At 40.9% G+C, this 283,296-nt stretch overlaps 2 protein-coding genes and 1 pseudogene across 6 annotated transcripts in view; 2 read left to right on the top strand and 1 right to left on the bottom strand.

The window, feature by feature from the left end:
- LOC124721417 (RNA-binding protein Ro60-like) overlaps positions 1-115,243 on the top strand; it is a 121,789-nt gene extending 6,546 nt beyond the window's left edge. For all 3 annotated transcript variants that reach the window (XM_047246387.1, XM_047246385.1, XM_047246386.1), the window contains 10 exons: positions 14,333-14,521; positions 24,795-24,981; positions 35,173-35,325; positions 43,681-43,892; positions 49,325-49,530; positions 64,240-64,339; positions 81,653-81,892; positions 84,727-84,899; positions 105,557-105,793; positions 115,214-115,243. In XM_047246387.1, coding sequence (XP_047102343.1) covers positions 14,333-14,521; positions 24,795-24,981; positions 35,173-35,325; positions 43,681-43,892; positions 49,325-49,530; positions 64,240-64,339; positions 81,653-81,892; positions 84,727-84,899; positions 105,557-105,689 — 1,593 coding nt within the window. In that variant the 3' untranslated portion in view covers positions 105,690-105,793; positions 115,214-115,243. The remainder of the gene's footprint in view (positions 1-14,332; positions 14,522-24,794; positions 24,982-35,172; positions 35,326-43,680; positions 43,893-49,324; positions 49,531-64,239; positions 64,340-81,652; positions 81,893-84,726; positions 84,900-105,556; positions 105,794-115,213) is intronic.
- A 9,650-nt stretch (positions 115,244-124,893) lies between these two features.
- On the bottom strand, positions 124,894-281,037 carry LOC124722977 (high affinity copper uptake protein 1-like). 3 transcript variants are annotated; one of them, XM_047248145.1, is made up of 7 exons: positions 280,903-281,036; positions 239,694-239,739; positions 147,596-147,874; positions 136,239-136,375; positions 136,063-136,161; positions 133,875-133,904; positions 124,894-126,393 (listed from the first exon to the last, which is right to left on the bottom strand). In XM_047248145.1, exons 2-7 carry the CDS (start codon positions 239,706-239,708, stop codon positions 126,192-126,194), a joined length of 762 nt encoding a protein of 253 aa, XP_047104101.1. In that variant the 5' UTR covers positions 239,709-239,739; positions 280,903-281,036; the 3' UTR covers positions 124,894-126,191. The 3 variants fall into 3 exon arrangements, with proteins under 3 accessions (XP_047104101.1, XP_047104102.1, XP_047104103.1); XM_047248146.1 differs by lacking the exon at positions 239,694-239,739 and having other exon boundaries at positions 280,903-281,037; XM_047248147.1 differs by lacking the exons at positions 239,694-239,739; positions 280,903-281,036 and adding an exon at positions 179,496-179,626.
- LOC124723397 lies at positions 236,519-236,635 on the top strand (annotated as a pseudogene).
- Positions 281,038-283,296: the final 2,259 nt, after the last annotated feature.

Raw genomic sequence — 283,296 nt, 5'->3', positions numbered from 1 at the left:
TCGGTTGGTAGGACATGTTCTGAGGCATCAAGGGATCACTAATTTAGTATTGGAGGGCAGTGTGGAGGGTAAAAATAGTAGAGGGAGACCAAGAGATGAATACACTAAGCAGATTCAGAAGGATGTAGGCTGGAGTACGTATTGGGAGATGAAGCAGCTTGCACAGGATGGAGTATCAAGGAGAGCTGCATCAAACCAGTCTCAGGACTGAAGACCACAACAACAACAACAACAACAACAACATGATACTTATTGTAAACGAAAAATCCAGATGTAATGTTGTAGGGATATTTACATTGTTTTGTGTGTTATAAAAGCTATGTCTTGGTTTGTCTTGATCTTTGACATCACCACCATCTGCCACCAAGCTGATATAATACGCTCCTAGAGTCTGTTGTCTTCAGTCTGGCATTCAAAGTTTCCAAATAACATTTTTTGCAACTACACATAATGGCAGTTAAAGACGGAATTGTACATTTTTCTTTTATTGCTACTGGGAGCTCCAATGTTAGGCGGGTGATGGAGCCCCTTAGGGATATGGCAGCTAAGAACGGGAAGAAAGCCAATGTGCACTCCGTGTGCATACTGGGGAGAGTCATCCAAGATGTGGAAAGGGTCCTTCCGGATGCCATGAAGGGTACAGGATGCAGCTAACTGCAGGTGGTGGCTCATGTCGGCACTAATTATGTGTGTCGCTATGGATCGGAAGAGATTCTCTCTGGTTTCCGGCAGCTATCTGAATTGGTGAAGACTGCCAGTCTTGCTAGCAAGATAAAGGCAGAGCTCGCCATCTGCAGCATCGTCGACAGGACCGATTCTGGACCTTTGGTACAGAGCCGAGTGGAGGGTCTGAATCGGGGCTCAGACGGTTCTGCGACCGTGTAGGCTGCAGATTCCTTGACTTGCACCATAGGGTGGTGGTGTTTCGGGTTCTGCTAAATAGGTCAGGTGTCTACTACTCACAGTAGGTGGCTACCCAGGTAGCAGTGGCTGTGTGGCGTGGACTGGGTGATTTTTTTTTTTTTTTAGCTTAGACAGTCTCGGGAAAGATCAAAAAGGGCTCCAGTCTCAAAGGGTATAGGGCAAAGAAACGACGAGAATCGACCAAGCAGTAGTCGGTATTGTAGTTGTAAATTGTTGTAGCTGTGTTGGAAAAGTACCAGAGCTTCAAGCGCTTATAAAAATCACTGGCGCTGAAACCGTTATAGGAACAGAAAGCTGGCTAAAGCCAGAGATAAATTCTGCCGAAATTTTACAGAGGTGGAAACTGTGTTCCGAAAGGATAGATTAAATAAAGTAGGTGGTGGTGTGTTTGTGTCTATTGGTAGTAGTATATCTTGTAGTGAAGTTGAAATAGGTAGTTCCTGCGAATTACTATGGGTAGAGGTTATACTCAACAGCTGTAGCAAAATAATAATTGGCTCCTTCTACTGACCCCCTGACTCAGATGATATAATAGCTGAACGGTTCAAAGAAACCTTGAATCTCATTACAAATAAGTACCCCACTCATAGAGTTATAATTGGTGGAGACTTCAATCTATCCTCAATTTGTTAGCGAAAATACATGTTCAAAGCCGGTGGTAGACAGAAAACATCTTCCGAAATTGTACTAAATGATTTCTCTGAGAATTACTTTGAGCAGTTAGTTCTTGAGCCCACACAAATTGTAAATTGTTGCGAAAACGCACTTGACCTCTTAGCCACAAATAATCCTGATCTAATAGAGATTGTCATGATGGATACAGGGATTAGTGAACATAAGGTCATTGTAGTGAGGCTCTAAATCGTATCAACCAAAACCACTAAAAATAAATGCAGAATATATCTATTTAAAACAGCAGATAAAAATTTGCTTGATGCCTTCCTAAGAGAGTGTCTCCATTCCTTCCAAGCTAATTATGTAAGTGTAGACCAGATATGGCTCAAATTCAAAGATACAGTATCGACAGCAATAGATAGATTCATACCACATAAGTTAATGAGAGACGGGACTGGTCCACCACGGTACACAAAACACGTTGGAAGCAACGAAAAAAGCATGCCAAATTCAGAAGAATGCAAAATCCCCAAGACTGGCTATTTCACGGAAGCTCAAAATTTAGTGCGGACATCAATTCAAGATGCTTTTAAGTTTCCACAATGAAACATTGTCTCAGAATATGCTAGAAAACCCAAAGAAATTCTGGTTGTATGTAAAGTACACTAGTGGCAAAAAACAGTCAATACCATTATTGCGCAATAGCGATGGAAATATTACCGATGATGGTGCCACTAAAGTGGAGTTACTAAATACAGTTTTCCGCAATTCCTTCACGAAAGAAGACAAAGTAAATGTTCCAGAATTCAAAACCAGAACAGCTGTTAGCATGAGTGACATTACATCTTAGGTGTTGGGAAACAATTCAAATCACTTAATAAAGGCAAGTCTTCCGGTACAGATGGTGTACCAAACTGGTTCCGTTCAGAGTATTCAGACACAATAGCGCCTTTCATAGCAATCATATACAACCGCTCACTTGACGAAAGGTGTGTTCCTAAAGACTGGAAAGTAGCACAGGTCACATCAATATTCAAGAAAGGAAATAGGAGTAACCCATTGAATTACAGACCCATATCACTGACCTCAACTTGCAGTAGGATTTTGGAGCATATACTGTACTCCTTTTTCCCACGCGCCATTCGAGAGTGGGATGGCAGAGAAGTGGTATGAAAATGCTTCGATGACCCCTCTGCCAGGCACTTAAGTGTGAATTGCAGAGTAACTATGTAGATGTAGACTTGTATGAGCTTTCCTGAGTGTATTGTAAGTACTTGTACTTATTATGTACTTCCGTTCCTGATGTTACATTTGCCTTTTAATTATTATTTATTACCATTTCTAATTTGTGTTTTGTGTGAACTATGCCACAGTTGTCATCTGATGATGAGGATGATGATGATGATGGCTCAAAACAGATCACAAATAAAGTTCTTAGTGGTCAAGGATTTCCATGGAATTGCTACATGCCATTTAACATATTAACTCGTTGGTAAAATAATAGACGTTCGAGCTGTTGTATACATGGGAGTACAATTCTTTAAAGAAACAGGTTTTACTGATCATGATCTATTATTGAACCAGTCACATATGCATGAAGATCCTCTGTATGATTGTATTTCGGTTACTAGGCAAATGCCTTTCTGGAATCTAGGAAGACAGAATCTACCGTTTGCAATATATCGTGTATGGAAAAAGAAAGCATTGTTTCACACAATTTGTTTTTCTAGAAACTGCGTATTCTTTCAAAGATGCTTCTTTGATTGAGGGTTGTCATTATGTTAGAGATTTTATGCTGTGGGATTCTGCAATAGACAGATGATGATGATGATTTTGTTGTCTGTAATAGCACACTTCAACTCTTTGACACTTTGTCTACAGAAGGGAGCTTCTGCCTGTACACTAGTAAATTCATATGGTGACATGTACTATTAGGAGTTTATTGGATTATATCCACTAAAATGCTGTGTAGATGGCTATTTATAGCTGAAATCTGTATATGCAAGAAGAATAAAAGAACCAATGTGATTGCGACTGATTTCTGTATTCATATCCTTCGTTATTTATGGAGGGTGCTAATTCTGCAGCATAATCAAAAGAAATCTACAAGCCTTATTAGCTTTTTGTAGTCTGAATATTTTTTTAAGTACATGAATGCTTGTTTCTATATCTCTCATTTCTGAGTTTATGGTCCAGTAAAACACTGTTTTTGTAATAGTATCCTGTTGTGTGAATGAATTTTTAATGTAAAATTTAATATTTTACATTCAATTGTAGCCAGTGCAAAGATCAGAGAAATGCATGTGCTTACCTTTCTGACAATCTTTTTTCTAGAGTAGTCTTGTAATGTACCAGCCAATCATTGGTTTATTGACACGTTTTCTTCAGTGTGGTATTGGTTTGTTTTAAACAGTGTCAAGAGGCTAGTCAGTCATCTCCAGTATGAGCTTCATAATGATTTGCAAGCTGACATTTTTATCACAGTTAGATACGAAGTATAATATTGATTTTGGGGAAAATGCTACTAACATATTGTGCATTCTGGAGCTACAGGGGGGGGGGGGGGGAAGATTAGGGAGGTATATGATGCACAGTCAAAGGAACCACACTCCTAATTATTGAAAAACTTACAACTATTGACAGACCTCGCACCACCCCAGAATGTGGTGATGAAAAGCTGCAATAAATTAAAAGGCAAGAGAATTTTAAACATGAAACAAAGTTCATTGAAAATAAAACACTACACAACACCTTGCTTCATAGTTAGTTAGTTATTTGTATATTCCAGGGATCATAATTGCAACCCATTACTATGATATGGAAAGAGTTCATTTTACATATTCTCAGTGGTAAATATGACGAAATGCTGACAATTTGCACGATTTGTTAAGGTTTTCTAATTTTTTAATATTTTTTTACATGCATACAGTGCCGTATCTGTATTAAATGACCTTAAAAAGCATTTGCAGGCTCTCTCTCTCTCTCTCTCTCTCTCTCTCTCTCTCTCTCTCTCTCTCTCTCTAACACTGATGTTAAAGTACTGGTGCTTCTCTTTTGCTGGCTGTAGTTTTATGCCAAAGAAGCTCTAATCAAGCTCAGTAAAGATTGGCCTTGTACACCACAGAACTTTACTAGGCTCATTGTTATTGGATGTGGTATACTCTTACTTACTTCCAACTTTTGAACTGACCTACCCAACCAGTTATGTAGGGTCTCTGTCCTAAAAGTTGGTAGGTGCATTTCCTCTGGTGTTTCAGTAGGTATTTGTGATGTAATTTGTGCGATGTGTAGCTGGAGTCGGTCCAAACAAATACTGCTCATCACATTTTTCATGCAACGGAAAGCGTCGGTTCATTTACTGTTCCAAAGAAAATTATTTTCAAAGCAAAATTTTACACGCCTACTCAATAGGAAAGTCTCAAATTAGTCCAGTGCTATATTTGTGTTAGCGATGTGTATGAACAGCGACAGTAACCTTAAGTAAGAATAACCAGTTCTTCAGCAGTGCTGCTGCATGGTGAGAAGTCAGGGCAGTGCTGTTGCTGCTGGGGTGCTGATTATTCTGTGTTTTACTGTCACTGTACATACATATTGATAACATGAATATAACACTAGACTAATTTGAGGCTGCTCTGTTGAATAGGCACCTCAAATTCCACTTTAAAAATAGTTTTGTTCATAACTGGAAACAAATTGACACTGTTTCGACACTGCTCATCTCATGAGAGATGTGGTGAGCAATATTTGTTTTGGCTAACTCCAGCTACACGCTGCCAAAACACCAGAGAAAATGAGCCTGACAATTCTTGGTGGAGAGATCCTGTATACCTGGTCGAGATAATCACCTTCTTTCATATTCCATATCACAATATAAAGTATATCGTTCTCTTTTCTGGTGTTGCTCATGACTTGGTGCAAGCCTTTCAGGTGACACCACGCACTTATCTTGTCAGGTGTCTTAACTTTAACTGTACCCTGCATGTAATTTACGTAAGCTACAAAGATGAAGGCATTAAATTTTAGATGATATTACAAAGTTGGAACCAAATTTGAGTCCAAATCTGAAGGCAGGGTCACAGTGAAGTTCAACACTTAGAACCAAAAGTATGTATATTATTGACAAATATACAGCTGGAACAGAACTGATCTTGTATGCAAAGAATGCAGTTATTTATACAAGCACTAAATGGATGATAGTATTTATACAACCATCGAATATTGGTGATATACAAACATTACAAATGTTAGAGATTTCAAGAATCCTCCAGAAATAATAAATATGAAATAGTGACTAATTGCTGGTGATCAGGTTTGAACTGACATACAACACACCAGTCAACGATGCTAACCACTGCACCCCACTGCCTACACGAGAGCTCACTGCATTGCTCCCTCTACTGGAGAAACAGCGACCTGCTGTTTCAGAAGTTCTCTTTGGAGCCAACTACATCACCCTGAATTTAGATATTGTCAGTGGTCCTCTGTTTGGTAACACTGGTGGATCCCTGTATTCCGGTTTTGTGGTTATATCGTCTTAAATATGATGAGCGTCAAAAGTAGCCTCTCCTGGCAAAGCTTCACATCTGTCAAGTAGGTATTCAGTTTACTTGAACCTCCCATTGTTGATGTGTGCCTCTGGGCTGTAGCAGGGTCATGGACATTAGCTAGACCCAGGGTGCTCCACGCTGCCTTCTGTGACATCACTGGTGCCCGCTTCAATGGCATTTATGGTAATTCTTTTGTTGCACACCCACCATGCCTGCTTCAGCCTTCTGATGACCAGACCCCAAGCCGTGCTTAGCTGTTGGCCATCACCATTGTTGAGGGTGTTGTCACAAATTTTTATCTTGAGCATTTGTTTGAGCAGTGCCAGAAACTACTAGTCCGTGTGATAATTGATATCTCTTCAAATGCAATAAGATGCCTGATTTCTAGAGCATGGTCCGCTACCACTGATTTCTCAGGGTACTGAAGATGAAAGCTTCTCATGTTCTACACAGTGCTGTTCTATAATTTGCGCAGTCTGTCCAACATAAAACTGTTGGCACCCATACGGTATTTTTATACTCCTGACATTCTGAGGCCTACATTCTCTTTCACAGGCCTCATAAGTTGTTGAATTTTTGTTGTAGTCCTGAATACAGAATTGATTTTATGCATCTTTAAGAGCCGGCAAATCTTTCCTGTTACTGAGCCATAGAAAAGCAAAAACACAAGCGTCTGAGTCCTTCTTGGGGTCCTTCTGTTTCTGTGTTTTCAGAGAGATGGCTTATGAAACCTGGTGGTTACCATAGCCGTTTTCCTGGAATACTTTCCGTAAGTGGCTCAGTTCTGTCAGCAGGTTTTCAGCATCTGAGATGGGTTCTGCTTGATGTACTGTCCTTAGAACAGAAACTTTCCGCAACTGATGGTGATAGCTGTTAACGTGCAGATATCACTTTGTGTGGGTGGGTGTCTGGTGAACACTGTGACTGAGATGCCTATTTGCTTTACATCAGATGAGGTGGTCAAGGAAAGGAAAGGCGCCACCGGTCTCTACCTCCATCATAAACTTAATGTTGTTATGGATACTGTTGATGGCGTCCAAGAATTCTCCCCGTTTTTTCACATCCATGAGACCAGACGATGTGCATGTCATCGACATAACAATAAAAGTAGGCTTTGCAGGAGCCATGACCAGGGTGATATCCTCAAAGTGCTCCATAAACAGGTTGGCCATAACTGGAGCTATTGGGCTCCCAATTACGACACCATCTGTCTGATTCATCGTTCATTGTCTGGCATCATGGACACGAAAAACTGGGAGAATTCTTGGGTCACATCAACAATATCCATAACAACATTAAGTTCACCATGGAAGTAGAGACCGACGGTGCCTTGCTTTTCCTTAATGTCCTTATACGCCATAAAGCAAATGGGTTTCTGAGCCACAGTGTTAACCAGAAACCAGCTGCATAAACCAATATCTACATGCTAACAGCTATCACCATCCATCACAGAAAGGTTCTGTTCTGAGGACCTTGGTTCATTGAATAGAAGCCGTCTCAGATGCTGAAAACCTGTCAAAGGAATTGAGTCACTTAGGGAAAGTATTCAAGAAAAATGGCTACGACAACTGCCAGGTTTTGCAAGCCATCTTTCTGAAAGCACGGAAGCAGAAGGACATAGAGGAGGACTCAAATGAGCTTATGTTTTTGCCTTTCTATGGCTCGGTAACAAGAAAGATTAGTTAGCTCCTAAAGAGGAATAAAATCAATTCTGTCTTCAGGGCTCCAACAAAAATTCGACAACTCATGAGGCATGTGAAAACGATGCAGCCCTCAGAGTATGTATGAAATTCACATGGGTGTTGGCAGTTTTGTGTTGGACAGACCGTGCATATTATTAAACAGCACTGTGTAGAACACGAGATGCTTTCACCTTCAGCACCTTCAGTACCCTGAGAAATCAGCGGTAACGGAGCATGCTCTAGAAAACGGACATCTTGTTGTATTTGAAGAGATATCAGTTATTACATGGACTAGTTGTTTCTGGGACTGCGTAATTAAAGAAGTGCTTGACATAAAAATTTATGACAACACCCTCAATAATAACTATGGCCTACAGCTTAGTGCAGCTTGGGACCTGGCCATCGGAAAGTTGCAGCAGGTTTGGTGGGCGCGCAACAAAAACATTACCCTATATGGCATTGGAGCGGGCACCAGTGACATCATAGAAGGCAGTGTGGCTACATAAGGACAGTAGCAGCAACCAAAAAACAGTATCCACTTGACAATGGCTGAGGAGTACTCAACCAGAAACTCATGCATTTTAAACTCCTTCATGTGGCTGGAAGCTTGAGAGACTTTTATCAGCACATCTTCCGCAAAACTGTGCATTCAACAATTATTTTTTATTTCATATTTATCATTTCTGGAAGGTTCTTGAAATGTCTTACATTTGTATATCTGGAATATTCAGTGCTTGTATGAATACAAGCACTACATCATTCCTAAGGTCTGTATAGTCAGGAAACAGATGGATTCCAGAAGAGGAGTAAGTGAGCTGCATATCAGGCATCAAAGAGTATTTTCCAGGATCCAACAAAATGTCTGAAAGGATTCGACGCAGTTGCCAAGTACAGCAGTTGGGATGAGACAATGTGTTTGGCAGCACAGACCAGTAATGCTTAGAGAATAACAAAGAGCAGCTCAGGCAAATTCAAGGCCGAATTGGAGAAAACATTTACTGGCAATCAACAGCAAGTCCACTTAGCACAAGAGCAAGTGAAGAACACAGCCCAATGTCATGGTAAAATTTCATAGTTATACATACAGAATGTTTTGGCTCTTTACAACATTGTGAATCCGAATATTACAAAAGCTATCAGAACCTCACATTTAATTAAGAATTGTAGAAGACATGTAAAGGGTGTCATAACAACAGAAGAGTTCATTAAGTGGTGCGGACGCATTGAGAAAATGAACCAGAAATGAGTCAGATGAAGGAGTTATAATTGACTCCCAAAAGTGGTACCTACGGCAGTTGTGGAAGACCGCCATGGCCACACTTCTCTCATGCGCCATATAATAAGAGAAGAGATACAGCAGATATGGGAATGAGAATTGTTGGACCAAATACAGAAGAGACATCAACCATGAATGTCAGCAGGTAGTGCAGATTGTTGAAGAGAGGGTCTGTTGACCTTTGGTGCCAAACTCTACCACCAGTGGAATGCATAGTGAAGAATGTACAGTCAGTTCCACAAGAAGGTGTATGCCGTTACGTGTATGAAATAAAAAACCCTATTATAAATATATGTTTACATGAAGATATATGTTATTACTAATTACACAGTTACCTAATAGTTAATCCAGTTGCCATGAGTATCAATTATAACTTGACACTTTAGCCCTCTCTCCAGTAAATCATCCCTGTTTCGAACCTCTAAATATCGTTTGACCCACTTCGCAATGAATGTCTTTGAATTTCTAAGAACTTTAGCAGCAGCTCCATAAGAAAGCTTTGATCCCTTTGGATGATTTACAAGAAACACTGCCTCGTGATGCTTCAGATATTTTGCACTCATTTTAAACTGCAATCGACAAAACAAAACATTCAACTCTCACACTGTTTATCTATACACTGTGCAAAATCGCATTGATTACAGACCCGAGACCACTACCAGAGGTATCGCTGTGAATGTTACGTTTAAAATATGGTGTACACTTCCTTGTGGAACTGACTGTATGTGGCCAACACAGACTTACACCACTACTGTCAAACAACCACCCATCATCCAACCAATGTACGTACAAGGAGCTTTTCCATGGAGTAAAATCCCCTGCAGAAGAACAGACTTTGAAGTATAAAGTACAACAACATGCTAGTTTATCTTTACTGTGGATGCCTTGGACTCATTGTGTGCTGTTACAGTGAAAGATGGCTATTATGCTGCAATATGTCAACTATCACAATAGTCCTTTTCACTCCAGTGAACTGTAGATGATTATAGTAGACCTGTGGGATGGAGCTGATCGCAGTACCCTGGAGGAGGTCACTTCCAAAGACTGCTGTCATTCCCCGTCACCATGCAGAGGTACCAGCAGCATGTCTAGCCACCAAACTCAGTAAATCTGAGTGAAGCAACCAGCAATGGAGGTTAGGCCACCACAAATGAAAATCCTCCATAAACAACAGTTACCAAGGTGACAGGGAATCTCATCAATGGCCAACCACTCCTGGTGCTAATCGACCCACGGGCTTCATTTTGTGTAATATCAAATATTTATCATCACCAGCTAAAGAAGACTGTTTCGAAATACAAAAGCGATTATGTTGAAGGTAGCGAATGGCAAATACGTTCAGCCAACAGGAACATGTATTGCAAAAATAACTGTCAATGACGGAAGAAAGCCCTTCGGATTTGTCATTTTAACAGAATGTAGTCATGATATTATTATCTCATGCAACTTCTTGCAGGAATCTCAAGCAAGCATGGACTGTGGAAGATCAGAGTTCCAGATTTACAAAGCTATTCCAACAAACCAATGTAACAAAGTTTTTACTGGGTGATTGATTGCCGTTGAAGATGTTGTTATCCCACCGTCATTAACAAGACAAGTTTCAGTCATCAGTCATGATGCACAGTTAAACTGTGAAGCTTTCATTGATTTCAAAAAGCTACTCTGGCTCACAAAAGAAATCTATATTCCAGTAACAATTGTAGGCATTGTTGGTGGTTGGGTTTGAGCTGGCGACCTGCAGCACACCAGCCAGCGACACTAACCACTACACCACATTGTGTACACCAGAGCTCATGGCAATATAACATTTGGCTCCTTACAGTGAAATTAAGGCCACAGTGTCATAGACCCAATAATTCGCCCTTGCCTTAGATTCATGTGTTGTACTTGGATATTATAGCAGTTACTGTTTGTTCTATAGAACTAAACGGACTTGGCAAACATAATGAAAACGTAGTTTAGATTGTTCTCTTCTGAATACTGAAAGTCCATTTTGATTGTAATGAATGGAAGTACTTTTAAGTTTCCACCTTTTGTAATTACAATTACACTTAAAGCGAAAGTTGCTGAGCCAAACAATTTGGACAATTGAGTAATCTAAAAGCAGCTGCTGTAAAGAGCTTAGTGTTGGATCCCTGCAAAAGAATGTATTTTACATGTTGTTATGCCGAATTAAGGTGCTTTCATGATTTGAATGCAATACTCACATTCATAAAAGTATTTATAGATTTAATTTGTTACGGAGGTCTAAGTGTAGAGGGAAATATGGAGAACAGTACAGCAGAAAGGATTTGGAAGAAGCTGTATGAAGCGTGTTAAAGGATGGCTGGTCAGTTTACAGACCCAGTAAATATTTTGGCATACTTTACAACACCATCAAGGATAGACTAAGAGTTTGTGCTGATCCTGCAGACTGTGCTGTCTTGAAAAAGGGGCACTCCTTCTTTTTAACAAAGGAAGAGGAAACTATATTGGTGAAGAATGCAATTGAAATGCAAGAACTGGGCTTCGAATTGTCGGCAAGTGATATATGTTATTACACTCACAAATTAGCATCAAAGAGACCTCAAGGGAATCTATTTGGGGAAGAAAGACACAAGGCAGGATGGAATTGATGGAGTTCATTTGAGAAACTGTATGGCTTATGTTTACGTCAGCCAGAAAATCTATCATATCAGAGGGCCACAGCTTCGAATCGTTCTAATTTGAACAATTTTTATGATTTGCTAAGTTCTGTGTATGGGAAAACAGAGCTAGGGACGAAGCCAAAGCTAATTTGGAATCTAGATGAAATGGGATTCCAATGGTGAATAAGCTGAGCTAAACTGTTTCACCGAAAAGAGCAGAACATGCCCACCAGCAGAGAACTACTGAAAAGGGGGAGACCACAACAGTTGTGATTGCTGCCAATGCTATAGAACAAACAGTGCCGCTTATGTTTATTTCCAAGGGGATTTGTGTCACTTGGAGCTTGAAGGAAAATGCTTCTCCATTGAGCCAGGCAGCAGTGTCAAAAAAATGGCTGGATAAATTTGGAAATTTTCTTGGAGCTCTTGAAGCACTTCATTAACCACATTCCTCCCACTCATTTCTAGCCATGTCTCTCCAAAAGCTCTAAAATTCAGACAAGAAATTGGCATTATTTTTGTTACCTTTCCATCACATACCTCTCAGATTTTACAGCCATGTGATGTGCCCATGTTTGGTCCTCTAAAACTGGCTTGAAAAAGGAATGTGAGAGACTTTATGAAAACTTCTTGTTACAGGCCTACAAGGACAGACTTTTACCATCTGTTCAAGAAGTCCATGGACGAAACTATAGCTCCAGCCACCATCAAGAGTGATTTTCCCAAAACTGGAATTTTTCCCATGAATAGAGATGCCATTCCGGATGTTGCTTTGAAGGTTTCCAAAGTTCAGGAGACCATTAATGATGTGCAAGTAGAGCTACCTGAAAGAACAGTAGATGGATGCATATCAGCAGAGGAAGAAGGAGCTGTTGATAATGTGCCATGTGAGATAGATGCATCAACAGATCAAACTGAAAATATCCAGGAGGAAATTAACATGCCTCTTCCAAAATCCGTAAAATCATGGAAAAAGAGGAAACATGCAGCCGCTTCAACCAGAGTTATTGCTGATGAAGGCATGTTGGTTGCAACAGGCCTAAAGACTCCTGAAAAAAAGGGAAGCAGACAGAGAAAAGTCCAAATAAAAGGGGAATTTTTCAGCAGAGAAGCAACAAGGAAAAGTGAGCACCTCAAAAACTAGAATGGGACAACAGCAAGCATGTGCACAAGTAGTGTCTTGAACAAGACGATGTATGCCTGTACGGAGAAGATTAATAAGAAATGTAGGAAAGGATGGCGATATTTGTTCGTCATGTAGTGGAAATTACGAAGATGATGATGATGGCCAAGAGTGGGTTTGTTGTTGAAGTGCAAGTGCTGGTTTCATCAGTCTTACCAAAGACTGAAAGAGTACAGTTCACATGCCGTTCATGCACTGAGGCTGATTCTGATTAACTAGAATCACATTTCAGATTTTAAGAACTAACTTCAATTACATTTCCGATTTTAAGGTTTTGTATGGCTGCAGTAATTAATTTTGTTAATTTTATTATTCACTTTTATGTTAAAGTATGTAATTAATTAACCACATTACCTTTGATTACATCACTTATAATAATTTGGTGATAGTGAATACAGTACATGTGAAGTATATGAAGTTTTTGTTTGCATTAAATGATGTTCTAATGATACAAAAGTTTTTTTTTAGAATTATAACTGCTACTATGAAATTACTCAAGTGGTGTTGCAAAATCGCCTGAGTTCTTATTAATACAGTAAATTAGCACTATTTTCATAAAGCTTTTTTGTATCTGAAATTCAGCTTTCAATACTTAACATTTACACCAACGAATTATACTACTTTAACTTATCATTTGATACAAAAATTCCATTTTTAATATATTTCCTTTAAATACTAGAGACGAAAAACATTAATACTGTGAAATTAGCCGAGTTTGCCGTAATCTAAATATGGTATAGCTGAAAGTTAAGTGATACTACAATGGACACTGTAAAACAGTGCTACACAGATTGAACTGAAGGAGAAATCAACTCCGACAGAGCACAAATTGTGGAACAAGACATTCCTCTCTTTGCAAGGAATCTGTACTATTATGTGATGTTGAGCCATCATATGGTAAACATATAGAATGAAATTGGAATTGTAGCCAGTCACAGTTCAACCATTTCAACAAAGTTAGATCTGTTGCATGAATCCTGGCACAAGGTCAACAATAAGGCAAATGAAGAAGTTAAAACACAGTGCTATGCAGTAAACTACTTCATGTCATGTGGTATATCCATGTCTTGTGCCCAGAATCAATCTGCTTCATCTGGAGGAGGAGGAGAAGGAGGGGGGGGGGGGGGGTTGGATCGACTAAAAATCTGCAATGCATCATCAGTTAGATTTGTGCAGGATACAACTAATAGAGATCATGCTATCTTTTCATGCAAAAATTGTTTATCTATATCTTGCCAGGCAAATGCTGTGATGATTCATTCAACAAGGCTGTACTGATTTTTTTCCCCCATCCTTGTCTATCTCAGCAGTACAACCCATCTAATTACAGCACACAATTGAAGTATTATGTTCTACTTTCTTCTACCCACATGAAGAATTTTCTTTAACTTTCAAGTTCATCGATATTCAAGTTTTTTCCATAAATTTAAGTCCATTGTTTGGCTGTTTGACTAAAAAAAAAACTCTCTGTGTTCAAGGAAATGGCGGTATCAGCGGAAACACGACTGAAAAGGTTCTTACACTATGGATCTGAACTTCCATGTTATGAAGCTGGTGCATGGAAAATAAATATTGCCTCTCCAAACTATGAAGCAGTGGAACTGACATCAGTTGATTCTCTAATTTCTGAAGGGAAAGGAAGTGATGTAGTAAAACACATAATTGAGGTAAGAAGAATAATTTGTGGAAGTTGAAATTAATTTGTATTAATGTTTACATCATGTTAGTGATTCCTGTGCTAAAATATCTACTGAAATAAGGTGAAGGAATGAATATATAAGGAGGAATAATGAAGGATTAAGAAAAAATATTGATATTTTAGATGACTGATCAGAGCAGGGTATGTTGGTTAGCATGTTCTTAGCTGTTGTTTCATTCTGTTCTTTTTCAGTCTTGCCTTCATATCTCCTTCCTTTTTATCCAACTTTTTTCCAACTTGTTTCACATTTTATTCAGCATCATTATTGCATGGGCAGAAATAATTAAGTCTTGTAAACAATGCCAAAGACACAGATACACTTCACTCATCTTAGTAGAGATGGGACTATTCACGTGAGCTCGGTTTCACTTCTCCTAATTTGACTATCTAATTTTCAAGAATATGGAGGCAATTGTTAGTTGACTTCACTCACAGTCAACTCAGGTGCTAATATAAGATGTGTTAAGTCAGTTCCAGAGAGCTATGGAAGGAAATGAAACTTTCTGGTGGGTTAAAACTATGTGTCAGACGAAGACTCGAACTCAGGACCTTTGCCTTTCGCGGGCATTTGCTCTACCAATTGAGCTACCCAAGCATGGCTCGATTACCCATCCTCACAATATTACTTCCACCAGTGCTTGGGAGGATAGGGTGTGAGTTGTGCTTGGATAGCTCTGTTGGTAGAGCACTTGCCCATGAAAGGCAAAAGTTCTAAGTTCGTCTCAGTCCAGCACACAATTTTAATCTGCCAGGAAGTTTCATATCAGCACACACTCTGCTGCAGAGTGAAAATCTCTTTCTGGAACTATGGAAGGTTTTGTGACCTAAATAAAGCAGCAGCCAAGAGAAGCCTACCAGATAAGTCCAAAAAGATTATATGCCAGTATGGCATGAGGAGACAAGCAGACTTGCTGCTGAATTAGATTGAACAAACTCCTATGAAACAGTGCCAAAGCTTCAGAAATCACCGAATCATGCCAGGAAAGCTAAATAGGTGAAAACTGATGTGAGTATCAATTTCAGCCATTCCAGCATGACAACTGGGCTCCTGGTCCACACCACTGAGGAAGTGACCATTCAAATACTGTTGAGTTTCCAAAAAATCTGTCTTGCTTTCTTTTTCAACAGCATTATTGTAATCACATCAACTGTTGCAAGTCTAAAATTATTACATATCTGAAACAGCGGAAATACTCTGACCTTTCACAAGCTTTGAACTAATCATATTGCCCGTCCTCACCCACTCATGAAAGGTTGATTGTACACAGAATAATGGTTGAAATGTTAAACCCAGTAGATCAATCTGGATCACACCAGTGTTGTTGCTGCACTGATCAGGTTCACCCCTTGAACCAATTTTGAGGAAACTAGATTTGACAAGAAACAAACAGTCATGGGTTTTCTAGACTGGCTGCTGTGTGTGACAGTCTGGGGAAGAGTACTTTTAATGAAACAGTCCCATACACAAACTCATTCCCTTACTGGATAGTATGCTAAACGACAGCCTGTCAGAAACTTCCTGGCAGATTAAAACTGTGTGGCCGACTGAGACTCGAACTCGGGGACCTCTGCCTTTGCCGGGCAAGTGCTCTACCATCTGAGCTACCGAAGCACGGCTCACGCCTGGTCCTCACAGCTTTACTTCTGCCAGTATCTCGTCTCCTACCTTCCAAACTTTACAGAAGCTCTCCTGCGAACCTTGCAGAAGTAGCACTCCTGAAAGAAAGGATACTGTGGAGACATGGCTTAGCCACAGCCTGGGGGATGTTTCCAGAATGAGATTTTCACTCTGCAGCGGAGTGTGCGCTGATATGAAGCTTCCTGGCAGATTAAAACTGTGTGGCCGACCGAGACTCGAACTCAGGACCTTTGCCTTTTGCGGGCAAAGTAGGAGACGAGATACTGGCAGAAGTAAAGCTGTGAGGACCGGGCCTGAGTCGTGCTTCGGTAGCTCAGATGGTAGAACACTTGCCCGCGAAAGGCAAAGGTCCTGAGTTCGAGTCTCGGTCGGCCACACAGTTTTAATCTGCCAGGAAGTTTCATATCAGCGCACACTCCGTTGCAGAGTGAAAATATCATTCTGGAAGCCTGTCAGAAGTTCACTCCTACCACAGGCAGAGTACATTCCACAAATAGAACGACGGTCTGGCTTTGAGTTTAGCACTGTGCGCCCCCCCCCCCCCCCCCCCTCCCCAACCATCATCAGGGACTGAGCCGGAGAAGTGTAAGTCTTCTTTGGCTCCTCTCGCCAGGAAGGGATCCCTGGGGTCACTCCCTTCCCAGGTTTCTGCTAGTGGGAACGATAATGCCCGCCATTGGCTGAAGTGCCCAAAAGCTTCGTGATCCTCCTCAGTCCCAGAAACTGATTCAGTGAAGCCCTCCCAGCGAGAGAAATCCAAGGAGCAGAGAGTCAAGTCCAAAAAGAAGACCCCTAAGACCAAGGAAATTGCTGTGGCACCCATACCACCGCTACCTACAAGCTCTGCGTCTGGGGATGAGGTGGAGATTCTGGCGTCCGCTGATGACCTAGATCTTGCCGGACCCACAGACACAATGGATATAGAGTGCTCAGGCAATAAGACGGTGGCAGGAGGTGACCCTGAGGCGTGAACTGCCTCATTGAATGTTCCATGCCTTCCCAGTCTCACGATGTCATCCTCCAGTGGAATTGCGGTGGTTTTTTCCACCGCCTGTCTGAGCTATGCCAACTGTTAAGCTTTACACCTGCTTTCTGCATTGCCCTCCCCCCCCCCCCCCCCCCCCCCGCCCCGCCCTCTTGTTGACCCCTGTTCACTAGTCTGGGTATTTTGACTGTCGTTTCTTGTTAACAATATCAGTTTATTCTCAAGAAGGAGCAACTTTCACTCAGTTAATACTTGGCAGAAATCCAACCTGCATTTGGATCGGACTTCCTTAACTCTTGTGCAGAAAGGTGTGCAGTATACTGCTGCATCCATTTTCAATAAGCTACCGCCAGAATTAAAAAATGTCAGCAGTAATCCATGCGCTTTCAAATTGAGACTGAAGAGTCTCCTCACTTGTCACTGCTTCTATTCTGTTGAGGAGTTCCTTGAAAAATTAAGCTGATTCTTATGTTAGAATGTTGATTTCATTTACTTCATCTTATAGCTTAACTTTTTTGGGTTCATAAACATTTTATTTTTATTGGTTATTAGTTTTGTGTTGTAATTTCATGTACTGACACGTTCCATGACCTTGGTGATTTGCTCCTCATGTTGGTCCTATGGAACTTGACGTGTAAATAAATAAGAGGGCTGGAACTTCAATAGTGGCAACTATTTATTTACAGCTTGTACAAAATAGATACGTGTTTCAAAGTTTTACTGACCTTCAGAGTAGTTACCAGCATTGTGTATAACCCGTTGCCAGCGATGTGGAAGTCGTAGGATACTCTTAGCAGTGCCAGTTGTGTTGACAGTTCGAGCAGCACGGTCTATTGCCTGACAAATTTGTAGCAGTTCTGAAGCAAATGCCGTTAACTGTTTCCTTCAGTTTAGAAATACAGTTGAACTCACGAGGGCTTAATCCAGGGGAGTGCAGTAGGTGGTATAGCACTTAGTAGCCCCATCAAACAAACAAATCAGTAACAGCTTGCACTGTACGTGCTTGAGAATTGTTCTGCAAAATGATGATCATGTCCTGCAGAAAGTGTTTTCACTGCCGTCTCTAAGCTTGTTGTAGGTTGTGTTCCAAAAATGAGCAGCATAGAGACAGAAGTGCTGACACTTTCTGCAGTTGGGCAATAGACTGCGCCGCTCGAACTGTCAACACAACTGGCACTGCTAAGAGTATTCTACGACCTCCACATTGCTGGCAACGGATTATACACAATGCTGGTGACTACTTTGAAGGACAGTAAAACTTTGAAACACACATCTATTTTGTACGAACTGTAAATAAATAGTTGCCACTATTAAAGTTCCAACCCTCATAAATAAATAAATAAATAAATGGAAGCAAGGGTCTTGAGTGAGACTGTGTGAAAGTCTGAGAGGTTGCAGTATGAACATGGACCTGCTGGGAGCCATAGCTGGCAGTGGTTGTGGTCTTGGATGGATACTTGGATCCTGGAAAGATCATATTTGGAGTGTAATGTAATTTAGTTGTCACTGCTGTAGCTGTTTTTGATGTTGCATGAAGTGCCCTTGTCTGGCTGCTGCTTCAGATGACTGGCTACTCCCATGACAATTAACAACCCCTTGCGTCCACCCTGCTGTATCCTCGTCTACATACATAGTCTGCAGGCCACCATATTTTGCATGGCTGAGGGTACCATGAGAACACTCATAACAAGCAACCACATAGCCATCTCGAATGGGCCTGCATAGTCAATCTGCAGGCAGCCCTGTGGCTGATTGGTAGTGGGCTATGAAAACAAATGTCATGACAGATCCATCTGGTTTTATGTGCATGTCTGGTAGGTTTGCTGCTGTCCAGAAAGCAGAATTAGTGACATGTGGTCCAGGGCCAGATTGAGTTTTTTCTCCATATAATAGAATAATGATTATTTTGCTACAGTAAATAATAGCCAGTGCCTCATTTTGTGTTTAGCTGTAATGCCTCTGTGTCACTGTTACAATTTTTGATGTGTGTGCATTCGTTTGTTCTATTTATTTGGGGAAATTGTGATAAAACAGTGCTTCTTGTAAATTGTGAAGCATCTGTCAGCAGGAGTGAATATTTTCCTAGTGTAAATGTGGCCAGACAAGGAGTAGGCATTAAACACTTTCTCATTTTCAAGAAAGTCTGCCTGACATGTGATAAACCACTGAAATTTTACTCCGTATTTTGATGCTAATTGAGGGTGTTATAATATTTGTGTGGCTTTTGGTATAAAATTACCACAGTAATTGCCCAAGAACAACTGGAACTCCTTCAGACCTTTGGGATAGGGAGACTGACAGTTGTTAAGTATAAACTGAGATGAGCCTGAAACCATCTTTGCTGTCTTTGTAGCTAGATATTGCAAAGTTGATTGGAAAAAATACACTTACTTAATTTACATTTGAATCCACTAACTAAATAGCTCATTTAGTATTGCTGAGCTGTTGCTCTTGGGTAGATCAAGTACCTACTATGTCATTTACATATTTCACAGCTTGTGGTATCTCCTGTGTAGGCTGGTCTGCTGTGGGTGTACTTGCAACGCCAAAAGGTAATCATTTCCTCTGATGCACTGATTAAGGTAAAATGCTTTCATTCTACATCTGAGGGTAATTGCAGAGAAGTGTCAGCTAAAGTTATCTTAGACTAGAACCACTCCCCTGATAACTTAGCTAGTAGCTCTTCTGAATGCGAGATTGTATAAACATCTATATTAGAGTGAGCATTGATAGATGCTTCAAAATTGTCACAAATCTGAATTGTGCCATTTGGCTTTTTAATTACTACCATGGGCCTCTCCCATTGGTTAGGAGCAGTTATCATCACAACATCTGATGTCACTAAATGACTGAGTTCCATATTGACTATTTCCGTTGCAATAAAAGCCAGCATTATCTTAGACAGCAACACTCAATCACACAGAGTTCCAAGTCAGTCCAGGTCTGGAAAGCAAAATAACAATATACAGAGGCTTCAGTAACAAGATACGAAGTTCCAATCCACCTGCCAGGCTGGGTGTTCATTTACTGTGCGGGTCAATGGCCGTTCCCATGTGACATGTTTGCCACGACCCCTGAAGACACGGCAGTGGAGAGCAAAACTATGTCACACACATATAATGTTGCTGTTACTCTAAAAGTCTTTCTATATGTCTGGAGTACTGGGCTACTAGAGTTCCTTCCTTCTTCCAGTTTCAGCATTGCTAGATCTTCTGTTATTCAAATATTTTTTTATTTTATTCTTTGCTGAGATTTACTTCAGTAATAAGTGTCCCCGTAATTACAAGTCCAGTGTACATTTTGATGGTGGTGTGATTCGTGCTGACACAGAAGTAAGCTGTGCAAATCTTATTGGTAGAAACCTCCTACACACAGCTTGAAGAAAAGAAGTGATTTACATTTGCTGAATGCAAGTTTTGTAATTACAAGCTTAAAATTTGGGACCTATTCAATATTCCTCAGAGTTAGGTCATTCGACACTGTTAATTGTGATGAGGAATGTTAAGCTTCGAAGCCTCCTTACTGTTCTTAGAAAATTGCAGGTTGTAATTCAGCACATGGTTAATGTCCTTCCCTTTAGAAAGTTATTTGTGAGGAGAAGGAGGAGAAGAATTAGTAAAGTTTATTCATGTTTGGATCACTTTTACAATGATACTGGACATGTCATGGTGTTACAGTTTATGCACAAGGAAAAAATATGAATATATTCAAGCATTTACATACTTGCAGCTCTAGTCTCGCTGGGATGGGACAGGTAGTTAGCCGTCCACATTGTACAGTTATGTGACACATCAGATCAGATAAAGGCAGTAGCCAATCACCTCCATAATTAGTCCACTTTAAAAGTAGTGTTCGATCAACCTCAATCACTGCTTTCTTGGACTCAGCTTTATAACTTTCACATTAATTTTTGTTGCAGATCCTAAAACATTTAATTCTTGTGACTATATGACAGTATACCTTTATAGCCAGAGTGTTATTCAGTAAACTACTTCATCATGTATGAAATTTTCACTTTGCAGCAGATAGTGCACTGATATGAAACTTCGTGGCTGATTAAAATTGTGTACCAGACTGAGACTCAAACTCGGGACCTTTGCCTGTCAGGGGCAAGTGCTCTACCTGTCTGTGGCTAATTATGTCTCCACAGTATGCTTTCTTCCAAGAGTACTAGCCTTGCAAGTTCGCAGGAGAACTTATGTGAAGTTTGGATGAAAGGAAACGAGGTACTGGTGGAAGTAAAGCTGTGGGGATGGGTCGTGAGCCATGCTTGGGTAACGCAGTCAGTAGAGCACTTGCCTGTGAATGGCAAAGGTCCGGAGTTCGAGTCTTGGTCCAGCACAAAGTTTTAATCTACCAGGAAGTTTTACGTCGTCATGATACAATGTATAAAATGACTAGGACATGTCATTGCAGCTGCATCTGTGCTGTTAGATACTTGTCCCTCCACTAGTTGCATGATAGGGACTTCTTGACATTTCTTGTGTTGATTAAGTGATAGAATTAAACAGGCAGGAGATAAAGTACTTCATTGCTGGAAGTATTTGATTTTAATTTTATCTATGGTAGTCCCTTTTATATATTAGTCTACACTACTTGATGTTGTTATGTCAGGGATATTCTCAAGATATAGAAATTCACAGTTAATATTTTTGTCAAGCCAACATTTGGCTTGCATGAACTAAACTCGTGTGTCACATTTTTTAAACTCTCCCCCCCCCCCCCCCACCCGCCTCCCCCCACATAAATAATTAAAATTAAGAAATGCATCACATAGATGCAAAATGTAGATATTTTTATCTGATTGTGATTTGTGAGAATTTGTGCCAATTTACTGTAAATCTACTGAAGTCCCTTCATTGCTTCTTTTATGTGAGCTTGAAACTTGCAGCATTTCCATTGAATTTTAATTTTACACGAGTAAAGTTTTTTGTTTGCCAGCTTGTTCACATTTCTGTTTCAGCTGTTCTGCTTGCAACATTTTTCACTTAAAGCTGGTTTACTGGTTTATTTTACTGTTATTTTAAAGATTGCTTGACTATCTTTGCTGTTAGCAGTGTATTTGAGTCACTTACGCTATGTTTTTCTACTTCAGCTTTCCCCCCCATACTGATTATTCTTTGTGAAGAAATAATAAGCAGCCAATCAGTTTCAATACAGAGGTTTATTTAAACCCCTTGACCATGGTTTCAACGTTTATAGAAACATCTTCAGAAGGAAATTTGTGACAATCTAAGCGGGTTAAAAGTGAATACATGTTCAGCTGTATATCCACAGGAACAATAGTAACTCATTACGGATACAAGAATTATTTGTACTTACTGGGTGACATGTTGTAGCAGAGGTGCATAAAAAAATAGCCAAAAGGTGTCATTAAAATATAAAGTTTCACCTCTATAATATTAAAAACATGCTCAACGTGGTGGTTGTCTTTGAGTAGTACCTCACCAATGTACAACTTATGCACTAGCACTGCGTACATAACACTTGGGCTAAGGAAAGCTTCTGATGAGAGAAGGGCACTAGTAGTATGCACAAGGAGGGTTCTCATTAGTGAATGAACATTAATATGCTAAACTTGCTTAAAAAATTATGACGTTAAAAACTAGATCGTGTTTAGCTATGTACATATGGAAAATTAACAAAGTGGCAATAAATAATAAGTTACCATCAAGAAAAGGTTATTGTAGTAAATTAAATTGCATAAAACATGAGAGAATGTAAATAATATACAGTACAATTAGACCAGGGGGGAGGGGGAAGATAATGCAAACGTGTATAACTAAAAAATACAGCATATCTGAGAAATTGTGAGCATAAAAATCTCAAGAAATACATTAATGTCATAACAAAGAAGAAGCAGAGCATCACCACCATGAACAGATGAGAAAAATGAGATATCCAACAGTCATATGGAAGACTGGGTCACTTCTCTTTTACATTAACAAAAATGGGGGTCTGAAAATATCTAGAAAATTTCTTTTTTTGAGTTGCACCTGTTCATTTAAAATGGATCCATCTTTGTGAGCAAACTGTTTAAAAATTTCTAATACTTCTAAGATGTCAAATCTGTATCTTTACTTTCCCTATACAATGTATTTCTTGAGGTTTTGATGTTCACAATTTATCAGATATGCTGTATTTTTTAGTTGTACACATTTGTACCATCCCCCCCCCCCTCTAGCCCCCATTTTCTTCCCCTCCTCCCCTTTCCCCTCCCTCACTGGTCTTATTGTATTGGATATTATTTACATTATCTCACAGTTTCTGTAATTTGTTTGAACTACAGCAATCGTTTCTTGATGGTAGGTTATTATTTATTGGCATTTTGTTAATTTCACATACCTATACAGGGTGTTACAAAAAGGTACGGCCAAACTTTCAGGAAACATTCCTCACACACAAATAAAGAAAAGATGTTATGTGGACATGTGTCCGGAAACGCTTAATTTCCATGTTAGAGCTCATTTTAGTTTCGTCCACCTACGCTCAATGGAGCACGTTATCATGATTTCATACGGGATATTCTACCTGTGCTGCTAGAACATGTGCCTTTACAAGTACGACACAACATGTGGTTCATGCACGATGGAGCTCCTGCACATTTCAGTCGAAGTGTTCGTACGCTTCTCAACAACAGATTCGGTGACCGATGGATTGGTAGAGGCGGACCAGTTCCATGGCCTCCATGCTCTCCTGACCTCAACCCTCTTGACTCTCATTTATGGGGGCATTTGAAAGCTCTTGTCTACGGAACCCCGGTACCAAATGTAGAGACTCTTCGTGCTCGTATTGTGGACGGCTGTGATACAATACGCCACTCTACAGGGCTGCATCAGCGCATCAGGGATTCCATGCGACGGAGGGTGGATGCATGTATCCTTGCTAACGGAGGACATTTTGAACATTTCCTGTAACAAAGTGTTTGAAGTCACATTGGTACGTTCTGTTGCTGTGTGTTTCCATTCCATGATTAATGTGATTTGAAGAGAAGTAATAAAATGAGCTCTAACATGGAAAGTAAGCGTTTCCGGACACATGTCCACATAACATATTTTCTTTCTTTGTGTATGAGGAATGTTTCCTGAAAGTTTGGCCGTACCTTTTTGTAACACCCTGTATAACTAAGTATGATCTGATTTTAAATGTCATAATTTTAATTTTAACAATTTAAGCAAGTTTAGCATAGTAATGTTCATTTACTAATGTGCATTCTCCTGGTGGATATTACTAGTGCCCCTTCTTAAATAAGCTTTCCATTTTACAACTAATTTCCTGCTTATTATTTCTGCATGAAGATTTCACACTACAGTTGTCACTCCAGCTACGTACACAATTTTAAAATTTGTTATATAACTCTTTACTCTCTGTGAAATTTTCAGATTCGCGTAAGTTGTCTTTATTTCTAGTATATAGTTTTTTAATACTACATCCTTTTCATTAAATGCCTGATATATCAGTGTGTTGGTAGAATATGCTATTCTAACACATGTTATTAGTATCGCATATGAACTGTGAAAAAATGCCTAAGGTTTCCTGAAGTAACTGTGTGTGGTATGCAAGTGTTTTTGCCTCATACTTTTTCAACAAAAGGCTATTTGTCTTGTTATATTTCAGGCTTACAATGGTGGCTACTCCGCTGAACCAGAAGCCATCTTGTTTGCATTGGTGTTATGCATGAAGCAGAGTCAGTCATTAGAAGTCCGCCGAGCAGCCTATGCTGCTATTGAAACAGTGTATAAGACACCAAAGGCATTTTTTGCTTTTGTGAAGTACATAACTGATTTGTCGAAACCAACAACAGGTAAATACAACTATTGCCATCTATGAGTTGGGTATATTTTAAGAGTTGGCATCCCAGGAAAGAAAACTGAAGAATGAGAAAGAAGGCAATATTGAAATTTCATGAAAGATTATTTCTGTCTGCTGGACTGGGCTTGGTTTCAGATCCTTGTCTTTCACTGGAAATATTCATAATGCTTAAGGTATCCACTCACAACTCATGGCTTACCTTATCAGCTTCAGGTCTGCCTGTACTTGCACATACTTTCATAAGTTTTTAGAAGCTCTGCTGTGTACATAGCAGGGCTAGCAGAATTGAAACTGTGATGGCAGGTTGTATGTCATGCCTAAATAACTCGGACGGCAAGAGGGCATTCCTGGCCAACAGAAGTATCAAATATCAGCCTTAAACTGTGGAAGAAATTTCGGAGAATACACCTTTGGAGCAGAGCATTGTATAATCGTGAATAATGGACTGTGGGAAAAATGGAAAAGAAGAGCCTTGAGACTTGTTTGAGATGTGGTGCTATAGAAAGATGATTAAAAATTTGATGGACTAATAAGATAAGAAATGAGGCGGTTCTTCGCAGAATTGGTCGGGGGGGGGGGGGGGGGGGAGGACTTTGGCAAACGCTGACAGTAAGAAAAGAGAGAATGATAGGACATGGGTTAAGCCTTCAGGGAATAACTTCCATGATACCAGACAGAGCTTTAGAGAGTAAAAACTGTAGGGGAGGACGGAGATTGGAATACATCCAACAAATAATTGAGGATGTAGCATGCAAGTGCTACTTTACAATGAAGTGGCTGGCATGAGAGGAATTCATGGTGGGCCACATCGAACCAATCACAAGACTGACGACTCAAAAAGGAGCAGCAGCTCCCTCAGCTGCAGTGTGAAAGAATCATTTGAGAAGGCTGTATCATTTATTACCATCTGAATGTGCATAAAGGCATTATTTCTTCTCTTGTATGTTGTCATGGTCTCTGGATATGTTAGATGTTAATTTCTATTCAGCACAAGACAGTGTGGGAAGGAAAATACACTCTTAAGTCAAAAGAACAAGACACAAGCAAGGAATTATATGAATGGGACAGACCTCAGTAGATGTGATGTACCTGTACAGACAAACAAATGATTTCAGAAAAAATGGACGATTTATTCAAGAGAAAGAGTTTCACAAATCGAGCAAGTCAATAATGCATTGGTCCACCTCTGGCCATTATGCAAACAGTTATTCGGCTTGGCGTTGATTGATAGAGTTGTTGGATACCCTCCTGAGGGATATCGTACCAAATTCTGTCCAATTGGCACGTTATATCATCAAAATCCCGAGCTGGTTGGAGGACCCCGCTGATAATGTTCCAAATGTTGTCAGTGGTGGAGACATCTGGTGGACTTGCTGGTCAGTGTATGGTTTGGCAAGGATGAAAACAAGCACTAGAAACTCTCACCATGCGCAGGCAAGCTCTATTGTGCTTAACCCTTTCGCAAGTGCATTTTTTGTAGCAACTGAGCGAAGATAATTTTTTTGCTGTCCTGTTGGAATTTTGATCAGCTGACTATATTTATTTTTTGGTGGTACGCATATCACCACGGCACCTTTGTGAGGTATTAAAACTATGGTAGTAAATGGATTTACCCCTTCCCTATTGTGAGCTGCTGTGTGCAGCCATTACACGTTAAAAATTTACTTTATTTAAAAAAGTACTTGTTACTGATATTAAAGTTTACGTAGCACAGTCTGAAAACAATGCTTGAAATTTTATCATGCAATAAAGGTATGAGCTGACATATGTCACAGTATTGTATATTGCAAAAGGGAAGCAATGTGTTCTGACAACAGTAGTGATCCCATGATAAACAGAAACTGATTGTTGTAACAGCTTTCATACACCTGGTGCAGTGTACTACCACAAGATGTCAGGCATAGGCAGAGGTGGTAAGATGTATTCCCAAGAGCTTTGGGATACCCCTAAGTTGTATGCTTTGCAAGAATCACAAATGACACATTAATTTTGTGGTAAGTATACTTCCCAAGCCCCTTCCATAAACTACTTTGGTGGTAACCCTACTTCCCAGTAACCATTAAATCACCATCTGATGGGATATATACTTCGTACAGTCCTGAAGGCTATATTGCACAATAAACAGCACTACAGCTGGTGCAGCGGACTGCCACTAGATACCAGGAGCATACAGAAGTGGTAACACATATTCCCTTTAAATGCTATAAAGAAATACATTTAGTATATCCCCCACAGCCCACAAAAGGGTTAAATGTATGTCCAGTATGGCTAGCCATGAAGAGCTACAAAATGGGGCGTAGAATATCGTTGACAAACCATGATGCTGTAAGGATGCCAGAGGATGATAACCAAAGGGGTCCTGCTATGAAATGAAATGACACCTCAGACCATCACACCTGGTTGTCAGGCCATATGGAGGGCAACAGTCAAGATGATATCCCACTGCTGTCTGGGGCATCGCCAGACATGTCTTTAGCCTAGAATATCATTGACTGGAGCAGAATTGCCTTTAGTGATGATTCCCACTTCGAATTGGGCCCCCATGATCAGCAAAGATTCTATTGATCAGTGTCAAGCTGCATAACTGCTTGCATAAGGGGCAGAGATGGACCAACACATTATTGACTTGCCCAATTTGTGAAGCTCTTTCGCTTGAATAAATCATCCAATTTTTCTAAAATTGTAATCATTTGTTTGTCTGCACATATTCATCAACCCCCCATGTGGCTCGCCACTCTTTGGCAGGTTTGCTCTTGGCTACCATGGTGCATCCTTTGCAGCATCTTTTCCGTTCCATGCTGCAAGTGGATCCTCTTGCTATTCTTTTTCCCCTCCCTTGGGGAACATGTCTGGGATCTTATTGGGAATGTGTTGTGTATTTTTAGTTGCCAGTATCAGAACAGTTTCTTCAGTTTTTAGTTTCTTCGTTCCCCTTCTCCTATCCTTCCTCCACTTCAGTGTTGGAGTTCCTCTTTTTCTTCTTCCTCCCTCTGTGCTTCTGAAGGCTGGCCCACACGTCTGACACTTAATTGGTGACCCAGCCATGGGTTGACAGGTAGGGATTGCACGTACCCCCTGGTACAGGCCAGGCCCAGGGAGGGGTGATCGCATGAGCTGCTACTGTCCCAAATTGCCAGTTGGTCCCTCTGTCAGGTGTTCGTGAGGTGTGACCTGAGGTGTGAACAATTGCCCAAGGCAGGTGCACCCCCCTCTGAGGGTGGGCCCCCAGTTGGAAGGAGCGAGCCATCGGAGATGCTGGCAGTAATGGGCATTTTCTTGCAATGAGCCAATCATCATCTTCACAGTTAACATGTACTAAATGTAAATGCAGTCCTTTGCTACAATAAATCCATTTATTATTCAGAAAGGTGTTGATGCAGTTGCTGGCCCTGTGAAATCCTGCTCTCATTCATGCAATGGCACTCTGCTCTTGGAAACAACTTGTGATTCTCAAGCACAACAACTGCTTGCAGTTTCGCTCCTCCACAGCTATTCTGTTTGTGTCAAGTCCCATTGAACACTGAATTCTTCCCGTGATGTTATTTACACTAGGCTGCTCGATGATCTGACAGAGGTGGAAATCCAAATGTATCTCTCTGATCAGGGTGTCATTGCAGTCCATCAGGTGATGAAAAAGGTAGATGCATCCTTAGTGCCCACATTCACTCTTTTTCCGGCTTTAGATAGAGTCATACTTCTGTCAAAGATCAAATTAGGCTACGAAGTTATCACAGTCCAACTGTACATTGTGAACCCGATGCGCTACAGTGTCATTGTTACAACCACACTCGAATGTCCTGTCGACACCTGGCCAAATCTGTAACCTGTGGTAGGGATGCTCATGCGGGTGATATTCCAGCTCCTTCTCCTCACTGTACCAATTGCAATGGCGAACATGCTGCCTCCTCCTGAGATTGTCCCATATATCTCGATGAGTGGGCCATGCAGGAGATCTGGGTGAATCAAATAGTACTTTACCTGGTCGCTTACAAGTTGTTGGCTAGTCAGAAACCCTGCGTTCTACCATCCGGCACTTACAGTACTGTTCTTGCTACATCTTGCTCCATGAAGGACAAGGCCACACAGACATACTTCATCAAATTCAGCACCGTGGTTGTAAAATTCAGTGTCACAGTAGCATCCCCGTCTCCTCTTCCAGCTATGCAGCAAGCCACCAGACTTTCACATCACGGGCCGAAGTCACGTGCTTCACAACCGGCAGGCCAGAAAAAACAGAAGGAATACTCCCACGAAGACTTCTTATGTCCCTCCAGGCAACAAACATCTGAGTCTTCCTCTGCCAACCAGAGAGGCTCCACAAAATCGGACAAAGGCAAATGGTCTTCTGATTTGCCAACTTGGAGAGCCACTTCGATGGTGTCGCCATGTAATACCCTCGCCCAGCTGACCAGTGTGCCCCACTAATTGTTCTTCTGCCCTGGACTCCACACACTCACAGAAGGAGAATGCCAAAACCTCTGTAGATCTCATGGAGCAGGATCCTCCAGCCTCCGTGCCCTTTAGCGGTGAGTCTTTGAAGGGTGGCACTCAGCAGCTGCCAAGGTGATACCTCTTCATTTTTTCCCTCCTCACCTTTCCTCATCATGACTCTTCTCCAATGAAATGTTCATGGTCTTTGATCCCACAAAGAGGGCTTACGGCTGCTCCAGGAATCACAGCGTACACTTGTTCTCTGGCTCCAGGAAACAAAATTGCATCTTCACAACTGCCCTGAGCTCTCGCATTTCTTCCTGGTCCACCTTGATCTTCCCCTGAGGATGGCATTCCATCTCCTGCGGGAGTCATGCTGCTCATCTGGGACGACATTCATAGTCAAACCATCTCACTGAACACCTGGCTGCAAGCTGTCGCAGTCCACATTTTCCTACTTTACTTGACCTTTTCCTGTTGTACTATTTACATCCCTCCATGATTTGGTGTCGCCAGGGCAGACTTCATCAAGCTTACTGGGCATCTCCTTTGCCCCTTTCTGCTGCTTGGTGACTTTAATGCACACCATCCCCTTTGAGGATTTCCAAAAAAACTGTCTGAGAGGGACCCTCCTGGCTCACCTTCTCGATCAACTTAACCTCATCTGCCTTAACACGGGAGCACCCATATTCTTTTCAGAATACACACACACACACACACACACACACACACACACACACACACACACACACACACACACCTATTCCCATTAGGACCTCTCCTTCTGCACTGCCCAGCTTGCCCATTGTCTCAAGTGGCCCTTTCTCTCTGACACATACTCGAGCAACCATTTCCGTGTGCTATCAGTTTGCTGACTCCTACCCCATCTAAGTGCACACTGAAATGGCAGCTTTCTAAGGCTGACTAGAGGCTTTACTCCCCCCTGGTGACCTTCGATGAACAGTTGTGATGACCAGGTATAATATCTTATAAACATTATCATTACTGCTGCAGAACGTTCCACTCCTTGCACTTCCTCTTTACCACTCCATGTCCTGTTCCCTTGGTGGACTGAGGCGTGCCGCGATGCAATTTGCACAGACACACGCTCTCCGCATTTTTAACCATCATCCTGTGATGGCAAACTGTATTTATTATAAACAGTTACTTGCACAGTGCTGTTGCATTCTTTGTAATAGCAAAAAAGCTTGCTGGGTTTCCTTTGCTAGTTCTTTTAACAGTTCCGTTTCCACTTCCTCTTCCATCATGTGGGCCAACCTCCGATGGCTCTCTGGGACTAAGGTCCATTCCCCAATTTCTGGCCTGACCATAGTAGGTGATGTTATAGTTTACCCTATTGCTGGTTCCAACACCTTGGACTGCTTTATTGTGGAGATTTCGAGTTCCACCCACTATCACGCTGCCTCCCTCCATCGGAAACAAGTGGAGGCAGCTCGGACAATACCCTACTCTTCTCGGAATCATGAGGGCTACAATGCCGCCTTTATTATGAGGGAGCTGGATCGTGCTCTCACTTCATCCCAATCCTCGGCACCAGGGCCAGACGATGTTCACATTCAGATGTTGCAGAACCTTTCTCTTGTGGGCAAGCACTTTCTCCTCCATACGTACAATCACATCTGGGCAGAGGACACGCTTCCCAGACGCTGGCATGAAGCCCATGTCGTACCCATACCTAAGCCTGGTAAGGGCAAACACCTTCCTTCTAATTATTGCTCCATTTTGTCAACACTGTGTTTGCAAGGTGATGGAACATATGATTCATGCCTGGCTGGGTATGGTGGTTTGAGTCTCACAATTTGCTGACCACCGCACAGTGTGGACTTCAAGTGCACCATTCTGCAGTTGGCCATCTTGTAACTTTGTCAACCCATGTCATGAATGATTTTCTGTGGAAATACCAGACTGTGGCTGTGTTTTTCTACTAGGAGAAAGCCCAAGACACCTGCTGGAGGACTGGTATTCTCTGTACTCTCTACATGTGGGAGTTCTGTGGCCATATGCCCCATTTCCTTCAGGAATTTTTAAAAGACAGATTTTTCAAGGTAAATGTGTATTCTGCCTAGTCAAACACCTTTATCCAGGAAAATGGTGTCCCTCAGGATTCCGTCCTGAGTGTCATCCTCTTTGCTTTCGCCATTAACCTTATTACGGCCTGTTTCCTGCCTGGCATCTCTGGCTACCTTTTCATTGACAATTTTGCAATCTATTGCAGTTCTCCACAGACTTGTCTCCTTGAGCAGCATCTTCAGCAATGTCTCGAGCATCTTCACTCGTGGAGCATCAACAATGGCTTTTGCTTTACTGATGAGACCGTTTGTATGAATTTCTGGCAGCACAATTGGTTTCTTCCACTATCTTTACATCTAGGGCCTTTTGCTATTCTCTTTGTTGAAATTGTGAAATTCCTGGGGCTCATGCTCGATTGGTCCTCCCACATCCTACCTGGCCGCCTGCTGTACGCGGTACCTCAATGTCCTACGTGTCCTCATCGGTACTTCCTGGGGAGCGGATTGGACAACTGTCCTCTATTTTTACCAGTGTGTTACCTGTTGAAACTAGACTATGAGTGTTTGGTTTATGCATGTGCACGTCCATCCCTCTTACACTATCCACCATTGTGTCATCAGTTTGGCCACTGGCACCTTTTACACTAGCCTGGTTAAGAGTCTGTATGTAGAAGCTGCTGAACTGCCTCTGTCATACTGCCATGACTTTTTTTCTCAGCAGATATGTATGCTGTTTGTCTGCCATGCCTGGCCACCCATCCTATGCCTCCTCCTTCGATGACTCTTTTGATCAGCAGTATAGGGCGCGTCCCTCTTCTCTCTTACCTCCTGGAGTTCACTTTCAGTTCTTGCTCCATCAGCTTAACTTCATGCTACCTGCCGCTTTCCTGTTGGGTGTGAACCCTTCATCACCTTGGTTTCGTGCGGCGGCCTGTGTTCACCTTGGCCTTCATTTGCTTCCTAAGGACACTACTCCAGCCTCACTGTATCGCTCCAAGTTTCATGACCTTCACACGGAACTTCATGATAGTATCTTTGCATACACTGATGCTCTCGGACTGATCGTGGTGTCGGGTGTGCCATCGTTATTGGCACCGACGATTTTTGGTATTGACTTCCAGAACACTACTCAGTATTTACAGCAGATCTCTTTGTCCTGTATCAGACCACACAGTACATCCAGAGACACAAGCTTTTCAATTGCGTCATCTGCTCTGACTCTGTCTGTGCTCTTCAGAGCCTCTGTGTGCTGTACTCCATCCATCCCATAGTGCAACGCATCCAGGAAAGCTGTCACTTGCTCACTCTTGCTGGAGCCACTGTGAAGTTCATGTGGGTTCCCGGTCACATCAGTCTGATGGGAAGTGAGGCCGCTGATGTTGCTGCCGAGGCTGCAGTCCTCGTACCTCAGCCAGTTAGTTCTTCCATTCCCTCCGATGATCTCTGTGTTGCCATGTGTCGGCAAGTGGTGTCACTTTGCCATCACCACTGGTCCTTCCTTCATGGGAACAGGCTTCTGTGAATTAAGCTCTTCCCAGCAGCTTATACGACCTCATCTCGGCCATCATTTTAGCTAAGTTGCATATTGGGCACTGTCTTTTTTAAACATTGCCATTTGTTAGGTGGTGTTACCCTACCACTTTGTGCTCATTGTTCTGAAACTTTGATGGTCACCATTTCCTGCCAGAATGCCTTTTTTTTTTTTAACCACGTACATTCTCATTTATGTTTGCTGTCTGAGTTATCAGCTGTTTTAGTGAACGACAAATGGACTGTCGACCGCATTCTACTTTTTATCTGTCATAGCAATATGGTGAAGGACATTTAACCTTTAGTTCAGGAGCTCCCTTTGTCTATGGCATAGTTCATGGAGCTTTCTTCAAGTCCCTGTTTCTAGTTGTCTTTCCTTCTGTCGATTGGGCTTAAAGTGTAGTCACTTTTAACTCCTGTTTCTTTATGTTCTACTGTTCTAACATGGGTGCATATGACTGTAGTTGTTTTTGCATCCTAAAACAGACCGAAACAAAACATTTACATCACGTCAACACATTTCCATCCCATTTGTATAATTCCTTTGTGGTACCTTATATTTTTGTTTTGCAGTGTATTTATTCTACTTTTTGTTAAATGGCAATAGAAACTCCTGAATGGAATAATATGTAAAATAAAGGAAACACAACACTTACATTTAGCTGACTAATGTGTGTGGCATTGAAACAGTCAGCAAAAAGCTATTTATACTAGTTTTCGAGCTTTTGTTCTTTCTCTAGTGGAAGTAAACACACAATCACACAAATACACATGCCTGTGGCTACAGTGAGACTGACTTGAATATTAATAGAAGTTGCTTGGGCAGAGTGAGGTGGGGAGGGGCTAGAGGAGGACGCACAAAGCAACAAAGCAAGGAGGGGTAGCGGGGTAGAGTCAGGCAGGTCTTTACACACATGACTCAGCATCTGCATAAGAAGAAGAAGAAGAAGAAGAAGAAGAAGAAGAAGAAAGTAGTTCAAGGGGCAGAGCATATAAGAGGTTGGGAGGGGAAAGGGTGGGGAGGAAAGGATAGCAAGATGGTGACGAGGAGGGTGGGGATTGAGAGAGAGAGAGAGAGAGAGAGAGAGAGAGAGAGAGAGAGAGAATTTAGGAGGAGGAGAGTGTTTGGAGAAGTCAGTACACGATCTGGATCGGGAATGAGTGGTGTGAACAGAAGGGAAAAGGTAAGGTGTGGCAGAGGGAAACTGTCAACTGAGATTTGAGCCAATGGGGATTGCTTTTTGTTAATACAAGTAAATTATTTGGCATGGACTAAACTGAGAAAGTAATGTGTGTCTACGTATGCATAGCATGATTTAGGTTAGTAATCAATCAGCATTCCATGTAGACTGATAATTTCATAAGTTATGTGTCAATGACATTGGTTGTACTACTCAGCAAAAAGTGGTGGACAAGGACTGATGCACTGAGTGACTAACATCTCTTTTTGTTACTAGTTCTCTGTGGCAAAAACTATAGCCAATATACAGCTTTTGAGTGGTTTTTGGTAGTACTCAGCATCAGAATATATTTGACCCTTTGAAATGATGGAAGAAGTAAAGGTAATCACTCTCCCTCCCTCCCTCCCTCCCTCCCTCCCTCCCTCCCTTGAGGAATGTGGAGAAGCATAACTGTGAAAGTACCTGAGGTGTTCTTGTTAGTTTCTCTTCAGTACACTGTTATGAAAATGCAACTTTGGTTTCTGTTATTTCAGTTCTAATGTGGAAATTATTACCACTTTTATGGTTGTGCTATTATTGAAATTGTGGTATGGGAGTTTTATTGGCCAATTTGACCTAGCAAGAAGGATGCATGGCCTTTATGATATACATGATACTTCATAAAAATCCAGAGAAAATAGAAATGGAAACAGTTACAGTGAGAGAGACCTGTGAGTTATGTGTGGAGTCTAAGCGTGTTTTTACACAGTTCTGGGTTTGGCATTTAGAGTTATTCAGTATTATGCCACAGAACTTCCTATCTTCACTGACACAAGCAGTCATCTGTTTTTAACATGTTCCAAAGAAAGAATTTCTGTATTGTCCGTATAACTGTATGTTCTTAGTTGGTATAAATTGTTTATTATATTTAAAAATCTAGCACCTCGTATGTGCTTGTTGTCATACACAGATCTTTTTTTACTGTCTGAAAGGCGCTTGCGTTCTTAGGCTTATTTTCCACTTTCTTTTAAGGCTGGGGAAGAGGGCTACGCCGTGCAGTTAATAACTGGTATTTACATCAAGAACCACAGAAAATGGCTGAAAATGTTACTCGTTTTGTAGGAATGCATAGCTGGACACACAAGGATATTCTGAAATTGGCTCATACATGTTCTAAAAATCCAGGTAAGTTACACTTTCTGTGATGAGTGTAGATAGATAACTTTTTGAAACAATGCCTGTTTTGTAGACTCTACTGTTTTTTTACATATGAAAGTCACTTAAATTAAGGTAGATTCAAAGCACCTGATTTTGAGAACCAGCATGTTGCTATGTGGAAATGCTAATAAAGCCACACTGAAAAGTAAGATAGCTGAAGGTTGAAAAAGACTTGAACTAAGGTAACTTTTGCCATCATTGTCATCAGAGTACAGAGGACACTACAGAAGTGTTGCAGGACAGCCATATTTATTTTCCATCACATCATATCACATTTTGAAATTGCTCATCGTAATGTGTCTGCACAAGTGCCTCAGTAGAATAAAATGGCTATTCTTTTGTGAAGTTGTTGCAGGTAGAAACAAGTTAAATGGGACAAGATTAGCACTATAAGGAGAGTATTCCAGAAGCCTCTTATAACCAAATAGTCCAATGGAACATGTGGCCAATGTGCTAATATGAATCTTAGATTGAACTAGTTGATTTAGTGCTAAAGGATTTGGACACTCATTCAGTAGTATTTGCCACCATATGCTTGTGCAACCATCCTGATATAGGTTTGCTGTGGTTTCCCAAAATCGATTGAGATAAATGTCAGGACGATTCCTTTGAAGACACTCAGGTTATGTAAACATGTAGTAGGATAAGCTTCATCTGTCAATTGCCAATGAAGGGCATTAAACAAGAATAAGAAGCATCTGAATATGACATCCGGTTGTCAAATGTTGTATCAGATTCCTGAAGGACATTACATACACTGAAACAGGCCCAGCATGGTGTACACAGCACAGAGTCACACTTACAGCATGTGAATGTGGAGCAGAAAATGATCAGCTAAGCAGATCCACCCAGCACAAGAACAGAACTGACTCTAGTCAGAGCATAAAATGACTACATTTTAGAAATTTTCTTAGATCACTGTTAGCCGTTGAGAAAGAATCTGTACCAAAACTGCTTATCAGGTTTGTTCTTTTGCTAGATCTTTTGATGAATGAATGACTGTCAAAACTGGTAAAAGCAGCTCAATCTCTTGGCTGCAGTTTGTCTATGAACTCTAGTCAGAGCATAAAATGACTATAGTCAGTTCTGTTCCTGTGCTGGGCAGACCTGCTTAGCAGATCATTTACTGTTCTACATCCACATGTTGTACATGTGGCTCTGTGCTGTGTGCACTGTGCTGAGCCTGCTTTAGTGCTTGTAAGGTCCTTCATATATTTGATAAGATATTTGATGACCAGATAATATATCCAGACATACCTTATTCTTGTTTAATACTCTTCAGCAGCAGTTGGCAGATGAATCTTATCCTACTACATTTTTATATAATCTGATGATGCTTTGAGAGCAAAATGCATCATTGTTATTAATAAAAATAAATTTGCAACTGAGGCTGTTTTTATTGAAAAATATTCATAACTTTTTTGCTGCATCAGACAGCCAAAATGAAGTAGAACCAATATTAACATCGCCAAAGTCTCCCTTCCAGTGGGGAAAAAATTCACCATTTTCTGCCTGACACACTTGTAATTACTACCTGCGAGAGATGCCACCTGACGTTCAAACCATCACATTTTTGTTGCTGCTTGGTTAGAACGTTCCGTTAATGAATCCCGGTTTAACACGTATAACAGTGCCATTCTTCTTGAAATGTTCGATTTTAAAATCTTTTGAGTGTGCCTTTGCACCACAAGGAACATTACGCTGTTCATTCCTCAGTCAAGAAGGGTTATATTCTTAAGGGGGGGGGGGGGGGGAGGGAGGAAACAGTATTGTCTTGCAGAATGATGTGCAAATATACATAAGGACTACCTTATCTAATGAGAGGACATACACTGATCTTTCTCTTCAAATCCCCACAATCAGCAGCAGTACTCTGGTATGCTCAATGAAGGTTCACCTGAGTTGGGTGAGGCTAATGCTACCGCTCTGAATAGCTCATTTATAGTATAAAAATATGTACAATCTTCTCACAACACTATAGAAATTTTCTTAGATCACTGTTAGCTGTTGAGAAAGAATCTGTACCAAAACTGCTTATTGGGTTTGTTTTTTTGCTAGATCTTTTGATGCATGAATGACTGTCAAAAATGATAAGAGCAGCTCAATTTCTTGGCTGCAATTTGTCTATGAACAGCTCCAAGATACAGAGAAGGGAGAATTAAAATGTCTAACTGGAGCACTTTAGAAGACTTTCCTATTACCCCTGGTACAGTATGTTTGTTGTAAATATAACTGTCTTATTAGGAATACAACGGAGATTACTGAAGAGTTAATTTTAAATTAAATAAACATTAACAGTTACTGCATGTATAATAAACAGTGTGATTTGTTTGCACATATAGCTGCATTTCAAAAATTAGCATAAGCATTTTTCTTCAGTAACTGTGTAAGTAAGAAGTTAATATTAGGAAGACCTAGAGAATTGTGCCAAGAAGCCATACCTGATCTAAATTATCCTTAAATGTACTAACATAGTGTTCTATTTAAGGTGGAAAAATATTATGTTCAAGTCAGCAGCTTTTGATGTACAGGCAGTTAGAAAGTTATTTCCAGTTTTGTAAAATTTTAAATATTGTGTACTAGTTGCTGCAGAGCATATTTGAGAGCTTCATGCAGTTGGTAAAATGGAAATGCTGTGTGGCTCCCCATCAGGTAGATTGTTCGCCTGGTGCAAGTCTTTTGAGTTGACGCCACTTCGGTGACTTGCATGCCAATGGGGATGAAATGATAATGATAAGGACAACACAATACCCAGTCCCTGAATGGAGAAAATCTCCGACCCAGCCGGGAATCAAACCCAGGCCGTTATGTATGACATTCCATCGCACTGACCACTCAGCTACCAGCGGCAGACATGCAGTTGGTAATAGTATACTTTGAAAATTGTCACACTTAAGATTATTTTGTTTACTCTGTCAGAATGAATGACTTAAGTAGCTCACCTGTAATGCTAAATTGGTGAGAAATTGACTTCTCATTTCAACGCACTCTCTAGCCAACCATGCAGTTAAGTGTTACCTAACAAACAACATTATCATCTTCCTCACAGAGTAGGAATGAGGGAATGAGTTGTTAAGAAACCTAATAACACTGGGATGACAGTGAAGTAACCTGGTTGCTGCCTCAGCAGAGTTTCGAAAGTCAGGACTCTTTTTGGCCTCTTCTCAAACATTTTTTATCACTTTGATCCAGAAGACTTGCATAGTATTTTCTAGCTATTATTTTCACATCATAAAACTAACAATAAATTAGTATACAGAGTTGTTGAATTTTGTTTAAAACCATCCAAATGTCTTTCTCGAGGCCTTAGTCTCGCTTCAACGCGGGGTCGGCCATGTTACTATTGATTTGGCAGTGTTAGTTACAGAGGGTGGCCAGATACCCTTCCTGCCACCACCCCGAATGCCCCGGGACAGAATTAGTGAACCCCAACTGTCTGTGTATAGTGTAAGCCATGTAATAGTGCAAACATTTTCAAACGTCTGCGAACCATGTAACTGAGGCGGAACCTAGGGACCATCTCGGTATTCATCAAGCAGGATGTGGAAAACCGCCTAAAAACCACATCCAGGATGGCCAGCATACCAGCTATCGTCATTAATCCGCCAGGGGGATTCGATCCGGGGCCGGCGCGCCTACCTGAGTCCAGGAAGCAGCGCATTAGCGCTCTTGACTACCCTGGCGGGTTTTTAAACCACCAAAATATTGCCGAGAAACTTGTTTTCATATTGGTTTTTGTTAGAATTCAACAAATGTCTGTCCTGTAGCCATCTAAATTTGGTTTTGTTACCAGTTTGTTAAGCAAGCAACTCTCCTTAATCGTCAAAGAGCAGTAAAACTGTTGGAGATGTGAAAAAATAAAGCTTTTTGGCCAAGACGGGTCTCCCTTGACTTGGAGTACAGGGTGGCTTGTAGGAGAGGCGACGTTGCACAAACACTACCAATCTACATCTACATGATTACTCTGCAATTCACATTTAAGTGCTTGGCAGTAGAAATATTGATGAACTAAAACGCACATAAAAAACTCACCCGTAAATTCTACTGTGACATAAATATTAATTTTTTAATAGCCTACTCTCCAAAGAGAAACTGCTAAACATTTATTAAATACAGGATTGGGCATTGAGCATTTTGTCAGTGCTTTAACTTTAGATTTCCACAGAAAACTGTAAGTAGTAAAAGGACGGCTTGTTACACTAACTAGATCACAACAAGGATAAGTAGTTCCCATAAAGTATGTGATGTGCACAATATGTAAATAGACCATTACATCAAAAGAGCTACAGGTTTACCACAAAAACATACTATTGTATTAAATAATTTTGTCACGTTATAACAACATTCAAGTTCAAATCCAAAATCTAGGTTGTCAATGAATTACAACATTTAGCTCTGGAAAACATGTTTATTATGAACACCAATGCGAGAACCTGATCTCCTGGAATGAGAGTGTTGCTATTTATAGAAACATAAGACATTTCGAGAACCTTCCAGAAATGCAAAACAATAAATAAAAGAATAATTACTGGTGGTCGGATTTGAACTGGTGACCCAAAGCACACCAGCCAGCAATGCTAACCACTATGCCACACTGCATGCACCACAGCTCACAGCAATGCTTTTGCTCCTGGAGAAACAGTATTCCATTATTTCAGAAGTTCTCATTGGAGCTGATTACAGCACCCTGGATGTAAATCCTGTCAGTGTTCCTCTTTATGGCGACACTGACACAGCCTCATATTCTGGTTGTGTTGTCACATCCTCTTCACTATCATGAGCAATGGAGGTAACCTCTCCCATTAAAGCTTTACAGTTGTCAACTGAGTCTTCAGTTTCCTTGAATGAGAAGCCGCATCATTGATCTGCGCCTCAGGACTGTAGTAGGTCTTCATATGGAGGACACGGATAATGTCTCTGTGCTTTTGTCTTGAACGCAGTGTCATAATCCTTGACTTTGTATGTTGTATGTTACGTTTAACAAATGATGAAGGATATGATACAGCCCAAACTAATGCTTTAGTAACTGTTCTGATAGTCCCACTTTCCCCAAACTGTAAAAAATCCATACAAAGATCCTGGGCTGTATCTCACTGGCTGGTGCTTCGTGTTATACGAGGGCTATCCACAAAGTACATTAAGTTTTGGAATTAAAAATAAACAAAATATTGGAAATTTTTTTTATTATATACAGATGAAAGCCACACTTAAATACTACTTTTCTACATAGTTGCCATTTAAATTAAGGCACTTATCATAGCAATGGACGAGCTTGGAAATTCCTTCGTCGTAAAATTCGGCTGCCTGCGCCTTCAACAACGTGGTTACCTCTTCTTGGAGCTGTGCGTCGTCATCAAAACGCTGCATAGCTGACCACTTCTTCATTGCTGGGAATAAGTGGAAGTCGCTCGGTGCCAGGTCGGGACTGTACGGCGGATGAGGAAACAACTCCCACTTAAAAGATTCGAGAACCTCATGAGTGGCATTTGCCGTGTGGGCCCGGGCGTTGTCGTGAATCGGCAAGATCTTTGAGCCCAACTTTCCCCTGCACTTGTTTTGTATTGCTCTTCTGAGGTTGTGCAGAGTTTGGCAATACCTTTGAAAGTTTAGTGTAGTGCCTCTTTCCAGAAAATCCACAAAAATCACACCTTTTCTGTCCCAAAAGACAGTCGCCATCACCTTCCTTGCCGACATTGTCTGCATGCATTTCTTGGGTTTTTGGGGGGAATTTGTGTGCCCCCACTGCATTGACTGCAATTTTGTCTCGCAGTTCACATGCTTAACCCATGTTTCGTCACCAGTAATGATGCGATCGAGTAATGAGTCGCCATCTTTCTCATAAGCGTCCAGAATCATTATCGCTGCAGCCATTCACTGATTTTTGTGAATCTCTGTCAAGATTTTTGGTATCCATCTTGCACAAAACTTGTGGTAACCAAGCTCTTCGGTAATGATTTCGTGCAACAAACTTCGTGAAATTTGTGGAAAACTCATAGAGAGTTCTGTTATTGTGAAATTACGGTTTTCACGGACCGCGGCATCGACTTTTTCGACAAGTTTGGCAATCACTATGCTGGGTCTTCAACTTCGCTCTTCGTCGTGAACGTTAGTTCGGCCATTTTTAAATTTTATGACCCATTGACGCACTCCACCTTCAGTGATTATGTTGTCTCCATACACTTCACAAAGCTGCCAATAGATTTCTATCGGTGTACAGTTTTTTGCAGTCAGAAACCTTATTACAGCATGCACTTCACACTTCGCGACATTTTCAATTAACGCTGACATTTCAAACTGTCACAGTAACTCAACGGAGTACAGCATGAACCTCTCACTAGCACGGCAGGATGCCGACTGAGCGGTGGAATGCCATGACACCAAGATGGCCGCGCTAGCCCCGCCCCTAACAGACACAATCGAAAACGTAATGTACTTTGTGGATAGCCCTCGTAGCACTCTTGGTCTGACGGCCTGAAGCACGACAGCTAGCAACCCAAACTGCTTTGTCACATTGCATGCACCACAGCTCACAATCATATTATAAGACTTGATAAAAGAAAGCAAAACAGTGATTTCATACATCGTTTTTATTTTGTCAAATGAGCTATTTGTTAGCTTATAAAAAAGCAAAACTGTTGATATAACAAATATTTTATAATTACTTTTCTGCCATTGAGAAAACTACCTAAGAATATAAGTGAAACGTGTTCATAGGCAATACGGAACAAAATTGTGTCCCAGATCAATGTTTAAACTAACACTGCCACCAGAGGTGATCTTTCATGTACTATGTGAACTGAAAAACAATTCATTCATCATAGTTCGTTGATTAGTTTATTTGGGGGGAAGGAGACCAAACTGTGAGGTCATAGGTCTCATCAGATTAGGGAGGGATGGGGAAGGAAGTCTGCCATGCCCTTTCAAAGGAACCATCCTGGCATTTGCCTGAATCAGTTTAAGGAAATTACGGAAAACCTAAATCAGGATGGTCTGATGTGGGATTGAACCGTCATCCTCCCAAATGCGAGTCCAGTGTGCTAACCACTGCACCACTTCACTTGGTCATTCAGCATGTGTTGATGACATTGATGTGATAATTTTGAAGAATTGTGCTTAGAATAGAATGTAACAAAATATTACTGCAATTGTAAAACTCTTCACTACAAGCAGATCTTTTCTTGAGCCATTGAAAATGTCTAAAATCATTCATATTTACAGGAGGACACTGTTAATTGCTATCATCTATTTGGTATTGCAGTATTACGTTTAATGTTTTAGAGAATATTAAGTATCAAAACTGATTTCGTTTATGCATAAGAGTGATATACTATCTGGATCAGCATGTATTCAGAAGTGCAGGATCATGAGACAGTACCTACAAATGCCTCAACAGTACGTTAAATCGGACTGACAAAAATTAACAAAAGGAATTTTTTCCAAAAGGCTTTTTATGCGGTTTATTACAAAAGTTATGTCCCTAAAAGAGAACATAATTGTATGTAGAGCCTCACTAAAAGTGAATCAGTTTATTTCTTAGCAATAAAATACACTTGGCATCAGCTGTGTTCCTTTAAGTGTTTAGTTAGCCTTTTTTACCGTGACTGTTATTGATATTGAATGAAACAAATTTACTGTTACCAGTTTATTTATTTCTATGTGTGTTTCGGAGGCTAACTGATCAGATTGCAAAGCAGTAACTGAATTATTGTAAAGAGGAATATGCAGTCGAGTATGGGGTGCTCTGTAAATGCGAGTGTGAATGTGGATGCATGAAAGACTGTCTTCTTCATTGAGCATACAAAAGCTTTCGATAGTGGAGAGTTATAGCAATCTGTAAATTTTCACAAATCAACTAAATAGTTGGGCACACCATAATCTGCCAATTATAAATAACAGAAGTAATGTGAGTGTAAATTTTCATATGCATCAGAATAAAAATCCACATAAACCTGTTGTTTTAATGAATGATGTGCCAGTGTAAAGCAACTCGAAAATTTAATTCTTAGGTTTGTGGTTGCAACATGACCTGCAGTGGATTAAACTGGAAGAGTATATTAACTCTGAAGCCAGGTACCAGTGTGGAAGCAGTTACGTGTTTATATGCTAGCATTGAGCCCAAAACATCTTTTGCCTAGCTGTTCGTATTGGTATATTTTGCAAAAATGGAATAAATTTTGCAATCTTAAAATTATTTGTTCCAGATTGTGTTGTCTGTCATATGAAAGTATTTGTTTAAAAAAGTTAGTGACATTTATTTATACATTAGAATTAATTTTGGTTTGGTAACATATGTCATTTATGTCACCTTGTTTCTTTGTTTAGCCCAAAATGCTGTCATCAGTTATGTGATAAATGGTATTGAGACAGCTCAGAAATTATTTAATGATAAGCCGGAGGCACAAGCAATAATTGAGTACCTGAAAAATGTTGAGAATCTTAAACATAGCACAAATTCCACTACAGCGTCATTACTTATATCAGCACATTCATTTTCATTTGAGTGTGTGCCATCAGGCCTCTATAGATCGAAAGAAGTGAGTATTTGATGATACGTCAGTATGTTTAAATTAAATAATGAACAAGCAAGTTTAATTATGGGACTGAAGTTCTTTAACATGGCATCATATTTGTTAAGATTTGCATGATTTCATTATATGAAAGCAATTTTTCTGCTGGTAGCATTATCTTTTATTGAAACAAGTGAGGTTGATAACACTGTTCTTGCTTCATATGCTTGTAATTATAGTTGCTTTGGTGAAATTTTGGAACCAGGCCAGCATTTTTTGTGATAATTATGAGTAGTAGTAGTAGTAGTAGTAGCAGTAGCAGTGGCAGTAGCAGCCTGTTTGATGGAAAGTATTGCAGTCTGTAGCCAAAGACCTTTGTGATCCCATTCCTAAAGCTAAGGAAGACTTCTGTCTCTTAAAGTTCATTACTTTAATAAAATGCATGTGGAAGACTTGGAGATGGATGAACTCTTATCTAATATGGGTTCTGCAAACTAAAGGACTGATCATCTACTTCCACAGTGCAATCTGGAGTTAATGTTCAACACTTGATTACCCATCCCAGTAGTAGTTATAGCATAAATGTTTGCAGTTGCAGTAAATATCATGACAACAACAATAAAGTTTTGTTCCACGTATGGTGAACTGTGTGACTTTACTGTAATGTACACTGGCGAGATCTAAATGGAGGTCAGTGCTAGATGTTTAGTCATATTTTCTAGCCATAACTTTTGTATTTGCATTCCTTTCAAATGTACACTAAAATGCAGAAATTTATGCAATCTATACAAATTTTTACATTGAAGTGCAGAGGTTTGTGTGTTTTGGGACATTGGGGCAGATGAAGGTTCACCTAAATAATAAGTATCGCATCTGTTCTGATTTTTGAATTCCCTGCAGGGTGTCATACAAATATACCTGGCAGAGAAAGTTGTACTATACAGTTAGATCACTGTTACACATTCATAATGACTAAAAAACTAGTACTCACTCTGCTGGATACCAGGTATGTGGTGGTCAAAGGGAAGGATTTAGTTCACTCACTGGTCAAAGAGGCATATGAGTGAATTATTTTAGCAATATATACCATCCCGCTGAATCAATCTCCATGCTTTAGTGAGGGAGGTTCATTTTGTCAGTGGGAACTGGAGTGGCTGAATGTACACACAAAATTGTCATATGCCCAACTGTCGGGTTCTTCAGAACCTCCTACCAACCTCAGGTGGAAAGAAGCCACCGTAACAAGACTGAGAACAGGGCATTACCCACAAAAAATATCATTCCTGCATTCTACAACAAGACTGACTAGCTTGTGATGCTTGTAGTGCAGTAGTTTTTTATGCCATTTTTTAAGTAACTACAGTCTACATATTGGCAAGATGTTATTGTCTGTTTTAATACAGGATGTGCCCTCTATATGGGTGGAGAAGGGGTTGTGGTGCAGATTATAAGGTTCTGTGTAGCAACAGAAGGGTAGATTTTTTTATGTATTGCAGCATGGTTGCTGACTAGTCCATGCAACCAGTCACTTAGCCCCCCCCCCCCCCTTCTTTAAGCAGTTATATTTCATCCTCCTCCTCCTCCTCCTCAGGAATGAATTTGGATGTGGTGGTCTAGTTCCTTTTTCGTGCATGATGTGTGTTGTATTTCTTTTTTCATCCATGTTGTCTGTTTATATTTTAAATATCTTGTAGACTTGACCATTTTAGCAAGAACATTGATAAACTTTGATTTCGTCCATAATGGATACAAGGTCATAGCTGTTACAATCAATGTTAAAATGTCGGCAGTTGGTTGATCCAACATTGTAACATTGACACTGATAAAATTGTTGAGCATCCAGAAACAATAAGCCAACCAATGACACTTGAGCTGGCACAGATGTGTTTTGTTAATATAATCTAATTCAGTGTTGTTATTCTGGATTTTTATCTGGTTTACCTATCTTACCTAAGTTTTGTTGTGTCTTCTCACGCTACTTAACTCAATATGAGGATCACTTGTCAGTCACTGCACTTCCGTCAAAAATAGACGACTGGGTCACAGATAAGCAGTTTTGACAACAAAATTGTACAAAACAGAATTGTTATCTGTATCATAAAAATTTGATATTGTGTATAGTAGTAAAATATTAAAGAAACTTGACCAATTCTTGAGCAAGTGTATTGTTAGAACATAAATTTTGTTTATGTATAAAATAACTCTTATTTAAGTCAGAACTTATGCAATCCACATGCACAGTTCTGCTGATGACAATTATAAAATTGTTTGTAGCTTCAAACAGTTCTTTTTGCAAAGGTGAGTTTGTAAAAAAGGATGGTTACACTTTCTCACAGACATTGGGGCCATTAGAGACTGAACAAAAACATCACTTGAACAAGGAGGGAAAACCACTGACTAATGTCTTGTTTAAAGACTTGTCTTGGATTTAGGGAAACCACAGGAAACATAAACTCTTTTTCTCAACCTTATTTCAGAAACTTGTACATCTTTTAGGCAATTAATGACTGCGAGAATGTCACTCTTTTGTTGTTTGCCCCACAACTATGTTACTGAGCATTTTTAAGCTGCTTTCACACTTGCCGTTTAGTCACATAATTGATTTGCTGAAATGTGTGACTACCATGTGATTGGACTGCTAGGCATGCAATCAATCTGCATTACTGAATCTCTATGGCAAGAGCTATGTACTTGCACAAGACAGATGCAGAATGAATTCTGATGAGAAACTGTTGCTTTTTGCAGTTTTACTGAAAATAAAATAGAAAAACGTACAGTGCAATGAAATTATTGGAATCATTCATTCATAATAACCTGTTAAAAACATGGGAATACTTTTACTGACTGGTATCCAGGAGCGACTCAAGTCTCACCCTCGCAGCTTTACTTCGTCTGGTGCCTTTTTCATACTTTCTGAACTTTACAGAAGCCATTTGTCCACAATGTACTGTATTTACCTGATTGTAAGACAAAGTTTTTTCCCAAATTCATCACTCAAAAAATACAGGGTCACCTTATATTCGCAGATTAAATTATTGCTGCTGAGGTCAGCATTTGTGCAATTTAGTAGTGTGTAGAGGAGTATTCTTACATTTATAGTGGTCGTCATACATTTAGAGAAGCAGCTTTGACTATTGAGGTCATGTGCAGATTTATTTTGAAGATCTCTGAAGGACAGGGCTCAGCAAACGATACTCACGTTCCAATAGGCTCAATATTTCCCAGGACACTGAAGCATTTGATACAATATGGACATTACGCGACACTGACTTGCGCAGCATTAGTGCAAGAGATACACAAGAAAGTATGGACTTGCCACCACAACAGTCTATAGCTCTGTTTCAAATTTGGAATTTTTGTGAAACATAGGAGGAAATAGCATTAAATTCTACCATCTTACAAACTTTTGTTGTGTCTGAACAGATTTGCAGTAAACATCCTCATACATGTATGGATACTGTATACAAACAATAATGCCACTTTTTAAATAAAGGTAACATTCAAAAACAGAAATGTTGTACTTAAAAAAAGTGCTTCAGAACCCATACCAATATTTTATTTGGATATGAGCTTTAGAACATGATGGTGACATCCAATTGAAACAAGAAGGAAAATTAATCCAGACTGAAATGTCTAACAAAGGAAATAAATCATATTAACTGACTGTAATTGTTATTGGGAGAATAAATTACAGTAGCAAAACCTGTTGTGGAGATAGTACCAACAGACATCACTAAATCACTGGACGAGTAAAAGCTTGAGAACGGAACTGATTTGTAATTGTGATCTTTTATTTATGTGGTAGTTGGTATTGTTGCATATGACCTGCACATTAGAAGGTATTGCAGTCTGTTTTTCACAGTTGCTCAAGCTCAGTGCTATGAAAGGTTTGGATGGGGAACAGTGACAACAGCTCAGGTGAAAGCTGTGGTGATTGAGGTGAGGGGAGCACTGAGCAAACAGCAACTTTTGTCATGTTGCCAATCATAGGAATCTATACCACGTATTTTGGCTTCTTATTAACATCTGCCAGATTTAAACTGCAATTTGCCTGAATCCATTTGTTGTTAAAACTGAATTGACTTTGAAGTTGGGAAAATACTCAACAATAGTATTCTTTTCTGCAGGAGATGGTAAAAGTCTAAATACGGGCCAGTGGCATGCTTATGTGTTTCTTGCTGCAATGTTGTCAACACTGTGACAAATGTCAGAAATGAAAGGGAAGTGTGTCAGCTGGTTCTACGCAGCCAATGAGAGAGCAGCAGGCAGGTGATACGTTTGGAAGCAAGATACATTGAACCAGTCCCATGTCAATACAGAAGAGAAATCTGATATTTATTCTCAGGCCCCACCATAACGGCAGCCTCAGAAATAGCAATATTCAGAAGAAACACACAAATATTTGTGACAATGAAGGCATAAATTTCACAGCTGTGCTATTAGGATAATGATGATGACAACTAAAAATAGTGATACCATAAGCTACAGGGTTAATAAACAAAAAGGTAGGATAGGAAATGGTCTGAAAATTAATGTAAACCAACTTTTTTATTTATTTTATTTCTCCTAGTTTTATCAACATGTAGACAATAAATGACATAAGTTTAGAATAGGAATAATGTTGACTTTTTGTACTTTGTCAATAGAACTGTAATTTTGATTAGTCATAAAATGTTAAAAATAAATTTTTCTCAAGGAGCCTATTAAAAAGGGGGGGGGGGGGGCAGCCTTTTATATTCAGGTCATCTTATACTGAGGTTAATACAGTTTTTCCTTAAAGATTGCTAATCCAGCAAGGTATGTGGCAGAACTTCTGTGAAGTGGGGAAATTAGGAAAGAAGTACTGCCAGAAATAAACCAGTGAGAGTGATCATGAGTCATGCCCGGATAGCTCAGTTGACAGGAGCATTGTCCATGAAGGACAAGGTTCTGGGGTCAAGTCCCAGTCTGGTGCAAGTTTTAATCTGCTAGGAAATTTCATAACCAATCTGTTCTCAACCTGTTCATATCAGATGCTGAAATGTGGCTTTCTGATGACAGGTTATTCTTGTGGTAACCTTCACGAAGTCATCACCTATAGTCACCAAACAGACAAATTGTGTTGTTATAGCCAAGGAAAACAATGATGTTGCCTGCAAAGCAGTTATTGCACTATTAAAAGAGTAGCTAAAACAGAAGATGCTGACTACACGTCGGATTCTGAACAATTCCTTGAATGCAGTTCTAGTATGGTGTTTGAACATTTTAAAATTGTACATTGAGCATCTGAATTGACCTGTGATGGGTATATTATGAAGGCATGTCTGTGTTGTGTAAATTGATAAATTGACTTTGTTAACTTGTAAATTGATAAATTGACTTTGTTAACTAATGTGAGCATCATCAGTATTTTACAACTGAATTTGCCATTTAAACTTGATCACACAGTTTGATCTACAGGTCTTGTTGAACATTTACAGATTTGGCATGTGTTAATACCAAAGATGTCTGTGGTGACCATATTGAAGGTTCTGCGACGTTTGTCAAGATATCGGTTACTTCGACGAAAGTCAGTGATTGTTCCACTTATTGTGGATCGTTTAAAGGAGGAAGAGGCCATTATAGAGGAGAAAGTACAGCCTGCGGAAATCTTGCTCTACTTAAAAAAGTATGAGTCATCATCTAGGTAAGTCAGTAGTGTTAATTTTTTACCTATCATATATATTAATAAATTTAGAAGCAAAACTGAAAGCACCGAGAACATAGAGGGATCCATATTCTTAATCATCATATAATGGGTACCTAGCGTATAGTAACATAGATAATGAGAAATAAGGACTTAACTCTAACACAAAAATCACTTATGTGATAAATTGTTAATAACTGGAATGTTTCATGCATAATGTGATTGTTTCATGCTTCTGTTTATCCAAGTAACATTTAATAAAATGTGAAGATTTAAAACTGATGTCCATATAATAATCAGTTTGTTTCTTTCCATTTCAATGGAAATCAAAAGGGTATTATAAGAATGAGATTGAAAAAATCTCTAAGAAATAATGTTCTGGACAACCATGAACCATGACAGAGGCAATCTTTAATGAAGGACACCAAAAGTTGAGAGACTATCATTTATGAACTTTGTAGAGATAGTGGAGGTTCCTGGTCAAATACTTTATAACTTTGTGTCAAATGTTTCATTGGAAAATTTTAATTAAAAGTTGAACACACACTTGATATCACATTTGCTCCTATTAATTTTAAGAGTGACTTGAAAATTCAGTTGTTGTTTGAGCATCTTAAGTGAACTTAAAATGGTTTTGCTTGTTATTGTTGATGAGATATGGATAAATCAGAAAAGAAAACATTTTAGTGCTGTAGACTGGGAAGTGTGAACAAACATCGGCGAACATAAAAGCAGCAAAGTTGATGGCCCTTTATTGTTTAATTTCCATTTTATCAATATGAATTTCTTATATTGATTTTAAAACAGATGAGTGGTGTACCATATTTTCACAACATTTGTGGTTTTCTGTAAAATTCAGGTAAATTCACAGAAAATTAATGTTATAGTGTACTTGATTCCAGAATTGAAAAGAAAAAAAACTTCAAAAAATCTAGATGGTATTATAATTTTTGTAGACCATGAAGCAAATAAGTTGACAGCTAAACCTAGAATTGTGTGAGTATAGCTCACTAGTCACCACAACCAATAAAACATGTTTTTGTGTCGGTTTAAATTCATGTAAGGTGGAAGGATCTTCTGAAACTTATTATAGTAACACACACAACTGAGAAAGTAAGTAACATTAACAACACTTTAATGTAGAAACCAAAGAGATATTCTATACACCATCCTTGCACATTGCTAGGCCAGTACCAGATAGATAAACAGTGATCCACGAGTGGAGAGAAGCTAATGCATGGAACATTACAGAATGAGACAGAAGCCACTCCATTCCAGAGTTAAATACAAAAGCATTAGATGATGCCGTGTGGTGGCATTGGATGGCAGACACACTCACCACTCTTGATGCACACCTGCCAGTGCTGTCTAAAAGTGCCACCGCTTGGTGTCCAAGCTTTGCTGCCATGCGCCATTGCAGGCTGATTAAATAACATGTGACGGGCCGGCACCATGCGTCTTGATGAGCTTTGACAGAGGGTGAGGTGCCAGTATGATTCATGTGATAACCACGGGTTATGGCAGTCCTCGCCTGTTGTCAGGGCACGTGTGAGCCAGTACCATCCCAGCATCCCTTCCCTGTTGTGGGGGATGGTGCTCTGTGCTGGGAAGTGCTTCTGGAGTGCCACCGGAGGGTGCCGTCTGTGCCACAAAGAGCTCTCAGTCAGCTTCCACTGGAGAATAGATCCAGAAGTGACCCAGGCATGATGGCGTCACTGTGGGCAGATGCTCGTGGGAGATACGCCGGCTGCTGGGGTCACGGATGCTGGTACTGGAATATGTGGAGGTATGCTGGGATGGGGCGGGGGACGGCTCCTGATGAAGGGTCCATGTCTCCAGCGGCTGCTCTGTGCGCCCATCCGTGTCCTGATTCTAATGAGCTGGTGGAGGGTGAGTACTGCGTAGTAGTATACAGGAGCAAAAACAGTGGAAGGGGCACAGAAAGAAGGTGGAGGCAACGAAGGAGGTCCAGGTGCAGGAAGAGCAGATGTACTTGGAGGTGTGCATGGAGGCAGAGAAGGCAGGTTCCCCACTTGGTGACAGAGTTGATTGTGGTGTCATGTCACCAATCTGTCAGTCACCTGCAGCATAATGATATGCCAACGTCACTGGCTGCTGATGACTGCCGGGCCCAGCACTCCCGGCGACCAAACACACATCCCGGACCGGAGTCCCAGGCATGTAACATGCTGTCAGAGGCCCCTTGTGCTGCCTCAGAGTAGAGGACAGGAGATTCAGCACTGTACATAGCTGGCAGTCGTGTAGGAGCTCCTCCAGGCTCTTCTTGCTCATAAGCGTGGACCTGTAGGAACTCTGAAAAGCGTGTGAGGGCTTCATCCACAGAGGCATCATTACTTCTTCAGTTGCCTTTTAAAAGTGCAGATGAGGCATTCTGCCTCCATGTTCAATGTTGTATACTGTGGTAAGCACAAAAATTGTGAAAAGTCTGAGAGAGGAGTTGAGAACTGTTATCAGATACCAGGGTGTGGACCAGGTCTTCAGTGGAGGTCAGAGTAAAGTCCACACCATTGCATCCCCTGTAGTTGTGCAGCAGTTGACTATATAAGGGAAGCGGAAGTAGTCATTAATGGCGACCAATCAATAAGCATTTAAGAAGGACCTGGAGAATGGACACATTCCCACAGCTGTGGTGACTCAAGTCATGGCGAGTAACATTGACAGGTAGAGGCCTGATGGTCGGCATGTGTAGAGCAAGCAGTTATTAAATGTTCAATCTCATTATCATGTCCAGGCCAGTAGACATGGTGGTGAATCAGCATCTTCCTGCAGGAGATGCCCACGGATCATGATGCAGAAGGTGAAGAATGTCACAACTGAGAGCTGCCGGAATGAGGAACAGCATTTTTTTGTGAACAACAAAAGGACACTGTCGGAGAGCATTAGTCAGTGTTGTACCAAAAATTAATTGCAGACAAGATTGTATATACTGGGGGGATGGGGGTGGAGGGGGGGGGGGGGGAAGGTCACTTAGGCTACCGTTGCTGAACGTTTCGTCGCAATTGATGAGGAACAGGGTTAGAAGTGTCAGCATGAGCGATGCAAGAACTGGTAGCAGGGAATCCATCCACAGTACTGTCAGCTTTCTTGTTGAGGTAAAAACAAAGTACTCTCTCTTGATTAAAACCAGGGTCAGGTCCCACTGACAGACCCAGGAGAGCACCTGTGTTTTAATGCTGTGCCATGGAATGGAAATTAATCTTGTAATTTTAAAGGAGCAGGGCCCACTGTTGCTGTCTGTGAGCTACCTTATATGCCAGGTGTGGCACAGGACTAAAGCAGCCATGTGATCAGTCACCAAGTGATAACACCCTAGAGAAACACATGAAACTTCTTCATAGCAGAGATGATAGCAAGAGACTTCTCTTCTGTTTGAGAATAATTATTCTATGCATCATTAAGCATCTTCATCACTAAAGCAATAGGCCGTTCTTAAACATCAGTATGATATTGAGACAAAATGGCTCCCATGTCATACTACAGTGTGTCTGTTGCAACCAAAAGCTGGAGTCCCCTCTGATAGGTGGCCAAGCACAGGGCAAAATGGGAACCAGCAGGGGTCCACTCAAATGCTGCACCTTTCTTAAGCAGCTGATTTAGAGGCTAGGAAACTGAAGTTGCCGGCAGAAGGAACTTGTGGTAATAACATGACTTAGCCTAAGAATGCTTGAAGTTCTTCACATTCAAAGTGTGTGGAAAGGTCGCAGTAGCCATGATGTGACTGTCAGTCAGCTGAATCCCCTGATGAGAAATAATATGTGCCAACTATTCTATAGAGAATTGGAATAAATGTGATTTTCCAAATTGCACTTAAGACACATGTCACAAGATCTGAAACAAAAGGCAAAGGTTGCAAAAATGATCCTCGGTAGAGGAACCTGTAATACCTATGTCACTGAGATATCTGATACAACAAGGAATGTGTTGAGTAGGCAGTCCTAACAAGGGAACCTCCCCATCGCACCCCCCTCAGATTTAGTTATAAGTTGGCACAGTGGATAGGCCTTGAAAAACTGAACACAGATCAGTTGAGAAAACAGGAAGAAGTTGTGTGGAACTATGAAAAAAATAGGCAAAATATACAAACTGAGTAGTCCATGCGCAAGATAGGCAACATCAAGGAGAGTGTGAGCTCAGGAGTGCCGTGGTCCCGTGGTTAGCGTGAGCAGCTGCGGAACGAGAGGTCCTTGGTTCAAGTCTTCCCTCGAGTGAAAGTTTACTTTTTTTTTTTTCGCAGAGTTACGATCTGTTCGTTCGTTCATTGACGTCTCTGTTCACTGTAATAAGTTTAGTGTCTGTGTTTTGCGACCGCACCGCGAAACCGTGCGATTAGTAGACGAAAGGACGTGCCTCTCCAATGGGAGCCGAAAACATTTGATCACAAGGTCATAGGTCAACCGATTCCTCCACAGGAAAACACGTCTGATATATTCTATATGACACTGGTGACGACATGTGCATCACATGACAGGAATATGTTGTCGACCCACCTAACTTGTATGCTTGGCGAATGGGTAAAAATATTCTTCTACCTTGCCTGATTTAGGTTTTCTTGTGGATGTGATAATCACTCCCAAAAAGTGATGAAAACATAGGAGTTTGTCAGATAATGATTGTAATATCCACAACCAACAGCGGGAACGCCTTGGGCTGCGGATCGGAGCCGCCAGGCGGGGAAGCCGCCGGCGGTGGAGCACGAACCACCGGGTAAACACAGGACAAGTCGGACGACAGACCAACAACAACTGACAACAACCGACAATAACCAACTATGAGCGACACAACGAGGAAGAGATAAACAACGGAGGCTTGTGGAAACCACAACACCAAACACCAAACGTAAATACACTCGGAACCAGAGCCAGGCAAATGTCAACAACGAGCAACGACCAGAACGCAGTACCGCTGAGATAGAAACGAAATCCAGAGCGAGTACCAGACTGGCTGGACTAGGGCAGAGCGGGCCCCTATGTACGAAACCAGAGGTAGCGGCTATTGGCTGCTATATGCACGTGACTTAGCGGTGGTGCCCTCACTGCGTGAGAGCCGCTGCGCGGAATAGCCCCCGCGGAGGTGGAGCCCTCTCTTCCGCGGCGGAAGGTACTAGAATAATTGTCTGAAAATAAAAGATTAAACTTTTCACTCGAGGGAAGACTTGAACCAAGGACTTCTCGTTCCACAGCTGTTTACGCTGACCACGGCGCTCCTGAGCCCACACTATTCTTGATGTTGCCTATCTTGCCATGGACTACTCAGTTTGTATATTTTGCTTATTTTTTTCAGAGTTTCACACAACTTCTTCCTGTTTTCTCAATTGATCTGTGTTCAGTTTTTCAGGGCCTATCCACTGGGCCAACTTATAACTAAATCTGAGGGGGGTGCGATGGGGAGGTTCCCTTGTAAGTAACGTTGAAAAATGGCAGGTGCATTTTAAACACCAAAAACCAATCAGTTGTAACTGTAGATGGTGTACTGAGTATTTGTAACAAGGAGGTGACGTGTTTCCTCATCAAGTGGCATCAATAAATACGCTTCCAACAAATCTGGTTTGGAAAAATGTTGTCTACCCACAAGCTTCATCAGAAGTTCATCCGGGTGGAGGATGGAGTATGTATCAACTATGGACTGGAAGTTAAGTCACCATAAAGTCACCAGAAAGACGCAGTTAGTGCATCTGCTTCTTGATAATGAAATATGGTGTAGTCCACTGATTGGGCAAAACTGGTTCCATGACACCTTAAGCTGTCAATCCGTGTAATTCTTCCATCACTTGAGCATGAAGTGCAAGTGGTACGGGCCAGACACAGAAAAAATGGGGATGGGTCATAGATTTGAATGTAATGTGCTCTATGTAGTCAGAAGGTTACCAAGTCTGGGTGAAAAAAGGGCAGAATATTCTTTGCATAAATAATCCAACTCTTGATACGGTACAAGATGTGGCCCTAAATGAATGGAATCTGAGACCAAAAACCAAAATCCAGGGAAATTTCCAAACCGAACAAATTTTCTGTAAATGCTGTGTTCACTACCAGAAATGTTACTGGCTGAGCCACCACTTTGTATGTTGTTTCCACAGTAAACTGACCTAGAAGAAGAATCTGCTTTCTGTTGTACAGTTACAATAGACAGCATGAAGTAGCTGACTGTGGAGTTCCCTAAGGAGTAGATAAGTGGTAGAATTCAGGAGCGAGGCTGCTGTGCCAATATCCACCTGAAGACGTAAGTGTGTCTCATCGATATGTGCATCAGTGGACAGTTTGTTTGAAACAGTTGTAATATCTTCACACACATGACTAACAGTGTAGATATGCATAGGTTGAGATGTGTGAAGCATTGTGGAAGGAGACTGAGTATTGCACACAGTTGCAATGTAATCTTTCTTATAACATATATACAGCATGACATGCAACACTGTGGACAAGCTCACATTGAACAAAACAAGGAGGACAGGAGCTTGTGGAAAATTTTCCACCATGCTAGTGTTTGTGCAGAACATAGCAGCAAAGCATGCTGCACTGCCGCAACCACCTCTTCTGAGGGCATGCAAGAACATGTATGCCTGTTGCTGTTAGAGTTGACTGTGGCTGTGTCGGCCCAAGAATCTAATTGATGGCCAGTGGGATGAGAAACTCCAAGTGTTTGTGCTATCTTGAGTACTTCTTCTAAAGAGGGATCCTCAAATTGCAATGCCCTTTGTGGAACCTCTTTATCTGGGACTGCCCACATGACAGCACCTAAAGCCATACTATCTGTGTAAGATTCCTGAGATTTACCAGTAACAGACCTACACCTGTGCCTTAACCCCTGCAGTTGCACAGCCCAAATGTGATAGGATTGATGAGATTGCTTTGTGCACTGATAAAACTCCACTCTTACAGAAATAATGTGAGTATACTTGTGATTTAAGAATGCAGCAAACAACACATTTTGTCAGATGATAGAGATTCCAGATCCTGAAGGGGGCCTAACTTCCCTAACAAGTGATGCATGTGCAGGGAGAACCCAGACACAAAAAGAGCTTTAATGGAGTCGGTGTCATTACCTTGAGGGCCATGAAGGATTGCCATAGATGTTTTTCATGTGATTGCCAGTATTCGGCGATAGCAGAGTAGGCAGGGAACCGAGGTGGGTAGGCTGGTGAAGTCTGAGGTCTCGTTATCAGCCCCATCAAAACCCTGTCCAGCATGATCGTGTGTTCTTCTTGCTGCATTTGTATGTGACATTGATTTTTCATTTACTGTTGCTGTAACTTTTGTAGAATGACCTCCAAACATGCACATGCATACATTGCCATTATTTTGCACAAAACACATGAAAAATGAACCTAACTCATCACTATTTTTGTGCTAACACTTAAAGGGTAGGAACCACAACCATGCTCAATACATCATCCTGGTACATTGCCTGGTCAGTACCAGACGGACAAACAGTGATCCGTGAGCAGAGAGAGATAAGCTAGCTCACGAAACATTACAGAATGAGACATAAGCACTCCACTTTGCAGTTAAATAGAAAAGCATTAGATGTTTCTGCATGGTGGCGTAAGACAGTGGATGCGCACACTGCTCTTGATGCATGCATGTCAAATTGAACACTGGTATGCACATGCAGTCAGCTGGTAGGTGTGCGGCTACAACAGTCTCTTTGAAGTGTTTAAGGGGCAAATAGTATGTTTTGAGAAACTCTGATTTACACCAACATTAAGCTACTTCTGGAGCTTATCAGATTTGTCACCAGTTTCCCCAAGATAAAAATTAACTTCTGTTTGCAATGACCTGAGAAATTAAAGAATTATTTTATTATTTTGTTTATTTTAAAGTAACTTTAAGGATGAAGGCCACATGCTTCCAGTTGAGAAGTTAAGAGTTGTAGGATTTTTCTCCTCTGGTATTCTCTGATGTCATCATCAACCATCAAAAATAGAGTTCATAGAGTTACTTACTTGGCATGTGCTTCACTCTCTCACTTACTTGATTTTTTTCCTGAATGCTTATGCACTGGTTTCTGTATCTTCCACAAAATAATTTCTTCTTTCTTTAACTCTCTCCATCCATGACCATAAAGCCACAATTCTGAGCACTGAGTTGCTATCAAAACACCAGAAAAGGAAAACTCCTACCTGTTGGTACACCCAGAAATTCAGTTATTGTTGATGAAAATAAATGTTAGTGACTACTTGCTGATCCACTATGCACAGGAACATATCATTTTTGCATTTTTTCATGCAGGTACTACTCTGAAATGTGTAGTGGGCTGCCTGTGATGTTATAGTTAAAGAGCGTACAGTGCACTATCCAGTTCATTTATATGTATAACATTGACATACATATTAGTATGTGGCGCCTTTTTTGGCCTGATGACAGTGGCATTGCATCAGGTGATGGCTCCTAGAGGTACCTAAAGTGCGATGGAGCAGTCCTGATTCATGATCTCTAAGCTGCCACTTACAACTCCCAGAGAAGGTTGTATGTGGCTCCAACGTGTCCCAATGTGCCCAATAGGGCTTAGATCAAGTGACCTGAGGATGCCACTCAAGCCGTGTCATGTCTTTGAAGTGTATATAAAACTATTATGACAGAATTTCAGAGTGATAGAGTTGTAAATTATCTTGCAGAAGGTAAAATTCACGTTGGAATGCTGTATCAGAGAAATGGGCACACATTACTGGACAATATGTTCCTGTATCAATTGCTGGTGATAGACAATGTCAGTTGTGTCAAGGCCTCCCATTTCATTCCTTGTAAATGTCCATCACACAAGGGTACTGGCACTACGTCACCAGTGTTTGGCCATCAAGCCAAATAGAAAAAAATTTGCTCTGTTGTTCACAAGTGAATCATTGTGTTGTGTGGAATTTGGCGTACATGTACCTGTCACTGTCACGAACCTATACATACTGCAGCTCATCATACAGTTGACATTTTACATGGGTAAGAGTAAGTTTTGTACTCCATAGTGAAGAGGTGGTTCTGGATGGTATCACTATTCACTCTTTGTGTTGTTGCTATAGTTTAGCACTGAATAGGTGAACAATCTGCTGAACTCTGGGCTGGCAATCTGCTATAGCAGTCCACAATAACCAAAGGCAGCCTCTGTCATTAAAACATAATTGCTCATAGCAGTTGACTGGAAGTGGTGTTTTTCCCTGTACTGTTGTTGTTGTTGTTTGTTCTTGTGGTCTTCAGTCCTGAGACTGGTTTGATGCAGCTCTCCATGCTAATCTATCCTGTGCAAGCTCCTTCATCTCCCAGTACCTACTGCAACCTACAGCCTTCTGAATCTGCTTAGTGTATTCATCTCTTGGTATCCCTCTACGATTTTTACCTTCCACGCTGCCCTCCAATGCTAAATTTGTGATCCCTTGATGCCTCAGGACATGTCCTACCAACCGATCCCTTCTTCTAGTCAAGTTGTGCCACAAACTTCTCTTCTCCCCAATCCTATTCAATACCTCCTCATTAGTTACATGATCTACCCACCTAATCTTTAACATTCTTCTGTAGCACCACATTTTGAAAGCTTCTATTCTCTTCTTGTCTAAACTATTTATTGTCCATGTTTCACTTCCATACATGGCTACACTCCATACAAATACTTTAAGAAACGACTTCTTGACACTTAAATCTATACTCGATGTTAACAAATTTCTCTTCTTCAGAAACGCTTTCCTTCCCATTGGCAGTCTACATTTTATATCCTCTCTAGTTTGACCATCATCAGTTATTTTGCTCCCCAAATAGCAAAACTCCTTTACTACTTTGTCTCATTTCCTAATCTAATTCCCTCAGCATCACCCGACTTAATTCGACTACATTCCATTATCCTTGTTTCGCTTTTGTTGATGTTCATCTTATATCCTCCTCTCAAGACACTGTCCATTCCATTCAACTGCTCTTCCAAGTCCTTTGCTGTCTCTGACAGAATTACAATGTCATCGGCGAACCTCAAAGTTTTTATTTCTCCTCCATGGATTTTAATACCAACTCCAAATTTTTCTTTTGTTTCCTTTACTGCTTTCTCAATATACAGATTGAATAACATCGGGGAGAGGGTACAACCCTGTCTCACTCCATTCCCAACCACTGCTTCTCTTTCATGTCCCTCGACTCTTATAACTGCCATCTGGTTTCTGTACAAATTGTAAATAGCCTTTCGCTCCCTGTATTTTACCCCTGCCACCTTTAGAATTTGAAAGAGAGTATTCCAGTCAACATTGTCAAAAGCCTTCTTTAAGTCTACAAGTGCTAGAAATGTAGGTTTGCCTTTCCTTAATCTGTCTTCTAAGATAAGTCGTAAGGTCAGTATTGCCTCAAGTGTTCCAACATTTCTACAGAATCCAAACTGATCTTCCCCGAGGTCGGCTTCTACCAGTTTTTCCATTCGTCTGTAAATAATTCGTGTTAGTATTTTGCAGCTGTGACTTAGTAAACTGATAGTTCGGTGATTTTCACATCTGTCAACACCTGCTTTCTTTGGGATTGGAATTATTATATTCTTCTTGAAGTCTGAGGGTATTTCGCCTGTCTCGTACATCTTGCTCACCAGATGGTAGAGTTTTGTCAGGACTGGCTCTCCCAAGGCCGTCAGTAGTTCTAATGGAATGTTGTCTACTCCCGGGGCCTTGTTTCGACTCAGGTCTTTCAGTGCTCTGTCAAACTCTTCACGCAGTATCGTATCTCCCATTTCATCTTCATCTACATCCTCTTCTATTTCCAAAATATTGTCCTCAAGTACATTGCCCTTGTATAGACCCTCTATATACTCCTTCCACCTTTCTGCTTTCTCCTCTTTGCTTAGAACTGGGTTTCCATCTGAGCTCTTGATATACGTACAAGTGGCTCTCTTTTCTCCAAAGGTCTCTTTAATTTTCCTGTAGGCTGTATCTATCTTACCCCTAGTGAGATAAGCCTCCACGTCCTTACATTTGTCCTCTAGCCATGCCTGCTTAGCCATTTTGCACTTCCTGTCGATCTCATTTTTGAGACGTTTGTATTCCTTTTTGCCTGCTTCATTTACTGCATTTTTATATTTTCTCCTTTCATCAACTAAATTCAATATTTCTTCTGTTACCCAAGGATTTCTACTAGCCCTCGTCGTTTTACCTACTTGATCCTCTGCTGCCTTCACTACTTCATCCCTCAGAGCTACCCATTCATCTTCTACTGTATTTCTTTCCCCCATTCCTGTCAATTGTTCCCTTATGCTCTCCCTGAAACTCTGTACAACCTCTGGTGTAGTCAGTTTATCCAGGTCCCATCTCCTTAAATTCCCGCCTTTTTGCAGTTTCTTCAGTTTTAACCTATAGTTAATAACCAATATATTGTGGTCAGAATCCACATCTGCCCTTGGAAATGTCTTACAATTTAAAACCTGGTTCCTAAATCTCTTTCGTACCTTCATATAATCTATCTGAAACCTGCCAGTGTCACCAGGCCTCTTCCATGTGTACAACATTCTTTCATGATTCTTAAACCAAGTGTTAGCTATGATTAAATTGTGCTCTGTGCAAAATTCTACCAGGTGGCTTCCTCTTTCATTCCTTAACCCCATTCCATATTCACCTACTACTTTTCCTTCTCTTCGTTTTCGTACTACGGCCCCCCATGAATATTAAATTTTCGTCTCCTTTTACTATCTGAATGATTTCTTTTATCTCATTATACATTTCCTCAATCTCTTCATCATCTGCGGAGCTAGTTGGCACATAAACTTGTACTACTGTGGTAGGCATGGGCTTCATGTCGATCTTTTCTACAATAATGTGTTGACTATGGGACTATTTTACCTCTGGAATATTTTACCCAAGAGGAAATCATCATCGTATAACCGTATAGTAAAGCTGCATGCCCTAGGGAAAAATTATAGCTGTAGTTTCCCCATTCTTTCAGCCATTCGCAGTACCAGTACAGCAAGGCCATTTTGGTTAATGTTACAAGGCCAGATCAGTCAATCATCCAGACTGTTGCTCCTGCAACTACTGAAAAGGCTGCTGCCCCTCTTCAGTAACCACACGTTTGTCTGGCCACTCAACAGATACCCCTCCATTGTGGTTGCACCTATGGTACAGCTATCTGTATCGCTGAGGCACACAAGCCTCCCCACTAACGGCAAGGTCCATGGTTCATGGGGGATTGAAAGTGCAAAAATGTTTAACTACTTTTGCCAAGTAGTTTATGTGAAGATTACAATAATTTTTTCCTTAAATGTGTCCCCAGGAATTTGGTGGAATGTGCTTTCTTAAGTACTGATTTTTATGGGTAATTGGTGAGTTACTTTGACAGTTTGGTTTGAAATTACATTAGTTTGGTCTTCGACTTGTTTAACTTTAATCCATTTAGATCAAACCAATGTTTTAATCTGTTTAGGGTTTTTGTTCCATAGTTTCATTGTCAGTGAATACAGATGTACCATCAGCAAATAAAACTGAGTGTGAAGTTATATTTAAGGGCAGATCAACTATGTACATTAGAACAGGATTGTAACTGAAATGGAACTGCTTGTGAAATAACTTTCCAGTGTGAAATATAATTCCTTTGCATGGTGTGACAGCTGCCCTTTGCTTTGAGTGTGTTAAATATGATTTAAACCATTTCAAAGCACAGTCGTAGATGACAAATCTATGTAATTTATGGAGCTGTAGGCAGTGATTCACAGAGCCATATCCCTTTGTAAGGTCACAGAAACTTTCTGTGATCTTTTGAGACTTGTCCAAAGATAATCAGTATAATCACATTGTTTCTATAAATTTCTTGATGACACGCATTGTAGCCTTGCCTTTCTGTAAATCAAACTGATTTAGTGTGGTGATAAATTTTTGTATGAAATTTTGGATCTGGGTTGCAGCAGTGTTTTCAAACACTTTGTTCAAGTTATTTGTTTGATAATCATGGTTACTCTTTCTTTTGGTATAATTGGTTTATTATTTTTGCTGTTGCTGCAGGTAGATGTTTCTCTTGATTAATTTTTCCTGTTCCTCATATAATTGCTTTAACATACTGATTGAAAGAAGATTTACTGTTTGATAGTTTCCTACATCTCATTCTTAGCCTCTCTTGAAGAGCAGCTGTACTGCTGCATACTTTAGTGCATCTGATTCCTGATGATATACTAGAAACACCTTTAATTACTGTAGCAGGTATTTCATCACATACAGATGAATTTTAAACATCGTTTTTAGTTGCTGTCTATTTCATGATATAAACATATAAAATTTAAATTTTTTAAAATATACTTTTCTACTACTTTAGGTGTGATTATTTCAAATTTAGATAGTGCCCTACTGTTATCCTGATCTAAACCAAAGGGATGTGCATTGCCTAGGTACCAACTTACATCAGCATGTGATTTTTATTCATTTATTTTTTTTATAACATCATTGATATTCTTATATTTTTGGGGTATTTATAATGGTGGTGTTACCGAACTTAGTTTTGGAGATGTATGGATTCCCAACTATGATACTAAGTTCAAATTTTATAACTGACCATAATGCTTTTGATTTTTTGATGCGTGGTTCAGAATGAATCTTTTGTGTGTAATTTCTTTTGCCAACTTTACCATCCTTCTCAGTTTAACTTTATAGTTATATTTATAACTTTGTAGTTACAATTTATAAAGTTTGCATTTGTATTGCTTTTTGGTTCATTGTGTGATTGCCTTTTTCAAGAACTTGACACTTGTATGCCAGTGCCAGTTTGCTTGCCATTTTTATGGCAGATTAAAGGGAGAAATATTTTGCAGAAGTCTTTCAGGAAGTTCATATATTCTTTGTTGAAGTGTCATTTGATGCACATTTTCATAATGCCTCAACCACCACCCCCTAATACAATATTGTCAGAGATCCATAAATCAAAGCAGAACTTTCTTGTATAATCAAATGTATAATTTGTCAGAATATCTGTACAGGTTGCAGTTCACACTTTCTCTATTGTGAATTACGTGAAGTTTAACTTGAAATCGTATAATTGAATCATATCACTAAATTCTTTGTATTCGCTGAATGCATTTATTAAGTTTATGTTAAAACTGGCATCTATCATAATCCTTCTCTTTTATCTTTTGTGAGTTTACATAAGACACTCCTGGGTTTAAAAAGAGATAGCTTAGTTATTTCTTTGTCTGGGATTCTATGTATTGAAATTATTAGAATATTGTGACCAGCAAATTCTACACAGTAATTTTCAAATGTGCTTTCATCATTTAGAAAATTAAAATTCTCTGTTACTTTATTTATTAAAGAATGTTTATTGGGTATTCATGAGCTCTGGAGTGTTCTCTCAGCAAACTAGGAGCTACCTTTAACTCAACTGCTAAGTTGTGTTGTGCAGTGGCTAAGACACTGGACTTACATCGTAAAGGAGTGGCGTTCGAATTCGCATGCGACCGTATAAGTATAGGTTTATTGTGGCTCTGCAAAATCTGTTCAGGTGAGTGTTGGGATGGAATCTAGAAAAGGGACACAACCAATTTTCTTCCCTTGTCCTTGCCCTATCTGGTCTTGAGCAGATCTGTCTGACAGAATGTTCAAACCTAGTCTTCATTCCTTTTAATTCAGTTCCATTCTAAGTAATTAATGCTGTATGATCATAGTTGCTCTCTGTAAAAAGTCAATAATTGATAGTACTTTGCTGTGTTTATTCTTAATGAAGCATTGATTGTTCTGTCATGATGATGTACATTATTTTTCTTTAGGTTGAGATTTATTGACAGATCAAGACCAGTTAAGCCCCCACCACCAGTCAACCCTGCTGTCGTAGATGCGGCTAATGCACTTTTGAATACATCAGTCAGTGTGAGTAACCTGTGTAACTTTAAGAGATTCAAAACTAATTCAGAAATTAATATTCCTCCATTTATGGACATAATATGTTGAAGATAGATAAAATAACTCAACATGCCAGAGCAACATGTGGCTGTAAAGCACAGTTTACATTCACATGTTATTTTGGTTGAGACAGCAACTTTCTTTTTTGTCTATCATAGCTGCCTAATACAATACCAGCCATGTCATTTATTTTTAGTCTGTGGCAGAGTTGTCACTTGCAATTTCAGAAATCTAAAAACCAATTTTATTGTCCCGTGTTTGAACAGTTGTATTGGCAACTTTTCTTTATGACTTTACTGAGCAGTATAAAGCAAAAATTTAATATGCTTTACATTTTTATTTTAATTTATGTGTAAAACATATGTAAAACCTGTTGTGTGAATTGTACCTCATGTCAGAAATTATTGAATACATGATATTGCTTGGTTGTTGTATCACATGACAGAAAATCATGACATCTCTGTGATCATAATATTTCTAATTACTGTCTATAGAGCCCATTTTATGCTACAATAAGCTCATGGTGCACGACATCTTTTAAAGGTGAACAGAGGATAAATGTGCCCTCCCCACCACCATATACCAACCTGCTCAGTCTACTCCCCCACTGACTGCCAACATTCCAAATTCATTGCCAATGTGCATTAACGGCGGTACTAGCCTCAATGTGGGTTTGGTAGCTTCTCTTTTGTTATGATTCTAGAGGTATCCATGTCCTGCTAGCATTTGAGTAAATATTATTTTGTTTTCAAGAACAACCATAGGTTGTTATGAAGAAATGTATTGCTGTGAGGGCTATATTTATGCACAGGCTACCGAGGCTGCAGCGTAGGGGCTTACACCACAAGGAGACCTGCACTACAGAAATTTAAAATAAAAATTTTGTTTTAATACTGTAATGCAGACCCTCTTATAATTAAAAAAGACATAGACATAACTGTTTTGTATGGGCTTATTCAGCTAAATTACTCAGTGGACAGAGATATGAATTAAGTTAACATTCACTTATGACATCACATTTCCTCTCACCTAATTCCCACTGGTACACTGTCAAATGTGTGGCACTCCAATTTGAAAAGTCTCTAACACTTTGGAAAAAAAGTGGTTACCCAAATTTTGGCAGTTTTATGTGAGGTTGCTTCTGTAAAAAATCAATTTCTTCCGTACTGTTTTACATCCAAACATGGACTCCTTTTCTCTCAAAAAAAAAAAAAACCTTTAAGGTAAGTTCATTCATTAACAAGTTATCATTAGAAATGTAAAAGATACTTTAAAATTCATGGTATCTGACAGTAGATCGTGAACAATTCAAACCAAATGTGTTTTTAAAAAGAGTTATGACGGTATTTTTATAAGAAATATTTTTGTCATGATAATTCTATTACTACTAATTTACTCTAGTTAAAATATGTTACTTTAAAACTGTTACACTAATGTTTGCCAGGACATGAATCTCACTTCTTGTTTTCCTCTTAAAAAATATAGTTGTTCGCAACTATGTTAATAAATAGTGTTGAATACTATACTTACTTCAGTTCCTTTCATTTCTAATCTCAGAAATTAACTAAATTATACAATTTCACAGTAAAGTTTCATAAATAATAAACCTTGAAGATTGTGTAATAGGCTTTTAATTTGAAAATTTCTCTGAAATGCTATCTTTTGCATGTCATGTATCGTAAACACTGCCCTGGTTTGGCACACATCATGTATTCAGCCTAGTGTTCTTCAGATCCTAAATGTAGTCCTTATTGCGGTACTAATTTTATAATTGATGTGCTGTTGTTAAGTGTGTTTACTAAAAGGCAAAAAATTGTTCAGAAAGCCACTATTTGTGTGAAATTTTGTGCAAATTTACCTCTCTAATCAGTATACAAGTATTTCTTGAGAGAACAGTGCTCATATATGATGGCACAATTGTCAGAAATGCATTTCCCACTGGACCAATACATATAGAAAAGTTCTGTATGAATGTGAGCAAATGAAAGAAATTATCCATCAGACGCTGGTAAAACAAAAAAATTCCTGTAAAAATGGAAGAATGAAAAAGTTTTGAAAGTGATTAAGTCTTCATCAAGAAATGAGTAATTAAAGTAATGATATATTGCTATTTTATTACAAATATAAATGTTGGTAGTTAATTTTAATAGGCAATTAGTAACTGAACAATTCATTTCCTTATCTCTCTGGTGATAAGTGTGAAAATGTGGGTACTCATTCATTAAAAACTGTAGAACATCTTGTTGGGTCACATATTACAGTTAACTCCTAGATGTGAAGTCTACAATACATAGTTCACAATGTATGTCAGATGATGTGCAGTTATGAAGTAAGTGTGTGTTGGAGGACTTTCAGGCTCTCTCTGTGTGCTTCAGTCATCACCATTGGTGTGACATGTCAACCGCAACAATCTGTGAAGGCCAGTTAATGTGCTACAGTGGGACAATTCATTTTCTAGATAAACCAAAGGGCAAATCCTGTGTACCGTCACAGTTTTGTGAAACCATCTTCATGTGGTAATCAAAACAAACAGAGCCTTGCTGTCAGTGTTGTAACACTGGGAAATACTAGAAAATTCCTGGACAGTTGAGAAACTAAACTATTGCTGAAAGGTGATACAGAGACATGTTCCTTTGATGTGTCACACTTTTTGCTTCCTATGACGAGTAGATGTCAGCTTGTTAGTTTGGGTAATTGACACTGTATTGTATATAGGTCAAATGATCAACACATTTCTAGGTTGTTGCTGTGAACATCAGTGGCATACCTGTTTACTACAGCCTAACAAATTGGCAGTTGCAGAGCACTGTTTATCTGAAATATACTCTATGGAATCTGTCTGGAGATTTCAGTATGAACATCCAAATATTGAGACTCACCATAAAGCGGAGATGCTGAGTTGCAGATAGGCACAACAAAAAGATTCTCACAATTATAGCTTTCAGCCATTAAGGTCTTTGTCAGCAATAGACACATGCACTCACACTGTGTGTTTGTGTGTGTGTGTGTGTGTGTGTGTGTGTGTGTGTGTGTGTGTGTTGTTGTTAAAGACCTTAATGGCCGAAAGCTATAATTGTGAGAATCTTCACAGTTAAAGCTTTTGGCCAATGGCCTTTGTCAACAATACACACACTGAACAATGTCCTCATGAGGTCACTTCATCGGTGCACCTGATGGTGGTGACAGGGTTGCTCATGGAAATATTGTGCCCATTTTATAGTGAGAACTGGCAGTACATCCATGGACTGTTCTGTCAACATGTGATTGATTCACACACACACACACACACACACACACACAAGGCCATTGGCCAAAAGCTTTAAATGTGAAAATCTTTTTGTTGTGCCTATCTGTGACACAGCATCTCTGCAACTTTCCTTCTCTAATATTGTTACATTCCCTCCTGGATTTTCTATTGTTTGAAATATTGGGACAGTTCATAAAATAAGCCACCAAAATAAATGTCAAGAACAAACTGGTAAACTTGTGACTGCAGCTACTTTGTCAGTAAGGCCTGGGAACCCACTCTCATTATGATTAGAGAGAACAAGAATTTTTTCAGCAGATACAATGACATGACTTGAGAGGTGGGTGGAGTACAAACAGCTACGCCGCTGATACCGTCTCTACAGCTGCTGCCACAGGCATGCAACTTTGGGCATGGATGGTGTATGGAACGCTACTCCAGAGACCCAGGGGCAGTGGATATAACTCAGCTGCATGTCCTCATGAGGTCACTTCATCGGTGCACCTGATGGTGGCGACAGGGTTGCTCATGGAAATATTGTGCCCATTTTATAGTGAGAACTGGCAGTACATCCATGGACTGTTCTGTCAACATGTGATTGATTCACTTTTAGCTCGTATAGCTGCTGTGTGTTGCAAATGGCTACAGAGATGAACATTCTGTCTGTGTATCTACCAGTTGCCATGTGGCTACAAAAGCCAGAATTTTTATTCTACAAACCACACTAGAATATCCTCGTATCATATACTTTAATAGAATAGACAAAAAGTCATACATTGAGTCATACATTGTTTCATTTGGGTGTAACTGTAACACTACCGCCCTACTCGGACGTAGGTTAGCTATATAAAGCCTGTACTGTAATAAGTTCACGGGCTTCACCTTATGAACAAGGATTTTAGTACAAAAGTTGACCGCGTGTACCTAATAGAAGCAAGATCGGACTTATACTCAGTCAATAACTACAGTGATGCATCAAGCAAATGTACAGTATAATTATTCTTTCGCATGGACAAGAAGTACACACAGTAGATGCTACGTATAACTAACAATTCGGTCGCCAGCCTACTTAGGCAATTAGTGAGTTTTTTCCTTGTACAAGTGGGTGCATGTACAAGCATAGTAACACGTAGTAACGATACAGTATATGGCAAAGTTTGGAATCCGAAAAATCCACTGAACTAAAGTTTGCTCTTTTTGTACTAATTTGGACGAACTACATTTACACAACACCACACAGTAATGATTACTACTAACTACATTTTTGTATGTTGAGCAGACTGACATCGGGCATAGATTACCCTATAATTAGCAATTTTGAAAGCACATATACAATGTTACTATTAAAGATGAAAAAAACACTAATACACTTAGGTATAATATAGAATTTAGCTTTACTGGTCAAATCTGAGCAGTACACATCAAGGTTTGAACGGATGGATAAGAGAAATAGGGGGGGGCCCTGAAACTGTTATAGTGGTTATACTGAAACTGTTAAGTACTGAAGGCAAATTAACACACAAATTTTATCAATCTCTGGATAACTACTCTTTTGTCTTACTTCTGAATAATTTAACTGTCATTATTTCTGTCTCAAATTAATTAAATAACATCGCTAACTCAATCCAACAAAAACTCTTTTGTTCTTTACCAATATTTGCAACAGCACACAGAACTATAGATTCCTTCATGGCATAGATTAATCTGCTGATAATTTTCATTAACACAAACATTAAACTTTCTGTTTAGGATACTCGGATTGCACAATACGAGGTAAGGATCCTGTCTAGGTCAGTGATCAGGATAAGTCATGGCTAAAGCAATTTTGGTAAAAGTCACATTATTATTGAACCATTAGAAACAGTCTCGACACTGGTCCACACAGATACACTTCTAAAGATGAAATAAATGTTTGACCTGTGCAAGTCGGTGCGGCGGAAGGCGGGCAGCGAGATAGCGAGCAGCACGGCACACATACAAGCACGGCTAAAGCTCACACAACATCGGCACTTTCCATCTTCTTAGCGTCGTAATTTTTCCAATTTTGTGCCTCAGAATATAGCCATGCCAAGTAGTCGTCAGAATCGGTCCATCCGAGGCTCAATGGAATCCACTTTTCCTGGGTAGCCTCCTCGGTACAGTACGTGTACTTCCGACTGTTGCTCGCCTCCGACTGTCTTACTGAGCCCGTTGTGCCGAACCGCGCCAGTGTGCGTTTTCCCGCCTCGCCTGCCTCCACCTTTTCCCGCTCCCCTACAGGTAGGGTATTCACCGCAGGTTTTCTACTACACCTATCCTAATGCATTACCTACGTATGGACCAAGTGTATAAATTACAATTTCCACATCTTACAATAGTTTTAACATTAAATACACTTTCCTTTGATTACCACATTATTTGAAATCTAACATAAATAATAATATTCGTTTCAAAAGTTGCTCACAGTTTCTTTAACATGACACGAAAAGAATCGAAAAAGAAATTCAACACATTGCTATTATTAATTTATCTAAATTCATAAAGAAAAAAATTATTATACGTATAATTCTCGTTACACATGCCCCTGTTTCCAGAAAATTTTCTTAAGTCCAAATTTTATGGGAACACTAAATCTTACAATTATACAGTGGTTCCGAATCTTTACTTAATTGTCCAAATAGATTTACCCTACATATTTCCTTTTGCTCACTGTATATAGGTTTACACTTTTTTAGCACTTCAAGAATGCTGACTTGTCATTTACTCAAGTGCCTTTTGCACAGTCCAACTTCCCATCACAACCTCACTAAAATAGCAATTTACTTATTTTTTCTAAATTTCTCAAAGAAATAATTTAAAATTCTGGAATACAAACATTTAACTACAAAAACAATTGCATATTTTGCATACACTATAAAATAATTTATCGCTGCATGCTTTGAATAGCAGTCCATTTTCTTACTTACTAAACAAAACACACACACATATATTCAGAAAATTAACTACATATATTTGCTGCCTATTATGTGGGTTTGGGCAGTCCTTTTCACTTCATATTGTCACATCTCCTGGATCACATTTACAATTTTCCATCGATTATTTATCTGCCCTCATTGGTATTTGGCAGTCTTTCATATTATGGTTCATACACTGCCCATTTTCATTTTGACAGTCCCATCTTTTATCTGGCTGATAGCATTTATCCTTTCTTTTCAGTCCTTTTCTCCATACATTTTTTTACAGTTACAGTACAATTGGTAATCTGAAACTCACATAACTACATTAGCACACTTTCGAGGGTATACAGACATTTACAAAGATTAGATACATTTAGGATAACTTGGGTTCAGCATAAGATACAGCACATTTACTCGTTCCTAGGAACATACAGTTTCAGGTCCACTATATTTCTTACACCTAAAGGTCTTTTGGATTTTGGGTAGATCAGGTAGTAAGCATTGTCGTGTGGAATATTCTGTATTAGATATGGTCCATTATAAATATATTTAAATTTTGAAATTTCATGGTTTAGTTCACTAGACTTTTCGTGGGTTTTTAAAAGAACATAATCTCCAATTTTAAATTTTGAAACTTTTAAATTTTTATTGTGTCTTTTAGATCTAGATTCAGCTTTTTGCTTTGCCCTTTTTATCACCAATTCTTTCTTTTGATCCAACCCCAAACTTGTACAAGGTGGAAACTCTAGTTTTTCTTCAATTAAACTTTTACTACTTCTGCCTAACAAAATTTCTTCCGGTGGAAATCCTGTAGTTTCATGATGTAAGGTGTTCATGACATTCTCAAAATCCGATATAAACCTGCCCCAGGCTCTAAATCATGCCCCTTCCTCTTTTTTTCCGCAACGCACCTTGGTCGACTGTGACATCGTCCCAAGATACGTTCCTGACCTGTGAACCTATTATATCTGGCGGCTTTTTCGGTTTCTGGAGTTCAAAGTCTTTGCTTACTTGAACTCTTCGCAAAATAAACACTGAGTCGTCCGGTGGCTCCTTCTTTCTTTGTTCTGTTTCAATGTCTGTATTTTGTTTTGAAGTTTCTTCATCATTAGGTACAATGCCACAATTAACTGCATCCCTATTATTTTCACTGATTTTCTGATACCCTCTTTCAGTAAAAGTATATTCATTTTCCTTTACACCTGAAAATTCATCTTCACTAGAGTCATCACTACACTCTTCCTCAACATCAGATTCACTTAAGCACGCTACTTTTGCACAATAGGGAGCGTTAGAACATTCATTTTCGTCTATATTTATGTATCTTTCATCATCCGAACTATCGTCGGAATCCGACCATTCCGGATCGCTTTCAGGTTCTAACATAAAAGCTTTTCTGAGACAGGCACTAAGTTCTTCCTCTGTATTGTCGTCAGGCTTGGATTTCAATTCAATCTCCTCTTTTGGCAAAACGGCCCCATCCTCTGCTTTATTCACATCCACTGTGACTTCATATTCGGTGTAATCCTCGTGGACTTTAATTACTTTCAGGTAATCATCTACCCCTTCTCCACGGTGCCTCTCGGTAGCAGCTTGTACTATTGGCGGACTGTTAGCAGAAGTTATTTCTTCGTCAATGCTGAGGATTTCATCCTCCAAATCCTTCCTATCATTAACCTTCATCCTATTGGCGGCACGCGTACTTTGCGCGGCGCTATTTATTCTCCCCTCTTCAATTTTGGGCCACGTCACTTTATGGACGTCCCTACTATCTCTCTTTCCACCAACTAATTTCTTCGCCTCATACTCCCTTTTAAAATCCTCCCACTCACATTGCTTTAGGCCCTTGTACAGATCGTCGATCTGCACACGCCAATCAGTAACTTCTGCTAATTCATTATCGCCTTTTACCCCATTGCAAACACTGCTAACCGCACCTCTCTGTGTACTCACAGTCTCATTTATTGTTTCCTTTGCCACGGAATTATTACTCGTAAAATTTTCATTAGCTCTGACTGCTACGTTCGTACCTACTGCTGCCGTATTGCTAGCGGCTTCTTTCCGAACAGATGTTCGGCTAGGCTGGGCCGTTGCCCTCTGATGCTCCACTCGCCTGTTAACATGTAGCGCTCTGTGCGGCAGCGATGATTCATTCTGGCTCGCACCTGACGCTTGTTTCGCCACAACACGTCGCGGCGTTCCATGCTCGTCCCTAGCCTGTCTCATTACATTACGGTCGGTCCGGTATCTTTTCTTGAATCGGGGCCGGTATGTATTGTCCGCTTCCGTTTGGCCCGCAACGTTCGCGGAAATTAGTTTCCCGCGTCGTTATTATTTTGCGCGGTATACCCTCTACCGCGATCTGGATTATTTCCTCTGCCTCTTCCTCTGCCTCTTCCTCTTTGTATTATATTGACGCGAAATCCATCGCCGTCATTTCTTTCGTCATTGTTCCGGTTATTACGGTTACAAAAATTTTGGTAATTGGCGCGACTTTCGCGCCAATGGTCTTCATCTTCGACCCTTTCTAGAAATGCTTGGAAGCTGCGATGATTGCTTCCTACATACCTCTTTGAATCTTCTGGAAGTTTTTTATATAACTCCCAGATAATTTCTGAATCTGATCTTCTACCTCTTAAGTGTGTCAATTTTCGGTACCAATGCTCGCAGAAATCTTTCAAAGAATTCCTGCCCCTGTTATCATGCTGTTTGGCCATGATGAACTCCCGCCATAAATGGTCCTGCTTTTGTTCAGACCAATATTCTTCCGTAAATCTTTGCCTAAATTCCTCGAACGTCATTTGTTCGGTATCTAAATTTATTCCCCAGCGCTTAGCGTCACCCGCTAAGGCGCTAATTACAACGTTTATCTTTTCCTGATCAGACAAGTGCTCAGGAAATACTCTCTCGCAATTTTTAATAAAATCTAACGGATGCCACCCGTTATGTTTCTTGGCTGGATCGAAGCGTTCCTCGCCTTCTAACAGCTTCGTAATTGGTGTGCCATTACAGACAACACCAGGCCTACCTTTAATTTTGCTCTCCAGATCGAAAATTCTGCCTTGAATTTTCGTAGTATTTTGTTCACAATTTTGAACACATTCGGATACTTTTTTACTTAAATCACTTTCAGTGTCTGAAACTACCTTTTTCAATTGCGATATCCCGTGTTGACATTCGTTTACGATCTCAGTTTTAAGACCGAAAACTTTTTCGTCTACCTTAGTTTCAACCAAAGGTTCTACTTTCTCTTGGATGTTGAGAATTTCAACATCAAATCTACTATTAATGTTTCCAATTTCCTCCTGCATAGTATCCATATTTTTGTTAATGGTATCAATTTCAAATTTCAGAGTATTTACCACAGAACTTAAATTACCCACTGTTTGTTCTACCTGTTCTATCTGTTTACTAATTTTAATTCCCTGTCCTTCCACCTGTGCTTTAATTTGATCCACCTGTGTTTTGAGTTGCTCGTTAACGTGTGTTTTGAGCTGTTCATTCTGTGTTTTGAGCTGCTCGTCAACGTGTGTTTTAAGCTGCTCATTTTGCGTTTTGAGCTGGTGTCCCTGTGTTTTGAGCTGCTGATCAACGTGTGTTTTGATCTGCTCACTCTGTCCTGAAATTTGTTTGGTTAATTGTTCAAATAGATCGTTTATGCTTAAAATTTTCACACTGTTTTGTTCTACGGAATCGGTGTGTTCCGATCCTACTTCAAAAGTTTCATTCGGTTCTTTCTTTATCTGTGGAGAATCAAACATGTCAGTGGATTCATTCACATACCCACTATCATCTACAAAGTCACCCTCTGCTTCCTGTTTTGTCCCTTGCTGTGTTCGAGGTGATCTCAACCTTTCAATCTGTTCATTGACGTGTTCGTGGTATTGTATGTACGCCAACTGTCTTTCGCTAACGCCATCTGTTATCTGGCCGCGTAAACTCCGGCTACTGCCAGCCGCATTCTCCATTTCGCTTGGCGCACCTACCCCGTCTACGTTTCTGTCCATACTAAATGCCAACTATACCACACTATTATACTTGGCTCACACTGCAGTTTCTTTTACTAAACTTTATTGCTATTCGTGCCACTGAACATCCACTGTTCAATCTTTTCGTTAATTTGTAACCGACAACAACTGGATGTCCTGTCACCGGGAAGCCACTTGTAACACTACCGCCCTACTCGGACGTAGGTTAGCTATATAAAGCCTGTACTGTAATAAGTTCACGGGCTTCACCTTATGAACAAGGATTTTAGTACAAAAGTTGACCGCGTGTACCTAATAGAAGCAAGATCGGACTTATACTCAGTCAATAACTACAGTGATGCATCAAGCAAATGTACAGTATAATTATTCTTTCGCATGGACAAGAAGTACACACAGTAGATGCTACCTATAACTAACAATTCGGTCGCCAGCCTACTTAGGCAATTAGTGAGTTTTTTCCTTGTACAAGTGGGTGCATGTACAAGCATAGTAACACGTAGTAACGATACAGTATATGGCAAAGTTTGGAATCCGAAAAATCCACTGAACTAAAGTTTGCTCTTTTTGTACTAATTTGGACGAACTACATTTACACAACACCACACAGTAATGATTACTACTAACTACATTTTTGTATGTTGAGCAGACTGACATCGGGCATAGATTACCCTATAATTAGCAATTTTGAAAGCACATATACAATGTTACTATTAAAGATGGAAAAAAACACTAATACACTTAGGTATAATATAGAATTTAGCTTTACTGGTCAAATCTGAGCAGTACACATCAAGGTTTGAACGGATGGATAAGAGAAATAGGGGGGGGCCCTGAAACTGTTATAGTGGTTATACTGAAACTGTTAAGTACTGAAGGCAAATTAACACACAAATTTTATCAATCTCTGGATAACTACTCTTTTGTCTTACTTCTGAATAATTTAACTGTCATTATTTCTGTCTCAAATTAATTAAATAACATCGCTAACTCAATCCAACAAAAACTCTTTTGTTCTTTACCAATATTTGCAACAGCACACAGAACTATAGATTCCTTCATGGCATAGATTAATCTGCTGATAATTTTCATTAACACAAACATTAAACTTTCTGTTTAGGATACTCGGATTGCACAATACGAGGTAAGGATCCTGTCTAGGTCAGTGATCAGGATAAGTCATGGCTAAAGCAATTTTGGTAAAAGTCACATTATTATTGAACCATTAGAAACAGTCTCGACACTGGTCCACACAGATACACTTCTAAAGATGAAATAAATGTTTGACCTGTGCAAGTCGGTGCGGCGGAAGGCGGGCAGCGAGATAGCGAGCAGCACGGCACACATACAAGCACGGCTAAAGCTCACACAACATCGGCACTTTCCATCTTCTTAGCGTCGTAATTTTTCCAATTTTGTGCCTCAGAATATAGCCATGCCAAGTAGTCGTCGGAATCGGTCCATCCGAGGCTCAATGGAATCCACTTTTCCTGGGTAGCCTCCTCGGTACAGTACGTGTACTTCCGACTGTTGCTCGCCTCCGACTGTCTTACTGAGCCCGTTGTGCCGAACCGCGCCAGTGTGCGTTTTCCCGCCTCGCCTGCCTCCACCTTTTCCCGCTCCCCTACAGGTAGGGTATTCACCGCAGGTTTTCTACTACACCTATCCTAATGCATTACCTACGTATGGACCAAGTGTATAAATTACAATTTCCACATCTTACAATAGTTTTAACATTAAATACACTTTCCTTTGATTACCACATTATTTGAAATCTAACATAAATAATAATATTCGTTTCAAAAGTTGCTCACAGTTTCTTTAACATGACACGAAAAGAATCGAAAAAGAAATTCAACACATTGCTATTATTAATTTATCTAAATTCATAAAGAAAAAAATTATTATACGTATAATTCTCGTTACAGTAACATTCAATCATTGTCTGTTATATTGTAACATTTAAGATGTCACGGTAATGAAATGTCATACTTGATCAGGAAATGTCAGATGTTAGTAATGTGACAAAAGAGAAGTCTAACCAAAATGCAGTACACTTCACTCATAAATCAATGAAAATTGAAGTGAGGAGTTTATTTTGGCCTAAACAAACAAAAAGTCATTTTGGAAAACAGCTTAATTGGTGAACTGTCTCACTACAAAAAAGTTATAAACACACTAGAAAGAAAATTCCATTTTCTAAACTTTATTTCTGTTGACCAACGCAGGCCACTAAACTTATTATTTATGGTGTATTTTATCCAGCAGAGATCACTTTTTCACAGCAGTCAATTTTGTAATAATATTCAAGAGCAGTATTAGTATGAGTACCATAATATTGCCATTTTTCTCAGATGAAGCAGTCATTTCAATATCAGTGTCTTAACCACCTATCATCTCGTATCACTAACAGCTTCACAACTGGAAGTGTCTGGTGATATGCTGTCACTAAATGGTCTTGTGAGGCATGAAGGTGTTGCAGGTATTATGAAAGTGAGAAGCACTGAACACTCACTTTCATTTCTTGGCAAGGATAATACTGCCTTAGTGCATGCAGATTGGCGTGGTTTTGATAAACACTTTCAATTTCAAGTGCCATGGTGACATAAGATGTTTTTAATAATGACTTTGTCATCCATTCACGTACTATATGGAATTCAAATATTCAGTTGAAGCTGGTGCACTTGACAGCAGTCAGAGATAGATGAACTTAATTATGTTTGTATTGAACAGCATAGAAATCTATCGTATTCCTTACACATAAAAATATAACCACGTGTAAACATTTGTACCAGACAATTTGTGTTGGTCATTTGGAAGAATATCCATTTTTTTCCCCTAAAGCATCAATATACATAATGCAAACAATCATGTGACTGTTTCCCTCCATATTCACAGACAGACGTTAGATGTACTAAGAGATAGGGAGTTCGGTGGCCACTGAACTGGACAGCTGTGATCAGTACATGTAGTGGAGTGGAGGTACTGACTCATGGCTGAATGTGCAGTGGCTCTGTCAAGTTAAGAGACCATAATTAATATTGTAGACAAATTAGAATCTTTCCAACAGTGATAGAAGTTGTTATCTTCTTTTCAGGAAGTTTACGTACGCTACATGATCAAAAGTATCCAGACACCTGGCTGAAAATGACTTAAAAGTTCATGGCTCCCTCCATCGGTAATGCTGAAATTCAACATGGTGTTGGCCCACCCTTAGCCTTGATGACAGCTTCCACTCTCGCAGGCATATTTCCATTCAGTTGCTGGAAGGTTTCTTGTGGAATGGCAGCCCATTCTTCACAGAGTGCTGCACTGAGGAGAGGTATCGACATTGGTAGGTGAGCCCAGGCACGAAGTCGGCATTCCAAAACATCCCATAAGTGTTCTATAGGGTTCAGGTCAGGACACTGTGCAGGCCAGTCCATTACAGGGATGTTATTGTCATGTAACCACTCCACCACAGGCCGTGCATTATGAACAGGTGCTCGATTGAGTTGAAAGATGCAATCACCATCCCCAAATTGCTCTTCAACAGTGGGATGCAAGAAGGTGCTTAAAACTTCAATGTAGGCTTGTGCTGTGATAGTGCCATGCATAACAAGGGGTGCAAGACCCCTCCATGAAGAACACCACCGCCTCAGAATTTTACTCTTGGCACTACACATGTTGGCAGATGACGTTCACCGGGCATTCACCATACCAACACCCTGCCATCAGATCGCCACATTGTGTACCGTGATTTGTCACTCCACACAAGATTTTTCCACTGTTCAATCGTCCAATGTTTACTCCCCTTACACCAACCGAGGCGTCATTTGGCATTTACCGACATGATGTGTGGCTTATTAGCAGCTGCTTGACCATGAAATCCAAGTTTTCTCACTTCCCGCCTAACTGTCATAGTACTTGCAGTGGATCCTGATGCAGTTTGAAATTCCTGTGTGATGGTTTGGATAGATGTCTGCCTATTACACATTATGACCCTCTTCAACTGTCGGCGGTCTCTGTCAGTCAACACACGAGGTCGGCCTGTACACTTTTGTGCTGTATGTGTCCCTTCATTTTTTCTGCTTCACTATCACATCGGAAACAGTGGACCAAGGGATATTTAAGAGTATGGAAATCTCACATACAGAAATATACAAGTGACACCCAATCACCTGACCACGTTCGAAATATGTGAGTTCCGCGGAGTGCTCCATTCTGCTCTCTCACGGTGCCTAATGACTACTGAGGTGGCTGATATGGAGTATCTGGCAGTAGGTGGCGGCATAATGCACCTAATATGAAAAGTGTATATTTTTGGGGATGTTCGGATACTTTTGATCACATAGTGTATATTATTCTTCTAAATTAGTTTCTAAGACACCAGTCATTTATAGAAAAGTGATTCTGTAAGTATTTTTAAATTATGCTATATGAAATTTTGATGTACATGCTTTGAGAGTAAAGGAGACCACTAACTGAAAATCAGAAGCATTGAGTCTGGAAGGGACATGCGCAACAAGGAAAGAAAACTTGATAGTTCTCAGAATAAATACTTTCTCAAGCTAGAGTACAAGTCCGCACCCCCCCCCCCCCCCCCCCCCACACACACACACACACACACACACACACACACACACACACACACACACACACACACACAGTCACGTGTCCAGCCAGTACTATATAGGGTGTCCCATTTATCTTGACCACCCTAAATAACTGTTTGTCCAGATGCAAATTATAAAATGTTTCAAGGAAATGTTCTTTAGCCGTCAGGCAGACATCAATCAGCATGATTGCCTTCATTGTTGCTTTGTTTTTTACAAAGATGTGAACAGTGGTATGACTTTTTTAAATGGTTCCCTGTATATTTTATTCAGTAATTAATTTCCTCTCCCAAAGACCTATTGAAAAATGTATCACAGTGTACCATTCACTGAAACACAACGTTATTAATTACATAACACAACATTGACTTTGACCCCAGGATCAAAAACTCGTCCATTTGCTGGAGTTGTCAGAAAACAAATGAAAACCAAGTAAAAAAATAACATAAAATTGAATTTGACACTCCTGTATCATTACCCAGTAGTAGAACATTCAAAGGTGCTCAAAGTGGTGACCCTGGACACTGTTACACTGGTGCTCTCATTGAATGAAAGAATTATTTACTGCTTCCAGTGTTACCTGCTGAAGAGAATTAAAAGCAAGCACGATACGTTCCTGCATGTCCTCTGGAGTTGATGGAATATCACGATGGACAACGTCTTTAATGCATCCCCAAAGAAAAAAGTCCAGAGGATTTAAATCAGGAGACCTAGCACGCCAAATAACTGTTCCTCCTCAACCAATCCCTCTGGCAGGATACCTTCGGTTCAGAACACGACGTGCACGCAAGACAATATGTGCTGGACATCCATCGTGTTGGTACCACATAAGCATTCAGGTTCTTAGGGGCTCTTCATCCAGAAGAGGAGGAAGAATTTGTCTGAGGAAGTTGGCATACACTGTGCTGTTTGGACTACCATTGATGAAATAAGGGCCAATAATTGTAGTACCAAGCATCCCACACCAGATGTTAACTCTCCATTGACGCTGATGTTCCACCTGTCTAAGCCATCGGGGGCTGTCGCTGGACCAATAATGCAGGTTTCTTGTATTTACCTGTCCTTTGTTTGAGAAGGAACATTCATCAGTAAATAGAACATTGGAGAAGAAGTTCAGGTTGGCAAGGATTTGCTGCTGTGCCCACTGACAGAACCGTACATGATTCTGGAAATCATTCCCATGCAATTCTTGTTGTAGGTGTACATGGTAAGGATGGAACTGGTGACATGTAAGAATATGATGTACACTGGTTTTAGGAAAGCCAATCTCGTGTTCAAGGTATCATGTGCTCACATGTAGATTCATAGCAACGGGAGTGAGAACAGTAACTTCGGCAGCTTCTTCTGTGTGAGTGCTATGACGATTGCATTGTCGTGGGTTGAAACTTCCCGTTTCCTGAAGCATCGCAACAAGATAAGAAAACATCCATCGGGTCCTTGTCATGATATCGCTCTCTGTAGAGTTCCGCTGCCTGCGTAGCATTTTGCCTACCTTCAACAACAAACAATAAAAGAAACATTATGTTGATGCAGTTTGTAGGAAGGACAGCCTTTACTGTATGCCTACTCTACACAACAGACTTTAAAAGGACTAAACTACTGTACTAAATGTGCCCGTACATAAGAAAACAGTATTGCAGTTATTGTTCTGCTAACCTACATTCCCCATAGATGAGTAGCATTTCTACCTTCTATTCGTTGGTGTACATTCTACTCACACAACTCTTCAACTGACAATGGTTGACGGAATGACGGGTGTGCATTCTACTTATGTTTACATTTGTCCTCTATCAACGCCAGCTCGTGGATGTGTTCCATTACCCCAAGTACCTGCACTAAGTGCTGGTAGTGTCAATGTCAGTGTTCTGTAATGTAATTAATAATGTTGTGTTTCAGTGACTGGTACACTGTGATAGATTTTTGAATAGGTCTTTAGGAGAGGAAATGAATTACCGAATAAAAAATACAGGGTGCCATTTAAGAGAGTTGTACCGCTGTTCATGTCTTTGTAAAAAGCAAAGCTACAATGAAGGCAGTCGTGCTGATTGATGTCCCCCTGATGGCTAAAGAGCATTAGTTTGAAACATTTTGTAATTTGCATCTGGACAAACATTTATTTATGGTGGTCAAGATAAATGGGACTCTCACACTCTCTCTCTCTCTCTCTCTCTCTCTCTCTCTCTCTCTCTCTCTCTCTCTCTCTCTCTCCTGCACATGTGTGTGTACTTGTATTTCTGCTTTTAGTCTCTAATGCTTCTGCTTTTCGGTGAGTGGTCTCCTTTGCTCCTGAAGTAGTTAACATTCTACCAGAACTTTCTAGTACAAGAATTTTGATCTACTATTGCTGTGATGTGGAAAGTATTGGCATCTTGCTTGATTTGTTGCTTACTGTACATATATGACTTTATTTGATGAAAGAAACATCATTAAACTAAAATTTAATTATATTTTGCAACCTTTAAAAGAATACAAAAAGATGTGTACTTTTTGTGATTATTTTTTGAAAAATGTTTCAGCTTCTTAAACCAACTGGCTTGAAGTATATAATAGCAGTCAACAATGGATTTGATATGATACTGACAAAGTGTTGGCAGTGTCGTGAATTGACATGTTGTATGGCTGCACTCCTGATAACATATTGTATTTACAAAACGGAGACAGATGCTACTGTTCTTATATATTCAGCATCAGACATGGAGGAAGTGCCATTGGATAAATCACTGTCTTTCAATGAAACAATTTCAACAATGAGAGCGGTAAGATTGAATTGACTGAACGTGATGCCAAGGATCAAAAAGTAGTGTATACGCTTTAGAAAGTTTAATATCTTAAGAATGAGTTTAGACTTTATATTGAATACTAGTGTGTTGATTTCATAACTGCAAGTTCAGGTAAAGGCTAAAGACTTATATTCATCTCAGACTCAATATAATGTGTTCAGAAAAGTTAAAAGTATAAAAGTTCTCAGAAAGGTGTGATGTTGTCTTGTCTTAAATGTTATTTAATGTCAAACAATGGAAAATCACAATAGGATAACAACAGTATTATGAAAAGGATAAATTGTTACTCACCATATAGAAGAGATGCTATTTGATGATATATACATGGTGATGTGATTTATGCTGAAAGTATTCTGATTCAAAGTTATTGGTCATCTGTCCATGCAGGTGTAGCTACTTTCACTGCCAAATGAATGTAATTGATTTTTGAAGCTGATAGAAATACCGTACTGTAAACCATTGTCTACCAGTATCTTATGGTGCACAAGACCATTAAGTAGTAGGTAGTCACATAAACATGAAGCTGCATGCCATAGCTCAGCCACGAATTCCTCTTCTCCCTAAAATTTTCATAACAGTTTTCTGCCATTGTCCAGATACATGTATAGCCTGAGCTCTGGCTTTTATATACGAGTGTTCCCACCTGTCACCAAAATAACATTTTACTCAATTTTTTATCTCATTATTATCATAAAAAATGTTGCTCTTTAAAATCTGAATTCTGTAAATTACCTTGATGAAGTGGAATGCACTTACTGGTATAGTACTTCAAAAAATTCGGATGTGCTGATGGGTCTGTGGAGATAAAATGAAAAATAGCATTCATATTAAACTACTACGAGAATAATGTGACAGTTAATAAAATTACATTTTCCTTTACAAATGTCTTTTATTTCAGTTGAAAGCTATTGCCAAGAATTTTGATGCAACTACATTATGAACATATCTATGTGAAGAATATAGTCTTCTAATATCATCATCGATATGATTCTGACATTTGTCTTCCTACCTGGCCATACTGTGGCAGCTGAGCATAATGCAGTTTACTTGACCTTTTACATTTTGTAGATTTAGTTTTGTGCAGAATATCACCAGGGGAAAAATGTTCTTGACATCTGTCATGCTCTATAAGTTCCACTTGTCATCTTTGTTTTACCTTATGAACATTAACCATGAATGAGCATTTCAAATTCCAAGACATTAAATAGAGGTAGATTAATGTCACCATATTCTGAAACTGTAAGGTGTGCTGCACAGCAATTATTTACAGCAAATATTTTGCAAAAATATCAGGGATATAGAAATAAATACTGTAGGTAAGGAAGGAAGATGGTACTCTCCAGTCTGCCAGTGTATTAAAACTTTGTTAATCAGCTTTAAATTTGTGATCTTGTGTTCTAAAGACTTTGACTGCCAGAAATCCCAAGTTGGGTATGCCTTGTGTATTCACCAGACAGCAGCTTCTCAAGACCTGGAGTCGTAGCCACAAGAAAACTGCTTTACAGCATCAACATTGTGCTCAGGAAGGGCAGTCCCTGGTTACAAGCTTCAGGTTTGCTGTTGTCTGTCAGTCAGAGGCTGGTGATAGCCATTCATACAATCACCCTTCCACAGGTGTCTTCTCTTGAACTGTCCAATGGAATTTCTGTATGATGTCAGGTATTACATGACAACTGAAATAGGATGGAATATAGGGAAGGCCATCCTCAGAAACCATCACAGCTATCTAGAGTTAGGTTTTCCAGGGTTTCCCTGCCTCACTTAAATAGAATGAGGATGTGTGCTTTCTACTTAACCAAATTCTAACAGCCTGATGCTTCTTCCAATGTGCACATTTCATGCCGCATAGTGCAGTCATCTCATAGGTTTGCCTTTGCTCTCTGTACTATCATTGTTCTCTCCCTCATAACACTTCTTTTTCTAAAGTGTGGCTCACTCTACAATGATTCATTATGTGTACTAAAATGTGAGTTACAGTCGTTGTTGCTGTAGAAATGTGTCAATGTAGTCATTATTAGTGAAGTTATGGCACCACTACATGTGTTAACTTTGATTCTCTTCATATTTATGAAGATAAGCAAATTCTTTTATGGTTATTACATATTGTGTATTATATTGTTTTGTTTTATTGTATGAGGAGCAAAGTAACTTACAGCAAAAGTAAATAGGATATAAAATATAAATTGGCAGTAGTAAGAAAATATTATCTGGAAAAGAGAAATAAATTATCATTGAAAATAAACTGAAGCGTTACAAAATCTTTCTGAAAGTATTTGTCGTGGCCTTACAAGGAAGTGAAACATGGTAAGATAACAGAAACTCTTTGAGCTGTGGTGTTACAGAAGAATGCTGAAGAAAGGACTTATTTTTGGGGGGGGGGGGGTGGCAGAGAGAGAGAGAGAGAGAGGGGGGGGGGGTTGGCAGAGAGAGAGAGAGAGAGAGAGAGGGGGGGGGGAGTTGGAGAGGGATATGCTAAAGATACAGTATAGTATGCCGGTTCAAATGGCTGTAGGTTGCAGTTGTTATGGCAAGGTGGGGATAATTGTACATAATAGACTACCATCGAGAGCTCCATCAAACCAGTCATCTGATTGAAGACAACGTGATCAATGGTAATTTAACATGCGGAACCCATGTTCTTTGTGTTTGGAAATAAATAAAAAGTTTTTAATTGTTCAGTAATTTTTACATTAAATACTGAAATAATTCTTATGCTTTTACTGATGCATTGTCTAATCACATGTTCATTTTTATGTAACATTAAGAAAGCTTTATAAAGTATTCCAATTGTGCAATATTTTTGTTTCTAGCGTTGTTCTGCTGCTAAAGTGAATATGGCACAACCTGTAATGTGGGCACAGAAAAACAAAAAGGCAGTTGATGTGTTTGTTGTTATAACAAATAACAACAATGAAACAAGTTCTGCCTCTTTACCAACATGCTTAAATCAGTATAGAAGTGAAATGAATCTTCCTCAAACAAAGTAAGTCCAAATAAACTGAAACATCTATTTACATTACATTCCTCTTTTTTGATAACATATCTGTGTTAAGTTGATGACCAAATCCTGTGAACTTGTCTGGAGTTAGTTACACTATGTCACCAAAAGTATCTAGATACTCATTGCTCTCCATCAAGAGGTGTAAGACCTCCTTTTGCTGTTCAGTTCCATCTTTAATCCTTGAGCAGAACTTCACACTAAAATCTAGTTTGCTGAAGCATGTTTGAATAGGGGTTCCACATTTTGGGCAAATTTATCCACCCCACAACACGTACTGTAGCCCAGCAAGATGTTGAGTAGGGCTCAAGCCATGCCTATTAGCACGCCTCATGATTTTTCCCACACAATGAGGAAAGGATCATTGCTTTGCAGATAGAAGAATTGTCTTTCTGAAAAAGTCCCTCTGTCATTACTAGTGCTTAAGATGTTTAGAAAAAAAAACTGTGTTCCTTTTTCCATCAACCAAATTGATAGTCCCAGCTCAAACCAGGTAAAACAGCCCTAGGCCATCACACCAGGTTTACTAAATTTCACTGTTCACTCAAACATCCACTAGGTGCACATATGCTTGTGTGACTGCCATGTTTATACTGCAGATACATAAAACCTTGTTCTTGTTGTGTGATGAATAAATGGTAGCTTTAAGCAGTGTTGTATATCTTTCTATTGTGATCAGTGACTTCTGGACAACAGTGTGACCATCTGATGAGTCCTTTTGTCCTTTGAGGGCTCATTCTGTTATCTTTGTACCAGATCTACAAGGGTTGTCTTCTGCAGCAAATGACATTCCTGAAAATTTTAAATGAAATTAGCTTTTGTCTAGCTCATATATTAGGATACTCTGTGCTTTTATGTGCACATCTCCACTATAGATGTTGAGTTTGGTTCATACCAGAACTGGTAGGAGACCAGTACATTGGCAGCTGTTCGTTGTCATGAATTGAGTCTTGCCATGTAGTAAGTGTTGAGAGTGGCCTTTTTAACTTTCTTTAATGAGATTCCAATTTGCAGGAATGCCACTTCTCAAAACAGAACTACATGTAATGGCCACTTCTCAGATGTCATTATAGCTGCTTCACCAGCTGGTAAATGACATCAGTCAGCTATTCTCTGAGCCCATCTTCTTAAATAGAACTGCCACAGTGTGTTATGTTAATTATTGCTCCACAAAATGTTTTTCTCTCTCCTAGTTGATTGGCGTCACTGCATATACAATAAGAGACAACACCCAACATTTACCAGTGTTATTTGGTGTGTTTCTGGATACTTAGTCACAAGTTCCCATACATCACATTGAATATTCATGGCACCTGGAGAATATCCTAACATTATGCAGTTCCTCAGTGAGAACTGCAGTGGATGATTGAAAGTTTGCCTAAGTCAGCTCGTTGCAGTTGTGAACAGGTCACACAAATAATTGACCTGGATATAATTAGGTGAATTAAAATTGTGGCCTTGATTCATTATGCCTGTTTCAGGAATTCATCTGCTCGTCTTGGAAATTCATGAACTCTGTTGACTGAATTACCTGTTCTGGTCTGTCATATCATCTTAACAGACTGCTAAATGCATCTTGATGGTACACTTGGTGGATAATGTCACTATATCTAGCATGCTTTTTGCGTGTTGTCAGAGTACCTTTAATAAAGTACTAATCTACTGCAACATTTTTACTTGATGTGTACTAGATTTGATGAAATCTTTGTCATCAGACATCATCGTCGTCATCTCACTTCTGCTAACTTTTCAGGAAAGATGAAAAACATGTTACATGAAATCTTTGTGCTTTATATTATTGACACTTTTGTCACATGATCTGTGTGTTGTCAGCTGTGTAATTTCATATGAAGTAGACAAGAGAAACACATTGTGTGCAGAATAAAGGAACTTATATTTTGGAAATGTTTGGATTTACTATTGAATCTGATACTCACTATTCCAGTGGTTACTTGATAGACTGGTTATATTTCATCATGTTGAAGCTGAATCCAAAATGTATTCATTTAAACAAAGAATATTACATAGGTTGCATATTTTTTATGAAACCACTAAAATGGAATCCAGACAATTCTTGAACATTTATGAAAAACAAGTTACAATCTTTCTCAACAGAATGCGTGTTGTTCCTGCAATAACCAGCCCTCAAATACATAACACTCAGCATTCATCCATTGGGTTGTAGAGACCCTCTTCATCTATCTCAGTGTAATCACATTCTTCTGTTGACTCGGTGATCTGATGAGAAAGCTCACATCATTACAGTCGTTTTGGTCACCACCATAATGTTTGTTTCTGTGTGTGTGTGTGCGTGTGTGTGTGTGTGTGTGTGTGTGTGTGGCCGGGGGGGGGGGGGGGGGGGTTACTAGTCTGAACCAACATCAGATTTTTGGAAAAGTTTGCCTCTTATCTTCACGGTTTCTCTTGAATGAGTGAAAATTATTCATTTAATTCTTGAAATTTGTAGTTTAAAGATTGTCCCAGTGTTCGTTATGTACAAAATGAGTACATTTATCATGTGGGCAAAACACAGTGGTTCATTGGTAGTTTATGTGTAGATCCCATATGACAACATCATTTTGCATAGGTAAACAGGACTGGTGAAGCACACCTACCTTGTGGTAGTAAAGTCTCTGAGGTTTGGCTGCGCATTCACTCTTTAAAACTTGTAGTGCCACTGTCCTGGATGTTTCATATGCTTACCCTGACTTTTCCAAGAATGCTAAGAAAAGCATCCCTGTAAACTGTGACAGTTATTTTGGTTACCTTACTGAGACTGTGAATAGCTTTATGCTTACATCTTTCTGGAGGTAGAATTTCAAAATAAAATAATTGTTTGATTTTATCCTTATTGTTGTAAAACAAATACTGAAACAGCTTCATATCATTAATCATCAATAAATGCCACTAGAAATAAGTATGTCTCTTATCATAGTGCCTGCATTTGGAGAACTGCAGAAATGAAGTGGTACAGTACCTATTAACAAATGAATTTTAACTCAACTCTTTTTGTGGCAACATCATCTCTCTCTCTCTCTCTCTCTCTCTCTCTCTCTCTCTCTCTCTCTCTCTCACTTCTCCTTTTTGGAGTACATGGAATTACTGTAATAACCATAGATCCTTTTCTACATAAAACTACAGACGTAAGGCAGCAGTTCACCTCGAGACTCAAATCAAAGTACGAGGGCAGAAGCTGGCAAAAGGAAATGTGAAGTTGTCTATTTGATAGAGCTTATTAAAGAGAAATGATTTTCTGACATTCACAGACCATTGGAATTGTCAGGGTTTGCATTTAACCTATGATTTTCATACAACAAAATAACAAATAATTGTAGATGTCTGAACGTTATTCATACATTTACTGATAGATTTTACTACAGGGACAACAAAATGGCATAAAAATAGTTTTTGTAAAAATTGGAAATGTTGGGATTTCAGAATAAAATTTCCCGGTTTTGAAGACACATCAATTCGAATAAATTGACACAGCATGAAATACGATAAGATTTTATTCAGATGTGCCACTTCGAAAGACTCCATTGGCGTTTCAAGTTGAACACCTCAGATATAGAATGTTTTATTGTAGAAACTGTGTGGTATGGCATTTCAGCATGTGAAATATGGATATTGTATATTGTGTGACTGTAATTAGTAGTCTAGTAAAGTCAATTTCAACTAATGGATGTCAAGTATCAATTATTCACAAGCGAGAAAAGTACTGTGGTCAGCTTCATTGCAAAGCTGAAATTAATTCTTTCAACTTCTGATGCCCAATCCTCTATTAGTCCCTCTCCTTTTCCACCCCCTCTCCGTCCATCTCCTTTTCCACCCACTCTCCGTCCATCTCCTTTTCCAACCCCTCTCCATCCATCTCCTTTTCCACCCTCTCTCCTCCGCCCCTCTCCTTTTCTACCCCCTCTCCTTTTCCACCCCCTCTCCTTTTCCACCCCCTCTCCTTTTCCACCCCCTCTCCTTTTCCACCCCCTCTCCTTTTCCACCCCCCTCTCCTATTCCACCCCCTCTCCTATTCCACCCCCTCTCCTTTTCCACCCCCTCTCCTTTTCCACCCCCTCTCCTTTTCCACCCCCTCTCCTTTTCCACCCCCTCTCCTTTTCCACCCCCTCTCCTTTTCCACCCCCTCTCCTTTTCCACCCCCTCTCCTTTTCCACCCCCTCTCCTTTTCCACCCCCTCTCCTTTTCCACCCCCTCTGCTTTTCCACCCCCTCTGCTTTTCCACCCCCTCTGCTTTTCCACCCCGTCTCCTTTTCCACCCCGTCTCCTTTTCCACCCCCTCTGCTTTTCCACCCCCTCTGCTTTTCCACCCCGTCTCCTTTTCCACCCCGTCTCCTTTTCCACCCCGTCTACTTTTCCACCCCCTCTCCTTTTCCACCCCCTCTCCTCTGCCCCTCTCCTTTTTCACACCCTCCTCCACCCATCTCCTCTGCCCAAAATGTGTATCAAATTTGGTTGAAAATGTTCCAGGGGTTTAGGATAAGGTTTACACCCATGGCTTTTCCTGTGCATATTAGTGTCATGTATATTTCACACATAGTTGTTTGCATATTTCACCTGCTTACCTAGCGAGTTGCACAATGCAGTTTAATTTTGTGCATGTCAGAGTTTCATCTGTCATGAACACTCGTCATACTATGATATAATTTTACCAATACATTCAGTGGTATGTTTGAATACTGTTGTACCAGATGAAAATACACTCACCGGACAATGGTGGGTTCTTTGTTTTGCTCCAGGCGGAGACTGAGTGGATACTACGGCTCATAAAATATTAGTTCACTTTATTCCAGTATTGATTAGAAAATTTACTAAACTTTCCACAGGGGGTGTCAAGGGGATTTACAACTTTTTCTGAGGATAGTCTCTCACCCAGAGTACATTTTACAATAAATTTCATATTGAGTTTTGCCTAACACATTGAACACACAGCTGGCCTACTAGAAGACAATGCTGTTGCCTTAGTCGATGATCTCAGACTGGCAAGAACTGCCCTGTACTCGGCCATAAGAAGAAATGCAGATGTGGCAGTGTAGCAAAATGTTTGTGGACATGACTATATGCTGGTGCTGCTCATTTGTCAGTGGGGCTTGCAGCGAATATCGTTTCTTGTGGTTGCATTGCGTGATATCAGCTTTGCTTTGGCACCTCATTCTTCAGATGACACCACAAATACTGCCTGAAAAATGTCTGGCGAATACAGTTAGTAGCAAAGAAGGAAAAATTTGAAATGTTGTGCTTTGCGCAGCAGTTTCACTGCATGAACAGCAAAAATTTAGTAAGTGATAAACTTTCTCCTTTTGTCATTTTGCGTGTTGTCAGCGAGTAGTTGTTTCGTAAAGGTTTGAAATTCTATGTCTAGTTCATTGCAAGGCACTAAGTGCTCTCATTCTCAAGTACTGGGAGAATAAAGTATGGGTATTTGTGCATCATATGTTACACTGCTTTCTCACCCTTACACCCCCCCCCCCCCTTTTGGTATGTAAATAGTTCTTGTCCCCACAGCAATTCTTTCCAGTCAGTCAGTGATGTGTGTACAAAGTTTGGTTGAAGCAGTTCCAGTGGTTTACAGGGACATGTGGTATGCACATATATACATATATAAATACACATGTACATCCAGTTTTGTTATATGTTTGGATTAGTGAAGTGAATGGTTGTATGCAAAGACTCCATAGGTGATTGTTGAGATGGAGAGAACAGGAAGAGTGAACATAGTACCAGATAGCTACAAAACTATCTAATTGAAAACTTGAGAAAATATATCCCATTGCTAGCTCATTTTGTTTGTTTTTTAATTGGATTTAAAAGTACATAACTTTCGTGTGGTGTGCTGAGAAATTGTGAAGAAGCAACTGATGGATGATTTTTTATATATATATATATATATATATATATATATATATATATATATATATTATTCCCCACTTACTTTATATGAATCATATCCACGTTTCCTGTGGACAGAGGTCTCTAGAATATTATGTGAAATACAATTTTCTTTATTTATTGTGTTTTTATAAATCCAGGTAGCGAGTGAAATGCAACAATGTGGAATGTGTCCGATTGCACTACGTTGAATTATAACTTACATGACAATAATGATACAATGGAAATAAAATGCCAGTTCCAGAATATATACTGAATAAATGGAAAATTGTGTATCATTATGGGATGTTGAGTAATATACAGGGTGAGTCACCTAACATTACCGCTGGATGTATTTCGTAAACCACATCAAATACTGACGAATCGATTCCACAGACCGAACGTGAGGAGAGAGGCTAGTGTAATTGGTTAATACAAACCATAAAAAAATGGACGGAAGTATGTTTTTTAACACAAACCTACGTTTTTTTAAATGGAACCCCATTAGTTTTGTTAGCACATCTGAACATATAAACAAATACGTAATCAGTGCCATTTGTTGCATTGTAAAATGTTAATTACATCTGGAGATATTGTAACCTGAAGTTGACTCTTGAGTACCACTCCTCCGCTATTCGATCGTGTGTATCGGAGAGCACCGAATTACGTAGGGATCCAAAGGGAACGGTGATGGACCTTAGGTACAGAAGAGACTGGAACACATTACGTCCACATGCTAACACCTTTTTATTGGTCTTTTTCACTGACGCACATGTACATTACCATGAGGGGTGAGGTACACGTACACACGTGGTTTCCGTTTTCAATTACGGAGTGGAATAGAGTGTGTCCCGACATGTCAGGCCAATATATGTTCAATGTGGTGGCCATCATTTGCTGCACACAATTGCAATCTCTGGCATAATGAATGTCGTACACGCCGCAGTACATCTGGTGTAATGTCACCACAGGCTGCCACAATACGTTGTTTCATATCCTTTGGGGTTGCAGGCACATCACGGTACACATTCTCCTTTAACGTACCCCACATAAAGAAGTCCAGAGGTGTAAGATCAGGAGAACGGGCTGGCCAGTTGATGCTTCCTCCACGTCCTATGAAACGCCCATCGAACATCCTGTCAAGGGTCAGCCTGGTGTTAATTGCGGAATGTGCAGGTGCACCATCGTGCTGATACCACATACGTCGACGCGTTTCCAGTGGGACATTTTCGAGCAACGTTGGCAGTTCATTCTGTAGAAACGCCATGTATTTTGCAGCTGTTTGAGCCCCTGCAATGAAGTGAGGAGCAATGAGTTGGTCGCCAATGATTCTGCACCATACATTTACAGTCCATGGTCGCTGTCGCTCTACCTTCCTGAGCCAGCGAGGATTGTCCACGGACCAGTAATGCATGTTCCTTAGATTCACTGCCCCGTGGTTTGTGAAACCCGCTTCATCGGTAAACAGGTAGAACTGCAACGCATTCTCTGTTAATGCCCATTGACAGAATTGCACTCGATGATTAAAGTCATCACCATGTAATTGCTGATGTAGCGACACATGGAACGGGTGAAAGCGCTGACGATGCAGTATGCGCATGACACTACTTTGACTCAGTCCACCGGCTCTCGCAATGTCCCGTGTACTCATGTGTGGGTTTATGGCAACAGCAGCTAAGACACCAACTGCACCCGCTTCTCCTGTGACGGGCCTGTTACAGACCTGTTTGTGTGCTACGACCATACCTGTTGCATACAGTTGGCGGTAGATGTTTTGCAATGTGCGGCACGTTGGATGCTCTCTGTCCGGGCACCGTTCTGCATACACCCTGCAGGCTTCAGCTGCATTTCGTCAACACTCGCCATAGATGAGTATCATCTCCGCCTTTTCAGAGTTCGAGTACACCATGGTCACAGTTCCTACAACACTACACTATCACAGACGTCTGGTAACACGGTGTACTACAGTTGGTCTGCGTGCGGAGACGAATGCAGAATAACAATAGCAGCAAGCGCTACATGCGGACACTGCAACAGCTAGACAAAACCACAACAGTGCACTACAGCCACACTTGTAAACACGGTCGTCATCGTAAACATGTTCCTGCAGATGCTGCTCGCCGACCGTGGCCTGTGTTTTTGTTACAACACGCAACTGAATGTCGGAGGTTTCAAGCGTCAACTTTAGGTTACAATATCTCCGGATGTAATTAACATTTTACAATGCAACAAACGGCACTATTTACGTATTTGTTTATATGTTCAGATGTGCTAACAAAACTAACGTGGTTCCATTTTAAAAAAACGTAGGTTTGTGTTAAAAAACATACTTCCGTGCATTTTTGTATGGTTTGTATTAAACAATTACACTAGCCCCTCTCCTCACGTCGGTCTGTGGAATCGGTTCGTCAGTATTTGATGTGGTTTACGAAATATATCCAGCGGTAATGTTACATGACTCACCCTGTATACAGGGAGCAAAGTTATGCTATATTTTATAATAAATAGTTACATGAATACAAAAACCAAATTTTCACTTGGCTAAGTGTGATAAGAGTTAGAACCTAACATATACTTTAGAAGACAATAAAGATGAAACATACACTATGTGATCAAAGTATCCGGACACCCTCAAAAGCAAACGTTATTGCTATTAGGTGCACTGTGCTGCCACCTACTGCCAGATACTCCATATCAGTGACCTCATTAGTCATTAGACATTGTGAGAGAGCAGAATGGGTGCCTCATGGACTTCGAACGTGATCAGGTGAGTGGGTGTCACTTGTGTGGTATGTCTGTACGTGGGATTTCCAAACTCCTAATCATCCGTAGGTCCACTGTATCCGATTTGATAGTGAAGTGGTAATGTGAAGGGACATGTACAGCACAAAAGTGTACAGGCCGACCTCGTCTGTTGACTGACAGAGACTACCAACAGTTGAAGAGGGTCGTAATGTGTATTAGGCAGACATCAATTCAGACCATCACACAGGACTTCCAAACAGCATCAGGGTCCACTGCAAGCGCTATAGCATTTAGACGGAGGTGAGAAAACTTCGGTTTCACGGTCGAGCAGCTGCTCACAAGCCACACATAATGCTGGTAAACGTCAAATGACACCTCTCTCGGTGTAAAGAGCGTAAATATTGGACGATTGAACAGTGAAAAAATGTGTGGAGTGATGATTCACGGTACTCAATGTGGCGATCCGATGGCAGGGTGTTGGTATGGCGAATGCCTGGTGAACATCATCTGCCAGAGTGTGTAGTAGTGTGGTCATGTTTTTCATGGATAGGGCTTGCACCCCTTGATGTTTTGCATGGCACTATCACACCACATTCCTACATTGATGTTTTAAGCACCTTCTTGCTTCCATCTATTGAAGAGCAATTCGGAGATGGCGGTTGCATCTTTAAACACGATCGAGCACCTTTTCATAATGCACGGCCTGTGACAGAGTGGTTATGCAACATCATCATCCCTGTAATGGACTGGCCTGCACGGAGTCTTGACCTGAATCCCATAGAACACCTTTTGGATACTTTGGAATGACGACTTTGTGCCAGGCCTCACCGACCAACATTGATACCTCTTCTTAGTGCAGCTCCCATGAAAAATGGGCTGCCATTCCCCAAGAAATCTTGCAGCACATGATTGAAGATATGCCTACGAGAGTGGAAGCTGTCATCAGTACTAAGGATCGGCCGACACAATATTGAATTCCAACACTACCGATGGAGTGAGCCATGAACTTGTAAGTTGGGTTGGGTTGATTTGGGGGAAGGGACCAAACAGTGAGGTCAGCCATGCCCTGTCAAAGGAATCATCCCGGCATTTGCCTGAAGCAATTTAGAGAAATCACGGGAAACCTAAATCATGATGGCCGGATGCGGGATTGAACGATCATCCTCCCGAATGAGAGTCCAGTGTGCTAACCACTGCACCACCTCGCTCGATAACTTGTAAGTCATTTTCAGCCTGGTGTCAGGACACTTTTGATCACATAGTGTATGATAAGGACTTTCGTATCCCGTGTGGAAGGCGGCGTGTGGGTAGGAGCAGGAAAAGGTAATACGCGTCGGTACTGCAAGAAAGTAAAAGTGGTTTACTGGTGCATGAATATTTACAGGGGTGTACATAACTTAGTACATAGGTGCGAATCTGAAGCGAAGTGTCCCAGCCGTCTGCTCTTGATGAAATGGGGCAGAATCTGTAGCGGAGATCGTAGACCTCCACAGCGCCGGCTAGAGGGCGCTGTCGTCGGTGTCTGTCGTAGTGCCAACTTAATAAGTTGCACCTAAGCCGTGGCATCATTGCTATCGATACTACATCCCTCCCCCCTGAAATGACACACCGTCATTGAGTATGGCTTCCGACGGCGAGTGGAGGGACACAGGGCGGTGCATCTGAGGGGGTGGACAGCGGAACGCCGGGGCACGCTGTCCACCTGCGACCCCAAATTGCTCGCAAGGGGACGAGGAAAACAACCGGTGGATAACCTGCCCAGGCTGCACAGCGCCTCTGGGTATGCTTGGATGAAAAGGCGGAGCAACGACCTCCATGGGCGGCGGCGGCATGACAGCAACCTCAGCGTCCATCGGTTCTGGCACTGCGGAGGAACGCAGCGGCGCCAGCGAGAGGCACCCATCCAGTGCAGGTGACTGGACTGGCAGCGGCAACGACGGCAGGTGTGCCTGTGGAGGTGCGAGTGGCAGAGGCGCCGTCGGTGGAGTCGTGGGCTGAGGCGGCAGAAGCTGGAAAGCCTCCAATTCTGCCGGAAAAAACCAGCGGCAGAAAACTGAGGATAGCACAAACTAATCTGGTTCTGGTGTCACTTGACAGTGCTGGAGGGACCAGAAATGAGAAATAAGGCATGGCCAAGCTGGCAAAGAATGCGCCCTGCTCCCAGCGTTGCCTGCCAGAGAAAACTCGATAGAACACCAAATCAAGCAGCGTCAAGCCAGAACGAGGCGAAGCAGCAGGAGTGCATGGCAGCGGGTGCAATAGCTGCAGGAGCGACCGATGGGCGTGGCCATGTAGCAATTCCACGGGGAAATGGGTGCCGCGCGGCTGAGAGCGCTAGGAAGCAAGGAAAGTTCAGAGCGCGCACTCGCGAGAGTGCGTGGCGCGCAACTTGCTCATCTGCGACTTAAACGTACCCACAAAGCGTTCGGCCTCGCTGTTCGACTGGGGGTGGAACGGGGCTGAGGTCAGATGGCGAATGCCGTTAGCAACACAGAATGCTTCAAACTCTGAGGACATGAATTGGGGGCCATTGTCTGGGACAATAACTTCAGGAATGCCCTCAATGCAGAAAATAGACGTCAAAGCCCGAACAGTACTCGCAGATGTAGTAGAAAACATAGGGACAACAAAAGGGAAGTTGCTGTACGTATCAATAACTATCAACCAGCGGGTGTCCCAGAATGGACCCACTAAATAAATATGAACGTGCTGCCAAGGCACAGTAGGAGTCGGCCATGCAAATAAGCGCTGGCAGGGAGCAGATTGATGCTCCGCACAAGACCGACAGTCAGCAAGCAAATTCTCAATTTGTTTATCAATGCCAACCCAAGAGCAGTGACGACGCGCTAATTGCTTCATCCGCACTATACCCCCAATGACCAGCGTGCAGTAAGCGGAGGATTTCCGACTGCAACAAACGAGGCACAACCACATGAGACTGAGCATTGTCAGATCGTAACAAGATAACACTGTGGTGTATAGATAAGTTGTGACGGTGCGCAAAGTAACGCTATACAAGGGGATCTCCAATTTGCGTAGCAGATTGAGGCCATTGAGTACGAATATACTGCAAAAGAATCTGCAAAGAAGCATCAGCGGCTGTCGCAGAAGCAATGCGACGAAAATCTACCGGAAAACCATCAACTAATTCCTTATCTTGCGAATCAATAAACATGCAGGACAGTTCGGAAGAATCAAACACTTCGTCAGGACCAATAGGCAGATGAGACAAAGCATCAGCATTGCCATGCTGGGCCGTAGGCCGAAACAAGATTTCGTAATTGTAATTAGACAAAAACAAATACAAATGTTGCAACTTTTGTGCCGTATGGGCTGGAACTGGCTTTGACTGGTGAAACAATGAAGTCAAAGGCGTATGGTCAGTGACCAAATAGAACTTTCGACCGTACAAAAATTCATGAAACTTTGTCACTCCATAGACAATAGCTATAGCTTCTTTCTCGATTTGAGAACAGTTTTGCTGGGCAGAATTGAGCAACTTAGACGCAAAAGCGATTGGGCCATCGACAGAATTAATTCAGTGTGTGAGAACTGCGCCAATGCCATGAGAAGACGCATCAACTGCCAAAACAACTGGTTTGGAGGGATCAAACGAAAGCGAACAGTGATCACTCAGCAAAGCAGATTTGAGATTATGGAAAGCAGCGTCACATTCCGAAGACCAAACAAAAGGAACGTTCTTACACCGAAGGTGATGAAAAAGCGCTGCAGTCTGCGCTGCATTTGGTATAAACCGAATGTAGTAAGTGATTTTGCCCAACACAGACTGAAGTTCTTTCAAGTTCCTGGGCGCTGGCAAGTCTCTAATCACACTGAGATGCGACGCCGAGGGGTGGATACCCTGTCCGTTAATCATATGTCCTAAATACTGAATCTCAGTTTGAAAAAATTTGCACTTGTCTCTGTTCACTTTAGTCCTGCCTGCAAAAGTACAGTAAATAAGGCATGCAAATTCTGCAAATGTTTGTCGGGGGTGCGACCTGATACGACTATATCGTCCAGATAATTGGAACAACCAGGGACGGTGGCACGCAACTGCTGCAAGTAAGACTGATAAATAGTAGGAGCCAAAGCACAACCGAACGGAAGACAGCGAAACTTGAACAAGGTGGGTGTTGATCACAAAATAGTTCTGCGACTGTTCGTCAAGCAGAATCTGAAAGTATGCGTCCCGCAAGTCAAACGTGGAAAAGAATTTTCCCGCACCAAGCTTATCAAAAATGTCTTCAGGACGCGGTAAGGGAAATGTAGCTACCACTGTCTGGGGATTTGCTGTAGACTTAAAGTCAGCACAGATACAGAGACGACCGTTTGGTTTTTTCACACACACTATAGGCGAAGCCCTGGCGAAGCAGAAATAGGTTCAATGACACCAATGTCTTGCAAATGCGTAAGTTCAGCAGCTACGGCGTCGCACAGTGTGTGCGGTACCGGGCGTGCGCGCCGGAATATAGGCATGGCATTGTCTTTAACTACAACATGCACTGCGAAGTCTGTGGCACAACCAAGGCCATCAGAAAAGAGTTCAGCAAAATCATTGCATAGGGCAGCAACACTGTCTGCATGGTCACTAGCGTTGATGCAAAGTACATTGTACTGAATCGCGAGGCCAAAGAGTTCAAATGCGTCCATGCCAAAAATGTTCGTAGCATCACTAGAGCGGAGCACATGAAAGACACTCTACAGGTCATTGCACCATACGTGGCTAGCAAACTACACATGCCGAGCACTAGGATTTCCTGTCCAGTAAATGCAGTCAGCGTGGAATGTGAATGACGTAGTGGGGGCGAACCAAGCAACTCGTGTCGATTTGTTCAGTAAAGAAACTGATGCACCAGTGTCCAGCTGCAAGCAAACAGAACATCCACAAATGTGCAAAGTCACAAAAAGTTTCCTCGCATCGCACTGAATGCGAAAGGAAGTGTCTGGCAAAACTTGATTCACATGACGAGCTGTTGAAGCATGGGAAGCAGAAGGCTTTGAATAAATGGCATTAAAGTCCATAGGCTGATGTGAATCATGAACTTGGCGGTTGCCGTTGTGGTGACGCCTGTGCGAGTCACGTGTATGGGAGACAAGTTGTGAATTAGTGTTTCTCTTACTACACACAGCTTGCACATGTCCTGTCTTACTACAAAAGTAGCGCTGTCCTTGATGGGATGGACAACCATCCCGTGGGTGGGCACAAAAGCAGTTCGGACATGATTTCTGAGTAGGTGCCTGGCTTGAAACGTGTTTACGTGTGCGCAAGCGGTGCGACATGGCTGGCAGTGCGGGAGGGCGTGTGTTTGCCGCACTAACAGTACACACACCCGGGGTCACGTTGAACGCGGAAGTAGCCATGTCTGTCTGTTTAGCAAGTCCACTATTTCCTGCAAAGACGGGTTTTTAAATTTGAGGATTTGTTCGCGGATGTGGTTGATCCGCCACATTCTGCGCAATAGCGTCTCTAATCATTATATCTGCATATGAGCGTCTACATGAGCAATTAAAGTCACAATCAGAATTTAGTACCTGAACGTCCGCTAACCAAGATTTATTCGACTGAGTAGGGCGACGCTGGAGGTAAAAGAATTTGTAATTTGCAGCTACAACATTTACACTGTCACGGAAGTGGGAGTTCAAAGCATCAATCAGTTCATCGTACATTTTAGTTTCTGGGCGGGTGGTGGGAAACAATTTCACAAGTACACGGTATAGCACAACACCCACGTTGTCAATGAAAAGAGCAAGCCGCTCTGTTCCTGGTATGTTGTAAGCTGCGAAGTGTGCCTCGAACTGGGCAATGTATTCTGGCCAGCGTTCAGTGTCAGAATTGAAGGCACAAAATGGCAGCCCCGTCGGCGATGGCGTCGGTACAGGCGGTGGCATCGGAGGCGCTGAAGTAGTTGCAGTTTGTAGTGTGACCAGTCCATTTATTGCAGCAAGCAGCTGCATCATTTGCTGAGCCTGAAAATGTACAAGATCGGACAGCGAAGCCTGTTCATGTGGTGAAGTCATGGTTTACACAAATGAAATTCTATATAGCGAAAGGTTGGAGCACTTAGATACAGTCACTCAGGCACATGAGAATATCACAAAAAAAAAAAAAACCACTGAGAAAAATAGGAAATGATAGGAAATGAAAGGAAAAAAAATAAATTTAATCTCTGATTGTCGCCATCTTTTGTATCCCACCTGGAAGGCGGTGCTTGGGCAGGAGCAGGAAAAGATAATACACATAGGTACTGCAAGAAAGTAAAAGTGGTTTACTGGTGCATGAATATTTACAGAGGCATACATAACTTAGTACGTAGGTGCGAAGCTGAAGCGAAATGTCCCGCCGTCAGCTCTTGATGAAATGGGGCATAATCTGTAGCGGAGCTCGTAGGCCTCCACAGCACCGGCTAGAGGGTGCTGTCGTCAGTGTCTGTCATAGTGCCACCTAAATAACTTGCACTAAGCCGTGGCATCATTGCTGTCGATACCACAAGGACATTTTAGGTTGCACTGTCCTTGAGTGGGGAAACATGTTGCTCTATGACACAAAATTAATAAATACTAGTTCCAAAACAATTGTAATATTAGCAATGACGAGAAAGATGATAAACATGTCACAGACTGCTGTATCCTGCTGCTAGTGCATGTGAGTGTTATCGGCATGGGTCAACCACTAGAGACCTCCTGTAGGAAGTGTGCTTGTGGCATGGTCTCTGCTGCACTGCCTACTGGTGACTCGTGCCTATATACGCACAGGGCAGCAGTGACTCCCTCTCACTATGTTCTCTTAGTTTGTATCACGCATATCAGTTGCTCTGTGTATTACTTATGTTGCACCTTCTGCATGATTCTTTTGTTTTGTTCCACTATTGTTCAGAAGTTTATGAGTAAAGCCATATTTGTATTACTTGGATCAGTTTCATGTATTACTTTGTTACTACACGATTCAGGGCGAGTTTGGAATGGTTTTCACGTGTGCAGTCTTTAAGTGCAGTTTCCTGATGTCCGGTCATTATGGGCGCCATCCTACTGGCCGTGATTGACCGGCTTACTTCTTCTGTATTACTAGTATGCTGATGAGGTGGTGTAAGCAGCCTGTGGAGGCTAGCAGTACACTCAATAAATTTACCCTTTTTGCAGATTATACCTCAATTCTCGATGACGAATTGCCAGAAAGTAGTCCCAAACAAAGTTTTCACTGAAATATTAAACCGGTTTTCATCAAACAATCTCACATTTAATTGTGAGCCTCCATGGGCTGCTTACACCACATTGGTCTGTGTTCTGTTTCTAATAGCTTGCTGTAGCACCACCATTGCTTCATCCACAGATCCTTTACAGCCAGCCTTCTGTGCTGCTGTCAAAAATGTTTGCTTAATATTTCTCCAACCACTTCAGGTTTGTTTACAATGTTGTCACCTTTTCTTTCAAAAAAATTTCTGAGAATGTCATGTTCCCAGTTTTTCTGCCAGTTTCCTGCTTTATCACATTCCAAATGGTTTTTATGTTGTTTCCTGATTTCTCAGTTTCAGATTTTGTGCACATACTTTTAGACTTGTTAACTACCTTTTTTAAGGCAACACAGTAAAGTTTGTTGTTCTGCTGTATTTTTGGGTCCTTGCAAGTTCTGAGACAATTATATAGCATCTCTTCTTTCTGCAAGATGTTTTATTCCTGCAGTGAGCCATGTTTTCTTGTTAGTCTTTACACAGCTGTTTCTGATTTCTTTTATTATTTTATTTTATTTTTTTGTGAAAGGTAGCTTCTAAGAGCAACATGAATTCATTTATAAACATACTATACTTTTTATTTACATCTGTTTCATTGAAAACTGGACTTCAGTCTACCTCTTTTTGGCTGTAATTAAAATTTTTAAGGGTCTCATCATTTATTCCAAGAATGTACAGAACTGTTGCACAGATTGATGTTGGTTACTATAAGCAATTGACTGTCGTGGCCAGAAAGGGCATTAACAAGTGAATGTACACTGTCACTGTTGATCTTGACCTGTCTATAAATACACTGATGGAAAAAAAATATCACAACACCGAGAAGGAATTGTGACACAAACGAAAGTTGGTAGGCATGTTTCTACATTTGAAAGATGTTGTCTATTCAAATTTCACACCAATTGCATATGAGTGATGCTAGTAGTGCCACTATGAGGATACAAATGAGGTTTGGATTAAATACACACTGTTACGGTTGTGAGTATTATCTACCTTTGAAATTGGACATGGTGAGCTGATGTTAGTCAAAAATATCTTTAACGTTATAAAGACACCATTATCAACATCTCACTGAGTTTAAATGAGGTCGTGTAATAATGCTATGAGAAGCTTGATGTTCCATACATGCGACACTACAGAAAAAGACTTGGCAGTGGTGGTCACGAGAATGTACGGTCGCAAGAAGGCCAGGCTCTGGATGGCCGCATTGCACTACTGAAAGGGAAGACCACCATGTTTGGTGTATGGCTATGGCATGTCATACTGCATCTGCAGCAGCAATCTGAACAGCACTGGCAGCACAATGACACAACAAACTGTTACAAATTTGTTACTTCGAGGGCAGACGTGAGCCAGATACCCTGTAGCATGTGTTCCACTGACTCCAAACCACCGTAATTTGCGACTTCATTAGTGTCAAGCGAGAGCTCATTGGAGGGCGGGGTGGAGATCAGTTATGTTTCCTGATAAAAGCTGGTTCTGCCTCAGTGCCATGGTGGCACTGTTGAGGGCCTGCAACCAACTTGTCTGTGTGCTACACACACCAGACCTACACCTGGACTTGGGGTTTGGAGGTGCGACTTTGTGTGACAGTAGGACAACTCTCGTGGTAATTCTACACATCCTGACTGCAAATTTGTATGTCAGTCTGTGATTTTAGCCATTGTGGTGCCTTTCATGAACAGCATTCCTAGAAGTGTTTTCCAACAGGATCACACGCGCACACATCCCACTGTTGTAACCCAACATGCTCTGCAGTGTGTCAACATGTTGCCTGCTCAGTCACCATATCTGTCTCCAATCGAGCACATATCGGACCTCACGGGTCGGCAACTCCAGCGCTATCCACACACAGTATTAAACGTTCCTGTATTGACTGACCAGGTGCAACGGACTTGGAACTCCATTCCACAAACTGACATCTGGCATCTGTAGAACACGATGCGTGCAGATCTACATACTTGCGTTCAACACTCTGGTGGTTGCACCGGTTATTAATGTACCAGTATTTCACATTTGCAATGGCTTATCTTGCACTTACATTAACCTCTGATCTTCCAACTTATCACTTAAGTATATTACCTAGAAAAATGTATTCCCAAAATTTCATTACTGCTATTAATTACTTTTTGGTATTGTGATTTTTTCCCCCATCAGTATATAATATGTCAGATTGTGACAGTATCATCAATTACCCCTGTTGGAAAATTTACTACTGTCCTGAAAAAGTCTCATGGTTGTAGTCCAGAGCAATTGGATCCTCCTCCTTACTGCTGGTATCTTTGTTGCACAGTTCACTTCAGAGGGAACCTAGCTTGGCCTCTCCTTTTCTGTTTAAGTGCAGTGTGTGGCTTGTGTGGTTATCACAGTTCATAGTACTTAGGTCTAGCAGATTTTCATAGTTAAACTTATTGCACAGTTTCTTAGCTCAGAGTTGTAGTATTGAATTTCTTTATTCACACACCACCGCTGTGAAAGATCATGTCGCACTGAATCGTTTGTGATGACAATGTTCATATTAAATAGTTTTGGTAATTTTTTTAGTTGACTTGTCTCTGTTGAAATATCCTCCATCACGGCACTGAAAGCCACACCAGGTTTTATGCAAGATCATAGTTTTAGCAACATTTTGAATTTGCTCTTGTGACAGACATACAAGGTGACACAATGGTAAATTACTTGAGTCATGTTAAGGAGGAATGATGTGAAAACCATATAAATCATGTCAAGTAGATCCTGAGCTGCTAGGATGACATAAAGCTCTAATCTGCCTCTTTCCTCTGTCATAACTCCATCTGAAGAATGGTAAGCTTGCCATATACCCTCACACAGACTCGGAATCAGATTTCAGTGGATATTTTGGCAAAAAATAGTGCAAATCATAACTATTACATACAATAGAATGCTGGTCAGTGACTTTGATACATTTACTATCTCAATTGTCGAAATGATAAATTAATGATGCCAAAAGCGAAAAATATTTTGAGAAAACTTCTCCAAAACTAAGGCTTTCTTTTCTAAGGAAACAAGGAACAGTTTCAAAATATGAGTATAGTTTTTTTTTCCACTTATTGATGTGTGCGTCACAATCCTTGGAATTTGGTATCCTGAATGAGAGCGCTGCCTAGCCGATCTGTCTCCTTGTAATTCAATCATTAGTGAAATGATTTAATTTTACGTCAAGAACTGCACTGGTTTTAGTAGCAGATTAAATATAGAAATAACTAGGATAGGAAAAAATCATTCATTTTTTCAGTTTCTTCATTCTTCTACCAATTGTTTCTTTTATAATGATACATTTTCCATTTTCAGTGTGATTTTTTTTTTTTTTTTTTTTTTTTTTTCCCCCCCCTAATTTCGATGTTGTCGTTTTGCCAATTTCGGTGTTGTCGTTTTGCCAATTTCGGTGTTGTCGTTTTGCCAATTTCGGTGTTGTCGTTTTGCCAATTTCGGTGTTGTCGTTTTGCCAATTTCGGTGTTGTCGTTTTGCCAATTTCGGTGTTGTCGTTTTGCCAATTTTGGTGTTGTCGTTTTGCCAATTTTGGTGTTGTCGTTTTGCCAATTTTGGTGTTGTCGTTTTGCCAATTTTGGTGTTGTCGTTTTGCCAATTTTGGTGTTGTCGTTTTGCCAATTTTGGTGTTGTCGTTTTGCCAATTTTGGTGTTGTCGTTTTGCCAATTTTGGTGTTGTCGTTTTGCCAATTTTGGTGTTGTCGTTTTGCCAATTTTGGTGTTGTCGTTTTGCCAATTTTGGTGTTGTCGTTTTGCCAATTTTGGTGTTGTCGTTTTGCCAATTTTGGTGTTGTCGTTTTGCCAATTTTGGTGTTGTCGTTTTGCCAATTTTGGTGTTGTCGTTTTGCCAATTTTGGTGTTGTCGTTTTGCCAATTTTGGTGTTGTCGTTTTGCCAATTTTGGTGTTGTCGTTTTGCCAATTTTGGTGTTGTCGTTTTGCCAATTTCGGTGTTGTCGTTTTGCCAATTTCGGTGCTATTTTTCCCAAGTGTTCCCCCCCCCCCCCTCCCACCAAATCCAGTGTTTTTGTCAGCTTCGGGGTTATTTGTTTGCTAATTTCAATGTTATGTTTATGTTTTTCACATTTCTGTGCTTATGTTTTTTACGATTTTTGGTGCTAGTTTTGTCAATTTTCATGTTACTTTCTCCCAGACTCGATGTTATTTTTTGTCATATTTGATGTTAGTTTTTTGACTGCCAGATTCAGTGTCACCTGTTTGACAGATTCAGTCTTACTATTTTTGCCAGATTTGGTGTATCTTTTGTAAATTATATATATTTTTTGTGATATTCGGCTTTTTGTCAATTATATTGTTCTATTTTGCCAATTTCAGTGCGCGTATTGCCAACTTCGGTGTTTTTGCCAATTCTGATGTTATTATTGGCAATTTTGGTGGTATTTTTGACATCACAACTTAGTTCGTTAAGTGGGAAATGAACTGTCATTTTAGGATTAGCCTATGCCTTGAGGTAAAAAGAAGGCAAAATTCAGTTTAAAGATTCAGTAACTATAAGTTGTGAATATTGGCAAACTCCTCAGACTTGTAACTTTTTTTATACAGAAAAGGACAAATTTAATGATTTTTTTGTGAAAATTGCCAATTTTCATTAGCTTTTTCACAAAATATGAGAAATTAAAAAAATTAGAAATAACCAATAAGTAAAAAGTTCACTAAAGAATGTCTGTGATAATGTTCTATTAAGATTGTTAAGTAAAATTATAATTTTAGTTATAAATTTGAAAAAGGAATGTATTCTACATCAGTTATTGTGTTACAGGTATATTGCGGTTGGACTAGATATGTGTGGATTGAATTGTATTGACCCAGCAGATCCTGGTATGTTGGAGATCAAAGGATTTGATGAAAAGGTGCCCACTATAATTGAAGCATTTTCAAGAGGAGCATTTTAGTTTTGTTTATTGCGAGTGAAATCTGACGCAAGATTAGAGTGACAGTTTGTGATACAAATAAAGTTTAACTTCTGCACTCTCTCTCTCTCTCTCTCTCTCTCTCTCAGAAGAAATGTGTATTCACTTATGAGCAATGTCATTCTTCACTTGAATTGTTTACTATTTTGATAACAGCTTTTGGTATGGCTTGTTATTTTATTTATTACATTAATTGTTGATGTTTAATATTTTTTCTAACTGCTGCACGTTATGTATTTAATTTAATCGTGTAACACAAATCCAGGTTTATGAAGTAGTGTTTGAGAGATTTTAAGCAAACACCATTATCATAAACATATTGCTCGCTAAATTCATATGTCTATACTGCTTTCTAGATTTAAGAAAGAGACAAGTTAGTGATCAACAGCAACAGTAAGAATGATTTTTGTCATTCTTATTCAGCTGAACGTTTTTTACTTTGTTTTCTATGTGTGGTTAAATTAACCAAATGATTTACACTAGACTGGGAAGTTGAAGAAATGCTAGAGAATTAATTTGATTTCAGAAAAGTTAGAATTACTGAAGAAGTAATAGCAGCTGTGAAATGTAATTCTGAAGAATGAACTGAGAAGAAACTCAGACATTTAGCAATTGTAGGTCAGGACGTAGCTACTGACAGTATAAAATTGAACAGAATATTTTCTGAATTATAAAGCTAAGACTACTTGTAAATAAAAGTTGGGAAGCTGCAGAAACCCAACATCTTTGTTGAGATGTGAAAGATTGTAACCTTTGTTTTTCAACTTCGAAACTGTAAACGAATTGAAGGAAAAGGCCAAAATAAATCTGAAATTTCATAATATAGAACAAATATACTACATTTTCAGACAACATTAAAATCATTCATCTCTCTCTACGACGTTTGAACATGTCTATTGTGAAAGTCAGAGACAGTCCTGAAAAAATTTAAATGTGGAGTTGTAGGAGGAATGTTTCAAAATAAATTTATAAGATGTGGAATGAAGAGACAATAAGAAGGGCATGTATGAGGAGAAGCATCAGTAAACATTTTACAAGAAAGAGAGAGTGGTAGAAGTATAAACAATTGGTTTAAGAAGAGAAGAGGTAAAAACATCTCGGAATATCAAACTGCAGAGTTTTTTAATGTAACACTTTGTATAGTCAGTGTACAGGCTGACATTACATTAACTTCAGGCATCCTTGCATTGGAAGATAGTTAAAAAACAGCAGTTGTATTGGAAGAGTTCTCACACAGTGGAAGGGAAAGAGGGAATAGAACTTGGTGTGTGTAACACAGGCAAGGAAAGACCATTGTGTGATGTACTTTACTGATGAACATTTATGTAGGGCAAACTAAAACTATAATGACACAGTTCTCATAAGAATCATATTAATACAGCATATAGCATAAATAATGCATTCCAACTTTTCTGATATGATGAAACTGGATGAATAGGCAATAAAATGCTGGACTTAAAATTAGTGGGCCATTTAAGTACATTTTTTTCTGTAGTTTGTTTAAATAATTACAGGAAATTAAACTGTTCCTTCCTCACCGTGATGAAGCCTCTCCTCTGTCTAAGGAGGACGCATTGATTGAAAAAAGTTTTCCCCTAAATGATTTAATGAGATGATTCCACAGGTATTTTGTTTCTTTCAGGTGTCTTTAGTGTGTGCACAAGCATATGCATGTGTGTGTGTGTGGGGGGGGGGGGGGGGGGGTATGTGTTTGTTTTTCATCATCAGTATCACCAGTACACTGAGGTAACATCTCATATCTTTCCAACAGAGGATTCAGTGTGAGTTTAATCTTATAGCTTTACTAACACTGTTAAAATACGAAACAGACGTGTGTGTGTGTGTGTGTGTGTGTGTGTGTGTGTGTGTGTGTGTGTGTGTGTGTGTGCAGGAAACAAAAATTTGGATTAGATAGAGAGATTAAGAAATTGGAAGCACTTAAAATAATTGTGAAAGGAATGAAGGAAGAACAAATCTCTTAAAAATCAGTAGCAGGTGCAGTGCAACAAAAGCAAAATACTCAGTTGATAAAGATATAGCTCAAATATAAATGGTCTTAAGTGATACTGATGTAATGTAATCTGTGGAATTTTTAGTAGCAAGTCAGTACTAAAATTTTGTTGGCAACTTAATGTAGATGCAAATGATAGCTTGCTATATCCGGAAACCTTTATGATTCATACTCCTGCAAGGTAGTGCACATTATCTGATTCTTTTCATCTGATAACAATCCCACCAAATTTTTCAATTGTTAGGCATCCCCCTTTCCCTTCCAGTTGTTGTTCATGTTTCAGCTTTAATATGTAATGTGTGGTACTTAAACGTTGATGTAATGCAGAAGTCTAGAGAAAATGTGGGGATGTTTGTGTGAAAGTCAGCTAGTTGAACGAAGCAGTTAATAGCTTTTAATTCATAGCAGGGCTCTCAAAATGTTATGCCTTACTGTCTCTCAAGCACTGATGACATCCAAAAATTGATTATACTTAGTGCTTGAAATAACCATACAGTATCCAAAAGAAGTAGCATCTTTAGGTCATAATAGTACTGAACTGATGCCTGCTTTAAACAGCTTTACACACACACACACACACACACACACACACACACACACACACACACACACACACACACACACACACACACCTCGGGCATGGATGTGTGTGATGTCCTTAGGTTAGTTAGGTTTAATTAGTTCTAAGTTCTAGGGGACTGATGACCTCAGAAGTCCCATAGTGCTCAGAGCCATTTAAATCATTTTGCACGCATGCACCACCCCCCCCACTCCCACCCCGTCGCGCGCGCGCGCGCACACACACACACACACACACACACACACACACACACACACACACACACACTTCAGTGAAATTGTACCATGGTATAAATCTTTTGTAAAAATGTCACTGTAAGTCGTTTACTGAAGTATAATAAGCATATTGAAATTGGTGACATAACATATTTAATCTATTTGCTTCTAAGCCGAATGTATCTACCTCATTGTACGTTAAGCGTCAGTGGTATAATCAGTAAAATGTATTTTGTAATATTTTTAACATTGGATGTAGTTTGCAACCAGGATAATGTTGGATGTGTAAAACTGCTACATTACATCGTATGATTTGCATACACGTTACAGGGTGCTAGAGGTCTAAATAATTTACTTTAGTTTCTTGCTTTTCTGTTGGTATTTTTGCCAATAAAATATTTTCTTTTCTGCAGTTGTGTGTTACACCCCGGTCTCCATAGCTATTTGTAGCCCAAACATTTCTGCGAATACAATGGTTTAATTGTGGAAATTGTTTCAGAATTGTAGATCTTTATTTCATAATCAGTATCTCTGTACAAGGTAGAGTTAATTAATCCAGGTGTCTGTAATTTTTCAACCATTATTAGAAAAAAAAAGGCGTTAAGATAGAAAGTGATTTTAAAATCTATTCAGAAGTTTCATTCATTTAGTCAAGAAACCCACATGCACAAATTTCAGTCTCAGTGGACAGGTTCACTCTCTACAAGTTTTAATGGTTTGTAACCGGTCATAAAAATAAATGGTCTTTATAATTCCTATGTATTGTCAGATCTCAGAACTGAGGGAAAATCATTTTGGATCATAAATTCCAAGCGTTATCTGTATAATTGTCAAACCCAAATAAGTAATATTTATAATATCATTTACAGTAATTTCAGTTAACATACAAATCGGTACAAAATTCTTTTATCTAATGTTATAAAATCCCTGTATGTAATCTTCTGGGAGCCAACTGCATGCTGAATGACTTAGCAAAAAAAGTAACTCTTTTAATAATATAAATGAGTCTAAACAAAAGACTTGCAAAGTGGTTTAACATTTTCTCTCTCTCTCTTCCATCTACTGAGGGTTTAGAAAATCTTTAGTGATGAATGTCAGCAGTTGTACCAAAAAGTCACTGTCAGTAAGTATTGAACTCCAAGCCAAGAAAATATAAGAAAACATCATGCAATATAATTTCATAATTGCTTTGCAACGCTGTTACACTGATTCGCTTAGGTATTCCACTAGTTGCTAAAAACTCAATGTACAGGTACTTTCTTGTTCTTCTTCTTCTTCTTCTTCTTCTTCTATTTCAGTGCAGTTGGCTTACATAGCTGCTAATTTCTGAAACAAGTTAATTGTCAGGACTAAGACTATATTGTATATAATTGGTAGAGATAAAAAGTGGGGATGCAGGAATGAGATTATGCAGCAAGATGGAAGAGAGAGATGGTGTTTTAGCCACTGTAGTAGGGCAGCTTGTGATTTGCATATGCAACTGTAATTCATCCTCACATTAGTGTTATCTAAAAAATACAAGTCTTATCAAAGTGTTCTGCAGGTTCTCTCACTGCGTTAAAACAAGATGCATATTCTGAAACACCTTCCACTGAAAAGTAGTACCATAAAATTTGAAACTTCTATAAACATCCAATGGTGATTTCCAATGAAAGATTAATAATGTGTTGTCATATTGACACTTAATATTATTCTATTACGATTCTGCCTCTTTTTTTTTTTTTTTTTTTTTTCTTTTTTTAAAAAAAAATTGGTGTTAGTTTGATTGCATTCTTTCACAACTTTGCTGTCATTATCTCCTTTTATTCATTTTTTGTATCCTAAAAACAAAGTATCCTGTCAAAGCAAAAGTAACATAATTTTAAGATTTTGCTCAAATCTAATAAGCTGTTATCAGGTGACATGTTGACAGATTCACTAAGACTGTCAGATGCATGTGGCCAGTATTAATTAGCATTTAATAACATCTGGCATTCACAAACTTAATCAGATGTATTATTGCTATTTTATAAATAAATAGAGAAAACTATAAAATTCCTTTAGTTACTTTTCATCATGGAAGGCACTTAACCATTTATTCAAGCACTGATGAGGCTGCTAAATACGCCCAATGTTCGCTCATCTCCTTGCAGCAACATCATTAGTGTTTTCATTTACAATCTCATATTTCAGAATTACTAAAATTGCATGAGAACCTTGCATTATTACTGTTTAATTCAGTACCGTAAGAATCAGCAGACTGCTCTCCAAAAAGGATTTTTATATGAGTACATTTTGAATCCTTTCCCACTTAAAATAATATCATTGATCTTCCTTGTTCATTATTGCCTTTTTATTGAACATCACAATGTAAATACATGGTAAGTGTTTAATTTTTCCCATCTGTACAGCTGATGATAACCTTACCAGCATAGTACAACAGTTTCTGATTTATCTGTACCAACTTTGCTGCATCCTGCAGTATTGTTTTCTTGGAGTTGAAATCACTGCTGCAAAATAATTTTAAAAATCCATTATGATTTGAAATCCACTTCGATTTCCACACAGATTTTATTACGTCAATGCTTAAGTCAGTCAGTGGTAGTTAGAACTTGAAATTTTTTCCACATTTTATAATAATGCAAAAAGTACATAGCAGAACTGTTTTATAACAGAAATCATCTGCTTCTATCATCATTTAAATATTTCAACTAGTTACGTAATATACGGAGTTTATGCCTTTCCTTGGGAATTTAAAATTTTGCTTGTGTTCTTGCTCAATATGGTTTGTTCTCAGACATGTTTTGGTTCCACATGCTTTGAATTCAGTAAATCAGTACAATCTAACCAACATTGTTTTAATTTTTCAAAAATTTTCTATTTTAGTATATGATTTCATCTGCCTACTGTCTGTAATTGCACGTTTTGATCATTTGCATTATAAGTCTGCAGGATGTTCCCCACAGTCTGTTTTCCTCTAAAGCTTAAGTCCATAAATTTGTATTCTAATAAGAGGAACATGTTGTGAACCTGTGTATCATTAATTGTATGCCTCTCTTGTTCTCAACAACACTGATAAAATATAAGCAGACTGCATTGCTGAAAAGCATATATATTAGATGTAAACAAGGGAATAAGTGAGAATTACCTGAATACATTTATAATTTCTAATACACTACCTATATCTTAATAACCTTTTTAGTTCAAAACAATGTTTTTGAACACCTGCCATTGGTTTTCTCTGTATTTTCTTTTCCTCTATTGAAGCACTGTGTTGTAGTCATTCAAAATTTATCTGTTATAGGAAGCTGACATAAAAAAAAAGTGACTCTGACTGTCCCTTAAATTTCTGTTCAGTAAGCTTATATTCTGAAAATAGTTTTTACTTACTTAAGTAATGACCAAAGTGCTGTTGTATTATACATCGAAAGTATTGAGTAGCACAACTTTGATCACAAAACTCCATTTGAAGACAGCTGAGCAATGAAGTGTGTGTTCCTAATATAGACTGCATTGTAAAACCTTCCTAGAGTTTTTTTACACATATTATTGTAATGAGAACTATAACAACTACAGTTGATATTGTTGAATGTTTTATTTTGATGAAGTGTATGGTTGAACATAATTAATAGTTTGTCTCTTCATTTTGCATTTTGACTAATAAAATATCTCTGACTAGATTACTTTTTTAGTAGTGGTTTAAAGGAGCAAGAAATATTGAGGAAAGAAATGTCATGTCAACAAAGAGAGTGATCATAATGAGAGTTTATTGCTTTCTTATAATAACGTTTTAAGTGTGAATACTGATGCACATAGCTAAGGAAATCACGTGGGGTAAGCAAGTTACATATTTGCTCCTAATTTGTTAAGTTATATGGAATTTAGACACAGTGTTAAGGTACCTATAGATCCTTAAGGTATAGATGTTTCTGTTTTCCTTTCTATGTTGTGTGTCCTACACTAAGTATGCTGGGCTTGTAACGTAACTACTTTACACATTACTCATTTTTGGTTTAAAAAAAATTTGTAATGAAATTTACTTTGAACAGAATTTTGTAAACTACTTTTTATTCAGTACAAAAATTACTGTTGGTAAAATTTATTTTGATGAAGTTGTTGTATTTGATTTACTGTATTATGAAATTGTATTTTAATCATCAAACTATTCAAAGCTTCCTTACAAATGAGCTTTAGTTTTAGTAAAATGGTTGAAATTTGTCAGTGCCGTCCATATTATGACACTTTTCTGTGGTCATATATTTATAGAGATATTAGTGGTTAACTAATTCGATAACATTTAAAAAAATTGTAATAAGGATGTGTAAATAGTGGTGTTCCCACTATATTGTAACTCATTCACATTTTCTTGCACAAGAAATTGATTAGACTGCTATATAGTGGCATGAATTCTGATCTTAATATTATGTTATACAGTTTGTATGTTCTATTTGCTTCACCACTTTTGTTCCTCATATTATGTGTTACTTGCCAGTTATGAATTATGAATGCAATCTGATTAGCTATAATCAGTACTGGCATTCTGAAAATATTAATGTGTGTAGATAGGTCATCTTATTGATATAATTTCGATAAGAACTACTTATTTTTTGATGTATATATTTGTATACTTCTAAATTTAATATGTAGTGGTTTTGAAGATTTTTGGACATTACATATTTCGGAATAGAGAATTTTGCAGACAGTGGCATAGTATCTGATTCATTGCAGTGTAACTGTGTAAAAGAGGTAGGATTTTAAACATCTGTTTGTATACATAAAACTGTTTTGCCATCTGTTGGAAATGATCTTCACTGTGTGAGTCTAGTTACAAAGCCTGATGGACGACATAACATCCGAATGCATTTGGCACTCAGGCAGTATTTATTAAAAATAGTGGAAAATCTTTTTTATATAAGTAGTATTTATTAATTTTAATATATAACTTCGTGCAATTTTTTTTAAGTGAGTGGGAGAAAGCAAAGTGGAACACTGTTATTAATGCTATGCCTATTGAAACGGTGTGATGTTAGAATGTCTTCATGACTTCTTTTTCTACTGCAGTGGAGGTGAAAGAAATATTATTTCTTATTGTGATAATGTAAGAAACTGATGTCTGTCAACTACAAAAGAAGATAATTACCTTGTACCAGGCTGTAAGCAATGAAGTTCAAGTAGAGAATACCATTTGTGTTCTTGTTTGAATTTGCCAACATATATTTTGATGAGCATGGATATTGGTGTTTCTAGAGAATTTGTGTGTGTGCTTATCATATAGTTTGAACAAAATTTGCCTGGTTTTATTAAACGATATTGTTTACAAGTGTATTGACTCTTAATGTAAAGCAATAAACTGTTTCAATTTGTTTAAAACAAGACCCCAGATTCAAAACAGCAGGACCCTTTAGAAATGGTCTTTCCGCATACTAGTTATCTGTCATGTTAAACTAGAGTTGTCTTCAACAAATAGGTTGGTTTGAACATCCTAGTGCTTCTCTAGGCATGGTCCAGTTGGTGACAGTATACTCTTGTTTTTCTGTACCCTTTGAACTAGCTTCCCCTCTCAGTTATAGAAGGACCTACTGCAAAGTGGATTCTGAACTGCAGTGCAGCTTGGGGTATTTTGCATATATAAATCCTTGCCAGTGGTAAAAGGCTGTTAAATTTTTGGTGCACCTTTTAAATATCAAAAAAGTGAATTTCTTGTTTTGGTTCATGTCACAAATTTTGTATTGATGAGTATATTTTATTAGAAACTGAGGTGCCCTTAATGTATTTGCTGCTGCATAGCTCTTTAATACAACAGTAAACAGGTAGGTGGTTTTGCTGAAATTTACGCACATTTTACTATGAAAGTTCCCTGTAACATTCTTCTAGTCAACTAGGTCAATTGTCAAAATAGAATTGACAACTCTGTAAGAATTCTGAAAACATAAGAACAATTTAACGTGCCAAAGAAACCTTTGCAATTTTATTGTCGAGCTGCTCTTATTTTGCATTATCAGATAATGTGTAGGTTGACATTCTTGTTTTGTGGTTCACTATTTTATGGCTTTTTTTGCCATGCTGGAAAGAGCATTGTGCTATCAGAAACACTACAAAGGAATAAGAACAAATTGAAACATCTGATTCCTAACTAGTATTTGTGACAAACACACAATTTGTAATTTTCATTCTATTTTATATAGTAATATGCATGTAGAAATAAAAGGAAAATAATCAAAAATGTTTAGCTGGTTGGCAAGAGACAATATTACAAAATAATCCATGAAGGAGAGTACTGCACTGCACTATACTCCTTGCCATAAATAAGGAGTATGAGAGTTTCCCATCCCATTGACCACAAGCTCATAAGAGATTGGGGAAGGTTTTCAGCTGCTATTTTCAAAGGAACCATGCCACATTTACCATAAAGGATTTAGAGACACCATCATAAACCAAAATCTGGGTAATTGGACAGTGATTTAACCACCACCATCTGGAAATTGTCTTCAGTGTCCTTACCATGGACATTATTTTGTGTACTATTCAGTCACCTAAAGCAATGGTTGCAACATGTCCATTGTAACCAAACAAACAAATGATAATTTCCTTGGAAGTGCTTAGTGAACAAACCACTTTTTTTGATTTCAGTTCATCTTGGAACATCCAAAACAATTGATAGCTGCTGCTTTTCCTGCTAAAACAGATGTATCCAAAATTTTTCTCCCCCCCCCCCCCCCCCCTCTCTCTCTCTCTCTCTCTCTCTCTCTCACACACACACCACACACACACACACACACACACACACACACACACACAGTAATTCCTGAGTCAAATTTTTTGTGTATTTACTTATAATTGACATGATCCAGTTTTTGTGCTTCATCCAAATTGTGGAGACTGTCAGGAATAGTTCTTCATGCAGAACTGAGTAAACTGCAATCTTTTTGTAAGCCAAATAATAATCTCTTGTTGTTCACAGTAAGTCACATACCAATCCTCGTCAATTTTTTTGCCAACAGCACCAGTATGTTTTGCAACATCAATTGGTTTTGGTCAATGTTCACGAAGTTCATCACTTACTGAAGCGCATTGACAGTGGAAGACTGTAAACCAATTGCAAACAGTCTTTCCGAAGGTGATTGATTACCAATAGTTGAATTAAAGATTTGAGGTATGGTTGCTATAATGGTTAATAGTCTATGAACATTTGTCATTACCCCTGTCTGATTATTTAGTGGACATTGATTATTCTCTCAACCTTAAAGGCTGCAAGATTATCTTTGGTTGATTGCCACTTAAAACTGTTGCCATGCTACTTGGCTTATATGGCAGAATGGCAGTTTTTTTTTCTCCAACTATGTTCAAGCTGTTTCCTCTGGGAACCAGTACTTTGAGGTGAGGGAATGCTGGATAAATCAGTGATATGATCGACCCAGTCTGGGTTGCTGTCTTGATGCTGGAAAATAGACAATTGCATGTACAGCACCAAGTTTGCTCTGTTGGTCACCTTTCATGGTGGCTTCTATTCCAGGACTGCTCTGTGTAGTAGATGGGCCCAGAGTGTTAACTGGTCACTGGAATGACTGTCAGTTACTTCCTAGTGAACAGAATTTACAAGGCTGGAGATCAGCTTTAAAGGTATATGGCAGCAGATTCTGAACTGCAAGAGGCTGCCATTGTTTACTATATACAGCTCATCAGACGTGAAGTCCTATACAACATAACTCCTTAGGCAGGTAGGTAATGAGCTCCATAGGATGTTGAAAGTGTGAACTGCAGAGTAGAAGGGGTGAGTGAGTGTGTCATAACATAAAAGCTTTTTGTCACTGTACAGTAAATAGTATTGTGAACTTATGTAGTGTGTGAAGTAGAGCAGCAACTACTTAGAAGTCTAACCAGAAGAACAGCTGAGGAGTTATATTTATCACAAACAATAACTTCATTTTTAGCCTTCTTCCCAGTAAGGTGATATCTCCCGCAGAAAAGTTAGTTTTAAAGTCCAGTCAATAATGAGAACATTATAGATTGAGCAAAAGATTGGATACAGCAGGGAAGGAAATTACCTGTACTGTCCCTGCATATGCCTCAGCCAATTTTTGGAAAATTGGGATTTGAAATTCACTCCTCCTGAATGCAAGTCATGTGCTAAACACTACACCATTTCACTCAGTCCTGCATGTGAAGGGTATTACCTCTTTGCACAGGTGTGCTAGCACATTTACATTGTGTTTCCTGCAAACTCAAAACACAATATTCTTCCTTGCACCAGGAGTTTCATTTCCTTTAAATGGCTTTTGAACCAATTAAAATTTCATGTGAGCTGTTTTAGTTTTGTGTGTGTGTGTGTGTGTGTGTGTGTGTGTGTGTGTGAGGAATACAATAGAAGATTAATGGTGAGCTTTGAGAGATGAAATAGCAAAGGCAGCAGAGTATCAAATATACAAGACACAGTTGAAATCCTTTGGTAACCCATCAGATACTGAATTTGACAAAAAGAGGAAAACATAAAAATGCAGATGAAGGGAATAAAGTCACACAAAAAAATGACACTGACAGAGTGCAAAATGGCTAGAGAGGAAGAAAAACACACACACACACACACACACACACACACACACACCTGTAGAAGCACGAAGCACACGTGACTGTGAGAAAGACTGATTCTGCATATAGGAAAATTAAAGGAACAATTGGGGAAAGAGAAGCAACTGCATGAATATCAAGAGCTCAGATGGCAAGCCAGTATTAAGCAAATCAGGAAAAAGTAGAATGAATATATAGAACGGTTACACAAAGAGAAGAAACTAGAAGATAACATTGATGAAGTAAATGATCATGAGATGGGAGATAAGACACAGCAAGAAAAATTTGATACAGCACTGAAAGACCCAAGTCAAAATAAGACACCTGAAGTAGAACAAATTCTCTCAGAATTACTGAGATCCTTGGGAGAATGTATCTTGAGCAAACTATTCCACCTGCCATGCAAGATGTGAGACAGATGAAATACTCTGACCTCAGGAGAATGTAATAATTCCAGTTTCAAAAAAGGCAATTTTTAATACAAATGAATCATTAGTTAACAAGTCATTGTTGAAAAATAGTGATACATATTATTCACAGGACTAGTAGAAACTGGCTTTGAGGTAGATCAGCCCGATTTCTAGAGAAATGTAGGAAAACATCTGGCAGTACTGACTGTATGAATTATCTTCGAAGAATAGCAAACCTACATTTATAGCATTTGCAGATTTAGAGAAAGCTTTTGACAATGTTTGCTGGAATACACACTTTGAAATTCTGAAGGCAGCAGAGATAAAATACAAGGAGTGAAAGGTTATCTACAACTTGTACAGAAACCAGACTGCAGTTATAAGACTAGGGGCATGAAAGGGAAGCAGCAGTTGAGATGGGAGCAATACATAATTGTAGCCTATCCCTGATATTATTCAAACTGTACATTTGGGAAGCAGTAAAGGAAACTAGGGAGAATATTTGGAAATGGAATTAAAGTTTAGGGAGAGAAAATAAAAACTTCAAGATTTGTCAATGACATTGTAATTCCGCCAATCAAGAAGGGAATTAGATCATTTAAACAGAACAGGTATCTTGGAAAGAGGTATGATATGAGAATTTGGTATCAACAAAAATAAAATAAGGATAATGAAGTGTAGTCAAATTAAATCGGATTATGCGTAAGGAATTGGATTAGGAATAAGTGTTAACAATTTTTTTCTGAAAGTATTTGAAGTGTATTCCTGCAAAAGTGAAACATGGATGATAAACAGTTCAGACAATAAGAGGAGGCTGTGGCACTACAGAAGACTGGTCAAGATTAGGCAGTAGGTCAGATGAAGAGGTAAATTGGAGAGAAAAGTGTTATGATAAAACTTGACTAAAAGAAGTGATCAATTGATTGGACACAGCCTAAGGCATCAAGGAATTGTCAGTTTGTTAGTGAAGAGAAGAGGGGTGATGGAAGGTATAAGACAAAAGTTTGATTGCAGTAAGCAGGTTCAGATGGATGTAGGCTGCAGTAGCTATGCAGAAATGAAGGGGGCTGCATAGGATAGATTAGCATGGAAAGCTGCGTCAAACCTGTCTTTAGACTGAAGACCACAACAACAACAAAGCACCTGTAGCCAGCTCATCTGACTTATCGGATTAAAATTATGGTTGGTTGGCCAAATGGCTTTCTATCCACACCTCACATTTAGCTCTTGGTGACATTGAGGGTTAACCATCACAGACACACTAATCAATTTGTTGTCACCTCCTGGATAGGTACACTGGACCTGCTGTACACTAATGATATGGGGTGGCTTTGTTGGCTGTTCAGGGAAGACTATGTGATTTATAGCAGGTGCATTACTAAATGAAGGTATTAATATTTGAATCACTCTTCTGTGTGTATGTTGAGACGCTAACTTTGTGTGTCATATTCTTCACTTTACCCATGAATGACTTTGGAAAGTTGTGCTGCTGGCTACTTAAAATTTCTGGATCTCCTCCTCCTCCTCCAAGGAAAAAGGAAAATCCTAACTCCATACAGTATGGCTTCCACCAGAATTAATGTGATGTGGAACTGGACATGAGCCAATTTTAGTAACAGTTTCGACAACTTCTTGACTCTGTTTGATAGCCAAGTGTGTGCAAAATACTGTCACTCAAAACCCCTAAATGGGCATTGTAGATGTGGCTGTTCTTTTAATCTTCTTAATGCACTTGGAAGGACGTGTGTATCAAATATTAGGGCAGATACTGCCATCTTCTGCTGTTAACTATTAATCTTTTTCAATAATTTTTCACATAATTTGTGACACGCTCAGTATCAATACTTCCTGTGTTTCATGGATTACTACATCCCTAGATGTCTACTCGTTTCCTATTTCTTAAACATTCTGCAACACTGTAACCTGATGTAATATGCCTGTTTCCAGTAGTATAGACCCATTTATCAGCTATTTTAGTGACTACAGAGTACCTACTATTCTGCACAATATAGGTAAGAACTTTTCTGACATACCATCAAAGATGATGTGACTTACCATACGAAAGTGCTGGCAGGTCGATAGAAACACAAACAAACACATACATACACACAAAATTCTAGCTTTCGCAACCAATGGTTGCTTCGTCAGGAAAGAGGGAAGGAGAGGGAAAGACGAAAGGATGTGGGTTTTAAGGGAGAGGGTAAGGAGTCATTCCAATCCCGAGAGCGGAAAGACTTACCTTAGGGGGGAAAAAAGGACAGGAAAGACTCGCGCGCGCGCACATATCCATCCGCACATACACAGACACAAGCAGACATTTGTAAAGGCAAAGAGTTTGGGCAGAGATGTCAGTTGAGGCAGAAGTAAAGAGGCAAAGATGTTGTTGAAAGACAGGTGAGGTATGAGCAGCGGCAACTTGAAATTAGCGGAGGTTGAGGCCTGGCGGATAACAAGAAGAGAGGATATACTGAAGGGCAAGTTCCCATCTCCGGAGTTCTGACAGGTTGGTGTTAGTGGGAAGTATCCAGATAACCCGGACGGTGTAACACTGTGCCAAGATGTGCTGGCCGTGCACCAAGGCATGTTTAGCCACAGGGTGATCCTCATTACCAACAAACACTGTCTGCCTGTGTCCATTCATGCGAATGGACAGTTTGTTGCTGGTCATTCCCACATAGAATGCATCACAGTGTAGGCAGGTCAGTTGGTAAACACATGGGTGCTTTCACACGTGGCTCTGCCTTTGATCATGTACACCTTCCAGGTTACAGGACTGGAGTAGGTGGTGATGGGAGGGTGCATTGGACAGGTTTTACACTGGGGGCGGTTACAAGGGTAGGAGCCAGAGGGTAAGGAAGGTGGTTTGGGGATTTCATAGGGATGAACTAGAGGTTTTCCCACGTGGAATGAATGCTGAGGATAAGGTGGGTAGATCACATAACTAATGAGGAGGTACTGAATAGGATTGGGGAGAAGAGAAGTTTGTGGCACAACTTGACTAGAAGAAGGGATCGGTTGGTAGGACATGTTTTGAGGCATCAAGGGATCACAAATTTAGCATTGGAGGGCAGCGTGGAGGGTAAAAATCGTAGAGGGAGACCAAGAGATGAATACACTAAGCAGATTCAGAAGGATGTAGGTTGCAGTAGGTACTGGGAGATGAAGAAGCTTGCACATGATAGAGTAGCATGGAGAGCTGCATCAAACCAGTCTCAGGACTGAAGACCACAACAACAACAACAAAACATTCCACGCGGGGAAAATTATATTTGAAAACAAAGATGATGTGACTTACCATACGAAAGCACTGGCAGGACGATAGAAACACAGACGCATACATACACACAAAATTCAAGCTTTCGCAACAAACTGTTGCCTCATCAGGAAAGAGGGAAGGAGAGGGAAAGACGAAAGGATGTGGGTTTTAAGGGAGAGGGTAAGGAGTCATTCCAATCCCGGGAGCGGAAAGACCTACCTTGGGGGAAAAAAGGACGGGTATACACTCGCACACACACGCATGCATATCCATCCACCAGGATATGCATGCGTGTGTGTGCGAGTGTATACCCGTCCTTTTTTCCCCCAAGGTAGGTCTTTCCGCTCCCGGGATTGGAATGACTCCTTACCCTCTCCCTTAAAACCCACATCCTTTCGTCTTTCCCTCTCCTTCCCTCTTTCCTGATGAGGCAACAGTTTGTTGCGAAAGCTTGAATTTTGTGTGTATGTTTGTGTGTCTGTCGACCTGCCAGCACTTTCATTTGGTAAGTCACATCATCTTTGTTTTTAGATATATTTTTCCTACGTGGAATGTTTCCCTCTATTATAATCATATATAACACACAAGCCGACACTTTGTTCTGTTACTGTTACCTTGTATTATTTTTGCTTGCATGTGTTTAGGGGCCGGCCGGTGTTGCCGTACGGTTCTAGGTGCTTTAGTCTGGAACCGATCGCTACGGTCGCAGGTTCGAATCCTGCCTCAGGCATGGATGTGTGTGATGTCCTTAAGTTAGTTAGGTTTAAGTAGTTCTAAGTTCTAGGGGACTGATGACCACAGATGTTAAGTCCCATAGTGCTCAGAGCCATTTGAACCATTTTTGTGTTTAGGGGGGCCTGAACTGCTGTCTTGTGTTATAGGGCTTGTGTGTTAGTGCTACCACCTGAACCCTTGAGACAAAGTTTATACAGGTTTGTACCATTCTGGGCAGTTAAGTCAAGATCCCATTCCCTGTGACACATTTTCTCATCACACAATGGTTACTGAAGCATATGCAGAGTCTAAGGTAATGAGGACTGGCAGCACTGGTCACCATTTTGCACAGATGTCATGTCACATGTAAGTTTTCAAATGCTATGAACAAGGCATGAGTAACCACATTTAATGTAGTAAACTGCTTTCTCTTAGAATTAGCAATAAAATTCCTGTTGAAGTAATAAGCTCAGACTGACAGAAAATGAATTACATAATTTACAACCATGCCACACATTTCCAAATATCCTGAAATATAATAGTGGCCATCTGTTTGGATAATATGGTGATATGACAGTTACATTTTATATAGAAGTATGATAAAAGTTGCAGAAACAATTGAAATTCATGGTATTATATTCAGCAGATAATATGGGCAAAGGGTAACATAACTACAATACTCAATTAGACCAATTCTGAGTGTGTTAAAACAATGTGCATGTTAGTTGTGTTTTCAAGAAGACTGCCATACTGAGGCAATTCAAAATTTTGATAAATTTTAGGCACACTGATTCATTAAAATAAGGAATATTTCCTTAAATATTATGCCTAGAATAAAATGTGCGTTAAATGTGAATAATAAAAAGTTACACGAATGGAAGACAGATTTGGATAGTAGACCAATATTTTTATCATACTAACAGAAAGAGGAGAGCTACCACAACTGAGCAACCAATCCGGAAACAGACCACAGTAATTAAGTGAACATCTCCTCATGTAGTCAGTTACTGAATTTTGTGTTTTTATGAAGAAAAAAAAATACAATAGGGTGTTTTGTCATCAGAAGCTAAGGATAAGACCTGCGTTAATATTTATTAGTAACATAACAATGAGGATGCTTATCACTTTTGATAGTCACACACTGCTGAAAGTTACACAAAACTGTGTGATGCTGTTATGTGTATTGATTGGAAATGCCACAGTGGACTACAAGCTAAATATTATCATTATTTTCAGCATGATACTCATATTTCCATGCAGTAGCATCTGAAATGCATGGGAGGATGTCAATGTAACTTCATACATGTCATTTACATATCTGTTAATGGAATATATTATAATTGCAACTCTCTGTTACAGGTCGAACTAGCACAGATGTGCATTAGTGGTGTTCATGTTTAGTGTTGTTGCTGGCCTGCTAGGGTATGTAAGAATTGTGACCAGCATCAGATGTTGAGTAATCACTGAACGATACAGATTCCGCATACTCATGTGAAACGTTATCAGGATCCTCACCGTGGGTCTCCATTAGGGCAGCTGGTTGAATCCTGCAATATCTTGATTAGTGGAGCATTGAGACGAGACAGTGGTCCAATGTCGGACTGTGTGGGAATGTCAGTGCAAGCACAATTGTCCTCAAGGTTTCAGCTGATTATGTCTAACCGTGACAAGGGAGAATCACTGTATTTTGCACCCTTTCACATCTGCACCTCCCATCCAAAAACAACAGTCTCACTACAACATTCTGTCATCCTGCACCATCAGTCATAGGCTACCAGCAGCCAAACTAGGGAAATTGTCCCAAGTGTAGGCCGCTGTTAACACCACAACACACACGTAGCATTTGCAGTGACTGGGAAGCATGGACTGCTGATGAATGGCATGCATTGTTGTTGCGATTCCGCACTATCCTGGATGACCGTCTTCGGTGAGTACAGTGACGACCGTGGAAGAGGTCCCAGTGTTGTTACTCCTGCATCATGGTGTGCGGAGCCATCAGGTATGACTTCAGGTCATGGCTGGATACTTATTTTTTCAGGCTGTGTGATATGTTTTCAATCTTGTACTTTTATAAAAGATATATTTGTATTGTAGCAGTTACACCATTGTGCACTTCTGTCACACTTTGTAAATCTATTTAAACTTTAGTTATGAAGGTGTTTTCATTGTTTGTTGGGGAAAAATGATGTTCACATTGCTCTGTCTGCAGCACTATACCAGTGCTCACCATGTCTGCACACACATTTAGTGTCCATTGGAGAACACCCTCTTCTCTCCCATCTGAAAGCCACATGAAAAATGTCGAGACTTACTTCCTGCTTAGTCATGATAGTCATTCCCTTTTATGAACCTGTAAGTATGCACTATCTCCCAGACATTTAAAAAAACAGTACTGTTTCAGATGTTTACACATGTGATAAATATGTTGCATGGATTTTTACTTTCTATGTGACGGGGACTGTTGAAATTCCTATTTCTGTCACAATTGAAAAAATTAAAAACAGGCACTTGTGGAAAGTAAACATTCCAATTGCTTCAAAGAAGCTTGTGTCCAGGTCTTTCTCAAATCAATTGATGGTATTACTACTTCCAAAAGGGATAGGAGGCAAAATGTTTACAAGAATATGGAAGACAAATCTGATGGCAATAATGTTAATGACCTAATTTGTGAACATTTACTTCCAGTAAAACTAATCCAGACAGTTATCATCCCTATATGTGAACCTACTATGCTCTCTCACATAACATGACAAGGTGATAAGATGGCTCTGGCCAGAACTTACCTTCACGAAGTGAAATGCCTCATATACTTACAGAAAGACTGAAAGTAAAAACAAGTAATCTTAGTGTTTTGAACTTATATGTTCTTTCTTTATGAAGGTCAGAGGGATTGGTTGGTGAATGTTAGAAACCAGAGGATGCAAGTCACTTGGATTCACATTTGAGGAGGACTTACATGTGAGAGTGAGGGGGGACAAAAATGAAGAAGAGGTCATGGAGAGAGTAGAGCATCGGAAATTTACACTGGTAAGCCCTGTACCAGTTTCTATTCAGAGATAATAGAAGGGACAAAGTAAGCAGTAAAAGTGGATTAAAAAGACTAATGAAAAATGGAATAAATAATGCAAGTAAGTAATACCAGAGAAGGCAAAAAAGAGAAAATGTAAATCATTTTAAAAACGAGACAGCTGGAAGATTAAAAATATAAGTAAATAATTTAGTAAATAACTAAATTATCAACTGTGGAGGTCGAGGAGGGCTTGTTATTGGAGGGGAGGGGCATAGGGCTTGTTAGTGGTGGTTAAGTTCATCTTTTGATCCCAGCATGCTACTACAAGATTCGAGATCCATTAATGCACCACCCTTTCACCAGAGGAAAAATTTCATTACTTAATTACAAAAACAATACCTTATTTGGTATAAGAACACAATTTATTGTCAAAAGAAATTTAAAAATATTTTTAAAAATCTTAGTGTTCTTTATTACTGGTCTCAAACAGTTATGTTTCACAGTGTAATGTACACTATTGTCAGATCTTTTATACATGTATGAATACATTAACAAGTCATATTGGTAACAACTGGCTTTAATTCAGTTTCATATTCTCTCCATATTATGGAGATGGTTCAAGTGCCGGTATCTGATGTGGCACAAACATTATGCAAATCAAAAACAAGCAAACAAATATTTAGGATGGAATGTCATGTTAACGTGAGTCTGTGTTGTAAAAAAAGAAATTTTCGTGTCATTCCAGCTCTCAAAAAAAAAAACTGAATGTCTACTCACACTGAATACATAACGATTAACAACAGGAAATGTTACATGGAAGCCATTGTGTACATTATTATCAATTTTATTTGAATTTTTCAATGTAAGGCACATTATTTAATATTTCTACCATAACTGACAGATAATTTTGCGGAAGAGTACCACAGAAAATTATTATTACCCAGCAACATTTTTGATGCTTCGATGTATAAGTCAGAAGTAGCTTTGGTTAAATATTGTAACATCAATGTTAAGCTCAGAGAGTGCCTGCAGATATTAACTCCCCATAGAACTATACAGTGAAAACACTAATATATTTTCTGGACTTTGTAAGGTGTCTAGTCACTACAGAAAATTGTTGCTTTTCTTTTATGCAAACCGAAAGTAACTATAACATCATCACAAAACAGCTGACAGATCTGAATAAAACATAACAAAATGAGAGAGAGCGGATAACTTGCCATATTTGTATGTATAGTTTTCATCATTACATCACTTATTTAAGAAAACTGATAAACTTATTTCAATTTTGAAGCCAAAATAAAAACTTCCTTTTCATACTATTAAGAAATACAAACTAAATTGCCAACAAAATTATTCTCGGAATGTACTACTTCATTACTACAAAATTCCAGTTCACAAACAATTGCTCTAAATAAATGTTCATTGTTTCCCTGATTTTAATACAGTACATTATTAAAATATGCTGTAAAATAATCACTCACCGTGTCAATGTGACGCAATAAAAATATTAGCAGTTCTTACTAACTGTTAAAATTTTACCAAAGAGTCGTACACTTAAATCTGCGACTTTAGAGTCATGAAGGCATCAAAAATATAAAAAATATATATTGGACTGAGGTAATGCTACATGCAGTCCATCTCAAGCTTTAACATAATTCCTGAACAAGACAACACTCAACAACAATTAAGCTAAAATATATCCATCATAGTCATAATTTACACTTAAGCAAATAAATATCTGTCAGTGACAGTGTTCAGTTACATCGACAATTGCAGATTTCTTCCAACCAAACAAAAAATATCCTACTGCAGCACCAATAACAACAGCCATGCATAGCCATACATTGTAGGTCATGAATATCAGCATCAGGAAGTAACTCAGGATGATTTGCACTACATGGAGAAAGGTCTGGAAGAAGTGCATTGAACTGAACATGTTGCGTCTGTAACAGAAGCATATCAACAGATGTAGTATCAACTCTCTAGTACACAATTCTTGTTCAGAAATAACATTAACAATTATCCTAAGATAATGGACACAAGGCAAATGCTTAGTGGTTTATCTCCTCCCATTACGATAAGTACTGTACAGCAATTCACCAGCAAAGAGTTGTAAACAATATGTATGGTGTGTCTCCTAAGAGTCATTAGGTGATTCCTCTGGCATTTTGGCACATGTTTACAATTTCGTTTTTGCAATGTATAGCTGGAGTCAGCCCAAACAAATATCTGTGAGCTTCCCTGGCCAATGGTGAGTGCTACCACCATTCAACAGCAGCACTATTTTTCCTGTTTTACCATCCCTGTTAATAAACACTGATAAAACAAATATCACACTAGACTAATTTGGGACTGTTCTATTGAATGTGTGTGTGAAATTCAGATCCAAAAATCGTTTTTGTTTGTAATGGGAAACAAACTGATGTTTTCCATTGCCACTGGGCATTGCATGAAAGATGTGATGAGCCGTATTTGTTTGTGCTGACTCCAGCTACTCACTGCCAAAATAAAATTGCAAATAGCTGCAAAAAAATATAGAAAATGCACCTGATGACTCTTTGAAGGAACACCCTGTGTGAGTGTGTCACTTAAAAAAACTAATAGAAAAATCAGCAGTTCAATGTATTTCTTTATAAAATGAGAAAATATTATATGTATATATTCCTTTATATTTAAACTGCCCTGCATTTTAACATCCATGTAATGGATATTGTATTTTGTAGGGGAAGAGGATTCACCAAACACCTACAATTTTAATTTGAACTTTATTTGCAGACCATTTTCGCAAACTTATGTCCCTATTATCAGTGCTGTACGATGCACCAGAATGACACATGATGCACAAGATCCACTGCTAAAAACTCTCTAAACCCACCTCATGCTGATGTCATCTTGCAAGCATGATGTGAATGCAGTGACACACATCACCAGCATGACTGGCTATGTGAAAGCATTCACCACATGGAAATGGCTCATGAAGAATGCTATTGTCCATGGATCGCCATGTAATTAAATAAAATAAGTAACACCTGAATGGCTCACAAATAGTTCACAGATCTTTACAAAAACCAATCATCAATACTAAATCAGAAAAGCCATTGAAGTCTGCATTTCCTACAAAGTACCAAGACAAGGATGCAGTACTCAGTCCCTGCTTCCAAGCTTTATTGTTAAAGCTTTAAGGAAAGTGAAACACAGGACTACTAACTCTTAAAAAATTATTGAGCATTTCACCCACAGAAAGGAGGGGGAGGAGGTTATACAAAAAATTACAGAACGAAACTAATCACAATGTAGTTAAGTGATTTTTCTATTAAGGAAGAGAACTTTCAAGACATTATTAATGCAAAAACAAAATGTTCTTCAACAAAAGAAATCGACTGATGTAAAATGCATCTCTAAGATTAAGGACTAAATTTATTAAAGAATCTTAAGCAGATAAGCAACAATGAAGCATCAGCAGTGGGGAAAATTCGAAAGCATTTGAAATCTGGTGCTATAAACAGACATTAAAAATTAAGACAGGCAAATTACTTTGCGAAGGTGTTTTTACATAAAACAGACCTGAATATGAGATGGTAAAGGTGATTATTACACAATTGGCCATTAAAATTGCTACACCATGAAGATGACATGCTACAGACATGAAATTTAACTGACAGGAAGAAGATACTGTGATATGCAAATGATTAGCTTTTCAGAGCATTCACACAAGGTTGGCGCCGGTGGCGATACCTACAACGTGCTGACATGAGGAAAGTCTCCAACCGATTTCTCATACACAAACAGCTGTTGACCGGCTTTGCCTGGTAAAACATTGTTGTGGTGCCTCGTGTAAGGAGGAGAAATGCGTACCATCACATTTCTGACTTTGATAGAGGTCGGATTGTAGCCTATTGCGATTGCGGTTTATCGTACTGTGACGTTGCTGCTCACGTTGGTCGATATCCAATGACTGTTAGCAGAATATGGATTCGGTGGGTTCAGGAGGGTAATACGGAACGCCGTGCTGGATGCAAATGGCCTCGTATCACTAGCAGTCGAGATGACAGGCATCTTATCCCCCATGGCTGTAACGGATCGTGCAGCTACATCTCGATCCCTGAGTCAACAGATGGGGACATTTGCAAGACAACAACCATCTGCACGAACAGTTCGATGACATTTGCAGCAGCATGGACTATCAGTTCAGAGACCATGGCTGCGGTTACCATTGTTGTTGCACATACTGAGAAATTTATACAGGCTAACAAGATGTCCTCCATTTCTCATAAAATGCACACACAATTTCAGAAGATTTAGATAATGCTTAATTTTTTTAATAGTGGAAATTACAACTGATCATATGCATTAATTATGAATTAGGATCATGCTTTCACTATGAACTATGAAAATTAACTCTAAGATGACATGATCCACAACTTTAACTATACCTGAAATGCAGATACATTGTTTCCCGCTACAATTTACACTACTGTATTACGGAAGTTACAGAAATTTATTTTTATGGACTCCATCATCGGTAGTTATACAGAAATTTCGACAACTTGCCTAAACCTAAGAAACCGTTCATGATATGAAAAAATATTATCTCAATGAAAGTGGTTCTGCGCAAGTGCAGAGAGTTATTTAAGGTGACTAGTATAATCAATTAATAAGGTGCACGCTAATGGCAGATCCAAACCACTGGCAGTGATGCTAAAGAATCTTCAAAACCAATATAATGAGCAGCACAGGAAAAGGAGAACACTGCCTTTTCCCTTAAAAATGAGCTTGGGTTTCAAGGAATTCTAAATATCTCCACTTTCTATTTTCAAGTTCCACACTGAGCATCCTCTAGACAACCTTCACTTGAGATATTCTCTATAATAGCAGAGTTAAGTTTTGTGCCTGCCTTCCTTCATGTACTGCTAATTTTATTTCTATGGTCCTCTTTGAGCAATAAATAACCAACCAACCACAAAATTTCCAGACAATCCTTCACATGTCGTTATGTACCAATGGTTTAATTATACCACTCAAATTTACTAATAATTTTTCAATGGTATTTCAAGTGTAAATGCGACCAAGTAAGTAAGTAAGTAAGTATGAAAAACTTCAATATTCAACCCTATGTTGGTCCAATAATTTTATCTATCATTCACTGCCTCTTTCACCTATGGCAATGGCTCATGAGAATAAGAAATAAGTTGTACCATAGTTTGGTGTCCATGCTAAATTGTGGATCCCATTATGATTAGCTGCACAAATCAGTTCAATGGTTGGAGAAAGCCAAGGACCTACCAAATACGGCTATTCCCAACAATGAATGTTCAAACCAACCATCAAGTTTAAGGTCAGTTTAACCACTGGAGATATGAAGAGTATAATTTGAGTTTAATACTTAATATCTGAAAAATCTTGTTCATTTTTAATCACTAGACCATCTGTCATCTGCACAGGCTTGTGGTGAATACTAAAGGGTTTCCAATTTAAAATTATGGGTGTGGAAAACCATGTAGAAAGCATACCTGGGGTGACTGCAGTGCCAACCAAGTGCCACAGTCTTCACTGTGCCAAAACAGGGGAGCAGCTACATTAAATTAAATCCGAAACATATATCCTGGTAGTAAATATGTCCAGTCCAGTAGTACAGGAAAAAAGAAAGCAAATCAGCCAAAAGTAATTTTATCTTATGCATAAGTGAATATTGGTAGTTTAGAACTACATAAAATTATACCAACAAATGGGAGTTTCAGTAAGATATGACCTGTGTTCCAGAAAAAAAAAGAGTAACCAACTCAGTAACTTAATAGGCTACCAACCAGTTCGCACAGAGTATATTACACCAAAATGTGGTAACTTCCACAGAACAATAGTGTATCAGACCACTATTACCAATGTAAATACACAAACATGGTGTATGCTCATACCAGTCTGTCATAAGTTTTTATTAGCTACACAAAAAGGGTTTTTATGAAAGATGACTATTTAATTTCATCTTTAAGATACCAAAACTTCTACATGGATGTGAAACAATCCTTCAACAAACATTTGAAAAAAAAGTACAAGTTCAAACACAGCAATTTACATGGTACCTTATACTACATGGATATCCCTAATATTACATAAACTACCCAAGCTACTGAGCAAGCCTTTCTGAAAAGTGGTTATACACAACTAAAGTTTTTTTTAATTTTTTGTATATTTAATGCTTGTGATTTTATCTACAGAGTTACTGAAGCAAAAATAGCATTTTGAAAACTGTTATGTAGTAGTTTTTGAAAGTCCTCTAAAAGAAGAGTGTAGTAATAGGATGTTTTTATGAAGTAGTGGGACAAAACCTGCACTATGCCAGAAGTCTTTGACTACACTTTTATCATATTTCTCACCTATTTAGTGAACGTTTCATGGCAAATTTTGATGCACTATATCATTACTTGTTTAGCTCCGGATCACTTTAAGTGACGACAAACAAAATACAAAGATCCGCCAAAAAGAAGGAAAAACATTGTTAACCCAGTGTCTCAATACATAAAAAATTACAAAATCACACAGAAAAATGCCAACCCACCGCCGGCTGGAGTGGTCAGGCAGTTCTAGGTGCTACAGTCTGGAACCACGCGACCACTGTGGTCGCAGGTTCGAATCCTGCCTCGGGCATGGATGCGTGTGATGTCCTTAGGTTAGTTAGGTTTAAGTAGTTCTAAGTTCTAGGGGACTGATGACCTCAGAAGTTAGGTCCCATAGTGCTCAGAGCCATTTGAACCATTTTTGAGCCAACCCACCAGTGTACTATCACCTGCTGAACACTGTTTTTATAACAAATTGATTACAAAGAATTGGAATGGTCCACATTCCTAAGGCATCCTACTGCTGGCAGTCCTGAAGTATAAATTTTGTAAGGTGATTCCCTATGCAAACAGGCTACAAAAATTACATGAACTATATATTAGTAGCCACCCTTGGCACTCTCATCAACAGCTCTTAGCGGTTCTGAAATATAACTTTTTCAATCATCATAATGTCCTTGATTGCATACATATACAGCTATGAAAGCAACAGTGGCTTAACACACAGTTTTGCATCACTACGTTTTTGGTTTTCTGCAGCTATTACCTGATACTCAAATAATAGTTAACCGAGCGGGAGGGCGCAGTGGTTAGACACTGGACTCGCATTCGGGAGGACGACGGTTCAATCCCGCGTCTGGCCATCCTGATTTAGGTTTTCCGTGATTTCCCTAAATCGCTCCAGGCAAATGCCGGGATGGTTCCTCTGAAAGGGCACGGCCAACTTCCTTCCCCATCCTTCCCTAATCCGATGAGACCGATGACCACGCTGTCTGGTCTCCTTCCCCAAACCAACCAACCAACCAATAATAGTTGATTATGATTGATTGTGCCTAGATGACAGCACTTGATCAGATAATTGACTATCAATGCTTGTGCCTATTATAATCAATATATGACAGCACCTGATCAGGTGGAGGGGGGAGGGGGAGTGGAACAATAATCTGTGTACAATGGTCGGTATCTACGTCAACTGGAATATTGTGAACCAAAATTCTGAAATGACACCATAGAAGATAATTAGGTGGCTTAAACAAGTGGCTTTGTGTCTGATGAATGTCGGGACCATGCACTTGGTCTAGTTCTGCCTATGTAGTAGTACTCAGCAAATGTGGTGGTAGAGTGTTGGCGAGCTGCCACACTGAGGTGTGCACAAGTAACGGTCATACTGTTGCATATGAAAATCCATTTATCTAACTGGGCAGTATGTTCTGAAAGTTAGCAATAAAGCAGTCAAGTGGGGTGTCAAGAAGTACACTGCAATAAGGGTGCCCTTTGACAATGTTGGGCCATATTGTTAGAGATACACGCCCCCCCCCCCCCTTTCCCAATCCATCCATCCCTCCAAACACAGTAGAATGCTTTCAATGAAATCCATGTCCGGTCCCGGTAGCTGAGTGGTCAGCGTGACGGATTGTCAATCCTAAGGTCCCGGGTTCGATTCCCCGCTGGGTCGGAGATTTTCTCCGCTCAGGGACTGGGTGTTGTGTTGTCCTAATCATCATCATTTCATCCCCATCGACGCGCAGGTCGCCGAAGTGGCGTCAAATCGAAAGACCTGCACCAGATGAACGGTCTACCCGATGGGAGGCCCTAGCCACACGACATTTCATTTCATTTCAATGAAATCCATTGCCGGCCGCTGTGGCTGAGCGGTTCTAGATGCTTCAGTCCGGAACCGCGCTGCTCCTATGGTCACAGGTTCAAATCCTGCCTCGGGCATGGGTGTGTGTGATGTCTTTAGGTTAGTTACGTTTAAGTAGTTCTAATTGCAAGTCTAGGGGACTGACGAGCTCAGATGTTAAGTCCCATAGTGCTTAGAGCCATTTGAGCATTTTGAAATCCATTATTGAGTTAAGACAGTTCTCTAGGTAGATTTTGATTTTCTTCACATAGCTTTGAAATGTAATTTCAAAATATGATTCAATTTATTTGATCAGACCAACATCCAAGGGAAGGAAATCTGCAATATCTTTTACAGAATATGCCTGTTCACCTCAAACAGTTCACACACATATTCTAGGGTCCTGTCTGTGGTATCAGAACAAGACCAACCCATGCGAAAAGAAAAGAAACGAAAAGAAAGAAGGAAGGAAGGTTAAAGTTTAATGTCCCATCAACAACAAGGTCATTAGAGACTGAGCAAAAACTTAGATTGGGGACAAGACAGGAAGGAAAGCAGTCTTGTCTTTTTCAACAAACCATCTGGCATTTGTCTCAAGATATTTACGGAAACTGTGGAAAATCGAAAACTGGATGGCTGGGTGGGAATTGAACTGCTGTCCTCCTGAATTCAAGTCCACTGTGCCACCTCGCTTGGTGAGAGTTGAGGGAACACCAATCTCTAGTGCCAGTATTTTCATCATTAAATGTGGTTTTAACCATCAGCTAATTTTACCTGAATACATGTACTGACACCCATTGCAGTTCTACAATTTGTCATGACTATACGCAGTATAGGTGCCTTTCTTTATTTTAAAGACAATTACACTCACTGTCAAAATGTACATTCGCATTTTGCACATTAGTATTTCCTCATAATTTTGATTGTATAATCTCATATTATGAGTTTCCCAAGTCATCAAGAGAGTAAGAGTGCAAATTAATATGGCTTCACACATGAAGACAATTTCAATAATTATTAGTTCACTTCCTGAGTAAAATACACTTAGAAAATGACAAACTCTGCAACTTAAGAAGTGTTAATAAAATCACTGTCACAGAGAAACAATGCAGTTTTAAAGAGTCCTAAGTTATAACTGAACAGATTATATACTCAAAAAGTGTAAGAGAAAATGGTGAGCAAAATAAGGAAGAAACAAAAACAACAACTACAAAGAAAATAGTGTGCAAATAAAGTTAACCAAACTTACGGTTGCTTATGTATAACTTCTCCTACGACGCTGCAGCCATGAAAGAGAGTAAAATAAAAAATAAGTTAGTTTACTGAAAACCTACATTAATTTCATGATTTTAGAGTAAGTTTATGATAAATACTAACCAATATTTTACTACTACTAATACTTAAAATATTTATACTAAAAAAATAAAAACACAATTACTTGGTGAATTGAAGACTGTCACATGGTTAACAGCACTGCAAACACATCAGTTGGCATATGTTTGTCAAAATCACATTTTTTATACAAGAAAAAACCACAAAACTAAAACATAAAAAGAGAAAGCTAAGTCCCACAGAACCAAGAGACAAATTACAGAAAAATACTTTAGTTATAAAGGGTTCAATTCACGTGAGTGAGAGTGGTGTGTGTGTGTGTGTGTGTGTGTGTGTGTGTGTGTGTGTGTGTGTGTGTGTTACACTGCTAGCAGAAATAAATATTTCATTTAACAATGTAGGAAAAGACAGATTGCTACTTACCCTAAAAAGGACATGTCACATAAAGCTTTTGGCCACAGCCTACACCAGTAAAACACACACACACACACACACACACACACACACACAAGCAAGCACACCTTATGCACACAACATTACCAACTCCAGCATCTTGGGCCAGAATGCAACATCAAGTGGGATGCAAGCAGCAATCTGGAGGGAGTGTGGAAGGGGAAGGAATAGTAGTGTATGGGTGGGGAGATAAGACGAACGCTGTCTGGTAGCATGTGCAGTACCTAGACTGCCAACAGTGCAGCATCAGGAGGGTTGTGGGGCAGGGAAGTGGGGAAAAAGCAGAGCCGCAGGGGAAGACAGGTGGATGTGTCGGCAGAGGGCTGTAAATAAACAGGGTGGGAGATGAGAATGGGGAGGAGATGATAGGACAGAGGGTGGTGGAAACTGTTGGGTGGAGGGTGTGGGGACAGTATGTTACCATAGATTGAGGCTGGGATAATTAAGGATTCAGATGGCTTGGGTATGGAAGCAGCCATGGAAATCAAGAGTGTTATGTTCAGCTGCAAACTGTGCCACAGCATGGTCTACTTTGTTTTGGGCCACAGTTTGGCGATGGCCATTCATCCTGGTGGACAGCTGGTTGGCACTCATACCAACATAAAAAGCTGTGCAATGATTGCAACAGAGCTGGTAAATGACTTGACTGCCTTCACTGATAGGAAAGGATAAACCTGTGACAGGACTGGAAGAAGAAGTGCTGAGTGGATGGATTGGGCAGGTTTTGCACCTGGGTCTTCCACAGAAATATGATCCTTGTGGCAAGAGGCTGGGATTGGGAGTGGCATAGGGATGGAATAGGATGTTGTGGAGGTTCGTTGGGCAATGGAACACCAATTTAGGAGAGGTTGGAAGTATCTCTGGTAGGATGTCCCTCATGTCAGGGCACAATGATAGGTAATCAAAGCCCTGACGAAGGACGTGGTTCAGTTGTTCCAATCTGTGGTGATACTGGGTGATGAAGGAGAGACTCCTTTGTGGCTGGTTATGGGGGTGGTGGGATGATTCAGGGTGTGAGGGGAAATGGCACGTGAGATCTGTCTGCCAACTAGGTCTGGGGGATAGTGCCTGTCTGTGTAGGCTTTGGCGGGACCCTCAGCAAACTGAGCACGGGTGTGTTTGTCAATGCAAATATGCCATTCCCGGGTAGCCAGGCTAAATGGGAAGGATTTTTTGGTGTGAAAGGGATGACAGCTGTCAAAATGCAGGTACTGTTGGTGGTTGGTGGGTTATATGCGGACAGAGGTGTGAATGGAGCCATCAGAGAGGCATGTCAACATCTAGGAAGGTTGAGGAGGACCACGTGAAGTGGATGGGAGGGAAGGTGTTGAAGTTGTGGAGGAACGAAGATATGGTATCTTGGTCCTGAGTCCAGATCATGAAGATATTAATGAACCTGATCCAGACTAGGGATTTGGTGTTTTGGGAGGCTAGAGGGTACCATGTGGGTACCCATGGCTGTGCTGCAGATTTGTTTATACCTTCCCTCTGTGGCCAAAAGTTTTATGTGAGTGTCTTAATTGTGCCTGTCTGCAACTTGACATATCTTTTTTATGTCCTTTTCCTAAACTGTTGATATTCCTACCTGGAGTTTCCATTGTTTGGTTATTATTTCATTTACAATTTTAATTATACATATATATAGTACTTACTCAACTACTTGATTGTCTTCTGAAACCACATTTTTTTCTGCTGGAACGGAAACAGATCTATATTGCAAACCCGTGTAAGTCTTCCAAAACAGGTATTCTCTAAAAGAAGAAGGCAGTATCAGTATCTATGTTATAATATCTTATGTCAACCAATTTATGGTAGTTGGAGGGAGTACCTGTAATACTTCAGTCCTTCATATAGTGCAGCCATACAGAGAATTCCTATCATAGAACCTATAAGGCCATTCACAGAACTTACTTTCCAGCTATCAAAAAGAACAGTTTCACAGTAGCCTGTGTGGAAGGTCATTGCCTGTAAGAAAATTTTTTGCCTTACTTCATACTGTAGTTAAAGAACACATTGACCTAAATTATGACAATACTAAGATTATGGAAATATTACTGAAATTGTTAAATTATAACAAAAAATGTGAGGTCTTTGAAAAAATCCCTGAAAAATGGGAGTTTCTTTACATACACTTCTGGCCCTTTTTGTTCAAATAATATATCTTTAAGTACAGAACAGGAAAGACTTATTTCTTTCCTTTTATTTAATTTTTGCTGTACTTGTATGGAAGACAATTTACACAATAATTTATTATGATCCAAAATGTGTCAATGTTATAAAGCCAACATCTCAGAAAAAAAGTTCTTTATGACTGAAGGAACTGCCAGATAGACATTGCAACTCATATTCAAAATGAATTTTGTCCTCTTAATCCCGTGAAGGGAGTAAGTAAATGGTCCAAGTTTTTTATGGGTGTACAAAATCCATTCAAAAAGTACCGGAACTTTGTCCACAAAATTTTTCTACTCATACCTGTTACTTATTATGCATGGTCTCCTTTGAAATACTCTCCTCCACAACTGATACGCCACTCTCAACACCATTTCTCAGTCTTGGTATGCCTCTTGCTGGATACTATCTGCGAATTTTCTTTTATCTCATCTATCATTGCAAAACTTTATCCTTTGAAAGGGGGTTTTCAAATTTGGAAATAAAAAAACAAAAGTCTGCAGAGGCCAGGTCTGGAGAGTACGGAGGATGAGGCAGCATAGTGATTTAATTTTTTATGCAATAGTCATGCACCAACAGGGATGAATGTGTGGGTGTGTTATTGTGATGCAAGAGCCATAAATTGTCTCACCACATTCCAGGCCATTTCCTATTCACATTTTCTTGCATGCTTTGCAACACATCCCAATAGTATCATCAGTTAATAGGTTGTCCCTGTGGCATGAATTCATGATGAACTAATCCTTCAAAGTCAAAGAAAACTATCAGCATGGCTTTGACATTGGACCTGACCTGACAAGCATTTTTGGCCTTGGAGAGTGTTTCCGACCCCACTGTGACGATTGGGCCTTGATCTCAATATTGTAACCATAAACTCACCACATCTCATCACCAGTTACAATTCTCTTATGGAACATATCCTCATTTGCATGATAGAAGAGCTCTTCACAGATTGTGAGGCAAAAGTCTTTCTGGTCTCGACTCAAGACCTGTGGGATGAACTTGGCGGCAACACAATGAATTCCAAGATGCTGTGTCATGATTTCACGACACGATCCAATTGAAATGTTACATTCTTCTACAATCTTTCTGACAATCAGTCTTCAATTAGAATGCACGTTCCTGACATGATCGTCGTCGGTAGACATCAGAGAGCATCCTAAACAAGTGTCACCTTATCTTCTGTCTGGCCATTTTTAAACTATGTGAACCATTTGTAACACTGAGTATGGCTTAAGTACTCATCACTGTAGGCTTCCTGCATCAGATGTTGGTGTTACATGAAAGCACTGTGAACCACTGATTCCAGATCTATCAAATGTTCTTTGGTGGATTGTAGTGCCTGAAAGACACTTTGAAACCATGGTAAATGTCCTCTAGCTTCCAGATAGGAAGTCATTGGTTGACATTCTTTCAAATAATTTACACAACCTGATTGTTGGAGAGACTAGTCAATAATTAGTAAAGATTTGTGGGTCTTTTCCCAGTTTCAGGATAGGAATAGTAATACTCCTCCACTATTGGGGTAGGGGGGAATCCCTCTTCTCAACAAATAAATTTAAAAACATGAGGAGGTGTTTTATGCCGTTTCGCTAAGTTGTTTAAACATTTAACTGTGGATTTTATCAGGTCCTGAGGCTGCATCTTGATACTCTGCTAATGCACTGGTGAAACTCGCCTTCACTATATAAAACACTGTATGATCAAGACCTGCATGGAAGAATAATTAGTTTTGCTCCACCAGATTTTTCTATGTCACGAAATTTGGATGGTAGTTACTGCATGCAGACACTTCAGCAAAGTGTACAGCAATGACTGTGGAATCAATACACATGTCATCATTGAGAAATATGGGAGGAACTACTGTGAATGGTCAATGGCTGCAAATGCAGTGGAGTTTAGTCCATACTTGAGATGATGAGGTGGAGACCCTCAGATGATACATAACATTCCTAACACTCCTGCTTTCTCCTTTTTATTAAAAACCATGCCTTTGCTCCAAGTCTCTTGAATGCTATTAAATGTTCCATAGAACGATGGTGATTGTGTCATTGAAGCACACTTCTATGCTCTCTGATAGCTGTAGCTATTCTTCAGACGACTATGGCACAGGTTTCTGGCATTGGGGGCCTGAAGACTAGGGTATCGTTGCTTCCACAGCACGTATGATCTTGTCAATAGCATCTTGTACCACTCCTTTGATATTCTCTTCTTGACTGGCTTTGAAAGAAGCTTTGGAGGTGAAAGCATTCCAGTTGGTTTTCTGTAGGATGGAAGGAAGAAAGATTAGAGTTTAACATACTGTTGACAGCGCGGACGAGACATCTCCAGCTGCGTCGATGGGGTGGTTACCATTGAAGCTGTCAAAGCAGCTGATGTCCCTTTCCCCGACTCAAATACAGGCACTGAATGTGGCTAGGGCAAGGAGTTTGTGTTTGCAACTTTCTCATTGCACTAGATGTGGATTTTGTGATAATGTTTACAAAGTTTGATGTAATGGTGACTTGGTGGAGTCATCCAGACTTTTTCTTAGCATCTTGATATGACAGACAGTCAGGTGTTTTATATTCCTGGATTTTCTTTTCCCTTCTTGAAAACTGAACATAATGACAAACAAGGGTGGTGGAAGGTGGGGAGTGGGGGTGTTCTTGGCAGTTTACACATGTAGGGAGTTGTTCACAGGATCTGCCCACATACACTGTCCTTCTGAACATCCCACAAGTAGCATCTTCAGTAAGGAGGGGGGACGTGGGTCCAAACCTCTGGCATCTAAAACATCTCATAGGATGAGGAATATAGGGTTTGACATCACATCTCCAAAACATGACCCCAATTTTCTCAGGTAAAATATTTCCATTGAGGCCTAGGACAAAAGCTTCATGTCCACCCTATTATCTTAAGGTCCTCTCTGAATGTGATAAACAAAATTCACTCCACACCACTCTACGTTAGCGTGCAATTCATCTGTTTGTGATATTAGGTGGAAGATGAGACCTTGAATTCATAGAGTTTGTTACGATGAGAGGTGTAACTGGTGTATCACCAAGCTTGTGACAAGCCTGAAGTGTCTACGGTTGGTTAGCATTCAAAGTTTTTATCAACAGAAACCCTTTTCTCATTTTCTGTTCTGCAGCAACTTCTCTGAACATATCCTCAACATTTCCAATGAAAAACTGTGGCTTCACTGTTGCAAAAGATTCGCCATCAGTTCTAGAGCATACCAAGAATTTGGCGAACAATCTGCCTCCACTTCTCCTTACCTGATGCTCATCCTGAAGCATGGCCAAAGGTGGAAACACTATGGAATTGTAAGTGTCTCCACCAAAATCTTGTTTTCTTTCTGCAGAGATGACCATGTCATCACAGAAACTGGTGTGGGTGAGTCTTACCTGTTTCACTGCAGATTGTCTGGCTGTATGCCACTCGCTCTGATTGGAGGCTCTCCACAGGGATTGCACCCTAACATGGCAAAGGCTATCTGGCTTAGCAGCCTTTGCCCAGAGTCCCAGTGCCCTGAATTGGTTAGGTAATTACTTAATTACTACTAGGCACACATAGGAAAGCAGCAATTCTTGCATCAGCAGTGTGGTTGGTGGGGGGGGGGGGGGGGGAAAGGGAGGTGGGGGTTACAACTGTGAGCTCCCCTCACAATGTAGAGACTACTGCATTGGATTTTGAAAGCGAACATAAATGCACACTAATTGTAGGTGCAGAGGATCACAGCACATGGTGGATAGATTATGCACCACATAAGGTGGCTCTTTGTTAAAGAGTCAGACTACAAATTCAATGGCATTGGGTTCAATCCCCTGTCAATTGTAGCATTTCTATCTGTCACTTATCAACATCTACATCTACGTGACTACTCTGTAGTTCAAAATAACATGCCTGGAAGAGGGTTCATCAAACACCTTGAAGCTATTTCTCAACTGTTTCACTCTCTAACAGCATGTGGGAAAAACAAATTCTTAAATCTTTCTGTATGAGCTCGGATTTCTCTTATTTTATTGTAATTATCATTTCTACCTATGGAGGTGGGCACCAACGAAGTAGTTTCACATTCGAAGGAGAATGTTGGTGATTGAAATTTTACAATAAGATCACGCTGCAAAGAAAAACGCCTTTATTTACTGATTGCCACTTTAATTCACTTATCGTACCTGTGGCACTCTCTCCCATCTTGCAATAATACAAAATGATCTGCCCTACTTTGAATTTTTTGAATGCTGTTCCTCAATCCTATCAGATGCAAATCCCACACCGCACAGCAATGTACCAGAAGAGGACTGACATGTGTAGTGTAGGCAGTTCTTTAATAGACCTGTTGCATCTTCTAAGCATTCTGTCAATAAATCACAGTCTTTGGTTCACTTTCCCCACAACATTATCTATGTGACTGTTCCAGTTGAAGTTATTTGTAACTGAAATCCCTACATATTTAGTTGAATTCACAGCTCTCAGATTTGTGTGATTTATCATGTAATTGAAATTTAGCAGATTCCTTTTAGTACTCACATGTTTATCACTTCTTTCACCTCTGGCAATGTCTGTTCATGAGAAAAATGCTGAGTTACACCATGATTGAGAACCCACGTTATACTGTAGGTCCTCCTATAACTGGCTAGGTAAGTCAGTTCAAAGGTCAAAGGAAGGCAACAGCATACCACCTCCAACAGGACCATGCCTAGTAAAGTGCAGTCATGTTTGAAACAAGCTTCAGATTGATGACTGCTTTACTTTTATGGCATCCTTCCCCAACGGCCCACACTTTATGTGAAATTTAGAAGAGTGAAGGCCAGATCTTAAAAGTTGACCATAAGAAATTAACCCTAGCAATACTAATGCATATTCAATAATGCAGACGGTCAGTTGGGGAGGGGGGGATGGGGAAGGGGTGAGGAGAGTCACTTTATGACCATCACAAAAAAGTTTAGAGAATAAAAATTTTGTTAGCTGTTTTATACTTCTATTAACAACATACTTTTTAGAGAGATACTGATGTGTAAGTGGGGTCCAGAATCTGAAAATATTGACTATGACATTTGTTGTGGCAGTTGCATCTACTAGCACTACCACTAAAACTTTTGGATTAAATTTAACTGAAAAAATTTAAAATTGTTACAGAATTTGGTAGAAGAATTAATTAGAAACAATAAATAAACAAAGGTCATCTACCCATAATGCTGGTGTGATCATATGTCCCACCATTTCTAGTACGCCATTTATTGCAATCACAAAATGTGTGGCACTTAAAACCAATCCCTGTTGACTCCATTTTTCTGTACATATTGTTTACTAAGGACTGTGCCCACTCTGACTCTAAATGGTCTAAGTGATTAAAAACATTTGTATAAAACAATATCAACTTTCCTCATCAACACCACTCATGCAGAGTTGATAAAATGTGATGCTGCCACATTATGTTGTACGTGTTGTGTAAATCAAAAAATATTATGATTAAATATCAGTGGTGCACAAAGGTATCTCTAATTGAAAATACCCCAATCATATGAAATGTTCAGTGGTAGTTTGAGATCAGAATCCATGCTGGACTGGGAAAGGAGATTTCTAGATTCCAAACAACAACAATAAAGCCATGGATGAACCATCCTTTCTGATAGTTTATCCTAGTTATTTGTTAGGTTGATCAACCTGTAAGTATTTCTATTTTTTGGGCCTCGACCTGGTTTTGGTATAGGTATTGTGATACTCACTTCCCACTGGGAGAGAAATTTTCCCTTTTGCCATATCTTGTTTAAAAACTTTAGAACAGAGTTTTTACTATTTTCACCACAATACTGAAGATTTCTATGGATATCATCCGATCCTGGAGCTGTAGCTCTACATTGTTTTAAAGGATTATTTAGTTCCCAGGCATTAAAGTGTGCATTGTTGGTTTCCAGGTATGTTGAGATAAAACGTATGGTATTACGTTCTGTTAAAAGATGATGTTGAGTGAAATTTGATGGTAATTCTCAGATGACAACATTTATACATAATACCTTGCTAAAAGTTCAGCAATGTCAGAGGAACTGGTGTTAATTTCTCCTATGTTGAGAATTTCCTGAAGTCTATTAGTATACCGAAGTCCACTAATCTGCTGCAATTGGACCACACTTGTGAAGTTTGGGTATGAAATCCCACGAAAGAAACACATTGTTCCCAACATTCTACCTTGCACCTGATATTTTGAATAAAATTAAATTTTTAGTAGAGAGATGGCATCTATGTTATCATAGAGCCCTTTGTTGCTCTCTGATGGCATCTGGGATCTCTTTGCACCACCATGGAACAGGTTTCCAAACAGGACAAACTGAAAATAGTGATATTACTGTGTCTGTAACTTGGATGACCATTTCTGTTGTGTCTTCCACTACTTTAACGAATCTCTTCTCTATATTTATTGTGATCTACACTTTAGCAGTGAAGGTATTCCAACTGGCTCTTCACATGACCAAATGGTAAGCAGTTGTTGTGTTGTAGATTTGGTACCACTAAAATATCACAAAGGTCATCATGGACATTCCACTGGATCATAGGTGGGAAGTTAGAACTGCAGACTGTCAAGCCTGTTTGCAAAGTAGGAGCCATATTCGGTGCCAAAATTTGTTGGAGCTCCCAAATTTATTAGACAGAGATCATCAAGTTTTGATGATAATCTCTTTAGTAGTTGCCCTCTAATAGTCATTATCTCAGCGCCCCATATGTGTTTATGGGAATTAAAATTTCCCAGTAAATGAAAGGCGGGGTAACCCATTCAAACAGGTCTTCCATCTTCCTGTAAGTAATGTATCAGTCAGGGGGACTTTAGATATTACAGATAGTAATCATTATGCTCACTTGTATTCTAATGGCTACTGCTTTGAGTGTACCATTTATAGATATTTATTCATTCAAGTTGTTTGATTTAATTTGTGAGCAAACACCTCCGAATGCTCATTCCGTGTTTATTCTATTTTTGGCCATGTACATGATATCCTCCTCCACGTGCAGGAAGATGGTCTTCTAAAAATCACTATTCTTGTACTCCTATACATACTGTGGGAAAGTTAGTGGTTAACTGTCTACTTTCTTCCAGGGGGTGATAGTAGCTAGTAAAATTCTATTGTAAAATCACTGAAAAGGCCTCAGAGTAGTAATTGAAGATGAAAGTAATGATATAAGTTGATCTGCACAGTTTACCAATCCTTCCTGTGTGGTTGTCCATACATTCTTCTACTGGCAAGGAGATTTCCAGTTTGATAGGTACCAATGAATTAGTTCTTTCTTTTGTTCTTTTCTTGTCTTGTGTTTTCCCTTCTTCTTCCATTTTAGGTGAGAAGATGATTAGACAGTTATTCAGTCCAACATATTTGCCTCTTTTAACCACTGACAAGTATTTGACTTTTTATCTGTTATATTTTGGGAAGGAAGAAGATGATGTGGAGTGGGTCCTCCTCTCTCATGCTGTCAGAGGGATATGAAGTGTCTCCTGTTGTATCTGCTGGGATGCTACTATTGGCTCTGTAAGATTTCAAATCAAGAAGGGTGGAGATCTATTTCAGATATTTTTTCATTCTGGTTGGATGTTCTTGGTTTACAGTAGGTGGCAGATTTGGTTTTGAAAAAACCTGAGGCATACGGGGTTAAAACTGTCACTTTTGCATTGTTTGTCATCATGTAGACAGGATGCCTGTGTTCCATAATTTTATATTCTTGTATTTTCTTTAAAAAAAAAAGGGGGGGCAAATTGGTGAATGGGGACGATGGTGTTTCATACAATATACACAGAAGCAGTTGTTTGCAGGGATTGTCTCTGTGAAGTGATCTTTCACAGTTTCTGCATTTTGAGTCTGCCATGCAGCAAGATGACATGTCCAAAACATAATCAATGGGCAGTGGGATGCAATGTTTCAAGTCACACTTAAACACTATACCCAACTTTTCTGGGATGACATTTCCTTCAAAAGCTAATATGAAGGCACCTGTATCTATTTTGTTCTCTCTTGGACCTTTTCGTAGATGTCAGACAAAATGTATGCCTTGCCATTCTAGGTTAGCTTGTATCACAGCATCTGCCCAGTGTGTAAGGCCTGTATGAGAGATAACTCCTTGTACCAAATTCTAAGTTTTACATGGAGTAACAGTCTTTCACCTGTCTGAAGTGCTCATGATTATGCAGCACAGGAGGGTTTAATCACTAGTGACCCATTTTGAATTTTTTCCAGTGTGTCTACTTCAAATTTATATTCAGCTTGTGCCACAAAGTATAAAGGTTTTGTCACTGTAGCAGTATTTCTATCTGTTCTAGTACACACAAGGTATTGAATAAACTATTCTGCTCCCAGTCTTCTGGCTTGTCCCTTTTCCCATGGGAGTAGCCAGGGTAGGGAAAGCAGTTTAATTTTAACAATCCACATCGAAATATCTATAATTATCTGTTGACACAGCCAGATCAGTAGAGTCATTATGCCGGTTTAGTCTGATGCATTTTGTGTGCAATATTCCCACCCTGATGCTACCTGCTCAAATTAAAGGTTCACCCCACAGCCCCACCCAGCCACAGCAATGGTCATCTGGCATGACGGTCATTGCTGGGAGTCATGGTCCATCAAGATGACAGACACCTATTACTTGGAATGTGTGGCAAGCTAGCAGCTCAGGCATCAGAAGTGTGGTGCCTGTGTTTTCAGGAGGCTGCACCAAGAAGATACACAATGACCCTACCACGTCGGGTTGGCTACCACATTGCCTTTTAAGCATATCTATGAGATTACGTAGTCATTGTGTGCAAAGGACCTTTTACATTGTAAGCATTTGGCACTATTTAAGGTATCCTTCCTCAATTGGTCCACATGTCAGAGAAAATTTAGAAAAATGGAGGTCAAACACGAAAGGGGACCAAAAATTACTTCAGCCAAAAAATCTGATGCAAAGTAAATGGCTTAAGATGTAAATGGAACACAGTAGAACCTAGAGAAATAGGTAGATGAACATCAAAGATTGTCACCATGGATTAGAGAGTAAGAGAAGTAAGGACATTATGAGATGGAAGATAGCAGCTCAAGAAAGGAAGCAGGTGTTGCAACAGCTTGGGGACACATCCTCACCAAGACAGCACTCAGGGGCATGTCTAGATACAAGGAAAATCAGGTATCTGTTATGCTCAAGGCAGCTTCAAAAAGTAAAATGTGACCATCCCCTGTTACTCTTCACATACAAACTACTGTCACCATCTCCTGAAGGAAATTTAGTTGCATTTGGTAAGAGATGTTCATACTGAAACTATCTTTTTTATAGTAAGTAAGTAACTGATCAGCTTCAACTTTTTTCCTAATGTTGTTATGATCTGTGCCTACTAATATACAGTGATGAGCCAAAACATTATGACCATTGCCCGTCGTGAGGTTGTAGTATGCTGCCTGGTGGCACTGAGGTGACATAGTATGAGTGGTATATTAGCAGAGCAGAGATAAATGAGGAATGATTCCAGTGATGATTAGTGGTGCAAATGCAGAAATCCACCAACTTAAGCGACTTTGACAAAAGCCAGTTTGTTGTGGCCCAGTGCCTGGGAACGATCATCTAGAAAAAGGCGAAGCTGGTTGGCTGTTTACGTCCTACTGTTGTGAGCATCTATGGAAATTGCCTGAAGAATGCTGAAAATATGAGTAGGTGACGAGAAGTTGGACGTCCATACCTCATAAGAAAACATAGGGATCGGAGGCTTACCCACTCTCTAAAGCAGGACAGGCAGTGATAGGTGGCAGATCTGACAACAGAGGACAGTGCTGGCACAGACACAAGTGTTCCAGAGCATACCATTCAGGGCACAGTGCTGACATGGTGTTCCACAGCAAAGGACTCCTACATGCTCCCATGCTGACCCAACATCATCAGTTTTGATTACAATGGGTATGGGATCACTGAGACTGGACCACGTATCAATGGAATTATGTCGACTGGTCAGATGAATTCCATTTATTGTTAAACCAGGTCGATGGTTGTGTACATCATCCAGGCGAACGGCTGCTCGAAACATGCAGTATACCACAGATGCAGGCTGGTGGGAGCAATATAATGTTATGGAGGACATTAACCTTGGCTTCCATGGGACCTGCGGTAGTAACTGAAGGCACCATGACAGCTGTGGACTACATGAACATTATTAGGGATGCTTGATTTCCCCAACAGTGGTGGCATCTTCCAGAAGGATAAATTTCCATGTCACAAGGCCAGAATGGTGCTGCAGTGGTTTGAGGAACATGATAGTGAACTCAAGTTGATGTCTTGGCCATCAAATTTGGCTTATCTAAATCTGATGAAACCCAACTGGGATGCTATGAGGCACCAGCTCCATGTCCACAAATCAACTGTCCATAAATTACGGGAAGTGTGTGACCTGTGCGTAGGCATCTTGTGCCACAAAACTCTGGAAACCTATCAAGTAGTTGTCGAATCCATGGCACACAAAGTCACTGCTGAATTGAATTCCAGAGGTGGACCAACACATTTTTAAGTAGGTGGTCATAATGTTTTGGTTCATTTGTTTATTTCACCAGTATTCATAACCAATTCCACAAAACAGTAAATATTAACCTGTACATCAAACAGATATTGTGCAGCTGAGGTACAAGAATATGGGTTAATGAGATTCTCTGCTTGTAAGAAGTTTTCTAATGGTGCAACAAGAGAAACTCACCCCAAGAGTGAGAGAATGGAAAAGAATTGGAACAACACACAAAACTGTCTTCAAAAATCATTCAAATAATGTTTGTCTGGTTGGACAGGTGGATGGATTGTTTTGATGAATCCATATGAATATGCCATAAAGGACTGTTCACAACATTCAATAAAATCCTTAAAAAAAATAAAGTGTATTTTCAACCTCTTTTTAATAACTAAAAAACACACACAAAAGCAAATATAATTTATGTGAATGATACTGCCACTGGAAAGTGACAAACTGGAGATCTGGCTAATGAAATAAATCTAATAAATTTGCATTTGAAAATTTAAACAATATTATTTACTCACCATCATGGAATGCCCATGCATGTTGCCACATGCATCATGACCAGCATGGTCTGGGAGGTCATGGCTGGCATGTATATGGCTTGTATCAACATTGTGATCATGTACCATCACATCCATCTGGGTAGGAACTACTGGAGAATCATGTCCAACATGCCCTGCATGACTTCCCATGCTGTGATTCATCATATGGTGAGCACTGTGATTCATCATATGGTGTGCAGTGTGATTCATCATATGGTGTGCACTGTGATCCGTCATATGGTGTCCACTGTGGTCCATCTGAAAGATTAATAGTATTTATTTTTTTATGTATGTACACACCAGAATTGTAATTTCAAATATGAGTAATTACAGAATCTACCAGCAGTTTAAGATACACATTGCCAAGTATTTGGCTGCACCTAGTAAGTAGCCATATTGCACTCACTGCATTCACTTTGGGTTCATTCATAATGACACTGAAATGGGAGATGACAGAAGAATGACATACTGAATTCAGTTTTCTGGAGATGTTTCACAGCATGAGATCATAATATGGTTTCTCCTTTCAACCACTTCATGAGTGCTGAAATGGTGGAATCGAGACAAATGACCGCAGAATATAAAGGTAAATCTTTAAGATTCTATACATATGAAGTGAAAGAAATTGATCCTCACTAGGTGCAGAGTATCGTAGGGTGATATTGCAACAATGTATTCCAAGCAGTTGGAAAAAGTAGCAGAGCATCCCCTTTTTCATGAAAATAGATCAGACAGATACAAATAACTATAGGCCTATATCACTGGCATCAATATGTTGCAGATTTATGGAACACTTTTTGTGCTTGCTAACTATAACTCCTTAGATGCCAAAAATACCTGTAGGACCAACATGGCTTCTGCAATTTGTAGTCTTGTCAAACTCAGCTGGCTCTGTTCAATGAGATTTAGAAGGAAGTAGATAATGATGCCAAAGCAGTTGCTTTGTGATTGGATTTAGTGCTTCCTTGCAGTTATAACACAACATGGCAAACTTAGCAGAGAGCAATCTGTGGATGTGAAAGTGACTGTGCATATTGTAAGGAAGTGTTATAGGATGATAACTAGTCACTATATAAATATATGTTATTTGGTGGATAATGTCAGAGGCTTCAAGAGGCTGTTCATGGATGATGCTGTTGTGGACTATATAGGAAAGCTGCAATGCCAGAAAAGTATAGTGAACTGCAGGTACACAAATAATTAGTCTAAAATGCATGAACAGATGGAAAGACCCATACCAGTTTTATTCAGTTACATGGCTAGCAATCAATCACTGATTGAGGAACTCTTTTTGACCATTTCTTGAGTACTGCTCATTAGTCTGAGATGCTTATCAGGTAGGATTGACATAGGAAACACAGAACATATGAAGAATGGCAGCATTATAAATAAGTTCCAGAGCATCACAGAGGTCCTCACAAAACTCCAGAGGCAGATGACACAAGCAGCTTTGGCAGTTCTGTCAGGGGATCAGTAACACCTTGACATACTTTTTCAAGCAAGTGGGAGTTACCTTTAGTTGAAAAAGGCATGATTATAATTATACCCACTCAAAAAATTCAGTTCAACAATGAATAGTATGCTGCATGGTGACAAACAGTTCTACCTTTTGCTCAACCTGGAGAAATGTAAAATTTGATGAAACAGTCTTCATTCACTGGTGGACATAATATAATTTTTAGTAGGGATGTTTATAGTTTTATCTATAACACCAGCAGAAAGATAATTTTATGCGGAGACTAATACTGATTTTTCCATGAGTGAAACAGCAGCTTTTAACTTATATCCCCACAGTTTATTAAATTTTTCATGCTGAATGGATAATGCTCATGAAACTGTATGGACCACTTATTCACAAAAATAATACTTTTATCAGTGAAAATACAGTGCAGAACTGTTACAGAGTGGGGTCAGAATACTTAATAACATGAAACAACCCAGAAGTATACTATCACAAGGGTAAGATGAAATATCATTTCAGTTAATGGAAATCAGCTATCATACATTAGTGCTGTGCAATGTCATCAGTAAAATGTGTCTTCTCAGATGTAATCATTTTTTTGACCAGTTAAAATGCTTAATAACAAAACAAATTTGTAAAACAGGTACCAGTAATTTAGGTTTATAAAAATTCTGGGTATGAAAGAGCAGACACGCACACTTGTACATCCACATTCATATTCTGCAAACAGCTGTGAAGTATGAGGCAGAGGATACTACCCATTGTACCAGTTATTAGGCCTTCTTCCCATTCAATTCACATATGAAGCACAGGATATCAAATGGAATGATCATATAGGCTCAGTCATATGCAAAGCAAATGGCAAACTTTGGTTTATTGGTAGAATATTAGGGAAATGCAGTCTGTCTACAAAGGAGATTGTTTGCAAATCACTTGTGTGACCCATCCTAGAATATTAGTCAAGTATGTGGGATCTGCACCAAATAATGCCTCTGTGAGTGCTTAATTAACCTAATCTTATCCTCACGGTCCCTATGAGAGCAATACATAGGGGGGTTGTAGTATATTCCTACAGTCATCTGGTTTTCAAAACTCTGTAAAAAGGCTTTCTTCGAATAATTTGTGTCTATCATCAAGTGCATGCCAGTTTGGTTTCTTCTGCATCTCTCTGACAGGTCGAAAAAACCTTTGACCCTGTACGTTGCCCTTTTCTGTTTACTATCCCGTGTTAGTCCTATTTGGTATGGGTCCAGGACACTTGACCAATATTCTAGGATGGCTCACCCAAGTGATTTGTAAGCAATTTCCTTTGCAGACTGACTGCATTTCCTTAATATTCTACCAATAAACTGAACTTTGCCACCTACTCTGCCTATGGTTGAGCTTATATGATCATTCAGTTTCAGTTCATACAAAGTGTTTACACCCAGATATTTGTATGAGATGATCAATTACAACTGTGGCTCATTGACACTGGAGTCATGGGATACAACATTTTTTTCGTTTTGTTGAGTGCACAATTTACATTTTCAAACATTTAAAGCAAGTTGTTGATCTTTGCACAGCTTTGAAATCTTATCAAGATCTGACTGAATATTTATGTAGATTTTGCAGACAGTGCTTCATTGTGGATAAATGGGTCATCTATGACAAGTCTGAAGTTAGTATTAATATTATCTGGAAAGTAATTAATGCACAACATAAACAGCAACGGTCCCAACACAGTTCCCTTGGGCACACCTGAAGTTACTTCTGTATCTGTCAATGACTCTCCAGACAAGATACAATGCTGCAGCCTCTCCACCAGAAGATTCTCAATTCAGACACAAATTTTGTTTGATGTTACACATGATCACACTTTTGATAATAACGATAGATGTGGTACCTAGTCAAGTGCCTTTTTGAAATCAAGAAATACTGCATCTACCTGACTGCCTTGATCCACGACTTTCAGGACGCCATATGAGAAAAGTGCAGGTTGGGTTTCATGTGTAAATGTCAAGGATACTGGACAGTAGCTTTGTGGATCACTTCTGCTACCCTTCTTGTGGATGGGTGTGCTTGTTCTTTCTTCCATCTACTGAGCACAGTTTTTTTTTATATCTACAATAGCTTGTTGATAAGAGATGGACTAGGTCAGCCACAAATTCAGTATAAAATCCAATATGGATTCCAATAGGCCCAAAAGTTTTATTCAGTTTTAATGATTTCAGTTGTTTCTCAATGCTACTGACACTAATATCTATTTCAGTCATCTCTGCAGTCATGTCAGAATGAAATTGGGGTAATAACCCTGGATTTTCATTGGTAAAAAAACATTAGGAAACAGAGTCCAGTGTTTCTGATTTTGCTTTGCTACCTTCAGTTTCAGTTCCTGTCTGACCTATGAGTGCCTGGACATTAACTCTGGGACTATTAACTGCTTTTACATGTGATAAGAATTTCTTTGAGTTTTATGTGTTGTAATATTCTGTTACAGTAGCTGTCCTTTTTCAGTAGTTGCAGGGGCAGCAGTATGGATGAATGACTGATCTGACCTTGTAACATGAACCAAAACAGCCTCACTGTGCTGGTACTGCGAACAGCTGAAAGTAAGGGGAAACTACAGCCGTAATTTGTCCTGAGTGCATGCAGCTCTACCGTATGATTAAATGATTATGGCATCCTCTTGGGTAAAATAGTCCCCCATTTGGATATCCGTGTGGGGACTACTCACCAGGATGTCGTTATCAGCAGAAACAAAACCGGTGTTCTACGGATCGGAGTGAGAAATGTCAGACTCCTTGACCAGACAGGTAGGTTAGAACATTTTAAAAGGGGAATGGATGGGTTAAAATTAGGTATAGTGGGGGTTAGTGAAGTTCTGTGGCAGGAGAAACAGGAGTTCTGGTCAGATGAATACAGGGTTATAAATAAAAAAATCAAATAGGGGTAATGCAGGAGTAAGTTTAATAAGAAAATAGAAACATGGATAAGCTACTATGAACAGCACAGTGAATGCATTATTGTAGCCAAGATAGACACCATGACCACACCCACCACAGTATTCCAAGTTTACATACCACCTAATTCTGCAGATGAAGAGATTGAAGATACGTATGATGAGATAAAAGAAATTATACAGATAGTTAAAAGATATGAAAATTTAATACTCATGGGGACTGGAATTTGACTGTAGGAAAAGGGAGAGAAAGAAAAATAGTATACGCATATGGACCGGAGGAAAGGAATGAAAGAGGGAGCTGCCTAGTAGAACATTGCACAAAGCGGAATTTAATCATCACTAACACTTGGGATGAAGTGAAATAACTAGAGGTTGTTGAGAGTTTCAGAGAGGCCATCAGGGAATGATTGAAAAGAACAGAGAAAAGGAATACAGTAGAAGAAGAATGGGTAGCTTTGAGAGATTAAACAGTGAAGGTGATACAGGATCACGTAGATAAAAAGATGAGGGATGGTACAAATCCTTGGGTAACAAAATATATATTGACTTTAACTAATAAAGGAGAAAATATAAAAATGCAGTAAATTAAGCAGGTGAAAGGGAATACAAACGTCTAAAAATGGAGATTGACAGCAAGTGCAAAATGGCTAAGCAGGAATGGCTAGAGGACAAATGTACGGATTTGGAAGCATATACCACTAGAGGAAAGATAGACACTACCTACACAAAAATTAGAGAGACCTTTGGAGATAAGAGAGCCACCTGTATGAATATCAAGAGCTCAGAAGGAAACCCAGTCCTAAAAGAGGGGAAAGCAGAAAGGTAGAAGGAGTATATAGAGGGTCTATACAAGGGAGATGTACTTGATGGCAATATTATAGAAACAGAAGAGGATGTAGATGAAAATGAGCCTGGAGATATGATACTGCGTGAAGAGTTTGACAGAGCACTAAAAGACAGAAGTCGAAAAAGACCCCGAGAGTAGACAACGTTCTGTTAGAACTACTGATGGCCTTGGGACAGACAGCCATGACAAAGCTATTCCATCTGGCAAGCAAGATGTATGATATATGTGAAATACCCTTAGACTTCAAGAAGAATACAAAAATTCCAATTCCAAAGAAATCAGGTGCTGACACGTGTGAATATTACCAAACTATCAGTTTAGTAAGCCATGGTTGCAAAATAATAACAAGAATGTTTTACAGAAGAATGGAAGAACTAGTAGAAACTTACATCAGGGAAGATCACTTTTGGATTCTGGAGAACTTTAGGAACATGTGAGGCAATAGTGACCCTACAACTTCTCATAGAAGATAGGTTAAGTAATGGCAAACCAACATTAATAGCATTTATACATTTAGAGAAAGCTTTGGACAATGTTGACTGGAATACTCTCTTTGAAATTCTGTAGGTAGCATGGCTAAAATACAGGAAGCGAAGACCATTTACAACTTGTACAGAAACCAGATGGCAGTTATAAGACTTGAGGGGCATGAAAGGAAAGCAGTGGTTGAGATGGGAGTGAGACAGGGTTGTAGCCTATCCCCAATGTTATTCAATCTGTACACTGAGCAGGCAGTAAAGGAAACAACAACAAAATTTAGGGTAGGTATTAAAGTTCAGGGAGTGGAAATAAAAACTTTGAGGTTTGTTGATGACACTGTAATTCTGTCAGAGACAGCAAAGGACTTGGAAGAGTAGCTGAAGGGAATGGACAGTAACTTGAAAGGAGGATATAAGATGAACATCAACAAAAGCAAAATGATGATACTGGAATGTGGTTGAATTAAATCAGGTGATGCTGAGAGAATTAGATTAGGAAATGAAACACTTAAAGCAGTAGATGAGTTTTGCTATTTGGGCTGCAAAATAACTGATGATGGTGAAAGTAGAGAGGATATAAAATGTAGACTGGCAATGGCAAGAAAAGCGTTTCTGAAGAAGAGACATTTGTTAACATCAAGCATAGATTTAAGTGTCAGGATGTCTTTTCTGAAAGTATTTGTATGAAATGTAGCCATGCATGGAAGTGAAACATGGATGATAAACAGTTTAGACAAGAAGAGAATAGAAGCTTCTGAAATGTGGTCTTACAGAAGAATGCTGAAGATTAGATGGGTAGATCATGTCACTAATGAGGAGGTACTGGATAGAATTAGGAAGCGAAGAAATCTATGGTGCAACCTGACTAGAAGAAGGGATTGGGTGATAGGACACATTCTGAGACATTAAGGGATCACCAGTTTAGTACTGGACGGAAGTGTTGGGATTAAAAATCGTAGAGGGAGACCAAGAGATGAATACGGTAAGCAGATTCAGTAGGATGTAGGTTGCAGTAGTTACTCAGAGACGAACGGGCTTCCACAGGATAGAGTAGCATGGAGAACTGCATCAAACCAGTCTTTGGATTGAAGATCACAACAACAACAACAGTTGTCAGAGGGTTTACATATTGGCATCTTGACAGCCAAACACATTTCATTCAGCACCTCCCCATGCTTTGTTTTACACCTTCTGTGCACTAGTCTGTTTCTTTTGGTTTCTTTACAGTGATCGTATACTATGGATGGTCCCTCCAACCATGAACTATTCTGCCAAGTACATACCTATCAAGTGCATGGTCAACTACTCATCTAAACTTAAGCAACAGTTTTTATACATGCTCTTCTCCAGATCTATATGATTTAAGTTCTTTATTAAGATACAACACAACTGTCTCTTGTCTAGTTTCAGCACATATGCTGCACACGTGCTGTTATGCTGTCAGTCTCTCAAATCTGTTTCCAGAAATGATTAACATAAAATGTAAATTATATATTTTGTGTGTGGGGTACTTGCAGTATCAAATAAGTTGAGGACATTAGGTGCCTTCTGTGACTGAACATTAGAATTTTATATTGTGAACTACACTATACTCTGCTAAGCTGGAATACAAATTGTACAAACAAAACAGGAAGCAGAAAGTTGGTTTCAAGTACCAAAAGACTTGGTTGGTGTAAAGTGGTGGTGCCAGTGAGTTCTGTGTTTCTTTATATACACCAACCATCTGACAAAAAACATGACACGTGATTTAAAAAAATCTTTATCTCTGTTGATAACGTAGGTGACACTGTGAAATAGTTTTAATGTAATGCAGCTTGTTGGAATTACCACATTCGAATTAGTACTGCTGTCATCACAACTGCCACTGTTACTGTTAATGACACTGAAAAACAAATGCTTGCTTACTTGCCCAATTTTTCCTCTATGTCTTATGATTTCTCTTTCACTCACAAAGGATATCTTTAGTCTAGAAAAGGGCCATTTGAACTTTATGTGGAGTTCTGTTCAAACATATCTGAATTCTAATGCTGTCATCTCAATATATATTACATCCTGAGATTCATGGTAATTAATACTGACTTTAAAAATGATCTGCAGAACTCGCTTTGTGATATATTACACAAAACAGCAATTTGCACTTGCATAGAAAGTTATGCAGTGTAATGAATCAAATAAGACCAAATTAAATATTTTGGTGGATGCACATAAATTACAACTAATCTAGCATTTCTGTGTGTTTTTTTTTAATCAGAATTCTTTGAAATATATGTTGGTAACATTTACACTTGTAATCTCCTGCCTGGCTTGGAAATGCGATTATTACATACTTCTTGAAGTCTGAAGGTATTTTGTATGTCACATCTAGTATAATTGGGGGGGGGGGGGGGGGGGCAGGTTTGTCATGGCTAGCTCTCCCAGGGATATCAATAATTATTAGGAAATTTTGATTTAGGTCTTTCTGTGCTCTGTCAAATTCTTCTCGCAATATCATAATATCATATCTCCCATCTCATCTTAAATTAATTCCTCCTCCATTTCCATAATTTTGTCTTCAAGTTCGTTTCTTTTGTATAGCCTTTCTATACAGGATGAGTCAAACAGGACTTTACAGCTTTGGAATGATATAGAAATTTATTGAGATAACCTACAGAATCAGTAGACATGTCATTCTATAGCAAACAACCTCAAGTTTCACATAAAAAGGTCAGGTGTTATTTTGCTTTGATGTGACTACCATTTGTGATGTGGCAAATATCCCACCGCTAATCAATTTCTTCTTCCCGCACTTGTTTCAGCAAATCAGAAATAACTTGTGCATTGGCAACGTGGATTCGATTTTTCAGGTTGGCTAAATAGTTTGGTAGGGGAGGAACTTACACATAGTCTTTAATGAAACCCAAGGGAAAGAAATCCAGTGGTGTCAAGTCTCAGGAGCAAAGTGGCCATGTGACTGGCCCTTCACATCCAATCCACCAACCCTGGAAAGGATTATTAAGGGAACCTTGAACTTCCATGAGGAAATGAGGTGGTGCACTGTTTTTCTGGTGGTAACCAGCCCATCTTGGTCATCTTCATCAATCGGTGGAATTAAAAACTTTTCAAGCATACTCAGATACACAATACCAGTGACAGTTATGTCACAGTTAACAACCTGTCAAAGTTCTTGTGCCAAGAGAAAATTGTAGGCCTGCTTGGAGGTTCTTTAGCATATATGGTACAAAATTTATGCCTAATAGTTGTTGCAGAGATCGTTTCATGAAACCAAAACACAAAGTGAGCATCCTCTGCACCAGTGAAAGTAGCCATTTTAACTCTGGAAAACACTGGAGCTCCTGGTGGCAGGATGAGGTACTGATGCACTATGTGAATGAAACTTGAGGTTGTTTGCTACAAAATGACACATCTACCGATTCTAAAGATATCTCAATAAATTTCTACATCATTCCAAAGTTGTAAAGTCCTTTTTGATTCATGCTGTATATTCCTTCCACCTTCCAAGCCTTCACTTACTTGCTTTGTACTGTACTGCCATAGGAGCTTTGATATTCCTACACCTTTTTTTACTCCAAAAGTTTCTTTAATTCTGCTATAGGCAACATTTACCTTTCCCATCATCATGCATGCTTTTACAACTTTGCATCTCTTCTTTTGTCATTCCTGCTTTGCCATTTTGAACTTTCTGTCTATCTCATTTTTAGACATCTGGATTCCCTTTTGCCTACTTTATGGGGTGCATTTTTGTATTTTCTCCTTTCATCAATCAAATACCATGTCTTGTGTGTTATCTAAGGTGGTCCAAGTCCACACTAGTTTCTGAAAATTACTTGGAGAAATGCATGAGACACACTTTGCTGTCTTACAATATATTTATTCACTACCAGTTTTGATCATGGTTCATCTTCACACAGGAAAAATATCTACTGTGACAACCTCACGTCATACCTGCTACTTTACCAGAAAAGTATACACCACTGCTAACTTGAAAACGTTAAAATGATACTTGACGGCATAGTACCAGCTTACACAATATTGATGCTGTTGACAGTTACCTGAAAAAAAATTTTCTGAAAATGATATAAAATTTAAAGTCTGTTTTCTAATTATGTGGCTTACATTTATATAATTAATATTAAATCTTCTAGGGTCTCCTGATCGTTTCCATGTACATAATGTCCTTTTATTATTCTTATATCAGGTTTTAGCAATGACTGCTCTATGTAAAATTCTACCAGTCAGCTACCCCCCTGATTCCTTTCCTCCACTGTGCGTGCTTGAGCATTGTCCTGAAAAATGATGGTGAGGTCCTGCAGAAAGTGGCGACACTTCTGTCTCTAAGCTGGTTGTGAGTTGTGTTCCAAAAATGAAAAACATTGAGAAAGAAGTGGTGACACTTTCTGCAGGATCTGAACATCATTTTACAGGACAGTGTGTGGATGCAAGCTGTTACTGATTGGTTTGACTGATGGGGCTGCTAAGTGCTATACCACCTACTGTACTCCCCTGCCTTAAGCCCTCGTGAGTTCAACTCGATTTCTAAACCAAAGGAAACACTTCATGGCATTCACTTCAGAGCTGCTACAAATTCGTTGGGCAATAGACCGCGCTGCTCGGACTGTCAACACAACTGGCACTGCTCAGAGTATCCTACAACTTCCACATCACTGGCAGCGGATTATACACAATGCTGGTGACTACTTTGAAGGTCAGTAAAATTTTGAAACACTTATCTATTTTGTACGAGCTGTAAATAAATAGTTGGCACTATTATAGTTCCAACCCCCGTGTGTATTGTGTGTGTGTGTGTGTGTGTGTGTGTGTGTGTGTGTGTGTGTGTGTGTGTGTGAGTGAGAGAGAGAGAGAGAAATATCTGTACTTCACTCCGAGTCCCAGGCTTTGAGATATGTATCCGGCACTAGGAGTCTTCTCACAGTGGAAGCATCCAAAGGGACTTTCTTGCTTCACACTTGACCCTGCGACTATAGTCTTAACTCATTGACACATGCTTCAGTAATACATGGCCCACACACTGGTTCAACAGTTACATGTACATAAATTATTCTCACTTTGCTGTGACACTTCTCTCATAACTCCAAAAATGTTGTTCATAGTAAAAAATAACTAACATGGCTTAACATTATTTGGTCTTAAGTGAAAAGTATTTTGGCTCTGATTCCAACAAATGCTTAGTTACCATGCACCCCACATAGGGACCACATGCTAGCTAAACTTGGTATCCACACGCAAATCAATGTTTCCACAAATAACTTACGAAGCTACGTAACAGCTGCGACGTCAGCAGGAAAAACCTCAATCGACAAAGTCTTATACCTTTATTTTCATATTTCCAAATGAAAACTGATGAAAACTGTAAGAACAGAAAAAGAAGTCAGAACAAAAATATCTGAATGTGGTAGTTGCTTGCAGCTTTAGTAAGGTTTAGGTTAAATCGTTATGTCATCAGCAACACTGCTACATTGCTTGAAATATCGATCAGATTCAGTAAAGAGTAACTCTTAGCAGACATAGATGAGAGAGTGAGCTACCGTAATGATACACACAGCTGAAAGTCTCCAGCTACCACACTGTACTCACATCAGAGATTTGTTTTCTGGCAAAATGAGTCAACAAAGAGACTGTAGGACCACAAGTTTAAGCCTACCATCAAACATTTCGGTGCAGTTATACCCCTCTATGTCCAGTTTAAAGATGTTAGTTTTTAGGAGGAAATGTCATGGAAGAAGAACACACAGACAATGCTTTGGAAACCTAATAAACTAACTGGCAGGGACCACTGAACACTGAACTGTATTGTACAAACCCATTATCAGACATCCTTATCATCTATTACAGAGGAATATTATTGGCACTTAGGAGTGGAAATACTGGCAGTTCAATCTGCTGAATGGGAATAAGATTGGTTTTCATTACAATGCTGCTGCCCAACAGCCACTGACTACAACAAAGTCATTTAGAGATATGCACACATTCTTTTTGTTGGTCTGGGAGACTGTTTTATGCATGAGTTAAGGTATACTATGGAACTGAAATGGGCATGTGTCATCCTGGTATCTGCCTAGCAAATGTTATTTATGTATAAGTACTGTGGCAGTGCTATTTGTTGGAGCTATTCTGTCTCTCCTTTCCGTGGTCTGGGTTTAGACAGTAACTACTATACATTCAAAATGAACAAGTGTCTGTGGGTATCTTTTAAACGTTTCGAGTGCTACCTATATTATGGAAACCATCTGAAATATGTTCTTCCCTACATCATGACACAGTTTCAGCCATGGAGGACTGCATCACAGCTCAAATAACTATGGGACTATTTTATGGACATGTTCTCTCAAAGTTCTGACCTGACCATCTTTGGGATGAACTGGTGTAGTAGTTGTGTGCCAACTATGTTAGCCAACAATAAATATTCATTTTGCTTCAGATGTAATTAAATGTACTAGAACCTCATGAAGACCCTTCCACAAAGATTAAACTCATCAGTAACAGCAAATAGACATTTGTTACATTTGTCGTTTATTCAGAATTTCAGATGGTAAACATCTGATGCATTCTGGTCACGTAGTATATGGGGAAAGTATTTTAAAAATGCATTCATGAAAGAAATAAAAGCTGGTAAGTTATTTATTGCATTATTTGTCAAGTGAAAATTTTTAAAGCAATAAATGTTCCAGTTTTGATAAAAAACAATACTAAACAGAAGTAGAATAACCAGTTTAGTAGAAGTGTAAAGCCTGAATGAATGAATGATGATGATGGTCACCCAACAGAATGGTCATCAGTGCCCTGATGAAGTGTCAGCTGGCCATTCACCTTGAGAGATTAAAGCTGTCCCCATATGCAGAGTTGCTTATAATGCATGGAAGCCCATCTAGCAGTTATGAAAAACTGTTGTCATATTGCACTAAACTATCATACTGAAAACTGATTAATAAAATGCTGAACTGTCTGTGCAAGCTATCCATCCAAAGCATGCTGACCTCCCCTCCCCAATACTTTAGCGATGAGGCCCAACAGTTCACAAAATTTCAAAACTCGTGTTACACTGTGTGAGTGTCTATGAGGATTGAGGGCAGATCTCCAACCAAACTGAGGGTTGTCCTATCATCAGTAAATAAAACACTCATAGCCAAATCAGGCTGAACCAAAAGTGGCACACGAAAACTTCGCAGACTCGTGGATTCTCATGTCAAAGGAGGAAACCATACGTCAGTGGACAATGGCCTTTGTGCAGTCAGGTGAGCAGCACTTCCTTCCATCAGTGTGCTTGACATGATGTCCACCATGCCTGCACGGTTGATTTGAGCAACTGCAGTTCGTTGTTCACCACTTTCAACCATTCAATTTCCCACTGACCCATGATTCTTCTGTCAGGTAATGAGTTCATGGTGTGAAGGGGATGGCGCATCAACACACAACACCATCCCTGCACACTTCTTTGGCTGCACTGTCAACTGTGGCATTTCCATGTATCCCAATGTGGCCATGTACCCAGCAGGAGACTACCTCTTTGCCTCAGTGTTGGATATGTTTTGAGGTGTCATGGACAATCTGAATCAACTGGTCCACTGGATAAATTCAGCGGACAGCTTGTAGTGTACTGAGTGAGTCAGAGTAGATGAGAAGCTTCATACCATGATGCCTTCGAATCCACTCCATTGTCATCATAATGCCATGTAACTCCACATCATAATTTGTGAAGTGTTCCGGAAGATGTTCTTGGAAAGCTCTATCAGGGAAAACAGCTGAAGAACCAGGTGCATTCCCTTGCTGGAAGCCAAAATGATAAAATCATGGTATGAATGTAAAATGGAAAAAAAAACAGATTGTAAAAATATCATCTGGAGTACAAACTTTCTTGTACTGTGGGCCTCTGAAGACACAAAGGCAGGAATTGGTTCCATTCCTGGCTGCGTATTCCGAGGCCTCATATATCTAGATCTGTGAGACAGTTTGTAGCATGTATCCAAAAATGAGATGGTCACATGGGACCAATTCCTGAACTACCGCTCAATGTTGGGATGTGCCACCACACTAAGTGCTAATGACTGAGGTAATGCTAATATTTTCAAGGCTTTTTGAGCCAGAAGGAGTTGGTGTCAAATCAAGAGGTGTGGTTCACTAGCCTCTGCACACAGACTCTGAACTGAGCTGGTCTAATAGGCTCCAGTCGATATCCGAATGCCTCATGGAGGCCAGCATCTAACATCTTGAGATAGGAAGTAGGTGCTGATCCACCCAGTCTTCCATAATCTAATCTTGATCTGACAAACACCCTATAAAACCACACGAGGAGAGACATGTCAGCTCCCCACACCTTCCTTTGGAGGCATTTCAAAATATTCAATGATATAATGTTCTTTGTTTGCATGTCTTTCAAGTGTGGGAGCCAGGTAAATTTTGTGTCAAACAGTAGGCCTAAAATGGCACATTGTCCTTAAAATATAAAATACTGTCCCCACTGGGAGCTCTGATTGTTTAAGACTTAGACAAGCACGGTTAAAATTGACACAAAGTCTTCTCTGACAAGAACCTAAAACCAGTTTTACTGGCCCGAGTTTCTAGCCTCCTGATGGTCAGCTTTAGTTGCCTCATTGTCATTTTAAGATCAGAGAAGGAGTAGAAGATATCAAAGTTACTCACATGCAAATAAAATTTAAGAGGGCTCCTGAGTGCAGAGGAAATGCCACTGATAGCGGTTGCAAACAGTGCCTTGGGGCTCCACATTCTCCTGAATAAAAAGGTCAGACAAGGCATCAACAACTTGATATTGAAAGCACCTGTCCTCAAGAAAGGATTGGATAAGAAGTGGCAGATGTCCAGTTAGTCCCCATTCATGCAGTTTGTGAAGAATGTTGTAGTCTAAGTGGTGTTCAGGTCAAAAAACACACCAGCCAAATAGTTTTGGTGTAAGAAGGACTCTTCTATCACTGTCTCCAGTAGAATTAAGCTGTCAAGGGTAGAACAGCAGTGCCTGAAACCACACTGGGAGTGGCACGAATTGTAATAAAGCAGGATTTGCTCACACCATCCTACTTTATGTACATTCATAATTAATAAGTTAAAACATGTACAAAACTTTTTTTGCTAATATTTTTATTCAAATATCAATGGTAATGTTACAATAGTAAGAACATGTTAAACAAAATTAATATTTTGTGTGCCCGTAATATACTTCAGAACTACTTAGATGGTTGTTAATGAACTGCCATTATTAGTAAAGATTTGTAAGAGTCACTTGTGTAAAGACTAGCAGAAAACATGACATTTAATGTTCTTTTGCTTGATTTGTAATTTTCCATTTCCCTTACCTGTTAGAAACATTTAAACTGTGTGAGACCTGGTCATCATCTATAGGAAATCAGCGAGATTAAAATAGGAAGAATTTTACATGTGAAACGACAATGTAACTGTTTGACTTTTCATTTAGTTGGATGTAGAATCCTGTCACACAAGTTTTCAGGTGGTGAACCAGTGTGTGTATACAGCTATGAGTGCATATACTTTTACAGATAGGTGCCAAAATGTGACAGGCTGCCCTCGGGATTGAGGAGCCAGATGGTGGCAGTTGACCATGCAGTCTGAAGTCTTACCCACGCAACTGGTAAGGTATACAATCTGGTAAATATCAGATTTGGTACAATCCTTGCCCAATTTCCATAACTGAATCAATATTAGGACGTTCCAAGTGGTGGGGTACTGTTCACCAAACTAGATCTAACTGAAACAAAATAGGAGCTTGTCTTTGGCTCCAGGGCACAGATGATGCAACATGGCATAATGAACCTGATCTGGTTCCAGAGCAGTGTCTCTGGCTGCAAACAGAGTTGATTCCAATTCCTACTTGGAGAATGGAAGATTGTATGCCTCCTCATTACACAAGGAGAAGTGGGGACTCATCCACTCCAAAGTCCTATAGAACTCAGGACTTCATCCAGACGGTGCAGTGACAGTAAAAAAGTGTTCAGCTGAAACTAGAGACATATCTTTAGGTGTGTCCACCAAGATGCCATATATTAACGAGGCTGTTAGGGTACATGTACTGTCCTTGCCTGAAATCCACCTTACTGATTCCCAAAGTCTTGCAGTTGAACAGACAGATTATTGAAAGTTACAAATGCCTACCAGGAGTTCCTCTTCCATGCCCTTGCAGACCTAAAGACATGAGGACTTTGTGTAGCTGGATGGTGTTTGAATTTCCACAAGCTGCCTGCCTGGATCTGAACCTGAGTGACATTCTTCTTTCCATTAAGGAACAGGCCAGCATCTGAGGTAGTTGCTAGTTTAGGAAATGCAGCAGCTTGGTGGGTTACCATCTCCTGGGCATATTCCTGTTGTTCAAAGATAGCCTACAGATAGTATCACAACCAATTTGCCCTTTGAAGCATCAATATTTATGTTCTGCTATTGACCACTGTCTAAGTCAGCAGTTGGATCCAAACCAGAAAGTGATTGTTGGAATGCATGTGGCCACTTCCCAATGAACTGACTCATCAATAGCTAGGGAGCAAAAACAAAGGTACCGAGTGAGGTGGCTCAGTGGTAGCACACTGGACTCGCATTCGGAAGGACGACGGTTCAATCCCGCGTCCGGCCATCCTGATTTAGGTTTTCCGTAATTTCCCTAAATTGCTCCAGGCAAATGCTGGGATGGTTCCTTTCAAAGGGCACGGCCGACTTCCTTCCCTAATCCGATGAGACCGATGACCTTGTTGTTTGGTCTCTTTCCCCAAAACAACCCAAACCCCAAAAACAAAGGTCAGTGGCTGAAGATGACCCTGTAGTTGTAGAAAAGTGTGTCATATGTTCAGAGTTCAAAAGCAGATACTCTCTAAATGGACAAGGTGCTCAATATGTCAACCATTGGAGCATATGATAATCAAGCCCCACAGCATATTGTGTGCACTAAAGTCACCCAGGAGGAGAAAAGGGCAAGGGAGTGCCTGGAAGAGCTCAATCAGTGGATCTATATCAAATGGATCATGTGGTGGAAGATATCAAGAACACACTGTGATCTTAGGTGTTGTGAGATCTTCCACTAGAACTGCTTGTATGGCCATGGTAAGAGGGACAGCAGAGAAGTGGCATCTGTCATTGATGAAACCAGCCACCCCACTTTTAGCCCTGTCTCCAGTAAAATCATCCTGCACTGGGGGTGGCTGTGTTGGTGACTTTAAAATGAGTTTCTTCTAAGCAGATGCAAAACAGTCTCTCCTGAGCCATGAGCTGCAATTCTTCCAAGTGTGATCAGTACCCATTTTTAAGTTACACTGCAATACAGAAGTCACTGTAGGAGCCTTTGATTAGCAAAGGTTGTCCTTGTCCGCTTCCTTCAGTGGCAGTGACTTACCCAAGAGATCAGGGGGAACATTAGATGGTGCCCAGCTCTCTGGTTCCTCCATATGGATATCAGTATTCTCGACTGTAAAATCACCATTGGAAAGAGATAGTGCTTGCCAAGCCAATGGTTTCGCTGCCACTTTCTTTGATTTTGAATGACTTTTTCCTTACTTATGGGAGGAGAGGGTTGACTGGATAGAGGAGATGACTTAGTGGGCCTCTGACAGTGTGCAAATGGCATGCGGCTGAGATTCCAAGTCCATCGTTGATGACTTCCAAATGGTTTCAAGGTCAAGTGTAGCTAGACAGATACATTGACAAAAGCATGGCTTTGTACTTGAAGCTGTGGTCTGGGTTTATATTGTGGCATCATACTTGGTGACTGCTCCTTAAGAGCTGAAGCATAATTAGCAGTAGTAAACGCCAAAGGTTGTATAGTACTGACAGCTTTTTTTAGCGTCACAATAAGGTATGCATCTCACTACTAACAAACTACTGAATTTATCATTTTCTTGTTATAAAGACTGCACTTCCTGCACCATACTGAGTGATCACTGAAGCAGTTTATACAATTTTTAGGAAGCATACAAGACTCGCCTGATTCATGAGCTGAGCCTCTACAGTTTCCACACTTAGTCTTACTATTACATGCCATAGTGGTATGACCAAATCTTTGTTATTTACAGCATCACACTGGGTTGTATTGGGTTGGGAGCAAACAATCAAAGCTTAAGATGGATAGAGCCTGCAAGAATATGTTCATTTAATTTGAAAGGGTTGAAGGTTAGAATAAATGGTTCAGATTTTTTGAATGTGCCATTTACTCTTCTTAGTTCTGCAATTCCATGACACCAAAGTTTTTCCATTCTTCACATAATTCCTCAGGGCCCATCTCCATTGTATTGGAAGCAGATAACCATGCCTTTACAGAAGCCAAGGGTGTTATGCAATTCCATCACAACAGGGTAGTCACCTAAGAAGTTTAGATACTTGATGTGACATGTCAATTGCAACTAGAATTGTGCCATTAAAAAGTCTTGCACTTTTTAAGGACCCAGAAATACCCTCCAACCCCTTGAGAATATAGGAAGGGGGAGATCTTCTCAGAAGTTCCTTCCAATCTCTGGATTATGAAGAAAGTGTTATGGCAGACTAGTGCTCGATTACTACAATTCTGAGACTACTTCTCATGCAAACTGACCATCCGAGCTCTCTCTGTTGGGTGGCTGTAGGTACTACCTGATGGAACACCAACCTCCTAAGGAGCAGACCTGAACTGAGGTCACTCCATACATATCCCACATGCTTCTATGGAGACAAATGTCAACCCACACAAAACTCTGCATGCCTGAGTAACCATTATGCAACTGGAGGGCAACAGGTGCCCCAAAGGTTGCCTGCTTGTGACTGTTTTACCTCAACAGCCATTCACCCTATCAGCATGTCAGCATGTAGTACACCTTGAGGTTGAAGTCCTTTTATAGTAGCTGGTGAAGCCCAGGCAACACACAATGTTCCACCGCCATGTGTAAGGATGGTCTCTGAAGCATGCCCAGAGTTTATGGCGAAGAAATCCAGCAGTGCCAGTCAGTCACCAGCTCAGGAAACCCAGGGTCACTATGCTTGTACCCAACTGTTGCCGGCAGAGCTTCCTGTGATAGGAACCAGTCCTCCCTCCCCTAAGTTGTAAGACACTCTTCGTCAGGCTCCTCCATGAGGTCTGTCCAATTGGATTATCTCTCCTAGTAGCTATGCTAATGCTGTCATAGCCCTCAGCGTCACTGAGGCGCACAAACTTCCTGCTCGGTACTGAAGGTGCCTATGATAAAGCTGTGTCCCCAAGGAGGGGCCTTGCTTTGCTGAGAAAAGTTACTTTGATGATGCAATATACGTATTATTTGAAAAGCTCTTTTTTCATGTTTCGGTTTCAGTACAGAGCCAATAGCTTTGTGTTCCTGTCTCTTTCTGAGTTTACCATCTATTGAACCAGTCCAAACAAGTACTTAAAAACACAAAATGGATTTGCTAATAACCTCTCTGTATACTTGTGTGTGCATTTATGAGTGGAACTGTGCCCATTTCTGTGTAGAACTTCACTGATAGGAAAGAATAACTATATACACCCACTTTAACAAGTACATAATCAAATATTTACAATCCATTTTGCCACTGTATATCTAAAAGACAGATTAATTTGCAAATGGAAACTATAAAGATCTATTTCTGTTTCTTGTATACTAAATAGAAGTCAATTGCCATATTTGAAGGACAATAATGGACCTAATAAACTTTGGAGAACCCTTTACATCTGATACCTTAAAACTGTATTTTGCCTCCAATAATTTAGTTCCCAAGCAAAACAATATGTAAATTTATTTTGTTAAAATGACACAAACCTATCATTCACAAAATCATTAACTTCACATAATATGAAAATTTTGGTATTTGCTTACTTAGATGCCTTTTATGCAGCAAAAATACCACAATTATTCAATTTGTTACTTGATACTTACATACATTACAGAAAATGGTTTTAAGAATGGCTTATTTTACACTATGGAAGAATGATATAAACTACTAATGTTTTGTTTATTCCAGTTGAATTTTACTTATGACAAAAAATTGGAATGTATTCTGTGGTAAATAACAACTACACCATGAGTGCTTTTCACTGTCGATTGACATACTCTTACTTAAGTGATTTAATCCACAGCTACTATGCTCAAACCCCACTATTATTGATAAAATAATAACCCTAAGGTTGGTTTGATGCAGTTCTCCATTCCTGATGTTTGCCAGCTATCCCCTGCATTTCATTATAACTGGTGCATCCCACATAATTTATGTGACATAAATAACAGGCTACATTATATGCTGATATCTAGGCCTGCCCTCCTGTAAGTCTTTCCTTTCACCATCTCCCCAGCTACAGTTCTCAGCAACCACTCATGTCATAAGTGCCCAAACATTATACCTATGGATTTCATTATGTTCCTGACTAGATATTCTCTCCCTTGATTCATTGGAGGACATCTTATTTCATTTAATCAATCAAACTGATCTTCATTAATTCCCTGTAACACCACATTTCAATGGCTTTCATCATTTCATTTCTGTCTTCCCATTGTCCACACACGGAGCTAGCTTGTCATGAACCATTTTTGGTCTTTAGGTTTGTATTTTTGGATGTTAGCAAGTTTTTATTTTTGAGAAAGCCCTTTTGTCTGATGCAATCCTTGCTACTGTCTTTCCTACATCCTCCTCCTTGATGTATTCTACTACCCAGACAGCAAAATGCATCCATGTCTTCAAGTGTCTTCACATTTAGACAAGCAACACTTCCACCTGCTTTGCATACTAATAATTTAGTTTCTTTCTTGTCTACGTGCATGTCATAGCCATCAGAAAACCCTCAAACCAATCCACTAAATGCTCAATTCCTGTCCACTATCAGTGCTTGTTGGACTCTCATTGGCAAACTGCTATGTTAGTTTTTCTGTTCATGACCATTCCAGACATTTGAATTGGTCCTTTTCTTCCCTCACTGTCTCTTCAATTCACAAACTGAATATCAGAGGGTGACAATGATCAACTCTGCATTACAACTCTCCTAATTTTAGCCTCTTGTACCAATCAAAAAGTACTGACCACTTCAGTCTGACTTACATAAAGAGAATGCATTATCCCATCACTGTAGTTTGATGCTACAGGGCCTAAGAATAAAAATTTATCTCCATTTTCAATCATCAAAATCTACATATACAATGTAAGTCTTCTGTTTTCCCTAAATCTGTCCTTTGCTATTAACCACAACGCAAAAATAGGTTCTCGAGTGCACTTGTTTCCCTAAAACTGAACTGGTCCTCTCCTAATTTAATTTCAGTTTTCCCTTCCATTTTCTGATGAAGTACTCACATGATTATTTTTATGTATGTTGTACTGGAACAACTGTGTGATTATTTTTACATTTATCACTTCTGCTTCCTTTGAAAGCATAATGCTGATTAAAGTTCTGCTAATGTATCATCAATACGTGGGCATTTGTTCCTTCCAAGTTTGTGAATGGCTGTCTGCAATTCAATACGAAGTATTGAACCTCCCCTATCTTCTTCTTGCACTATGTCCTTGTTTTTAATTAGACTAATTTCTTCTGGGCAACTATAAAGTTTCTCTAAGTAGTTTTTTATCTTCTTGCCTTTTTTCTTCCATTACACAATCACATTTCCACCTCTAATCATTATGACTTGTTCATTGCTCCCTAAAGTGATTTATTATTAGTCTGTGCACAGCATTCAGGTTACCCTGTTTCAATCTGATATCTATCTCATGGCATGTTTCCCGCAACCACTCTCCTTTAGGTTTTAGGTTTTCTACATTTCTAGGTAATTTCATTTTTAAATGATACACTGTTGCAGTTCACTAACAATATTTTTAACAATATTATCAGAAGGAAAGTTGCTACTCACCATATAGCTGAGATACTGAGTCACAGATAGGGACAACAAAAAGATTTTCACACATAAAGCTTTCAGCCAGTGGCCTTTGTCAACAATAGACACACACACACACACAAACACACTCACGCAAACACAACTCATAGGACGTGTGAGTTGCGTTTGCGTGTGTGTGTGTGTGTGTGTGTGTGTGTGTGTGTGTGTGTGTGTGTGTGTGTCTATTGTTGACAAAGGCCATTGGCCAAAAGCTTTAAGTGTGAAAATCTTTTTGTTGTACCTATCTGCGACTCGGAATCTCTGCTATATGGTGAGTAGCAACTTTCCTTCTGATAATATTGTTAAATTCCATCCTGGATTCTCCATTGTTTGATTTTAACAATATTTTTACATTTTCTTAATTTCTTTATTAATATAAATATCCCATCTGTTCCAACTGGTTGCTGGTTTTCTGCTTTTTCAACTGCAATACTACTTATGCTGCATTTGCAACACCACTTTCAAGGCCATTCCACCACACTAGTAACTCCTTGAAGTTGTACTAATGATTTTAACACATATTCTTCCAAAGTAGTTCGAGTTTTAGTTCCCGCAATTTGTCTGCACCCCAACATTTCAGCTTCTCTCTAACTTCTTGCGTTTCATTAGTATTAGGTTACAGTCCCTATCAATGTCAGCACCTGGATAACTCTTGCAGTCCTTAGGTTGATTTCTGAGACTTTTCTGTCAAAATATAGTGGAATCTTTGATCTGTGGCACCTTTCACACATATGTCCTCCTCAAAGTCTTCCTGGTAAGTATGTTCACAGCAATTAACTGGTCCCAAGCACAGAATTCAATTTAACTTTTGCCCTTCTCATTCCACCCACTAAGCCTAAACTCTAGTTATTTGCTGATCCCTACTTCCACCGACAAATGCATTTCAGTTCCCATCATAAATAAATTCTCATCTTTGATAATATTAATCAACTTGTTAAGTATGACAAATACTTAAATTTCAAAGTCATTGATATAAATGGCTGGCATTTATATTTGTGTATGATTACCATGACTATTGGATGTCCTGAAATTTCCTGAAAACAAGATATGCGGGTGAGTTTTTCTTAAGTTTAGGAAGTAGGAGGCAGGTGCCGGCAGAAATGATGCTGTAAGTGTGGGTAATGAGTCTTGTGCAGTCAGTATCTGACCCAATATAAATAATTATATGATCCATATGGCAAAAATCTGCCTCTCCTGTCCATCGCATCTCACAAATTACTACGTAGAGGCAGTTTTTGTGGCAGGTAACAATATTTGAGAGGCAATCTTGAATATGCCGCAGGTAACTGTAAAAGTCATGAGTTCTTGTGTCCCTATCTTAATTTGTTTCCTAGATTATAAAAAGGCCTTTGAGCGAGTCATATGGTACAGGTTGTGCCATGTTCTGAATGAGTTTGGTTTTCCAAAACACCTAGTATCATTACTAAAACAGTATCATTACTATAACAGTCGTACCATATACTGCAACCATGAAGGTGAAGGTGAATACTCTTTAGCTTTTCATTGTTACAAATGGAGTCAGATAAAGTTGTATACTGTCTCTACAGCTCTATAACATCTATGCAGAGTATGTCATCAAGAGAGCTCTGGTGGCTGGGATGGTAGAATTTCAGTTGACAGCAGGAAAATCAACAATCTAAACTTTGCAGATGATACTACACTCATTTCCTTAAATGACAAACTTAGGGATCTGGCCTCCAGAGTGAAAACAACTTGTTTAAGTTTCAGCTGAGAGATAAACATGAAAGAAAAACTAATAGTTATTAATCATCAAGGTTTAGATCAAATTCTACTAACTGGGTGCTTAAAGGACCTGGAGGTAGTTAATGATCTCCTATCAACAACACAGGGAAGTACTATAAAGAAACAAAATGAAGAATGATCTTCATCCGAGCTGCAGTGGTTATACTCATTAAGATCTGCCAGAACTGGGCAATATCCAAAAAGACACACTTGGTGGAACTGATGGTGTTTCCTGTGTTCTTGTATGGCTGTTAGACCTGAACCTTGAAAGCTAGTGATAAGAGCCGAATTAATGCCTTTCAGATGTGGTGTTGGCAGAAGACGTTATGCGTATCATGGACAGAAAGAAGAACCAATGCTTCCATTATGAAAGAACTTAGCACCACAAGAAGCTTATCTTCTCATGTTGGCCAAAGATACTTCCAGTGCCTTGGGCACATTTTAAAAAGGCAAGAGGATAATTTAGGAAAAAACTATCTAGCAAGGCAAAATCAAAGGCAGGAAACCACAAGGAAGAGCAGCAAGCAGATGGTTGGATCAAGCAAATAAGATTAGCAGCCTACCACTTCACATCATATTAAGAAGATCTGAAGATCGCTATGGATGGAGATGCCAAGTTGAAGATTCAGTTACTTAAGAAATGAATGCAGAAATGAGGTCATGACACTCAACAATAACTTAAGCAACTAATGATGATCCTTTCCATTTCTACCTTTGAATTTCTACTTCCCCACACCTCCTTAGTGACCTAACATTCCACCTACCCATCTAGAAGAACATTACACTTAGAAGGAATCCATCATGATATTTTAGCAGAGAACTGCATGTACGAGGCAAAGAAATTTTAGAGATTTCCCATTGCTTTCCATGTTGCAGTACTGCAGCTGTTAATGGCTCCTGATCAAGCCTGCAAGTAGAATCACAATTTCTATCTCCTAGATTTCTGCCAAATATACTGGAGGAACTGCAGAATTTGCCCATGTTGAAATATTAGTACTTCTAGCCACACCAGGTAGACCAAGGATTTCAAGGTGGTGTTACTACCCTTTACTGATCTTTTAGCCTGGGTTTCATCCCATGTGAGAGGTCAGGTTGGCAGGTTTATATGATCTTTATTTGTTCTATTATGTAAATTACCTTTTATTATCAATGCACCAATTCCTCTACTGATAAATAGTTTTTAATTTTGTTTCCAGTTTATTTATTCAAATACTTTTAAATGACTGCACAAATTAATTAAAACTACATCACATTTCAAATTTGCATCTGGAGCTTTATAAACTTCAATCCAATCTGTCATTTTTTCTAAAACATATGTCTGGTATTGTTAATTAGTCTCACTGAGTTTCAAGATGCTTCTATGAACATTTATCTTCTTATTTTGAGTTTTATGAGTATCTACATAATCTTTATTAAAGTAAGTTTTACTGTTTTACTCTCTGAATGTTGAAAAATTTACTAAGAAGTTGAAATTATAAGATGCAAATACTGTCTTTAAAATTAAGAGTGGAGTTAATGTCACACTGATGGTGAGGTCATTAGAGAATGGTTAACAGCTTGTATAAGAAGAGGATGAGCAAGGAAATCTGGCATGTCCTTTTCAAAGAGTGTCCCAAATGTAAAACCAAAATCTTGACAACTGTGTCATATTGCTATCAGTAATATTGTTTGTATTACTACTTCTATCTGATATTTTAGTTAATCTAAACTATTGTCAATTAATAATGTCCTATCATATAACAAATTATCAAGATCTCTAATAAACCACTCAAAATTTCCTTTGAGGAATCTGTATAAAATTAAAATCACACATAACTTACTTTTTTCAGTAGCATCTCAATAACTAACAATAATGCTATCTGTGTACGGGTCTGTCACTTGCTGTGTCTGTGATCAGAATAGCATGAAATCTGAGTTGTGGAACTGCAGTTTATTCATCTCGTGACGTACATTTCCAATCCATTTGATTTGCGTAAAGGAGACATGTCAAAAATTTATAATACAGGTTCAATGATTTTTACACAAATAAATAATAGCACTAAAATAAATAATAAAATTGTAATGATATTTCTTGGAATATATAACACATGGTACTCAGCTTAAATTTCCAGCACATCCTGCATGAATTCATCCACCGAATAGTAACATTTCTGTGTCAGTGCCCCATATAGCTTTCTTTTAAGTGGACCAGATTTCTTCTGCATTAACTTGTTCTCTTTAAATTTATTAGAAATTTTCATTCCCATGTATTGAGGTCCCTGGGCATACAGTTTGAGGAGGTGGGTGGGGAGCATAAAATTTTCTTTGTTTCTAGTATCATGTGAATGAACAAAGTGGTTTCCCTCAAATAATTCATATATATATATATATATATATATATATATATATATATATATATATATATATATATATATATATGGTTATAATAGAGGGAAACATTCCACGTAGGAAAAATATATCTAAAAACAAAGATGATGTGACTTACCAAATGAAAGTGCTGGCAGGTCGACAGACACACAAACATACACACAAAATTCAAGCTTTCGCAACAAACTGTTGCCTCATCAGGAAAGAGGGAAGGAGAGGGAAAGACAAAAGGATGTGGGTTTTAAGGGAGAGGGTAAGGAGTCATTCCAATCCCGGGAGCGGAAAGACTTACCTTAGGGGGGAAAAAAGGGAGTGTGTGCAAGTGTATACCTGTCCTTTTTTCTCCCTTTTTTCCCCCTAAGATAAGTCTTTCTGCTCCCGGGATTGGAATAACTCCTTACCCTCTCCCTTAAAGCCCACATCCTTTCGTCTTTCCCTCTCCTTCCCTCTTTCCTGATGAAGCAACCGTTTGTTGCGAAAGCTTGAATTTTGTGTGTATGTTTGTGTGTCTATCGACCCCCCAGCACTTTTGTTTGGTAAGTCACATCATCTTTGTTTTTATATATATATTTTAAGTTTTATATATAATGGATGTCATGGTTCTTTATGATTTGCAAAGCACATATTTCGAATAATTTTTTTCTGTATTTTTCGTATCCATTCTACATTCGTCGACTTACCCCCAAAAATAATACCTTACCTAATAATGGTTTCAAAGTAGCTCATATATGCTACTTTTCATGTGTACATGTCAGTTGCAGTTGATAGTATTTGCATCGCAAATGCAAAGCTGCTCAGTTTGTTTGCTAAGTATTCAACGTGTGCCTGCCAGCTCATTTTTTATCTACATTTAAACCTAAGAATTTGAATGAGTCAGCTTGTTCTATATCTTTGTTGTTGTGAACAAGCTTAATCTGCTCATATTTTGAGTATTTGTTTTTTAATTGCACCACATGAGTATTAGATATGTTTAGATTCACCCCATTTATTTGAAACCAAGTTTCTAAGATACTGAGGGTACTAATCACAGGTTTGGGATTTTTTTCCAATTCCTGATTTTCAACTAAGGCAGAAGTATCATCTGCAAACAAAACTGATGGGTAAGTGATATTTAATGGTAAGTCATTAACATAGAAGAGAAATAGGACTGGGCCTAATATAGAGCCTTGTGAAACACACTGGAATCTTAAATCGCAACAGACAACTTATTAGCAAAGAATGAAACTGTGGCGAAAGTCATTATTCATAGTTGTGAATATAAAAAAACATACATTATGGGCTGTGTAAATATTTAACATGTTGACAATGTATTCATGATGGAAATATAATGGTCTTTTAAACAACATACCTGACCTTGCTTGCTTAAGTGTTTACGGAGACAAAATATGGTCATCAGTCTCTCCTAGGGTTATGCCACTAAATCAACTGGCACAAGAGGCGACATGCATAACTATTTCTTTTTAATTTGGTTTAGCTTTTTGAAGAGTTTTGTATCGTGTTAAACAAAATAAATACAACTAAAATGCTTCAAAAACTGCATAGTCAGTAATGGCTATGTGATCACCGGGATACTTCAGCCACCTTGGCACTGTTATTTTTGAGTTGTTGGGTTGTACTTGAAATTTAAGTGCACATAAAATTTAATACTATGTTTCTGGTGACAGAGATTAACATCTGATGAAAGCTGGTACTTCCATAAACAAGTGATGAAGTTCTGTGAACTGCAAAGTGCTTAGAAAGTAAACATTGTTCAGAGGAGGACACGGCCCAAGACAGTTTCTGGAACATATACCAACTGTGTCAAGTATTTGTCTCTTTCTGAAGCTAGAAGCTATTGTGCACCACAATTCAAATTTCCACCTGTGGGCAAAACAAGTAACTGTTTTCGGAGGTTCTGGACACACTATTAGGTAAATACTGGCCTAGTCACAAAATTTTGCCTCTTTTTATTCTTTTCACATATAAACTGACCGACTTAAGACTGTAAACATTCCACTGCAGAAGAACGTAGGGTACTGGCCAGCAAGAAGCTGTAAAGCAAACTTCTTGTCTCAATAAGTTATTGAAGTTAGGGGTGCTACAGTTTCAAGCCCATCGCATACTCATCAATGTGGGTTGAAGACAATGAGGCAATCCCTCATTGCATACTTGAGAAAGGTCCTTATGAAGGTGGTATTATGTTGCTTTTCTCAACCCTGTAATCAAAAACAAAACTGTTTTCACAGTGTGTGACTTTCTTGCACAGCATATTGTTTAGTTTGTTTTGTTACAGGTGTGTATGTGATGAAAGGGAGGAAGATCATAAACTCTGTACTAGCACATAGTCATAATTGGCAATTCCATGTGATGGACAGATCTCTTCCACTTGTCTGCACATTTCATTACCACTGCAGAGAGCTTTGGAATTTAGCTGTGAATTTTGGCACACACTTCAATGATCACAAATTGTATGCTGCCACCTCTCCTCCCCTTGCTGGTTACATACTAATGGCACTTAATTAACTACCAAGATAAGAAGTGGTTACATGTGGATTTAGAGGCAGGACACTAGCGTCATGCAACAACATCTGCTACACAGATGGATTGTTCTGTTGCCAAGTGCACACAAACTATTAAATTATGGGTGGTCAGAACCAGGAGCTAAGGACTGTCACTTCAACCAAGAAGCACTTTGAGCTATGTGACATTCAACATTTAACAGTGTTGTCTTCAAGACATCTAGAGTTCATAGTGTGGCTCTACACATGAAACATCCTTAAGAAATTACCAGCAGATATACGAAAAGATATTGGAAATGTCTGGACACCGAAAAGAACGTTAAAATGTATATCTTACTAGCCAATTATTCAACAGCTCACCTGATTACTTAGGTTCAGAAAATGTCTGTTATCAGGCAGATAGCTGATGCTTGGTAAAATTTTTGATGGCACTACTATTACCTTACTATTCACAAGCACTAGTGGTAAGAAGAACAAGGCGAAAAATTCTCAACCTGGCATAAAAAAAAGATGTTTATTAGATCAAAACTGTACTCATTTTTTGAAGAGGTTCCCTATTAGGACGAGGCAGGGTATCTAAAATGTTCATAAATTTTGGATAAAGTACTGTACTTTGGTTTATCCATTTGAAAAAAACGTCCACAACAAGACTACTTTAAAAAGCAGTGAAGCTTGAACCTTCTGCAGGAAAAGCTGACTTGCATTACTGTGCAACAAGAATAACCAAAACAAAAACAAAAATTCATCTATTTCAATGCAACCTCTAAGCAAGGCTTAACATTAATCACCTCATTCTTGTAATAGCAGTTTGGTGATACTTGTCAACATAATGTACAAAATTAGCTTCTCTTTGTTCCGTACATCTACAAACATACTCCGCAAGCCACCATATGGTGTAAGGCGGATTGTATCTTGTGACATTTTTAGCCAATCCCTTTTCCGTTCAACTCGCAAATGGAGAGAGGGAGAAACAACTTTCGATATACTTCCGTACGAACCTTATGCTAAATGTACTACTTTGGCAGCAGCAGTCAGCCGCAAATGCCGGTTCTCTAAATTTTCTCAATACTGTTGCGTGAAAAGATCATCCGGTGATTCCAATTAAAGTTCACAGAGCATTTCCGTAATCGGGTTGATCGGACCTATAGGTGAGAAATCTAGCAGCACGCCTCTGAGTTGCTTCCATGACTTCCTTTAATCCGATCCGGTGGAGATCCACAACATTCGAGTCGTACTGAAGAAAGGGTCCCACAAGTGTTCTGAATGCGGTCTGCTTTATAGATGGGTACACTCTCCTCGAATTCTTCCAATAAAGCGGAGTGGAGCATTCGCCTACCCTACTATCGACCTTACGTGCTCGTTCCCTTTCATATTGCTTTGCAAACTCTTGATATTTAATTGATGCGACTGTCAAACAGCACACCACTACAGCTGTCTTTGAATACGGTATTACTGAAATGTTTGTTTTACTCACTCGCATTAGCTTACTTTCACCCACATTAAAAGCAATTCATCACAACTAATACAAATTCCTTAAAGACATCCTCACTCGGTCTATAGTCACTCAAGTGATAATAGCATTATCAGGAAACTGATCAGATCACTGCCTACTCGATCCAATAGTTCTTTTATGTTCGTGCTGAACAGGAATGGTCGTACATACTTCCTTGAGGGACTCGTGATGCCACAGTTATCTCCGATGAACACGAACTGTCCACGATAATGTACTAGGTGCTATTACTCACAAAGTCTTCGAGCCAGTTAAACATTTGTCAACCTATTCTGTATGCTCGGGCTTTTCTTAACATTTTACTGTGTTGTACAACGTCGAACGCCATACGAAAACCTACGAATATTGACTGTGTTGTCATGTATGCACCTTATGTGCCCATTCTATTTCATGTTGCTTTGCAACATTATGCCTAGATAATTCAAAGAGACGACTGTGTCAAACACTGCACCACTAATGCTGTAGTCAGACACTATGGGATTGTCTTTACTACTCATCTGCATTAACTTACATTTTCACACACTTAGAACAAGCTGTCATTCGTCACAACAAATAGAAATTATACCCAAGTCATCTCGTACTCTCCTGCAGTCACTCAAAGAAGGAACTTTCCCGTACACTGTAGCGACATCAGCAACCATCACCGCGCGAGTTTGCGCAGTTGTTAGCACACTGGACTCCCATTCACGAGGACGACGATTCAACTCCACGTCCGGACATCCACATTTAGGTTTTCCGTGATTTCCCCAAGTCGCTCCAGGCAAATGCCGGGATGGTTCCTTTGAAAGAGCACGGCCGATTTCCTTCCCCATTCTTGAGACAATCCGAGCTTGTGCTCCATCTCTAACACGATGTCAACGGGACATACAAACCCAATCTCTCTTTCCTTTCCATCAACAAATCGAAGACTGCTGCTCATCCGTCAGATAGCTTATGTATAAAGAGAAAAAAGTGGTCCCATCACAATTTCCTGCGGAACTACTGGAGATACCTTTTTGTCTGATGAACACTCGCCGTCCAGGACAATGTACTGGGTTCTATTACTTATAAAGTCTTACCCACCCAGATATGTGAGCATTCCGTGTGTTCAGACCTTTGTTAACAGTCTGCAGTGAGGCACTGTGTCAAAGGCTTTCCGGAAATCTTGGAATGCCTGTTGCCCATCATCCGTAGTCTGCAGGATATGTGAGAAAAGGGCAAGCTGAGTTTCACACGAGCGATGCTTTCTAACTCTATGTTAATCTGTGGGTATAACCTTTTCTCCCACCAGGGAATTTATTATATTCGAACTCAGAATATGCTCAAGAATTCTGCAGCAAACAGACGTTACGGATATTGGTCTGTAATTCTGCGGTCCGTTATTTTACCATTCTTATATACGAGAGTCATCTGCGTTTTTTCCCAGTCGCTTGGGACTTCTCGCTGCAAGAGATTCACGATAAATGCAGTATACGCAAGGCGACAATGCAGGAGAGTACTCGCTGTAAATCCGAATTGTGATTCCATCTGGGCATGTTTTCAACTCTTCCACTTGCTTCACTGCCAGGAATGTCTATTTCTACGTCCACCATACGGGAGTTCGTGCGGCGATCGAACGACCGCATGTCTGTACAATCCTCCTGCGTGAATGACGCAAGATGTTGAACGTCAGTATTCCTTTTGCTGTCTTACGCTGCCACGCCATCCTGGTCTACAAGTGACATAATAGAAGCTTCCGACCTGCTAAATGATTTTACGAAGGACCAAAATTTTCTAGGATTCTCGGCAACATCTTTCGCTATCGTAAGATGGGGGTATTGTACGCTTCGCGCATCGACTTTTTTTTCTTTTAGAAGCACGAATTTCTACTGTCTTTTATTTGGGCATTCTTTTTTGACCCGGAAGTGCAACAATCTGTTTCTTACTCAGCATATACTTCTCGAGAGCGCGATTTACAATCGGTTTAAATTTGGCCATAATTTCTTGGAACCCTGAACATCTCTGAATAGTCTCTTCGGAACACAATTAAATAGTTAATTAATAAACTGATTAATTAAAGATACTAAAATCTGCTATCAACTCTAAGCCGCCCTTCCCATGTGTAGTTTGTCACATCATAGTCATGAAATTAAGACATGGATGTATCTCTGTGTGTGCGGGGTTTACACAGGTCCTCCCGTTTCCCAAGATATATTTCATTACTATTACCTGTATCAGCACGAATCTGCTGTTTGTCACTAGTATCACTTCACGTTCTAGATGTCACTGGTAGCCGATCCTTTGTGGCCGCCCTATTATAAACTTGGTATCAGTACTTCTGCCGCCAATCTCCTTTGCAGCAGGTGACAGGCTCCTAACCGGCTATTAGGAGTAAAATATGCAATCGGCTTATCTGAAGGATGAAAGGTGTGCAGTAGAGTGCCGTGCGACCGATGCTCCACTTTCGTGTTGGCCGTGTCAAGGTTGCGAACATAGCGTGCAATAAGCACTGTTTTGTTTTGCCTTCATTCTTCTCTAGCTCGGTGGTATGATCAAGGATGCGAACATAGTGCACATTAATAAGTGTTTTTTTTCGTTCTTCTCTTGCTCGGTGATACGATCATTTTCGCAAACCTATATGACTAACATCAGAGACTACAATTTTCATATCTCCAGTTTTCTGTCTACTTATTTCAACTGAATACTGGAAGGAGTGCCCACGACTATTACTCAGCACAATAGTTACCGCGAACACTCTGACCTTCCCATTTAAGTACACTGATCATCCAAAACATTACGGTGTTCGTCCACTTCTGGAACGCAATTCAGCAGTGATTCTGAGTGCCATAGTTAGCAAAAGAAAAGAACAAATGAACACAGGAGTGAAACTGACCTAGTGTGCTTTCCTTAGGTTTCATCACATCAGTGTGTATAACCAGTTTTATTTTATGGCAGTGAGGCGTGGACCTTTCCAAAACTGAGGATTTTTCTCAGCGGGCAAAGGGGGTGCCTGACGGAAATCTATGGAAGAGACAGGTTAATAAAAGATAGAGCAGGGAATAATCCGAAGTTGATGATGCAATTACAACTGTGATGAAAATGAAATGAGCAGGCGGGACATGGAGCCACGCAAATCAATGGTAGATGGACCAGGGAAGTGCTGGTCGATTCCAAGAGAGGAGACTGACCGAGGTGACGACCTGATAAAAGGTGGCCAGAAAACATTACAAATCACATAGGAATAACAAGGATGGGCATAGCTTAAGAATTGGTGGTGGTGGTGATTAGATAAGTCAGCTTAACAAGAGGAGGAAACATACCTAATTCATTAGTACAAACGTAATTGGGACAGGTCTAGTTTTATTTTGTTCACAATACATACAGACTGATGAGCCAAAACATTATGACAACTGCCCACTGCGAGGTTGTACGCTGCCTGGTGGCGCTGCGGGCACTTGGCGTGGTAAGGGAAGTACACTACTGGCCATTAAAATTGCTACACCAAGAAGAAATTCAGATGGTAAACGGGTATTCATTGTGCAAATATATTATACTAGAACTGACATGTGATTACATTTTCGCGCAATTTGGGTGCATAGATCCTGAGAAATCAGTACCCAGAATAACCACCTCCGGCCGTAATAATGGCCTTGATACGCCTGGGCATTGAGTCAAAAAGAGCTTGGATGGCGTGTACCGGTACAGCTGCCCATGCAGCTTCAACACGATACAACAGTTCATCAAGAGTAGTGACTGGCGTATTGCGACGAGCCAGTTCCTCGACCACCATTGACCAGACGTTTTCAATTGGTGAGAGATCTGGAGAATGTGCTGGCCAGGACAGCAGTCGAACATTTTCTGTATCCAGAAAGGTCCGTACAGGACCTGCAACATGTGGTCGTGCATTATCCTGCTGAAATGTAGGGTTTCGCAGGGATCGAATGAAGGGTAGAGCCACGGGTAGTAACACATCTGAAATGTAACGTCCACTGTTCAAAGTGCTGTCAATGCGAACAAGAGGTGACCGAGACGTGTAACCAATGGCACCCCATACCATCACGCCGGGTGATACGCCAGTATGGCGATGACGAATATACGCTTCCAATGTGCGTTCACCGCGATGTCGCCAAACACGGATGCGACCATCATGATGCTGTAAATAGAATCTGGATTCATCCGAAAAAATGACGTTTTGCCTTTCGTCACCCAGGTTCGTCGTTGAGTACACCATCGCAGGCGCTCCTGTCTGTGATGCAGCGTCAAGGGTAACCGCAGCCATGGTCTCCCAGCTGATAGTCCATGCTGCTGCAAACGTCGTCGAACTGTTCGTGCAGATGGTTGTTGTCTTGCAAACGTCTCCATCTGTTGACTCAGCGATCGAGACGTGGCTGCACGATCCGTTACAGCCATGCGGATAAGATGCCTGTCCTCTCGACTGCTAGTGATACGAGGCCGTTGGGATGTCGCGATACAGTAAAGCGCAATCGCGATAGGATACAAACCGACCTTTATCAAAGTGGGAAACGTGATGGTACGCATTTCTCCTCCTTACACGCGGCATCACAACAACGTTTCACCAGGCAACGCCGGTCAACTGCTGTTTGTGTATGAGAAATGGGTTGGAAACTTTCCTCATGTCAGCACCTTGTAGGTGTCGCCACCGGCGCCAACCGTGTGTGAATGCTCTGAAAAGCTAATCATTTGCATATCACAGCATCTTCTTCCTGTCAGTTAAATTTCGCGTCTTTAGGACGTCATCTTCGTGGTGTAGCAATTTTCATGGCCAGTAGTGTATACGAACGGAGCAGAGACGGGTGGGAATCACTCTAGCGACGATAAGTGGCGCAAATGCGGAAATCCGCCGACTTAAGCGACTTTGACAAAAACCAGATTGTTGTGGCCCAGTGCCTGGGAGAGAGGATATCGGAAATGGCTAAGGTGATCCGCTGTTCACGTGCCACTGTCGTGAGCCTCTATGGAAAGTGGTTGAAGAATGCTGAAGCCACGAGTAGGCGACAAGAAGTTGGACGTCCATACCTCATCACAGACAGTCCTGGATCTAAGGGGAGGGGGAGACAGTGGTATACACCGCGGGCGGCAATTTCAGGGGGCGCCAAATTCATATTCTTGAGGAAAAAAACCTTGCTTCACTAAGCGCCTAGCATTGGTCTTTCGATTATTCATATGAGTTTGAAACGCTCTCCCTGTTGGTTTTTGAACACATTCTAAGTTGATTTCTGAACGAATCATAAGTCGATTTTTGAATTCATACATGATGACGTAATGTCTCTGCCATGGGAATCCCCGTCGCATTTAGAAGTAAAAAAACTTTCCCGCAGACAAAAGGGGATGGGGCTATACGAGCTGAGCCGAATAAACCCGAACTGACGAATGCCAATCGCTGTTTGTGTATGTGGTTGATTGTGTGTGCGAATGATCAGCGTTGTTATCATTATTAGCGAAATCCATAGATTCAGACTACCAGACTGGAAATAAACGGCTAACTGGAATAACAGGTAAGAAAGTTTACATATTATCTTCTAGGTGCATCCAAGGAAATGAAATTTTGACAGAAAATTTTTGCCAGATCGCTACACCACTAAGGGCCAGTTGGAATCGCTCCACAATGCCGCAAACTCTTCCATTTTCCACACGTTCTAATGTCTTCCACATTTCTTGTCAATAAGAAACACCGCCTCTGTCTTTTATTTCAGTCGTACTGCGTGTTGTGAGAGCAGCAGTAGCATAATTTATGTCATGTGATGTCCAGCTTTCAATCAGAGCCAATGGATTGAGACGTGTTAATGTCAGTTTAGCACCTGATACAGACCTCGACGTCATGGTAGAGAAACAAAATGTATGACTGTGTAGACAGCTGGAGTCATACACTGCTCCGATACGTTACAGCAAAAACGCAAATGTATCAAACAGCAGCAACAACAACAACACAGGGACCCTCTCTTACAACTAATAGTCTGTGGGATATGGTTCTCCTACAGTACAAGCGAAACAAAGACTGCGCTTTGTTGGCTGAACACTTAGAAGGTGCGACAAACCTACTAAAGAGACAGCCTACATTGCACTTGTCCGTTCTCTGCTGGAATACTGCTGCGTGGTGTGGCATCCTTACCAGGTAGGATTGACGGAGGACATCGAAAAAGTGCAAAGAAGGGCAGCTCGTTTCGTGTTATCGCGCAATAGGGGTGAGAGTGACACTGATATGATAAGCGAGTTGGGGTAGCAGTCACTGAAACAAAGGCGGTTTTCTTTGCGGCGAGATCTACTTACGAAATTTCAATCACCAACTTTCTCTTCCGAATGCTAAAATATTTTGTTGACACCCACCTACGTAGGGAGAAATGATCATCATAATAAAATAAGAGAAATCAAAGCTCGAACGGAAAGGTTTAGGTGTTCCTTTTTCCCACGTGCCATTCGAGAGTGGAATAGTAGAGTAGTAGTATGAAAATGGTTCGATGAACCCTGTGCCAGGCACTTAAGTGTGAATTGCAGAGTAACCATGTAGATGCAGATGTAGAAACTTTACATCTGTCTGTGGTAGCGACTTCTATCACTGAGAGGACCAATAAATGCAAATTTAATAGGATCGCCACATATGGTCAATGCCAGCACGCAGACGGTATTTGTTTCCGATATATATATGTATATCGGAGGGGAGAGATGCGGTAATATCTTATCGTGTTCTCTATTAGATGACGTTAGCAAAGTTTTTATAGTTTGTGCTTTTTCTCTGTTGGATGGTACAAAATAACGATGATAGAGAGAATGTTTGGGTGACAGACATTAATGCATCCTGAGGGATGCAGATCTCCTTCCGACTGCAGAATCTGTAAATAGTTTGGAAACGCACTGCACTGCAGTAGCAAAATCCTCATCCTTCTCCACATCATATGGGGATGATGTGGAGTCTTCTTAATTTTACCGACAAGAAACACCACCGTAACTACTCGTACTGTCTTTTCTACTACCTCGTGTTGCAGGAGAGAGTTTCGTTTGGCGCTGGCCTTACACGTCGTACACGGTTGGCGGAGTTACGACAACATATTCCCGGCCGAGCGGTTCTAGGCGCTACAGTCTGGAACCGCGCGACCGCTACGGTCGCAGGTTCAAATACTGCCTCGGGCATGGATGTGTGTGTCCTTAGGTTAGTTAGGTTTAAGTAGTTCTAAGTTCTAGGGGACTGATGACCTCAGAAGTTAAATCCCATAGCGCTCAGAGCCATTTGAACATATTCCCATTTTCACTATTTCCACGGTCCTAGCGCATTGATTCAGCTCATCCTGTTTCTCCACATGACGCAGAAGGTCTTAGATATAGCGCTCTCCGACTTCCGTTCAGTGCCGATTTAAACTGAAACGATCACATGGTCAAAGTTGTAGGGGGAGGGGGGGGGGGGGAGGGGAGGCTGAGGAACAGTTCCCAGATGCAGATGGACTGCCTAAAATACCACACTGGGGTTTTGCTGTATGGGATCCTTAGCAGATAGGTTCAAAGAAGATGACTCGTTTCGAGATATGAGAGTGGCACAGATGTGATTTACCAGTGGCCGTAATCATTAAAAGATATCTCCACAGGACTGAAGACAAGTATGTGGTTGAGTGGATAGACTTGATTCCAAATCGCAGATAGCATTTCTAGCAGAAAGCGTAACACTATAAGCGGCTCTTTTGTGTGCCTGTAGAACCAAGACAGCATTTTATGCAGGCTGGCGGTAACATAGTCGTTGTGATCGTGCTTTTAGTAGCATGGTCCTTATGCGAAATGTATGTAGACGTCGGTGTAATCCTTCTGCAGTCAACTTCAAACGTCGGTTCTCAATAGTGTTCCTCAAAAAGGACAGCGTCTTCCCTTCAGGGATTCCCACCTGAGTTACCAAGCGAGTGTAATCAAACTGCTGAAAAAGAAAAATTACTGGCATGCAAAATGACTCTCATGATCAATTTAAATAATTAGCCTACCAATTTGATATTAATTACTTTCTGCCTGGCGGGTGGAAGTGATGGCTGTGGTACCACGGATATGATTCTCGAGTTGGAGCAGTAATCAGGCGGTTTTTTCGCTGTGGCAATGTCTTAACGAAATTTCAATCGCTCACCTACTCAGGGGTAGATGGTCATCGTAATAAAATCAGATGTACTACAGAATTTATAAAGTGATAATATAAACCCGATATTTACAGCTTCTCTGTGGTGTTACCTCAAGAGACTGCGTATGTGGCGAGGTATTTGGTTACTTTATGAGAGAGTTCGAAAATGAGGAGGGTTCCGATGGCAGCATGCTCTTAGCACTCCGTCATGAGCCAAAAATTAGTTTCATGTCCTAGCCCTGTGAAGCACGACGTAACAGATAAGAAAAGTTCTTTTGCCCGATGATAGAATACATAGAGGAAATATAGCCTATGCCATACTGTTTAGTATTTTCACAACAAGTAACAATACTTACGCAACGTGAAAAAGCGTCTATGCCCCATTTCTTCTGTCTTTGAAAACAACTTGTATAAAAAGGAGAAACCTACACTACTGGCCATTAAAATTGCTACACCAAGAAGAAATGCAGATGATAAACGGGTATTCATTGGACAAATATATTATACTAGAAATGACATGTGATTACATTTTGACGCAATTTGGGTGCATAGATCCTGAGAAATCAGTACCCAGAACAACCACCTCTGGCCGGAATAACGGCCTTGACACGCCTGGGCATTGAGTCAAACAGAGCTTGGATGGCGTGTACCGGTACAGCTGCCCATGCAGCTTCAACACGATACCACAGTTCATCAAGAGTAGTGACTGGCGTATTGTCACGAGCCAGTTGCTCGGCCACCATTGACCAGACGTTTTCAATTGGTGAGAGATCTGGAGAATGTGCTGGCCAGGGCAGCAGTCGAACATTTTCTGTATCCAGAAAGGCCCGTACAGGACCGGCAACATGCGGTCGTGCATTATCCTGCTGAAATGTAGGGTTTCGCAGGGATCGAATCAAGGGTAGAGCCACGGGTCGTAACACATCTGAAATGTAACGTCCACTGTTCAAAGTGCCGTCAATGCGAACAAGAGGTGACCGAGACGTGTAACCAATGGCACCCCATACCATCACGGCGAGTGATACGCCAGTATGGCGATGACGAATACACGCTTCCAATGTGCGTTCACTGCGATGTCGCCAAACACGGATGCGACCATCATGGTGCTGTAAACAGAACCTGGATTCATCCGAAAAAATGACGTTTTGCCATTCGTGCACCCAGGTTCGTCGTTGAGTACACCATCGCAGGCGCTCCTGTCTGTGATGCAGCGTCAAGGGTAACCACAGCCATGGTCTCCGACCTGATAGTCCATGCTGCTGCAAACGTCGTCGAACTGTTCGTGCAGATGGTTGTTGTCTTGCAAACGTCCCCATCTGTTGACTCAGGGACCGAGACGTGCCTGCACGATCCGTTACAGCCATGCGGGTAAGATGCCTGTCATCTCGACTGCTAGTGATACGAGGCCCTTGGGATCCAGCACGGCGTTCCGTATTACCCTCCTGAACCCACCGATTCCATATTCTGCGAACAGTCATTGGATCCCGACCAACGCGAGCAGCAATGTCGCGATACGATAAACCGCAATCGCGATAGGCTACAATCCGACCTTTATCAAAGTCGGAAACGTGATGGTACGCATTTCTCCTCCTTGCACGAGGCATCACAACAACGTTTCACCAGGCAACGCCGGTCAGCTGCTGTTTGTGTATGAGAAACCGGTTGGAAACTTTCCTCATGTCAGCACATTGTAGGTGTCGCCACCGCCGCCAGCCTTGTGTGAATGCTCTGAAAAGCTAATCATTTGCATATCACAGCATCTTCTTCCTGTCGGTTAAATTTCGTGTCTGTAGCATGTCATCTTCGTGGTGTAGCAATTTTAATGGCCAGTACTGTAAAATCTGATGTACTACAGAATTTGTAAAGTGATATGTAATATAAACCTGACATTTAGAACTCCTCTGTGGTGTTACCTTAAGAGACTTCGTATGTGGCGGGAGATTTGGTTACTTTAAGAGAGAGTTCGAAAGTGAGGAGGGGTCCGCTGGCAGCATGCTCTTAGCACTCCGTCATTAGCCAAAAATTAGTTTAATGTTCTAGCCCTGTGATGCACGACGTAACAGATAAGAAAAGTTTTTTTTTTTTTTTGCCTGATGATAGAATACATAGCGGAAATATAGCCTATGCCATACTGTTTAGGATTTTCACAACAAGTAACAATACTTTAGCAATGTGTAAAAGTGTGTATGCCCCATTTCTTCTGTCTTTGAAAATAAGATGTATAAAAGGGAGAAATCCATATTTCGCGTGAGAAATTCTAGATGTATGGTCAACATCACTGTCTCGGATTGGGTAAAGTGGATTTTTTTTTTTTAAACGGGGGTGGTGGGGGGGGGGGGGGTCAGTATCGGAATGGAACTGGTTAGAACTACTGTATACATCCAAGCCGCAAGTGTTTGTTTCGCAGTGCGTCATGGCTGGCTGCGAAGTGACCAGTGTGCTGGGTAAGTGAGGACAGAAACGGACGTGTGTGTTGCATGCGAGAATATTCAAAATCACTTGTGTTTGTGCTGGACGTATTGATAACATCCGAATTCCTACCACTCCAATCACCCCCGGATGCCTTCCAGGGGAGGTGCGGACGTCTGTGGCTGCGGCCGTGGCGGTAGTTTTCACCGATTTCTGAGCGTTGGCGCCGGCAGTTTATGAGGGGATTGGCGCGTTGCGTGTGGACTTCGGGACACGAGTGCGTGGGATGTGCGAGTGTTTAAACAATCTCCGACATCTAGCAATGACAACTACTGCTACGGGCTGGACCATGATCTAAGTGTATCGTGTTTAGTGCTTCTCAAAACATTGCAGTGGACTCTGTCTTGCAGTAATATTTGCTCTTGTCTCTATCCTAACAAGCAGTAGGTCCTTCCTCCTTCTGACTGTAATAGAGAGAACCAATTTAGGAATTCTATAGTGCTTTAAAAACCCAATCGCGACATCAAATTCCCGACTGATAGCGATCTCTGACATCTAGCCATGATAACTTATTACTACGGATTGGATTGCGGTTTAAGTGTGTCATGTTTAGTGCTTCTCAATACATCGCAGTGGTATTTGTTTCTGTTACTATCCTATCACACGGTAGACCCTTTCCTCCCTCCTTCTTCGTCCTGGTGTAACTTGGAAAACCAGTCAACTTAGGAATTCTACAGTACTTTTAAAAAAGAAAATACGCTTAGCAGACCTATAGTGGTTGGGAACTCGCTAACTGTGACGGTCTAAATTCACATCGAAATTAGAAATTCCAACTACCATTCCCTACATCACTGCTTCCAATCCTGATGTCAAATAATAACAAGTTTGGACTATTTAATGAAATTTCTCATCAAAAACATAACAATATTGTTTCCGCACGCAAAATACTGTGCAGTGTCGATCTTTTGTGAGTGTGAGTGTGTGTGTGTGTGTGAGAGAGAGAGAGAGAGAGAGAGAGAGAGAGAGACAGAGTGCGTGTGTTCGAAGCAAATTGTTTAAACACCTATATTAACGATTTAATTAATATTTCCTGTGGCACATCTTCTGAAGCAACGTTTGTGACATCTTCAAGATACATTATTCCGCACGAGATTTAATAACTCGTGAAGTGTACCACAAGAAGGTGCGATAGAAAGGCTGGGGCAGTTTTGAGTCCATGGCGGAATGAAAATTACAGCTCTCTCTCTCTCTCTCTCTCTCTCTTTCTCTCTCTGTCTCTGTCTCTCTCTCTTTGTAAACTTTTTTAACGGTATTTCGAGAAAGCCTGCTACTGGTTTTGTGACATCGTCAATCTTTGTGTGTGAAATAGCTACCGCGTCCGCCTTATATCCCCTAATCACGATCATGTGACCAGAAATTAATTATTTCTTGACTTCAGCAGTATTTCTGGATCGATTCGCAGCCAGGCATTTGCTTTGGAAGGAAGGAGTTTAGCATGTGCTGGTATCCGACATGCTGGTTCATGCACGCAGACCACTTGAGATGGCAGAGGATGTCGACACAATGTGTGCTTTCGTTCCACGGTTAGCGCGGTACTTCACAAGGTTGCGGTGCAGCCGACAGGCGACAACGGTGTGGAAAGCTCGCTGCGTTTCCTTGTCCCTACGGCGCGCCACGGCTCCGGACAGCCTGTGCGGGTTGCGAGACGTGAGAGAGTTTTTCAGATATGTTTAAGCGATCTGTGACAGTGTAATTACATGTTTCCTTACGCGCTCGGAATGAAGAAGCGCCACAATCGTTTAAATATTCCACACGCTGCAACTGATTTCCTGACACATTCTTTAAATAAACTATATTCTATAGCACGTATCCGATAATTGTTGAAATAAATAGTTTTCGATACACTGCAGTCAATTTCCCGACATTTTTTTAAATAAATGAATAAACTACATTCTAAACACTGCCTTGTATCCCTTAACTGTTTATTTAAACAATATTCCACAAGTTGTCCAAATTGTTTAACCAATATTCCATACACTGCAATAGATTTCCCGCCAAATTCTTTAAATAAATAAACTATATTCCATACACTGACATGTATCCCGTAAATTGTTCATTTAAACACTATTACACATATTGTCTACACTGTTTAAACTATATTCCATGCCAGCCGGTGTGGCCGTGCGGTTAAACCTAACTAACCTAAGGACATCACACACACCCATGCCCGAGGCAGGAATCGAACCTGCGACTGTAGTGGTCGCGCGGTTCCAGACTGTAGCGCCGAGAACCGTTCTGCCACTTCGGCTGGCAAAATTCTTAAAGTGTCAATACTGATGAGAATTGAAACTGGAAAAAGCACATTTTGGGCCTCCTAAAATAGCTTAGTTCAGCCACATTTGCATTTAGAATCATCAGAATCATTGCCAATCTTGGGGAGAAACAAATTAGTAAGCTAAAATATTTCGCATATTTTCATTCAATAATGTTATATGGATAATTTTCTGGGATAACTAGTCTTGAAGAAAGAAAGTCTTCATCGCTCAGAAACGTTCTGTAAGAACAATTTGTGGTGCTCAACCACGAACATTTTGTAGACATCTGTTTAAGGCGTTGAGCATTCTGACTACTGCTTCACAGTATATTTATTCCCACATGGAGTTTGTTGTAAATACTCCAGCGCAGTTCAAAAGGAACAATGATGTACGTATTTACAATAACAGAAGAAAAAAATGATATTCATTCCGCCACATTAAGGTTGTCTTTAGCACAAAATGGGGTGCACAATGCTGCAATCCAAATTTCCATCACGTAACAAGTGATATAAAATGTCTAACAGACAACGAAGTAATATCTGAAAATAAACTGAAGAAGTTCCTCGTTGACAAATATTTTGTAGAAGAATTTCTATTAATGTAATGAATAAAAGTCCGTGGAAGAGTATTAACAACTCACATCTGTATATTTTTTTAAAAAATTATAAATGTTCAGCACGTACCCATATTTACAAATTAATTTGTGACGTGAATGTAAAATTATTCGTTCGACATCATTACGATTTTTCGTGCAAATGATCCATGGAACACGAAACTAACTAACTATACATACACTGAAGAGTCAATGAAACAGCTACACCCACCTAATAACGTGTAGGGCCCCCAAGAGTACGCAGAAGTGCCCCAACACGACGTGGCATGGACTAGACTAATGTCTCAAGTAGTGCTGGAGGGAATTGACACCACGAATCCTGCAGGGCTGTCCAGAAATCCATAAGAGTACGACAGGGTGGAGATCTCTTCTGAACAGCACGTTGCAAGGAATACCAGATATGCTCAATAATGTTCATGTATGGGGAGTTTGGGGGCCAGCGGAAGTGTTTAAACTCGGAAGAGTGTTCCTGGAGCCACTGTGTAGCAATTCTGGACGTGTGGGTTATCGCATTGTCCTGCTGGAATTGCCCAAGTCCGTCAGAGTGCACACTGGACATTAATGGATGTAGGTGATCAGACAGGATGCTTACGTTCGTGTCACCTGTCAAGTCGTGTCTAGACGTATCAAGGTCCCCTATCACTCCAACTGCACACGCCCCACACCATTACACAGCCTCCACCAGCTTGAACAGTCCCATGCTGACATGCAGGGTCCGTGGATTCATGAGGTTGTCTCCATACCCGTACACGTCCATCCGCTCGATAAAATTTGAAACGAGACTCGTCCGACTAGACAACATGTTTCCAGTCATCAACAGTCCAATGTCGGTGCTGACGGGCACAGCTTTGTGTTATGCAGCCATCAAGGGTACATGAGTGGGCCTTCGGCTCCGAAAGCCCATATCGATGATGTTTCGTTGAATGGTTCGCACGCCGATAATTGTTGATGGCCCAGCATTGAAATCTGCAGCAATTTGCGGAAGGGTTGCACTTCTGTCACGCTGAACGATTCTCTTCATTCGTCGTTGGCCCCGTTCTTGCAGGATCTTTTTCCGGCCGCAGCGATGTCGGAGGTTTGATGGTTTACTTTATTCCTGTTATTCACAGGATACTAGTGAAATGGTCGTACGCGAAAATCCCCACTTCATCGCTACCTCGGAGATGCTGTGTCCCAGCGTTCGTGCGCCAACTATAACACCACGTTCAAACACACTTAAATCTTGATAACCTGCCATTGTAGCAGCAGTAACCGATCTAACAACTCCGCCAGACATTTTTTGTCTTATATAGGCGTTGTCGACCGCAGCGCCGAAGTCTGCCTGTTCACATATCTCTGTATTTGAATACGCATGCCTTTACCAGTTTCCTTGGCGCTTCAATGTATATTTTCCACAATATTTCCACTTTGAAAGTAAGACCTTTAAATTTGTTTTCTCACAATACATGGCACGTTTCGGATTCGAAAACCTACTTTAGCTTCACAGTTCATCATTAAATAATATTAATCATTAGCCTGTCAGCGGACGGTGTTATTTTGCTCGCCCTGAAAGAGAAAGCTCCGTTGGATTTCCACTCATCCACCAAGCGACATTCACAGCAGGTGATCCATAAAACATCAAGGACACTAGATGCACTTAATTTAAGTCACTTCAAGTCTCATTCTGACATCACATGAAAAGTCAAATACGAAAATAATCAACTAAAGACAACATACCTGCTTCCACAATACACTTTAATAATGCAGCCATCTGAGGTGCGTGACGTTGCTTGTAAGTACGAATTCCCACAGCGACTGACTTGGTCTCATTTATCACATGATAACTCGTATACGACCCCAGTGCTGTGCTGGTACGTTCCAAACAACACTGGCGGGCGCGACAGGAAGCGGCCGTCCCCATTGTAGAGCTTATCCGGCTAGAGGCTAAGGCCTCTAAGGTAATGTAAAAATCTATCCTATCTTTCCCAGCTGGGACTCAAACAGTCGTCAGTTTTTGTCATGGCAGAGGATAGTACTCCAGGGAAGCTGGTATGAAGTTTAAGCCTCTACTTTAATAATTACACATACTGGAATTTTTCTAATAGTAGGTGGTTGTAATCTATCGTCTCAAAACTAGTCTATAGAAAGGCACTGTACTTTAGAGCATTATAGATGCAAAAGTGAAAATTTTTACAGTTCCATTAACTTAGTGGTTGAACGTAGTGCCGAAATTTCTGAGTTGTAAGTTAATTTAAAGCGATAATTAATCTGCAACGGTTTTTATTTTACTGCTAATTTTTTCTCTTAATAGGTTCGAAAATAACAAAGATATCTTGAAATAGCTTTCAGAATAACGTTTTGAGAATTATACCTACTATTCAAATTTTAAGTTTGTTGACTTTGTTTGTAGCGCACCTCAAAATTACGAAAAGGGTTGAATTATTCGGAATTTACTATATCGACTGGCCAAATTTAAACAGACGCAAAATCTCCAAGATTGGCGATCTTTTGCAGAAGATCGAAATTTAGCACGGACTTCAATGCGACACGCTTAAAATATTTTCCACAACGAAACTGTGTCGAAACCTGGCAGAAAATCCAAAGAGATTCTGGTTGTATGCGAAGTATGCTAGCAGCAAGATACAATCAATGCCTTCCCTGCGCGATAGCAATGGAGATACTATCGAAGACAGTGCTTCCAAAGCAGAGGTACTAAACACAGCCATCCGAAATGCCTTGATAAAAGAAGATGAAGTAAATATTCCAGAATTCGAATCAAGAACAGCTACCAACATAAGTAACGTAGAACTACGTAAATATCCTCTGAGTAGTGAAGCAACTTAAATCACTTAATAAAAGCAAGTCTTCGGGTCCAGATTGTGTACTAATTAGGTTCCTTTCAGAGGAAGGTGATGCAATATTCCCATACTTATCAATCATATAGAACTGTAGCTCGACGAGAGATCCGTACCCAAAGACTGGAAAGTTGCACAGGTCACACCAATATGCAAGAAGGGTAGTAGGAGTAATCCACTGAATTACAGGCCCATATCATTAACGTCGATATGTAGCAGGATTTTAGAACATATATTCTGTTCGAACATTATGAATTACCTCGAGGAAAACGGTCTATTGACACACAGTCAATATGGATTTAGAAAACATCGTTCTCGTGAAACACAACTAGCTCTTTACTCGCATGAAGTGCTGAGTGCTATTGACAAGAGATTTCAGATTGATTCCGTATTTCTGGATTTCCGGAAGGCTTTTGACACTATACCACATAAGCGGCTTGTAGTGAAATTGCGTGCTTATGGAATATCGTCTCAGTTATGTGACTGGGTTCGTGATTTCCTGTCAGAGGGGTCACAGTCCGTAGTAATTGACGGAAAGTCATCGAGTAAAATAGAAGTGATTTCTGACGCTCCCCAAGGTAGTGTTACAAGCCCTTTGCTGTTCTTGTCTACATAAACGATTTGGGAGACAATCTGAACAGCCGTCTTAGGTTGTTTGCAGATGACGCTGTCGTTTATCGATTAGTAAAGTCATCAGAAGATCAAAACAAAGCCGCGCGGAGGCGCCATGTGGCGGATTGAGGAGGTTCCAGTCCTCCCTAAGTCATGGGCGTGTGTGTGTTGTTCTTAGCATAAGTTAGTGTAAGAAGTGTGTAAGTCTAGGGACTGATGACCTCAGCAGTTTGGTCCCTTAGGAATTCACACAGCAAAACAAATTGGAAAACGATTTAGAAAAGATATCTGCATGGTGCGAAAATTGCCAATTGACCCTCCGTAACGAAAAGTTTGAGGTCACCAACATGAGTGCTAAAAGGAATCCATTAAAATTCGGTTAGACGATAAATCAGTCAAATCTAAAGGCCGTAAATTCAACTAAACACCTAAGAATTACAATTACGAACAACTTCAACTGGAAGGAACACGTATAAAATGTTGTGGGGAAGGCTAACCAAAGATTGCGTTTTATTGGCAAGACACTTAAAAATGTAGCAGACCTAGACTACCTACACTACGCTTGTCCGTCCTCTTTTAGAATACTGCTGCGCGGTGTGGGATCACTCCCGGATAGGATTGACGAAGAACATCGAAAAAGTTCAAAGAAGGGCAGCACGTTTTGCATTATCGCGAAATAGGGGAGAGAGTGTCACTGAAATGATACAGGATTTGGGGTGGATACGATTTAAACGAAGGCGTCTTTCGTTGCGGCGGAATCTTCTAAAGAAATTCCAATCAGCAACATTCTCCTCCGAATGCGAAAATATTTTATTAACTCCGATCTACATAGGGAGTAACGATCACTATGATAAAATACGGGAAATCAGAGCTCGTACGGAAAGATGTAAGTGTTCGTTCTTTCGGCGCGCTGTATGATACTGGAATAATAGGGAATTGTGAAGGTGGTTCGATGAACCCTCTGCCAGGCATTTAAATGTGATTTGCAGAGTATCCATGTAGATGTAGTTGTAGATGTAGAAATCTCACTATTCTTTAGTTCTACATCAGTCTGAATAGAATGAGTGCCCTTGTCATACCTTGCACACAGGCAGCCGCTTTGAGTGCGGGGAAGCCCGCTCTCTCGGCGCTCAAGGTTAAATTTCATCTTGGCAGTGAGCAGGAAGTGGCACTTGCTTCCCCCGCACGCTGTCTCGTCTCTGGCATAGAGGGCAGTGGACACAGGACTCATCCACAGTAACGAAACGCCGCACAAAATCAGTGTGATTCCTTGTCAAACGCTCCAGACATAGCTGAAAAATTATTCTCTGCATTCCCTCTTGAACAGCACTTAAACATGTGGAATCTATCTTATACAATGTTACCTCACAGTCAGTTATTTGCACGATATGTACAATTACAGCCAGTTTTCGGCCAGTTTCAATACATTGAACAGCTTCGGATGAGTTTAAACTGTCCAAATCACAAAAATTAAAGACAGCAAGGTGTTCCATGTTATTCATCAGAATAAAACACACGAATGTTTTAAAAATCCATTTAAGAAAAAACTGTTCTACAGATCACGTTGGCACTACTGCGAGAAATGTTCTGACATAACAAAAACAAAACTTCATTAACAACACCATATCTGTCTCTGAGAAATTTTCAACTTGCCCTCGGATTTGTCAATAGTGCATAATTGTAAAAGCCCTGTATACATCAACAGTTAACGGTTGACCTGTGATACGAGAAAAACAGAGATATGACGTAGAAATTGCTGGAAAGTCATCTCTAGTACCCGACTTCCATCTATTTCCACGTTTCAAGAAACTTGTGGGTGTAAAAAGTTTAGAGTTTACGGCAGCTATAGGTCGGTATTTTACCGACATCCAGAATCGAACTCTGGGGGTGAAAATTGCGTACTGGAAAAGTGTTGGACCAAGTGCATTAACGCGAAATGGAACTACGTCGAAAGTGAGCGAGTTTTTGAACTGAATACCAGTTTTTCACCGACAGACTCATAGCTCTTCACCTACGCTCTAACATGTCTTCTAACTCTTCGCAGGTCTTCCTGTTTCACAACTGTCGTTGCTGTTTCCGATACGGTTACTCCAAATATGTCAGTAGTTTCCAATGCCGGATGCCCTTCCGGATCCCAACGATAGCACTGATATCCATGAGACAGGAGTGGGGAGTAGTACGGGCTACTAGCCGTCAGTAAGCTGTATTTTGCTAAGTTTCATGCTTTTAACTGTTCCCTTTTGTGTCTGGTGTAGTCAAACTTTAGTATTTATTCCACTAGCTTATGATATCTTAAATATTTTAAATAATGATGATCAGAGTTTAACTTCCTGTTGACGAAGAGGTTACTACAAATGAAGCATAAAGTCTCACTAGCGAAGGAAAGCGACCTTGCCTTTTCAAAGGAATCATCCCAGCATTTGCCTTCGGCGATTTGGAGAAAATCGCTGGAAACATAAATCTGGATGAGCTCCTTATTACGAGTTCACTGCGCCATCTCGTTCGGCACTACCTTTAGTATGTTTTGACTGCTTTCGCTTCTTGCGATGGCTGCTAACGGGCATCTGAATCTGGTAAACGAACACAGCAAGTAACACACGATTTATGCTTGCGGAATCCAGGTCAATTCCTACACAGAAGTCGTTGTGTAGACAAGAAACTTATCGTAAACGGCCACAAAATGTGTGGAATTTTTTTTTTTTCGTTTTCTTCTCACGTTGGCTCAGCGATCTACGATAAACTGTTGTTTCAAGAGGGACAAAATTCTTATACATATTCGACATCTAAGGCATACCTCACTCGGGAAGTGGCCTTTCATCTATCAAGTAACATCTTCTCAATTACAAACTCATTTCAGTTTGTGTCAATTTTGTTTGTGTGCGATTGTTTGAAATAATAATCATGTTGTGGTCTTTCACAATGGCTCAATTTTTTAAGACAGAGTTGAGTATTTCAGCTTCAACCTTCATTTTCAGTTTTGGTGCGTCGTGATCCACGAACATCTGGACAGACTTTTTCCTTCTTTTTTTGGGGTGGAGGGGGGCGGGGCATGTCAGCAGGCGCGATCCATCTTTCGAATTCACTGACCGATTCTCACAGCTGACTTTAGACTTATATTGCCTTGTTTTCCCTTTCTATGTGGAGTGTTTCCAAATGCAGAAAGCCCACTAAGATATCCACCGAAGTTCGTACTGTAGAACGGCTGAGCGATTTACGTAAGAACGTTTCTTACCAAGGATTACGAGACCACCAACGAGATCACAGTCCCAGCAAACAGTTCTGTGAAAGTTCCACTCAAGGGCGTTTGAGAAAGTATCACGGAACTAACGCGAGCAAGTTAACGACACGGGAAAGCGGGTGCCGTTCACACCGGCGGAAAGACAAAGCCGTGCTCGCGCTTATACTGTCCTTCGGACAGTAACTCTTGGTGCCCGACACAGACCACACTAACTCCGTCAGCCCACTAATCAGTTTAACTTACTACCCCAGGAACGCGCGAAGCAGATAATCAAAATTTTATTCCTTCGAACCTTGATAAGCTGGTGAGATCTTTAACAATACTTATGAGTGCTGCAAGTGAAAAATACACAATGGATGCGAGTCCACGTTATTCTTTATGCTGGTAGTGAAGCTTAGTGGGACACTGTCACAAGACGGGAATTGATAACGACAAATTACGTGAAGGGAATGATCACTAGTCCGCAGCTCGTGGTCGTGCGGTAGCGTTCTCGCTTCCCGCACCCGGGTTCCTGGGTTCAATTCCCGGCGGGGTCAGGGATTTTCTCTGCCTCGTGATGACTGGGTGTTGTGTGCTGTCCTTAGGTTAGTTAGGTTTAAGTAGTTCTAAGTTCTAGGGGACTGATGACCATAGATGTTAAGTCCCATAGTGCTTAGAGCCATTTGAACCATTTGAATGATCACTATGAGGATTTATTTCAATACTGCTCTACATCAGCCAATAGACAGAAGCTTTCACGCGATATCCAGTAGCCAGGATTCGTTTGTCCACACACACACACACACACACACACACACACACACACACACACACAGACAGACAGACAGACAGACAGAGAGAGAGAGAGAGAGAGAGACAAACATATATTATAAGACGATGGCCTTCCTGGCATCACAGCTTCAAATTAAGCTAATTATTTTTATGGTGAGGGGGGACGTTGTGTGCGCCACCTACCTACGAATTGAAAAATACCAAAACTAACGTAAATAAGTTTTTCACTGTTGATGGTCCTGAAGTGGACATTGAGAAACAGGCGATATTGGCCAAGCCGGGCACAGGAAACTATCTAAAATACTGCACTAACAATCTAAGTCTCCCAACTCCTCCCGAATAAAAATGGTTCTAAATTACTGATGTGTGTGTGTGTGTGTGTGTGTGTGTGTGTGTGTGTGTGTGTGTGTGTGTGTGTGTGTGTTTTAACATACATGAAGATCCTCTTCCTGTAAAATTTTGCATTTGTTTACAGTCAATATTTGAAGGTTAACAAATTCATTATACAAAGCAAGAATATCGTATTCCTGCTTAAACAACCAGTTATGAAAGGGGATTTTGAGCAGCGAGGACGAACTGACGGAGAGAGGCCCTGAAGAGCTAACGAACAATTTCTAGAGAACTAGTAGGCATTATAAGGAGGAGTGAACTGTAGTGGACAAGACGCTGTCGTTCCGTGCGTGATGGCCATATAGTGTGTCAAGACAACAGCAGTACAGTTCTCATTAGGCGTTGCTTGTTTCTTATCACAACATGTATCGTCGTCCTTCCACGACGTCGCGGTGTGCATATTGTTTTGTAATGCTGATGCTCCGCTGGGTTATGCCCTTCCTGCTTTACTCAGAGCTTAGTGGGCTTGAAGAAGGATGACTTGAGTAACTGTAACGTCTATTATTGGGTGTTATTCTGTAACGTGGTGAAAGGATCATTTTAGACTTCCTGTGGGAAACTAGTGGACTATTATTCAAGTACAGCTAGATTTTTCGGAGAATGAAGTTTCAGTGTCGTTTGCATACGAAGCAATTTCTCCTCCAACCTGTTTGGTGCTTCGTGTAAACCGTATACCACATACGTTTTTCATAATACAGTTGGACGAAATTTGTGTTGATTCGTAAAAAGATATTAATTTCTGCTGACTGATAGAACAGATCGTGGATTGTTCTAAATGACCTCTTGCATTTATATCGACAATCAACTTGCCAGCGTCCAAGACTCTGCGGAAAATCATAGTTCCGAAGTCAGCGCGTGATGTCTGTGGCCAAAGACCACATTTTCGAGCCACATGACCTGGTGGCAGGCTATTTGTATACACTTACTTGTTTTCTCCTTTTAAAACTGGAGACAGTAGAAATAACTGTTTGCATCCTTTCGTTGGAGTGCTTAATCCAAGTAAGACGTTTGTTAATTTCTAGTCGCAAGTAAGTTATCGAGTCACAAAGTAAACCCCTTTCGCCAGTGGAGAGAGTTGGTGGGCGGAGTAATTTGATATTATTTGGAAATCAGATGGCAGGAAATTTGTTCTACCTAATTTTTGTCATCCAACTGATGGACTATTAGTCAAGTACAGCTGGATTTTTCGGCGTATGAAGTTTCAGTGTCGTTTGCATACGAAGCAATTTCACCTCCAACCTGTTTGGTACTTCGTGTAATCCGCGTACCACACTATCTAACACTGAACCTTGTGGTAAACTTGTCATAAATGGTCTTTTCTGACTGGACTGCAATAAAGAACTTCCATTCTGAGAGGATGGAACATATAATCAGATATGACATACCCAAGGCAACAAAATTTACTTATAATAGAGTCGATAAAAGATGATACCTGGCAGCTGTCAGCGCAGTTGTCAGCTTTCAACTGCGAAACGCAAACAGCTATAGACGTAAACAACAGTCGACTATAGATCTGCGACCACATCGAGACATTGCCATAGAGACATGCAGGTTGTTTATCAATTCATGTTACACACTTCTAGAGGTTGTAGAGGGGACTTAGTAGATCAAGTTTTTCATCGGAAGCCATGTCTGGAAACGTCATCCAACGACGCTATAGAGTGTCGAAGTTATAGGCGCCGGCGTCTACACAGGGCGATTCCGTGATGATGTTACAAACATTCTAGGATTATGGAAAAGGACAAATGTATAAATCTGAGGTAAGGGATCCTTGTACAGGAAACGAACTAGTTGAAAGTTATGAGATACCTTTCTGATACCTCAGACAGAGGAATACGTGTACTGGTGTTGTTGTTAAAATTGCGGGGTAGGCAACTTTCAGTGGAGGTAGTACGGATCAAAACAAGGAAAAAATGTACACTAAACATGGGCTCTAAAATGCAGACCTTAAGAGATATGAGCACTTGTTCAACAGAGGAGATGTGTTCACAGTAGCAAAGATTAACAACTGCTTACAGGTATTCAGGTACGTATTTTAGAGGCCATGTTTACTGGACATTTTTTCCTTGTCTTGGTCTACACTATCACCTCTGAAAGTTGCCTATGCTACAACTTTAGCAACAACAGTACCAGTACATGCATTTCACACTCAAGAGGTATTACAACGGTTTTCGCTTATAAGTTTCGAAAAATGGTTCAAATGGCTCTGAGCACTATGGGACTTAACTTCTAAGGTCATCAGTCCCCTAGAACTTAGAACTACTTAAACCTAACTAAGCTAAGGACATCACACAAATCCATGCCCGAGGCAGGATTCGAACCTGCGACCGTAGCGGTCGCGCGGTTTCAGACTGTAGCGCCTAGAGCCGCTCGGCCACCTCGGCCGGCACTATAACTTTCGACTCGTTCGTTTCCGGTACAAGGTCCATTACCCGAAACTGATACACTTATCCTTCTCCATCTCCTTAGAAACATCATAATGGAATCGCCCTGTATGTACAGGGTGGGACAAATAAAAGTGGCCCGGACTACCGGATAAGATTGGACGTGAATGTATGTACATAACCGCATCCCAGCAGGTTGGAGCAACTGCCCATACGGCCGACCGAACCTTGGGAAACATTTACACAGTCTTCACGGCTGACAGAGCTGTTAGCAGAGGTCGCGGCTCTAGCTGGTCACCCAGGTCACCTGACCCGTCAGTGTGAGATTACTTCATGTGGGGAGCCCTCAAGTCTAAGTATATCGCAACAACCTCATAGTCTTCAAGAACTGTAGCACAGCAATTCCAGCAGTCCAGCTTCATCCGCTTTCAGCAACTTGCTGACCAGGGCCCAAAAGTGCCAAGAGATGAATGGTGGTCACTTCAGTCATCGGCTATAGTCATGTTAGCACTGTATTTCCTTTCCTCTGTTATTTTTCTTTGTACCCTGGAACTCTGTTCCTCGGGCCACTTTCATTTGCACCACCCTGTACATACATCTACAGGTGCCGGCGCCTGTAACTTCGACGTTCGGTAGTGTCGTTGGATGACGTTTCCGGACATGAATTCCTATGTAAACTTGATCTACTAACAAGGATAAGTTCTCAGTGGTGCGATCGACGTTTTGAAACTATCCACACGGTAATGTAGGTTAAGATCTCCGGTGTCACACACTGCAGCCATTCACCCTGGCAGGCCCTCGTTTGCGAGTAGATGGCGAAAACAAGAATTGGGAATTTTGTGTGACTAAATAGCGTGAAAAGTTGAATTATATTGGCTGATCGCAGAGTATAGTGGATAGGATAACAGCTTCGCATACAGGAGGTGGTGTGTTCGAATCTTGTCATGTACAGTAAGTTTTTTTTGTTTTTGTTTTTAAATCTTCATCGAAATGACTTTGATCTTAATTTTTATTCAATTAATTGATTTAAATGTAATTTTTAGTTCCATTTCTTTGTCACATAATTTTAATCATAATATCAGCTTCTTCATTTGCTCTCGTTTTTCCTCCTCTCATTCTTTGTCCACTTTAAACCTTCGTTCGCTTTTCGCTAATACCCCTATCCCGTATTGTGCGCAGGGTCGGCATGGTTAAGTACGGATTTGGCATGGTTAAATTGAAGGGGTGGCCGGATGCCCTTCCTGCCGCCACCCCATACCCCCTGGGACGGAATTAGTGTACCCCAGCTGTCTGCGTCGAGTGTAAATCGTGAAAGAATGCGAATGTGTTTCAAATGTCTGCAAGTCGTGTAACTGAGGCGGGACGGGGGGACCAGCCTCAGTATTCACCTAGTAGGATGTGGAAAACCGCCTAAAAGCCACATCCAGGCTGGCCGGCACACAGGCCGTCGTCGTTAATCCTCCGAGCGGATTCGATCAGGGGCGGCGCGTCTACCCGATTCCAGGACCCTGGCGGGTACTTTAAACCTTTGTTCATGTGTTTTTAATTAATTCTATGTATTAATTTCTTTTGTTTTATCACCCCGTTTTTTGGTCGACATTATTGCGTTCGTTATATATAATTCTCATTTTGCTTGAATTTCATTTTACTTATATACCTGTTTTTCATTTAAATTTTCATCTGCGTTATTTTATCCATAGTGCAGAAGGTATTTACGTTATGTTTTAAATGTCTGTACGACGACTACTGTGTAAAAAGAATTGCACATCTGGTAACAAAAATACATTCTTCACACCACTGCACTTTATCCATAGTGCAGAAGGTATTTACGTTATGTTTTAAATGTCTGTACGACGACTACTGTGTAAAAAGAATTGCACATCTGGTAACAAAAATACATTCTTCACACCACTGCACAAATATAAATACATTATTACGTCTTTTGTATTGTAACTGATAGATCGGTATTTTTAAATAATTGTATACTATAATAGATAAATATAATTAAATTAATGTTCACAAATATTTCGATTGGAATAGGAATGATATAAAGAAGAAATGAAAAAATAAAAATTTCATACGGTGATTAAAATGATGTGACAAAGAAATATACACAAAAATTACATTTAAACCAATTAATTGAACAAAAATAAGCATCGAAGTAATTTCTATAAAGATTTTTTAAAAAAATTGTGCATTAGATAAAATTCGAACCCACAACTTCGTACATGCGAAGCTGTTGTCTTATCCATTATACCACGCAACCTGCCTGCATAACGCAACTTTTTTAACGCTATTGAGTAGTACACAAAGTTCCGAATTCTTTTTTCGTCACTTACTCGCAAACCAGTGACCGCCAGGGTGAATGGGCTGCAGTGTGTGATACCAGGGACTTAACGTACATCACCGTACCGTTAGTTTCAAAAAGTCAATCGCACCGCAGGGACCTCTCCTTGTCCCCTCTACAACCTCTGGAAATGTGTACCATGAACTGTTAAACACTCTCTATACAAACTCGTGTTACGTGACCGGTTCAGCAGCTGCGTCAAGCCCAATGCAACTGTCAGGGATGTTCTTTTGGCGATACTACTACAGTTAGAATATGAACCCACACTGGCTGGAACGTTCACACGCTAACTACTTGATTGGTTGGTAGTTACAGAACCAAACAGCGAGGTTATCACTCCCTCGGTCAACAGGTAGTTAGTGACGATCGCCAAAAATTTGACCAGATTATGAAAGTATACTATACGGGTAAAATCAAGGCATTTAAAGCAACATTGAGGCCAGAGCTGAGAAATGATTTACGACGGACTAAAGGTACATAAGTTCAGACGATTTCTCTGTATGCTTGTTCTTTTTGGACTATTCTTGCAGATACGGTCTGCTCAATATGGGGATTATTGGATTGTCTGAATTCTCGGCGCGGAACTAAACTGCCTAGGTATCATAACAATGTCCCTGTTTAAGAATTTGGAGTAACAGAATTTAAGGATAACTAGCTCAAGGTTTTTGTTCAAAGCTGTTAAAATGGCAAGTGGATAGTAGCCTTCTGAGAAGAGTAGGCCTTTTTTTTTTTTTTGCAATGGTTTGTACAGGGGAAATGGGGTTATCTTCAGTTAAGTACCGAAAATACATGTCAGAAAGGCCATAACTGACAAGAGGAAGTGTTTAGTGAGGAGGGCAAAATGGGAGAGGGGCTTGGTCTACGCCTGGCTGTTTGTGGTAACCCTAGCACTTGATTACACAGCACTGCCAACGGGCCTAAATGTGTTTGGTCGGGCTTCTCTCACTCACTCGTCCGATTACTATTGTCTCCTACCACTGATTCTGGTAATTTAGACATTAAATCTGTTTCTCATGTTTTGCATATTGCAAAACATTTCTCACCGCGGAATGGTTTGTTCTGTCGGAGGGGTCTTTTTGCTGCTCGGTTCTTGTCGGATTTTTGCCTCACTTCTCAGTGCTATCTGGCAGACAGGTCACCCAAATGTTGGCACAGACGGCACGTCCTGCGTTTGGTGTCCATGTCATCCGAGGAGACAGGGGGCTGTTCCCAAGCTCCAAGTTTATGGCTAAGACTGACGCTTGCTACGCGATCACAGGTGTGAAGTGTACTTGTAAAATATTCGACTGCCACACCGACTTCTTCCGATATCAACTGCGGAATTTTCTTCTTGTGACTTCCCACCACGATATGGTATCTACGCCGGTTAGTGACTGTTGTGCATTTGCCAAACTTTTGACTGCATGTAGGATGACTACTTGACATTTTCAAGAATGGTCTTGACTTCTATGGCTAATTTTAGAGTGACTGTCGTAAAGCTCAAACTTTGGTCACGGTGTCTCTAAATATTTGGGAAATGCTGCACGTAGTGGAGCAGCTGGCGCAATTGGCGGACTTTCTGCTGCATCGAGTATGACATTCGGGGGTTGCGTTCTAGCCGCATATTGAGCTCGAGGTTGTGGAAGGGAGTCGTGATTGCTCTCAGTTACTGGGGCAGCTGGCTGGAAGACACGTCACACCGACTGAAGAAACGACAATGTGGAGTCACCTGGAAAACTATCTATGAAAGATGCAGCAAATACAAGATGTTTCATAAGTGATGGTCAGTATTCAGGGATACGACAGGAATGATCGTTCGAAACAAAAAACGTCAAGGAAACATGAGCTCCAAAGCAGATACCTTAAGGGCTATGAGCAATTCTTGATTTTCGATACTGTGAAACAAATCTCTTCTACTGCAAGCACTTTGCTTTCCATATTTTGGGAAGTGGTAGTATGGAGCAAAACAAGAAAAAAGTGTCCAGTAAACATGTGCTCTAAGACGCATACCTTAACGGCTACGAGAACTTTTTCATCTTCGCTACTTTGAAACACAGCTCTTCTAATGAACAAGTGCTCATAACTTTTAAGGTATGCATTTTAGAGCACATGTTTCGTGGACGTTTCTTCTTGTTTTGGCCCTACTACCACTTCCCAAAATATGGAAAGCAAAGAGCTTGCAGTAGAAGAGATTTGTTTCACAGTGTCGAAGATCAAGAATTGACCAAAGCTCTTGAAGTACACGTTTTAGAGTCAATGTTTACCTAACTTTGTTTCCAATGATCATTCCTGTCATATCCCTGAATTTTGATCATCACTTCTGAAACGGGTATAGCGAAAAAAAAAAAAAGACTTCCAAATTTCACGAATCAACTTTTAGGGGGAAATTACAGATATTGTTCAGCGCCCCTCCTATTACTTTCATAGGAAAATTCGAGACAATTAATGACAGCCCAAAAATATACATACAAGTAAACATTCTTCCACGCTCCAACTATGAATGGAGTGGGAGAAACGTTAGTGACTGGTACAGTAGAAAGTATCTTTTGCCACATACTTTTTGGTACATTTACATTATAGGTTAACTCGCGATCAGTCGGAGTAGAGTGCTCTCTCCAGGTACCTATGGTACTGTTCGTAGGAGGCGCCAAGCCAGTCAGAGCAAATGGAGCAGAGCTGGCCCCCGATACGGAGGGCGCCCCGAAAGGGTGTCAATAAATAAAAGAAAAAATGGCCACGTTCATTTGTTAAAAATCAGCGATGGAATTAAACATTTAGTGCTGAAATACACTTTGCGTGCCACGAAGAGTAGCATTTTTACAGCAAATACTATGCATCTGTAATTACGAAATATACAGGGTGATTCAAAAAGAATACCACAACTTTAAAAATGTGTATTTAATGAAAGAAACATAATATAACCTTCTGTTATACATAATTACAAAGAGTATTTAAAAAGGTTTTTTTCACTCAAAAACAAGTTCAGAGATGTTCAATATGGCCCCCTCCAGACACTCGAGCAATATTAACCCGATACTCCAACTCGTTCCACACTCTCTGTAGCATATCAGGCTAGCTGCTGTTATTTCTCGTTTCAAATCATCAATGGTGGCTGGGAGAGGTGGCCGAAACACCATATCCTTAACATACCCCATAAGAAAAAATCGCAGGGGGTTTGATCAGGGCTTCTTGGAGGCCAGTGATGAAGTGCTCTGTAACAGGCTGCCTGGCGGCCGATCCATCGCCTCGGGTAGTTGACGTTCAGGTTTCATAACTAACCTTTTTCGTAAGACTCTCCATACAGTTGATTGTGGAATTTGCAGCTCTCTGCTAGCTCTGCGAGTCGATTTTCCTGGGCTGCGAACAAATGCTTGCTGGATGCGTGCTACATTTTCATCACTCGTTCTCGGCCGCCCACAACTTTTCCCTTTACACAAACACCCATTCTCTGTAAACTGTTTATACCAACGTTCAATACACCACCTATTAGGAGGTTTAACACCATACTTCGTTCGAAATGCACGCTGAACAACTGTCGTCGATTCACTTCTGCCGTACTCTATAACACAAAAAGCTTTCTGTTGAGCGGTCGCCATCTTAGCATCAACTGACGCTGACGCCTAGTCAACAGCGCCTCAAGCGAACAAATGTACAACTAAATGGAACTTTATAGCTCCCTTAATTCGCCGACAGATAGTGCTTAGCACAGTCGTGCTTAGCTCTGCCTTTTGTCGTTGCAGAGTTTTAAATTCCTAAAGTTGTGGTATTCTTTTTGAATCACCCTGTATTATGTTTATATATGGGTAAGCAGTGTGACTGAATTCTTATCACCTGATTTATTCCTTATCACTGGATTTATTAATCTGAAAAATCTATAAGTTGCACCGTGCTATAGAGACAACGTTAGAAAGGATAACTCAGTCAGTTCTAAGTAGATTTGCCACCCGCCACGGACTGTAAGGGATTTCCCGTATTTGAGGGTTAAAAAAATTATCCCGTATAATATACTTCCAGTTAATATATCCTATTCGTGTAACTCATTTGTCGAAATTACAGCGATGTTAGGTCTGTCGTTGATCAATATACTGTAGTAAGCATTTAGCACTTTTGCCAAAATCATGGTACATTACATTACATATTTATTATTAGACAATGCACTGAAGTCTGAATATGCCTTACTTAAACTGTCAGTTATAAACCTAACTTAAAGAAACAGTTTATATATTACTAAACAATTAAAAATTTGAAAAAAATTGATAAATTAATGAACGTTCCTATATTTAAACGAGCCAAAACCAACTGATCTTCGAACCAACAGAATCAGATGTAGACAACAGATGTTAATCGTCGACGAAACCGGTTAAGTAGTAATGTCCAATTCACCTTCTAAGCAAGTTACACGGCTGTGTGTTTATTTAGAAAGATGGAAAAATAAATACCTTCGGCGTGTGTGGATAACAGTTCTTCCAAGGCGTAATGTGTAAGTTCTAACTTATAGTTACAGTTGTCAGGAATTTTTTGAAACTGCTAAGAATGACAAGAAACTAAGCTAAAGGAAAAAAATAGGTAAATACGATTTTGGCATGTTAGTCTCATGGCGGAGTTATATATGTAATGTTGAACGTCTTGTAAGTGTTTAAACAAGCTCTGTCAATACATTGTGCAGCATTTTGTTCCCTCACTATAATAACTCCTAATCGGCGTAAACAATTGGAGTCATCATTGGTGTCCCTCATTGGTGTGGTATCGAAGTTGGTAACGTTGGTTATAAGTGCGATAGATGGCGAGTTGCCTACTACAGCACTATGGTGTTCAAGCCAATCTTCAGGATGAGGAAATCTTTACTTTTTTATATCAAAATGGAGAACAGATTTGTAGCTGTTGGATTAAAAAGCGAATACTGAAAGAAGTCATTTTCCCATTTGTTGATTATTTATGAGTCACTGCAAGATAAATATCAGCAAAATGTTGTCTTTAGATATAATTGATGAAAATGTTTTTGTTGTTACATAGACGAACATGACTTCTTTGTTCTTTATTTTTTCTTGTTTTCCCCATCAAAACTAACAATATTACAAGCACTTTAAATTCAATTGCGTTCTACAAACCTTTTCATACCCTTATAACCGTTTCGTACTCTTCGAAAACAAAACCTGCTCATATCCTACTAAAAACGAATTCAGTTTTATACATTATTTACTACTTATGAATTTGGACCTTTCATTCTGATTCACTCAAAAGAGAACAATAAATCTTGAACAATTTTCTTCTCCTCTGTACTTCTAATCCTTCTGAAGCACACCCGAGTCCGACAATCTCTAAAGGTTTTTTTTCTGCAAAAGCATCGGGAACTTCCAACGAAAGCAAAAGATGGTCCGTTTTTAAGTTGCCTGGTCGTTTCGACAACTTTTATGGACTGCTCATTTGCTTGGTCCATTGTTTGCTGTTGTGTTGATTTGGCATCTGACTATTCCTCGACAGTATTACTGGACAAAACTTACTCCTGAGGTACACGAATCACTGCAATATACTTCCATAACCGTGTGCCTATGTGACATATGTCCTCTCAATCTGCTACTGCCACTCTTTCAGTATACTCTCCATGAACCTATGAAGATAAAAAATGATCTTGAAACCAAACATTTTTCAAATACAGCTGTATTTATTATATACCTTCGGTTCTTGAAAAGTGTCCCTATATCGATCTAAAGTTCAGTCCGAGGACATGCATACCCACACTATTCACAATGTCACTGATATCCATTGTCCTTCAGGATTCCGTTTAGGTCGCCGGAAAGAAAAAAAATCATATTACGCCATATTAATCGAAAAATGAATACGTCGTACCCCTGTTCGCATCAACTGGGGCTGAAACTCTACTCTTAACTTCTTCACTTCATGAGCCGATCTCGCCGACTACCTACGCGCCTTTTCTGCAGGGCAGATGCCACTCCCAAGCCGATGGGGCCATCCACGCGTCACTTGAGATCTTCGGTCTATCAGGGATGGCTTATGGTAAGATTCAGTACCTAGTACTAGAATCGATATCTGTACCCTTACAAGCCCCATCTACCTACCTGAACTTCCCGCGCTTCCTGTACAATAGGAGGAAGTCTGAGTCTTACACTGAAATGGCGTAACACCTTCGGCTCCGGAAAATCCGCACTAATTTAGATTTAACTAACACTGCTAACATTTTCCGCAGCAAGGTCAAACGGCAAATGTTGGGAAATTACATCGGACGAGACCACGGCACATTTAGCACAAAGAGGATTCTACACGTTGCCGAGGATGCCACTTGCAAAACAGAACCAACAATGGATAAGTGTAACGATATACTATATGACTCTCCGAACACTGGAATGTGACTAGTGTAGAGTCCAACAACTTTCAGACGACTAACTTCCCTGGAATAGGATTTTAATCAGGCAATTGAAGTGATTTACCTCAGCCAAGTTTGTGTGTACTGCGCCTGTTTCAGAATGTGGACAGATAATATGATAACGTTTTTGATATTCTACTGCTTCTGTTTAGGCAGATAGGGTAAGCAATCCAGTGAATTTTGAAGTAAGCTATAAGGTGAATAGATTTACTCATTACAGGGGTTGGACAAAAATATGGAAAAACAACGACAAATGCGTACTGGAACATAAATGCAGATGCTAGCCATTAGCCAAGCCTGCAGGTTGAGCTGTTGTGTTGGACCACGAATGGCACCCGTGTACTGTCCTCAATAGACTGCAACTGGTGTTCTGTGTAGTTACGTGTGCATTATGTGGGAGTTAAGTGAATTCAAACGTGCGCATATTGTTGGTGTTCGTATGGTGGGCGCTTCCGTAGTTTTGTGTTTGAAGAGGCACCGTATCGAAGATTTATACCGCATACAATGAAAGCGGAAAATAACCGCTACGTCAAGGGGGGGGGGGGGGGGGAGGGGTGATGGACGGTGATGGACCGTCATTGAAACGGACTGTGACAAAAGATGTTCATAGTTGCAAAAGGCACTACAGTACGGAAGGTCGCACTCACGAACCTGTCAGCACCAAAACACGAATAGAGTCCCATAAGCTGGAAACTGCAGAGCGAGCTGCCGGCCACGGTGGCCGTGCGGTTCTAGGCACTTCAGCCCGGAACCGCGCTGCTGCTACGGTCGCAGGTTCGAACCCTGCCTCGGGCATGGATGTGTGTGATGTCCTTAGGTTAGTTAGGTTTAAGAAATTCTAAGTCTAGGGGACTGATGACCTCAGATGTTAAGTCCCATAGTGCTCAGAGCCATTTTCTTAAGTCCCATAGCGCTTGGAGCCATTTGATTTTGATTCACCAGATGTCAGTATTATAGAGCCTTTGTGATTTACTTTTGAGAGAGCACACTATCGCTATGCACCCCCATCATCGTTAAAATTGCTACACTAAGAAGAAACGCAGATGATAAACGGGTATTCATTGGACAAATATATTATACTAGAACTGACATGTGATTACATTTTCACGCAATTTTGGTGCATAGATCGTGAGAAATCAGTACCCAGAACAACCACCTCTGGCCGTAATAACGGCCTTCAACGCCTGGGCATTGAGTCAAACAGAGCTTGGATGGCGTGTACAGGTACAGCTGCCCATGCAGCTTCAACACGATACCACAGTTCATCAAGAGTAGAGACTGGCGTATTGTGACGAGCCAGTTGCTCGGGCACCATTGACCAGCCGTTTGCAATTGTTGAGAGATCTGGAGAATGTGCTGGCCAGGGCAGCAAACGAACATTTTCTGTATCCAGAAAGGCCCGTAAAGGACCTGAAACATGCGGTCGTGCATTATCCAGCTGAAATGTAGGGTTAACACAGAGATCGAATGAAAGGCAGAGCCACGGGTCGTAACACATCTAAAATGTAACGTCCACTGTTCAAAGTGCCGTCAATGCAGAACAAGAGGTGACCGAGAGGTGTAACCATCATGATGCTGTAAACAGAATCTGGATTCATCCGAAAAAATGACGTTTTGCCATTCGTGCTCCCAGGTTCGTCGTTGAGTACACCATCGCGGGTGCTCCTGTCTGTGATGCAGCGTCAAGGGTAACCGCAGCCATGGTCTCCGAGCTGATAGTCCATGCTGCTGCAAACGTCATCGAACCGTTCGTGGAGATGGTTGTTGTCTTGCAAACGTCCCCATCTGTTGACTAAGGGAACGAGACGTGGCTGCACGATCTGTTACATCCATGCGGATAAGATGCCTGTCATCTCGACTGCTAGTGATACGAGGCCGTTGGAATCCAGCACCGCGTTCCGTATTACCCTCCTGAACCCACTGATTCCATATTCTGCTAACAGTCATTGGATCTCGACCAACGCGAGCAGCAATGTCGCGATACGATAAACCACAATCGCGATAGGCTACAATCCGACCTTTATCAAAGTTAGAAACGTGATGGTACGCATTTCTCCTCCTTACACGAGGTATCACAACAACGTTTCACCAGGCAACGCCGGTCAACTGCTGTTTGTGTATGAGAAATCGGTTGGAAACTTTCCTCATGTCCGCCGGCCGCGGTGGTCTAGCGGTTCTAGGCGCTCAGTCCGGAACCGCGGGACTGCTACGGTCGCAGGTTCGAATCCTGCCTCGGGCATGGATGTGTGATGTCCTTAGGTTAGTTAGGTTTAAGTAGTTCTAAGTTCTAGGGGGCTGATGACCATAGATGATAAGTCCCATAGTGCTCAGAGCCATTTGAACCATTATTTTCCTCATGTCCGCACGTTGTAGGTGTCGCCACCGGCGCCAACCTTGTGTGAATGCTCTGAAAAGCTAATCATTTGTATATCACAGCATCTTCTTCCTGTCGGTTAAATTTCGCGTCTGTAGCACGTCATCTTCGTGGTGTAGCAATTTTAATGGCCAGTAGTGCATATCGACGGGTTTCCTACAACGTACTAGGCGCTGTTATTTGTTGTGTTTTGACGTTCCCATATTTTTGTCCAACTCATCTATCTTATCAAACAACAGTGATAGCCGAAAACTCACTGTTAACGCGCGTTGCAGCACAGCGGAAAGACGAATTTCGCGAGTAGGGGTCCCCCCCGCCTTCCGCTTGCAACAGAGCGGGCACACGGTGAGTCGGCACGTCAGGGACTGCAGACATGCACATTGATCCGGCAATACGTTCAGCTAACCCATTTCCACAATCTAAAATACGGTGGTCAGAAAACGAAATCTGTGTTTCTAGATCTACGTACCACGACTCACAACTGAGTCTGGATTGTCTGGTATGTTTCTGTCTATCAGACACGTTGCTGCAGAATTGGTTCAAATGGCTCTGAGCACTATGCGACTTAACTTCTGAGGTCATCAGTCGGCTAGAACTTAGAACTAATTAAACCTAACTAACTTAAGGACATTACACACATCCGTGCCCGAGGCAGGATTCGAACCTGCGACCGTAGCGGCCGCTCGGCTCCAGACTGTAGCGCCTAGAACCGCACGGCCATTCCGGCCGGCTGCTGCAGAATTCAAAAATGTTCAAATGTGTGTGAAATCTTAAGGGATTTAACTGCTCAAGCTTACCCACTACTTAACCTAAATTATCCTAAGGACAAACACACACACACACACACACACACACACACACACACACACCCATGCCCGAGGGAGGACTCTACCCTCCGGCGGGATCAGCCGCACAGTCTATGACGGCAGCGCCTGAGACCGCTCGGCTAATCCCGCGCGGCACTGCAGAATTACCCCCGCCTTCGCACCATTTACGAACGGAGTACGAGAAGAAAGAGCGGAAAACGTAATTGCGTATCATAAACCAAAGACTTTAGCACACAGCCGTAGTCAGAGGGCACAATCCTCCAACTACATAAATCATCATTGTGAAAAATGTGAGGGCAGACAACACGATCGGATTGAAGAGGCATCGTGTATTAGGTTAAGTGTTACTGATTGCGTCCAGGCGCAGTTTGTTTGGTGTTAGAACTTTGGACAGTCATCTGAGCGAGATTGGTGGACTATCGGTCCAGTCTTTCACGTTGTGTAAATAAAAGTCCTGTTAGGCGGCTTAACGGCAGTCTGAGAGAACTATTTACAAAATACCAATGAAGGCGTCGTGACACATAATGTAGAGCGCGTCTCTCGAAGCATTAAAAATTCCTGGGAATCAAAGCTAAGGCGAAAAAAGACAGAATCTCTGGTGAAGAGCGGTGTGCTCACGAGAACAGCTGGACGGTTTGATCATATATTTGCTACAGATCTGATTACGTTCTATTTATTTTCTCGTTATGCAGGCAATAGTAATCTCAACTAAACAGTTTTGCAAGAAGAATTAGCGAATCGCGACAAATTTCATCGTACCTGCTTATTTATATGCCACACAAAAGTATACTGGAACACACCGTGTCAATATCCGTTCATAGTCTTCGCCAAACAACCGTGTCATGTTTGCCCATTGCCTGCTGTATCAGACACAGCGCACTTATCGGAAGATGCAGTTTCTGAGTCAGTTAGCTGCCCCTGATACCGCTTCAAGCCCGTAGCGAGTAAAAAAGAAAAAAAACGTACTCCCCTTCGATTCTTGAATTCTCGCCGCTATATTACCGAACACAGAGTAGGGCAGAGAAGTTTGCTTATTCGGATTTGGAGCCCTGAAGCGACGGTTCCTCCGAACAGATTGGGGATAGGTACATTCGTGAGGGTGGGGCATAAAGTAGTAGCTCCGCTTGGTGAGGGTGGACTAAACTGTGACTTTCCGACAGCAGTGATTTCTGTGAATGTTACCTTTCGGTAAATGCGATTCTTAGCTGCTATTTTCACTGTTTAGAATCGCATTTAACGAATTCACAACTTGTATCCCTCCGCTCTCTACCAATGCTATTTCTGCAACTTACGCGCAACTTTGTTGTATGGGAGCGAAAGCTGGGTGGATTCAGGTTACCTTATCAACAAGGTTGAGGTTACGGATATGAAAGTAGCTAGGATGATTGCAGGTACTAGTAGATGGGAACAATGGCAGGAGGGTGTCCACAATGAGGAAATCAAAGAAAAACTGGGAATGAACTCTACAGATGTAGCAGTCAGAGCGAACAGGCTTAGATGGTGGGGTCATGTTACACGCATGGGAGAAGCAAGGTTACCCAAGAGACTCATGGCTTCAGCAGTAGAGGGTAGGAGGAGTCGGGGCAGACCAAGGAGAAGGTACCTGGATTCGGTTAAGAATGATTTTGAAGTAATAGGTTTAACATCAGAAGAGGCACCAATGTTAACACTGAATAGAGGATCATGGAGGAATTTTATAAGGGGGCTATGCTCCAGACAACGCTGAAAGGTATAATCAGTCTTAAATGATGATGATGATGATGATGACGCGATTTCTGCGATTTATCACCGCGAGGCGAGTACACACTAAGCCAACGAACGACCGCCACATTTGCCGAGATTTGCTTAGTGTGAGCGGACGGAAAAGTGCAGTACTTGAAAATGCACACCAAAGTTTAGCGTATCTGTTTACTGCAGTGTTGAAAAAAAATATCAGTCTTATAAATACACTGTTGTTAAACATATGGCGAAAACATATTATATCAATCTGCGCTACACATACAATACGCAGAAAGATTTGACAACTACAACGTCAACGATTGAGATATGGAATTCGCTTGAAAATGGCAATGCAGCCGAAATAAGCTTATCGCCTAACTTACGACTCCTCAATAAAGCTTCATAAAATAGCAACATCCTGGTATAATAGTGTATATATAAAATGTTTATACAAGATATTTACTACGCTGCAGGCCCTGGGGAATATAAATGGCAGAAGTTACATAGTGGACTGCTGACTGCATTCTTAGCAGTTTATGTGCGATGTATGTGGCCACTAATGAGCCAAAACATTACGACCAACCGCTTAATAGCTTGTTTGTCCGTCTTTGGAACAAAATACATCACTGGTTCTGCTTATCAGGGATCCGAAAGTTTGTTGGCAGGTTTGTGGAGGTATGTGGCATTAAATGTCTATGCATAGTTCTTGTAATTCGCGTAAATAACGGGCCGCTGATCTGTGTACGCGGTGATGGCGCCCGATAGTGACCTAGATGGGTTACATAGGATTTACATCAGGCGAATTTGGTCGCCGAGACATCAACGTGAGTTCACTATAGTGCTCCTCAAACCACTGTAGCACGGTTCTGGCTCCCAGATACGGACAATTATACTGCTGAAAGATGACATCAAGCATGATGGGATGCAGGTGGTTCACAGCTGTCAGCGGGCCGTTGATTACTAACACCAGTCCCATGCAAGCGCAGGAGAATGTCTCCCATAGCATAATACTGCTCCCACCAGCCTGAGTCCGTGGCGAGCTGCATGTTTCGAATTTTCGTTCATATCGATGACGGCGTTTGTGCAGATGATCATCGACCTAGTGTAGCAAAAATGTGACTCATCCGATGAGCCGACACGCTTCCATCGATCGACGGTCGAATTCCCATTGTCCCGTGCCCACTGAAATCGTAACTGACGATGTCGTTCGGTCAACATGTGAACACATAGGCGGTCTGCTGCGGAGCTCCATGTTCAACAATGTACGATGAACGGTGTGCTCCGAAACACTCGCGCGTGCACCAGCATTTTGCTCTTTCGGCAGGGGTGGCACATATCGCCAGATTCTACTTTACAGAGCAGATGAGCCTCCGAACCCCACGTTCTCTGAAGAGTTGTGGACGTCTAACCATTTAGCGCTTAGTGGTAGTTTCAGTGTCCTTCTGCTTCTTTCCGTAGATGATCACGACAGTAGCACGAGAACATTTGACCAGCTCCGCCGTCGGCCGTTGTGGCCGAGCAGTTCTAGGCGCTTCAGTCTGGAACCGCGCGACCGCTTCGGTCGCAGGTTCGAATCCTGCCTCGGGCATGGATGTGTGTGATGTCTTTCGGTTAGTTAGGTTTTAGTAGTACTAAGTTCCAGGGGAACCGTGGCTCTACCCTTCATTCGATCCCTGCGAAACCATACATTTCAGCAGGATAACGCACGATCGCATGTTGCCTGTCCTTTACGGGCCTTTCTGGATACAGAAAATGTTCGACTGCTGCCCTGGCCAGCACATTCTCCAGATCTCTCACCAACTGAAAAAGTCTGGTCAATGGTGACCGAGCAACTGGCTCGTCACAATACGCCAGTCACTACTCTTGATGAACTGTGGTATCGTGTTGAAGCTGCATGGGCAGCTGTACCTGTACACACCATCCAAGCTCTGTTTGACTCAATGCCCAAGCGTATCAAGGCCGTTATTACGGCCAGAGGTGGTTGTTCTGGGTACTGATTTCTCAGGATCTATGCACCCAGATTGCGTGAAAATGTAATCACATGTCAGTTCTAGTATAATAAATTTGTCCAATGAATACCCGTTTATCATCTGCATTTCTTCTTGGTGTATCAATTTTAATGGTCAGTAGTGTACTAGGTTACAAATACAACTAAATAATAGTGATACATTCGTATATACATTCATGATCTTCATATATCGCAAGTCGTCGTTATTGTCTATAGCAAGGCTCGTATCTCTCTGCAGTGTTCGACGCTCTTCGCTGCAGCGCTTACAGACTTTCGTTACAGCGTCACGTGCCCGCAGGGCCACCAGGCGGCATCCAACGTCGAGGTGGTTCAAATGGCTCCAAGCACTATGGGCCTTACATCTGAGGTCATCAGCCCCTAGACTTATAACTACTTCAATCTAACTAACCTAAGGACATCACACATATCCATGCCCGAGGCAGGATTCGAACCTGTGACCGTAGCAGCAGCGCGGTTCCGAACTGAAGCGCCTAGAACCGCTGGCCCGTCGATGTAGGCCGTGGTCAAAATGTTTTGGATTATCAGTGTATAATACGCAGCAAAATATCATCGGAGCCTTGTCCGTTACGTAGTATATGCTGTCTGAAATTATCTTGCCGTTTTAGTTTTTGTAACGAAATGTGTTTAAGCGTGGCAAAAATGTAAACTTTAGGCTACGATGTGAGTCTATATATTAACACAACCTGTATTTGGCTTTGACATTCGTTGACCTCACCAATTTACAACCGAATTATCACCTTTCAACCTAACCTTGACCTAGGGCTTTGATAAGAAGGGAGGGGGAAATGGTGTCCAATATCACACACTAGCCAAACGTATCAGTGCTGCTGCCAGATAGGACAACAGGTATAAAATTTTTCTCAGAACAAATTAGCTTCTTGGTTCATTTCTTCGAACATAAGTAGGTTACACATTCATAGCGTAAGACTTGTTCTTACATAGAAGTACGAACTTCGGCCAACAGATGACACACGGCGTTGAATATGAACTGCTCTATTACTTGCTGTTTGCGACTAATAGTTGCGACTTGTCACTGAAATGGCAGCCAGGCTCGATAGCAAGATGCAAGGTTCACAAAAAGCAGTACGAACTTCGGCCAACAGATGACACCCGGCTTTGAATGTTAAATGCTACTTGCGACTTCTAGTTGTGACTGAAATCGCAGCCAGATTCTGTAAAGATGTTACTGTGATACGTGGACTTCTCACTCACTGCGATTTGTAACAGATAAGCGACTTTTTGCCCATTCCTGCCGCTTGGTTTAGTTAGCATTATGGAGTGGAAGAATGTTGGGCGCTCGTTCGCTGTCGAGGCATAATTTCCTAACAGTCGCGCAATCATCGCCACGCAAAATGCATTCCGTATCCATTTAGGGCGGCCGCTGTGACCGAGCGGTTCTAGGCGCTTCAGTCCGGAACCGCGCTGCTGCTACGGCCGCAGGTTCGAATCCTGCCCCGGATATGGATGTGTGTGATGTCCTTAGGTTAGGTTTAAGTAGTTCTAAGTCTAGGAGACTGATGACCTCAGATGTTAAGTCCCCTAGTGCTTATAGCCATTTGAACCATTTTGTATCCGTTTAAATATTGCGCACTGTCGTCGTGTTTGTGGCCGGCAGTCGATCGTTTCGCGGGTAAACAACTTCATGGAAACTGGTGATAAGAGGAGAAAAAAAATTGGTCTTCCACGAATTGCAATGTCACCACAAAACACTGACATGGTAAGGCTTTCTGTTTTGCGATCCCCTCAGCGCTCCGACTGCGAACGTAGAGCTGCTGTTTCATTGTCTGCTCGTTCTTTGAAGCGAATCTTTCATCAACAACTAATGGTTCATCCCTACAAATTGGCTGTGGCGAAGAAAATGAATACACACAATTTCGTTGCTCGAGAAAATGCATGTGAGTCGCTTCTTGGCATGCCTCACATCACACTTGTTTTCTTCGCTGATGAGGCTTCATCGGCGTCCCCTACGTTCACAACATTTAACTCTTTGGTGTGCACTATCGGGAGTTGGAATAATTGGTCCATAGGTTTTTGAAGAAAACGAACGGGCAGTTTCGGTGACTTCTGACCGTCATGTTCACATGATTCAAGAGTTTCTCCTGCCACCACTCAACAAGATAGATGTGGGAGATGCGTGGTACCAGCGGGACGTTGTCATGGCACACACAGCGCGTGTGTCGATGATTCCTTTTGTGGCAGCACTTCCGAGGACGCCTCATCTCCTTGAGGAGCGATCTGCGCCGGCAACCACGGTCGCCTCATTTAACCCACTGCGACAATTTTTTATGGGGCTATCTAAAATCACTTGTTTACAACGATCGCCCTAGGAGCGGTGGCTCACCTGAAGATCAACATTCGTCGAGCTGTCGCAGACATACTTGTCGAAATGGCAGAAAGATCTGAATGAATCTTTCGCGTTCGATTAACACAGTTTATTGAGAATAACGGACGCCATCTGCACGATATAATCTCAAAAACAGTATAAACATAAAATTTAAATGTTGCACTTAATGTTGTTCAAAGAGTTAAATATATATCTGGATTACTTCTTCTTAAATTGAACTTCTATATAAACAAGTCGCTCTGCCCCAATCTGCACTTGCACTTAGCATGAACACTACGGGAAAAATAGTGGTAGCAACACACTGTGCTCTATATATAATATTATGAGGAGTGCAGCCAAATCTCATTTTCACCCTCTGAAAAAAAGGTGCAGTTAGCGCAGCAGTCACTGCCATACACAAGCATGGTGAGGGCACTGGATTACGACCACCTACACAATGCCCCCAGTGAGGATACTACGCACTTTGGATCTATTGCCTCATGGGGTCGTCCCTAATCACAGGAACGCCCTTCCAGGAACTGAGGCAGAAACTGTGACTCATCAGACCAGCAGTCACACTGGCATGATCCTTGCGTTTCTTGAGTCTTCGTAGCTGATAAATTCTCTAGAGTCGTGAGTGAGTCAGCATCCGCTTGCGCGAATAGTCCACACGTTCTAGTTTCGGTGATCGGATCTCTAGAAAGCATTTTGGATGGGCCACAGTTGTAACGGATCACTAGCTACTACAAGTGGTGGTCCAAGTTTTAATTATCGCCTAAAAGATAATGTTACGATTTTTTGTTTCATGTTCTGTTAGGTACATATATATACAGCCTTGGTATAGGGATAGCGGTTATCGCTGAAACAACTGGTTTTCTGTTATATCGATGTTTTTCAATGCTAGTTTAACCTGACTGTTGAAACCGCTCAAAATAACCAGTTTCTGAAATAATCGAATTTCGGTTCTTTATCCCTATTATTTCCTGTAATAAACGCAGAGATCGAACACAGACTGAAAAATTTTGGCTCTCAGTTTGAAGATATATACAGAATCAAAATATTACATTAATAAAAGAAAACTTAGTCCGTTCACCGATAGCTGCTTTTTTTTAAAAGTGATACAAAACTGACTACTACAAAAACCACCAGTATTCTCCCAAATTATTCGTGAAATTTTGCTCAAAAATCATGTTGTAATCGGGGATCATATCACCGTTTGGACATTACGAACGGTCAGTGTTAAAAGGTGAAAAATGAGGCAGAAGAGAGGTCATCAGTCCGTAGACTTACACATTACTTAAACTAACTTATGTTAAGAACAACACACACGCCCATTCCTGAGGGAGGACTCGAACCTATGTCGGGAGGGCACATTGCATGTACATGGTAACAGGTACATTACAGTAGCAGCGATGGTGTACCAATTCTTATGCCACATGTTTGTTGCTCGTTGCTGTCTGCATTGTTATTCACATAGCACTAATCCTTTTTCCGCGTTTCTAAAACAACGCAATATTTCAAGGTAATGGAAATCTTATGAATAAAAATTTCTTGTTTTAAAAAAATCTCATTTAAAATACCAACGGTACCGACCGCCCGCCGTGTCGTCCTCAGACCATAGGCGTCACTGGATGCGGATATGGTACCGTTGGGCCTTCATGGCCTGTTCGGGAGGGTTTAGTTTTAGTTTTTCATTTAAAAACCAAAAATTTTAGCACTTCTGCTATGGCTAATTGATATTCCGCTTTTTTAACCCAGTTATTAGTATAAAATAAAAAAAAACATTATTACAACCGAGACCAAACAAATACCGAAAAACATCGGTTGTTCAAAACCAGTGCCAGTATCGGTTTTAACTGGTCGTTTTTTTTTTTCATTTCTACCCTGGTGCACCCTGAAATCTCCGCCCATAGTACCGTAGCACGCCGCTAGAGAAAAACAAATATCGAGGAATACCGAAGAACACCGGTTATTCACAACTAAAATACCAGTAGAGGTTTTATTGGGTCGATTTTTCTCATCCCTACCCTAGTGCAAACTGAAATGTCCGCTCCACAGTAACATATCACACCGCTAGAGCAAAAAGAAATAACGAAAAATGCCTGTTATTCAGACCTAAAACACCGGTATCGGTTTAAACCGTTCGGTTTTTCCCATCCCGACGCTGATGCACATTGATATATCCGCGCCACAGTACCGTAGCACGCCGCTAAAGCAAAAACAAATACCGAAAAACACCGATTATGCAGAACTATTCTTGTATGTACACCACATATAGCAATTTCCCTGCCATTCGGACAGTTCCTTCGTGGTCCGTCTTATTTTTTCCTTAGAATGCAGTAATAAGAAAGAACTAACAATAGAGAGAGGGAATGGAAAGGGTAGAAAGAAGAAAGAAAAAATACTTCATTACAACAAAAATATGTAGATGTAGATGCGAATAATGCGACAAGTTCAGTCTTCAAGTATGCAGTCACTTTTTCGAGATACAAAAATGAAATGAGCGTGTGGCATTGTTGGCCGGGAGGCCCCATGCGGGGACGTTCGGCCGCGGAGTGCAAGTCTTATTTCAGTCGGCGCCACATTGGGCGTCTTGCGTTCCGGTGATGAGGATGAAATGATTATTAGGACAACCCAACACTCAGTCCACGAGCGGACAAAATCTTCAACCCAGCAGGGAATCGAACCCGGGCCCGCTGCATGGGAGGCAAGCACGTTATCCCTTTTTTTCCCATTTTGTTCGTTGTTGATCGTTGTGTTTCGTCGTTGTGGACGTCACATGACATCCGTTATAAAGTTCGTTTCTTGATCATTCCACTCAGTTTTTTATTACAGAGGCCAACTGGCTCTCTGACCGAACACGCTGAGCTACCGTGCCGGCACTCAGCTAAGTAGGCAGGCACTTTTCCGCGATGATGACTGTACAGTATTGTTCCGTCTAGCCCTTTCCAATCGACGTACCGTCGGACGCTTCGACAGTTAACCTTTCCACCAAATGTACAAACAGCCGATATGCTCACTGCCGAAGTCGCCGACGTAATTATTGTAAGTTTACTAAGCAAAACACACGAAACAAATAGAAGGCACTAATGGAGTAGGCCGGCCGAAGTGGCCGTGCGGTTCTAGGCGCTGCAGTCTGGAACCGCGAGACCGCTACGGTCGCAGGTTCGAATCCTGCCTCGGGCATGGATGTGTGTGATGTCCTTAGGTTAGTTAGGTTTAAGTAGTTCTAAGTTCTAGGGACTAATGACCTCAGAAGTTGAGTCCCATAGTGCTCAGAGCCATTTGAACCATTTAATGGAGTAGACGAGAAATTACGTCACAATTTTGATAGCAATGATGGTTCAAATGGCTCTGAGCACTATTGGACTTAACATCTATGGTCATCAGTCCCCTAGAACTTAGAACTACTTAAACCTAACTAACCTAAGGACAGCACACAACACCCAGTCATCACGAGGCAGAGAAAATCCCTGACTCCGCCGGGAATCGAACCCGGGAACCCGGGCGCGGGAAGCGAGAACGCTACCGAACGACACGAGCTGCGGACTGATAGCAATGAACTCGTGGTAATAATGAGAATGGAATACAGGACTCACATAACGTGAGTGACAATACCAGAAAAGAAAAAGATTTGGGTTCAACGGCCATCGACAAAGAGGGTGTTATAGATAAAGCACAAGCTCGGATTGGGGAAGAATAGGGAACGGCATCGGCCGTGTCATCTTCAAAGGAATCATTCAGGTATTTCCCTTCAGAGATTTACGGAAACCACGGAAAAGGAAGACCTTGTTTACAGTGTACAAGATTTAACCACACCGTTTCTTCGGTGGTCAGTTTTAAGTCTGCAGTTGCTATTTAGAAAACAAAAAAGGTCGTATCTCTTGTTGGGAGTACTTACAGGAGAGAGAAGAGTATATTCTTTACGAGCACCACTCTCCTAACGTGCGCGGCACATACAAGGGGCGATAAGAAAGTTTCCCTTCGCAGGCCGTACAGTCCAGAATCGGTATGCCAATGAAGCAAAATCGCGCTGAGCATTGAAGCAATCATCCTACCGACCCATCAGGTCGCTCGTTTGGTAAAACAGTGTCCTGTTGCGTGAAGAAGACCGTAACTGCCACCTGCACACACACGTCCGATAGGAATTACGGGCCTTTCAAGGCCCTTTTTTAAGAGACCGAAGGCGAGATAATCGTATGGGGAGAGATAAACTACAGAGTATGTGTGCGAGTGTCTCCTATCTGAGTTGGCGTAAATTTTGCGTTACGTCATTTTCAATATAGGAAAGTGCATCATCAAGAAGGAGCAGCACCCTTTGTCCACAACGGTGGTTTTCGGCAGACATGCTGCTCCACACACATTCTTCATTCTCCGAAGGATTTTTGCCAGTGCTCGGTCTTCGGCAACCACGATAAGAATAACAGCACCTTAGTCCTATTTAGTAACAACGTCACCGTAGTTCACGTTTCTGCGGTGGTTACATACACATATCGGAGTCACGATACGCTGCATATACGCTGCAGCAATGCCCTAAAACGGAAACTTTTCGTCTACATCTGTACTCGGCGAACCACTGGAGTACATGGCAGAGGGCACGTCCCACTGTACCAGTTATACGGCCGGCCGCAATGGCCAAGCGGTTCTAGGCGCTTCAGTCTGGAACCGCGCGACCGCTACGGTCGCAGGTTCGAATCCTGCCTCGGCCATAGATGTGTGTGATGTCCTTAGGTTAGTTAGGTTTAAGTAGTTCTAAGTTATAGGGGACTGATGACCTCAGATGTTAAGTCCCATAGTGCTCAGAGCCATTTGAACCATTTTGAACCAGTTATATGGGATCTTTTCCGTTCCATTCACGTATGGAACGCGACATTGTTTAAATGCCTCTGTGTGTGCTGTAATTATCTAATCTTATCGTCACGGTACCTACAGGAGTGATACGTAGAAGATGGTTGTATATTCCTAGAGTCGTCATTTAAGGTAAGGGAACCTTATTTCGAATAGTTTCCCAATTTCGGATAGGGGGACTTTTCATATAATAAGGTGCTGCTCTCTACTCGAAGTCATTTAAATTAGTTTCTAGTAGCGGGAAGTTATTCATTTGTACTTTGTGATCCAGTGGAGTTTGGAGCGTCAAGCGTGTTTTGTTCACTTACGAGTTTTTACATGTAAGGTAAGGTTTTATGATATTTTATTTGATATGTCCAAGCAATGGATTACTGTAATATGAATGTGTGTAAGTGAAATTACGATCACATAACCTACAAATTCTAATTGGTCGCATTAAATACAAAGTTGTAACATTCCTAATTTCAGATACTGGCGTTGCTCATTTTCGGATATACGAAATTAGGTATGTGGTATTTAAAGCGTTGAGTTATTACCATAAAATGCAATTATTACTCGGGACGTATGCTTTAAATGAGAACTAACGTATAAGTCTCTGAAATTAAAGGGCGTCGAAAATTTTTATTTTAAGGGGGTTTCAAAATATTTTATTCGAATCATGTTTAATATAAACGTGTTTATAACGTATTTAGCTTATAATATTTTCCACTGATTGATTTTACCTGATTTTCCAGTCCTGGGCGTATCATTATTGTAGATGGCACCTGGATTTAGGAACCGTTGGTCAGAAGAATCTATGGGCAAAGCTGTTGAAGCAGTAAAGAGTAAGCAAATGGGCTTCCAAAAAGAATCCAAATATTTTAACGTCCTACGGTCTATACTAGAAAATTGCGTGAACTGTTAAGAGCAAAGACATTCAGTATTTATTAATGACAAAGATCGGGAGGAAGTGTGCTCTAAGAGATAAATTAAAAGACGAACTAGTTTTCTACTGCAAAATTATGGATAAGCGTTACAATGGACGTCGAATGAAGGAGTTGAGACAGCTAGCTTCTCAGTTGGTGGTTGCTAACGACCTCGATAATACTTTTCATCCTGAAATGGGCCTTGCCGGCAAAAAATGGCTCCGGAAAGTCATGGGAAGACACCAAGAATTATCTTACCGAACTCCGCAGTCAGTCTCCTGAGCAAGAACGAAACGTTTCACGAAGGAAAACGATTATTTGTTTTTCAATATTCTAAAACCGGAGCTTGAAAAAGTGAAGTTCGATTCGTTGAAAGTGTGTAGAGTAGATGACACAGGGCAGACTATAGTCTAGGGGTCAAGCTCTAGTCATCATCATTAAAAGGAAAAAAAAAATCGCTAAGTTGTCTTCTGGAGGAAGAAGTAAACTGATTACCTATGGTACGTGTATGAATGCTGGCGGAAACTTTCTCCCAACTTTAATAGTCTTTCCCAGAAAGAATATGAAGGCCGAGTTATTAGAGGTGCTCCACCAGGCACGATCGTTGCTTGCCATCCGATCGGTTGGATACAGCTTCCAATATTCACAGAATGGCTGCGGCATTTCATCGAGACCGTTCAGCCATCAATAGAAGACCCAGCCATCTTGGTACTCGATGGTCATCATTCTCACACCCGGAATATGGAAGTGATATATCTTGTTACACAGCATAGTGTGATATAGTGTCTCTTCCTCCACACGCGACGTATTCAAAGGAGATTGAAACTTGGTTAGCTGCACGTCCTTTTAGGCGCTTGACTATGTAACAAGTGAGTGAGCTTACAGGAAGAGCTTATATCATAGTCCCAACAACGGAAGTCGCTTTGAATGGGTTCAGAAAAAGTGGCTTATCACCTTTCAACTCTAAAATATTTGGACCCTGTGACTTCCTCCAATACGCAACTTTCTTCAACAACCAGTGCAGCTGAAATCCCTGCACCTTCTGTCAAACCACAGATTCCCGTGCCAGAATCACAAGCTCCATCATCCTCTGCAAACCCTTCACCAAATGGAAACTACAGATTTGTTTTTCCTCTCGAAATCAGTCTCCCACCTGCTCTGTCCAGAAGTTCAAATTCTAGCAGTGGAGGTAAAATTGCCGTGATTACAACTGCAGCTACAAACTTTATTGGAGAAGTCTAAAGAAAGAAGAATGAAGCTAAACGTTTCCTTTACACGTTCCAAAGAAAGAACTTAAAAAAAAAGACATACGACAGTGAAACTGTCTTCCCAATCGTCCGGAAAGAAGAATAAGATGAAATGTGATACCGATCCCGATGACTTTTCCTCCAAACTAGTCTTGTTTACTATAGATGACGAAGGTAGAGCAGATCAGAAATGCCTCTACTGCTCTCAGCCCTACAAAAATTATCAGCACGGCGAGAAGTGGATTAGACGCATAAAATGTCTCCGGTGGGCTCACGAATTGTGTGCGGGAAGAAAAAAAGATGTAAGAGACAGATGTTGCTCTAAATAATGTAAGGTACTAGTTAATGCTTTTAAATAAAGTTGTTTCTTTTTATATTGCAAAAATCCATGTATTTTTATTAATATTTACCATCCCAAATTTGGGACCACCACCATCCGAAAACGGAAACCCTTCTCCGATGTTGTAAAAGAAAAACTTTTTAAATTCCATTAAATTAGTTAATAATGTTTAAAAAATACAAGAATTTTAAACACAGAGCCTCGAAGGACATGTAACAGAGAGTTCAAAAACGAATTATCATTTTCTGCAAAATATTGTTGCCAAATTTTATAAAATTGTAATATGGCTTCCTTACCTTAAATCTGGTTTTTGAAACTTTGTTAACAGATCATAGTATGAAGATATTTGTTAACAGACTTCCTCAGGATAGTTTCCGCATGTCTTGAAGAGTCTACCAGTTCAGCTCTTTCGACATCTCAGTGATGTTCTCTCGCACCATTCGTGCTGCCTCTCTGTATACGCTCAATATGCCCTGCTGGCCCTATTTGATACGGAACCGACTCACTTGAGCAATATTCTATGATGGGTGCCACCAGTGATTTGTAAGCAATCTCTTTTGCAGACTGATTGCATTTCCCTAATATTCTACCAATAAACCGAAGTTTGTTATCTGCTTTACCCAAGAATCAACCTGTCGATCGCCGCGCGGGATTAGCCGAGCGGTCTGAGGCGCTGCAGTCATGGACTGTGCGGCTGGTCCTGGCGGAGGATCGAGTCCTCCCTCAGGCATGGGTGTATGTGTTTGTCCTTAGGATAATTTAGGTTAAGTAGTGTGTAAGCTTAGGGACTGATGACCTTAGCAGTTAAGTCCCATAAGATTTCACACACATTTTTTGAACCTGTGCGATCATTCCACTTCATGTCCCTACTAAGCGTTACACCCAACTATTCATATGAGTGTATAGACTCCAACTGTGATTCAATGCTATTATATTCATAGGATATGTTTCTTTCGTTTTGTGAAGTGCACAATTTTACATTTTTGAACATTTAAAGAAAGTTGCCAAACACTGCACTATTTTGAAATCTTATCAGGATCTGACAGAATATTTGAGCAGCTTAGTTCGGACTGTACTTCATTGTAGATAACTGCATCATCTGCGAAATGTCTGAGGTTACTATTAATATTGTCCACAAGATTATTAACATACAATATAAACGGCAACGGATCCAACACAATTCCCTGGGGTCCACACGAAGTTATTTCTACATCTGTCGATAACTCTCCATGCAAGACAACATGCTGCTAATCCTCAATCAAGTCACATATTTCTTCTGACATCTCATATGACCGTACTTTTGATAATAAGCGTAGGTGTGGTACTGAGTCAAATGATTTTCGGAAATCGAAAAATACATCTACCTGACCGCATTGGTCCGTGGTTCTCAGAATGTCATTTGAGAAAAGTGTGAGTTGGGTTTCACATGATCTATTTTCGAAATCCATTCTGGTTGGCATGGAGGAGATCGCTGTGTTCGAGATACCTCATTATGTGTGAGCTCAGATTATGTTATCAGATTCTCAACAAATGGATGTCAAGAATATTGGACGGTAGTTTTGTGGCTCCCTTCTGGTAGCTTTCTTGTACACAAGTGAGACCTGGGCTTTATTCCAGCTACTGGGCACGGTTTTATATTGGAAGGATCTACGATATACTGTAGTTAACAGAGGGCTAACTCAGCCACGAATTGGGTATAGAATCTGATAGGGATTCCATCTAGCCCTGGGGCTTTGTTCGAATTCGTTTCGCTAAAAAAATTACGGGAATCTTTGAGATCTAACTATTCTTAATATGTGCCCCCACAGTAAATCTGTTCGTTTTATACCTCAGACGCAAACATAGCAAATTATTAACTGTTTTTCTTGGTTCATGTTTAACGTAACTCTTCTGCACAAATTCAACGAAGAAGCCTAACGGTCCATAATAACATGCCGCTTATTTCCAAGATTAGATGAAAACTGAAGCAGCAGAATTACATTGTAAAACTCTGTTGTGCTTTTCGAAGCCTATTTCCTTCGTCGTAACTGTTCTACATAAATGAACTCGCACAAAGCGCTCTTAGTCCACGTATATTTTTACGGCACGTTTATTGCCCTGTTCCCAACTCTGTTGTATAGTCCCAAGCTGCAGTCCACAACGCACAGTTTTCATTTGACGATAGCAGTTTTCTCCCGATACGGGACTATCAGTTGAGTGCTCAGAAGACGGGGGTAACAGCACAACTCTTTCCGGCTTACGGCAGCAGCTTCTACACCAAACGCAGATAAACGGGCATGACGTTACGCAAGCAGTAACACACGCTGAAGGGTCGCTAGTATTATCTGTTAAAACTGCTTAAAACAGCAAAGCAGGACGACTTTCAATTATGAACTCACGAAACACATTCCAACGCGTATCAATTGACGTTTTGATGATTATAGATTATGCACTAGAAATTTCATTAATCGCTTCGGCCAGAATAGATAGGGAAAGCTTATGTGGTTTCTATCGCAGATATGCTACAGTTTCCCCAACGTATACTTATAATCTTACAATCTTGTCAACGAAGCAGAAGGTAGTCTCCTCTGCGTTAACATTACAGGGCGTGTTTTTATCTCTAGTGACTTGGGCCTGGACTCGCAGTCGGGAGGACGTCGGTGCAAATCCCCGTCTTGCTCTCCAGATTCATGTTTACCGCGGTTTCTCTATGTCGCATAAGGATATTTCCCCTGAAAGGACACGGCTGATTTCCTTCAGCGTCTTTCGCCAGTCCGAACATGTGCTCTGTCTGTAATGATCTTGTCGTTGATAGGACATCGAATGCAACTCTCTCTCCTGTCAGATTCCCTACAACTTTCAGGAACTGTATTAACTAATCCTGTCCATACTCTCACCGTGTGAGTAGTCTTGATATACGCCAGACACTCAAAGTAAAAACTTTGATGATCATCACATTCAGAACATACGCACAGTCTATTTAACAGATATCAAACTGTGCAAAGGAAAGAGGCGATTGTATCCTGCGGACTGAAGTGCATAGGGCGTGCGGTTTTCTAAAGGCAAAGAACGTTATCCCAATCCATCGCAGAATAATTGTTCTTTACGCAGAAAGTTTTCCAGCTGATAACGTTTTACCGCATTGGCTATCAATGGAAGACATTCATCTTTCCTTTATTTTGTTTCCATTACTGTACATTTTAGACCGTGAAGTTAATTTCGCGCGTACGCATTAAGCATAACCCATCAGAATGGACATCCGTTGGTCAGAGTTACACACAGTGGTGCAGTCGTAGGCTGTTGACTTTACTGTCAAAAGGACGGTAACAAATACATATATTACAGTAATTGTGCAGCGTACCACTTAGAACTGTATGGACGTACTAGAGTACGTATAGCGACATATCGACATGATCTGTTCATGAGTTTTCCTTCATCTATCGAGCCATCTAAGGTAATGGACTCATTAGCAAGGGACCAAAAAATGGTTCAAATGGCTCTGAGCACTATGGGACTTAACATCTGAGGTCATCAGTCCCCTAGAACTTAGAACTACTTAAACCTAACTAACCTAAGACATCACACACACCCATGCCCGAGGCTGGATTCGAACCTGCGACCGTAGCGGTCGCGCGGTTCCAGACTGTAGCACCTAGAACCGGTCGGCCACTCCGGCCGGCAGCAAGGGACCAGGTTCATGTATCTATCTGGCCCTCCTGATTCACGTCTTCAGTGGTTTCCCTACGTCACGCCAAACTAATACCGAGATTGTTCTTTCAGCAAGGCCACGGCTAATTTTCCTCCTCATCTTTGTGCAACTGAGCTAGCACTCCATCTCTAACCACATCGACGAGGAAAAAGGAGGACTGGAATTTAAGCTCCTGGCGACCTCGAGATCAGCAGAGGAGGGGGAAACTACCGGCAGTGATCTTTGCAACGGAATACCTGTCTACCTAATATTTACGGAAACTACGGAAAATTAAAATCGGGTGGGGCGGCCGGAAATTTAAACCCCACTGCTCCTGAATTAGAGTCTAGTATCTTAACCACCGCGCCATCTGACGACGACATGACCTTATACCTTACTCCTTTCTGGTTTCCTTGCTTCCGTCATCATGGTTCCCGAGCCCACATCTGACGTCTTCGGTGTTCCAACTCTTTACGAAGATGAGGGATCCGGCTGTTAAACCATCACGGAATTATAAGGGCCTCTTGCTCTCAAAGGCTGGGCGAATCACCAAGCGGTCGCATGATATGTGAAAGGACTTCATAATCTGGCGTAAAGATACAATAATTGTCTCGAAGCATGTAAGAAGTGGTATTGTGTAGCATTGTTCGTAAACTGAGTGACAAACGTTTTTCTGTATCCGAACGCCAAGTTTTGAAAAATCTTTTAAAGTTAGCTTCTGATATCCTCTACGCTACATTTTAAGAACGAAAGTTTGCCTTCTGTAACTGATTTCTCGGGAGTTCTGATTCCTGTAGCAAAGTGCAACAGATGTGTTGTTCTCTATTTAATGCCCGTTCATTATTTTTTCCATGCTAATGGCGGCTGAGCTTTTTTTCTGTGGACTGTATTATATGAAGAGATGCAATACAGCTTTATTCCTTCTAAGACTCGTTCCGGGATTTAGCTCATCTTCAGTTGGCGCGATACATTTATGTGCTAGTCAGTGTAGCTTCTTTAGAGATTGTAGCAGCGCTGTGCAAAATAATTCATTTAGCTGCCACGTTTTGCAAGTTGTAATTTCAGCTAACAGTTAAGTTGACTTGCTTTCGTTCTACAATATGTGGCTCCTTTTTCGTTTTTATATCCGCAGCACAAACACTTAGGTCACTGAAGTAGCGCAGCATTTATCTTGAGGCACACAAATACTTTTGTTTGTATCTGAAGTTACATCTAAAGTCAAGTTACAACTTTCTTACACATTCCAAAATTACTTCTTGAATCAGTTTTGTTTTAGACTTAATAATGCTGACCTTGATGCATACTTCTGTGTGATTAAAATGGTTAATATTCTACGTATATTCAGTAAGTAATTTTACGGTTAGCTTTTTTTTTAAAAAAAAAAAAAGACTATATTACCAACTGACATCAATGGTTACCTACCTAGTGGAGTATTGACAGACCAGCATTGACAGAATGATAAATTATATTAATTGTTACAATATTGATACGTATTTCACATACAAGTAGTGATGTCACATATTTACACACATTTAATAGATGACTACCATTTTAGAACGACTAAAAGCAGTAAGTAAACGACATGGTCTTCAGAGTTACTAATTGTCTTGTTGGGAAGATCTGAAAATTATGATCTTTTATTTAGTGTTACTATTATGCTTTTTCCAGGCCTGTAATTTATGAGCAGGTTTTATAACAAATTTATTGAAAATGTTAGAAATATTTTGATGGATAACTCTGTCCAATAATTTAAGTTGTCATTTGGTGATGTGCACTCTTGGGAATAATCTATTTCACTGAGTGGACATACGTCGACTGCTCTACGTTTAAAAAAATATTTAAAAGAATACGCTGACGAAGACGAATACAATGTGATATAGCACATATCCAACAAAGGCAAGAAAATAAACCTACTCGAAGAAATAGAACTTTGTTTCCACAAGTCCACATCCCCCAATGTCAGCGTAAATGATCAAAAAGTGCTTTCCAAAAAAATGTTTCTAAGAAATTTCCATGAATTACTTACAGAACCTAGGCAAGTACAGTCCTGAAGAAACGGAACGGTATTAAGAAACAAAACGCATAATTTTCTGTTTTCTGCTCTGCTTCCCAATGTAACAATTTAGTAACTGAATACTGTAAATGTATTACTTATCGCTCTATTCATTTTAAAATGTCAGCACAATGTGTCGATCTACTAACTGTGCGCCTATCACTTCAATAACATTCAATAAAGTTATTCTGTCAAACGGCCTAAGGGGCTGCGGTCATGGACTGTGCGGCTGGTCCCGGCGGAAGTTTGAGTTCTTCCTCGGGCATGAGTGTGTGTGTGTGTGTGTGTGTGTGTGTGTGTGTGTGTGTGTGTGTGTGTGTGTTTGTCCTTAGGATAATTGAGGTTAAGTAGTGTGTAAGCTTAGGGACTGATGACCTTAGCAGTTAAGTCCTATGAGATTTCACACACTTTTTTTTATTCTGCCAAACGCTACGGTCGCAGGTTCGAATCCTGCCTCGGGAATGGATGTGTGTGATGTCCTTAGGTTAGTTAGGTTTAATTAGTTCTAAGTTCTAGGCGACTGATAACCTCAGAAGTTAATTCGCATAGCGCTCAGAGCCATTTTTATTCTGTCAAAGGTAGTCGATCACTAATCCAATAGGTGGGTAACCATTCATATTAACTGCTATTAGCAATTTCACATTATTAAAAGAAACAAGAAAAAACAAACTACCAGTAAAATAACAGTGCGACTTGTCACAGAACGTAAACTGTATAGTACGCTGTTTATTTTTTTATCGTACAGAGACATGTATCTAAGTTTTAAGGCCAACAATATTAGTCTATAAACACGATACACTTCAGAAGCAATTCTGAAATGGGTAAGAGAACTGGCCGGCCGGTGTGGCCGAGCGGTTCTAGGCGCTTCAGTCCGGAACCGCGCGACTGCTACGGTCGCAGGTTCGAATCCTGCCTCGGGCATGGATGTATGTCATGTCCTTAGGTTAGTTAGGTTTAAATAGTTCTAAGTTCTAGGGGACTGATGACCTCAGATGTTAAGTCCCATAGTGCCCAGAGCCATTTGAACCATTTGTAAGAGAACTGTAACTAAGCTGCAGACCTGTCGTCCGATATAAGCAAACATATTACTCGGCCACATGACGAATGCTGTGCTGCATCAGGGAACCTGAATATTTTTGTGTTATGCATATGAAGGCGGAAAACGAGCTACAAATCATACAACAAAAGTAAGTGCACCTAACCATTAATTTGAAGTATGAGGGCATGTTGAAAAGTAATTCCTCCTAATTTTTAAGTAGAAACTTGATGCTTTTTAAATTAAACAAGCGTTATAATACATATTTGTTTTTAATGTATACATATTTATTTCTCAACATAGACACCCTGGCGACGAACACATTTCTCTCAACGAGACAGTTTATTGATACCGTCATTGTAGAATGTTTGACTTTTCGACGAAGCCACAACCTCACCTCTGCTTGCACCACTTCATCACTATCAAAGTGAAGTCGTCGGAGGTGCTCTTTAAGAAACAGATGAAAATCGAATGGGGCCACGTCAGTACTGTAGGGAGGACTAGTGAACCCAAGGCCTTCGGGCGGTTGTAGATGTCGCAGCGCCCGTCTTGTGTTCTAGTACTGTCGTGCTGAAGGACAGAGAGCTCCATGTGTCGGCGAACTCTTCAAATTCGAAGCTCAAATACAGCACGCTGTTTCTCACACAGGGCCGGCCAGAGTGGCCGAGCGGTTCTAGGCGCTACAGTCTGGAACCGCGCGACCGCTACGGTCGCAGGTTCGAATCCTGCCTCGGGCATGGATGTGTGTGGTGTCTTTAGGTTAGTTAGGTTTAAGTAGTTCTAAGTTCTTGGGGACTGATGACCTCAGAAGTTAAGTCGCATAGCGCTCAGAGCCATTTTCACACACAGGAACATACACTACTAGCCACTAAAATTGCTACATTGCTACACCACGAAGATGACGTGCTACAGACGCGAAATTTAACCGACAGGAAGAAGATGCTGTGATATGCAAATGATTAGCTTTTCAGAGCATTCACACAAGGTTGGCGCCGGTGGCGACACCTACAACATGCTGACATGAGAAAAGTTTCCAACAAATTTCTCATACACAAACAGCAGTTGCCTCGTGTAAGGCGGAGAAATGCGTACCATCACGTTTCCGACTTTGATAAAGGTCGGATTGTAGCCTATCGAGATTGCGGTTTATCGTATCGCGATATTGCTGCTCGCGTTGGTCGAGATCCAATGACTGTTAGCAGAATATCGAATCGGTGGGTTCAGGATCCCAACGGCCTCGTATCACTAGCAGTCGAGATGACAGGCATCTTATCCGCATGGCTGTAACGGATCGTGCAGCCACGTCTCGATCCTTGAGTCAACACATGGGGACGCTTGCAAGACAACAACCATCTGCACGAACAGTTCGACGACGTTTGCAGCAGCATGGACCAGCAGCTCAGAGACCACGGCTGCGGTTACCCTTGACGCTGCATAACAGACAGGAGCGCCTGCGATGGTGTACTCACCGACGAACTTGCGTGCACGAATGGCAAAACGTTATTTTTTCAGATGAATCCAGGTTCTGTTTACAGCATCATGATGGTCGCATCCGTGTTTGGCGACATCGCGGTGAACGCACAGTGGAAGCGTGTATTCGTCATCGCCATACTGGCGTGTCACCCGGCGTGATGGTATGGGGTGCCATTGGTTACACGTTTCGGTCACCTCTTGTTCGCATTGACGGCACTTTGAACAGTGGACGTTACATTTCAGATGTGTTACGACCCGTGGCTCTACCCTTCATTCGATCCCTGCGAAACCATACATTTCAGCAGGATAATGCACGACCGCATGTTGCCGGTCCTGTACGGGCCTTTCTGGATACAGAAAATGTTCGACTGCTGCCCGGGCCAGCACATTCTCCAGATCTCTCACCAATTGAAAACGTCTGGTCAATGGTGGCCGCGCAACTGGCTCGTCACAATACGCCAGTCACTACTCTTGATGAATTGTGGTATGGTGTTGAAGCTGCGTGGGCTGCTGTAGCTGTACACGCAATCCAAGCTCTGTTTGACTCTATGCCCAGGCGGATCAAGGCCGTTATTACGGCCAGAGGTGGTTGTTCTGGCTACTGATTTCTCAGGATCTATGCACCCAAATTGCCTTAAAATGTAATCACATGTCAGTTCCAGTATAATATATTTGTCCAATGAATACCTGTTTATCATCTGCATTTCTTCTTGGTGTAGCAATTACGTCACACACCGCCATGTTACACACTAGAAACCGGAGCCCTCTAGAGGCAGTGGGCTGCAAATATGTAGACACGAAGAATAAAGACACAGAAAGTTAATAACGTTTGTTTTATGCAAGAAGCTGCACGTTTTAAAATAAAAAAAATCGGAAGAATTACTTTTTCAGGACGCCCTCATAAATATAGAACTTTGAAAACGTGGCAGCTAAACGAATTATTCTGCACAGGGCTGCTGTTGCGTTCCAAATGCAATTCCACTAACGTATAAATGTGTTATGCCGGCTGAAGAGCGATGAAAGCCCGAAACGCGTTTTAGCAGAATTAATGCTACACAGAAAGTGGCTGGTCGTCGTATTTCTTCAGTTAGTGCCCATTCGATAGGCAACCTTAATCTTAACGTAGAGAGCAGGCACATGAGTTTCATTTAAAGCAGGCCTCGTAAAACAGCGCTACGGTCGCGCACCTGCCTAACGTTCTGAGCACTGCTGCGAATGGGGCTGAGAGGCGAGGAGGAAGCGGACAATGATGGCTGCAAGAGGACGCCGCTAGAGCTGGACTTGCATTATCAGACTCCAAGCATTTTGCTGACAGTACCACTTGCGTTAAATTAGACTAACGCTCTGCATTACGAATACTGTGGCGCCTACGCACTTTCGCAAAAAAGAAAAAGTGGAGAAGCACGTCATTCAATGCTGAATGGGAACAGTCTTACTTATAGTAGAGTTCAGTGGTTAAGTAAAGGTATTAATATACCATTGCACTTATCAGGGAAAAAAACATTTATTGGAACTTCATTACAACACCAGCCACAACGATACCATATACTCGTTTTTTGACGAACGACGGTGAATGCTAACTGAACTGTAGGTGGCCATTGGGGAACAAAACTGAGTTAACCGTAAGAAGATTGGTTACAAAATCTTTTATTGTTGACACCACAAATTTTTTGAATTATTTAAGAGTCTCAATGCAAGAGGAGAATCATTTGGTAATAGAAGTGGCGGACAAGAATGATGCTATGAAACGCAAATTAATCCTATGGAAAAATCAGCTTCGGGTTCATGACATGAAACTATTACCATAACTCAAGGCATTCATTTGTGGACCAGACATGATCGAATTCGTTTCAGTAATTGACACATTTCATCAAGAGTTAAAAAAAAAAAAAAGAAATTGGAAGACACTGCACGACCATAGATGGATTTCCATTTATTTGTCAGATCATTTTCGTTTTTCGCTGCTATTATACCTAGCTCAACCAAGTGTTTGTCTAATCTAGGAATTTACAAGACTTATATAAGATGTTGGCAACGGCCTTGCCGCAGTGGATACACCGGTTCCCGTGAGATCACCGAAGTTAAGCGCTGTTGGGCGTGGCCGGCACTTGGATGGGTGATCATCCAGCCGCCATGCGCTGTTGCCATTTTTCGGGGTGCTCTCAGCCTCGTGATGCCAATTGAGGAGCTACTCGACCGAATAGTAGCGGGTTCGGTCAAGAATACCATCATAACGACCGGGAGAGCGGTGTGCTGACCCCACGTCCCTCCTATCCGCATCTTCAACTGAGGATGACACGGCGGTCGGATGGCCACGAGTGGCCTGAAGACGGAGTGCTTTATATGTTACCTCAAAAACAATATCGTCGACTGCACAGACAAAACGGTAAAGTTATTTAAATTTTTGGTTCAACATGTGTGTGAACATTCTTTCTTCTCTTATGAAATTGGTTACGTCCCACCAGTGCTTGGATTTAACATATTATAACCTGCAAAAGCCCATGCGTGTGACTACATCACGAACCATAGTTCCAGAATTTTTTACATCTTCTAAAATCGAAATGTGTATAAGTTCATAAACATCACATTTTACTGTTAAATGCCTGTACGTAATGCTTTTTGTAGTTCTGCACAGAGTAATAGCAGTATCTGGTGTATTTATTCAATCGAGTAATAAAAGTAACTGCCCTGACAGAAAAAATAAATAGTTAAAAGTAGACATATGTGATAAATGTCTGCTGATAGAAGTGTACTGCGTATTCGTCTTTTATAAGTAGGCCCACTGTGTTGCAAACACGTATTCCTAAGATTCCGCGTTTGCACCCTGCAGCTTATAGCCGTCTCACTCACACCTGGTCGCGCTCACCAAAACCGACTGCGCTCGTGTAGCTCGAGCGCGCTCGATAAGCGCAGATATTGGCCAGGCCTGAGTGAGTCTTTAGCAGTAGTAGCGCATGCTAGTCAGCTCCAACGTATTATTGCTTTAACACAGAATCACAACTTCCGAATTATTTTATTGTTACACTGTGTAATCATTCCTTTAGTTTTGCTCGTTATTAGGATATTTAGAATAGTTAATAAAGCGATTTCATGTTGTTACCCAAACTTTAAATTCTTGTGACTTATAGAAGAATGCTTTTTAGTTAACATCTGTGTTCATGTGTGCAGTATTGGACTGTAGTCCCACATTTTACACCATTCTTGCCAACTTTTGTTATGTACAAGCGATTATTTCTAAATTATGAGGGATGGTATTGCATATATTACATTTCAATGCAAACGAATATACGCTTGTGACAACGTAAAGAGCGACGAAAACTAAAAAAAGCGACGGAAGCTGAAAGCTTTGTGTTCTTCACTACATATATACAGATTTTAAATGCTAGTGCCTTGTAGACACAACTACTCTGTTGTATCACTGGCTGTTCGTTTCAATTCCATGTGATTGTCACATCCTATCCTCTTCTCGATGTCTCCCAAATAATTCTTCCTATGCCATCCTCTTTCTTTCTTTCTTTCCAAGAACTTCCCCTTCAAGAACGTTACTGATGAAAGCATTGTCCCTGATGACATGTTCAGTAATTATTATTTTTCTCTTTTCCATTTCCTGTCCTCGTCGACTTCCCTTAAGACTTGCAAGTTGGTTTCCTTTCCATCCATCTCGTTCTTGTCATTTTCCGCTACATCCACATACCAGTGCGTTCACGTCGATTCCTTTCCAATTTTCCCAGAGTCCAGATTCCACTTCCATAGAGCAGTGTACTCCACGCAAATGATTTGGCGAGGAATCATTTGACATGTATATTCCTATATTTGCTGCTTAAAATGTTGTTCTTAGTCATCAACCCCTGATTTGAAACTTCCTGGCAGATTAAAACTGTGTGCCGGACCGAGACTCGAGCTCGGGATCTTTGCCTGCAGGTATGCACGAGAGCTTCTGCGAAGTTTGGAAGGTAGGAGACGAGGTACTGGCGGAATTGAAGCTGTGAGAACGGGTTGTGAGTCGTGCTTGGGTAGCTCAGTTGGTAGAGCACTTGCCCGCAAAAGGCAAAGGTCCCGAGTTCAAGTCTCGGTCCGGCACACAGTTTTAATCTGTCAGCGCACACTCCGCTGCAGAGTGAAAATTTCATTCTCAACTCGTTTTGCCAATGCAATCCTCTTTACTTCCATTAAGCATCTACTGTCGTCTGATTATACTATCGAGAAGAAATTGTTTCACCTGATCAATTTTTATATTGGTTTTAATTTCTTCCATATTCTTAATACTGCTATTACTTTCGTTTTCCGTTTGTTCGCTTTTAATTTCCACACTTGTCAGGACTTGCAGGGTTCTGTTTACTTCTTTTCGGAGTCTGCAACTATTACGATAACATCAGCAAATCTGATACAACTTATCCTTTCACAACGGCCGTTTATTCTCTCTGTCTTCTCCTTCAAGCTCTAAGTATCTTCATCTATGAACGCATTAAATAAATGCGGAGATAGTGGACATAATTGTCTAACTCGTTTTCTAACCCTGGCCTCTTCCTCCACCACCATTAAAAATCTTTAGGGTATCTCAAGTAGAACGCAACCATGGTAGTTGACATAAATGAGGTATTCTTCACTAGAAGACAATAAAAAGGCTTTGCAATAAGGCGGACTGCCATTTACGAACTTTTAAGTAGGTCTTAGCACGGCATTCCCCTGCAAAGCGCAGAGAGAAATGTGCCTGATAATAAAATTTACGCCTCCCGTGGTAAAACGGAATTTTTTAAATTATTCCTTGTATTCACAATGATATTGGCCTCTCAGTTTCACGGAGTGTCTTGTGTAATTAAATCAACTTTATTTATAGTCTGCCAAATGTGCTGAAGCGCCTGTGTAAATAAATGCAGCAAGGGTGTTGCCCATCTCGACTATGAGTAACCCCAGTATCCAACGACCTCACAAAATTTCTATCTGCCATGGCGCACTTAAGTACATCAGTGGGTTGATATAGCAGTGTAGAGGGCTTAGTATCAGATGTACGTGAAAATTTGAAACTGTTATAATGAGGGCGTAAGCAAATGGGGGAAAGCCAAGGATATAAAATTCTCAACATACAATGTTAATCCGTGTGTTGAATGTTAAGAGAAACAGTTCTTCGCTTAATCAGTTAACTGGGCAGAGGGTATATGCAGCCAAATGAAGTTAATGCATTACAAAAAGGTAAGGAATACTGACCCACGTGCCGCCCATGGCCACACCACATCATTTCGGCTCCGAACGTCTGCTAAAATTAAAACATTATCAGTCACGGCAATGGACTCTTAGATACTATGGAAACTACAACAGTAACATCAGATCTCAAGTTGATCAAAACCCGGCAACCACCTACCTTCCTTACAAATAACAGGGAAATCATTTACCTACCTTCTGAAAGCCTGTAATAATGAAAATCGCTTTGCCGAGGTTACTAACAAGCAATTAAAAAATGAGAATTAGGGAAAAAAATGACATGTAACTGTTTCAGAGACATGATCCTAATTTATTATTATTATTATGAAGACGTCATTATGTGCTTTCACTGCAGTATGAATATTGAAACACTGTCCTACCCTCGTAAATAATTTTGTAGTCTCTCTTCGTTTTTCCAGATCACTCTGTATATTGTCAGGGTATCTTCTAGGTAGACATCCAAAAGATCGTCTTCCAGTAGGAAGCTCTTCGATCAGCCTCTTGACGGTCCTTTTTGGTGGTGCTCTAATGACGTATCCTATCCATTGCAATCTTTTTGCTTTAATGTTGGGTACAGTATCTGGTTCGAGGTACAAATTACAATCATCATGCTGTAGTCTCAAACTGTTATTACTGCTGCCTCTTCAATCTAAATAATTTTCTTAAGAATTTGAGTTCAAATATTCTTAATTAGCTTTATTTAGTTACGGGTTCAGTTCCATACGCTAAAAAGGGTACTTTCGTAGAATGCAATTGGATTTGAAAAATCGCCTACTTTTAGAGTACTGCTGGAAAGGAAGGACGAATATTGGGGTTTAACGTACTACTAACGCCACATTACAAATAGAGCTCAAGTCAGATAGGAGGAAGGTTCCTCTTCAATGGAACCATTCCAGCGTTCGCCTTAAACGGATAAGGGAATTCATGTAGAAATTATATCTGCATGGCCGGACTGAGATTTCAACTCCGCCCCTCCAGAATGCGAGTCCATCGTCTTAATCATTTCACCATCTCGATCGATGCTAGAGAAAAAGCGGATTTCCATAAGCGTTTCACAATATTAATAATCCACTACTGTAAATATAATACTTTTACGGAAAATATTTAACCGTAAAAAACTGTCAATGCCCATATTAGATACGGAGAGTCTCTCGCTTCAGTGGAAGAGACTTGGCAGCACGTATCAACATTCGCTTGAAGTGACTTAGACAAACCAGTAGTCTTGATGGCCTGATGGAAATGGTCGCAAGGAAATTTAAAGTCCTCTCTTCCTGAACACGAGTTCAGTATGTTAAACACTGCTGCTACTCCTTCCGAAAGAAGACTAGATCTAGTGTCCACAGCCGAAGAGAAGCCCGCATCTCGTGGTCGTGCGGAAGCGTTCTCGCATCCCACGCCCGGGTTCCCGGGTTCGATTCCCGGCGGGGTCAGGGATTTTCTCTGCCTCGTGATGGCTGGGTGTTGTGTGATGTCCTTAGGTTAGTTAGGTTTAAGTAGTTCTAAGTTCTAGGGGACTGATGATCTAAGATGTTAAGTCCCATAGTGCTCAGAGCCATTTGAACCATTTCAACCGAAGAGAAGAATGTAGACTCTAACAAACACAATCGTTCATTTGTGAGAGTATGACGAAAGCTCTCAGATTTGATCACTTATGATTTCTATCTGTTACCAGATCAAAGGAAATACCTGGCTGGGAAAGGTTTTCAGTCCAATAAAGACCTTATGGCAGCTGTAGGTGGGTACGCCGAAAACCTTCCAGAATAGCTCTCCTGGGATGCAATACACCCTCTATGTAAGACGTTGGACAAAATTTAATTTTTATTTTATCATCTTGCGGAGGCTAGAAGCTCATTTTGTTGGTTTGCCATCTTTGCGAATTAGAGTTGAGTGTTTTTAACTCGTCTGCTGCAAAACACTTTTTTCTTTCTTCGTTCTACAGCCTAACATGTTTCGACAGCAACGTTATCATGTTCAGTGTGTCGTTTTATTTGAATAAAATATACAAAACATTTGGTTGGTTTTCTATTTTACGCCTAAACAACTGTGCATTTTCATTTTGTTATGATTGCTCACATGAGACAGCATTAATTTTAATGGCAGAATTGTAGAGGCAGGCTTCCTTTTATACGTTTTACGGCTTGACAATATATGATCTGCTAAGTAGTGTGAAGAATATGTTTCTTTATTGAGAAATACATAGTACGACAGTGAACTCATGTACAGAACGTCCATTTTTTTCTCTCTAAAAAGGTAAACAAATAATTACCCTTGGAACAAAGAAACATTCTTTCGACTACTTGGCAGATGATATGCTACCAAGCCATAAAACCTATAAAATCTGGCCTACCTGTACAGCTCCATCTTTAAAATCAACGCTAACATGAGCAGTAATAAACATAATAAAAATGTACATGATATAGTTTTCACGCGTGAAACAGAACACCAACCAAAAGTTTTGTATAATACTTTAAAGAATTAAAACGAGACCCGCCGAAGATGACAGGTGTCGAAACAAGTTTGGATGATAAAGAATAGAAAGGAAAAACGTGATTTGCAGGAAGCAGAGTTTAAAGATACAAATTTATATTTTTGACCTAAAACGACAATCTTTGGCCTACAGACCGATTTCACTTTGTCATTGGACAAAAAAAAGGGGGGGGAGCGTTTTGGAAAACAAACGGGTTGGAATAGCTGTCCTAGGTTTCTGACCCAACGGTTCTCTGGACCAATCAAGTGTTCGCCATCTTCACCGCTACAACACATTGCCGGAGAAGCATATGGAGAAAGCTGCTAAATGTGGTACTTCGTAAAAGATGAATACGTGAAGAACAGCTGTTTGGCCGTTATCAGTGTGCTTGCGCACGGTAAAGCTGTGTGGGCCGAGGCGGTAGGCCGTCTGCAGCAGGCGAGCCGCGGCACGTCCGCAATAATCCGGAGGGCAGCGCGCACTCCATCGCTATGCAAAGCCTCTCCGGCACGCAGCCGTCACCGGCCCTGCTACGCAATACAGAGTTGCCTTCTTCCGGACTACCTGCTACAAAACTGCAAAAAGCTTTCCGCTGCACTGTATCAGCAAGCAGGTCTCCAGCTCTGTAATTTCTAAAGCTTAAGTTTCACTTGTTTCTCGCCAGACCTTCGCTCATTTCCACTGTTGCAGTACTTACGAAACTACAGGCTGATCAAAAAGTCAGTATAAATTTGAAAACTGAATAAATCACGGAATAATGTAGATAGAGAGGTACAAATTGACACACATGCTTGGAATGACATGAGATTTTATTAGAACCAAAAAAATACAAAAGTTCAAAAAATGTCCGACAGATGCCGCTTCATCTGATCAGAATACCAATAATTAGCAAACAAAGTAAGACAAAGTAAAGATGATGTTCTTTACAGGAAATGCTCAATATGTCCACCATCATTCCTCAACAATAGCTGTAGTCGAGGAATAATGTCGTGAACAGCACTGTAAAGCATGTCCGGAGTTATGGTGAGGCACTGGCGTCGGATGTTGTCTTTCAGCATCCCTAGAGATGTCGGTCGATCACGATACACTTGCGACTTCAGGTAACGCCAAAGCCAATAATCGCACGGACTGAGGTCTGGGGACCTGGGAGGCCAAGCATGACAAAAGTGGCGGCTGAGCACACGGTCATCACCAAACGACGCGTCCAAGAGATCTTTCACGCGTCTAGCAATACGGGGTGGAGCGCCACCCTGCATAAACATCGTACGTTCCAGCAGGTGTTTATCAGCCAGGCTGGGGATGATGCGATTCTGTAACATATCGGCGTACCTCTCACCCGTCACGGTAGCAGTTACCAGCTGTCCAGCGCCATCTGTCGGACAGTTTGTGAACTTTTTTTTCCTAATTAAACCCCATGTAATTCCAAGCATGTGCGTCAATTTTTACCTCTCTGTCTACATTATTCCGTGGTTTATTAAGTTGTCAAATTTATACTGACTTTTTGATCACCCGGTATTTTGGAAAAGTATTCTTATTAACATACAGGAGAAAAGTGACCCCACTATTGCTCAAATAGTCAATGGCAGTCGCCTCCGTTTCGCAGTACAAAATTACGAAAAATGCAACTAATCGGAGCTCCGTTACTTTTGATTAACTGGGATGATTACTCTCTCTCAAGTTTATCCATGGGGATACAAGCAGAAGCTGAAATATATGTACGCCTACACAGGGCGCTGCTGACATACCACATTCTATTGTATTGTATGTTAACCGGGGACCTAGACACGACGGAGAGGCTCCGTCCCCGCCACAGCCGCATCGGTCCACAACCCCACAACGACTACCGCAGCCCACTTCACCCCTCCGCCGCCCCACACCGAACCCAGGGTTATTGTGCGGTTCGGCCCCCGGTGAAACCCCCCCCCCCCCCCCCCAGGGAACGTCTCACACCAGACGAGTGTAACCCCTATGTTTGCGTGGTAGAGTAATGGTGGTGTACGCGTACGTGGAGAACTTGTTAGCGCAGCAATCGCCGACATAGTGTAACTGAGGCGGAATAAGGGGAACCAGCCCGCATTCGCCGAGGCAGATGGAAAACCGCCTAAAAACCATCCACAGACTGGCCGGGTCACCGGACCTCAACACAAATCCGTCGGGCGGATTCGTGCCGGGGACCAGGCGCTCCCTCCCGCCCGGAAAGCCGTGCGTTAGACCGCAAGGCCAACCGGGCGGGACATACCACATAGGCACTTTTTCTCGGACACAGTCTGTTCGATCTCCAATCTTTTTCGAGTAAAGTGTGTTTACGGGTGACGAGAATGATTAACGTTACATTCCCAGGAAGCTGTTGTAAAATGGAGAAAACTAGCTCAGTTCCAGAATTTCAAATGAAAATATTGGATAGAATTAGGACCGTTGAAGGAGCTCTCAAAACTGAATGTTTTTAAGATAATTTTCATATTTTTCCGTCTCAACTGCACATTTTTAATTAGCTACCTGTTACGATCACATGGGATCATCTTTAGATCTAAGTAGTTGCGTCAGCAACCCGTCGTGTCTACTCAGAAACACATAGCAAATGATCCAGCGCGGTCGAAACACATAATCTAATTTAAAATGTGCAACTGAGACGGAACTATAAATCACAATTATCTTAATTTTCTGCACGGTTGCTGACTCAAAACGATTATGTCGGCTATTATGAAACAACGTTACTGCTTAATAACTTCTGTATTTTGCAAAGTTTCAGTGAAATACTAAAAAGACTCTTCCTGGAATTGACAAGTTGAACAATACTTAAAAGAGGAAAACTTTTGATTGTTAAGGGATTTTCTTTCTAGCGGTGGAACAATTTTACACTTTTGCATAAATTTTATGTAAGATTTCTCTTAACAAATTGTTAGAAAATATCAGACATAGGTAATGGAATTTAGCCGAATAAAACGAAGCGAAAACTACGACTGCGCGCTGAGAAGTAATACCTCCGAGTTTTTTATGTGAAAACTCCCAGCTTTTTAAACAAAACAAACGTTATTAAAATTCTAAATATTTATTCTTCGTGTCTACATATTTAAAGCTCCCTGCCACTACAGGGCCCCGAACTGTAGCATGTAACATGGCGGCGTATAATGTAACTACACTATATGATCAAAAGTATCCGGATACCTGTCTGAAAATGGCTTACAAGTTCGTGGCACAATCCATCAGTAATGGTGGAATTCAATATGGTGTTGGCCCACCCTTAGCCTTGATGACAGCTTCCATTCTCACAGGCATACGTTCAGTCATGTGCTGGGAGGTGTCATGGGGAATGGCAGCTCATTCTTCACGGAGTGCTGCACTAGGGAGAAGTATCGATGTCGGTCGGTGAGGCCTAGCACCAAGTCGGCGTTCCAAAACATCCCAAAGGTGTTCTATAGGATTCAGGTCAGGACTCTGTGCAGGACAGTCCATTACAGGGCTGTTATTGTCGTGTAACCACTCCGCCACAGGCCGTGTATTATGAACAGGTGCTAGATCGTGTTGAAAGATGCAGTCACCATCCCCGAATTGCTCAACAGTGGGAACCATGAAGGTGCTTAAAACATCAGTGTAGGCCTGTGCTGTGATAGTGCCCCGAAAAATAACAATGGGTGCAAGCCCCCTCCATGAAAAACACGACCGCACCATAACACCACCTCCTCCGAAATTTACTTTTAGCACTACACACGCTGGCAGATGACGTTCACCGGGCGTTCACCACATTCACACCCTGCCATCGGATCGCCACATTGTGTACCGTGATTCGTCACTCCACACAACGTTGTTCCACTGTACAATCGTCCATTGTTTACGCTCCTTACATCAAGCGAGGCGTCGTTTGGCATTTACCGGCGTGATTTATGGCTTATGAGCAGCCGCTCGACCATGAAATCCAAGTTTCCTCACCTCCCGCGTAAGTTTGAAATTCCTGTGCGATGACTTGGATAGATGTCTGCCTATTACGCATTACGACCCTATTCAGCTGTCGGCGGTCTCTGTCAGTCTAAAGACGAGGTCGGCCTGTACGCTTTTGTGCTGTACGTGTCCTTCACGTTTCCACTTCACTATCACATCGGAAACAGTAGACCTAGGGATGTTTCTGAGTGTGGAAATCTCGCGTACAGACGTATGACGCAAGTGACACCCAATCACCTGATCACGTTCGAAGTCCGTGAGTTCCGCGGAGCGCCCCATTTTGCTTTCTCACGATGTCTAATTACTACTGAGGTCGCTGATATGGAGTACCTGGGAGTAGGTGGCAGCACAATGCACATAATACGAAAAACGTATGTTTCTGGGGGTGTCCGGATACTTTTGATCACATGGGGTATGTCGGTGTGTGAGATACAGCGTGTTGTAATCGAGTTTCTAACCGCAGAAGAGTTCATACATCCTGTCCTTCAGGATGACAATGCCAGACCACACTCGAGCGCTGCGAGACACCTGTAACAATCCGACGCCTTGTCTTCACTGTCATCGATCATCCTCCATACAGTCCCGACTTAGCCTCATCCGATTTTCATCTGTTTCCAGAACTTAACGAACATCTACGAGGGTTCACTTTGACAGTGATGAAGCGGTGCAAGCAGAGGTGAGTTTGTGGCTCCGTCAATAAAAGTCACACATTCTACAGAGACGGTGTTAACAAACTGGTCTCTCGTTCGGAGAAATGTGCTCGTCGCCAGGGTGACTATGTTGAGATAAAAAATCGTAAGCATGAAGAATAAAGACGTAGAATGTTAATGGCGTTTATTAAGAATTATCACATAAAAAAACTGAATGCATTCTTTTCGGAACGTCCTCGTAGATTGGGAAACTAGACACGAAGTACAATGCTCTGCAAAACTTAACAACGGGATAGATAAAGTAACAGAACAGTAATATGATAACTACTCGGTTGAAATTAATGAAAGGGTGGGAGCATGCTGCCGGAGATCTCTCAGTCGAGCACAGAAAGTTGGACACATGGCAGTGTGACTAAAGCACCAAATAAGACTAGCCCAGCAACACGAGGCAGTTGGGAAGGGAAAATGGTGTGCGTCAATCAGCATGCAGTTACAGTGCACTATGGTAGCGGTCTTCATTACAACAAAGTCTGGAGACATTTGGATGACTTCACACGGGGAAGAATCATCAGGAAACTAGAAGATGGACGATGTGTGACGAGGGTATCCCAGAGTTTGATACTGCTCACAGCAGTGGTTCACTTACATGGAGAATGTTCCTAACCACAGGCACTGCTGTCCGAAGAAGAGGAGGTGGTCGGCCACGATCAACTACAGCAGCAGCTGACCGTTACATTGTGCAACAGCTCAGAAGGGACCAATGGCAAAACGCGGGTGCAGCTGCAACTACACTAGTGGCCATTAAAATTGCTACACCACGAAGGTGACGCGCTACAGACGCGGAATTTAGCCGACAGGAAGAAGATGCTGTGATATGCAAATTATTAGCTTTTCAGAGCATTCACACAAGGTTGGCACCGTTGGCGACACCTACAATGTGCTGACATGAGGAAAGTTTCCAACCGATTTCTCATACAGAAACACCAGTTGACCGGCGTTGCCTGGTGAAACGATGTTGTGATGCCTCGTGTAAGCAGGAGAAATGCGTACCATCACGTTTCCGACTTTGATAAAGGTCGGATTGTAGCCTATCGCGATTGCGGTTTATCGTATCGCGACAATGCTGCTCGCGTTGGTCGAGATCCAATAACTGTTAGCAGAATATTGAATCGGTGGGTTCCGGAGGGTAATACGGAACGCCGTACTGGATCACAACGACCTCGTATCACTAGCAGTCGAGATGACAGGCATCATATCCGCATGGATGTGACAGATCGTGCAGCCACGTCTCGATCCCTGAGTCAACACATGGGGACGTTAGTAAGACGACAACCATCTGTGCGAACAGTTCGACGACGTTTGCAGAAGCATGGAGTATCAGCTCGGAGACCATGGCTGTGGTTACCTTTGACACTGCATAACAGACAGGAGCGCCTGCGATGGTGTACTCAACGACGAACCTGGGTGCACGAATGGCAAAACGTCATTTTTTCGGATGAATCCAGGTTCTGTTTACAGCATCATGATGGTCGCATCCGTGTTTGGCGACATCGCGGTGAACGCACATTGGAAGCGTGTATCCGTCATCGCCATACTGGCGTATCACCCGGCGTGATGGTATGGGGTGCCATTGGTTACACGTCTCGGTCACCTCTTGTTCGCATTCACGGCACTTTGAACAGTGGACGTTGCATTTCAGATGTGTTACGACCCGTGGCTCTACCCTTCATTCGATCTCTGCGAGACCCTAAATTTCAGCAGGATAATGCACGACCGCATGTTGCCGGTCCTGTACGGGCCTTTCTGGATACAGAAAATGTTCGACTGCTGCTCTGGCCAGCACATTCTCCAGATCTCTCACCAATTGAAAACGTCTGGTCAATAGTGGCCGAACAACTGGCTCGTCACAATACGCCAGTCACTACTCTCGATGACCTGTGGAATCGTGTTGAAGCTGCATGGGCAGCTGTACCTGTACACGCCATCCAAGCTCTGTTTGACTCAATGCCCAGGCGTATCAGGCCGTTATTACGGCCAGTTCTGGGTACTGATTTCTGAGGATCTATGCACCCAAATTGCGTGAAAATGTAATCACATGTCAGTTCTAGTATAATATATTTGTCCAATGAATACCCTTTTATCATCTGCATTTCTTCTGGGTGTAACAATTTTAATGGCCAGTAGTGTACATTTACGAGGAGTAAAAAAATGGTTCAAATGGCTCTGAGCACTATGGGGAGGTCATCAGTCCTCTAGAACTTAGAACTACTTAAACCTAACTAACCTAAGGACATCACACACATCCATGCCCGAGGCAGGATTCGAACCTGCGACCCATGGCGGTCGCGTGGTTCCAGACTGAAGCGCCTAGAAACGCCCGGCCACTCCGGCCGGCTTACCAGGACTGCACGGCACGCAATGTCACGTTCCACAGCGGCACGGCGAATGCATGGGGATAGCCTTTCTGCCCGACGACCAGTATGTTGTGTTCCGTGTACACCCGCACATCAGCGGCACCGTCTGAGATGGTGCCAGGAGCATAGAGACTGCATCCACGCGAAGTCGGGTCGCGTACTCTCTTCGAATGAGAGCCGATTCAGTTTGAGTAGTGATTCTGGGCATACCATTATATGTCGAGAGGTGGAAGCACGTAATGCACCCAGGAATATCGTCGAACATGATCGTTCTGGTGATCCAGGTGTTATGGTGTGGGAGTCATAATGATGCATAGGTATATTGTTGTGGTACTGTACTCCTTCCCAAAGTCCGCGTTTTCAGGGTTGCATTCGGCCCTGACTACATTTTTGTGGATGACAGTGCGCGACCGCATCGTACAGCGCAGGTGGAGGAGCCCTTGGAACGAGAGGATATTCGCTGAATGGACTGGCCTGCCCGCTTCCCCCACTTAAATCCCATTAAGCACGAGTGGGATGCGCTGGGGAGACGTATTGCACCACGTCCACATGCACCGGCGACCATCCGGCAGTTGTACGAATGGAACGCCCTACCACAAAGGACTTACCAACCTTGTGGAAAACAGAACACAGCATGTTGTTCTCAATGGAGAGACGACTACAGACGTTAAAGTAAACTCTGGCGTGCCACGGGGGAGTGTTATGGGACCATTGCTTTTCACAATATATATAAATGACCTAGTAGGTAGTGTCGGAAGTTCCATGCGGCTTTTCGCGGATGATGCTGTAGTATACAGAGAAGTTGCAGCATTAGAAAGTTGCATCGAAATGCAGGAAGATCTGCAGCGGATAGGCACTCGGTGCAGGGAGTGGCAACTGACCCTTAACATAGACACATGTAATGTATTGCGAATACATAGAAAGAAGGATCCTTTATTGTATGATTATATGATAGCGGAACAAACAATGGTAGCAGTTACTTCTGTAAAATATCTGGGAGTATGCGTACGGAACGATTTCAAGTGGAATGATCATGTAAAATTAATTGTTGATAGGGCGGGTGCCAGGTTGAGATTCATTAGGAGAGTCCTTAGAAAATGTAGTCCATCAACAAAGGAGGTGGCTTACAGAACACTCGTTCGACCTATACTTGAGTATTGCTCATCAATGTGGGATCTGTACCAGGTCGGGTTGTCAGAGGAGATAGAGAAGATCCAAAGAAGAGCGGCGCGTTTCGTCACAGGGTTATTTGGTAAGCGTGATAGCGTTACGGAGATGTTTAGCAAACTCAAGTGGTAGACTCTGCAAGAGAGGCGCTCTGCATCGCGGTGTAGCTTGCTGTCCAGGTTTCGAGAGGGTGCGTTTCTGGATGAGGTATCGAATATATTGCTTCCCCCTACTCATACCTCCGGAGGAGATCACGAATGTAAAATTAGAGGATTCGAGCGCGCACGGAGGCTTTCCGGCAATCGTTCTTCCCGCGAACCATACCCGACTGGAACAGGAAAGGGAGGTAATGACAGTGGCACATAAAGTGCCCTCCGCCACACACCGTTGGGTGGCTTGCGGAGTATAAATGTAGAATGTGGCCAGCATGGGAGCACATCGCACAGCATGCATTGTCATCCTCGGTGGTTACAGGGCCTAGTAAGAACCGTGTCCCGCCTTTTGTAATGTCCAGACAATCATCATGAATCGTGGTGACTACACTGTAATTAGTATCTTTGAATAAAAGTGTCATTTCTGCCCGTCTCATTGCAGATTTTCCAGTTAACTTCTGTACTACACTGTAGAAGTTCTTCCTATATTTGGTCCAAGTTCCACTGGGCTATGTTACTTGGCAGTGACATGTAGTGCGAAAGTTACTTTCATCCTTACGTTTTGCACAGAAAATAGGACGAGGAAATCCGCCTTATGCAAAATATCTTTTCAGTTTCGTTTTACCCAGGCATGTTTTAGCCCTTTTTGTGGTATCTTCAGTGGGTTTTTTATTTTCTTACTGTAAAATTGTTTTTGAAGCCATTTTGACTATTTTTCGACCGTGACTGTTTCAAGAAATATGTACAGGCTTTTTTTTAAAAAAAATTTACCGCTACCAGTCACAAACTTTGCCAACTATTGTATTAATTATTTATTTAGCGACATGTTTCGAGAGTTAAACCTCATCTTCAGGCTAAATGGCATTACACAGGATGACCACAGCATTTACGAAAGGACTATGTAATATAGTATGACCTTACTGAAAAATTGTTTTTGTAATGCCATTTAGCCTGAAGATGAGGTTTAACCCTCGAAACATGTCGCTAAATAAATAAGTAATACAATAGTTGACAAAGTTTGTGACTGGTAGCGGTAATTTAAAAAAAACTGTAAAATTGTTGTTACATATTAACATTTAGAGAAACATTTGTTACAAAATATTTACAATTGTCAATGAATAATTGTTGTAAAATATTAGACATCATTTCTAGAATGAAATTTTCACTCTACAACGGAGTGTGCGCTGATATGAAACTTCCTGGCAGATTAAAACTGTGAGCAGGACCGAGACTCGAAGTCGGGACCTTTGCCTTTCGCGGGCAATTGCTCTACCGACTGAGCTACCCAAGCACGACTCACGCCCCGTCCTCACAGCCTTAATTCTGCCAGTACCTTGTCTCCTGTCTTCCAAACTTCACAGAAGCTCTCCTGCGAACCTTGCAGAACTAGCACTCTTGCAAGAAAGGATATTGTGGAGACATGGCTTAGCCACAGCCTGAGGCTGTAGAGTGAAAATTTCATTCTAGAAACATCCCACAGGCTGTAGCTAAGCTATGTCTCTGCAATATCCTTTCTTCTAGGAGTGCTAGTTCTGCAAGGTTCGCAGGAGACCTTCTGTGAAGTTTGGAAGGTAGGAGACGAGGTACTGGCGGAATTAAAGCTGTAAGGAGGGGGCGTGAGTCGTGCTTGGGTAGCTCAGTAGGTAGAGCACTTGCCCGCGAAAGGCAAAAGTCCCGAGTTCGACTCTCGGTCCGGCACACAGTTTTAATCTGCCAGGAAGTTTCATTAGACATCATTTGTTTACAGTTCACAGTTTAAATATATATTAACGACTTGATGCATTTTATGTTGTTTATTACATTATGTCTAAAGTTCTAGCTATAGTTTAATTGGCAAAAGAGTGGATGTATATGTTAATTTACATACCTTACTTAAAGCTATTGAGTATTTATGTTGGTACCTAGTCTGCTACACAATCTAAAACTTGTCATCTGCAAACAACAAAACGTAATTTTTATTTTTATGTTTATTATGCATTAACGGACGGAAATGAGTGTATATCACCTTTTTTGTGTGTAACTTAAGGCTTTGACGTTGTAGTGTTTTCTCATATGTCAACGCGTAAGTTACACACAGAAAAACGTGATATATACTCATTTCCGTTCGTAAATGCATAATAAACAGAAAAATAATAATTATGTTTTGCTGTTTACAGATGACAATTTGTAGATTGTGTAGTAGACTCGCTACAATTATAAATACCCAATAGCTTCCTGTTAGGTATGTAAATGAACGCATACCTCCACTCTTTTGCCAAATAAGCTAGAACTATAACTTTAGACGTAATGTAATAAACAACATACACTGCATCAAGTCGTTAATACAAATTTCAACTGTGAACTCTAAACAAATGATGTATAATATTTTACAATTATTCATTCACAATTGTAAATATTTTTTGCCAAATGTTTCTCTAAATGCTAATATGTAACAACAATTTTAAAGTAAGAAAATAATGCAGATTGGTAATGGCAAAAAAGCATTAGTAAGAAAAGATATCTGTTAACATCGAATGTACAATTAAATGTCAGCAAATCTTTTCTGAAGGTATTCGTCTTGAGTGTAAACTTGTACAGATGTGAAACGTGGACGGGGAACAGTTCAGACAAGAAGAGAATAGAAGCTTGTTAAATGTCATGCTACAGAAAAATGCTGAAGATTAGATGGATAAATCGAGTAACCAAAGATGATGTTCTGATGCGAATTGGAGAATAAAGAAATTTATGTCACAACTTGACTAAAAGACGGCAGTGTATAGGACACATCCTGAGACATCAAAGAACAGTCAGTTCGCTACTGGAGGGAGAGGCAGGGAATGAAAATTGAAGAGGGGGACCTAAGCATGAATGCAAGTGAGTAGCTTCAAATGCATGTGGTTTACTGAAGTTATACAGAGAGAAATAGGACTGCACACGACAGAGTAGCGTGGAGAGCCGAACCAAACCAGTCTTCCGACTGAAGACTCCAAGAACAACGAATCATATTTTGCAGTTTCGATTTACGGTAATAGGTGTTCAAAATGTTTTCCGCGTTGTTCCAAACACCGTAAAGCCCACCTTTGTGCATCCGAGAGCGACCGGCATGTCTCGTGGTTACTATGTTTAATATCATCTCTCGTTATAACATGCTGTCGATACAAAATGTCTTTGATGTAAGGTTCACCATTCTTCTTGCCGTGATAGGATTTCCTAGCCAGCCGGAGTGGCCGAGCGGTTCTAGGCGCTTCAGTCTGGAACCGCGCGACCGCTACGGTCACAGGTTAGAATCCTGCCTCGGGTATGGATGTGTGTGATGACGTTAGGTTAGTTAGGTTTGAGAAGTTCTAAGTTCTAGGGGACTGATGACCACAGATGTTAAGTCCCATAGTGCTCAGAGCTATTTGAACCATTTTTTATAGGATTTCCTAAAACACAGTGTATACGGAAAAGCTGGGACGCACCGTCTCCGCGAAAAAGCGCTTGTACAGTATGTTTGAAGTACCCAGTATACCGCATTCAATCACAAATTGTTATCTATGTTAAGCACTATGCCATTTCCGATTCTATGGATGTATGTACCTTCATGTATTTCTTTTCTTACAGCGTCTACGTGTATCCTTTAATAATATTTCTTGTATCAGTTCAGCACCGTAAACTAGCTCCTGAAACAGAGAAAATTATTTTGCGGATGGATGTTGTGTTTAAACACACGTTTTGATTGTTCGTCTTGTAAAAACCGTTTCATTCCACTTGGCGTGGTTGTACACCAACCTTATTATTCCAATATTTAAAAATACTCGCTACGTCATGTCATCCCTGTAAGTACAAGATGAGCTAGTTTGGATCTATGATACATCGTGTATCACTGAAATTCCACTTAGCCCAGATTCTATTACAGAGAAACTGGCAAACCTTAAATATGTCGCTTTTCGTAATAGCTATAGCCCTTCCATAATTGACAAGTTATACACACAAAAAATATCGCCATGCGACCGAGAAACGACTCACAGCCCCGCACCTCAAAATTACAGGTTTGCTACGCTTCCATTTTTAGGTAATGTGTCCTGTGCTACAGCTAAACTCTTCTTGATTCAAATATAAAAATAGTGTATACCACTCATAATAAAATACAGTTTCAATACATCCACAATGAGCGTCTCCAGAAAGGTAAATATGTCGCCTTTGACATATATATGCTTGAGTGCTGCGAATGTCAAGCAGCTTATATTGGCCACACGGGATGGGCTTTTCAAATCGGGTTTAAGGAGCATTTACTCACTAAAAAGAAGCAGGTTAAGCATAATTCCGTCTTCGCGGAGCACCTCAAATCCAGTGGCCACCAGCCACCTACACACGGGAACTTAAAAGGCTTTACACCAGGCTCCCAAAGGAAAGAGACCCAATCTGCTTGACAAGATCGAAATTGCTAAACATTCACTAAGAAGGATATTTTACTCGATGAGTTATCCGGCGAAAAATTAGGTTTTCTATGATTACATGTTTCCCATTTTTGAACAATATATGAGTTTTAGCTTTTCATTGTCAAGGCCTTGATCGCTTGTCATGTGTATGCTATTGTATTGTTTCCTCTTAGTGTTTTTACCTTTTAGCCTTATATTTGTAGTGTAACTTTTATTTCGTTGCTCTACGTATTTTATTTCATTATTATTTTACACTGCTTTCAGAATAAGGGTTTTCTATGTCTCTGTACATAGTTTTCTGTCTAGAACGTCCTGCGTTGTGTATATTCCCATATGCTCTATTATGTTTTTATTTATTTCTCAATTTGTACTTACTAGTTGAATTTTACGCCGTTATGACACTGTTCTCCCGACGGCAGCGCCGCATGGCGTCTGTCATTACTACTAGCCCAATATTTTGCTTCATCTCCTACCAGTGATATGTATGCACTATGTGAATTCGGACGGATCTCTGGCGACGTTCTAGTGTACGCCTGTGTTTACATTTTGCAGGCGTGGTCTTGTGCGCTGCCAAGTGTGCCATCGCCTCCATGAGGTAATACACATTTTTCGGTTCGTCCGTCATTCTCTACTCACGTTTGATCCCGGTGTTTTTATTAATTTTTAATATTTTTCTGTATAGGCTGCCTTTTAGTGAGTTTTATTCGGTATCATACCTTTTTTTGACGAAGTCTTTTTGGTAGAAAATTGATTTTAACATGAGTTACTTTACGTTTCTCTATGTAATTTTATTCGGCCGGTGTTTGAAACTTGCTTTGCTTTTATAGTAGTGCAGAACAGGGCTACGCCGGATTAATTGTAATGTCGACCTCCCATATTTTCAGACAACCTGACGATGCCCTATCCAAGCGAAACACGTCGTTCTTGAGTTAATAAAGAACAATCTGCAACCTAAGACTGCTTTTCAAATTGGAAGGAGAATCAGCATTGGTCGTATTTTTTTGTTTTATTATCCGCAAAATCGATTTTCAATCACTTAGTGACCATCCTCAGTGCTGTAATATACAATTAAAATTGGTAGGCACTGGTATCAACAAGCTTAGAGCGATCACATAAACTTTATGCTGATTCTCCTTCCAATTATATCCACTATTTGGCCGTGGTGCACAGAACACTCCATGGAGTCGCCAATCAATGCTTTTCAAATAGTATTCGACCTGTGATTATGGATACTGAAGAGAAAGTGCTAGCGGAAGAAACTCCGTTAATATTCACACTGTCTAATCATTAGATTGAACCTGAACGTTGTGACCTACTTCATGGGTGTTCGCAAGACACTGAAAATGTTAATGGAGGCCCTTTCCTCTATTCAGTGTAGTGAAAGTTTTATCTATATCGCATGGATGACTGAACGGTGGTTGTGAAGTGCAGTGTTTTCTACGGCTTTTACAGACGTTGGAAATGGAAGAAAACAAGTAGATAAAACTCCATCACAACACAGTCCTCTACAATCAAATGTCCCCAAGGAGATCGCCGACCTTTCACACTCTCATGTGCACAGACTATCATAACCACAATCACATACTTTTTCTACAAAGAACATTGCGCGGTGATTTCCTATTTACTAACAAGTTTTTCAGAGACAGGTGGCCGTCAGTTTATTTTTAACTTGCTTAAAGTGATACTACAATACGTCTCGAGGTATAACATCAGGTAAAAATGGCAATTTGAAAACACAGATTTTAAAGTACTTGTATTCTGTCTTGGCACTGCTGTGGAATGCTCTGATGAACAGAGGAGCTACCTTTAAGCTTTGTGTACTTAGTCTGAATGTTTTTGTACGGACATTTTTCACTGTGACGATATAAATCGACTTGTTGCAGTATTCAACAATTTAAGCAAGCCAACAAAAACTGTATCAATCCATTAAAAACCTTTGCAAATTTTAACCAACAGTCTGGTGGGACAACAGCCAGAATGGCTTTCAATTTATCTACGACTTCATACCGAGTGTCGTGAGGTCGGGAAATTAGGGCATGTACACAGCACGGCTGCTTCCAAAGTGGCAACGAAAACTGTTGTCAGACGCCATCGCCCGAATCATCCGATAACATTGGTAGACATTATGGTCATAGTGCGTCCGATTTCACTCAATTTTTAGCGGGATCGAGGAGGTTAAACTACTCCAACCTATACCTGTCTCGTAAAGAACGTGCAAGTACTGTACGCTGTTTCCTCAGTTAGTGGAATACGTAGACGAGTTTTACGTATATGAGATGAGGGAAATGTTCTATTACACAGTCAATGATTTGTGGAGGCACTGAAAACCACAATTATAAACTCTGCCAAACTTGAAATAAGTTCTGTAAAGCAGTCATATGTCAATTACCTTAAATGACTGTCATTCAGCATACGTATGATACAAATTTTTCAATAAGGTACTCGGAAAGTCTAAAGCACTGAACAGCGGAAAAACACACACAAAAAATATTGGCAAAAGACCTCTTATAACAAAGCCACAACGCTACTGGCATAAAAGCATCAGTAAGCGGTAATAATAATTCGCAGACAGTTGATGCCCACCTAGCACAACCCAAAAAGATCCACTAGAGTAACTTTAAGCATAAGATACGTCTCTCACTTGCACATATTTTTCGAGGTTATAATTTACGCCTTAAATTTCCGATAAAGATTTCAGTCCATAGATTTCGAACTATATCCCGGTTATGATATTTTTCATCCTCAGAATGCCACAAACTGCTCCTCTGACTAAATTTGACAATGTCTGTCAATATTTCGTGTCGTGTCGGCCGATATGACCGAAGAAAACAAACTGATTTCAATTTCACAGACTGTTGTCCTAAGTCTGTACGTTCGGGTGATAAGATCGGCTACACTGTGACCACGCACATAGTGATTAAATGTTTGAAAAGATCAGCCGTCTTCGACCGACGACGGTCGTTGGCTGAATCCGTCGATGTCGGTACAACTGGGGTCGCAGCCTTTCCGTTGGCGGCCACACACCAGATGTGAAAATTATTTACAACACCCAGGATCCGAACCAGCTATGTAAGAGATGAGCGCCCGCCGCTCTAGTGTTTATCATCAACGCTGGCTGCACACACCGCATGCTACAGTATGAGAAATTAAAGGCGGATAACGGAAGTTATAATAACCTAGTTCAATACTAAATTACATTATTGCTACGTCCTCGTCTGATACTGCGATTTTATTTTCCTTTTTATCATCTTAACAGATTTCACACATTTTATCCATGTCACTACCTTTTTACCTTCACCTACAAATATTTCGTTCCCATTTATATTTATTACCCATGCGTTTCTTCATCGCCTCATTCCCGGCGAAAAGTGTTCTGTTTTCTTGTTTGTTCGTACCCTGTACGATGCCTCTTGCATCATACCGCTTGTAAGTAAGTGCGTCGTGTGTGGGGAATGAGAGTCAGATCAGATACTGACTGACGCATCACTAATACCTACTTCCTTCGTGTGTGTGTGTGTGTGTGTGTGTGTGTGTGTGTGTGTGTGTGTGTGTGTGTGTGTGTGTGTGTAGTTTATGGTCCGTTCTGCAGCAATAGTGCATTTGACTTGAAATTTCAAGCACAGCTGAATAACCTTTTTCCACTGTATATCCACGAAGTCTAGTTTATCTATTATGAGGCAGAACTGCTAGCTTTTACGCACACAATTTAACAAGTCCTTTTATTTTCAAATATATTGCAGAGTACCCCTTGGGCCTCACCTAGATGAAAAAAGCATCTGCCGTTTCCTTCCTATCACTGGTTTGTCTGATAGGTTTGGTAAGCAAGTTACGAAACAGTACATTCAATAACAGGCGCCATAATCACCTAGCCAAGGTTAACCTTGGCACGAACACTTGTCTACACGTAAACCAGACGCGGTCGCAAATGTTACTGCACGCGCTCTTCCTCATAATACACTTGAGCCAAGAACTGTGACACCGAAACGGCGAGTGCAAAATTACGTTGTGAAGCTACAGCTACGAAGAAGGGAGGGCTCAACGAAAGTTGATATGGAATTGACGACGTAAACCTTTGAGCTAACAATTTAAAAATTTTGTTGGCTCACTAACAATAAATAACTACTGTTTGCTAATAACAGATGTCTTGATGAAAGTGACAAGAACTGTCGGAGAGTAAGTGTGAAGGCAAGGGGAGGAAGTTGGCCTAGAAGCAGATGCTATTAGTTTTCATAAAATCAGGGAAAAGCAGCAGCGATTACAGATATCACACACGGCATAAAACTTTTGAAAAAGTGTTAAGGTGTATAAGAGAGCCAAAACTGTCCTCAATCCGAAGATTTGTTTGAACAACGCGGTACTTAACTAAGCATGTTCTTGTTGGAAGTGGTATGCCTTTGGCTTCCTCTTACCTTTCCATCTAACTGATCCACCGAGTTATACTGAGATCTACAGCTTAGTGTGGACTCAGAGACCACGGTGCAGCTTGGCTTTTTAGCATGCAAAAATCAGTCAGGGACGAAAGAAGAGTTAAGTGACTTAAGTTCTAGGATTGACTGAGGATAAAACAGACCTCTGGATTTGTAACATGGCACTTACCCACTGAACCACAAGAGCACGGAATCGCGTAACATGTTTCTATGTAACATATTTGGGTGGGACACTGAAAGAGCAGCAAACACAATAATTAAAAGCTCCATACTGTGAATGATGTAGGTCCACGCAGTAAGCATGAAAAAAGAACCCATAACAATATTTTTCTTGCTGAAAGTGATAAGTTGTTTCCAGTATGGTACTGCGTTAAAAACATTTAAGGCACACCAAAACATCGTATGATGGAAAAGAAAAGCAATGTCCTAGATTTCAGGTAAGTCGGATTGTTCGCCCGAGAAAGGTTGGATGGTCGTACTGAACGATTGCTGGCCCGTTGGTCGTGAGTTATTTGCTATCTACGAATGTTGGTAGCGGCGGTATCAAAGGATGGTTGGTTACATGGAATGAGCATACGAAGCACATGTTTTATCCTGTAATCGAGGGTACTACTCTCTTCGCTTCTTCTCACAAGTCGCCACTGTTAAAGACTCTTGCGAAGGTGACGCTAAAGATGGGTGGATATATAAAACAAGAGTTTAGTTACGACAGTAGATTCTGCTTTGGATTTGTGGTGGTGGTTTTCAAGTGGGCATTCGGCCACGAGAGCGGCAATTATGAGACTTTATCAGGTATCGACGTGCAGGACCAAATCTGGGCAACTGGTCTCGAGAGCAATGGCCTACAATCACCATACACCACAAGTTTGTCAGGGGAACAACCAACACTACAGAATGCATCCATAATATTTTCCGCGCTGTTCTAATGTCTTTGAAACCGCATGAGAAAAATGTGCGACCCGCGTCCGGCCATCCTGATTTAGGTTTTCCGTGATTTCCCTATATCACTTCAGGCAAATGCCGGAATGGGTCCTTTGAAAGGGCACAGCCGACTTCCTTCCCCATCCTTCCCTAATCCGATGGGACCGATGACCTCGCTATTTGGTTCCATCCCCCAAATCAACCAACCAAAAATGTGCGTTTCCAGCAGAACAGCGTCCACGCACACATTTCTCGCGTTACCCCGGGCGCTCTTTAAGATATTCAAGACCGGTCTCCCATTGAGCACGCGAGCGCGTAATTAGACTGCGTCTGCTCATGTATGCATTACTGATAACGCCCCTTGACCATTTGCTACAGTGTAAATAAGGCGCAACACGATCTACCTAACTTATCTGACAGACACTATGAAAAATGCAGAACATCTCGGGCAAACATGCTTAGAAAAATCCAGGGGCCCCATTTATCGATCCTGTAGAAATAGTGAAGATAAAATTAGACTATCAACTGCTCGCGCACAGTTATACAAATCATTCTTCTCACGTTTTACCAGTGAATGGGAGAGAAACCTTAATACAATGACGTAAAAAATCGCAACACCAAAAAATTATTAATGTACAGTAGTGAAATTTCGGGAATGCGTTTGTCTACCGCGTGACCGCTACCGTCACAGGTTCGAATCCTGCCTCGGGCATGGATGTGTGTGATGTCCTTAGGTTAGTTAGGTTTAAGTAGTTCTAAGTTCTAGGGGACTGATGACCTCAGAAGTTAAGTCCCATAGTGCTCAGAGCCATTTGAACCATTTTTTGAACCATTTGTCTACGTAAGATTTAGGTGATAAACACAAGATCACAGGTTAATGTAATGTAAGTGCGAGATAAGCCATTGTAAATGTGAAATGGTGGTAAATTAATAAATGGTGTAACCACCATGTTGTTAAATGCAAGCAGGCAAACGTGAATGCATTGCGTTGTACAGGTGGCGGCCACCGTCAGTTTGTGGATGGAGTTCCATGCCTGCTGCGCTTGGTCGGTCAACACAGGGATGATTAATGCGGATAGTGGATGACGCTGGGGTTGTCGTCCGATGTCCCATATGTGCTCCATTCGAGACGGATCTGCTGATCGAGCAGGCGAAGGCAACTTGACACACTGCAGAGCACGTTCGGTTCCAGCAGCTGTCTGTGGGCGAGCGTTATCCTGTTGGAACGCACCCCATTGAATTTTCTTCAATGACAGCAAGACAGGTCGAATCACCAGATTAACTTAGTTTTGCAGTCAATACGAAATCGCATCCCAGACCACAGCTCCAGGTGTAGGTCCAGTGAGTCTAGCAGACAGACTGGTTGCAAGGTCTCAACTGACCTCCTAACCAACAAGCGGCCATCACTGGCACCAAGGCAGAACCAACTTTCATCAGAAAACACGACAGACCTCCTTCCTGCCCTCAAATGAGCTCCCACTTGACACCACTGAAGTCGCAAATGGCGCTGGTTTGGAGTCGGTGGAATGCACGCTACGGGGTGTCTGGCTCGGAGCTGTTCGTGAAGTAACAGATTCGTAACAATTCGTTGTATCACTGTGGTGCCAACTGGTGCTGCAGATGCTCTATGATGCGCCAGACCCATTCGCCGAACACGCTGGTCTTCCCTCTCGATAGTGCCAATTGACCGTCGGGAGCCCAGTCTTCTTGCGACTGTACATTCTCGTGACAACAGCCGCCAGCAATCATGTACAGTTCCTGCAAAGTCTCTCTGTAATATCACTGAAGGAACAACTAGCTTCGTGTAGCCCTACTGCACGACCTCATTCGAACCAAATGAGGAGTTGAGAATGGGGTCTTCTTGACTAACATCAACTCCCTGCGTCCACTCTCAAAGGTATCTAACGTTCACAACGGTTACCGCGTGTATTCAAAACCTGTTTTGTGCCCTCAAAGTGGCGCTGCTAGCGCTAGTCTTATGCGACTGGGGCGAAATTTGAATAGATGTCCTCTTTCAGATGTAGAAACATGCCCACCAATTTTCGTTTATTTCGCACAACTCCTCCTTGGTGTCGTGATTTTTTTTCCCAACAGTCTATTTAGTACTATTCCGCAACTCTTAAGTGATCCTAAGAGTATAGATTTTAATTGCAGGACTACATTGTAGCCAGACGAAGTTATACAATATACTGAAATTACTGTATAAGACAATTGTCCGTGTGTATAGCCCACTGTTTGTAATGACACAGTGTAAAACTTTTACAGCATGTGAGAAATTTGTCACAGTAGCTCCAGGATGTTCATTGTCCTATTCCTACTGATGTACGATAACTGCAATGGCGATAAACATTTTCTCGTTAAATAAGCAACAAAAACCCTTTTTCGTTGAGTCTCGCGTCTACATAGTAAACAGCGTTCACGGAATAAACTTTGTGTCTAGCTCTACAGCCTTCTCTCTTCGTGCATTCCTGCTTGCCTAGCTGAGGTCGATAACGCATGCTTGAACGGTGGCTCTTAACTCAAGAGGTAGCCGGTTCGAATTATGGTTGTGGAAGAAATTACCATCAGTATTTGGCCGTCACCAGGGAGACGAATGGCAGCATAATATTCCTGGTCGCCAAACTTTGTCCCGGTTAAATTGCAAATTTCTCCGCGGTGTCTCCAAGAGTGATGGTATGTACCACTGCATGCTCTGCATAGAACCAAGCATGTTCCGAAACTATCCCTGACGAATGGCATTTCTTAATCTTACAGGGTTAAAAATTTATCGACAACTGGACAAGAGTAACGACACCCTAAAAATGTTCAGATGACTTGTAGTATGTCGCGTCTGAGTGAGCAGAAGCGGTATCTGCCTTTGAGAAGTAGTGGTGAATATTTTGTGCAGTATGTGGACAGGCATTGCCCTGTCGTATATCTCCTGGAAGGCACAGAAGGAAGTGTGGCGCTTCATGCTCTAACGTGGCTGTCGCAGCAGTTGCTGACCGGACTATTAAAGACAAACCATGACCATAAAGTCTCGCGATCTTACGAGTCCGACGCTGGAGAGAATACATTCAGTCAAAAGCATAATCAAGACTGAAGTGAAACTCACTGAGAAAGACTGTTTCAAATTCGCGCGTCCTTGTTTATACTGAGACTGTTGTGCTGGAGTCGACTTTGGATAGCGGAGTGTAACAAGCACCGGTGAACTAAGGGGGAAAATGACACATCTGTAACAGACCCCCTCATTGTAGCTACAAATTGAAGCTCCACTGTATTTAGTGACATCCAGCAAGGTACGTCATAGTGTGCTAGACTACAGCGTGTGTGTTCCACTGCTGTATTTATGACTTCAAGGTATATCACTGTTGGAGCGTTGAGGCGCTTGCTGATATACGTTTTACGATATGAGTGGCTACATTCACGATGGTCGACTATGCGTCCTGTTCAGATTCCGTAGCTTACGGCCAATAAAACACAGCGAGCGAGCCAGTTATCGAGAGGCGCTCGTTGCGAGTCGGCTACAGTGCGGTAAACATGTGTAGTGGGCAGATAGAAAGCTAGGAGTATTTGTGTTTGGTCAAACTGATAGTCCTTATCAACTAATTCAAATTGTCAGAACATTAGTTCAGACGTGGCAAACACAGAACAATTGTGGCTGAAGCTGAAAGATCCGGGTAAGCACGTTCCAATAAACGTTACAGACGGCAAAGACCGACCGTGGTTTAATGGTGCTGATCTGAGAGTGTTGCGGAAACAGACTGTTACACGCTTACAACAAAAGAGAATGCAGGCAAACTGACAAAAGTTAATAGCAATTAGGGCATCTGAAAGAAGGGCAATGCGTGAAGCTTATATCAATTTACACTGCCAGACCCTGGAGGAAGGTGTCAGAAACTGCTAAGATGATCTGGTCATACATAAAACGACAGGATCTAAACCTTTCAACCAGTATCTTAAGCATCGGTCTGGTGTTTAAACTCAAAACAGCAGACAAAAGCTGAAACTTTTATCCCTGCGGACCTGGAACACAGCGATTCTGATGAATAAGGGATTCCTGGAAACCTTTAGAAAACTCAAATATTAAATTCCACATTTAAAAATGCTTTCAGGCTTGAGGATACAGTACCAATGTTCCGCAGCTGCATAGACTGAACTATGAGATATCGCCGGTACTGGAAAACGAAATTACTTAAAGCTAACAAATCACCAGACCTCGATGGAAATCAGTTAAGGTTTACAATGAATGCGGCGTTGCACTAGTACGTTTCCTAGCCCACATCTAACGCATTGGATTTGCATCCTGTGTGCGTTGGGTTGTAATCACTGATCGACCATTCAGATTTTGAGTTGCTGTGATTTATACACGACTGATTAACGATTCAGAAAGTACAAGTGTTTACATAAAGGTGTTAAAACTATTAAAATATAAAACTGATTTATAATCCAATAATCCGTCACAGATGTATTTAAGTCGATTAGAGACCCACACAACCGGTTTCGCAACTTTTAAGTTCTATCTTCTGGTGTGTGTAAATGCTATGTCATATGGTATACGCATTAGTTACAGAATGCCGCATAGTAACAGTTGGTGTGGCTAGACAGTTCTCAGCGCTCCTCAATTTATGAAAACCATCAATGATGAATGTCGTGTGTGTGTTAAAATCACGAACTGACATCGCTTCACCGATTAAAATATGTTCTTGTCGGCCTATGTCAAGCAACAGCAATGCCCCTCATAAATGTTACCGAGAAAAGTATTTGATCCGAACTGATGAAGCTAAACGCAGAAATGGTTCCTTCGTAAAGGACACGACCTATTTTCTCCTCGATTCTTGGGTGATCTGTGGCATCTCTGTCGAAATAGCACAATGCTGATGCACAAATACGTGTTTCGGAGCACATGGTTCATCGTACATTGTTGAACACTGAGCACCGCAACACACCACACCACACCTACGTGTTCACACGTTGACCCGAAGACATCGCAAATTACGATTGCAGTGGGCACGGGACTATCGATCAATGAAAACGTGTCGGCTCTTCTGGTGAGTAATATTTTTGCTGCACTAGGTAGACGGTCGTCTCCACAGTCAGTCATAGAGGTGAACGGAGGTTCGAAACGTGCAACGCGTTACGGACGCAGACTGTTGGGAGCAATATTATGCCATGGAAGACACTCCTGCGCTTGCATGGGACGTATGGTAGTAATCTAAGGCACGCTGACAGCTGCGAACCACCTGCATCCCTTCATGCTTGTCTTCCCTTACGGCGACGTCATATTTTTCAGCTGTATAACTGTCCTTGTCTCGGAGCCAGAACCGCGCTACAGTGGTTTGGGGAGCATTATAGTGAACTCACGGCGATGTCTCGGCGACCAAATTTGCCTGATATAAATCCTATGGAAGCCATCTGGATCGCTCATCACGTAAGCGGATCAGCGGCCTATTTTCGAATTACATGACCTGTGCATAGACATCTAATGCCACATACCTCCACAAACCTACCAACGAACTGTCTGACCACTGTTACTCAGAATCAGTGACATATTTCGTTCCAAAGACGGACGAACGGGCTATTAAGCGGGGCATAATGTTTTGGCTCATCAGTGTATGTTTCTGTGAGAATAACACCGAAAAAGCAGGGCCATTATCTTCCATTCTAACACAGAAGGATCAGGTTTCCCCGTAGGCACCTACATTGATGAGCCAAACCATTATGTCCACCACCCACCTCAAGAGTGAATAACACCTGGTGACGTCGTTGGCAAATGATGTAAGGAAAGTACACAGGTGGATCAGAAACGAACGGGGTATCATCATGGCGACGACAATGGTTGCAAATGCGGAATCCAATAAGCTAAGCGACTTTGACAAAAGTAAAACTGTTACGGTCCGGCGCGTGGGAAACAGCATCTCGCGGCGAATATGGTCAGCTGTTAGTGCTACTGGCTTAAGCACCTACGGAAGATTGAGATTTTCACTCTGCAACGGAGTGTGCGCTGATACGAACTTCCTGGCACATTAAAACTGTGTGCCGGACCGAGACTCGAACTCGGGATCTTTGTCTTTCGCGAGCAAGCGCTCCATCATCTGAGCTACCCGAGCACGACTCACGCCCCGTCCTCACAGTTTGGAAATTAGGAGACGAGGTACTGGCGGAAGTAAAGCTGTGAGGACGGGGCGTGAGTCGTGCTGGGGTAGCTCATATGGTAGAGCACTTGCCCGCGAAAGGCAACAGTCCCGAGTTCGAGTCTCGGTCCGGCACACAGTTTTAAACTGCCAGGAAGTTTCACCTACGGAAAATGGTTGAAGGATAAAAGAACGGACGCGCAAAATTACAGAGAAATATCCCTAACATCGGTTTAATGCAGAATCTTTGAACATATTCTCAGTTCGAATATCACACTTCTTGTGGATCAAAAAGATTATGTCCATGAATCTGCACGGTATAAACATAAATGACCTGGCAGAACGGGTTGTCGACAACCTGCGGTTGTTTGCTCCTGCTGTGGAGTACGAAGATAAGACGACGTAGACAAAATTTCTAGTTGGTGTGATGAATGGAAGCTTGCCCTAAATGTAGGAAAATGTAATTTGATGCAGATGAGTAGGAAAAACAAATCCATAGTGTTAGATTACAGTATCAGTGGTGTGCTGCTTGACAGTCACGTCGATTAAATATCTAGGCGTAACGTTGAAAAGCAGTATGAAATGGAATGGACATATGAGGATTATATGTAGGGAAGGCGAATAGTAGATGACGGTTTATTGGAAGAATTTTAGGAAGATGTGGTTCATCTCTAAAAGACACCGCATACTGGACACTTGTGCGACCTATTGAGTACAGTTAGTGTTTTGGATCCACACCAGGTCCGATTAAAGGAAGATAGCAAAGCAATTCATAGGGTGCGCTGCTAGATTAGTTACCGATGGTTGCAGAAATACGGAAATAGTTCCAACATGCTTCATGAACTCAAATGGGTATCCCTGAGGGAAGGCGACATTCTTCTCGAGCACTACTGAGAAAATTAAGAGAACCGCCATTTGACGCCGACTGCAGAACGATCTACTGCCATTTACGTACACTATGCGATCAAAAGCATCCAGACACCCCCAAAAACATGTTTTTCACATTAGGTGCACTGTGCTGCCACCTATTCCCAGGTACTCCATATCAGCGACCTCGGTCATTAGACATCGTCAGAGAGCAGAATGGGGCGCTCCGCGTAACTCACGAACGTCGAACGTGGTCAGGTGATTGTCACTTGCGCCATAAGTCTGTACGCGAGATTTCCACACTCCTAAATATCGCTAGGTCCACTGTTTCCGATGTCATAGTGAAGTGGAAACGTGAAGGGACACGTACAAAAGCGTACAGGCCGACCTCGTCCGTAGACTGACAGACCGCCGACAGTTGAAAAGCGTCGTCATGCGTAATAGGCAGACATCTACCCAGACCATCACACAGGAATTCCAAACTGCATCAGGATCCACTGCAAGTACTTTGACAGTTAGGCGGGAGGTGAGAAAACGGATTTCATGGTCGAGCGGCTGCTCATAAGCCACACATGACGCCGGCAAATGCCAAACGACGCCTCGCTTGATGTAAGGAGCCTAAACATCGACGATTTAACAGTGGAAAAACAATGTGGAGTGACGAATCACGGTGCACAACGTGGCGATCCGATGGCAGGGTGTGAGTATGGGGAATGCCCGGTGAACGTCATCTGCCACCTTGTGTAGTGTAAATAGTAAAATTATGAGGCGGTGGTGTTATGGCGCGGTCGTGTTTTTCATGGAGGTAGCTTGCAGCCCTTGTTTTGCGTGGCACTATAACAGCACAGGCCAACATTGATTTTTAAGCACCTTCTTGCTTCCCACTGTTGAGCAATTCGGGGATGGTGACTCCATCTTTCAACACGATCGAGCACCTGTTCATAATGCACGGCTTGTGGCGGATTGGTTACACGACAATAACATCCCTGTAATGGACTGGCCTGCACCGAGTCCTGACCTGAATCCTATAGAACACTTTTCGGATGTCTTGGAACTTCGACTTCGTGCCAGGCATCACCGACCGACATCGATACCTCTCCTCAGTGCAGCACTCCGTGAAGAATGAGCTGCCATTCCCCAAGGCACCTTCCAGCACCTGATTGAACGTATGCCTGTGAGACTGGAAGCTGTGATCAAGGCTAAGAGTGGGCCAACACCATATTGAATTCCAGCATTACCGATGGAGGGCGCCCTGAACTTTTAAGTCATTTTGTCACGTGTCCGGATACTTTTGATCACATAGTGTACATTTTGCGTAAGGACTACGATTAGAGATTAAAGCTCGTACAGAGGCACATACAGTCGTTTTCCCTCGCTCTATTTCAGAGTGCAACAGGAACGGAAGTGACTAGTACTGGTACAGGACACTCTCCGCGATGCACCATACGGTGGCTTGCGGAGTATGTATGAAGATGTAGAAACGAGTACGGGAGAATGTGTTGGACGTCTACACCTTATCACAGCACGTGAAGGTCGAAGACTTGTCCGATCTGTGAAGCAGGGTAGGTGGCTATCTAACGACGTCTACAATGCTCGTGCAGGAACAAGTGTTTCGAATCACACCATTAAGTTCACAATGTTGAACATGGGGCACTGAAACAGGCGGCCCTTTTGTGTACCTATGCTGACCCAACGGCATCGCCAGTTACCGTTGCACTGGGAACGGGATAATAGAGATTGGACTGTCGGTCGTCTCGTCGGTTGTTTCACGTTTCTTTTTACACAGTATAGCTGGCCGTCACCCAGGCAAACGGCTGCTCGAAACGTGCACCGCGCACGGTAGCTGGCTAATTGGGGCAGTATTATGCTATGGGGCAGTCATCTGGGCTTCTGTGAGGCTTGTGGGTAGTAATCGAAGGCACCGTGACAGCTGTGGACTACGTGAACATTGTTGTGGACCACCTTCACCGCTTCATGCTCGAGGTCTTGAACGGGCGGTGGCATCTTCCATGAGGACAACTGCCCGTGCCACAAGGCCAAACTCGTGCGACATTGGTTTGAGGAGCATGATACTGAACTCGCGTTGACGTCTTGGCCATCAAATTCGCCTGATATGACCCCCTCGGTGCACATCTAGGGCGTCATTGTGAGCTGGCTGTGCATCCACAAACTACCGACTCGTAGTTTACGGGAACTGTGTGTTCATACCTGGTGGCACCTACCTGCGGAAATCTACAAAGCACTTGGCGAATAAATGCCACGTAGGATCGCTGCTGTATTTCGTTCTGCAGATGGTCAGCACGGTATCGAGGTGGTGGTCGTAACGCTTTTACTGCTCGTATGTAGAGGAGCAAAATTACTGTGATGCAGTTACCATCGCTGTGAGAAGAGGTCACAGTAGCGTCGTTGTGCTGCTCCTCCAGTGCGTTTAATGAACACACAAAAGATGCGCATCGGCCAACGTTTCATCCTATTCTTCATGCTGTGCCTCACTGTTAGCGTACAACTAACGCTGCCGGAAAAACAAACCGTGAACTGAATCGAGTAGCAGTCAATGCAAACTTTATGGTGAAGAGTAAAGTGAGGATTATTGGTGACAGGAAGTACCGTGAATGAAAGGAAGAAGCATGTTTCCAAACAAGACAAGAAAATAATAGACAAAGAATAACGTAGATATTTCCACTTTCGTGCACTATTTTCAATGCAGTACAGATCCAAAGATCAGTGAGGGTAAGATTCCTTGTACCGAAAGAATCAGAAAATTTCCACGCCAACCTTTAAAGTTTTGTCGGAGGCGTTCGGGTACATATTGTTAATAAATATCAATCAAGGAGCTATCAGTTTTGTCAGCAGTTCCACCAAGCTATGAACATGTCAGCCTCTTAAGAGTCCTATCGGCGACATGAAGACGACTTGTATATCTGTATAGGGTGGGCACGGTTGTTACATTAAACACTGAAGTGTGATTAGTATGTCAAATGAAACTATATGGTTCCAGAGACTTTTCAGTCTCTCCAGTTGTACTGCAATAACACCTCTGCAATGTACGGAATGGGGATCCCACCTGAAACCCGGGCATAGGTGCTTCAATCAAACAAAACTGTTTCCAGGTCCCGACCTTTGTACAAATTTTCATTCGTCTCTTCGGAATGCTTATATAAATCAGATGTTTGAGACTTGTTAACATCTCTGGAACCATACAGTTTAATTTGATTATAGCACGGTGGGCTGAGGTGTGAATGGGAATTTGGATTGAGGAGGGAGACCTGCTAGGGCAGTTTCATTCTTCGCTTCAGTCTTCACACATACATACATAAACTACTGGCCTTTAACATTGCTACACCAAGAAGAAATGCAGATGATAAACGGGTATTCATTGGACAAATATATTATACTAGAACTGACATGTGATTACATTTTCAAGCAATTTGGGTGCATAGATCCTGAGAAATCAGTAGCCAGATCAACCACCTCTGGCCGTAATAACGGCCTTGATACGCCTGGGCATTGAGTCAAACAGAGCTTGGATGGCGTGTACAGGTATAGCTGCCCATGCAGCTTCAACACGATACCACAGCTCATCAAGAGTAGTGATTGGCGTATTGTGACGAACCAGTTGCTCGGGACCGTTGACCAGACGTTTTCAATCGGTGAGAGATCTGGAGAATGTGCTGGCCAGGGCAGCAGTCGAACATTTTCTGTATACAGAAAGGCCCGTACAGGACTTGCAACATGCGGTCGTGCACTATCCTGCTGAAATGTGGGGTTTCGCAGGGATCGAATGAAGGGTAGAGCCACGGGTCGTAACACATCTTAAATGCTACGTTCACTGTTCAAACTGACGTCAATGCGAATAAGAGGTGACCGAGACGTGTAACCAATGGCACCCCATACAATCACACCGGGTGATATGCCACTATGGCAATGGCGGATACACGCTTCCAAGGTGCGTTCACCGCGATGTCGCCAAACATGGATCCGACCATCATGATGCTGTAAATAGAGTCTGGATTCATCCGAAAAAATGACTTTTTACAATTCGTGCACCCACCAAACGACGTCGAACTGTTCGTGCAGATGGTTATTGTTTTGCAAACGTCCCCATCTGTTGACTCAGGGATCGAGACGAAGCTGCACGATCCGTTACAGTCATGGGGGATAAGATGCCTGTCATCTCGGCTGCTAGTGATACGAGGCCATTGGGATCCAGCACGGCGTTCCGTATTACCCTCCTGAACCCACCGAATCCATATTCTGCTAACAGTCATTGGATCTCGACCAACGCGAGCAGCAATGTCGCGATACGATAAACCGCAATCTCGATAGGCTACAATCTGACCTTTATCAAAGTCGGAAACGTGATGGTACGCTCTTCTCCTCCTTACACGAGGCATCACAGCAACGTTTCACCAGGCAACACCGGTCAACTGCTGTTCGTGTATGAGAAATCTGTTGGAAACTTTCCTCGTGTCAGCACGTTGTAGGTGTCGCCTCCGGCGTCAACCTTGTGTGAATGCTTTGAAAAGCTAATCATTTGCATATCACAGCATCTTCTTCCTGTCGGTTAAATTTCGCGTCTGTAGCACGTCATCTTTGTGGTGTAGCAATTTTAATGGCCAGTAGTGTACATACATACATACGTATGATTCAGTTCTGACCAGTTAAAAAGAATAGAAGCGGATTCAGAGGTTAGCGTGTTTGACGTTGTACTGGAAAGTTGTGTATTTCTCAGAATATAAAAGTCTTTCCCTTGATGATAAGACAAGTGGAACATTGCCGCGATTGTTGCCTAATGTGTGTATTCGGCATATGGCGCCGGCTGTTAGTTTCAATCTCTCGAAGCGTCGTCTGCAGTGCGGTGGCCACTGAAAACGCTGGCTAATACAGCTTGACTGGCAATGTAGCAGCGCGCCACACGGAGAAATTTTTCCGCCCTCGCACAGGGTGTCCCTTTAGAAAGAGCGATTTCAATCCTTTAGGGAGCGAAAGGCTATTTACAGTTTGTACAGAAACCAGATGGCAGTTATAAGAGTCGAGGGGCATGAAAGGGAAGCAGTGGTTGGGAAGGGAGTGAGACAGGGCTGTAGCCTCTCCCCAATGTTATTCAATTTGTATATCGAGCAAGCAGTAAAGGAAACAAAAGAAAAATTCGGAGTAGGTATTAAAATCCATGGAGAAGAAATAAAAGCTTTGAGGTTTGCCGATGACATTGTAATTCTGTCAGACAGCAAAGGACTTGGAAGAGCAGTTGAACGGAATGGACAGTGTCTTGAAGGGAGGATATAAGATGAACATCAACAAAAGCAAAACGAGGATAATGGAATGTAGTCGAATTAAGTCGGGTGATGCTGAGGGAATTAGATTAGGAAATGAGACACTTAAAAGTAGTAAAGGAGTTTTGCTATTTGGGGAGAAAAATAACTGATGATGGTTGAAGTAGAGAAGGTATAAAATGTAGACTGGCAATGGCAAGGAAAGCGTTTCTGAAGAAGAGAAATTTGTTAACATCGAGTATAGATTTAAGTCAGGAAGTCGTTTCTGAAAGTATTTGTGTGGAGTGTAGCCATGTATGGAAGTGAAACACGGATGATAAATAGTTTAGACAAGAAGAGAATAGAAGCTTTCGAAATGTGGTGCTACAAAAGATGCTGAAGATCAGATGGGTAGATTACGTAACTAATGAGGAAGTATTGAATAGAATTGGGGAGAAGAGTAGTTTATGGCACAACTTGACGCGAAGAAGGGACCGGTTGGTAGGACGTGTTCTGAGGCATCAAGGGATCACAAATTTAGCATTGGAGGGCAGCGTGGAGGGTAAAAATCGTAGAGGGAGACCAAGAGATGAATACACTAAGCAGATTCAGAAGTATGTAGGTTGCAGTAAGTACTGGGAGATGATGAAGCTTGCACAGGATAGAGTAGCATGGAGAGCAGCATCAAACCAGTCTCAGGACTGAAGACCACAACAACAACAGTCGCTGAAAGCTTCACATTTTTCGTCTGTTTTCCTCTACTTATGTGATCTTCAGATTTGTCTACATCTATGCTCTAAAAATCAATAGTGTCTTGTGTAGGACACTTTTCTTGTACCATATATTAGGGTTTCCTCCAGTTCAGTTTACAGGGGAAATGTCGGAAGACACACTGTATGGCTATGTTAGTGCTCATGGGTCTAAATTCATAAACTTCACGAGGCCTGAAGAAATGGTCAGGAGCCTGCTTCATAATATTTTCGGATTACATCCCGAAACCAGATTCATTACGTTACTAAATTGGTTTTCACGAAATAATAAGCATCTTTGAGTCTCCGAAAACATTGATAATAAAACATTGTTTTGGCAATGCACAAGTCACACACATTTTGCCATACAGGCTGCCCTTCTTTGTATAGCCTCATCGAGCAGTGTTAGCTCCTATCGATCGTTGGCGCTCCAGCAATATTCTTGTGTAGGTCGTACTACATATTCACACGCTTTCGAAGACACGTTACAGTTTCTCATCACCCAATAAATGAACCTAAGCCTGCCTTGTATTTCTTGTACGATCCCTATCAACAATAATTTCATTTCATAATCCCTAACATTCCAAGTTCCACGTTGATACACAGGGTGAATACAGCATTTACTGGATTTATAGAAATAAGTGTCTAAAATTTCAAAATTCTTGTCTTCACAGATACTGACAAAAATGTACACAATTTTCAGGAAATGCAATTTGAAGTCCAACCAAACGTTTTTTTTTTTCTTATGACGTCTCTTCAGAAGGCCCCAGATTTGTACTCAGGAGTACTCTTTTCCTGCAAGGCTTCCCTTCTGGTTTTGTTTTTTCTGCCTTCTTTCCTTTACCAGGTCTTCGATGACTTTCCAGCTGCAGAGAGGCGTTGTAAATCTTTTTCTTAAGACGTCTTGAGTTAAATTTCCTATCATAAAGTCCATTCTCTCTAATACCTTCATCTTATATTCCCGTTATTAATACAAGAACTGCCTCATAAGAGTGAATTTAGAGACCCATTTGGATTCTAGGTTTTTCCATGAACACACGCTTTTAGAAGTTCAGTATCGGCCAGGAACCTGTAAGTGGTCTTTACAACATCCAAGATACAATTTAGAAGCCTCTCCTTGTGAATGTGGGGTTTTTATCCCTCTGAGCCTGTAGATATCTATACTACACCAGCTAATGTGGCACAGATGATGAATGGTATGTTCATTTGCTGACACCATGTGAAAATATGTAGCCCATACTGCACTTCTTAGGTCACTTGCACTGGATATGTTCTGTCTAATGCCTTGACATAATACGGTTGAAGAGTGTCTACCATCTTCTTAGAGAGTCAGTTGTGATCACCAATGCCCTTTTCATTTTCATCTTCCAACTTTTTACCCTTCAGTCACAGATCTATGAAACCAAAGATGTATCCCGTGCACGTTTGCTTGAAAGTAATCCACAGAATCGTCGTTCACCGAGCTAATATTGAAGTGTTCCTTCAAAAAGTGTGGTGCCAGGAAGGTAGCGATACACACAAATCTTTCAGGCACTTCGGATGTGGTTTCATCACTGAAACTCTGGGTACTTTTGTCCGTGAGTTCTACAAATAAATAAAAAATCGGAATTTGATATTTTCGGTCAATTTCATGAACGTCCTCCCTTAAACGTGAAATTCAAAACTTTAGCCTTCCTCTCGCTGTCTTCTGTTGCCACCCGACACTGGTCCATGAGTGAGTGGATAGAAGCTTTCGACCCGCTTAGTGATTTTCTCGGGTTCTCTACAACAAATTTCGCTGTGGAATGACTGTGGAATAACTGTGGAAGTTGTATGCTTCACGCACTGGTCTTCTTTCGGACGCACGGATTTCTACTAACTTTCGCCTGTCAACATTTGTGCGCTCTTTTTGTGAACCGAGGATGCAACAGTCTGTTTCCTCAGCATTTTCCGAATTTGATTAATTAAACCACAGAGGGTCCTTTCTATCCTTAATCCACTTACTTAACACATACGTCTCCAGAGGACCCATTTTAAACTTTGCCCATAATCCCTCAACGTTCGTCATAATGTAGCTAAATGAATTCCACTCATTGTCTTAGTCGGATGCCAACAACTGCTTATCTGCTCCTTCTAGCATAAACACTCTCCTGGCCTTCTTGACAGATTTATTTAACTTTAGTAACCATCGTCTCTGGTATCATGATCACTAATCCCTGGTTCTATACTGACTGTCGGTAAGGTCAAGCCTATCTGTAGCTAAAAGATCTAAAATATTTCAACTGCGTGTGGGTTCCTTAACTAGTTGTTTAAGACAGTTTTCCGAAAACTTGTCCACAAATACTTCACAAGACTGACTGTCTGTACCAGCTGCAGTGAATCCATATACTTTCACATATCCTGTAAACTGAATCATTTCACAACACTTCGACAAAAATTCGTTCAAACGATCTACGGAACCTGTAACTAGCCTAACCAACCAGCTAGCATACTAGTTGCTCTAGCTTGTGCATTAAAGGATTATAGAAGAGGCCATGCACCTCTCAAATTTTAGACGCGAGATGGGATGCTAATTTCCGTGTCAAGCGTAGGCTGTATTGGGGCTTGGGAAGGATGTCTGCAACTTAAAGGATTATAGATATCCACGATGAAATATTTCGTCATGGCAACGCTATGCGGGGTGAACTATGGGCGACAAGCGGAAAAAAATGACATACATTGCACGCTAGTAACAGACTACTTAGTATGATCGCACACGTTGTGAATTGAAATTTTAAGACACCGTGGACACTTTTGGATAACTACTTAAGTACGGCTAGATGAATGGCATATTAGACGCTGGAGGTGAGTCAATAGTAAAATGTTAGTCGTGGGTAGTTCACGGCTGTGGCGAAGATTCCAGGAGTAAGGAAACATTCGTCCATTCGTCGGCGGTACAGGCAAGATTGACAGTATTAGCACCAAATGCCAAGATCGTTACCTTGCCGTATGTACTCAGAAACTTACAACCAACTCGTCTACCTTCGTTACAAACCAGCGGCATCCTCTCTGACACACACACACACACACACACACACACACACACACACACACACACACCCTGTGAGACTGTACAATCGGCTTCGATAAGTTGCTCTGTCTGCAGTTGCATGCACCTCACACAGAGGCACCAATGGCATGGTAAATGTGGTGCCTTGTCACAGTGACTAGATTCAGGAACACCAGTATCCAATTCATGGACGGATCGCTATTTACAGTGTCGTGTGATCCTCTTCCTCCGTCCAGCTGGCGTGCCCCATGCATACATTACAGCTTGGGCAATACTGAAGAAAAGACACTCGTTAAGTACAATATACACTCGAAGACGAAATAACGAACCACGAAGGAATAATTCGAATGGGATGGAATATGTAAATGTGATGTACTTCTACAGACAAACAAATGTAAATTTTTCAAATGATTTATTCAAGTGTACATGCTTCGCAAATTGAGCAAGTCAGTAACAAGTTGGTCCACCTCTAGCCCTTATGCAAGCAATTATTCGGCTTGGCATGACTGGTTGTCGGATGTCCTCCTGAGGGATAAAGTGCAAATTCTGTCCAACTGGCGCGTTAGGTCAAAAGGTCACAATCCCGACATGGTTGGAGGGTCCGGCGATAATTCACCAAACGTTCTCAGCTATGGAGATACACAGCGACCTTGCTGGCCAAGCTAGTGTTTGGCAAGCACCAAGACAAGCAGCAGAAACACTCACTGTGTGCGGGCGGGCATTATCTCGCTGAAATGTAGGCTCAGGATGGCCTGCCATGAAGGACAAGAAGACGGGTCCTGCTATGAAAAGAAATGGCACCCCAGACCTTTACTCCTGGTGGTATGGTGGGCGAGAGTCAGATTGGTATCCCACCGCTTTCCAGGGCGTCTCCAGCCTGGAGTAGAATTGTCTCCGTGATGAGCCCTGGTGACGTTCCGGGTAGCGGTGGGGTATCAGCCACACTGTAGCCTGTCACGAGTGACGATCTAGAGTGAGAGTTCATTTCATAGCACGTCCCCTTTGGTTGTCATCTACGGTATTCTTGCAGCGCAGCGGTACGTCGATGATATTCTACCCCCGTTTTGTTGCTCTTCATGGCAAGCCACCCTGGGCTTACGTTACAGAAACATAATGCCCGACCGCACACGGTGAGAGTTTCTGCTGCTTGACTTTGCGCTTGTTGAACCCTACCTTAGCCAGTAAGATCACCTGATCTCTCCCCAACTGAGAATGGTTGGAGCATTATGGGCAGGGCACTCCAGCCAGCTCGGAATTTGCACAATCTACCGCGTCAGTTGGTCAGAATTTGGCTCGATATCCCTCAGGAGGACATCCAACGATTCTACCAATCAGTGCCAAGTCGAATAACTGCTCGCATAAGAATCAGAGGTGGACCAAAGCGTTATTGACCTGCTCAGCTTATGAAGCTCTTTCTCTTGAATAAATCACCCTATTTATCTGAAATTGCAATAATTTGTATGTACATGTACATCACTCCTACAGATTTACATCCCATTAGGGTAATTCCTTCGTGTCAGTCAAATTTTTTTTGTCTTAATGTAAAATTACATATACCGGGTGATCAAAAAGTCAGTATAAATTTGAAAACTTAATAAACCACGGAATAATGCTTGGAATGACATGGGGTTTTATTAGAGCAAAAAACCAAAGTTCACAAAATGTCCGACAGATGGCGCTGGACAGCTGGTAACTGCTACTGTGACGGGTGAGAGATACGCCGATATGTTACAGAATCGCATCATCCCCAGCCTGGTTGATAAACACCTGCTGGAACGTACGATGTTTATGCAGGATGGCGCTCCATCCCATATTGCTAGACGCGTGAAACATCTCTTGCGCGCGTCGTTTGGTGATTATCGTGTGTTCAGCCGCCACTTTCGTCATGCTTGGCCTCCCAGGTCCCCAGACCTCAGTCCGTGCGATTATTGGCTTTGGGGTTACCTGAAGTCGCAAGTGTATCGTGATCGATCGACATCTCTAGGGATGCTGAAAGACAACATCCGATGCCAATGCCTCACCATAACTCCGGACATGCGTTACAGTGCTGTTCACAACATTATTCCTCGACTACAGCTATTGTTTAGGAATGATGGTGGACATATTGAGCATTTCCTGTAAAGAACATCATCTTTGGTTTGTCTTACTTTGTTATGCTAATTATTGGTATTCTTATCAGATGAAGCGCCATCTGTCGGACATTTTTTGAACGTTTGTATTTTTTTGGTTCTAATAAAACCCCATGTCATTCCAAGGATGTGTGTCAATTTGTACCTCTCTGTCTACATTATTCCGTGATTTATTCAGTTTTCAAATTTATACTGACTTTTTGATCACCCGGTACACTTCAATTTAAGCATATGTATATGTGATAACTGTATATTGTGAGTTGCTCATCGGACTGCTTTCAGAAAAAACCCAAAGTTTCGCGTTGAATTTTACAGCCGACACAGTGGTTGGAAATCTGCTATTTTCCATATCTCTTCCAGATGAAAAGGAAGATTACTTTTTGATAAATTCCTACTTAAAATCATACCTGCTCGCTCCTCACTTCAGGGCTTAAAAATAATTATGAAATGCCCAGTAGATGTATGCACACATCCTCAAGCTGCCACTAATTTTGTGAGCATTCACTGACAGATTGGAGGAAGGCTGATAAGCACCGTTGACCGCTACAGACTCAGTGACATGTCGGCTCTCTCTCTCTCTCTCTCTCTCTCTCTCTCTCCCCCCCTCCCTCCCTCTCTCTCTCTCTCTCTCCCTCCCTCCCTCCCTCCCTCCCTCCCTCCTCCTCCCCCCCCCCCGTATTTGATTGTCATCCTATCGCTCATCGAATTTTTGGTCAACAGACATGATCTGTCATGTAGCCTGAAATTTTCGCTCCCCTAATATGCAACGCAGTTTTAGTTATAATTCATTAAAAGTACAAGGTAACTCAGAAAAACTGTATTACACAACAGACAAATCTTCGACAAATGTTTTGATGCGTTTTGTGTACGTACTGGGTGTCCCAGAGGAATGGTCAATATTAAAGGATATGATTGGTACGATCGATCACTCCTGATGCAAAAGTGTCTAGTAAACATGGGCTCTAAACAGCATACCTTAAGAGCTGTGAGTACTACTTCGATACTGTGAAATAGATCTCTTCCAATGCAAGCTCTTTCTTTCCATATTTTGAGAGTAGGTAGTATGGGCAGAAACAAGAAAAAATTGTCAAGTAAACTTTGGCCCCAAAATACACACCTTAGAGGTAAAACTTCAACAGAACAGATGTTTCGCAGTGGCGAAGATGACAGTGCTCATAGCTATTAAGATATGTACTTTACGGTCCATGTTTACTGGACTTCCGTTCACGTGTTGGTCCATACTACAACCTTTAAAAACATGGAAAGCAAACAGCTTCGTTCACAGTATCAAAGGATAGTGCGTGCTCATATTTCTTAAGGGATATCTTTTACAGCCCATGCTTAGAAGACTTTTTTTTGCTTCCTATGATTGTTCCTGTCATATCTCTGAATATTGGTCAGTCCTCTTAGGGCACCCTGTATACTGGTATTGTTAATAAACTATGAAAATATGCAGGATTGGGGGGGGGGGGGGAGAATTAAGAGGGAGAGTTAATGGAGAATATAATCTGAAACAACTCTTAAATTATGAAAGGCACAGTTGTGACTGTCTAATTGCATATCACATTTTGTGAAATTATTAAAATGTTGTACCATGTGCCACTTCATACATAAACAATTCACTTTTTGCGAAACACATACGAATCAACTGGTTTTCCAGCCTTCGACAATAAGGAATGTACTTGTACAGTGAAGACTGTAACTTTCGAGAGGGGCAAGAAGCTGATGGTCCACACAGTAATATAGTAAGAGAATAAGAAGTTCCTCATATAAAGACAATTACAGAATGTCACATTTCTCAGTGCCTAGACTCTAAATAAAGCGAAATATACTATTCACATGCAATGAGAATAAAATTCCTCTAATAATGCTTGTATTATAATAACGCAAAGTTTTCTTCACATAAAACCACAGAAGGAACTGAAATATGAGTAATGCTATTGACGGTGATAATGGCGTAGTCCAGTTAACACAATGTAGCACTTATTTATAACAGAGGAGAACGAAAATTTGTGAACATATGCTCATAGTTTACTGTACAAACTGTCGATATTTTCTTCTACCCACTCACGCAAAACATATGCTAACTGTACGTCTTTTTACATAAACCTGTGTGAACTAGTAATTAAGATATCACCAAAGTTCTCCTCCCAATTATGACTAAATCTGGATCAAAAACTGCAGTAGTAAATCTAGGTTTCAATACGTGACAACCATACATTGGAAATATCAACAATAACTTAGCTACACGACGACAACAATAAAATTACGCACCTACACATCTCGTTTTCCTAATCTTATCACAAAAAGACACGCGCGGAAAGTAATAACATCACTGAAAGATACGTGGATCGTCCGTTTGGTTTTTATGAATTGTCAGTGAATAACGATTCACAAAATTTCCATATTTACACTAAATGCATTTCTGTAATTAAGAACGAAACGATGAGGTACTGTTGTCGGCAACATAAAACTCTGTGGCATCGTCTCATCAGGTTATGAACAGTGGATCAAACATTAAGTAAAAATTACAATGAACTCGCCTTTAAATGCAATGGATTCAGCACGTCCTGGCTAACTCTGGCAGCCACAAGAGGCAACGATGCATGTAAGGCACTTGTCACAAACTAAACTACGCTCACTCCTTTTCACATTATTTCCCCCACCTGGTAACCATCGCTCCCCACAGATCACAATACACTTATCGATATCTATGACTGTTAGGGTCGACTGTTGGAATATCGATTAAGGAAGATAATCACTGGTTTAAAGTCGATTCAAACCGCACGGTAACGGATTCGAATACAACGGTGGACAACGTCAGAGCCAAATAGAGGTAGCTCGAGCGACACTTTAAGGTGCTAAGCGCAACGGAACGTTACGTCAAAACATTCCACAACGCGTGTCCAATGGCAGCATTCACACAAGCCACCAGCGGCACGGAGCGGGACATTATTGTCAACGTGCCTCGGGAAGAAACTTTTGACTTTGGCGTTGCTGCGGCGGAAAGGTGTCGTGTGGGAACATCGGAAGTTACGCTATTTTCACTGCCCTTTCATTCATTTTTTAAAAGTGTTTTTGTGCTTTTGCGTCTTCCTAGTCTCTATTTCATTCTTTTGCTTTGTTTTTGTGACAAATTGCAAATATTCCATGATGACTTGATAATTTTACCGCTGAGTGTTCTTGTGCAATACTGGCCAGATATCTGAAAGTGAAAAATGATATAGGTTGTACAATAACTGAGCAGAGCTGATGCCTAGACTGTGTATAAATAACAGCATAAATTGCTAAAGCAATTTCCATCATATAACCTTTTTTGTGAAAAATCAGCTCTATTGAACGAGAAAATAGTTTCTTCTGGCATCTATTACATAGGGAAAGAACCGCAATGGATAAGGTAAACAGGCTTTGTATATTACCTTATAAATATGATTTGATGTGTTTGTATGTATATATTTTCGCTAGCAAATAAATGTCGATGTTTTGAAATATTAATCCACTTATCAGCAACTTACCATACGAACATGAACATCCATAATGAAATTTGTTTTGACCATTAACATTATCGGTTGTTGTTCATTAATTTCAATACGATAACTTACTGGTTTTTCGTATAACTGATGACATAGCTCTTAAATAACATACCATGCATACACCTATCTCTGGTGGTTAGGTCTGAAATCATCACCTCACAGAGAAGGAAGCAGTTTCTTTCATTATGTGCTATATGAAGTGAAATGGTACCGACAGCTCCAGTTTTTGCATTTATAGTTCACACCGTGCACTGATTCTAACAATTTTATTAACTGTTGTTTTACTGTTACAAATGCAGTAGTACAGTTAACCTAATATCTCCGAAATTCCTAATATTAATGCAATGATTGTCGTTTCTATATGTGGATAAGTGAAACATATTGGCAGTTCTTATTACAAGCAACAGAATTACAGTTCAGCGACTATCTGTTTTTGATGCATTCCGAGTCTCTTACTTCACCAATTGTACATGAGTAGAAGACAAAATCAGTTGGCAGACAGCTTTCGTTTTCTGACGATTCCTCAATAATACATGTTAGATGTTTTAATATGCTTTGAGGAAAGCATATTCGTGCCATCAGGTGTACAACTGTATGTTTGTTCTCTACCAGTTAGGATTATTACAATCTTTTCTTGGGAGAAAACGGTAAGGTACCAAAAAGAAGAATATAGAATGTGCACAAGCCTAATAGAAAATGAATTAAAAGACGTCATTTTTAAAACCATAGGACTTACAATCTACGTCAGTGGATCAAACATACATTTTCGTCATACAAGAACCAACCAAAAGTAGAACATACACACTGATGAGCAAAACATTATGACTATATGCTTAATAGCTTATTTCTCTGTCTTTTGAACGAAATGCATCACTGGTTCTGCGTATTAGGGATCCGAAAGGTTGATAATGTAATTCGCCTGTGATGACGCCTGATAGCGACCCAGATGGCTATCATAGGATTTACATTAGGCAAATTTGGTCACTGAGACGTTGTGAGTTCACTAATGCTCCTCAAACCACTGTAGTACGGTTCTGGCTCTGAGAGACAGACAATTATACTCCTGAAAGATGATATCACCATCAGGGAAGACACCTAGCATGAACGGATGCAGGTGGTTCACAGGTGTCAGTGTGTCTTCGATTACTACCACAGGTCCCATGCAACGCAGGAGAATTCTCCCATAGCATTTCGAGTCGCTGTTCGCCTCGATGACGGAGTTTATGGAGACAACCATCGACCTAGTGTAGGAAGAATGTGATTCACCAGAAGAGCCAACACGTTTCCATTGACCGACGGTCGAATTAAGACGGCCTCAAGCCCACTGCAATCGTAATTTAAAATTTCGTCAGTCAACATGTGAACACGTAGGTGCAGTCTGCTGTACAGCTCCACGTTCAACAA

This window comes from Schistocerca piceifrons, chromosome X, assembly GCF_021461385.2.
Source record: "Schistocerca piceifrons isolate TAMUIC-IGC-003096 chromosome X, iqSchPice1.1, whole genome shotgun sequence".
In the NCBI taxonomy this organism is placed as follows: domain Eukaryota; kingdom Metazoa; phylum Arthropoda; class Insecta; order Orthoptera; family Acrididae; genus Schistocerca; species Schistocerca piceifrons.
The sequence above is the reverse complement of the archived record's forward strand: the minus strand, read 5'-3'. Positions and strand labels throughout refer to the sequence as shown.

What these genes read in the sequence shown, in the direction of transcription:
- LOC124722977 (XM_047248145.1), bottom strand. An exon ending in GAAGGACTGAAGTATTACAG is followed by an intron (nt 136,162 to 136,238) that starts GTACTCCCTCCA and finishes TTCTTCTTTTAG; the next exon opens with AGAATACCTGTTTTGGAAGA. An exon ending in GAAGACAATCAAGTAGTTGA is followed by an intron (nt 133,905 to 136,062) that starts GTAAGTACTATA and finishes TCATGGCTGCAG; the next exon opens with CGTCGTAGGAGAAGTTATAC.